A 272305-nucleotide genomic window follows, 5' to 3' on the forward strand; every position below is an offset into this window, starting at 1 on the left:
GAACAGATAGTCTCTTCTGCCTCCCCTCTTGTGGACCTAATCATCTCCCTACTCCTGTCTGTTCTGTCTGCCCCAATCTGTGTTCTCCCCTCCAGCCCTTTTCAAATCCTTTTCCAACCTATGCCAGTTTTGCATGAGACACAATGACAGGTAGGGCCTGGAACTGAACACACAAGCTTTACCAAGTGTGTGCATTTCCACAGTCACCCCAAAGTTCCACAAAATGTTACCAATTCAAATCACCTTACATCTGAGCTTTTCACTCAAGTCTTTCACAAGAGATAACAAGTAGTAAGCTGACCAAATTTTCAACAGTAAAAAATGAGGCTTGTTGACATAATCCCTGTCGTATTAGGTTTCAAACTGTGATCTAAAAGCCTGTGTGACTGTGCCCCACTGTGCTGCAGTGCTGAGCTTTGTCTCCCAGAACACCCATCAAACACTTTTAACTGGAGCTGTGATATCTGCAGTATATCCTCTATCAGTGAGCCAAAGACTGATGACCCTTTGAGAAGAAAAGCTTTACCTAACCTCTGCTTTAAATGGGAAATACTGGATTTTTAAACAGCAGTAAGTGTTCCACTTTCACCCATAAGAGAAACACCCTCCCCATCACCCTGTCAAACTTCTTTTATATAATTCAATCAAGTTGTCTCTTACTCCTCTAAACTGCAGCAGATACATGCCTAGTTTGTCAAAACTTTCCTCATTAGACAATCCACCCATCCCAGGTTTTAGTTGAGTAAACCTTCTGAACTGCTTCCAATACATTTACATCATTCCTTAAATAAGATGACCAATACTCTGCACAGATGCAGTCTGATCAGTGTCCTGTATAACTGAAACATAATTTTGTGTTTAATTTCCTTCACAATAAATGATGACATTCTACTAGCTTTCCTAATAACTTGTTGTACCTGCAAAATAGTGTTTTGCGATTCATGCATGAGGGCACTCAGATCTCCCTACACCATGAGTTTTTATTTTCCCAAAGAACCTTTGATGCAGCATCTTGCCAAATGTCTAAAGGAAATCTAAGTACTGCCCCCTTGACCTGTCCGTCCTCCCTGGACTGACCTATCCCTTCCCTACCTCCCCACCCACACTCTCTTCTCCACCTATCTTCTCTATCCATCTTCAGTCCACCTCCCTCTCTCTCTCTATTTATTCCAGAACCCTCTCCCTATCCCCCTCTCTGATGAAGGGTCTAGGCCCGAAATGTCAGCTTTTGTGCTCCTGAGATGCTGCTTGGCCTGCTGTGTTCGTCCAGCTACACACTTTGTTATCTATTGTCCAGCATCTGCAGTTCTCATTATCTCTGATCACAATACATCCATCAGTTTACTTTTGTTTACAGAATGTGTTATCTCCACAAAGAACTCCAACAAATTAGTCAAACATGAAATGTTTTTCACAAAACAATATTGGTTCTGATTACAACAACAACAACAAAGTTGCTGGAAAAGCTCAGCAGGTCTGGCAACATCTATGAGGGAAAGAACAGAGTTAATCTTTCTGGTCTGGTGACCCTCAGAACGTTCGGAGGAAGGGTCACCAATCCCGAACATTAACTCTGCTTTTTCCCCCAACAGTCAACTCATAGTCATTGTTAGATTCTGAATTCCAGACTTTTTTTTATTGAATTCAAACTCCACCATTGTGGTATTTAAACCTGGGTCCCCAGAGCATTACCTGGTGTCTCTGGATTAACAGTCCAGTGATAATACCACTAGGCCATTGCTTCCCCAATTCTGAAAATCTCTAAATTTCTTCTTTTATGCAGCACCCAATTGAGTGGTTTCTGTTAGGACACTTGTACACTACACTCACAATTGACTTCTTGCCTTTATAATTTATCAATTCCACAAACTATTTTGACATCCTGCTTTCCTGACTCAGGTCATCCCACTGTATTGAGCTAAAACCATCATTAACTAATAGAATTACTCGTCCACCTTTTCCTGGCTCCCTATCCTTCCTAACTATAAGGTTCTCTTCGATATTCAAGAATCAAAGCAGGACATCCTTCAGCCAAGATAACAAAGTGTGAGGCTGGATGAACACAGCAGGCCAAGCAGCATCTCAGGAGCACAAAAGCTGACGTTTCGAGCCTAGACCCTTCATCAGAGAGGGGGATGGGTTTGTGCTCCTGAGATGCTGCTTGGCCTGCTGTGTTCATCCAGCCTCACACTTTGTTATCTTGGATTCTCCAGCATCTGCAGTTCCCATTATCTCTGATCCTTCAGCATGTCTTTGTAATGGCTACCAAATCATACTTATTGGTTTATATTTGCATTCTCAGTTCATCCGTTTTTTTTCAATTCCTACATACATTCAGATACAGAGACTTCAGTCTATCCTTTTACTTACTTTGTAATTTCTAGTCTTAGCTCTTGATTGATTCTTAGATTCATACTCTGTATCCCTTCGTGTCATGGTCTATCATTTCCAGTATTAATACCTCCTTTAGCTCTGCTACGATGCTTTAATTCATTACGTTTTCCCAAATTTGATCCTTCAGCCCAGTTAACAATCCTCTCTACTTCCCTAATTTGGCAATCGGCAAGACCTTCGGCCCCAGTGTGGTTTAGGTGGAAACCATCCTTTTAGTCCAGGTCCCACTTTCCTCAGTACTGGTGCCAGCATCCACCTCTCCTCCACCAGTCTTTGAACCATTCATTCATCACTCCAATCTGATTTATTCTATGCCAGTTCACAGGTGGCTCAAGTAATAATCCAGAGATTATGACATTTGAGTTCAGCATCTAACTTGGTGCCTATCTTGGCTGGCATGGTACCTCAGTGGTTAGCACTGCTGCCTTTCAATGCCAGGGACCCAGGTTTCATTCCAGCCTCAGGCAGCTATCTGTGTGGAGTTTAGATGGCTAAGTGCATTAGCCATGAGAAATGCAGGGTGACAGGGATAGAGTACAGGTCTGGGTGGGATGTCCTTCAGAGGATCAGTATGAACTCAATGGGCCGAATGGCCTGCTTCTACACTATAGGGATTCTGTGATGAATACTGCATGTAAATGTTACATGTTTAAAAGGGACCAGTTGGCTTGATGGTTGATTTGCAATGCAAAGAAATGCCAATACATGGGTTCAATTCCAGGAAGAACTTTCCCTCTCAACCTATCCCTCTGCCTGAGGTGCGATCATCCTCTGGTTAAATGACCACCAGTTGTCTCTCTCAAATGAGACAACAGACCAATGGTCCTGCAAGACTCGGACAATTTTACCTTTAGCTGTTCTCAGTAGTATGGTGGTTCATATCCCTGCCAGTCACGCGGGAGACCAGTGTTCAATTCCCCAGCAGGGAGGCTCCAAGTGATTTTGGGACCTTACAGTGAGAGGGACTCAGTTTTGATTAACCTTAGGCAATGTATGTATGGAGGTTGGACCTTCTCCCCTTGTCTGTGTATGGGTTTCTTCCCACAGACTAGACATTAACAGGTGGCACGATGACTTGATGCTTAGCACTGCTGCCTCACAACACCAGGGGCCTTCACTGATATTAGGAGAGTTCATTGTGCCATTTTTCTGCTAGTTGATGTTCATGCATTCTGATGGTTAGTTTCCTTCCAGTCTGTCCGATGTATTGTTTGTAGCAGTCGTTGCGTGGTATTTTGTAAACCACGTTGATTTTGCATGTTGTGGGAATGGAGTTTTTAATCCTTTTGTTGTAAAGTGGCTGTGGGCTTGTGGGCCACCATGATTCCTAGTGATCTTAGGGGTCTTGTTGTCTGTTCCAATATGTCTTTTGTGTAGGGCAGTGTGGCCAGTGTGTTCGGGCGTACTGTGTGCCCCTGTTGTTGTCTGTTTAGTACACATCTGTGGATGAAGTTGCGGGGATATCCATTTAAAGTGAGGATATTGTATAAGCGTTCTTCCTCTTTCTTGTGTAGTTCTGGAGTGTTGTAGCATGTCCTGGCCTGTTTAAATAGTGTCCTAAAGCAACTTTGTTTGTGGACGCTGTGGTGGTTGATGTGGATAACAACCAACTTCCGTTTCTGGAAGTTAAAGTTATACGTATGACCAACAGGGCGTTCCAAACCTCAGTACACCGAAAAGCAACCCATACAGATCAAATCCTGAACTTCTTCGGCAACAACTTCATTCTTACATGGTTACCATTAGGCTAGCCATTTAACTAAATTTGCCATAGAGTCATTCAGCATGGAGAAAGATCTTTTGTCTAAATCGTCCATGCCAACCCAGTTTCCCAAACTAAACTAGCCTTATTAGCTTGCGTTTGGCCCATGATGCTCCAAACACTTCCTACTCACGAAACTGTCCAAATATCTTTTAAATGTTCTAACTTTACTGCATCTAGCACTTGCTCCTGCAGTTCATTCCATATACAAATCACCCTCTGTGTGAAAAAAGCTGTCCCTTTTAAATCTTTCTCCTCTCACATTAGAATTATGCAATCTAGTTTTGAACTCTCCTACCCTGGGGAAAAGACCTTTGTGTTCACCTTGTCTACACCCCTCATGATTTTAATGTCACCCCTCAGGTGCCTACACTCCAAAATGAAAAACGTGCCGGTCCATCCAGCCTCTCCTTATAACTCAAACCCTTGAATCCCAATAACATCCTTGTAATTTTTTTCTGCACCCTCTCCAATTTAATAATATCCTTCCTATATCCGGGTGACCAGAACTCCAAAAGTAGCCTCACCAACATCCTCTACATCTACAACATGAGATCCCAACTCCTATACTCAATGGTCTAAGCAATGAAGGTAAGCGTACTAAATACCTTAACCATCCTGTATACTTTCAAGGAATTAAGTACGTGAATCTATAGGTCTCTCTGTTTGACAACACTCTCCAGGGCCCTACTATTAAATGTGTATGTCCTGCCCTTGTTTGACCTATCAAAATGCAACATCTCACTTATCTAAATTAAACTCCATCTGGCACTCCATGGCCCGTTTGGCCCAATTGATCAAGATTCCTTCGTAATCTTATATAACCTTCTTCACCATCCACCATACCACCCAATTTTGGTGTCATCTGCAAACTTACTAATCATGCTTCCTATATTCTCATCCAAATTGTTTATATAAATGACAAACAACAGTGGACCCAGCACTGAACCCTGCTGCTCGCAGGCTCCAGTCCAAAAAAAAAGTCCTCCACTATCGCCCTTTGTCTCCTACTATCAAGCCAATTTTGTATCCAAGTGGCTAGCTCTCCCTGGATCGAACCTTGCAAAACATTCTACCATACAGTACCTTGTTGAATGCTTTGCTGAAGTCCATATAAACAACATCCACTGTCTTGCCTTCATCAATCTTCTTTGTCACTTCCAAAAATTCAATCAAGTTTGTGAGACAAAATTATGGTGACTATCACTAATTAGTGCTTGCCTCTTCAAATGCATGTTCATCTTGTCTCTCAGAATCCCCTCCAACACCGCTGGTCTAAGGTTCCTTGGATTTTCCATGCAGCCTTTCCGAAAAGTTGGCAAAACATCAGTCACCCTTCAGTCTTTTGGCACCTCATCTGTGGCTGTAGATCCTACAAATATCTATCATGGGCCCTGTAATTTCTTCCCTCGCTTCTCACAAGTGGGATTTGTCCTGGTACATTAAACTGAGATTCTGGATTACGAGTCATCCAGCGATATTACCCCCCCCCCCCCCCCCATCATCATCTTGCAGGTTACAGACCAAAAGATTGAAAGTTTGAGGTTGGGAGACTGTTTTCTGATTGGCACAGACAAAATGTGTTCTTATTTTTTTCCCTAAACAACCTGCTCAGAGATGTTATTACACAGCTCTGGAGGAGCGGGACTTGAACCTAGGTCTCACAGTCAAGAGGCAGGGGCACTACAACAGGCCCTTTCCATGCCCTCGATATTGATTATTATATGGTTGCAACAGAATCGCAAGCACAGGAAAATCTAGCAAAGAAATGAAGATTTTATGACGGACTGACAGATTCCAGTCTACCTACTGCCTGTGTGATCGGAATCCCAAACCAAGCACCATGCTGCAGTACAAGTGATCCTGATGCAGCTACTGGTGATTACCACTGTTTGCTGTCTTAAAGTTGTGTCTCCAGTTTTTATATTGCATTTTCCTTTCTGCCTTCAAATTCATGACAGACTGTTCCCTTATTTTTTTACCATCCATCCCCGCAACCTTCCACCACCTCCTTTTCCCCGTTCGAAATATGTGTAAAATCAGATAATTTCTGATACCTTGTGGTGATAACCTGTCACCAATCTAAATAGTTGGGCAGCATTTTGTCCATGGTGCAGTGTGCCCGAGAGCAAAACTAGACTTGGACAGCATTTCTGCTCTCACATTTAGAACTGTCTCCCGTGTGATTCGAAGTAAAATGTATTGTAAGATCGAGCAAAATCCCCCAAAATTAAAAAATACGGACAAAACCCTGAACTTTCAAAACTTTTGAAAGAAAAGGGACAGCTGGACTAAGTTCTGTGGGAAATACATAACACAAGCAGCAGGATGGACATTGACGTCTGGGACTACTGTTCAGAGATAATGGGAACTGCAGATGCAAGAGAATCCGAGATAACAAAGTGTGGAGCTGGATGAACACAGCAGGCCAAGGAGCATCTTGCTACTGTTCATCCTGGAATCCCAATACATCTCCTCTCTAGAGAACAATCAACTGAAACCAACAGACCCTACCCAAGACAACTGTTACACCTCAGGCTACACAATGCCGACAGTATGGGGATCACAGAAATGCTGGATTTGAGCAGAGATAACAGTCATTATAACTGCCAGCCCTGATCTCACCTGAAGGGCCTACTTCGAAAATAAGCCTGTGCACGAAAAGCTGCCCCACAGGCTTCCCCTCACAAGCAGCTTTGGAACCAAGAGACATAGAGGCCAAACCAAGCAATGAGAACAGAGAAGCCGAACCCAGGGCCTCATCGAAACAAAGGGCATCCGAGATGGGGGAGGCCAACCGAGAGAAATCTGAACAAGAGCTTCTGAGCATGGGCCTTTCCAAGCTGACAACACTGATGGAGAGAACCTCAACAACTGACCATAACCATTAGAACTAAAGACCGACAACTTGAAGAAACAACTGACTTGACCAATACCACAAGCCCCAGACACAACCCAAGGAGAAAACCAGGCTCGCCAAACCAGAAGAAAGTAACAAGCTCCAGTATCCTTGTTTTCCTGTTGCAATTGCAGTTGGAGAAAATGCTGAGGTTTCCTGTAGTGCTGCATAATTTAGTGAAAGAACTATGGGTATTATAGATTAAGATGAGTCAATTTGACCAACTTGACCTTAATGTTGATGCTTACTTAACTGGAGCTACATGACCCCATTTCCTTGCCTGTTCTCTCAGCTCTTACTATTGTCCTTTTTTAAACACATATTTAATTCAAATCTAAAAGGTACCAGGGTCATATGGTAAGCATTCTCACATCAAGTTCCCCTCTCTGGTAACAGAAAATGCCCTCAACCACATTGCTTACATTTCCCACACCTCTGCCTCACATCCCCTCTCCCCAACAAAAACAAAGACAGAATCCCATTGCCCTCATGTATCACCCCACCAACCTCTGCATCCAAAATATCATTCTCCGCCACCTACAATCCGACCCCACAACCAAGGATATATTTCCCTCCCCACCCCTATCTGCCTTCTGCTTGGAACGGTCTCTCTTCAACTCCCTCGTCCGCTCCACACTCCCCACTAGCCCCACCACCCCGGCACCTTTCCCTGCAACCACAGGATGTGCTACACCTGCCCCTACACCTCCCTCCTCACTGCCATTCAAGGCACAAAACAAACCTTCCACATTAGTCAGGGGTTCACCTGCACATTTGTCAATGTGGTCTATTGCATCCGCTGCGATGTGGCCTCCTGTACATCAATGAGACCAAGCGGAGGCTTGGAGACCGCTTTGTAGAGCACCTGCACTCTGTTTGCCAGTTTCAAAGTCTCCCCACCCCTGGCCTCATCCCATGACCAACCCTCCCTCTCATCCCTATCTCCATGATCTGACACAACCTGTCCACCTTCTCTCCCACGTATCTGCCCCTCCCACCTTACTGAACAATCCCCACCACTACCTACCTGCACTCACCAATCAACATCCCACCTACCTTCCCCAGCCCAGCCCCTCTCTCTATGGATTTCTGAGCTCCCTTCCCCCTCCCCATTTCTGAAGAAGGCTCCCGACCTGAAACGTCAGCTTTCCTGCTCCTCTGATGCTGCCTGGCCTGCTGTGCTCCCCCAGCTCCACGTTATCCCAGCATTCTCATATATTATAATAACGGAGTAGAAAATTACAAAGGGACATAGGTCAAGTATATAGAGAACAATGCACACTTTGAACCTCAAACGAAGAGAGACCATTGATCAGCAGATGCTTGTATTAGCAGAGCTTTAAGAATTTTGTGTATTTGTGTAGCTATAAATGATCTCGTTAAAGACAGAATTGTATTAGGAATAACAGATACCACAATAATATGTCCAATAAGAGATGAGAATGCGATTCACATGTGCAGAAGCGCTTCGTTTGTAAATCAGCAACTGGACTATTTTTATGGCAGAACTCACCAATCCTTGCAATATGTTCATAGACGTAGAGGCAGTAAGATCATGTTCAAAGGGTAGGTTGCAAATTCGGAACTGCCCAGTATCCCCAGTGCCAGTGTCATCTTTAAAAGGCTGTTATGCATCTGTACAAGTGCCGGCAGTCTGAAACTGTCCCGCACAGTCCCTGATATTTGCCTGATTCTTAGCGAATGAGAGGAATATGATGTCCCACTTTGTGGGTGTGACCTGGAGGTCCTACTTGATGGGGTAATACAGGGGCAGGATGTCCTCTACTCCCAGGACAGGCGATGGAAGTCATGACACTAGACCATGCCAGCTTGGTCCAAAGTCATGACCATTTCACTGCAGTCTCAGCCATCTGGATGAATGAATAACAATGTAGGAAGAAGGTCAATGTCTCTCCACTTCTCTGGGATAAATGCTACATCTCTCTACATTGTACCCATATCCCACCAAGGCTTAACAATAAAATCTGGAATTAAAATCTTGGCTTAGGAACTATCACCAATCATCATCAAAAGTGTAATGTCCTTCAAGGAAGGAAATCGGTCAGCCTTAACTGCTCTGGCCTACATATGACTTTAGACCACAGCAACATTGTTAACTCCTTAACTAGCCTCTGGAAGGACAACTAGGGTTGGGCAACAAATGCTTGCTGTGCTGGCAATGTGTACACCTCATGGAAGAAAAACAAACAGGATAGATGCATTGGACATAGCACTTGGGGCTGAAGGGATCAAAGGATATGGAGAGAAGCAAGAACAGGCTATTGAGTTGGGTGACCAGCCAAGATCCTAATGAATGGCAGTGCAGGTCTGATGGCCTGCTTCTTGAATTATAGAATCCCTGCAGTGCAGAGAGAGGCCATTCAGACCATTGACTCTGCAGCATGCCCTCTGAAAAGCCTTCCTCCCAGACCTAACCCCTCACCCTATCCCCATAACTCTGCATTTACCATGGCTAACTCATTTAGCTCACACATCCCTGGCCACTATGTGGCAATTTAGTACATCCAATCCACCTAACCTGCCTATCTTTGGACTGTGGAGGAAACCAGAACACCTGGAGAAACCCCTGCCAAAATGGGGAGAACATGCAAACTCCACATAGACAGTCGCCCAAGGCCTAAATCGCATCCATGTCCCTAGCATTGTAAGGCAGCAGTGCTAGCCACCAAGCTACCATGCTGCCCCATACTCCTGTGGCTATTTTCCATGTGTCTGTGTAAATCAAGCAAATCAGGCAAACATACACAAGGTAATACCCAAGCGCAGAAACACATGTACTATAAGCAAGGAAAGCAGTTGAGTTAAAATATGAATGTCACATTGCACCCAAATAACTCTTCCAATAGCAAAAAAAATTACAAATCAAAATTAGTGACAGGTATGAGTAATGAAATCAAAGTGAAATAGCAGAAAGTGATAATGGGAACTACAGATGCTGGAGAATCCAAGATAATAAAGTGTGGAGCTGGATGAACACAGCAGGCCAAGCAGCATCTCAGGAGCACAAAAGCTGACGTTTCGGACCTAGACCCTTCATCAGAGAGGGGGATGGGGAGAGGGAACTGGAATAAATAGGGAGAGAGGGGGAGGTGGACCGAAGATGGAGAGAAAAGAAGATAGGTAGAGAGGAGAGTACAGGTGAGGAGGTAGGGAGGGGATAGGTCAGTCCAGGGAAGACGGACAGGTCAAGGAGGCGGGATGAGGAGGTAGGTATAAAATGGAGATGCGGCTTGAGGTGGGAGGAAGGGATGGGTGAGAGGAAGAACAGGTTAGGGAAGCAGAGACAGGCTGGGCTGGTTTTGGGATGCAGTGGGGGGAGGGGAAGAACTGGGCAAGTTTTAGGGTGCAGTGGGGGAAGGGGAGATTTTGAAGCTGGTGAAGTCCACATTGATAACATTGGGCTGTAGGGTTCCCAAGTGGAATATGAGTTGCTGTTCTTGCAACCTTCGGGTGGCATCATTGTGGCACTGCAGGAGGCCCAAGATGGACATGTCGTCTGAGGAATGGGAGGGGGAGTTGAAATGGTTCGCAACTGGGAGGTGCAGTTGTTTGTTGCGAACCGAGCGGAGGTGTTCTGCAAAGTGGTCCCCAAGTCTCCGCTTGGTTTCCTCAATGTAGAGGATGCCACATTGGGTACACTGGATACAGTATACCACATTGGCAGATGTGCAGGTGAACATCTGCTTGATATGGATAGTCATCTTGGGGGCCGGGATAGGGGTGAGGGAGGAGGTGTGGGGGCAAGTGTAGCACTTCCTGCGGTTGCAGGGGAAGGTGCTGGGTGTGGTGGGGTTGGAGGGGAGTGTGAAGCGGACAAAAGAGTCGTGGAGAGAGTGGTCTCTCCGGAAGGCAGACGAGGGTGGGGATGGAAAAATAGCTTGGGTGTGGAGTCGGATTGTAGATGTCGGAAGTGTCGGAGGATGATGCGTTGTATCCGGAGGTTGGTGGGGTCGTATGTGAGAACGAGGGAGATCCCCTGGGGGCGGTTGTGGCGGGGGCGGGGTGTGAGGGATGTGTTGCGGAAAATGCGCAAAACACGGTCAAGGGTGTTCTCGACCAGTGCGGGGGGAAAGTTGTGGTCCTTGAAGAACGTGGGCATCTGGGATGTGCCACCAACCTCATTGTTCCCCAACCCCGCACGGCCCGTTTCTATCTCCTTCCCAAAATCCACAAACCTGCCTGCCCTGGTCGACCCATTGTCTCAGCCTATTCCTGCCCCACTGAACTCATCTCCACCTATCTGGACTCCATTTTCTCCCCTTTGGTCCAGGACTTCCAATTCCCTGGCCCCCAACACCTCATTTTCACCATGGACATCCAGTCCCTATACACTTGCATTCCCCATGCAGATGGCGTCAAGGCCCACCGCTTCTTCCTGTCCCGCAGGCCCGACCAATCCCCCTCCACCGAAACCCTCATCCGCCTAGCCGAACTCGTCCTCACCCTCAACAACTTCTCTTTCGATTCCTCCCACTTCCTACAGACTAAGCGGGTGGCCATGGGTACCCGCATGGGCCCAAGCTATGCCTGCCTCTTTGTAGGTTACGTGGAACAGTCCCTCTTCCGCACCTACACAGGCCCCAAACCCCACCTCTTCCTCCGTTACATTGATGACTATATCGGCATTGCCTCTTGCTCCCCAGAGGAGCTCAAACAGTTCATCCACTTCACCAACACCTTCCACCCCAACCTCACGTTCACCTGGGCCATCTCCAGCACATCCCTCACCTTCCTGGACCTCTCTGTCTCCATCTCAGCTAACCAGCTAGAAACTGATGTCCAATTAAAGCCCAATGACTCCATCAGCTACCTAGAATACACCTCCTCCCACCCACCCTCCTGCAGAAATTCCATCCCTTATTCCCAATTCCTCTGCCTCCACCGCATCTGCTCCCAGGATGAGGCATTCCACTCCCGCACATCCCAGATGTCCACGTTCTTCAAGGACCGCAACTTTCCCCCCACAGTGGTCGAGAACGCCCTTGACCGCGTCTCCCGCATTTCCCGCAACACATCCCTCACACCCCACCCCCGCCACAACCGCCTTAAGAGAATCCCCCTCGCCCTCACATACCATCCCACCAACCTCCGGATACAACGCATCATCTTCCGACACTTCCGCCATCTAAAATCTGACCACACCACCCAAGCTATTTTTCCATCCCCACCCTTGTCTGCCTTCCGGAGAGACCAATCTCTCCGCGACTCCCTTGTCCGCTCCACACTCCCCTCCAACCCCACCACACCCAGCACCTTCCCCTGCAACCACAGGAAGTGCTACACTTGCCCCCATACCTCCTCCCTCACCCCTATCCCAGGCCCCAAGATGACCTTCCATATCAAGCAGATGTTCACCTGCACATCTGCCAATGTGGTATATTGTATCCATTGTACCCGGTGTGGCTTCCTCTACATTGGGGGAACCAAGCAGAGGCTTGGGGACCGCTTTGCAGAACACCTCCACTCGGTTCGCAACAAACAACTGCACCTCCCAGTCGCGAATCATTTTAACTCCCCCACCCATTCCTCAGACGACATGTCCATCATGGGCCACAATGATGCCACCCGAAGGTTGCAGGAATAGCAACTCATATTCCGCTTGGGAACCCTGCAGCCCAATGTTATCAATGTGGACTTCACCAGCTTCAAAATCTCCCCTTCCCCCACTGCATCCAAAAACCAGCCCAGCCTGTCTCTGCTTCCCTAACCTGTTCTTCCTCTCACCCATCCCTTCCTCCCACCTCAAGCCGCACCTCCATTTCCTACCTACCACCTCATCCCGCCTCCTTGACCTGTCCGTCTTCCCTGGACTGACCTATCCCCTCCCTACCTGCTCACCGATACTCTCCTCTCCACCTATCTTCTTTTCTCTCCATCTTCGGTCTGCCTCCCCTTCTCTCCCTATTTATTCCAGTTCCCTCTCCCCATCCCCCTCTCTGATGAAGGGTCTAGGCCCGAAACGTCAGCTTTTGTGCTCCTGAGATGCTGCTTGGCCTGCTGTGTTCATCCAGCTCCACAACTTGTTATCTTGAAATAGCAGAAATCCAAATTTAATTTTGATAAGACTAGTAACCCATTTCCAGAGTTGAGCACTGCGGAGTCAGTCAGGGTGCAACGTTCAATATATTGACGAGATCATTAAATGGAGGTGCCGGTTTTGGACTGGGGTTGACAAAGTCAGAACTCACAGGACACCAGGTTTTGGCCCAACAGATTTATTGCAAATCACAAGCTTTTCGAGTGTAGCCCTTTGATCGGGTGCAGTGAGAGAGAAGCACACAGACATAGAGTTTATAGGCAGAGAGATCAAGGGCTCAGAGATCAAAAGATCATGCTAACTGGTGTGGGTGGAGTGTCAGATAATAAGTCTCTGCAGGTGACCATGAGTGTTGGACCGTGAGAAAAGTGTCAACAGCTGATTACCCAGTGAAGGGATGATCTATAATCTGGCTAATTGAGACAGAGAGAGAATTACAAAAAATCAAAAGCAAGATGTTGCTGGAGACATACTAAATGACTGGAATAACATGATAGGTATAAGAGTCACATGCTGAAGGCCTAACCAAAGTAGTAAGTATGAGAGATCATGACAATTTATCAAGGAGATGGTGTCAAAACAGCCAATAAGGAAGACTTTACAGGTGCAGAAGTGCGTTGAGGTCACATGTAGCATGACATGAACTCAAGATCACAGTTGAGGCCGTCTTCATGGGTACAGAACTTGGTTATCAGTCCCTGCTTGGTGTTTCTGCATTGTTGTGTTTCTTGAAGTCCACTTTGGAGGATGCTTACCCAACAATCGGAGGCTGAATACTTTTGACTGCTGAATTGTTTCCTGACTGGGAGGCAACACTCCTGTCTGGCTTCAGCAGTCAAAGCCACCTGATGAAGGTGCTCCAAAAGCTTGTGATTTCAAATAAACCTGTTCGACTATAGCCGAGGGTCCTGTAACTTCTGACTTCGAAAAAGTCAACCCAAGTGGTAACCTACAACTTGCCTAGAGCAGTTGTCATTTCAATTGTGTACAGTGGAAATGAATGCATCAATTTATGGTTGCAACTGCAGGAGCATAAATTCATACAATGGAGCAGTTTTTTTCACTGTTAGTAGCCAGTCAATAAGAGTTAACCTTTTGAGACCAGTGACCCTTTATTAGAATCTTTCTGATGAAGAGTCACTGCATGTGAAATGTAAACTGTCTTCCTCTTTACAGATCCTGCCTGGCCTGCTGAGTTTTCCAGTAATTTCTGTTTTTGTTTCTGATTTCCAACATCTGCAGTTCTTTTTTTTTATATAATAGATTGGAACACGTGCATATTTGGTAGTTTCGGTGTCCCACATTGTAAATAGTAACACATGCCATGCAATTTTGTTATTTTTGCAACTGAAAATGTTGTTCGGCATAGAAATACAACACAAAGTACACAGAGTGGTACTCAAGTGCTCATGGTTTGCCATAGTAACCTGCCTTTTGCTCACTACAAAATATTCAATTTAGTGCCAATGCAATAAAGACATAATACAAACTAGATTCGAAACCAGATGCCAGAATTTGAAACAAAAACAAAAACTAGTGGAAAAGCTCAGCAAGTCTGGCAGCATCTGTGGAGAGAATGCAGAGATAACGTTACACGTCCTGACCCTTTCTGAATAAGTGAGTTCTCTTATTAATCTATCTTCACAGATACTGCCAGACCTGCCGAGGTTTTCCAGCAATTTCTGTTTTTGCACAAAATAAACTGACCTCCTGTGAGTTTGTGACAAAAGATTACACCTTTTATGTGTGAACACACGTTCAGTGACCGGATTAAACCTCTCACTATGGAGCATCAAAATAAAACTGCTCATTCGAATCCAAAACTTCAACCTCGCGAGATTTGGATGTAATCTCGCATACGTTGTGGCCGTTACCTCGGGATTACGTCCGGCGTTCCTTGTGACGTCAGCGGCAGGCCTGTGATTGGCGAGCGTCGGGCGAAGGCTCAGGCGCAGTGTGCGCCATTAGGCACAGTTTGGCCGCGCGGCATCGCGGAACCGGTGTTGAAAGCTCTGTGTTCACCATCGGAAGGGATGGTGTAGGACCGGAACTGGTCTGTTGAGGAGCGGCGTTTATCAAACCTTGTACACACAGCGGCCTGAGGCATGATGCGCAGCAAGGCCGAGGTGGATAGGTACATTGCCTCGGTGCAGGGCGTCACGCCGCTGTCGCCCCGTGAGGTGAGTGTCCAACGCTGCGGGCTGCGCTGGCCAGGAAAGCGCGGGCAGTGCAGATTGTGGCCTCAGCTCCTAGGCCTCGCCCCTCGCAGGCTCTGCGGTTGTGTTCTGAGGAGTTAAGCAAAAATCTATCAATTTGTTAAGCAGCTGTAGTTTAGCACTTTGTTTCATAGTGCAGGCGGCAGTGGTCTCTTGAAGTTTGGCGATGCTGGATTCTATAAACTAAGCTCATCCAGACTTTCAGTTTTGATCCCGCTTTTGAAGAAACTAAACTAGTCATAGAGGCTTAATAGGCTTGGGGACCGCTTTGCAGAACACCTCCGCTCAGTTCGCAACAAACAACTGCACCTCCCAGTCGCACACCATTTCCACTCCCCCTCCCATTCTCTTGATGACATGTCCATCATGGGCCTCCTGCAGTCCCACAATGATGCCACCCGAAGGTTGCAGGAACAGCAACTCATATTCCGCCTGGGAACCCTGCAGCCATATGGTATCAATGTGGACTTCACCAGTTTCAAAATCTCCCCTTCCCCCACTGCATCCCTAAACCAGCCCAGTTCACCCCCTCCCCCCACTGCACCACACAACCAGCCCAGCTCTTCCCCCCCACCCACTGCATCCCAAAACCAGTCCAACCTGTCTCTGCCTCCCTAACCGGTTCTTCCTCTCACCCATCCCTTCCTCCCACCCCCAGCCGCACCCCCAGCTACCTACTAACCTCATCCCACCTCCTTGACCTGTCCGTCTTCCCTGGACTGACCTATCCCCTCCCTACCTCCCCACCTACACCCTCTCCACCTATCTTCTTTGCTCTCCATCTTCGGCCCGCCTCCCCCTCTCTCCCTATTTATTCCAGTTCCCTCCCCCCATCCCCCTCTCTGATGAAGGGTCTAGGCCCGAAACGTCAGCTTTTGTGCTCCTGAGATGCTGCTTGGCCTGCTGTGTTCATCCAGCCTCACATTTTATTATCTTGGAATCTCCAGCATCTGCAGTTCCCATTATCTCTGATAGAGGCTTAATAGATAGTTTCTATTCACATCAGCATGTGAAATATACGAATTGCTACAAGTAGTTCATTGACTTCTTATTTTGTTTGCAGATGTAATAATGGTTTGTACCGATTGATGAATTTTATGCAGCGAGCTGTTAAACAAATTTGTATATCCCCAGGAATTTTTCTGAAGTGTACTCTTTAAATTTTTGTCTATTTCACATCACCTTCCAACTTCCTTTTCAGAAATCCCTCAAAGGGTTTTTGTTTGCAAAACTCTATTATGAAGCCAAGGAGTATGAACTTGCAAAGAGGTAAAGAATTTTTTCCAGTATGTGCTATTTTAAAACAAATCTCCTTGGGCTATCCTAAAAGTTTTACAGTTTATGCACTGACTAAAGTTGGCTGACTAATCAAAACCACAAAATCCATGTTGTAGTGATAAGAAACAATATAAATGCTGAAATCTTTTAAAATACTTATGTTATCCATCTTGTTCTCTGTATCCAGTTTTAAACTCTAACTTTTCCAATTGTATTCTGTTACCAGATGTTTTTCTGTTCCTGATGTTAGTGTGTATGTAATGTATACAGAGAGGAAGATCAACTCCTACAGTGCTTTAAAATAGTGAATTGTCCTGATGTGCTTGAAAAAAGCACTATAATATGGTATATGAGACTGAGCCATTTGACTTAAAAAGACAGATAACAAAAAACTGTCGTAGGAGCAGGTCCTTTGTGCCTTAAAGGAGGAAGGCGAGGCAGAGAGCTATAGGGAAAGTATTCTATAGCCTGTGACTGAAAAACTGAAGGTATGGATGCTAATCAGGAACAAAAACAAGTTGCCAGAAAAGCTCAACAGGTATAGTAGTATCTGTGAAGAAACGACCAGTTAACGTTTTAGGTCTGAGATAATGGGAATTGTAGATGCTGGAGAATCCAAGATAACAAAGTGTGGGGCTGGATGAACACAGGCCAAGCAGCATCTTAGGAGCACAAAAGCTGACGTTTCGGACCTAGACCCTTCATCAGAAATGTCACCCCAGCTGCCATCTTTTCTGAGGAAGGAAAACATCTGTTTGTATGCTGAAAATATTCATAAAGTCAGGAGGTATGGGATGCAGGGTGATTTGGCTCTCTTGATTCAGAATTGGTTGGCTGACAGGAGGCAGAGAGTGGTTGTAGATGGTAAGTATTCTGCCTGGAGGTCAGTGCTGAGTGGTGTCCTGCAGGGCTCTGTTCTTGGGCCTCTGCTCTTTGTAGTTTTTATAAATGACTTGGATGAGAATGTTGAGGGGTGGGTTATTATGTTTGCTGATGACACAAAGGTTGAAGGTGTTGTTGGTAGTATCAAGGGCTATTGCAGGCTTCAGCGAGACATTGACAGAATGCAGAGCTGGGCTGAGAAATGGCAGATAAAGTTCAACCTGGATAAATGCGAAGTGATGCATTTTGGAAGGTCGAAATTAAATGCTGAATATAGGATTAAAGGCAGGATTCTCGGCAGTATGGAGGAACAGCGGGATCTTGGTGTTCAAGTGCATAGCTCCCTCAAAGTTGCTACCCAAGGGGATAAGGTTGTTAAGAAAGCATATGGTGTTTTGGCTTTCATTAACAGGGGGATCAAGTTTAAGAGCTGCGAGGTTATGCTGCAGCTCTACAAAACCCTGGTGAGTCCACACTTGGAGTATTGTGTCCAGTTCTGGTCGCCCTGTTATAGGAAAGATGCGGAGGCTTTGGAGAGGGTGCAAAGGAAGTTTACCAGGATGCTGCCTGGACTGGAAGGCTTGTCTTACGAGGAGAGGTTGACTGAGCTCGGACTTTTCTTTCTGGAGAGAAGGAGGAAGAGAGGTGACCTGATCGAGGTGTGCAAGGTAATGAGAGGCATGGATAGAGTCGATAGCCAGAGACTTTTCTCCAGGGCAGGATTGACTGCCATGAGGGGTCATAGTTGTAAGGTGTTAGTAGGAAGGTATAGAGGAGACGTCAGAGGGAGGTTCTTCACCCAGAGAGTTGTGAGCGCATGGAATACTTTGCCAGCGGTTGTCGTGGAAGCGGAGTCATTAGTGACATTTAAGCGACTGCTGGACATGCACATGGACAGCAGTGAATTGAGGGGAAGTAAGTTAGGTTATTTTATTTTTGGATTAGGATTATTCCATGGCACAACATCGTGGGCCAAAGGGCCTGTACTGTGCTGTACTTTTCTGTGTTCTGTGTTCTAAAGTAGGGAGGGAGATGGGTCAGGGAGCAAACAATAGGATAAAGGATGGAGCCTGAGGAGAGGAGCAGTTGTTGGATAGAGAAAGGAGTTCATTATGATCAGGCTAGGAGAATGAATAGCTGTTAATAGGGATTGGTGGTGACTAACAATAGGTAGTGTGTAATTGCAGGCTGTGTGTGGTGTGTTGGGTAGGGGGCTAGGACATGGGAGAGTTTAGGCCCTAAGATTATTGAATTCAATACTGAGTCCAGAGGACTGCAGCATCCCCAAGCAGAAAATGAGATGCTGCTCTTCCAGCTTGCATTGAGCTTTGCTGGAACACTGCAGCAAGCCAGAGACAGATGTTGGCCAAGGAACAGGGTGGTGTGTTAAAGTGGCAGGCAGCTGGAAGCTTGGGATTTTTTTTATGAGCAGAGCATAGATGTTCTGCAAAGCAGTCACCCAGTCTACACTTCGTTTCCCCAAAGTAGAGGAGACCACGTTGTGAGCAGCGAATGCAGTAGTCTAGATTCTGGGAAGTGAAGGTGAAGTATTGTTTCACTTGGAAGGTATATTTGAGTTCTTGGAAACTGGAGTGGGAGGAGCTAAATGGCAAATATAGCATCTTTGCCGGATGCAGGGGAAGGGGATGTTGGGGTGAAGGAAGTGTGGACTGGGGACAGTCCCTTCTGAAGGTGGACAGGGGAGGAGAATGTGTCTGGTGGTGGCATCTCACTGGAGGAATGGAATCTGATCTTCCAGATGTGGATGCTGGTGGGATGGGAGGTAAGATCAAGTGGAACCTTATCGCTGAGATAATGTGAACTGCAGATGCTGGAAAATCTGAGATAACAAAGTGTGAAGCTGGATGAATGCAGCAGGCCAAGCAGCATCTCAGGAGCACAAAAGCTGACATTTCGGAAGGGTTTATGCCCAAAACGTCAGCTTTTATGCTCCTGAGATGTTGCTTTGCCTGCTGTGTCCGTGCAGCTTTACACTTTGTTATCTGGGAACCTTATCGCTGTTGGGGGAGTGAGGGTGGAAGTGTGGGAGATATGTTGGACCCAGTTGAGGGCCCTGTTGACAACCGTGCTCGGGAATCCTTGGTTGAGGAAGAAAGTGGACGATTTGGAGGTTCCTTTGTCAAAGTTGGCCTTGGATAGTAGCTGGGAAAACATTGGTTTATATGCAGAAAATAGAGAGGGATGGGACAAGGAGTGAATGACAGGATAAAGGTTAGCATCCAGAGAGAGAGAGAGAGAGGAGCAGTTGGATTGACAAAATAGTTGAAAATGATCTGTCTAGGCGAGAAAATGGTTAATGGGATTTGTTAGGGATGAACAGTAGCCTGCCATTACACACAGCCTGGTGTGTGGGGTAGGGGTCTGGGATTTGGGAGAGTTTAGGCCCGAAGATTATTGAACTCCATGTTGAGTTCAGAAGACTGCAGGGTTCCTGAGTGGAAAATGGTGTTTTTCTTCTAGCTTGCATTGAGCTTTGCTGGAACACTGCTGCAAGCCAGGGATGCTCATACTGGAGCAGTGAAAGTTGGTGATTAACTAGAACCCAGCATTCATGGCATGCAAATATTCAGTATTGTAGGGCGGGAGGAGATAAAACATGGAAGCTGCAGGCTACAGTTAGATTTGAAAACCAGGTTAATAGTATTAAAATCAAACTGGTGCTTGATTGGATCAGAGATAATGGGAACTGCAGATGCTGGAGAATCCAAGATAACAGTGTGGAGCTGGATGAACACAGCAGGCCAAGCAGCATCTCAGGAGCACAAAAGCTGACGTTTCGGGCCGAGGCCCTTCATCAGAGAGCTCTCTGATGAAGGGCCTAGGCCCGAAATGTCAGCTTTTGTGCTCCTGAGATGGTGCTTGGCCTGCTGTGTTCAACCAGCTCCACACTTTGTTATCTTGGTGCTTGATTGGGAACCAATATACCTCAGCAAGCACAGTGGTTGAAAGTAAACAGGCAGCAGAGTTTTGGACAGCCTCAACCTTTACGGATGTTAGAATGTAGGAAGCTAGTTAGCTTCCTATGTTGATGTGGTTGACTCTGGAACTAACAAAGACCTGGTCTAGGGGTTTGCCAGTTGATGGATAAGGGCAAGGGTGAAAAAAATTATGAAGGTGGAGTTAGATTTAGCAATGACATGAATATAATGTTGGAAGTTACACAGAATGAGCTGATCCTGGGTCATGATGCAAAATGGGTTCTAATTCAATTTAGGCATTCTAGAATTCAAAAACCCAACTGAACTGTGGTTCTTGCACCAGATTCTGATCTAGGATTTGGTTGGATCTGCTGGTTTAGCATACCTTGCTAAACCTATCCAGACGTACAGTCGTGTTAAAGATTAATGCAGTTGATCTGCAAGGAGAATTTTATGATTTGGTTTCTTTATAAGCATCAACATACTATAATATCTCAATTCTATTTAATATGTTGTGCATGTTCTTCAACATTTGCTTAATTGCTGATTTCATACAGGTATTGATATTGTTTCAAATCATTCAGCACAGATTGACCTGTACATTAGACCTACATCCCTCTGGCAACTGTAGTTGCCACTTTCACCTCTCGTTGTTTAAATCCCATTGCAAATTTGAATACAAAATCAAGCTTGACCGAGGTATAAGTAACTCATTCACCCAGAGAATGGTGAATCTGTGGAATTAGCTACCATAAAAACCAATTGAGGCTAAAAAAAATTTGATAGAATTGGATACAGCATTTGGGTTAAAGGGATCAAAAAGGAAAAGCAAGAATGGGCTCTTGAGTTGGATGGTCGGCAGTTATTACAATGAATGGTGGAACAGGCTCAAAGGACCAAATGGCTTCCTATTTTCAATGTTTCTATTCAGAGATTTTCTGTTAGTCGTGCTGTCTTTTGACCTTTAAGATTCTTTGTCTTAGGTGGGTGTACATAGTCTCAGGGCACTTAATAAAATGAGCTACTTTTGAACAGGGGACCTATCATGTCAACATCTCAATCATATTACTGTATGTAGTAGTTTTGTTATGTGTGAAAGTTGATTCCCTGAGTTCTGTCATGACTACACTTTATTTGCTGTAAAGCACTTAAAGCCACCCCATTCTTGTGAAAATGCAAGCTGCCTTTCTTCTGTTTGCCCCAGTCTTGCAAAGTTTGTTCCTACTTTGAGGTTGTACTGTTCCCTGTGTTGACTGTCTTGATTTTAGTTTTGGTTTTCAGAAAAGCACTTACTTAATTAGGAAGCATGTGCTTTCTGTTACTGTAATCACTTTTTATTTTTACAGGCAAATATCAGCTTACATAAGTGTGCAGGAAAGAGATCCAAAAGCACACAAGCTTCTTGGCCAAATCTATGAGTCTGAAGGCAACGTTGAAAAAGCCATTGGTTGTTATAAGGTAAGGGCAATTGTTCAACCAAGTCAGCATATTTTTGGATAGTTATTAGCTGAAAACATGCAATGGTAGATCTAGAATATTCTTAATAATTGACCAGATAAAGGGCTACAATCCATTTTAGGAATAAAATAATGAAATGTATCATGCTTGTTACCAGTTAATTTGATAATGGACATTAATAAAACATTTCAAGGTTAAATAAATTTGCTTATAGCTCATCAGATTTTGCCATTTGTTGCTAAGTACAGTTATTACCATTGCACTATTTTAGTGCAGTTGCTTGGCTTCAGGTGACGAAGGGCTAACAGGGATCAGATTGTAAAGGTAAAGCTTTAAGTTAACTAGCAATTTTGTTATGAGTAATATTACCTTGTAGGTTTTTTAAAAAAAAAATTAAATCCATCTCTCATTCCATAAAAAGACTGCTGTATAGAGCTCCATAAGAAATTTTTCACCCAGATTTCATGAATAAATCAGCCATAACAACAACTGAAGTTGACATTGTGCCTTTAACGTATTAAAAAATCCCAAAATACTTCACAAGAACATATGAAACAAAAATGACACTGAGCATTATATTGAGCGTGACATATATACAGAATAGTGTGGATGCTGGAAATTTGAAATAAGACTCTGAAAATCCTCAGCAGATCTGGAAGCATTTGTGGAGTGTTTTGGATCTGTGACCTTTTTCAGAACGGGAAAATACTTTTAAAAATCTAATGCATCAATACAATGAAATGCAGGAGGCATGGTAAAAGAACAGAAGAGGGTGGCATAGTAGTTAGCACTGCTACGTTACAGCACCAGGGATCCGGATTCAATTCCAGTCTTGGGAATTTTTATTCATTCGCAGAATGAGGACGTCACTGACCAGACTAGTATTTATTCTTAATTTGTTCAGAATCATAGAAGTTGCTGTGGGTCTGGAGGCATGTGTAGGCCAGACCGGGTAAGGATGAGAGTTTCTTTCCTTAATGGACGTCAGTGAACCAGATGGGTTTTTCTGACAACTGACAATAAATTTGTGGTCATCATTTAGATAATTCCAGATTTACACTGAATTTAAATTCCACTGTCTACTGTGGTGGGATTTGAACCCAGGTCCCTAGAATGTTACCTGGATCTCTGGATTAACAGTCAAATCATAATACCACTAGACCATCATCTTCCTTTGTCAATGACTGTCTGTTTGTAGATTTTGTATGTTCCATCCTTGTCTGTGTGGGTTTCCGTCAGATGCTGTGGTTTCCTCCCACAGTCCAAAGTAGTGCAGGTTAAGTGGTTTAGCTATACTAAATGATGGGTTATGGGAATCGGGTGAGATGCTCTTCAGAGGATCAGTTTAGACTAGATATGCTGAATGGCTTCTTTTTTCACTGTAGGCAGTCTTTTTGATTTTAAATTTTTTTAAATTAATTCATTCACGTGATGAGGCAACCTTGGCTAAGCCAGCAATCAGTGCCCACCTCTTTTTGTCTGAAGGCCAGTTAGGAATCAACTATATTGCTTATACATTTGGAGTCACATGTTGGCCAGACCAGATAAGGATGGCATCTTCCTTCTCCAAAGGACTAGTGAACCAGGTGGGTTTTTCCAACGATTGATAACGGTTTCATGGTCATCTTAGACTCGTAATTCCTGATTTAAGGTAGATGACAGGAGAGATTCAGTGAAATGCTGAAGGGAGTAAAATAGGAGAAGTAAAGGTCCAGACAATGTCTAAAAGAGATGTGAATGGTTACATTGTGAATGTTTACCTTTCAAAAATAGGTTGTATAGCACCTTCTTAACGTAATAAAACATCCAAAGGTGTTTCAAGGGGATATTGTGAAACCAAGTATGACACTAAGCTGCAATAGGTGATAGAGTAAGATGTTTAAAGTTTTACTTAGGTGTTGATTTTAGGTCTCTGTTAATGGAGGAAGGAGAGACAGTTGGAAGTGATCGGTTGGAAATTCCAAGGTGAAGCCTTCCCACCAACAGTGGATCAATTTGTGTCAGATGCTCAAATCTGAAATAAAATGACTGTAGATATCATGGAAAGTAGTGGAGTTGGTATACATTTGAGATAGAGATGGTTCAAATCCCACCACAGCAGCCAGTGGAATTTAAATTCGGTGTCCATGGAGGGTTTTGAAAGCAAGAATGCACATCTTGAAGTCAAGATTGGCATGTAAAACCTATCACTGCAGGAACACAGTGTTTGAAGGAACTTACTCCAGATTAACGCAGTAACAGTAGAGTTTTGGATGATCTCAAGTTTATGAATTCGAAATGTAGGAGATCATTTAGGTGAATATTGGAACAGTCAAATCCAGACCAACGAAGATTGGATTCAGCTGTTGATGAGTTAAGATGGGAGAGGTTGGATGATGTTAGGAAGGGAAAGTTGTGACCTTAATGGTGTGTGTACATGATCAGAAGTTTAATGATCCTATTTTAAATCAATGTTTATGTATTGGCAAATCAAAACTTGTAACAAAAACAAACAAATTCATTCAATCTAGACTGAGATTGTGTGAACTGAGATGTTTCAAGTGTTGTGAATACCATGACGACATCAGCAATTTTTATTTGACCCTTCTGTAATTGCCCTTCAAGTTTGTGGTGAGCTACCTCCCTGCTGAACTCTTCGTGGTTTAGCAAGTGAATTCTAGGTTTTATAATCCAGTGAACAATATCTTTCTAAATCAGAATGATTGTAAGGGAGTGGAGTGGCGGTGTTTCAGGTATCTGCTGCCCTTGTCCTTCTAGATAGTTGTTTGTAGATTTGCATGGTGCTATTGAAGGGAGTTGCTGCAGTGCAGTTTGGAGATGGGACATTTTGCTGCCCCTGTGCATCATTTGATGAAAGGACTGCATGTTTAAGGATGTGGGGTGATGTTGAAATCAGGGAGTACTGCACTCATCGAGTGAAGAGTATCCATCACGCTCCTGATTTGTGCCTTTGCATATGGCTAACAAACTTTGGGGAATCAGGTGAATGATTAGTTACAGAATTCTTGGCCTTTTTACTATAGTGATAAGTGAGCGTTTTTATTTTGCTAGCCAGTTCAGTCTCTAGTCACTTAACCCCAGGATGTTGACATTGGGGTGTTCTGTGATGGCAATGCAGAGTGGCAACAGTCATTTCCTGTCTCAGACAACTGAATCATTTGAAATGATACAGAATTTCATTTTAATCTTTTCTGATTTGTTCTAACTTCTTTCTGTTTCTCTATAATTATCTAGTAATTGTATGCCACCCTTTGACTGATAATCTAATGAGTGCAAGCAATAATCTTCTACTGGAACATAACTAATTACTAATTGAATTACCAAAAGCCCATACAAATATTTACAAAATTGTGCCTGAAATTTGCTTTGAAAACTAAATTTTCATTTTCATTAATATTACTTTCTCCTTGATCTTAGCGGGTTGTGGAGCTGAATCCTGTACAGAAGGACATGATCCTGAAAGTAGCTGACTTGCTGTGTAGTAACGGAGATCTACTTGATGGAAGAGCAGAATACTGGGTGGAGAAGGCAGCTAAGCATTTTCCTGCCAATGGAGTAGTATACAAACTGAAGGTAAGCAGAAAAAAATTCATCTGTGTAACTTAAATAGTACAAGTAAATCAAAAGTTGGGCTCTGATTCATAATGCAGTGTCATTTTAAAAATGCAGTAGCTTCGTCTCATGTACTTTGGCTGCGGCAATGAGGTCCAAATGTAACAGTAATAGAAGTTTTTAGTTAAGAAAACTGACAGCTAAGATATTCATACAATCTTGCAATTGATTGTTTAACATTCCCTCAGCAAATAGCATATTCGCATTATGGCAATCCTGGTGTATTTGAATACTAACATTTGGATTTATGACCCACGTAAGATTTTCTTCATTAATACTGTAACTAACTGAGTTAAATCATCTTTATTGGTATATAGACATCTGGTTGAAAGACTGGAATACTAGAAAAAATTAACGTGTATTTAGCAACCTTAAGTGAATAAATCATCAGGCCTGCATGAGATGGCTGACCTGGCTGTTGAGGGAGCAGATAGCAGCAGTCTTGGGAGTAATTTTCAAAACCCCCTGGTCGCAGGTGAGGTGCCAGAGGATTTGCAGACTGAATGTTTTCTCAGTCTTCAAAAACTGAGAAGAAATGGGTTAGGACATTACAAGCCAGTCTGTCTGGTGATGGGCAAGAATTGAGTGACAGGATGTAATGCACTTCGAGATGCATAGATTTGTTAAGGGCAAGTCACATTTTGACCAATTTGGTTGAATTTTTAAAGTGCACACACAGAGTTGAACAGAGTAATATATTTAATGTGGTCTGCATAGTCTTTAACAAAGCGTTTGAGAAGGTTCCTCATGGCAGCCTAGCTAAGAAAGTAACAGCCCATGGGATTCAAGGCAAAGTGGCACGTTGGATCTAAAATTGGCAGAAAGGCAAGAGGAGTGGGTTATCTTAGAGCAATGTCAGCGAGTTGAAGTCTGTGTTCAGTGCTGTAGCCCTTGCTGTTTACAGTGTGCATTAATGATTTAGACTTAGATTATATACCCCACATTTAAGTCCATGAATGATGAAAGTTTGGAGGGTGATATATATTGAAGAGGATAGCCCTGAACTATGTGATGACACCAACAGACTGGTCAAGTGTGAAGAGTAATTGCAAATGGAAATCAACCTGGAAAAGTGATGTAATGTAGCTAAAGAAGGAAAACGATTGCGCTATGAATGATGGACCCTGGAAAGTACTGAAGATCAGAGGAAGCTCTGTGTGCATCTCCACAGACATCTGAAGGTAGTATGGCAGGTAGACTAGGTACTGAGAGGCAAATGGGGCACTGTCTTTTCAGTTGAGGCATGGAATGCAAGAGCAGTGAGTTTATGTTGGAACTGTATGAAATGTTGGTTAGGTGCAGCTGGAGTACTGTGTGAAGTTTTGGTCATCAAATTTGTTGGAAAGTTGTGATTGCAGTTGATGCACAGGAGATTATCAGAATTTTGGAAGGTCTGAGCTGTGAAGAAAGATTGGATAGTTTGGGGTTCTCTTCCTTGGAGCAGCAAAGGTTGAGAGAGGATCTGATAAAAGTATATTGGAATATGAGGGGCAAAGATAGGGTGAGGAACAAGGCATTTTTTTCCATTAACAAACTCAACTAGGGATTGTAGATTTGAGAATTAAGAAAAATTTTGCTTAGGTGCTGATGGCTGCCTTCCAGGACATTAAATGTCTTCAAGGCAGAGTTCTATAAATTCTTGATCTCACAAGGAAGCAAGGGCTACGGGGAGAGTGCAGGGAAGTGGAGTTGAAATGCCCAACAGCCATGATTAAATGGTGGAGTGGACTCGATGGGCCGAATAGCCTTACTTCCACTCCTGTGTCTTATGGTCTTATTGAACTTGCAGTCAGAATGAGTGGTTAAGTCAGAAGCTCACCTAACATAAGCTGTGTTTTGATGTTCACTAGCCTCCTTGGTTATGGGCCAAGAACTGTAAAATTGGATTATTCTGGTCGATCTTTGACCGTGTGGATGCAGTGTATTGAATGCGCTCTTGTATTGTAAATGCCTGAGTCTGTCTCTTTTTTTTGCTTTCCTCAAAAGGAGAAGCTGCTGAGCACAAAGGGACAATTGAACAATTCTCAACTATTCGACCTTATTCAGTCAGAGTTACATTCAAGGCCCAATGATCCTCATGCCAATATACGTTTGGTAGAATTCTACTGTTCAGTTGGGAAATTTGAAGAAGCTGTGAATTTCTGTATCAGCACTGAAAAGAAAAGAACCCTTTGTAAATGTCTGGAATGGTACACCTGCATGGTACAGATATTGAAGGTGTGTAAACATGTTGCAGTTTTACATTGTTACTGCAAGCAATATGCACTTATTTTTTAAAAAAATCTAAACAGCAAGCTGCCAGAGTATGTCATGTCAGCTGAACTTCACATTAACTTCATTCTTTAGGATCTGAAACCTTTTTGAAGTAACCTTTACAGACAAAGGTAGTTACAAAATATGTAACTAATATATATATTTTTGATGAACCAATCACTGTTAGTAGGTTGTGGTTTTCTATCAGAGAGCATGTCTGTGACATTCACAATCTTTGTACTATCCTGCAGAACTATATCAGTTCATCAAATGTTTCGTCAGCTGATAAGAGCAAGTGGAGATTCTTGCAGAAGGAGTTACTCCTGGCATCAAGTAATCTTATGTTCCTGACATTATCAACCAGAAGTGTCCCAGACGTTGTAAATGCTCTAATGAGGTAACTTTTATTCTAATTTACTATTTGTTTTTCTGATTTCATTGACTTGAGCTGGGCTAGTCTTGTTTGAGACCTTGGTCTTATTTCCATTGGTCACCAACTGCCCCAGCTTGGTCCATGATCGCTGATATTATAAGTTATGAATTTGAGAAGAAATGTTGTCCTTTGTTACTTTTACAGAGATAAAGCTGTTCTTGTTACCCTTCTCAGCCTTTGACGTGACAGACCACATCGTTCTGTTTTGCCCTTTTGTCCAGTTTGATAGCACTGCTGCAACATTGTAGCAGCTTATACAATATGATACATCACAGGCACAGACACTTCAGCCCACCAAGTCTCCGCCAATTCATGATTCTTATTTATACCAGCTATTTTTTGCCTATAGGTCGTTTCTATCCCTTTGTTTGCCTCCCATTCAATCAAGATGTCTGTCAAGATGTGCCTTTAATGTTGCTAGTTTCCACCTCTGCTAGTGTGATCCAGATGTGCTATTTGGATGTGCAAAATTTCCCCTGCACTTCTCCCCTAAACTCTTCCCCCTCTCACCTTGAACCTGTGCCCTTGGTTCTTTGAGCTTTCCACTGGGGGGGGGGAAAAGCCTCCAACTATTCACATCATCTATGCCTCTCATAGTTTTGTAGACCTCTGTCATATTGTCCCTTGGCCACAAATTTCCACCTGTGTTGCCATTTTCAGGGATCTGTGGACCTGTATGCCCAGAAATCTCTGTCAATGATCCTAAGGGTTCTACCATATTTTGGAAATTTTGCACCAGAATTTGACCTTCCAAAATGCATCACCTCATGTTTACCCAGACTAAACTCCATCTGACATTTTTCTGCTCAAATCTGCAATTTTCTCGATTCCCTGTGCCCTTTGACAATCCTCCTCGCTATCTCATCTCTTCGTGTACTATTATGTCTAGGCTTGACTGTGCCAAAAGACTGGCTGTTTTGTTTTCTCCCCTCAGCCTACCCTCTGTAATTTTGAGGTCTTGAAAACTCTCTGCCCATGCGTCAACTCACAGCATATCACACTCCCTTATCCCTATGCTTGCTGACCTGCACAAGCTTTCAAGCATACAAAATCTTGGTTAAAATTCTTTTTTTTTGAGTCAAGCCCTTCCCTGGTTTCACAATCTCTCCAGTCAATTCCAGTCCCGCAACCTTTTTTAAGAATATTTCTGGCCTGTTGTTCATCTGCAGTTATAACTGCTCCATCTTTGGTGATTGTGCCTTTAGTAGATTAGTCTCAAGCTGTACAATGTTCTCTGTGCACCTCTTTGCCTCCGTCCTTCACTTTTTTTCTTCTTTGTGACACTCCTCAAAACCTACCTCTTTGAGCTTTTTGTTATCTGACATGATGCTGCTTAATGTCATACTTGTTTTCAGTGATTCTGTGAAGTTACTTTATACCTTTTCATGGTTCCAGGTGGTATACAAAATATTTGATTTCACTGGTGTTTCCTTTCATGTTATTACTTTGCATTTTAACAGAGGCTATTACTGTGTAAACACAGTTGATTAGGAATGTGAATCTTTGATATTCTCTATCCCAACTGGTTATGGGTGCTCCATTGTTTATTCAAACTTGAGGACTTTTGGATTTTCAGGGAATTCAGTGATTTGGGGAGCAGGTGAGAAAGTGGAGTCGTGGTTGACTTCAGTGGCTATACAATCCACTCTTGTGTTCCAATGGAAATCGGTAAAGTAATACTGCAAATTTAATCTGAATGTGAAGACCTGTGATTGAAACGGTACTAGGCGGTAAACCTAGTTGGTTCCATTTAGTGTGGAGTTGAGCGGGAGATGATGGCATAATAGTAATGTCAATAGGGAGCAGTCTGGAGCTCCAGACCAATGTTCTGCATGGGTTCAATACCATGACAGATGATGACATTTGAATTCAATGAAGAGAAATCTGAAATTGAAAAGCAAGTCTAATGGTGAAGATGAACCATTGTCGATTATCACTAAAACACATCTGGTTTGCTTAACATCCTGCAGGGAAAGAAATCTGCTATCCTTAACTCATCTATATATGACTGTAGATCCACAATAATGTGGTTGACTCTTAATTGCCTTGTGAAAAGGCTAGACCAATTGGCTCAGTGGCAACGAGGGATGGGCAAGAAATGTTTCACATTGCAGTGACACTCCGATCCCTTGCAAGAATAAAGAGATGATGACTGGTTCCATGATCACTTCATTAAGTTACCAATCTTGTAGATTTTAGAGCAGCAACACCCATCAATTCAGTGGCAACAGAGAGAGAGAAAGGTGTGCTGTTGAAATTGAATATACCTGCAGACATTGTCTGGAATTTTGCTTAATGCCACTTAGAGTGATTTTGGGCAGTTTATTACATACTATTGAATAAAGGAAAGATTATTGGATAATGTAGGAATGTACTGACAGCAGAGAAGTAGAGGTAAATTTGGTATTAGCAAACGTTTATGTTAATTTGTGAAGGTATTTTACATCCAAAGTCCAAACCAGTGGAATAACATGATTTTAAAGATGGGGTTACAGGTAATTCTACTATAACACGATAGTTGCATTCTTGTGTGACCTCACGTTATAGAAAATCATGTTGTAGGGAAATAACTACACTGTACAGTAGAAGGTTTGTGTCATCCAAACAGCGTTCAGTATTATTCAGTTGGATCATGGCCAATTTGCGTTAACGAAACACGCGTTAAAGCAGAAATACCTATACATGTCCTGTCAAATGCAAACATGAAGGTATTTTAAGCATAAATTTTCCCATAATGGTTGGTTTGTTTGAATTTTTGACAATTCAGTAATGCCTTTTTGTATATTTTGCTGTAGTTTTGATTGTACAATGCATATTGCAAAGTCATACTTAACTTCAACAATGGATGATCTTTCGGCTACTTTCACTGAAATGAGAGGACATCTGTATTTACATGCTGGAACATTACTTCTAAAAATGGCTCAACATAATGCGATCCAGTGGAAAGCAGTTGTGGACCTTGCAGCATTGTGCTACTTAATTGCTTATCAGGTAGGTTTCACCAGTGCTTTGTTGTTGCTGATCGGTGCCATGAAAGTGCTGTAACTGAGATGATTTCTATTAGTATTGCTGTACTGAAGAAATGTGTACATTTCCAGGTTCCAAGACCCAGGCTGAAATGTCTAAAGGCAGAAGAGACACGTCAGGAAATGATTAATTGGTTAGCATCAGATAGACAAAGTCAGTCAGGTAATACTTCAATTACGTCTTTTTTAAAATTAATTCCGATGTGTACATAAGAGGTTTTGCTAGCAGTTTGTTCTAATTGAAGTTCTAACACACTAGTTTCTTCTGTTATGTAGGGCATATGTTAATAAGTTTAATGTCAGGAAAGCCTGAATTTCACAAAGAAGTGGTGGAGACGTTTGCAAACAAAAGTGGCCAGACTGCATTAATTGAAACATTGTTTGGAAGTCAGCTATCTGTTGAAAGGTCATTTCTTGCCAATGATGATATCAGAAATGTTACAGAAGAACACCCAGATCTGAATGAACTCATAAAATGTGATGATGGTAAGAGCTTTTGATTTTAAATATTCCTCTTTTTCCATCCTTAGTTTGTGCAGTCAACTTTGAATGCCCTGGTTAGTTTAGCTGGGGCATGAGGTAGCCAAGGTATACTGATTTTGTGTTTTTTTTAGTCGTCTTCTGTAGTTTTCTTTTTTGAAATGAGGGAAAAGAAGTCATCTTGAAGGTGATCTGTTAGGTTGTCTAATGGGTGTTTACAGAGTAAAAAGTAAACTTTAATTAAATTAGTGTCATAAAGAAAATGTTAGTTTTCAGTGACATTAATCCCCCATCAGATTTTAATTGCCATTTACAGTTTAGACTAAATAATTTAGATGGATCATTACTTGTCTCTGCTTATGTAATTCATATGAAAAACACTTGTTTTTTGACTTTCAGCTTCTGTTAAATTGCATGGTGGAAATTTGCAACATCTTGCTTGGCTTGGTTTACACCAGTTTTCAATGGAGCAGTTGCCTATGGTACGAAATTGGCTTAAGCAGTTGTTTCCTCGACTGCCACAAGAAACCTCACGGCTTGAAACCAATGCTCCTGAGACTATTTGCATTTTAGATCTGGAGGTAGGATTAAAACAGTAATCAATTTTAACTTTTACCAAAAATGAACTATCTTGCCTATATTTAAAATTACATTTTTTTATTTCAGGTTTTTCTTCTTGGAGTGATTTATTCATGTCATACGCAGTTACAGGATAAATCAGATCTTCACTACAACATGCACCAACCTAAGTGCATGCCACTGCCAATCAGCAAACTGCTGTGTACAGAGCGACAAAACGCTTGGTGGGATGCTGTCTACAGCCTTGTCCACAAAAAAGCACAGTACATATGTTCTTGATTTTTAAGTCTAACTGCATTTTTTTTTTAAAAAAACATTACTATACTGGGGAACATTAAACTTTATTACACCACTTTTCTTTTTAGACCGGGCACATCAGCTAAGCTAAGACTATTGATTCAACGTGAACTTGGTACATTGAGAGCACTAGATAAGCACGGACTTCAACCTGCTCTAATTATACACTGGGCACAAAGCCTCATTAACATTGTAAGTCTCAATTCCTCTACTGTTTAAGGAAATGTGATACACTGGCAAATTTTGGATGCTGAAGCATGAAATTCTTAATATAACCCTTCATGTGACATCTGTGCAGTCACCTAATTTGTAAAGATTGTGCACTACTTTGGGATCATCCTTGAACATGCCACTTTCCAACTACCTACTGTGCTGGCTGGCATTGCTTCATCAGGACACTGCCACTCCCCGAAACCTGACCTGAACTGACAGGTCAAGCTACCAGTCCATCTCCAAACAGTTCATGTATGATGGTTGCTGTTAAATCTGTCATATATTTCTATTCTGTTGCTCATTTAAATCTCTGCAATCAGATTTCTGTTCTACCATAATTTTGCTGAACAATCTCAACATTGTAACTGGCATCTAACATTGATACAGAAAGTTTAAGTTGGGCATAAAACAATCTTCTTCCTGAAATACACCTTTTTTCTAGCTGTCAGATTAGATGTTTTTGTTTCCACTTCACCAATCCAAACATACTAAGGGCATTTCCAGCTCTATCTTCTCTTCCTGCTACTACACCCATTATCACTTCGCTCATTTCTCTGCGTAATCTATATTTGTACTTCAGGACATCACCGTTGAGTGACATCATTTACTGGCTCTTGTACAATACCCTGATCGCGTGTGTGTGTGTGTGTGTGTGCAAAGAAAAAAGTACATGCGTGCAATGTGTTTTAAAAGAAATGTGTACTTGTGTTTATAATTTAAGTGTGTGCACTCATGCACGCGCACATGGTTATTGTTAACCAATAACTGGAATGAGCTGCAAGTTCCTCCTCAAATATAGGAGGGACTAAAGCCTTTGCCTGTATGATAGCCAGTGTCACTAATTCTACTTCTCACCTAACATTGCCTCAGTTGTTGAATCAGAATTTGCAGCCTGTATTTTGTTTGCTTTTTAAAGTACTGTTCAAAGTTTTTGTCTTGTTCTGCTGTAACTTTGTTTCACCAGTATAATTTCAAAACTACCACCGTGCAGCTCTACCACTTACGTTTTATTTCTCCATATAGGGAAGCGGATTAGATTCGTACTACGATCAAAAAGAATACATTGGACGGAGTGTCTACTACTGGAGAAAAGTCCTGCCCTTATTACAGACCATCAGAAAGAAAAGAAGTATTCCTGAACCTATCAATCCATTGTTTCAACATTTCCGTAGCAAGGATATCAAGGTAACAATATACCTTGCATGCAGTTCATCACCTGTGAATTGGATGCAGTTATGATTGTGCCTTTAACAAGGGATCATTGCAGAGTATAAGACATTTTGTTGCTGTATTAAACTGAACGCTTGCAATTACGTTTTCATTGGCAGAACTAGCGTTCAAAAGCATGCTAAGTTTATGCATTTATTCGATATAATAACACTTAGATAACAGTTCCAACTGTGTATGATAACTAGAATTTTATATGCTATCCCTTAACACATGTCTAGCTTGTAGGCACACCTTCCAGTCATTTGTTTCATTGAAAAATTACTGCAAATGCAAATACTACAGAAAAAAATTAGGAGTAACTATTGACTTTGTTCTTCTGATCAAATTTGATATCACACTTTTTTATATAACTTTTGGAACAGTAAATACAGATATTTTTAATTAACCTGTTCACATGTATTATTACACACATCTGGAGCAGATGGGACTTGAACTGGGCCTCCTGGTTGATGTGTAGGGATACGAGCAGTAGGTATATACTATGTCATTCTGGTCTTTCACAGCTATAGTCATCAGGTTTGATATGAAGAACGGATACAGCTGAGGAGAAACTGTTGATTAAAATTTGAGAATTTTGAGCAGGTCTTTGTTTTGTCATGTACTTTTAGTCGCAGCATCAGAAGCACTTTGAACTTTTGCAACTCTAACCAGGATTCATAAACATGATGTTTACTTGTTCAATTATGAATAATTTTGAATCATCTCATGAAAAAAAAAGATATTTTCTGTCCCTTTGGTAAAACTGCAAATGAAGAGGTGTGTTTAGGATGGAGAAATACAAGTTAAATCATGTTGACTCATTCTTGGAGTAAGCTGGAATATGCTTTTCTATATTAAATGCAGATTTATGTTTATGTTTCGCGACAATGAAGAAACATGTCTTCATAAAACAAAAATTGCATACTGTGCTCATGTTTCCAAATTTAAATGAGTGTTTTCACCAGTATCATTGCTCATAGTATTGTGAGCAATGTCAGGTGAGATCTGTTATCAATGAACTGCATGATCTGAAATGTCTAAATTGAAAATTTCTTTAGAAATATGCAAGAACCATTTGATATCCATGCCTCAGAGGACAGTTTGTTGTAAAGTTATTATCCTTGGAGAGGAAGCCAGCTATGTAGTTTAGCAAGTCCGTGGGGTGGGGTGGAGGGCAGATACAATCATGGGATTATGTGAATTGAGTTGGAAGTGTTCCTTCAAAACTTATTTGGCTGACTCAACAGCCTTTGGAATAAAGAAGTAAAAGTGATGTTGGAATAATTTTCAGGGAAAACTGAATGAGTCTCTAGGTAAATAATAATTGGAAGCAAGCAAATGGGTAGGGCATTTGAGGCTTGGTACGTTATGAATGATTGAAGAAAAATGAGATTAAAAGTGAATGGGGAAAAAAGGAGGAAAAGTGAAAAACATTTTACCAAAAATAAAATCTAAGTAGGTTATTCTGTTTATGTGGCTGATGGACCTTTTGGGAGCAGAGAAGCACTGAAAAGTGGAGAACCATGTGTGAGGACCTGATGGAATACAACTGAAGAAACCAGATGAAGAGCTTTAGTTCTGAGGGAAGGTTAGGGATGGGGTGCATGGAAACAAACTGAAATTACTTCTCTGGGATTAAAATTATTCCCCGATTTCAGATTTTCAAGATAAGTTTGGAAAGAATAGAGAAATATTGTTTCCTTTGGTGAGCAGGTCAATGACAAAGATCATAAATTTGCAATCATTGGCGAAACTCTACAAGGACAGCAAAAATTTATCTTAGTGTGGGGTTTGGGAAAGTTCAGTTGAAAAATTGGTGGAAACCTTTTGAAGCCTTATGAAAGGAGGTGGAAAGGCCGAGGGATTTAGAATTAGCAGGAATTGGAGATGTGAGATGAAAAATGCGAGCTAAATAACTGTCTTCTATGCTATTCTCAACATTCTTCCTGCAATTTGGCTGGTTTGGTTATGTCCCATCATCCAGTGCAATTAAATTGGAATTTAGTATATCGTTCATTCACCTCATGTGCTTTCACCTTTTAAAATACATACACATGGTCTTGCATTTGAAACAAAGTACTCAAATTCAGATCATTTGTGTATTATGGTGATTGTTTGCTATCAGAGCTATGGAGTTACATTGAAAGAGGGAGAAATAGAGCATATGTAAATTAGCCAGGAACATATAAGCAAATTAACAGTTTTTGGAAGTATGTTGAAAAGAATGCAAATATATACTAGTCTTTTTGAAACAGGGAAGATGAATTATCATTGGGACTGAGGCAAGTATGGAGATGTTGGACAAATATATTGTGCTGCTCTTCATAAGAGGCAACCTAAATATCAGAAAAGCAGGTAACTTAGAGACTAATGAGTGAGAAAATTAAAGTAATTAGCATTGACAGAGAACAGTATTGGAGAAATCTAAGGGGCTACAAACTTAAACTCAATGCTATCTGATGGTTTATACTTTGGGTAATCCAAGTGGATTTTGATCTAAAATTTTGGGGTCCCATGTTTTTGAGGTGGCATTTTCCACTGTGGAGCTCTAACTATGTTTAAAAGCTGTGCCCTAATGTCTCCTATTTTCTCAGTTCTCACTGAAGGATCACAATTTTTAAACCTTGAAATGTGGTCATAGTGGGGAAGAATTTGTGAAGCCCTGGCTTACACCCATTGGTCATGAAAGTCATGGCTGCAAGGCTTGCAGCTGCGCTGGCTGTAATTTTCCAAAATTCCCTCTTTTCTGTAATGGTCTCACCAGATAGTCAGTTTGCAAATACAAAACATTGTTATTAAAAGAGGGAAAGGGGAAATGAAGAGCAAAAGACTAGTTTGCTTTCAATAGGTTTCTATGACATGGGATACTTGAATTTTACATGTGCTTTACATTCTGTGTGACTCAATTTTACCACAAATATCAAAATGAATACTTTGGTATTTCAGCAAGAAAGGGTAATTATGCATGAAATGTTAAACCACAGAGCAAAATATTACATGTTATAATTTCTAATACTTCTAGGGAAAACATGGTTTTGCTGTGAATGCATATAGATTATTTCAGCTGGATTTTCTGCAGCTCTTAATTGTCTCCTGTGCAAATGCTCCAATGTGCAATGTACAGTGGGCTTGTTTGACAATTCATAGTACATATTCAGATACCTAAACCGTAAATGTATGAAGATGTCCATTTATTTTAGGTTACTGAAGTTGAGGATTATGAAAAGGAAGTGGAAATCGCTTTTGCTACGCTTGATGTAGTTGATGGAAAAATTGACGAGGCAATTGCTGCTTTTGAATCTATCAATAATATTGTCGCACATTGGAATCTTGCTTTGGTAAGTTACTGCTGAGGTGTCTTTTTTTAACACTGGCAGATTTGTTCAAGAGATTAATGTAACTTTGTTTTAACTGGTTTTAGATATTTCACAGGAGATCGGAAGAATATGAAAATAGCAATGAAATGGCTTCTGATGAGCAAGAACAATGTAAAAATTGTTTACTCAGCAGTAAAGAATATCTCAGAAAGGTCTTGAATGAAGCTGAATCAAACATTGCAGCTATTCACAGTGTAAGTACCAATGAATTAATAGACAGTAAAGTGAAAGATGCTTTTATAGCCACCTATTGTGAATGAAATCAAGGTTATTTGAAGCAAGAAATTACAGTATTTAGAAACAAATTCAGATGAATTTGACAGAAAAATTGCTAAACCTTTTTGGGTAAAACAATGACCAATTAGAATTTAGTTCTAGACTTTATTAATCATTTGTCATATCATGCAGGTTTAACATTAATTTTTGATTCTGTAGCTCTTAAAATATTTATCCAGTGAAAAGTTGAGCAGTATAAAAAAAATTCTCGGCTTGTCTAGAAGATCATCACTTTGTACTGAAGAAATTGTTAAAATTGATCTCTGTGCTGTAGTTAAAGTAATAAAAATCTGTTAAGTCTACTACTTTCCCTGTTCAGTGACTCCTTCAAATATATTACTTTAAGATCTGGCAACACAGTGAATGACCTACTGAATGATGGGCAGTGACCTCCAAGCGCTTAGAACCATGGTAGCCCATTTAGCTCCTTGAGCCAGTTGCTTTCTTAATGAGATCATATGGCTGATTAGTGAAGTAAGCTTTTTGTTGGCTTTTGTCCCATATCCCTGCATACCAATAGTGAACCAAAAAAATTAATCTTCAATGTAAAATTAGCAACTGAAATTTGAGAAGATTATTCCAAACTTCTTTTCTCTGTGTAGAAATGTTTCCTGATCCATTCCTGAAAGATCTGGCTTCTACCTTTGAGACCCCTCAAACAGCAAAAATAATCTGTTCCCCTTTTAATATTTTGAAATTGAATCAAATCTTTCCCCCAATAAATTTCTAAATACTACAGCTGCAGCTTGTCTGGTCCCCTCGTAATTTCACCTTGAAATCCAGATATCGTCTGCTTTATCTTCCCTGCACTCCAAAAACCAGAACTGTTATAGCAGTATAGGTGTGGTCGGACTATAATTCTGAAGAGTTTATTTCTACCTGCTATATTCCAACCTTCTAAATAGATCAACGAAGATTGTATTTGCCTTTTTGATTTTTCTTTTTTACTTCTTGCCTGATCAATTGTGCAGAAACCCTAAAGCTTCTCTGCAGCCTGCACAGAATTTGCTTGTCCTAACTTGCTTTGTGTGCACAGACACAAAAAATAAAGGAGCTGCATGGTTGCACCACGTGCCCATGCATTCCCCTAAAGAAAAAGTCAATTGCTTGCCTCCTGGAACTCCATGTCTCTTTTTTTTTCAGCCGAAGTACAATGTTCTAACATTTGTTTGGGCTCCAGGTGAATGATATTATATTTGCAGTCGGTTTGTTCATTTGGTTAATCTATTAGTCTTTTAAAAAATGTAATGCTTCAAGCCACACTGCTTAAGCTGCTGACTTTGTGACAATTGCTGAGTGGGAATATGTGATTTTCTCTCCCATCCTCTAAGGGAAATGTTAGGAAACCATGAATAAACATTGTGATTAGTTGAGGCTTCAACATGGATTCTTGCACCACACAATAACCTGCCAATTAGCTATGTCAACCATACCTATCTAATCTCCTTCCAGTCGACAAATTTCACAACCAAGTCAATAGTTTTCTTCAGTTGTTTACTTTAACTTTCACTTTAACTTCAGTTGTTTCTCCTTGAAATTCATCAAATACTTTCTGGAGCCTCCTGACTAATTGCTGTTTGGCTAAAACTTTGAATGCTTACTGTTTGGTAAAGAGGAGATGAAATTGTTATTTACGCTTGATGCCCAAAAGTACTTGAGACATTGAACTGAGGCCAGATCTTCCTGTTCACCTGTAGACTATTTCACAAAGACTGAAGACTGCTTTCAGTATTCCTGCCGTTGCCACAAAATATCCATCACCTCAGTTGTTGCTCATAGGACTACGTTCAAGTCGCCTGTGGCAGCAGGCTGCATAAGTTATACGTTGAAGTCATTGATTTGTCTTTTTTTTTGTTTGTACTTCTGTCAGTTGCTTAAAGGAGGTGAAGTTTCTTCAGGTTGGGTAATACGGCTCCCTTTCTCAAGTGAGCATTTGGAGAAAGCTGTCATTTAGAAATAGGGGATAGCAAGGTGTAGAGCTGGATGAACACAGCAGGCCAAGCAGCATCATAGGAGCAGGAAGGCTGACGTTTTGGGCCTAAACCCTCCTTCAGAAAATCTAGGCCCAAAATGTCAGCCTTCCTGCTCCTGTGATGCTGCTTGGTCTGCTGTGTTCATCCAGCTCTACACCTTGTTATCTCGGATTCTCTGGCATCTGCAGTCCCTATTATCTCTGATACATTTAGAAATAGGCACTGTTTAATGCCCATCTTCAGTTTTGAAACAGTCTGTAATTTCTATGGTTAAACAACCTCTCTTACTATGGTTTCAACTAAAAGTTTACATTTTTTTTTCCTACTAGTTGCCTGTATCAATAGGTACAGTGAAAGAAATGCTGGAGTTGGTAAATCAACATCTTCAAGAATATAATGGAGATGTACTTGACCATGGGGAAGAAATAAATGACAGTTCTCAGACAGCTGACAATGGCACTTCTATGGAGTCATTACAAGTTAAACACTCGACCCCATCTCCAACAAAGCTTACTCCATCACCAACCAAGAGCTACAAGGTCAATTTAATGGTTACAAATTATTTTGTGTACAGAAGGTAGTGTAGTATACTGTAGTGCATTTTGGAGTGGTGATGTTACAAAATGTAAATTTGCCTAATTCTCCATGAGCTGCTTTGGTGAAGATTGAGAACAATCTTCACCAGCAAGCTGTGTCCCAATTTGTACGACAAGCTGAGTCTGTCCATGTTAGCCCCATTTTTCCTTTTTTTTACTTTAAAGGACAATGCTATCCTGGCCATCTGTGGGTTGTGGAGATGGCAAACGGAAACTAATGGGACTGACTAGCATGAAAATCAGACCTAGGATGGGCATAAATGGCAAGCCATGTGATGGGTGAGACATGAGATAGGTGGTTGGCAGCAAGGAGGAGAGGCTTCATTCCAAATAAGCGCTGCTGTAGCAGAGCAATTATAGAATCAAAGAGTCATTCAGCATGGAAACAGACCCTTCCGCCCAGCCAATCTACACTGACCATATTCCCAAACTAAACTAGTCCCACTTGCCTGCTCTTGGCCCATGTTCTTCCAAATCTTTCCTGTTGATGAACTTGTGCAAATGTCTTTTAAACGTTAAAACTGCACCTTTAAAAGACAATTGGATAATTTACTGACTAGAAAAGTTCAGACTCAAAGAAGCCCTGGAAACTGCCAGGTGCCGCTTGGGTTATAAAACAAAGAAATGTGGATGCTGGAAATGAAATAAAAATTGCAGGACAAAACTTAGCAGATCTGATAGTATCCGTGGAGAGAAAGCATAGTTAATGTTACGGGTCCAGTGGACACCCCCCCCCCCCCCCCCCCCCCCCCACTTCAGAACTATGTACAGTTTGAAGTTACGTTTAGAGCTTAGAAGAAACAATGAGAACCACTCGGATCGTTGGAGACTTGGAGGAAAACCTGAGAACCATAACTGTTCAGTTTAATGCATTGGAGACAAAGAAAGCCCACGCATGCTAATTGCTTAGTGCAGATGAGAGATTTGGAGTTCTGAGAGACTAATGGGTTACGTTAGCTTAGTGAAACTAGTATTGGGAGGAACTGAAATTATGCCAATGAATTAAGTGTTGAAGGGCAGCTTAGGAAATTTAGTGGAACATGGTCTCTGGAAGAGATCAAATTTGAAGTAGCCTGCAACTGAGCAACCTCGCAAGACATTCTAAAATTATACCTGAAAAAGTAAAGAATTGGAATCCCTTGAAAGAGAGACGGTTTTTAATGTGAATTGCTGACCCATGGTGTCACTTTTGAGGAGAGATGCAGGAAAAGATAATGGGATTTGTCCTGACGGCATTTGCTATTTGTCCTCTATTGGGTGTTCAACAGCAGTTTGTCTAAGTGTATTTATCTCGTTACTTCTGGATGTTGGAGAAGAAGGGATGATTGTGTGTTGTCTTAACATTCTAACATTGCAGTGAGTTGTTGTTAGTTCAAAACTAAAAGTCTGTGCTTCAGTAACTACCTGAAATGTTAAACATTGTCTGTTTTAAACAAACAAGTCTCTCGCCAAAACATAGTATAAGTTTGTACGATCCCTGTCAAGACATGCAATGTTGTTGAAAAATATTCGTTCCCCTCTCTTCTACTTGTTTCTTTGTTTCATGTCATGTGCTCTATCAAGAGTTCCCAGATCAGTGCACTTAATTGTTTTCTTCAGAGAGTGCCTTTTAAATAAATGAAATATGTAGTTTGTGATTGAAAATGTCAAAATCATTATATGTGTAAGATCAACTGAAAGCTAAATTCTTGATGCTTTGTTTTGAATGACCAAGAGGTTGAATGACTACACTGATATTAATATGATAGATACTCACAGCTCCCTAAACTTGGAAAAGTCTAAGGGCAGGATGATTTAATTTCACAGATTAGAAGTTGTGGGGAGTGTCAAAACTATTCTATTCTGCAAATTTTACTCAGTTGTTTTTTAATAAATGGATATAAACCTTAATCCTTGTTCTGTCTTCAGTGGTCTCCAAAGACTCCACCTCGCTGGGCTGAAGATCAGAAACATTTATTGCAGATGCTTTGCCAGCAAGTAGAACAGCTGAAGGTCCGTATATTTATAAGTATAGAAATTTTGTGTAGTTATGGAAAACTGGTGAAATTATGTATATTTTGGCCCTTTTTATGATTCTATTATAGCTACTTATACACCTCTTGCAGCCTAAATATCTGTGATTTTTTACCAGTTGTGGTAGGTTGTTCTATATCCAGTTTCCATCAAGTAAGTTACAATAGTCTTATGTAGGCTAACATAATTAACAAATATATGAAGTAGCAGTGAATTTAATAATCCATTTAATGTGCTAAGCTACTTAGATGAAATTATCTGTTAAGCATAAAATCTGATAAGATTTCTATGCATAATAGTCTTAATTAGAAAGACCAGTCAATTCTGTTTGCTATAATAAGAGAACATACTGAAATTCGTTATGATTTATCTCAATAAACGTCACTAATTCAGATGTCCTATGTTGGGCGGTAGGGGCAAGGGTAGGGAGGCACAAATTTCTCATTCAGTGTGAATTCAGTTGTGATATCCTGTTAGATCTTGTTATGAAGAATTTGAATTATATTTGAACCTGCATTCACTGTAGGCGGGTGCATGCGTGTGTTCCCTAATAACTTTTTTCATGTGTCCTTCAGTGCGAATGTTTTCCCCAAAAAAGCAATGCTTGCAGTTTTAGTTCCACTATTTTCTTTTGTAAAATGCAGTTTCAAATAGCTTGAATATCAAGGTTCATGTCCATGTTGTTTTAACTTCTACACTTTATTAAATACATCCGTTTATTTAAAGTGAAGTTGTACTCAATGAGTTTTTATAATTCTGCAGGATGAGGTACGTGAACTCAAGCTAAATAATTCAAATACAACTGAATCACCACATCCTCGATGGCGCACAGATAGTTATGGTGCAGATAACCATGCAGAAGGTTACCAGGGTGCGCACAATTTTCAGGGAGCACCTTTAACAGGTAAGTTGAATACATTCATCTGCAAAATTTGCTGAAGGGTAAAACACACGAATGTGTGCAATATGAACAGAATGAGGCCATTTCAGACTTGTGAACCTGCTCTGTCATTCAATGAAATCACAGCTGATAATATTAACTTCAACTGCAGTTTCTTACCTAGTCCTAATAATCTTTGACTACTTTATTTAGTCATGAATCAGCCTATTCTGCTTTAAATGTATTCAATGATTCTGCCTTGCTTGCTGTTTGAAGAAGGCTGTTCCAAAGCCTCATGACCCCCAGAGAGGAAACATGCTGCTTCAACTCTATCTTAAATGGAAGGTCCCTTATTTTTTAAACTCTGTCCCTTTGGTTTATTTTCTCCCACAAGGGGAAATATACTTTCAGCATCCACCATGTCCAGTCCCCTCAGTATCAATAAGATCATGTCTCTTTCTTATTCACTCCGGTGAATGTTGACACCCCCTCAAGATAAAAATCCACATCCCAGGTGTTAGTTGAATGAACTGTCTCTAAATTGCTTCTCTTTTTTTTTTCTTTTACAAGAGGAAAACTAAATCACCGAACATCCCTACTTTGCCATTTATTCCAAGTAAAATGCAATATAATGTTTAATTTGCCTCCCTGATCACTGGCTGAATTTGCATACTGACTCAAGTTTGAGTGTATTGAGATTGCTCTCCACTTTTCAGTTCTACACTTGCTCTGCATTTTAATATGCTGCTTTTCCACCTTGCTGTCACAATAGATAAGTTCTTATTTTTGTACAATCTATTCCATCTGCCAAGTGTTTGCCCACTTAAGTAACCTATCTGTATTTCTTTAAAACATCTTGTATTCAAAGCTTAATTTCCTCTGTTTCTTTGTGTCATTAAAATAATTAGCAAGTATACATCCAGTTTTCAGTCTTTGTCAGGAATAAAGATCAACAGTCAGTTACCTTGTTTTTAATGCACAAAATAGCAAGGAAGTTACCTTTTCCCATAATCTGCTATTACAGCCAAATGCAGCCTCTTGTTCAGCTGCATGTGTGGATGTGAAACAGTATGCATTCTAATTTGGCTAAGTGTTGACCATTTAAGTTGGAGATAGGGTATCATTTTAATCCTATCACACTAAATTCTAATTGGTTTATGTGCACTCTTCCCATTTGAGTATGTTGCAGATTTTAAATCAAAATACTGATTCTAAATAAATGTGCCATGTCAGTTCACAATCTCAAGTTTTGGTCATGTAGCTGATCTGAGAGGAGGATATGAAGAATTAATGCTAAAGTAGTAATAGTGATTAAAAATACTTGTGAAGTTACTAAGCTAAGGTGCCAAATTGTTATGAGCAATGGGGTTCAAGCTTGCTTTGGCTAAAGTGATCCCTTGAAAATAGCAATTTTGGCTCAGGCAAGCATCAAATACAGCTTATTCGAGTGCCGTTTGTATTAAGCTGTTTAAAAATAGTTTTTGTTTTCCTACTCAAATGAACACTGGCTATTCTGTTAATATCCAATGAGATATGTATGTAAAGAACATGAACTAATGTATAAACTCTTAGTTTCTACCTCAGGACCTTCTGTGTTCTACAATCAATCCCCAGCATATAACTCCCAATATCTTCTTGGAACAGCAACCAATGTGACTCCAACCAAGGTACCTAATAACATGATCTCTTGTATTTGGAATACTTATCTGTTGACAGTCTAATAATTTTAGTTATTTTCCTTAAACCAGCCTCCTACCTATGGAATTGGTCGGATTCCGCCACAACAGTCGATGTATGGCTATCAACAGCAGACTCGCACACCACCTGTTCAGAACAACGCGCCTTGTATGTATTCACAGGACATGTATGGAACACAGTTACGTTTTGAATCACCTGCAACAGGATTGCTTTCCCCATTTGGTGAAGACTACTACAATCATGGTGTTCCACAGACCAACACAAACCCACCATTGCCAGAGCCTGGTTATTTCACTAAACCATCAGTGGGAGTTCAGATGTCAAAGCCTACAGAGATGAAGGGGTTAGAGTTTGGAAAACTGAACCAACAAATGCAGCATGAAACTACAAAAGCTTCCTTGGGTACTGCCCTAATGCATTCCACACCAGCAACAACATTCAAATTTAACTCTAATTTCAAGAATAATGAGGGGGATTTTACATTTTCATCGCCCCAGCTGAAGACTCAGACACCACCTTCATCTGCCAGTGATAGTCTTCTGGGAATTTTAACTGCAGGTAGATGTATAAAAAGTGACCAAATTGTAGGTCACATGTTTACGCAAGAAGCAATACCAAGTCGAGGAAACTTCTTTTCCCTAAGAGGGCAGGGTTCATTTGATGACTCTTCAGTTCAAAAGCAAAATAAAAATTCATTCAACAACATTTTGAGTAATCAGACATTTGGAATGAATGCAGAAGACAAAGGTAGGGAGAGTGATGGGGACAGTGTTCCTGAAGAAGATGGTCCACACTTTGACCCTGTTATACCACTTCCAGACAAAGTAGATGTGAAAACTGGAGAAGAAGACGAAGAAGTGCTGTTTTCCAACAGAGCTAAGCTCTTCCGTTTTGACACTGAGACCAAAGAATGGAAGGAACGGGGCATTGGTTATGTCAAGTTACTTCAACACAGGGTATCTGGCAAAATCAGACTCCTAATGCGACGAGATCAAGTTCTTAAAATCTGTGCAAATCATTACATAACAGCAGATATGAAATTGAAGCCAAATGCAGGATCTGATAAATCATGGGTATGGTGTGCTTTAGATTATTCTGATGAAAAGCCAAAAGCTGAGCAGCTTGCTGTTCGATTTAAAACTGCAGATGAGGCTGCGTTATTCAAAACCAAATTCGAAGAAGCACAAAACTTAGTGAAAGATCAAAAGTTAAAATCGAGTAGCCTACTTAGTCAAGAAAAGAAAACTGGAATCAAAATCAAGGCTGTGGATGTGCAATTAGGTGCCATTAAATCAACGACTGAACAATCTGGATTTGGTGCTCAGTTTGTCAAGAAAGATGGTGAATGGGACTGCAGCTCATGTCTTGTACGAAATTTTGCAGCTGCTTCTGCGTGTGCAGCTTGCCAAAACCCTAGAACTGTTACTGGAAAAGATAGTTCTCCCTCCATTTCACGAATCTCTGAGCAAAATGGAAGTGAAGTTGGAGTGACTGAGAAGATTACTACAGCTTTTACTAAAACAGTAGGATTTGGTGATAGATTTCCTAAGGAAGGCCACTGGAATTGTAATGCGTGTTTTCTTCAAAATGAAGCTGTCTCGTCTCATTGTATAGCTTGCCACACACCAAATTCCAGTAGCAAGAATGGCATTAGTTCCGCCACTCAGGCACCTACAACCTTTGCATTTAGTGCTCAGAAAGATATTACAAAGCAAAGTACACCTAATTTTGGCGCACTGTTTGGAAAAGTGGATGGTCAATGGGACTGCATTGCATGTCGTGTCAGAAATGAAGCGACTGCACAGAAGTGTGTGTCCTGCCATGCACTAGGTCCATCTTGTAAAGATTCTGGTGTGTCGTACGACCAGCCAGTGACTGCCTTTGAGTTTGGTCTTGACTCTGTGTCTGCAAAAGCACCAAAAGGATTTGGTTTCAGTAGAAAGGAGGGGCAGTGGGATTGTGAGACTTCATTTGTAAGAAATGAACCAGATGTGGCAAAATGTGCAGCCTGCCAGGTGCCCAGACCTGCTGGCAGTGTTACAGTTGTTACATCCACGAGCCAATCAGCGTCAGCCTTCAGATATGGTGAGAAAGCATGTGCACCTGCACAGGGAGGGTTTGGAGGAATGTTCACCAAAATGGAGGGACAGTGGGATTGCGCCACTTGTTTTGTGAGAAATGAACCAAATGTAGCAAAATGTGTAGCCTGTCAGACACTTAACCCAGACGGTAAAACTGCAGATGTTTCAACTGCTGCCCCATTTGGTCTTGCCAGTGCATATTCTAAATCTGATACACCCGAATCAGGATTTAAACTTAATTTTCCTGCAAGTGGCTTCAAATTTGGCCATAGCGACAGCAGCTCAACAGCTTTCAAAGTTGGGGCATCATCATGTCAACCCTCGAGACCATTTTCTAGCACTGCATTTACATTTTCTTCATCTAATACAGGTGGTGGGTTTGCATTTGGATTACCTGATACGAACAAAGACTCTACTGATAAGGTTAACCAGCCAATACAAGAAGGATCAGCTGCACTCTTTTTAAAATCTTTTGCTGAACAGCAAAGAGAGAGGGAGCGAATGAATTCAAAATCTGGTGCAAACACAAATCAGGCACCTAATACATCAAGTCAAAATGAAGAATTTTTTCTGGGCAAGAACTCCAATATTGCTACCTTTGCAGATCTTGCAAAAACTGCAGATAAAGAATTTCAATTTGGCCATAAAGATCCTAATTTCAAAGGTTTTGAAGGAGTAGGTCAGCAGCTATTTTCATCATACACTACAACAGCTCCTTCAGCAGAAAATGAAAATGATGAATTGTATAAAACTGAAGAAGGGGATAATATTCATTTTGACCCAATTGTTCCTCTGCCTGAGAAGGTTGATCTCATTACAGGTGAAGAAGATGAAACAGTCCTTTACTCACAGAGAGTTAAACTATTTAGGTTTGATGCAGAAACCAGCCAGTGGAAGGAACGTGGTGTTGGAAATCTCAAAGTCCTTCAAAATAAAGCTAACGGCCGCCTTCGGATACTAATGCGTCGCGAGCAAGTTTTCAAAGTATGTGCAAATCACTGGATCACGACCACAATGAATCTCAAACCCTTAATGGGTTCTGATAGAGCATGGATGTGGTTAGCTAGTGACTTTTCGGATGGTGAGGCCAAACCAGAGCAACTGGCAGCGAAGTTTAAAACTCCTGAATTGGCTGAAGATTTTAAAGAGAAATTTGAAGAATTCCAAAGACTGTTGCTAGATATTCCATTGCAGACTCCTCATAAGTTATTAGACAATGGTAGGACAGCTCGGCTTATACAGAAAGCTGAAGAAATGAAAAGTGGTTTAAAAGACCTGAAACATTTTTTGAAAGATGATTCAGGAAGGTTGAATGATGAAGGGAATGTAATAATGAGTTCTGCTTCTGAAACCAACAATGCCTCTGGTTTAGTGATTAAACCGCATTCAGAAAGTACCGGCCCCACGCTGGAGTGGGATAATTATGATCTGCGTGAAGAGGCATTGGATACAAGTGTATCTAACACTGCCTATGGGCCACCTGATACGAGCAGTCCAGTGAGGAAGAACCTCTTCCGCTTTGGCGATTCAACAACTGGGTTTAACTTTAGTTTCCAGCCAAGCTTGAGTCCACTGAAATCTCCTAAACTGAACCACAGTGGATTGTCTCTAGGTACTGATGAAGATTCTGATTTTGGGCAAGAGGAGGAGAGGGATGCTCAGCATTTTGAGCCAGTTATTCCGATGCCTGATTTAATTGATGTATTGACAGGAGAGGAAAATGAACAGGTTATCTTTTGTCATCGAGCCAAACTTTATCGATATGACAAAGAAGTGAGTCAGTGGAAAGAAAGAGGAATAGGAGACTTGAAGATTTTACAAAATTATGATTCTAAAAAAGTTCGAATAGTTATGAGACGTGACCAGGTTTTAAAAATTTGTGCTAATCACTGGTTAACACCAGAGGTAAGAATTGAGCCTATGAAAGGAACGGAAAAAGCCTTTATTTGGAGTGTTATGGATTTTGCAGATGATGTGGCAAAGATGGAACAGTTAGCTGTACGGTTCAAACAGCAAGAAATTGCTACCTCTTTTAGGGAGCTCTTTGAAGAAGCTAAGAAAGCTCAAGTGCAGGGGACATTAGTCACACCGTTATCTTCAAGAGGGAATACACCAAGAGAATCTCCATGTGGCAAAATTGCTATATCATTGCTCGAAGAAACTATTAAGGAGTCAACAGAGCAAACGCATTCAAGTGTTGCATCTCCAAACAGTGCCGCCAAGTCACCGAGTACTTTATTGACAGAAGCACCATCATATACCTCTGTGGCTTCGCCAAAATTTGTATTTGGATCTGATTCTGTGAAATCCATCTTCAGCAATGAGCAAGAGAGGCCTTTCACTTTTGGTGGTTCAGCAACTGGATCCTTGTTTGGTTTCAGTTTCAAAAGTGCTGATTCTGCTTTAAAGGACCAAGTACAACCTGCCTCCTCTGTCATTAAGAACAAATTGCAGGAGGTAACAAGTGGTGGATTTGATTTTCGTAAAGCAGCTGCATCTCTATCGAAGTCTACAAGCAACTTGTTGCCTTCAAGCACAACAGAATCTGCTGTAACTGCTTTTGCAACCAAGGATACACCCAGGCCCACTGCATTTAAAATGCCACAATCTGGTAAGTTGCTGTAGCATTTCAAAGATGTTGTTTTAGTATACTTGTTTGCTTTAGCCCATTATGTCTACAGGAAGGCCATTATACCTCTTTCACACCTTTTTGTTTTCTTTGTTAACGCCATTTCTGATTGCACTCTTTCCCCCTTCCAACTTGTACTAACTCTCTCACGCACATGCGCACCTTTTTTTATTTTCCACCTTGCCAGTGTTTCTGTGGGCTGTTCTCTATCATTTTGCATCTAGGCTTTACTCGTCAACACTATCCACTCCAGTAAATTCTCATGACGACAACAACATTAGTATTAACACTATAAAGAAATTCATCCCAGATTCTTTCAGTTGTGACTACTTTGCATTTATACCTCCTTGTTCTGGACTTAGTCACAAGTAGAATTAATTTCTCAGCGTCTATCTAACAAACTCCTTCATAACTTCAAAAATTTGTCATGTTTCCTCTTAGTCTTTTAAACTGGAGACATCTAGTTTTTCCTTCATCACAACACCAGTAATATCCTTGTAAGTAAACGTTGCTTAAAAGATACATTTTTTTTGAAGCTTTTGATCTTGCACTCATCAGGACAATTCTCTCAACATACTAACATAGAGGGGAGACAGCGTTTATACTGACAGTAGAGTGCTGATCGTTTGTCAAGTGGGCTGTAATTGTTAGAAGCTTTGCCATGGGGAGTGCATCCAATAGATGACTGTCAAACTTTTAAATTTTAAACCAGGCAGATTGACATTGACATTGACTCTGACTCTGAAGGTATTACCCCGAGTAATGAACCAGTGAATGGCTGTTACCTTTTTCAGAGTTGAAACAGGTGCAGTGTTTGTATATATTCTTTGTCTGCAAAGAACAGGGCCATGTGTATTAATGTAAGTAAAGTGCAAGTGTGACACAGAGTCTAGCTATCATAAATTGGTTACGAACACTTGCATTTTGTTTTCTCTAAGCTTAATATTTATTGCAAATTGTCTTGAGTGCAAGATTTAAAAACTTCATATTTCTTTTTTCCTCAGCACTACTATTGCACTGTACTGCCAAACAATCATCTTTGTAAATCTCACTATTTTTAGTACTTCAGTGTGTTTAGGAAGTCGACCAGTCTTGCATGCAGTGATATGAGAACAATCTAACCAAGATTTTAAATTTAATAGTGCCTTTTAATATTGTTTGCAGTGAGCCCTAGTACCTTGCAGGCTGTGCCAACTTGGGTTTATCAATTCTTGCACCTCTTTGCTCTTCTATCCATGTTAATTTCTTACTTTACAAGAAATATGACCGCTATATTCCTCTAACTAAACTATCACATTTTACCGTATACTCTGAAATACTGTTCCTAAACACCTCCACTAAGCTGTTTTAATAATTAAAAGCCTCCTGAAGATCTATCTCTTAGTGTCTGCAGTTAATGCCACAAAAACCACCTCAGTGTTTCAATGATTTTTGCTTTTGAGTTAGATGTAATATATTGATATCTGTCCTGGAATTAACGAGCTAAAAACTGGATGACGAAATAAACTTAAGCAATAAATAGGTTAATGATGCAAGCTATTGGAACTTAATGTAAAAAATGTATCGTTTGGGGATTGCCCAAGAGTCATGAACATGTGACAAACAGGAGGCATCTTTTTACGCTCACTTGGCAGAGAACTGACAAGATCTCTGTTCCTTTAACCTCCTGCTTACTTTTTCTCCTTTTATGTTAGTGTTGGAATGTCAAATCAACAAGAGGTAATCAGCCACCTCAGTTGATCTTACAGGTGTGTTAGGTTAACATTATTACTAGATCTCTGTATCTTTCACCTTTTCCTTCTCTTATCTCCTGTTTTAATTTGACAGTGCTGATTAGTGACCTGTTCATGGCCATGGCAGGACAGCTTTTCCACCCCTAAAATGTGAACAATAATCTGTGTATTTATGCTTGAACTTGGCAAATAGGTGGACTGTATGATAGAAGTTGAGGTAATTTGTTAGTCTGTTTAATATATAAATACTTAAATTGCTGTTGATTTACGCTTCAAAGTTTTTTGTTTCAAAATTTGAATTTGTAAAAGTGTATTTAAAGTTAGAGCAATAAGTTGCATGTGAAACCACAACTGTGGCTTTGTGTGACTCGTTTCACTTAACAGAGAAAATGTCTGTGGTACTATGTTATTTTCACATTGGTTCAGATATATTGAGTATCACTGACGAGTACAGTAAAATGTACCAAAGAAAAATGGAATTGAAAATTATTTTAAACCTAAAAATGGACTAGCTGTTCTGTTAATTGTTTTGTATCTTATTTCTTGATAGCCTAACTTCTTTATTAAAATTAGTTTCTATGAATTATTAGATTCTAAGAAGTTGCAGTCTGCCAGTGCTGTTGTAGATTGGTGTCTTACTTTTGAGAATGGTCCACTTCTTTTGACCAACGTTTTGCAAGTAATTATTGACACAGGAATTCTTATTTTTAGGATTTAATTTTAGCCTTTTCAAATCTAATCCATCGGCTTTTTGGACCAGCACATCTGTCCCACAGTGTGACAAAGGTATTTCTGGTATCTTGAGCAGCAACTTTGCGTCACAGTTGCAAAATGGTACTGCAACAGTGTGCTTACTTTTTAAAAAATACTGCTACGGCATTGTCATAACTTGTGCATGCAATACTTTTTTGACCTTCCTTTGCAAAACACCTCAATGCGCATGTCTTTTAAGAGAAAATGTAGTTTTGTGCTTAAGGTGGCCATGACAGGACAACTTTGCACTTTTTGTAACCTGTTAGCCTTATTTGAATACACTCAAATCAAATTTTCTCCCATATGTAATTCCTCTATTTTCTATAACGTGTTTTAACTTGCAATTTTGGATCAACCCTTTTCTACATTTCTAGGATTTACCAGTTCCCCATCTAAACTCTGGTTTCTAATATTCACAAACGTTAAAATTATCTGGCTTCTGTAGAATTATTGTATGTTTATTATGGAGTAACACCTGCTTAGCTAAGGTAACTTGGCCAAATCTGGTTTCATCTAAATACGTCAGAGCTGCCAACAACTGTGTACTTATCTCCCCTTTTTACCGTCCTGTCCACCAGCCTCTTCAATGCTATATTACCTCTGCTCTTCCAGTCCTCACTTTTAGTTGTCCCTGTCAGCAGCAATTTCTCCTCACAATCCTCAATGAGTTGTGGTGCCATGCTTTTAGATCTCTAGACCCTTCATTACTTGATCTCCTTTTCTGCTATTTAATAATTTCTACCATGTTGAGCCTGCAACTTCTTTGCGTACAAGGCTTTTTTTTTGTTGTTGTTGCTTAGCTTATTATTGCTGTTTCCATCCAACCACTCCCAGCCCTGTGGTACTCAAAACAGTAAACTTCTGTTTCCTCACTGCACAATTTTTCACTTCTTTATTTTGCAGTAAATGTCTGCCCCTCCGTCCATCCTGTTCCCTTTTTCCTACCAGATTCTACCAATTGAATATCCCACCTGTGATATCTACTAATGTGGCTTTCATCCCTCAAACCTGTCTTGGTTGTGTTGCCAAATTGTCTAGTGTCTGGTATTTGTGCATCCTTATGATGTAGTACGTAACGAAATGTACTGGCTACTTGTTCATCAAATTATCCGTCCTGTTGTTCTCAACCTTTTAATATAATTCTTCCCCTTTTGGTTATTTCATTTTTAGTCATAATTGTGTTTGGATGGAAACCACTGTCCCTGTCTCACCCAGTAATCTACATTCCTGTTCTCACTCACCCTTAGGCACTTATTCCCCCCCACCACCATCAAGATGCACAGAAGTCTAACAGATTTGTTGTGGTCCATTGCACTACTTCTGGCATATGTAAGACCTTGTAATCAATTAAGCAAAGCCTGTCTATCCCTGCTTTCTTAGTTTCCCATAATTTTCAAAATTATTACCATAAGTCTTTTAATATTCTAATCTGTGCTTCCACAATCCTCTGAAGAAATTTATCATTTAGACTCGAAAAGGCACACCATACCCTATGCATGTGTCTAGTTTTGGACTCTTTATCTAAGTAAACAAGCCTTTCTAACCTACCCTGTAAACCCTTTTCAGAATTTTGTATTGAATCAGTTCACCTCTCACTTCCATAAAATTCAATGAATATAAAACATTCTATCTGATATTTCTGAACCCACACCAAGACACTTATAGATATTTTCTCATCATCCTGTTTAGAGATGCCTCACCAAAGCCGCTTATTAATTGCAGCAAGAACTTCTAGCTGTATAATCCAACCCTTGCCCAATAAAGCTTTAAGTAATATTTGATTGCTTAGATGCTTGCGGACTTTGTAATTCACATGCAAGTATCATTCTCACCAAAAAGGATCTATTTGTGTATTGTCATTTACTATTCATATTCTCCTTTTCAAACAAAGTATTTTGTCCGTCTTTGTATGAGTCATTTGCCAATATTTTTGCCCACAATAAAATTTGACCCTGAGAATAAAATAAATTTTATCAGGCAATATCCCTTTGCAGCCTCTTCACGAAATATTTTCTTTGTAGTTTTGTGCCAGCAAACCTGGATATATCACATTCAGTTTTCTTTCATGTATAAAAGAAATGTTTGAATAGTTATTTCACTGAAAGGAAGACAAACTATCAGAACCTGAGGGAGATGAAAAAAGTTACAGATGTCCTGACCCAAACCATCAACTTTCCTGCTCCTCTGATGCTGCCTGTTTTGCTGTGTTCCTCCAGCTCCACACTGATGTCCAGAAGTGTTTGTTTTATTTGAGAATGGGCAAGTGCTAGAAGACTAGTAGATAATGTAATATGCATTTGTAGAGAAAATATTAGTCTCCAGTGATGCATAAAAATTACTAGATGTTATTCTCTTTTAATGTCACATTTAGTAAACTTCAGAATCTTTTGAGGTGGTAACAGATCAAATCTGTGCGACTGAAAATATACTGCTATCTGTGCTAGTCCCACTTTTCCTCATCGCCACTATTGGATCAATATCTCTAACTTAGTGGGAAATGTTACACTCTGTGGATTCTGGTTTACTATTCTGTATCAAACAGTATTCTACCAGAACCAAGAATTTTTAATGTGGACAATCCCCTCTTCAACCTCTCCATTTGTCTACCTTTTTCCTCTTCCATTAACATGCTCCTTAATGTACCTGTGACCACACTTCTTATCTCCTATACCAATGCATACTTGTATATTGTTTCTCTCATGGAATATGGGCACTCCTGGCAATGTCAACATTTGTTGCCTATCTTTGATTGGTCTAGAGAACCATTTCAGAGGCAATTATGGGTCAGTTAAAGTGCTGTGGATTTGGAGTCATTTGTAGTCTAGGCAAGTCAAGGACTAGATCTTCCCTAAAGGGCACTGGTAAACAGTTAGCTTGGCATTAGTTAAATGTTGACCTTCTCGGTAGAAACACTTAGTGATTTGTTCTTGTTGTTAAAGTAGCAAACCGTAAATTTGGATTTTCACTTGCAAAATTAAGTATGTGAAAGTTATTCATATGAATTAATTGTTCAGATACAAGGTTGCCATGATGAAATGAAAGGGCAAGGTTGCTTTTGGGGCACTAACACCACTGTATCTTCATTAATTAAGAGCTTAGCATCAGAATTCAGTTAGTTCATTCTCCCTTTCTATGTCATTATTACTTTGTTAGAGCATGGAACGTTTTTGATTTTTTTCATACACTATATTCAGTGTGGCCAAGTTTAAAGTAAACATCTCTTAATTCTAACGCAACCTCTGTAACCACTCCCTTGAACGGTAACGTGAAGTGCAAATCTGTCATTTTTAATTTCCAGAGTGAGAGAATTTATGCTAATGTGTGTTTTGAGCTCCAGACATGTCCAATAGGCCTGCATAGAAATGGCCCATCCTAATTGAATATAGTTGCCCTTTGTTTCTTTAGTTAGTGTGGATTTATGTTGGCAACTTGAATATTTGGAAACTTCTAATGCTTGGCCAAATAGTTTACAATATGAACACTCAATTTCTTGGATATCGTGGGCACTCCATGGATTAAAAGCTTCTTATAAATGACTAACTGATTTACCTCATATTTGTCTAAAGGACCAGAAATTAAGTATATTGTCTTAAATTTTTAAAACCAGAATTAATAGTTGCAAAGATTGTCATGTTTTAACTGCTAGTGTGTTGAATGCTTTTGAGTTGGTTGGCTTCAACAAACTAACTTTGCTACCAATTGAATAATTGCTTCTGAGCTATTAACTAAATTAGCTGTAGAATTAATTGCACTAGTATGGTATTTTTCAAGCATTGACCCCTCTTCTTCTCCACCCCCCCCCAAATGAAATCATTAGAGCTTGAAAGTTGCCCTTTGTTCTGTTATGGCACCTTCAACAGTCCTTAAAATAGTTTTGCCCTTGCTCTTTTTTGACAACTGTGTAAATTTTATTTTCCAATTCCCTCCCCTTGAAAGTTACTGTTAAATGTGCTGCAAGCACCATGTCATGCAATACATTACAGACCATTGCAAATCTATGTATTTCATTATTTTGAGCGCCTGTTAAATCTTCCCTTGACTTTGAGTCAAACAATCCCTGATTCTATAGACCTGGCATATAGCCAAACTTTCTCATTGGTGTAATTTTGGTCAGTTTCTATTACAGTCTTTTCAAAGAATTGATGTGCAGTTTTTAAAGTGTGCTCTGCAAAATTGGATGCAATTATTGTGAATGAGGTATAATCAGTGGTTTATTGAAGATTGCACACAAATGCGATTTTGTAAAGCCAATGATTCCACATGCTTTTTTTTTCACCATTTATTAATTTTTTTGCTACCACGTAAAGACTTGCATATGAAAACCCCGAGGCCCCTCTTCCTCTATTCTGTTTGAAATTATGTAGTTTAGTTCACGTCGTCAGTACTGTCACTATTCCTCCTCCAAAAATACATTTAAGACACATTTGGCTTGGCTAGTCTCTTGACCACAACCTTATTCTTCCAAGCTTTGTCATCTGCAAACTAATTTTTCTCCATTTCCAAGTCCAGTTCAGTTATTATCCAAAGAAATGATGGGTTGTATACACTTACTGTTAGCCCAAATTGCTCTTGAACAGGTGGTGGCATGTGTTGTCTTGAACTACAGCAGTCTTCATTCTTCTCAGAGCTGTAATGATTCTGGACCAGTGAAGGAATAAAAGCATATTTGCTCACTCTAGCTTCCGACTTTGTCTCCCTTTTGAATAAAGGAGTTACATTCATTATTACCAGTACCTTCTCATGGCCTACCCCCCCAACCCTTTACTCCCTCAAATCCTGTTAGAGCCTATGCCAGAAATATACGATTCATATTCACAATAAGCCAGCGGACATTTTCAGCTACCACTGTGCAAACTGGTTCTCCAGAGTAATTTATTTAAAACCTATTACATTCCTGACTGAGATAATGGGAACTGCAGATGCTGGAGAATTCCAAGATAATAAAATGTGAGGCTGGATGAACACAGCAGGCCAAGCAGCATCTCAGGAGCACAAAAGCTGACGTTTCGGGCCTAGACCCTTCATCAGAGAGGGGGATGGGGAGAGGGAACTGGAATAAATAGGGAGAGAGGGGGAGGCGGACCGAAGATGGAGAGTAAAGAAGATAGGTGGAGAGAGTATAGGTGGGGAGGTAGGGAGGGGATAGGTCAGTCCAGGGAAGACGGACAGGTCAAGGAGGTGGGATGAGGTTAGTAGGTAGATGGGGGTGCGGCTTGGGGTGGGAGGAAGGGATGGGTGAGAGGAAGAACCGGTTAGGGAGGCAGAGACAGGTTGGACTGGTTTTGGGATGCAGTGGGTGGTGGGGGGGGGGGGGAAGAGCTGGGCTGGTTGTGTGGTGCAGTGGGGGGAGGGGACGAACTGGGCTGGTTTAGGGATGCAGTAGGGGAAGGGGAGATTTTGAAACTGGTGAAGTCCACATTGATACCATATGGCTGTAGGGTTCCCAGGCGGAATATGAGTTGCTGTTCCTGCAACCTTCGGGTGGCATGCAGGAACCCCACCTCCTCCCCCCCCTATACTCTCTCCACCTATCTTCTTTACTCTCCATCTTCGGTCCGCCTCCCCCTCTCTCCCTATTTATTCCAGTTCCCTCTCCCCATCCCCCTCTCTGATGAAGGGTCTAGGCCCGAAACGTCAGCTTTTGTGCTCCTGAGATGCTGCTTGGCCTGCTGTGTTCATCCAGCCTCACATTTTATTATTTTACATTCCTGACTTCCATGTCTAGATGAAAGGTTGACCTGAAATATTAATTCTAATTGTTTCTTGCTTCTTAGTTCTTCTAGCATTGCCTATTTTTATTGTTAATAATTTGTTGGTTTCTTTTCACACCTTTAAGAATTAAGTCAAGTTTGTAGTTTTCCAAGTTAAGTCTAAGGAATGCTTTGGAAGAAGTGATTTTGTATGTTCGTGTGATTTGAACAACACTAAGAAGCCAGCAATTATTGCTTATCTTTAACAGCCCTTGAGGATGTTGGTGATGAACTACCTTCTTGAATTGCTGTGGTCCTTCCAGGTTGTACACAATGGTACTTTAGGGAGGAAGTTCTTAAAGTATCCAGTGTTGAATCAATTCCCTTTTAAAGCCCTGGGAAGGAACTATTGATTGGCTTTGTTGCAGTTACCTATGTTAATGTTTTTTTGCTTTTGATATTTTTACTTCAGTACTACACTGAAGTCAGTCTAAATTTCATGCTCAGTGCTTTGCTGTGACACTTGAATCCCAGAACCTTCCAATTTGGAGCCACAAGTGCCACTACTAAGTCACAATTAATGTATTTCTGTTATGGTCACTGTTTTTGAAATGCTGAACACCTTCACATTTCCCTTGTTGCACTGGAAATGTAGTGACCAAGAAAGTTTTCCTGTGTGCTTTACAGGAATTTATTACCTGTAGTACATTTTTTTTATGCTAGTCCATAGTAGCCTTCCGTTATCATGATTTACTTATTCTTTTCCAAAATTTACTCTATTTTCTTGCACTCGTTGGGCTGTAACGTACAACCCATAGAATAAAGTATTTGAGATGTTTAATAATCTGTTAGCAGTTTTAAATCAATAGTTGAAGTTCTTGAGTATTGCTGAAAAAAAGACACCCTTTGTCAAAGCTTTTCATTTCTCACTCAGGTCACTTCATAAGAATATAAATTCAAGGGGGAAAAAAAAATCAACATTTATACGCCATGAGAGCAGAGGTACTAGTTAATTGTCAAATGAACTCTACTTGCATTGCCATGGAGAATGCTGGTTGTCAATCAAGAGCCAGACTTTATTAATAGTTAAACAGGCTAGTTGACCAGAGCATTGCCCTTAATCAGTGAATGGCTGTCTATTTTTAGTTGAAACAGGCGCAGTGTATGTGGTGTTTCTGTCCAACAGAAAAGGGCCATGTGTCTAAATGGTCGTCAGTGTAATACTTCATACGCGTGACTATCCAGCAAATATTGCAGAATCAAATTTGAGCACCACAAGCATGATTTGGTTAGATGGTCATACTTTGCTATAAATAGCTGAAGCGACCTGTATGAAATGATCCCCCAGTCTTTGGAATGTATAGCCCGAAGTACCTGACATCACACCAATGCACAAATTCATACACCATGTTACTTATTTGTGTAATAGGTTTAAATGTCGTCTTGATTTAACGGTCATTTTATTATTGACAAACACGATTTGTATTAAAACGTGAACATTACAGCGCAGTACAGGCCCTTCGGCCCTCGATGTTGCGCCGACCTGTGAAACCAACCTGAAGCCCATCTAACCTACACTATTCCATTATCATCCATCTGTTTATCAATGACCTTTTAAATGCTGTTAAATTTGCCGAGTCTACTATTGTTGCAGGCAGGGCAATCCATGCCCTTCCAAATCTGAGTAAAGAACCTACCTCTGACATTTGTCCTATATCTATCACCCCTCAATTTAAAGCTCTGTCCCTCGTGCTAGCCATCACCATCTCAGGAAAAAGGCTCTCACTGTCCACCCTATCTAATCCTGTGATCATCTTGTACGTCTCTATTAAGTCACCTCTTAACCTTCTTCTCTCTAATGAAAACAGCCTCAAGTCCCTCAGCCTTTGCTCAAGATCTTCTTCCTTCCAGATCAGGCAACATCCTGGTCAATCTCCTCTGCACCCTTTCCAAAGTTTCCACATCCTCCCTATAATGCAGCGACTAGAACTATGTGCAATACTCCAAGTGCGGCCGCACCAGAGTTTTATACAGCTACAACATGACCTCAGTACTCCGAAACTCAATCCCTCTACCAATAAAACCTAACACCGTACATCACCTTAACAGCCCTATCAACCTGGGTGGCAACTTTCAGGGATCTATGCACATGGACACCAAGACCTCTCTGCTCGTCCATACTACCAAGAATCTTACCATTAGCCCAGTACTCTCTATTCCTGTTACACCTTCCAAAATGAATCACCTCATACTTTACTGCATTAAACTCCATTTGCCACCTCTCAGCCCAGCTCTGCAGCTTATCTATGTCCCTTTGTAACCTGCAACATTTGATACTATATATGGTAGTATGTATTGATACTACATACTAACTCAAGCCTTTGAGAAACCTTGCCCTTCTGAGATCAGCTGTGGTAATAATGATGAGGCCTGAAATAATAATCATTGCATAGTTAAACCATTCAAATACCTTTTAATCTCATTCTAAATATCAGATCAATTTTAACTTAACAACTAATATAGCTCCAGTATTGAAGAAATACTTAGAGTTTGTTTTATCTTTTTATGGTTTACACAAATAAACTAAGATTGAAACAAAAACGGAAATTGCTTGAAAAAACTTAATAGTCTGTAGAAGGGTCACAGGACCTGAAACATTAGCGTTATTTCTGCTTTGTCTTCATAGATGCTGCTAGACCTGTTGAATTTTTCTAGCAACTTTTTGTTTTTGATTTACAGCATCTGTAATTCTCTTTTTGAATTCAGCCAGTATTAAGGATCAAGACTGGACCTTGCTTTTTAACTTTGTTATTAGTTACTGCCGTGACGGAAATCCACAACCAGTTTTAACCATGTGAATTGGGGAGTCATTATTATTTTGCCCATATTTGATATTGCATAGCGTTCATATGGTTTGTTAGGAGTAAACAATTTGCATCTGGTTGAGTAGCTTTTAGTGGTTTGAAAACTGTGCTTGAAAACTATAGTTGATATGTTTATTTAAATTACATTTTTAGTCTTTAGATAGTTTTGGAGTTAATTTGTTTGTTGGAAAAACCTGCAGGAGCAAAATGATACTACTCTCCCTTCTACAAACCATTACTGACATGTGACCAAGCAAAATAACATTGTTTCAAAGCTATTTAAATATTGAATTGATGTTTAAGTAAGCCATTATCTTACAATGCTAACTTTGGCGTGAGACTGGAGAACTGAACCAAAGCGCAAACAGCTTTTAATTTTCATTCTACTTGAAAACATTTAGAAGTGGTGTTTGATTATGGAAATGTGCTGTGGATCGGGTCAATTTTATTTCTGTAAATCAAACTGGTACAAAATTTAATTTGGAGCATATGCTGCTTTCCTAGAACAGTTTCTACATTTGCGCTGAAGTCTAAGGGAGATGAATGCTAACATACCTATGACTTGATCGCTTGTGATTTTAATCTCTCCACCTCCCATCCTCCCCTCTCCCAGGTTTTATCTCTCAAAGTAATGTCAACTCATCATAACCCCTCCTGGCAAAATCGTCTGTATTATCCTGGACGGTAGAAGCAATCTCCATTTTAGCATTTCAACAAATAATATCTATCTTTTCTTTGACTCTTGTGAAAGCCCATGCAAGAAACTTAATGGACTTGGTCTCCAATATTAATGTCATCTATGGAGCTGTTTCAAAGACCACTGTGTCCTTTGCTTGTCTCCTGTCACTCAAGTTTCTTCCCCTTCCTCTCATCAGCTCATTTTCTTCAATCTTTGGAATGTTATCCAATACTAGCTTCATTCTCACCCAAGCCAAAGTCTTAATTCATAGATTTCACTTTAGTTTCTCGCTTTGTCCCCATGTTGTTTTTCAAGTGCAGAATCTGAATTTGTGCAGAGGGTACAGTATGCCTCACTTTACTCAGATTTGCACATCACTGGATCTCAACATACCACATGCTTGCAATGAACTAATTTTTAATGTGTATCTTAACCTGCGCATGTCTTATCCTATCACTTCAGGCCACAGTTTAGCCTGCTGTGTTCCTTTTATTTGTTTATTCTGCCTTTATTTCTGCCGCATTTCCCAATCCCCCTACATATTGTTATCATTTTTGAAACGTCTTTTATACCAACCTACTCAACCATGTCTTTGCTTACCTGTCCTAACTTGTATGTAATCCATTTTAACTCTAAAGTGCTTGGAATGATTTTTGATTTTAAAGGTGCTATATAAATTCAAGATTTTGTCTAATATTTGGTTATAACCTCATTATACCCTATGTTTAAGTTCTGTCTGAATCGTTAAATTCAGTTTTGTTTTGCATTTGCAATTCAGTACTACCATTATGGTTTGCTTCTGGATCAACTCATCCTGTCTATAGATGTGCACAGTCTTTTATTGATAAATGCAAGAGATTAAATCAGTTGTTGTAGAATTGAAAAGTAACTGTGCAGAAATTATTTTAAAACAAACTGAGGTGAGTGAACATGGATGAATATATTGGCTTAAGTGAATGGTTGAGGCTTCTTCAATACAAGTTAAAGTTCATGCTTGTTGATGCAGGCTCATTGTCATAAAGATCTTGTGCTTGCAGAAGCCTATTGATTCAAATGATTATTTTATAGTTGGCGATGAAGATGTACAGATTGTTTTTGTATTGACACCCACACCTGAACAAGCAGCTCTTGCTAAGCAGCTACAACTTCCACAAACATTCTTCTGCTACAAGAACAAACCTGGTTATTTTAGTGATGACGATGAGGATGGTAAGTTACTGACTGGTGTGTAATGCAATTTATTTACTATCTGAAATTTAAGGAAGATTAGCACTGCGAGTCGTAAGATTACTTAGAATGAACCAATTGGGTTTTTTCAATCAAAACGGCCTATCTGGGGGACCCCAACTCGTACAAACTACTAAATGATCAGTTCTTTCAATCTCTTCTGTTTAATTTTAAGGTACGACAGGACAACGTGTTCCTGTGCATTGTGTGCCCTGGAATATGTGGGAAATTGTGGGCCCTATCAGTGACCTAGAGATGTGTGACAATCCCTGCATTAGCTGAAGAAACTTGCTGTCACATGGTAGCTGGAGAGCGGAGCGCCCTCCTTTCCTTTTCCTTTTTCTTAAAAACAAAGGGCCGGAATGCAACACCTTGCAAAATCTGACCTGTTAAAACTGAGATGATTCTGGCCAAAGTAGACTGGATACAGTTACTTGAAAAGTCAGAAATGACTGTATGAGTCATTCAAAAGCAATAATCTGCTGTGTAGGTGCATCAACAGTGTGTGCTCTGGAGTTGGCAGTACCACCCTCGTTATCCTTAGCGTTCACAGTGAGATGAAGCAGAGCAAGTATATTTCAGTCAATCACTCTATAACTATTATGAGTCTAGAGGAGTATAGAAAATGCAGGAGTGAATTAAAAAAAAAACTGAAAATATAAAATGAGGATATGAAGAACGTAGTGACACATACAATCGAGGGAAAACTCAAAGATACAAGGTGGCTAACTAAGGAAGTGATAGAACCCACAAGAGCTGTACAAGGTTATTTGTGCGTGGAAGTGGAAGATGTCGACTGAGTTTATGAGTACATTGCATCTGTGTACTCAAGTAGTAGGAAGGTGGAGACGTTCCAGTTAAAGAGAAGTGTGAAATATTAGGTACAATTAATGTGAAAGGGAGTGCTGGAAAGCTGACCTCTTTGAAGATGGATAAATTAACAAAGCTAGATAGATTGAGTCTTAGGCTGTTCAGGAAATCCAAGGAGGGAGAAGCAGTCAAATCACTTTCCAATGCTCAGTAGATACAGGTGAGGTATCAGGGAGCTGAGAGGTTTGCAAACATTGTACCATTGTTTATAAAGAGTGCAAGGGCTTCTCGACAAAGTGAAGAATTGGATCTGAAATTGGCCTTTGTTTTCTGTCACTGATCCAAATGAGTGATTTTTGAAAATAGAAAACCGTTTCAACCAGCATTCCACAGTGTTGTGTCCTGTTTGTGTATATTAATGATTTGACCTTGAGTGCAGGAGGCATGATTGAGAAGTTTGCAGGTGACAAAGCATTGCCATACCATTGATAGTAAGATAACTGTCTACTCCAGAATGATATCAATAGTTTCATCAAGTTGGCAAATGGAGTCAGTTCAGAGATTTGGGAAATAATACATTTGGGGAGGACAAACAAAGCTATGGAATATGATACCAAAAATGGGTGTGGACAAGTGAAGGAGTAGTGACAGATCTTATGGTTCCTCACGTCCCTGAGCAGGTAAGTCAAATGGCAAAGAAAGCATATGTAATGCCTGTCTTTCTTGGATGAGATACAGAATACAAAAGCAAGGATATAATGCCAGAATTATAGAAAATGAAGGTTAGACAACAGCTAGAATTCTGTGTATGGTTCTAGCCACTGCATTTCAAAAAGAAAGGATATGATTGCAGTGGAGAGAGTACATAGATGATTTAGGAGTATGTTACCAGGGCTTCAAAGTTGCAACTATGAGGAAAGATTGGACAGGCTAGGGTTGTTTTCATTAGAACAGAGGATGCTGAGAGGTGAGGTAATTGAGGTGCATAAAATTGAAGGGCATAGGGTAGAAAGTTCTGGAGAGGTGAATTACCAGAGAGCGCACATATTGTGATTTATAGAAGGGTTAAATGGGACATGATTCTTAGGATAGTGGCTCACTGGAATTCCATAAGAACAATAAAGAAAAGGAAGAGGCATAGACTATTCAGCCCAGTCAGGCCTGCTCCACCATTAATTAGGATCATGGCTGATCCAACATTCCTCATCCAATTTCCTGCCTTTTCTCCATAACCCTTGAATTGTCCTGCTTATCAAGAATCTACCCCAGCCTTAAGGACGCTGTCCTTATTGCTGACTGTGGCAAGGAGTTCCAAAGATACTGAACTTCCTAAGAAAAGAGATACCTCCACCTGTCTTAAATTGATGCCCCTTTATCGAGATTCTGCCCCTCTGGTCTTTGATCGTCCCATGAGGGAAAACATCCTCTTGGCATTTACCCTGTCCAGCCCCATAAGAGTCCTGTAAGTTTAATTGAGATCATCTCTCATTCTTCTAAACTCCAGTGAGTAAAGTCCCAACCTTTGCTCATAAGTCAGTCCCTCCGTAGATCGTCCAAACAAATCTTTTCCGAACTGTAACAGTGCAGTTTGCTGCCTGTTCGGTGATGAAGGCAAGGCAGAAACCTTCATCTTGCTGAGAAGTACCAGGATCTGCAATGATCCATGATGCTTGCAATAATGTGTTGGATTTGGAATTAGAAAGGACAGCTCAGTTCTTCCCTTTTTTTCAGCTGACAACACAATGAATTGAATGGCTACTTTCTGTGCCTTGGTTTTTTAATGCTTCTGTGATTCTCACTCCAAGCGTGTCACATGCTATTTGCCTTGTACTTCCCCACGCAACAGAGAATTAAATTATTTGGTTTATTTATGTATGCATTAACGGTCTTACCAATCACATCATTGTATTCTGATCTGTGGAATTGTGGTTGAAATTTTGAGGCACAGAACAAAATTTTAAAGTAAAATCATAAATACTAATTTGGCTAGCAAGATGTTTTTATACTTGAATCCTTAGTAACAAATGTCAAATTAAAATTTCTGTTTCAGACGAAGACTATGAAACTGCTGTTAGGAAACTCTGTGGAAGATTGTATCAAGATAAAGAAGAGAAACAGAAAACACCTAAAACAGGTACAGATTTTAAATTGCCTCCACAATTTATGCAAATTTAATCTTTTGGCGGTTTAATTTGAGTCTTGTTATACTCAGTGACATCTTCAGAACTGGTAAATGTTTTGATCCAGGTGAACCAAAGGAACAGTTACATTCTAATGAACTAGAAGACTTCTCTGATGCAGGTACATTTTCAATCTAAGTATTAATTTTGAAATCAAAATAATTACATTTTAATTGTGATTATTTAAGACAAGATGCGAAAAACGGCTTTTAAAAAAGAAGCTTGGTGAAATTTTGATACACTTAACTTGATAATCTGGATACAATGTAAATCATGGCAGCAAGACTCTGAAATAGAAACTGTTATATATAGAGGATTTTTATTGTAATTTTGTCAATCTTTTAACATCCATTATTTTCCAAATCAAGGTACATCCTTGCAACTTACTGATGTGAAGCTGTATGCAGATGAACAAAGAGATCACAAGTCCTGTGCAACAGGTATGTATATTAAAAGGTTTAAAATTTTGAAGTTGTCCAGAAGTTTATGATACCTACAAATTGGATTGCATGATTTGTGGACAACTGCAAGTTGGTGGCTCCATTGATCTTTAGTCTTTGGCGTGTTCATAAATGGATCATCTGGTTTTTGCATATCTGAAATTGTCCTAAGCTGCATAACAGCTGCTAATGACAGTTTTTATAGAAGAAACCTGTCACCCGAAATAAATTGAAGACTACTTCGTAATCAGGATCAAAAGCGCAAGTAGATATAGTATTGCATGTGATATGACCGTTCCATTTTGAAGAAAGGATATATATTTCAAAATTGTGTATAAGAGATAAACATTACATGAAGGGATAATGAAGTTTTTTTCCATTTTGTTTCATTCAAGGGGCTGGAATTTATCGAAAGTACTTTCCAGACTGTACTTTCTCACTCTGCTCCCAACTGAATGATTAGTGCATTTATGTTCTCTCCTTCCCACCGTTGTGCCCCATATTTTACTTAACAATTGTTTATCTGGTATTAGTAAACCAAATGGGAACCAGAGGAATAGGGTAGTAGTTGCAGAAATTGAAGGAGAGGCAGAAACCAAGTTAAACATTACTAAGAACGAGAACAGGCAAGGAAATGCTGCTAAGAAGAGCAGGGGAGGTGGTCTGTATGGCATGTGTTTAAATGCAAGAAGTACAGTAGGCAAAGTTGATGAATTTAGAGCTTTGGTTAGTACTTGGAATGATGATATTATTGTGATTAGAGTCTTGGCTGAAAGAGGACAGGACTGGCAGCTGAATAGCCCAAGCTTTAGTTGTTTCAGGTGTGATATAAAGGATGGGGGCTCTGAGAGGAATATCTCACAGCTGTATTGAGGGAGGATATGTCAGAGGACTCATGCAGCGAGGCAATAGGAAGGGTGACATCACAATGCTGGGGGTATACTACAGGCTTCTGAACAGCTAATGGCAGATAGAGGAGAGAATATGTAGACATATTTTGGAAAGATGTAAACAATAAAGCAGGGTTGTTGCGGTGGGTGGTTTTAACTTCCCTTGTGTTGACTGGGACTGACTTCGTGCCAGGGGCTTGAATGGGTCAGAAGTTGTAAGGACCATTCAGGAGGATTTCTAGACACAATATGTAAACAGCCCAAATAGTGAAGGTGTTATACTGGACCTGGTTTTGGAAAATGAGCCTGGTCAGGTGAGTGAAGTTTCAGTAGGGGGAGCATTCCAGGAGTAGTGACCATAGTACTGTGAGTTTTAAGATATTCGCAGATAAGGATAACAGCAGTCCTCAGGTGAAGGGGTTAGATTGGGGGAAGGTGAACTACAACAGTAATTATGCAGGAACTGGAGAATTTTGATTCGAGGCAGTTGTTTAAGGGTATATCCCCATCAGACATGTGGGAGTAATTCAAATGTCAGTTGATAAGAGTTCTGGAGCAGCATATTACAGTGAGAATGAAGGATAGGAATGACAAGTTTTGGGAACCTTGGATGACAGGAATGTTATCACCTTGGTGAGAAAAGAAAAGAAAGCAAACATAGATCCAGGAGGAACGGAACTAATGAAGCCCTTGAAGTATATTGGCTCGAAGGGCCGAATGGCCTACTCCAGCACCTATTGTCTATATAAGGAAAGAACGTAAAACAAGGATTTAGAAGGACTAAAAGGGGTTAGGCAAAGTTGTTAGCAAGCAGGATTAAAGAGAATCCCAAAGCTGTTTATACAGAAACAAAAAGCAAGTGTTGACTCACTCAAGGACATGAGGGAATCTGTGTGGACCCTGAAGAGATAGGTGACGTTCTAAATGAATACTGTGTTGGTAATCACGAAAGTGAAGAAATTGGTGGGGGATTGTCTCTGGGAACGGACTGTCGAATTTCAAAGCAAAGTTGCTGTTAACACTTCTTGAGACATATTTAAAACATTTTAAGGTAGATAAGGCTCTGGGTCCTGATGGGATCTATTCCAGAATATTGAGGGAGGCATTGTTGAAACATTGATCGACATTTTTGTATCCTGTTTGGCCACATTTGAGGTCCCAGAGGGAGCAGTGCAGTGGTTAGCACTGCTGTCTCACAGCACCATGGACCCAGGTTCGATTCCACACTTGGGCGACTGTTCTGTCTCTGTGGAGTTTGCACATTCTCTCCCTGTGTCTGTGTGGGTTTCCTCTGGTACTCCGGTTTCATCCCTCAGTCCATAGATGCGCAAGTTAGATGGATTGGCCATGCTAAATTGCCTGTAGTGTTCAGGGAGTTATAGATTGTATATTAGGTGGGTTATAGGGGGATGGCTCTGAGTGGGATACTCTGAGATTCGATGTGGACTTGATGGGCCGAAGGGCCTGTTTCCACACCTTAGGGATTCTGTGATCTATGACTGGAGAATAGCCAATGGTGTCCCAATGTTTTAAGAAGGGTAGCAGTGATAACCCTGGAGATTACAGGTTTATGATTCCGGTGGTGGGGAAATTATTGGAAAAGATTCTAAGGGACAAGATCTATACGCATTTAGAAGCCAATGGACTTATTGGCGTTAGATAGCATAGTTTTGTGCAGGAGAGGCCATGCCTCACTAACTTGCTTGTGTTTTTTGAGGAGACGACAAAGATGATTGAGGTAAAAATGGTTGATATTGTCTATAGGGACTTCAGGAAAACTACTTTGACAAGGTCCTTCGTGGCAGACTGGTACAAAAGGTGAACTTGCATGGTATCAAAAGTGCGCTGGCAAGATGGAAAGAATTGGCTCTGTCATAGGACACAGGGTCACGGTGGAAGGATGCTTTTTGCAATAGAGGGCTGTGACTCGTGGTGTTCCGCAGGGATCAGCGCTAGGACATTAACTGTTCATGATCTGCAGAAATGATTTGGAGGAAAATGTAACTGGTCTAATCAGTGAGTTTGCGGATCATCAAGATTGGAGTTGTGGATCGTGAGGAGGATTGTCAGAAGATATGGCAGGGTGTAGATTAATTGGCTACATGGGCAGAAAACGACAGATGGAGTTTAATCCAGACAAATATGAGGTGATGCATTTTGAAAGGTCAGGTACAAGTGGAAATTATACAGTGAAGGGCAGAACCCTTAGAAAGATCTGAATGTGCATGTCCACAGATCACTGAAGACAGCACATGTAGATAAGGTAGTGTAAAAAGGCCTATGGAACGCTTGCAGCTTTATAGAACTTGTGGATGGTGTGATGGCTCAGTGGCTAGCACTGCTGCATCACAGCACCATGGACCTGGATTTGATTCCACCCTCGGGCGACTGTCTGTCTGTGTGAAGTTTGCACATTCTCCCTGTGTCTGTGTGAGTTTCCCCTGGGTGCTCTGGTTTCCTCCCAAAGTCCAAAGATGTACAGGTTAGGTGGGTTAGCCATGCTAAATTGCCCATAATGTTCAGGGATGTGTTGATTAGGTGGGTTATAGCGGGGTGGGTATCGGTGGGATGCTCAGAGGATCGCTGTGGACTGGATGGGCCAAAGAGCCTGTTTTCACACTGTAGGGGTTCTATGATGAACTTTAATTAGGCCACATGTGCAATATTGCATCTTGTTCCAGTCATCACACTACCAGAAGGATATGGATGGTTTGGAGAGGGTACAGAAAAGATTTACCTAGTATGGTGGATTTTAGCTATGAAGAAAGGCTGGATAGACTGAGATAAGTGTGGAGTGGAGGAACAGAGCAGGAAAGCTGAAGTTTCAGTTTGGGAGATAGTAGGAACCGCAGATGCTGGAGAATCTGTGACAGCAAGATGTAGAGCCGACGAACACAGCAGTCCAAGCAGCATCAGAGGAGCAGGACAGCTGACGTTTTGGGCCTAGACCTGAAACATCAGCTTTCCTGCTCCTACGATGCTGCTTGGCCTGCTGTGTTCATCTAGCTCTACACTTTGTTTCAGATTGGGACCCTTCTTCAGAACCACCTTCTCCACACTCTTGTCTCAGACTCCAGCATCGGCAGTTCTTACTATCCCTGGATAGACTGAGTTTGTTTTCATCGGATTGGAGGAGGAAGTTGAGGGGCAACCTAATAGTAACCTTGTGAGTGGCATGGATAGAGTGGAAAGTACGAGGCGTTTTCCCAGGGTGGAATTACTAGGGGACACATGTTCAAGTTGTGAGGGGGGGTGAAGTTTAAAAGACATGCGCAAGGAAAGTTTTTCACACAAATGATGGAGAGTGCCTGGAAACCATTGTCGGAGGAGTTGAATGCAGACCCAATAGCAACGTTCGAAAAAGTACCTGGACAAATACATGAATAGGAAGGGAGTAGAGAGAGATGCATCCTGGAAGTGTAGGCCGTTTTAGTAAGGAAGGGCAAAATGTCAGCGCAGGCTTGGAGGGCTGAAGGGCCTGTTGCTGACTGTATTGTTCTTTGTTTTAAAACTACAAACGAAATTGCATGGGAATCATACTCAGTGCTATAATTTAACTCCATCAAACATATAAAAGCAATCCTTTAAAGTATTCAAAACTAGTTTTGTCACTTCTATTCCTCCTAGCATAACACCACTGATCCTTCTGGATAGTTCGTTACAAACTTTACCGATGTATTTTAAGTATGGCTGCCATGTAGTTTGTGCTTATTGGTACAAACCTGAAGTGTTTTGTTTCCTGACTTTTCAGATTGCTCCAATGAATGTCGGCAATCATTCCTGTGCTTGAAGGATTGATTGTGAAAGTTAATGTGAGAATAATATTGCAATATTATGGAATTCGTGTGTTTGTGGCATCCCAAGTGAGACCGCTGTTAATCCTTAGGGATATCATCCTAGTTCCCAGCAGGAACAGGAGACTGACAGCTCAGCTATTATTGAGCTGCATCTGGTGCTGAAACCTTTTTTCAAGCTTTTGGGCAACTTTTCTTCTTCCTAGTATCCTTTTTGTAACCTTATACTTTTCATAGTAGATTCCAGTGGGGACACTCTAGTGGAAGATGGTGACAAAGACTGTATTCTTGTGTGGGAGAAGGTGCCGACCCCGAAAGAGAAGTTGAAGGCTGAAAAGTTGTTGCTTCCTTCCACGTTTTTTTGTGGTATAAACAGTGATACCGAAGGAGAGAAGGAAGACGATGACTTTGAAATTGAAGTTAGAAAAATCAAGGAATCACAAGTAAGGTTTAAAAATATCTTTATATAACCAGTGGAGTCAAAGATACAGATAATGTCCTTCATCCAGCACACTGTATTTGCAACACAATCACTCCTCCTCCTAATAGAATATTCTGGTATTGCCCCAATTTGTCACAAAAATTTTTCCTCCATTGATAGTTACCATGAAGCAAAATAAAAGCTCACTTTTCTAATGCATTAAATATTTGCTGATTGGAAATTAGCAAGTGATGTAACTTGCTACTCCTTGAGTTGGGTTTCATTTTGCGCCAGAGGCTTTATCAGTTGTTATTTACTTTTATGCTGTTTGATTTTAAAATGGATTATTGTGCTCTTGTTCGATCTAAAACAAATACTCTTACTGATTCTAAATCGATATATTACTATTATCATAAAGTTGGGTAAGTGGTTGATTAGATAAAAGGGCATTTAGTTCACTTTAACATATGTAATTTTTGGACCATTTGTTTTTATTGCAGTTAACTGGGATGTGGCAATTTGTTTTTGTTACAGTTAGCACAAGAAGAAATCATCAGCAGCTCCACTTGTATAGATTCTGCAATCCAATTGAATGAACCGGAGACTACTGAACTGGTTAATGTTTCAGAGGCTGAAGCTAACTCTACAACACAACTTGAATGTAACGAATTCTCTGCAGATGATGGCAGGCCCATTGATTTAACAACTAAAAAAGAAATGGAGCCTGATTCTACTACTGAAGGTACTAAAAAGGGGGTGCGTGTTAGCAAGAATATTTGTGGAGATGTTCCCATTGGGGATAATGTTGGTAAAAGTCCAATGATTCTTCAGATTTTTGAAAAGGAAGACACCAGGACAGGAATGAATGGTGAAATAGTTATGAAATTTCAACCAGTTGAGCATCTTAACTTGGAGTCATTCCTACTGCAATCTTTTGAATTTGTGTTGGGCATTTGGGGATGGATAACTTCTTCAAAGGAATTTGTGAAGCTTGTTTTTAATTAAGTGTTTAAAGCCCTTTTCAAATTTTTTGAACACAAGTTCCAAGTGAGTTGAAAATTTTAAAAAATTAGCAAACAACAAAAGTGGCCGTAATAGAATCTTGTTAGACTGAGAGACCAATTAAGTCCCACGTTCTCATCACTGAGGAATGCTGAAGGAACTGGTGCCAATCTAAAGTGTTGGGTTTAACTGACACTGCCTTCTGGCTTGCGTGCTGAGCTGATGTCGCGGAATTTCATGCATAAATTGGAGACAAGCTTGGGTATTCCTCCTGTGCTAGCTTCTGTATGCATAGTTTTTCATGCAGGCTTTCGACGGCTCCACTCTATTCTCAGAATTTATGCTTGCTCATTTCAAACTCTGTCTTGCTCTCACATTCTGCCTCACCTTTACACACACTCCCTACTTTCTCTCACTCTATCTTGCACAGTCACATTATTCTCTCTCTCTCTCTCTTCCTACCAAGTCTCTCACCTGTCCACATTAATGTGGGCCTGGAGGTCCAAACTTAGCAGATTTCCTTCCCCAAAGGAAATTGATTACAGTAAAACCCATCTTTGGATCTGATGCCAATGAAATGGGCTGTTTGGTCTTGGATGGAGTTAAGTTTCTTGTGGTGTTGGAACTGCACTCGTTCAAGGACTGTTTGGTCAGTCCTAGCATGCAAGTGCGGCAACTAATTCCGGATGCAAACGGATGTGGACCTTTTGCGAGGGACGTAAAGCATAAAAGCAGGAGAGGTCTTGCTATAATTGTACATTTGTTTCAGAATGCATGTAGTGTACCAGTTATAGTTTAAATGTCAATTGCTTGGATTGAAGCCAGATCAGAAATTTCACAAACATTGCAACATTGCCTATATCATCACAACTTTTGAAATTTTCAAGGGGCTATCAGGGACTGAGATGTTGCATTTTCAGTCTTCTACTGTTTTGTTTAAAAATAAACAAATCAAACATTATTGAACAGGTAATGTTGCATTCGTTTTATTGAGCGGCGTCTTTCAATTCCTTTTGCAGTGCACAGCACTTCTGTCAAATATATAGCAAGGCCAGTGCGTCCATCCTTCAGGGGCCCAAAACTGTTCACAATCTTCCAAATGTGGCCTGACCAGAGCCTTTTAGAGCCTCAGATGTACATTCCTGCTCTTGTGTTCTGGCAGTGTCAAGACAACTGCTGACAATGCATGTGCCTGCCTAACTGCCAACTTAACCTGCATGTTAACCTTAAGAGAATCCTGCGCTAGGACTGCCGAGTCATAGAATCAAGAGTTGTACAGCACAGAAACAGACCCTTCAGTCCATGCCAAACTAAGCTAGCCCCACCTGCCTGCTCATGGTCCATATCCCTCCAAACCTTTCCTATTCGTATTTGCATGGATATGCCTTTGAAATATTGTAATTGCATCCACCACTTCATCAGGAAGTTCATTCGACACACAAACCACCCTCTCTCTCTGCACTTCAGATTTTTGAAGCATTTCCCATTTAGTAAACAATCTATCCCTCTTCTTTCAATCAAAGTGCATAGCCCCTCACTTTCCCACCTGATATTTCATCTGCCATTTCTTTGTCCACATTCCTAGCCTATCCAAGTTCTTCTGCTGTCTCCTCACCTCCTCAACCCTACTTATCCCTCCACCTATCTTTGTGTCATCTATAAACTTAACAACAATGCCCTCAGTTCCTCCATCTAGATCATTAATGAATCGCACGAATAGTTGTGGTCCCAACATTGACCCTTACTAAACTGTTAGTCACCAACTGCTGTCCTGAAACAGACCCCTTTATCCCCACTCTCTGACGTCTGTCAGTCACCAGTCCTCTATCCTTGCCCCTAACACCAGGGGCTCTTATTTAACAGCTTCTTGTGCAGCACCTTGTCAGAGGCCTTCTGGAAATTCAAACAGCATTCACCGGCTGTCCTTTATCTAAGCTGCTCATTAACTCTTCCAAGAAGTCTAACAGATTGTCAGGCATAACCTCCCTGTGATGAAGTCATGCTAAGACAGCCCTATTTTACTATGAAGTTTCAACTTTGCCTCGTTCTCATCCTTAATAGTTGACTGTAAAGTCTTACCAATGACTGAGGTCAGGCTAATTGGCCTATAATTACCTGTCTTCTATCTTCCTCCCTCCTTAAACACAGGGGTGTGACCTTAGCCATTTTCCATTGGCACCCACTTTGACTCCAGCGATTTCCTGAAAGATCACCACTAATGCTTTCAGAATCTACTCCGCTGTTTCCTTGAGAACTGGAGAATGTGGACCATACGGTCTGGGTGACTTATCCACCTTTTAGACCTTCCAACTTCCCCAGCACCACCTTTAGTGATGGATGGTACAATCACCTCTGCCCCCAACTCTTGAAGTTACTGTCTTGAAGTTTTGTAATGCTGCTGATGTCTCCCACCTATTTATTTCTTCTGCCATTTCTTTGTTCCCTATGACTACTTATCCAGTCTCATTTTTCCAGAGGTCCATGTCCACTCTTGCCTCTTTTACTTATTTATATGTAGCACGGATTTTAAAATTGCCATTATAATTATGAAGCCTCTGACTAAAGTAAGCAGAGAAAAATGTTTTATTTCCTTAGCATCTTGAATGAGATTCAAACAAAGTTCCGCATTAAGATATAGTTCATCATATCCTACAGAGGAATAATGGAATTGGTTAATATTGTTCTGAAGGTGACTATGGCACCTGTTTTAAGAACAAATTTGAAGTGGATTCACTTGCAAGTTGCTCCATGCATGAAATCATGTCTGTGCACCTTTAAATAATTTCAAAGAAAATACACGATTTAAGTTGTCCAAATTTACAGAGAAATATCATGCCTCTTTGAGACTGTTATTACTCTCGACATTGTTTAATGGCAAGCCTTGTGAAAAAAATGTTTGTTGTTTATCCAGATTATGATTTTTGTTTTCTATCTTGCAGTGAATGGCATATTTGGATTCGGTGACACGAAAACAGTTTCTTTTGCAGATTTGGCTGCTCAGAGTACAGAAGGATATGCGTTTGCACCAAAAGGTAGCATCTGACTCGTTGGTTGATGGCTCTGAACATACAATGTATTTTTGGTTTTAAACTTAGTTCACCAAGGATGCACAAGATTCAACATTGGGTTTTCAAAAAAATAAATTTCTCTTTGTGATATAGTTTAACTTGCTGACAGTTGTTAACCAGATAGTCAGTCATGCCAAATCAATTCTCTGCTGGGTGAGCTACCCTGTTCTGTATCTGAGTTTTAGGAGGTACTAGAGCACAACTTGGACTGTTGCTACAATTTCCCCTTAAGCCGAGAGTCCTGCTTCTCTGTCTCTTATTGTCTTGAGTTGAGCTGTGGCTTGCTGATCAGGAAGTTTAATCTGGCCCTTATTGTTTGTTTTAACCATTGTGAGAGTAAGTTATTAATGACCTCTGTAGTATAATGGGTTGATCAATTGGCTTGCCGCAGATTGCATGGAAAAAAAATAACGAACTCTAGAAATAGAACTGTGATCAGCCTGTTTCTCTTCACCTATACTTCATGACCTAAAGAGCATTTCCAGAAGTTAGGTTGTTCTTTTAAATTTTGCTGCATTGGTGCTGCTATGCTTGTGAGCAGTCTATATATTTGTTCAGCTATGGTGTAGTCCCCACTAGCAAAACATAACAAGTCCCATAATAGCCGTTTGAAATGTAACTTCAAAAATTAGAAATAATAGTATTTATTGCAGAAGAAGCCATGAAGCTGTCAGATTATTGTGTACTAGCTGCTACTACCTGAGTGAGCTGCAAGAGTGAAGAGTGAAGAGTGAAAACAGAAAATTTAAATTGTAAACAAAACATTTCTAATCACTTCATTTTGAAATTAATGCCATTGGGGCCTATTGACTTGTAAATCCTTGGTCTTGTCTTGTCTACATAAAAGTATCCTTCTCAATTTGTTTGACTTAAATATTTGCTTTATTTAGAATGAACAAAGTGAATTGTTTTACTGAATAAAACCAATTTCTGAACCATTTAACTTACAAATGTCAACAGTTTTCAGGTTTCTTGACAAATAATGAAAACAAACTATATATCTTATATTTTTTACATAGTTCTCCTATTTTTTCAATTCGGTAACAAACGTTTAAATGGAATTTAGCCTTTTAAAAAATGAATAGCTGTTCATAGTCTGGATGTTTTCTTGACAATTTGTACAGCTACAGATAGTGCTGAGTTTCATCATACTTCATCTTGTTAATGGCTTTCTTGTGTTTTATGTTTAAAGATATTCTTTTTAGTAATTTTTGACAATGTGCTTTTAAAATCTGCAAAAGTTCCCAGTGAGCTGTTGGTAGTGATAAACCAATGCTGTTTTCTTTCTAATATTGAAAAATATGATATGTTTTAAAAAAAACAGAAGCCAATTTCACATGGGCAAATGCAGGAACTGCTGTGTTTACTTCGATGGTGCCCAGAACGCCATGTGATGAAGATGATGGCACTGATGTGGTACCTAGCAATGACATCCACTTTGAGCCAATAGTTTCTTTACCAGAGGTAAATTTATTGTCGAACAATTTGTACAAATACACAGAAGCCTTTTTGACTGTAATTTTTGATCTTTGTTGCCTAGAATTTAGTCTGGTTGTTAATATTGTAATGCAGTACTAACCAATATATATTTGTTTTGAAGTATAGAAATCTTATAAAAGTTGACTGCTGTTGAAGTTCAAATGTTAATTCTGTAATGTGAACAAATGCAATTAATGTCACTAGGTTGAGACAAAATCAGGTGAAGAGGATGAGGAAATCCTCTTTAAAGAAAGATGTAAGCTGTATCGTTGGGACCGTGATATTTCTCAATGGAAAGAACGTGGAGTTGGAGATCTTAAAATTCTGTATCACTCCCAAAAGCGATGTTACCGTATTCTGATGAGGCGAGAACAGGTTCTTAAGGTCTGTGCGAATCATGTTATTACTGAGGAAATGGAACTCAAACAGATGAATACATCAAACAATTCCTTTGTTTGGACTGCAGCTGACTACACTGGTAAGACCTGGACCAGTATTCTATTGTGTACAGTTTGTGTGTGTGTGTGTCGGGGGCGGGGGGGGCCGCAGTGTAGGTGGGAAGGTCAGTTGTGATTGCTGCTGAGTGAAAAATGTTTTGTACTCTGCATAATCTTTACATCACTCGGACATCGGTGGAAAAGTCATGAAAAACTGTTTTGTAATTGTTTGAGTTTTACAAGTATAAATTGCATATTCCTATTTGTATTTTTTCAGATGGCGAAGCAAAAATTGAGCAACTTGCAGTACGATTCAAAACTCCAGAATTGGCTGCTGCTTACAAAAAGAAATTTGAAGAATGTCGAGACGCACTTTCGCAACTCCAGAAATCTGAGGAATCCCAAGCTGTAGCCCTGTCAAATAGCAGTAACCCTGTTGTTTATTTTGATGTGTCAGCCAATGAGGAGAGTTTGGGACGAATTACCATGGAACTGCTATCAAATAAGGTTCCACGAACAGCTGAAAACTTTAGGGCCCTCTGCACTGGAGAGCATGGTTTTGGATTTAAAAATTCAATATTCCATAGGGTTATTCCAGAATTTGTTTGCCAGGTAATTATTTTTGCTTCTTTTGTGCATTTGCTTTAGTTGCATCGTTTTTTACTTTGGAAGATGTTATGACGTTTGTAGCTGTAGCATAAAATGTATGCCAATATATTGCTGTGTTAAAAGGTGGCTGGGAGATGTAGTAAATTACAGATTAGAATACAGCACTGATATGAATCAAGGATTCATAGTGCCTGCTATTGCAGAGAGGCAAATGTTGGTTCCAGGTGAAGTTGATTTTACAGTGCAAGTTATCACAAGTCACTCAAGGACTTACCAAGCATGCAGCACAGAACAGGTATTTTGGATCAGTTAGTTTTGTTGCTACCTGTCGGGAAATCAGTTAGCTTAATTGGATGGATGTTTAAGGTGCAAAGTGGCACCAACAGCATGGGTTCCATTCCCTTACAGGCTCAGGTAATCGTAAAGGCCCCTCCTGCTCTGTCTTTCCCCTTGGTTGAGGTTTTGTGATTCTTGTGTTAAATCACCACCAGTCATCTAACAGAAGAGCAGCTCTGTGGTCCTCTGGGACTATGACAACTTTACTTTTGCTTTAGAGTTTCTATACATTACCTCCCATTCTGTCTACCTCATTCCAATCTTTAAGCATTTTTTCTATTCATTGGAACAGTGATAGGCCATTCAGCCTATCAAGTATGCCAGCCCATTCAGTGTGATTATGAATTATCAAACTCTTTAATGCGTTTTATCCACCTCATTGCCATAACACACATTCCTCTTTTGTAGCTGCTTTATGAAAACATCCAAGCTATTTGTCTCAATAGCTGATTGTGGCTTTAAGTCTCTTGTTCTGAGTCCTCTGACTGGAGAAATGTCTCTTTCCCTAATCTATGCGTTAGTTTTGTTGGATTCATGGCTCCCAAGTTTAAGGTTTCCCATAAGTGGAAACATTGTTGCTTTGGCTATCCTGTCCAACTTATTCGTTTTCAAATTCTTCTGTTTATCAAAAGTGTTTTTGATTTTGTAAACAAATATTCCAACCAGTTCAATATTTCCTGATGGTTCTATATCACTCTTGTAATCTTTTGGGGTTTTTTGCACTTTCTCCTGTGCTTCTATGTACTCTGTTGTGTGGAGTTAGGACTTATGCACAATACTGTGTGCATCCTGGTCAGGGCCTACATAAACGTGTGTTCTGCTTTTGAATTCTACAGCTATAGAAATAATTCCTTTTACTGTACTTCATTATATTTTATTAATATTGTTGATTTGCTATGCCATTTTTAATGATATTGCTATCCCTAATCTGTTCTTTTCCATTCACTTTCATTTTCTAAGGTACAGGTTATGTTTCTGTTTTTCGAAGGAAATGCGTCACCTCATTTATCAATAGTAAACTTCACTTTGACTCTTAACTGCGCCTCCTTCAAGTGGTGCAGCAAGTGCAAAAGCCAGTTTGCACAAGGCAGGAATACTTGGTTGAAAAAAAGTGGCCTGGATTTTGAAGTCTGGGTGTAAAGTACTCACTGTTAACTATGTTGACAGTTGCACTCAGACTTTTTGTAGGCCTCAGTGCAGAATGTCACGCCTGCTGTGTGAACCAACATGGTACCCTCCAGAAGTAGTGTTTTCGTGTCTGAATAGAAACAGCTATGGCAATAAAATTGAAGAATCTTTTGAAATATGTGGAACCCAAACCAGAAATTCTATATTGGATTAAATCATACAGAAGAAAGCAGAAAAGATTGGCTAAGAAATATGGAATTAATATAGTAATAAGAAAAATAATACAATTGCTTAAAATCACCAACACTGAATTTAAGTGTTGCAACATTGTGAAGTTAAAATTTCATTGCTCAGCCAAGTAGGTCATTTGGTGGTAATTAGTACTAATTGCACCGTTAAAAATGAGCGTGCACCTAGAATGCTGAGGTTCTAAGATTTTCTGACATTTAGCAAGTTTCACCCTGGCATTGATTTCAAAGCTAAATCAGTGAATATGTGCCAGTAAACATTCTGGGGAGAGGGATAAGTGACTGCTCCGTCCTCACTACTTCTGTCTCTCTTGCTCATGCATGGCATTATTCTGCCCTTCTGTGACAATTACAGTAACTTTAATTTGCTACTGCCTTCTCTTCCTTGTTTCGTTGTGCCATGCAGAGTCAGGGGACAGGTGAGTTGTGTGGCCATCAGTGAGGTGAAGGTGCTTAGGCATTTGGATAATTACCATGACTGGATGGACTAGAACCCCCAGGGTTCTAAGGAGATTGTGGAGGCATTGGTGATCTTTCAAGAATCACTGGAATCAAGAAGGGTCATAAAGGACTGGAAAATGGCTAATGCAACATCCCTGCTTACAAAGTTGGGGGAAATCAAAATACTGGTTCATAGTTCCTTGTAAGTGGAGTCACAGGTAGACAGTCTAGTGAAGAAGGCATTTAGTATGCTTGCCTTTATTGAACAGTGCATTGAAAATAGAAGTTGAGGTCATGTTGCGGCTGTACAGGACATTGGTTTGGCCACTTTCAGAATAATGTGTGCAATTCTGGTCAGGGTGGAGGCTGGTACAATTCCAACATTTTAACAGGCACCTGGATGGGTACATGAATAGAAAGGGTTTAGAGGGATGGAGGGTCAAATGCTGGCAACTGGGCCTAGATTAATCGAGGATATCTGTTCGGCATTGACAAGCTGGAGTGAAGGGTTTGTTTCTGTGCTGTACACCTCTATGACACTAGAAGCTGGTTAGCGTGATCTCAATTGTTGGTGACATTTTAGAATCCATTATTAATTATCAGATTGCTGAGCAAGTGGAAGTGCATGGTAAAACAGGGCTGAATTAGCACTGCTTTATCAAGGGTAGGAAATGCCTGACACATCAGTTAGAATCCTTTGAGGAGGTGACAAGCAAGTTAGACAAGAGAGGTAGTGGATGTAATTGATTTCGAATTTCTAGAAGGCTTTTGACAAGATGCCGCATAGGAGGCTGCTAAATAAGATAAAAGCGTATGTGGTGTTAGAGGTAAGGATAGAGGATTGGCTGCCTGGAGGAAGAAGGGGGTATAGAAGAATCCTTTTCAAGATAGCACCTGGTGACTCGTGCAGTTCCACAGTAGTCAGTGTGGGGTCTAGAACTATTCATATTATACATTAATGATCTGGATGAAGGAACCTGGGGCACTGTTGCTGTGTTTGCACATGAGACCGAGGTGGAGGGACATAGTGTTGAGGAGTTGGGGAGGCTGCAGAAGGATTTGCACAAACTAGGAGAGAGGGCAATGAAAGGGCAGGTGGAATATGGTGTGGGAAAGTGAGAGGTTGTGCACTTCAGTAGGAATAAGAGGTGTAGACTATTTTCTAAATAGAAAAAAAGCTTTGGAAATCTGAAACACAGGGACTTGGGACTCTTAGTTCAGGATTCTCTTAAGGTTAACATACAGGTTCACTTGGCTGTTAGGCAGGCAAATGCAATGTTAGCATTCATTTTGCAAGGACTGGAATACAATGTACATCTGAAGCTGCATAAGACTCTGGTCAGACTGCATTTGGAATTTTGAGAGCAGTTCAGGGACCTGTATCCAAGGAAGCATGCGCAGGTCCAGGAGAAGTTTACAAAAATGGTCCCTGGGATGTAGGGCTTGTCATATGAGGTGTGGTTTAGAATTCTGGGTCTGTACTCAACAGAGTTTAAAAGGATTAGGGGGATCTCATTGAAACTTTCACAATGTTGATAAGCCTGGATAAAGCGGATGTGGACAAGTAGTAAAAACTAGAACCTGTGGGCACAGCCTTTTTAGAACAGAAATGAGGAATTTCTTCAGCCAGGGGTATGTGAATTTTTCCTTGTGTGTGGAGGCCAAATCACCTGAGTGTACATAAGAGAGGTTCTTGCTTACTAGGGGAGCAATTGTTAAAGGGAGAAGACAGGAAAATGGGGTTGACAATTAAGTCTGCTGTGACAGAATGAAGGAGCAAACTTAATGGGCTGTTCAGCCTAATTCTGCTCCTATATCTTATTGTCTAACACTTGAACATTTTTTTATTTGTTTATGGGTCATGGGTTTTGTTTACTAAGGCAGAATCTATCCTAGTGACCCAGAGAGCAGTCAGGAGTCAAATACATAGTTGTGTGTTTGGAGTTGTATGTAAGCCAGGCAAGGTAAGGACGGCTTGAAGGACATTAGTGAACAGCTGGTTTTTATTTAACCTACTTTCGAAGAAACCTGTTCAGAGACGTTGTTATTATATATCTCTGGTGTAGGTGGGACTTGAACCCAGGCCTCTGAGGGCCCCTAGCCATTGTCTGTGATTAAACAGTTGCCAATAAGACTAGGTTTCTATTCACTTTTTAATTGAATTCAGGTTTCACTATCTGCCACAGTGGGATTCAAATCTGTCATCAGAACATTAGGCTGGGATTCCGGATTACTAATGCAAACACCCCACCTCTCCCAAATGGTATGCAAGCTTATATTTTGAGACAAATATTTGAGAAATATGTGCCATGGGGACATCCATTTAATCATCGTATCTGACTGCATTGCATTGTTTGGCTTAATGGTTCCAAAAATATTGCAACTAGTTGGACTCCTAGAACATTTCTAGCACATCGGCCATTCAACCTCAGAATCTAAAATGTTGATTGCTTTCCCAGTTCGAGGATGATACCCTTCCTTCAGTTTCCTTCTTGATAGAATAACATTTTCAACTAAATATCAGATTTTCCAACTAGCTAGTGTATTTTCAGTTCATGCTCTTACTAATTTAGAGTTTTGAAAAAAGCCAAAGAGTCGCTGAGATTTTAAATGATTTATAAGTATTGTTCTTTAAACAAAGTTATCAAGCAGCAATGAGAATGCAACAGTTAAAATGAGTGAACAGTAAAAAAAATACACTTGCATGCTAACTGAGTAAGGCTTAAGATTTGGGTGAAGACTGGCTTTGTAATGTTTTGTGTAACATGAATTTCATTCCCTTTTCAGGGTGGTGACATCACAAAGTTTGATGGATCTGGTGGGAAGTCTGTTTATGGAGAAATGTTTGAAGATGAAAACTTCATTATACAGCACTCTTGTCCTGGTTTGTTGTCCATGGCAAATAGGGGCCGAAATACCAATAATTCACAATTCTTTATTACTCTAAAGGAAGCCAAGCATTTAAATTTGAAGCATGTAGTTTTTGGCTATGTAAAAGAAGGCATGGATGTTGTGAGAAAAATTGAAACATTTGGTTCTGAAAGTGGCAAAACAAGTCGAACCATTACAATCACTGATTGTGGGCAGATTTCTTAAATGGAGAGTACCCAGTTTCTCTTTGGTCATGCTGTCTATTTGGAATGCTGTAATATTGGATGTTGCTGGGATGTTAACTGTACTGGTCTGAACATTGGATGTACAAATTATATTGATGGCTAGCAGCTGTCCAAGTTTGTTAGTGTTGAATATTGCATGTTTCAGAATAAAAATTTTGGCAAATGAGCGGTGACATTTATCTTAAATGTAAATGCGACACTTTACAGTTCCAGTCGAACTTTGCAGAGCAGTTTAAACCTGGCAATCAAAGTTAAGAGAAATTTTCCTTAATATGCAACTTTTTAAAGTGTGCAGAATTTCAGAATTAAGTTGGGGATTAGTAACTGTTTTCCAGGTCTAAAAGTGGTAATTGCCAAGCGGGATTTGGTAGTATCAACCAGGCTTTGCATATTTTTTGTTTTGTTTTAGTGCAACCAAAACACTAGATTTTGTTTCAAAATCCTGGAATGAGGTTACATTTGTTTGTTATTTTGTTGCCAAGATTAAAGCTCTGCTGTTAAAAATTACATTTACTGAAACAGATTTGACACTATTGTAAAATATAGTCATTTTTTACAATGATTTTCTAGTATTTGCTAATGTGATTGGCTCTGTAATTTTAAATTGGTAAATTTAACTAGTTAAAACCCAAACTTTATAAATATTTATAATAAAGGTATAGTTGTATCTACTGGTGGATTTAAGCATTTTCTTCAATTTGTTTCAAATACATACAGATTTGAAATGGAGGTACATGCCTTACCAACAATAAATTTTATTGTACCTTTCTAAATGCTTTCAGTTTGTGTATTTTTTTGTTTATTCAAGGAAAGCCTCATTAGGTTATGGGAGATATGATGTGTTAAAAGAAATGGATGTTTACATAATTCTCCCCTGTATGTGCTATACAAGGTAATCCTTTCATGCGGCCTACTTAGATTTCCCCTTTTTTGTGACCCACAGCTATCTTGGTTACAGGCTCAAAAGGATTTCTTTTATCTGTCTTTTTCTGTTCTGTTGGTAACAGCCAGAGCTCCCATGATCTTATTAAATTGTGCAAAAGGCTCAAGAAACCACATGCCTCATTGCTGCTCCTAACTCATGTTTGTAGTTAATTTGAGCTTTCAGCCTTCAGATTTTATTTTTGCTGGCATGGAGTACTTTTTTTTCTTAGTTTGCATATTCCCATCAAACATGTAGCAGAGATAGTTTAAAAACTGCCGATGCTGGAGTCAGAGATGACAGTGGAGCTGAAGGAACACAGCAGGCCAGGCAGCAGCAGAGGAGCAGGAAAGTTGACGTTTCAGGTCGGGACCCTTCAGGCATGTACAGCAGAATGTGATCTATCTGTGAAAATAGCTAACACATAAACTGAATTTTGTACAAACATACTACCAATGTTCAATGAATACGTTATGAACACGTGCCCTAACTTGTGCTTTTTATTTCGCTCCCTGTTTAAATTCTTTGTCTTTGTTTTCTCCTTTTACTTGTAGTGCCTAAAGCACAATTCCTGCCAATTATGCTGCCTTTTTTTACTATTTATTTTACATCAGTCACTTTCTCCAATGATGTTTAAAACGCCTTTCGAGCGTTTGCTGCAACTGTAAGGGAACCCATACAGAGCAGAAACAGGCCATTTAGTCCAGCGATTATGCACCAATCCTATAGAGCATTTTACTTTGGCTAACCCATCTAACCGTGCACATTCCTGTCGACACTGCAGGATCATTTTTAGCATGGCCAGTCCACCTAACCTGCACATCTTTGGACTGTGGAAGGAAACCCACGCAAACGCTGGGATAATGTGCAATCTCTACACCATCATCCAAGGCTGGTGATGAACCTGGGTTTCTGGTGCTGAGGCAGCACTACTAACCACTGTGCTGGTCCGGTGGGCATTTGACTCTAGGGATTAATCAATGAAGTAGGAACTGGTGGTACAGGTAGTTCTCCTATAACACGATCTCGCCACAGAAAATCATGTCAGAGGGAAATCGCTACACAATCACCGTACCTGTATAGCAGAAAGTTTGTGTTATCCAAATAGCATCCACTATTCATCAATCATGTTACAGCCAATTTGCTTTCACGAAATATCACAGCCACGTTAAAGAATTTTAGGTCTGCATGTCCTGCCGTATGGCTGTGGGGCGTGATGTAGGTGCTGGAGAGAGAATTTTGCATGTCTATGTATTATTTTAAAGTGAAATTATCGGCTTGTTCGTTTTTAACGTTCATTGGTTCTGATTTGTGTTGGGTTCAATGTAACTGCTGGTCGATTCAGGACAGTAGAGGAAGTCGAGTTTATACCGCGGTGTCGGTTTGGGTGCAGCTTTGACGCAGGAGTTGTCGCCTGGAGACGAGCCTTCCCTTTGACCCGGAAATTCCGGCTGCAGATTCAAACGGTTACCGCGGTGACGAAGGGCGGCAGTGATGGCGAGTAACGAGGATCTGGCACTGGAATCCATCGTCGAGCGTTTAAAACTTCGTTATTGCGCTGATACGGAGGTAGAGAGCAAGAACGGCGCCGTGGAACAGCTTGGGGACTCTGAGGATCAGGTGAGGAGTTTGCAGCCCACTCCAGATAATCTGGGTGGACACGCCGTTAAATCAAGGATCAGCGTGCCTTTTCTGATGAAGGGTCCCGACCCGAAATGTTAACTTTGCTGCTCCTCTCAAGTTAGGTGGCCTGCTGTGTTGTCTCAGCCTGCCTCTTAATATGCATTTTAAAGTAACCTACAATCTCAGCCAATAATGAGCATTCACCTTGCTGTTGAAGGATCGTGCTGTGTTTGGCGACTTCCATGTTTATATGAGAGTTATTGCAGGGGGTGGTGTGGAATAAAGGATGGTGGAGTGATGGAACTATCAATGGACCTGCAATCTAGAGGAGTGTACAAGTTTGTATGCATGGATTGAACCCCACTCTGGCAGCTGCTGACATTTAAATGCGGATCATGAATAAGTCTGAAATTAAAAATTAACATTAGTAGCCATGCAACAGTCTATTTTAAAGAAAAAAGCACAATCTAAATCTGTAGTAGATATAGAACAGCCTTGCATGAGAAGGCACATGAGGGGACTGGAATGCTAAATTGTATCTAGTTTAATGTCTGAATTTAGAGCATTAGTTATCACTTGGAAATATGGTATTGTTGTAATTGCAGACGTGAGTGAGGAAAGGCAGGACTGGCAGCTCGACATTCCAGGGTTTGAAAGTTTTGGGGAGGAGGAGGGAGATTGGTGGGGGCAATGTAAGGAAAGGTGGGGCATTGCTTTATTGATGGAGATAAATTACTGCACGAGTGAGGGAGAATGTTTTAGAAGGTTCTTGAAATTAGTCCATCTGCCTATAGCTTTAGAAATAAAATGGGGTAATCACTTTATTGGGAGGCCTGTAGTATAATCCCAGTAATCAGAGGGAGATGGTTATGTAGGCAAATTTACAGAAAGGTGAGAGTAATAGTGTTCTAGTTGCTAACATTAACTGGGATCACCTAATTTTGAAAGGTTTAGATTGGGTAAAATGTCGAAGAGCACCCAAGAGAGCTTTGTGTGCCAGGATGTAAATCATCCTACCAGAGATGGGGTATCTGTACATAGAGCTAGAGGACTTGGGTGAGGTCCTAAATGAATATTTCCCATTTGTATTCACAAGGAGAAAAACATTGTAGCTGGAGATTTTATTTGAGATAATTAGCATCTACAGCATGTTCAGATTGATAAGGAGATAATAGATGTTTAATGGCCTTCGAGGTGTGTAAGTGCCCAGCGGCAGATGTGATGTATTCGAGGCTGCTATGAGAGGCAAGGTAGGAGATTGCTGGGCCCTTGCAGAGATATTTAGTACTTCACTGGCTGCAGGTGACATGCTAGAAGGTTTGAGGCTAATGTGGTTCCTTCAAGAAGGACAGTGGGGATAGGCCAGGCAATTACAGATCATTTAATCTGATGTCAGCGAAGGGGAAGTTATCCAAAAAAAATTCCAAGGGACCAGATTAATCAATACTTAGGAGGGGATTGATCAGGAATAGATGGTATAGATTTGTTTGAAGGAGATGCTGACTGACTAATTTAGTTGAGTATTTGAGAAGGTAAATAAATGTATTGGTGAGGGTAGTGTAGTTGTTGTGGTTTACGTGGACTTCAGTGAGGCCATTGAGAAGGTCTACCAAATCTATGTCACTCATAATTTTGTATACCGCAGTCAGATCCTCCCTCAGATGTGGAGAGAACAAACCAAGTCCATGCAGTCACTCTTCATAACAGATTTTCCACCCCAGCCAACGTCCTGGTGAATCTCCTCAGCACCTACTCCCAGTACAGTCACGTCCTTTGATAGTGTGGTGAGCAGAATGGCATACAGTATTCCATCTGTAGCCTTAGCAATGTTTTAAAGAATTGTAACAAGATGTCCTTGCTCCTGAATTTATCCTTGGTTTCATGTTGCCTTTCTTCGTCTGTCCTATCAAAATGAATCACTTCATATGTCTCTGCATGAATTTCATCTGCCATTTAACCACTATCATGTCTGTTGTGAAATCTGCCATTGTGCTGCCACAGTTCACAATGCTTTTGAGCTCTGTTGTCTGCAGGTTTTGAGTTGCGTATTAGTGCTTAGTTCTTTTACAGATGCAGAATTTGCAGTCTAATTCATAAACATGCAAAAATGAGAGAGGCAAGATCATTTTAAAAGTGTGAGAAACATTGGAGCACAGAATTCCATTCAGCTCCCCTAGTCTGGTCCATCTTTCAGTTGGATTGTGACTAATACTTTCTTCATCTTACCATCCACGTTCAAGACAGAAATCGATATCTTTCTGAAAACTAAATACATTGCATTAAGGAATATGGATATAGTGCAAGAAGGTGTGATAGAGAATATGATGAGTTATGACTTAAAATGGCAGGACAGACTTAATGGGCTGAGTGTCCTACTCAGTCACATCAGCTTTTAGGAAAGAAAGTTCTAGGTTTCCGCCATCCTTTGTATTAATGTTAGTTGAAACATTGTGTTTTGAGTTCTGTTGTAGTTCGTCAAGTTTTTGTTGCAATTGACCAGATGAGAAGACTATAACACTGAGAGGTTGTGTTTTCTGATTTGAGGAAAATGAGTTGGGTAAAAATCACCAAGAAAAATTAAATAGATATTATCATAATCAGATGTGCCATTAAAAATGGCAGCTTGGTGGTTCAGTGGTTAGTTCTGCTGCCTCACAGCACCAGGGACCCAGGTTTACTCCCAGCCTCGGGCAACTGTTTGTGTGGAGTTTGCATGCGCTCCTGGTGTCTGGGTGGGTTTCCTCCCATAGTCCAAAGATGTGTAGGCTAGTTGGGTTAGTAGTGTAAAAGGTATTGGGTGGGATACTGTTTGAAGAGTAGGAGCAGACGTAATAGGTTCACCAGCTGCTTTCTGCCCTCTAGGCCAGGTATCCTATTCTCAGGGTGGCATGGTGGCTCAGTGGTTAGCACTGTGCTGTCTCACAACGTCAGGGTCCTAGGTTTGATTCCACCCTTGGGTGGCTGTTTGTGTGGAGTTTGCACATTCTCCCCGTGTCTGCATGGGTTTTCTCTGGGTGTTCCGGTTTTCTCCACAGTCCGAAGATGTACAGGCTAGGTGGGTTGACAGTGCTAATTTACCCTGTAGTGTTCAGGAATGAGTGGATTAGGTGAGTTATAGGGAGATGGGTCTGGGTGGGATGCTATGAGTGTTGGTCTGGACTTGTTGGGCCGAAAGGCCTGTTTCCACATTGTAGCAATTCCATGAACTATGAAACATAATAACAAAAGTGGTTATCATGTCATAGAAAATATTGATATTTACAAATATTAACATGCCATTGGTATTTCGCCTCAACTTTGTGTAGCTGGCAAGTTACTAAATGGATATTTATTGAAGCGCTAATTTAAAATATCATAATATAGCAATGCATCATAAGAATTAGCTCGGTTTATATTTTAAAGGAGAGTATATTGTCAATAGTCTTTTATTACTTGTCAAATTAATCTGGCACCATCTTGCGAGATACAGGTAATGTTGTATATATTTCCTCAATATTTAACTTTCCACATTTTGCAGTATTTAATTTAAAGATCACAGTTTCAAAATTTGTTTTATTTTAGGAGTCCACAGTAAGCTCTATCAAAATTAATTCAAAAATCAACTCACCTATCAAAGGTAAGATTAGGTGATTTTTTAAAATTCTTCTTGTTTGCCAGAATTAAATTAACTGTTGCACTAAATTTGTAAACTGGTGTAAAACTGCCTTTCCTCTGGCCAATATGTATGTATATGGGATGTATACCTTAAGCTTGGATGTCATTCAGTGATGCTTCACCAGAATTATATCAAGTTAAAGTTGAATCATTAGCCTGATTCCATCCCTGACCCCCAAGTTTAGAAAGTTGAGATGATCAACTTGAGTAATTTAAAATGATAAATCAATTCCATAGAGTGTAAATAAAGAAGTTATTTTCTCTGATGTGGAAATCCAGAATAAGGGAATGTTGTCTTAAAAGGGAATATTGCCTTTGGGAAAGGGATGGCCTAATGGTATTATTGCTAAACTATTAATCCAGAAACTATTGTTCAGGGAACCCAGGTTTGAATCCCACCCACTGCAGATGATGGAATTTGAATTACATAAAGAATATCCATAATTAAGAATCTACTGATGGGCATGAAGCTATTGTTGATTGTTGGTAAGATCCATCTAGCTCATGAATTTTCCTTCAGGAAAGGAAATCTGACACTCTCACCTGGTCTGACCCACATGCAACTCCAGATGCACAGCAATGTGGTTGGCTGTCATCTGTCCTCTGAAATGGTCTACAGGCCTCTCAGTTGTATCAATTACTATAAAGTCTCAACAAAGAAATGAAAACAGACAGACCACCCAGCATCAACTTAGGCACTGGAAAAGAAAACTGTAGAAACAGCCCTGTCGACCCTGCAAAATCATCCTTGCTAACATCTGGGGCCTCCTGCCAAAATTGTGAGAACTGTACCAGACGAGTCAAGCAGCCTGACGTGGTCTCACTAATGGAATCATACCTTACGAACAATGACCCAGACATCACCACCATCATCCCTGGATGTCGTCTTCCACCAGCAGGACAGATGCAGCAGGGGTGGCTGCACGGTGGTATATACTGTTGGGAGGAAGTTTCCCTAGGCTTTAACTCTCAAATTTGATTCCAAACCCCATGAAGTCTCATGGCTTCAGATTAAATAGGGGCAAAGAAACCTCTTGCTGACTACCATGTACTGTCCTCTGTTAGCTGATCAGTTAATTAATACTTACAGTACCAGACAAATTCCTACTCATGGTTATGACCAAGTCAAGAGGTGTGAATAGTCTGTTTTCTTTTCATAAAATATAGATGCTGGAAATCTGAAACAAAAGTAGAATCTATTGGAGAAACTCAATATTTCTCGTAGCATCTGTGGATAGAAAGCAGAGGTAACAATTCGATTCCAGTGATCCTTTGCTCTGTAGATGCTGCCAGACCTGCTGTGTTTTTGCAACAGTTTTCACTCCTGAGATTGATAGAACAGTCTGATTTTTTACAAAAATTGCTTTTCTTCAGTTTAGTATGTATTTGACCATATATAAAGCTACAAAAAAATGCTGTTCGGATTTGAGTTAACAAATGAAGAGTTTGTTTTACTTGATACAAGCAGATTAAGAAAAGAACAAGTTTGGTATGCCTCAAATATAAATTTAGTGATTGTAAACTTGTTAAGCAGCCCAATGAAGATGGCTGTTATAATTACATGACTTAGCAGTAACCTTCCAGAAGCTTCTTGGAATTCAATGATACCCAACTAATTAATGCCTCAAGTACCTCCTGATGAGCCATGAATGCTGACTCCGTGTTATGACCTGCGACAGAGATCGTTGTTGCCGAGAAGCAAGTGATTGCTGACACCGATAACTGAGCAACTATACATGCGCGTTCATTGGGGAGCGCGTGGTTCCAAGCACTGATGTCATCCCGTATGTTTTATGTGAGATATCATGTGCAAATCTATTAATGTGCATGTGCAGGGAAGTGTGCATGCGTTTGAAGTTGACTTCTCTGGTGGCGAGACAGATGCTGGATATGGAATGGGAGTGGTGGGCAATTCCCAGAGTGAGAAGCAAAGAGATGGAGAGCCCAGGAACTGAGGATGGGACAAGCAGAAACTGAGAGCCAGGGATGGGGAGGAGGAGGAGGCAACAAGGAGAGCCAGGGGTCCGTGAGGCCGCCTTCCCCCTATGTCTACCTTCCATGTTCTTCCCTGCCCCCTAAGCACCTGGAACCTGCTTTTAACCCCCATATTTCTCTCTCTCATGAAAATATATGCTTTATCTTCAAGGAATGAAAATTGAGCTCTCCTTCCTGAGCCATTTCTAAATAATGTAAACATTTTACATGAAAAACAAAAGAACTGTGGATGTTGTAAATCAGGAAGATATTAGGGATCATAAAAAATTTGCACTATTTCACATTCCTCCTTTACATTTGGCAAAGTTTTACCAACAGTTCTTTGCCCCCTCAAACATGGTGGTTTTGCATAAAAATTTAACACTTGACGCACACAAAGTTGACAGTGACAAACAGATGTCCTGGGCTGATATGATCCCTTCACCTGTGTTTCTCAATTGTAGAATTTGTACAGTGGAACGAACAAGTTTTTTCATAGCAAAGAACCAATGTTGCAAATTAAATCAAGGGCATGTTTTTTGAAGCAAATTAAATAAGCATGCCTTGTTACACATTACCTAAATATTACTTAGTACCCCAGATGCTGACTGTGGATGTGACCAGATCCATAAATAAGATCAGCTCTTTCAAGAAATGCCACAGGAATGGGTGTATTTGATATCATTTTTTGATGCATTCCAAAGTTGAAAGAAAATTTTATTTACTCTTTCTACAAAAATATATATTTTACTTCAGTCATGTCAACAGTGGTGTCGTTATTCAAATCTAATTTTTTTCCTTTATGAATGAATGGAGTAGTATTCTGTTTATGGTGCAAAATTGGTTGACGCACACCAATTGACCTTTTAAAATGTGAGTTGTCCTTGATGTCAAATTTGAACCAGCAACTTGCTACTTTTAAGCTTTTCATATAATGATTAGTTGCAACTTTTAGTGTTTGTGGTGTACAGTTGTCCATTCTGCATAATCCAAAGCTTGCTTTGTCTTGAATATTAGGTACTGTGGATATATTGTCAAGAAAGAAATGTTCTGTACCTACTATGAAGTCGCCTCTATCTGGCCTTACATACGCTTGGAAAAAGCAATATAACAGAATGTTATGTAACCGGTACAAAATAAATCCTGACTGTGCATGGTAAGGCTGGAGACATAAAAAAGTATCATTTACCTCGACCATAACTTTCAGCATCTTAATCTTTTTCAAAGAATGCAAATAATTAACAATAACTAACAATCTTAGCATTGTGAAATGAGGACAAATTGTAATTCAGTGTATACATTAAATTAAGTAAGGGTGACCACTTTTGAAAAGAAATAGAATATCTATTCTAATATTAATGTTAAGATACAGTCAATCCAGTTAGTGATTGCAGTTAAACAGGGGGAATGGATAAATTAAGTATTTAGAAATCAGTTGCAGTAATGTCATTTTGAGGCAAAATTTTAGAAATTATAATTTTAAAAAGGGTGCTGAACGTGTAAGATTCCATGAGTCAGTCAAAGGTTGTTGTGATTATTTAGACATGAGATTAACAACACAATCCCATATAAAATTTAAAAAAGATCTTTGCTGGAAATCTAAAATTAAATAGAAAGGGCAGGAAGTACTCAGCAGGTCAGGCATCATCCATGGAGAGATGAAATAGAAGCTAACAGGATTTTAATTGGAATGGACTTGAGGTCATGTATATTGGGAATTAGTCTAATAGAAGAACTACATAACAACATAACATCTGACAGAATAAAGTATGTATTGCTGAAAAGAGGCAATTTTTGTTGAAGCTTTTCATGTTGCATCCACCAGGATAATTTGAAAAAAAAAATACAAATTTAAGAGAAAAATCTTCATTTATGATTTAGCACAGGAGGGTGCTGATTGTTTGGCAAGTGAACTCATTGGTAGAAGCTTTCCCATGGAAAGTGCACTCATTAATGCCGATTGACAGTTAACTACGAAACCTTTTGTTTAAATTTTAAACCAGGCAGGCTGACTGTTGTTTGATCAGGGCATTGCCTTGAGAAATGAAATAGTGAAAGGTTGTCACCTTTATTTAAGTTGAGACAGTTGCGTTGAGTTTATATATTTTTTCTGTCTGCAAAGAACAGGGCCTTGTGTATTAGTGTATGTAGCTTTTGATGCATGTAAGTATACTGTGCTGCAATCCCTACTTATGGTCCAAATTGGTTGTTAATGTAATTCTTCACACTTCATGATTATCTAGTAAATGTTGTACAATTGCAACATCACTTCTAATGTTGATCGGAGATGCAAAGTTGTAAGCATTGGGGGAGGCAGTGACCTGGTGGTGGTATTGCTAGACTATTAATCTAGAGACCCAGGTAACATTCTGGGGACCCAGTTTTGAATCTCGCCGTGGCAGATGGTGGAATTTGAATTCAATAAAATATATGGAATTAAGAATCTACTGATGACTATGAATGTGTTGTCAATTGTCGGGAAAAACCCATCTGATCACTAATGTCCTTTAGGGAAGGAAACTGCCATCATTACCTGGTCTGGCCTACATGTGAGACCACATCCACAGCCAAACGTCATTTTGGCTTTTTGGCAGCATCCTGTCATTTGGCAAACACCACTTGGATTGCTATTATGAAGTAGCTGCATGAAACAGCTCATTTCACCTGTCATTCAAACTTTTGAGATACTTTACACTTCCAGGCTAATCTTAGATAAACTGGACATGAGGTACCATTCATGAGTTTGCATGATATGCAGCAAGAAATTAATAGATTTGCACAGTGATCAAATGGCTTGGGCTTATTTACAAAGTTGCTGATAATACCAATCTTGTAATGGAACAAAAGGAGTTCTAACATTTATGCTGACCAGCTGCAGGCTCAAAGTAGACAACAGTCGAAAACCCCCTGATCAGTTTCTCAACTAGGACATTGAAGAAAATGAATTCATAATAAAATTCCCAAGATGCTTTTACAGAAATTTACGCTGAGATGCTTTCCAATCTTTAGGCAAAAACAAAAATTTTAAAGACCCTCTTTAAAGAAGAAGTGGAAGGTGGAAATCCTGGAGATTATGGCCTAGGCGTCTGTGATAGAGTAATTAAAAGCAGGGATATTCACCTGGCCAGAATTAGAAGAGCATAGTTATTTTGGAAGATCTAAATGCGATTACAGAAATAGTCAGAGAGTGAGTAAGATGGGCGTGTTGTACATCTTCACATTTAGAAGAATGAGAGGTAACCTTATTGCAACATACAAAATTCTTAGGGGACTTGACAGACTGGATGCGGAAAGTTTGTTTCGCTTTGTTGGAGAGTCAAGGAGGGCATAATCTCAGAATAGGGGGCCACAAATTAAAGACAGAACGAGGAGGAATTTTCTTTTCTCTCAGAAGGTAGTGAATCTGTGGAATTCTTTACTGCAGAGGACTGTCGAGGGTGAGTCACTAAGTGTATTCAAGGCTGAGGTAGACAGATTTTTAATCAGTAGGGGAATCGGGCATAGGAATAAAGCGGGAAGGTCAAGTTGGGAATTATCTGGTCAGACGAGATCTCATTGAGTGGCGGATCAGACTTGACGGACTGAATAACCTACAGCAGATAAACTGTGATAAGGGCTGAGTTGGAGGTGGTGGAATTGTGCTCTTGACACTTGTGTAGATATGTAGTAGGAAGCTAATCACGGTGTTAGATATGACACGGGTTATGAACATTCTGATTTATCCTCAGGCAGTTGCCTGAGAGAAGGATGAAGGTTAGAGGTTTGAGCTTGTCATACACTGAAATTGGTGAAAAATGCTCAGAGGTTAGAGATGAACAAACAATAGGAGTTCATCTGCAACTGAGTGTGTTGTCTGTCATACCATTATGAAGGTCAACAGCATTTTGGATTTTGCCACTAGAAGCATGTTGTGTTGTCGTTGAAGCTTTGATAAAAGTTCACCTTGTAGTGCTTATGGAACAGTGAGGTTTTGAGTGCTCTACATTTAGTCATTCAGGTCATTGGTTGTGTAAAGCAAGAACCATTGGGATGATGGTAAGAAGTGGAAATTATAATTAGAAAGCAAACTCTAAGATATTGGATATTTAGCAAGTTGAGCAAAGAATAAAGGTTTAAATTATTCTGTGAAAAATAAAATTTTTAACAGATGAATGGGGAAAATGTTTTCTTTGATTTACAAGTCGGAATGAATGGATTGATCAATTTAAAATGATCACAAAGAGACAGAGTTTGGGAGTCATTGGGTTGTTGAAATATCAGAAGTATTGCTCCAAGAAAAACCTGTGGGAGGGACAGTGCTTTCAAGATAGAAATTGAGTAATATTTGAAGCAGAAGATGCTTTATGGCGAGAGCTCAGATTGGATTGATTTCAAATTGCTGTAACTAAGAGGCAGCACAGTAGATTATATGATCATCTTCTGTGCTTCTAAATGCCTCTGCTTTCAGCATTTCCCCTCCCAAAATCATGATAACATTTCTTTTGTCCTACCAATCCCACCACCCTCCATATTGATAGGAACATACTTACCCCACTTCTGCCAGTTGCAAACCGATGCCACCACCAAACCTAAATTCTCTCCTCCTCTCTTTTTAGCGTTCTGAAGGGTCATTGTTTCTGGAGCTGTCAAGTCCAGAGGCATGAAGAGTATTTCATTAGGTGGGATACTGATGTATCTTTTCACCGCCATCAGATCTCCATCAGAATTAAGAAGGCTGAAGCCACACCTCATCACCCCATTACCAATAAAGGCCCTTAAAATATCAATTAATGATGAGTGAAGGGCTTATTCCCATCAATTATTTCAGCTCCATGTGGGAGGAGAAAGAGTCACCTTATCCACTGCTTAACCAAGATGGACAGGTTGTCTTGACCTACACTAATCTGTACACGATTGAGTGACTGTACGTACAGCAAGGAGGTGACTGCTGAGACCCATCCCCAATCCAATCAACTTTTCCATTGTTGCTTCTCCCACCCGAGAGTTTGGGCATGTTGTACCAACATCAGTCATGTCTCCTGTTTGGCACTAAAGAGTTCTGAATCTGCAGCCTCTGAGTGATCAGCAGTTCTTGGTGGCCACAACTTTAAATACTGGGGTCCTGATACCAGATGAAAGCCACCAGCCAGGAGCCTGATTGGTGGTCCAGCAGGCTTTTGCATCTACCCACAGGGTTTCTGTGTCCTAGTCTTTCCCACTCTGGACTTCAAACAAAAATGGGAAGGTACCATCCGTGGTTGTGCTTATTGTTTTTTGCATTTCAGTTACTGAAGTTGGATGTGATTATGCAGTATTGAATCAAGCCAGATGATGGTGCTCTCCTCAAATGTCAGTACAGTAGTTTCGCACCAATGATTTCTCAATTATATTTGATTGGGTATTAGATTGTATTTACATGTTTGTTTGAGAATTTATTATTTAAACATAGGGGTGTTTATATATAAAGAAGGAAATACGTTTTTGGTATTGTTAATTGATTGTCCTGATTCAACTGCATTGGGACTCAGCCATAACAACTCGTTTCTGTCTTGCAAGCTTGATATCTATTTCCTGTGTTAATTTAAACTTCAAAAAAATGCCATAACTATTATAACTGACAACTGACCCTATCATTCATATTTCCTCTGCTTCTAATTATGGCCTCGTACTGTGCCATCTCATGTTTCATACATTGTTTTGAAGGGGCAAAGAATATGGGTGAACTGAAGAAGAGCATAGGAGAAATTTAGATTAAATGTCAACAGAAATGGAAAGATGCAAAGCAACATGGAGCATTAAGGACAAGAATGTGAGGAATGGAAGTGAGACAAAAATAGGGAGATATGAAGAGTGAAGGAAAATTTGAGATAACGAGGGCAGAAGGAGAGAAGAGCAGAGTGCCAGGGAGAATAATGGCAGGATAGATTGAAGAGATGCAGCAAGATATCGAAAAATTGACGGATTGGAGAAACTGATGGAGAAGATTGGGATCAAGAGATATAGAACAAGAAAGGGACAATAGCAAGTTTGGACATCGAGCAGTTTTCTGCCACCTCCGCCTCCACGCTTACTTCTCTAACCATGAGCCTAATCCTCCCTCCACTGACCCCTTCACCCGCCTCCAACGCAAGTCCTCCTCCTGGACACCACCCCGAGGCCTTCTACCCTCCCTTGACCTCTTCATCTCCAACTGCCGTCGAGATATCAATCGCCTCAACCTCTCCACCCCTCTCATCCACTCCAGCCTCTCCCCTGCAGACCTCCACTCCCTCCACTCCAACCTCACTATCAAACCCGCAGACAAGGGAGGCGCAGTTGGAGCATGGCGCACTGACCTCTACATTGCTGAGGCCAGATGCCAACTCTCTGCCTCCTAATGCTGCCTAGATCACGATCCCACCCCCAAACACCAAACCATCATCTCCCAAACCATTCACAACCCCATCAGCTCAGGTGACCTCCCACCCACAGCCTGCAACCTCATTGTTCCCCAACCCTGTGCCGCCCGGTTCTATCTCTTCCCAAAATCCTCAAACCCACCTGCCCTTGTTGACCCTTTGTCTCTGCCAGCTCCTGCCCCACCTGTCTAGACTCCATTTTCTCCCCCTTGGTCCAGGAACTCTATACCTACGTCTGTGACAGCACCACGCCGTCCACCTCCTCCAGAATTTCCAATTCCCCCGTCCCCAACACCTCATTTTCACCGTGGACGTCCAGTCCCTATACGCCTGCACTCCCCATGCAGATGGCCTAAAGGCCCTCCACTTCTTCCTGTCCCTCAGACCCGACCAGTCCCCCTCCATTGACACCCTCATCCGCCTGGCCGAACTCATCCTCACCCTCAACAACTTCTCTTTCAATTCGTCCCACTTCCTACAGACAAAAGGCGTGGCCATGGGTACCCGCATGGGCCTAAGCTATGCCTGCCTCTTTGTAGGTTACGTGGAACAGTCCTACTTCCGCACCTACACTGGCCCTAAACCCCACCTCTTCCTCCTTTACATTGACTGTATTGGTGCTGCTTCATGCTCTCATGAGGAGCTCGAACAGTTCACTCACTTCACCAACACCTTCCACCACAACCTCAAGTTCACCTGGACCATCTCCAACACATCTCTCACCTTCCTGGACCCTTCTGTCTCCATCTCCAGCAACCACCTAAAAACCGATGTCCATTTCAAGCCCACCAACTCCCGCAGTGACCAAGAATACACCTCGTCCCACCGACCTTACTTCAAAAATTCCATCCCCTATTCCCAATTCCTTTGCGTCTGCCGCATGTGCTCCCAGGATGAGGCATTCCACTCCCGCACATCCCAGATGTCCGCATTCTTCAAGGACCACAACTCTTCTCCCCCCCCCCCGCCCACCGCAGTGGTCGAGAACGCCCTTGACCGTGTCTCCCGCCACACATGCCTCACACCCCGCCCCCACAATAACCGCCCTAATAGAATCCCCCTCGTTCTCACATACCACCCGCCAACCTCCGGATCCAACACATCATCCTCTGACACTTCCGTCATCTACAATCCGACCCCGCCACCATTTTTCCATCCCCACCTTGTCTGCCTTCCAGAGAGACCACTTTGTCCGGGACTCCCTTGTCTGCTCCACGCTCCCTTCCAGCCCCACCAAACCCAACACTTACCCCTGCAACCGCAGGAAGTGCTACATCTGCCCCCACACCACCTCCCTCACCCCCAATCCAGGCCCCAAGATGACTTTCCACATCAAGCAGATGTTCACCTGCACATCTGACAATGTGGTATAATGCTTCCGCTGTACTCGTTGTGGCTACTCTACATTGGGGAAATCAAGCAGAGGCTTGGGGACCGCTTTACAGAACACCTACACTTGGTTCGCAATAAACAACTGCGCCTCCCAGTTACAAACCATTTTAACTCCCCCCTCCCATTCCTTAGACAACATCTCCATCCTGGGCCTTCTGCAGTGCCATAATTATGCTACCCGAAGTTTGCAGGAACAGCAACTCATATTCCACTTGGGCATCCTGCAGCCCAATGGTATCAGTGTGGATTTCACAAGTTTCAAAATCTCCCCTCCCCCACTGCATCCCAAAAGCAGCCCAGCTCATCCCTAGATAATAAAATGTGAGGCTGGATGAACACAGCAGGCCAAGCAGCATCTCAGGAGCACAAAAGCTGACGTTTCGGGCCTAGACCCTTCATCAGAGAGGGGGATGGGGGGAGGGAACTGGAATAAATAGGGAGAGAGGGGGAGGCGGACCGAAGATGGAGAGTAAAGAAGATAGGTGGAGAGGGTGTAGGTGGGGAGGTAGGGAGGGGATAGGTCAGTCCAGGGAAGACGGACAGGTCAAGGAGGTGGGATGAGGTTAGTAGGTAGCTGGGGGTGCGGCTTGGGGTGGGAGGAAGGGATGGGTGAGAGGAAGAACCGGTTAGGGAGGCAGAGACAGGTTGGACTGGTTTTGGGATGCAGTGGGTGGGGGGGAAGAGCTGGGCTGGTTGTGTGGTGCAGTGGGGGGAGGGGATGAACTGGGCTGGTTTAGGGATGCCGTGGGGAATACACCTCCTCCCACCCACCCTCCTGCAAAAATTCCATCCCCTATTCCCAATTCCTCCGCCTCCGCCGCATCTGCTCCCACGATAAGACATTCCACTCCCGCACATCCCAGATGTCCAAGTTCTTTAAGGACCGCAACTTTCCCCCCACGGTGATTGAGAACGCCCTTGACCGCGTCTCCCGCATCTCCCGCGACACATCCCTCACACCCCGCCCCCGCCACAACCGCCCCAAGAGGATCCCCCTCGTTCTCACACACCACCCTACCAACCTCCGGATACAACGCATTATCCTCCGACACTTCCGCCATTTACAATCCGACCCCACCACCCAAGACATTTTTCCATCCCCTCCCCTGTCTGCTTTCCGGAGAGACCACTCTCTCCGTGACTCCCTTGTTCGCTCCACAGTGCCCTCCAACCCCACCACACCCGGCACCTTCCCCTGCAACCGCAGGAAATGCTACACTTGTCCCCACACCTCCTCCCTCACCCCCATCCCAGGCCCCAAGATGACATTCCACATTAAGCAGAGGTTCACCTGCACATCTGCCAATGTGGTATACTGCATCCACTGTACCCGGTGCGGCTTCCTCTACATTGGGGAAACCAAGCGGAGGCTTGGGGACCGCTTTGCAGAACACCTCCGCTCAGTTCGCAACAAACAACTGCACGTCCCAGTCGCAAACCATTTCCACTCCCCCTCCCATTCTCTTGATGACATGTCCATCATGGGCCTCCTGCACTGCCACAATGATGCCACCCGAAGGTTGCAGGAACAGCAACTCATATTCCGCCTGGGAACCCTGCAGCCATATGGTATCAATGTGGACTTCACCAGTTTCAAAATCTCCCCTTCCCCCACTGCATCCCTAAACCAGCCCAGTTCATCCCCTCCCCCCACTGCACCACACAACCAGCCCAGCTCTTCCCCCCCCACCCACTGCATCCCAAAACCAGTCCAACCTGTCTCTGCCTCCCTAACCGGTTCTTCCTCTCACCCATCCCTTCCTCCCACCCCAAGCCGCACCCCCAGCTACCTACTAACCTCATCCCACCTCCTTGACCTGTCCGTCTTCCCTGGACTGACCTATCCCCTCCCTACCTCCCCACCTACACCCTCTCCACCTATCTTCTTTACTCTCCATCTTCGGTCCGCCTCCCCCTCTCTCCCTATTTATTCCAGTTCCCTCCCCCCATCCCCCTCTCTGATGAAGGGTCTAGGCCCGAAACGTCAGCTTTTGTGCTCCTGAGATGCTGCTTGGCCTGCTGTGTTCATCCAGCCTCACATTTTATTATCTTGGAATCTCCAGCATCTGCAGTTCCCATTATCCCAGCTCATCCCTAGCTTGTTCTTCCTCTCACCTATCCCTTCCTCCCACCTCAAGCCTCACCCCCATTTCCTACCTACTAACTTCATCCCGCCCCCCCTTGACCTGTCCGTCCTCCCTCAACTGACCTATCTCCTCCCTACCTCCCCACCTACATTCACCTTTACTTAAGCCTCTTAGACTTGTCAATTTCCTCTCCATCTAACTTCTCTATCCATCTTTGATCCGCCTCCCCGCTCTCCCTATTTATTTCAGAACCCTCTTCCCCACCCCATTTCTGATGAAGGGTCTAGGCCCGAAACGTCAGCTTTTGTGCTCCTAAGATGCTGCTTGGCCTGCGGTGTTCATCCAGCTCCACACTTTGTTATCACAATAACAAGTGGTTTTATTACGCAAAATCTGTTTTTCAGTTGTGAATGCAGGTAGTAATGAAGTTGGATTTTCAATTTTCCTTAAAAGTAAAATACTGAAGTTGATTTTTAAGATGAACTTTGCATAACTGGGAAATGGTGAGCACATTAAAGAACAGATTGTTATCCCCAGAAAAATACGTTGTATAGCTAAGTGGATTGGGGATGTGTGCTTCATTTGCCAGCCTGTTGAAAGGCAATTAACAGTTTTTGAGAGGAGGCATGGAAAATCTTTAATACTTGGAGGAAATGATGTTGCTGTAGGGAACCAGTGTAGTACGACTCAGACTGCCGTATAAGAGGAGGAAGGCTCAAGAATCACTTTATGAATAGACAAGCAGTAGCCAGTGAAATGTGAGATAATAAAGTGTGAAGCTGGATGAACACAGCAGGCCAAGCAGCATCTCAGGAGCACAAAAGCTGATGTTTCGGGCCTGGACCCTTCATCAGAGATCTGATGAAGGGTCTAGGCTCAACGTCAGCTTTTGTGCTCCTGAGATGCTGCTTGGCCTGCTGTGTTCATCCAGCTTCACACTTTATTATCTTGGATTCTGCAGCATCTGCAGTTCCCATTATCTCTGAGCCAGTGAAATGTGATCTGTGAATGCTGGAATAGCTGTGGAGTGGAGACTGAGACTACAGGGATTACAGGGACAGTGTGTTGGATTTCCTGGGACCCTTTACGTGTAACTGACTTTAAGCATGGTGGTTCTGGATATGGGGATTTGCTATTGCAAATTAGAGTTGATTAGCAATGAGGAACAGCCTGAATGGGACATATGCGTATCCTGGGGGTGAGGTGAGACAAATGTGAGGAACAAGAAACTGGGAGACAGCAAAAGTAAAAATCTTCACTGTAGCATATACCAACAAACATTAAGCTTCTGAGATGTGGCTGAGCAATTTCATGGCGATTGGCACCTGCACTGTGTTCCCTCATTGAGGATCACCTCAGGTCTCATAAATGGCATTGGCATACACCACCAGTAGCTGTAAACAGCAAAGTAACTCTGACACAAAAACAGAGGTTGCTGGAAAAGATTAGCAGGTCTGGCAGCATCTGTGGAGAAAATATCAGAGTTACAGTTTCAGGTCCAGTGACCCTTCCTCAGAACGCAAGTAAGTTGAGTTTGCAGAACACAAAGTAACTCTGACTATCTACACATCCAGGTCATTCCATTGATTGGTGGGTGACTAAATAGTATTTCTAAAGTGGATGGTCATCATTGCACAAGGCAATTCAGCAATACTTCATTCTGGAAGGCAGCATATTACCAGTTCCAAACAGGGCAACATGGATAGAGGGGCATTGGGATTTGCCTCCATTGCTGGATTAAGGTGCAACTGATTATACCAATATGGCCATCAGGGCAGATTCCTCAGCTGAAATGGATTTCACTCTTTCAATGTCATTCTGGTCCAGGGGCAGTGAGATGGTTCTGTGTGGATGCTCTGAGGGTTGGTGTATGATTTTTTTTCAGGCAAGATTAGGCACAGAGCCATGCAGTTAGAATGACTCCTTCATTCTTGGGGAATTGCAGTTGTCACAGGTATGGGACCCAGAAGAGTTTATGGATGGCTATCAGGGAATGAGGAATCACCACTTCAGATGTACTGCTATCTGCTTTGCATGACCCAGGAAGGGAGCATAGAGGTTCCGTGACCAATGTGGTCAGACTTCAGAAGATGCAATTCCGGTGCCTTGAGCAGTTAGGTGGTGCCTTAAAAAACCCTCCCTCAAAGTGCTTTCTTATTGTGCTAGTCTGCTATGCTCTTCATGACATGTGGACCTTGAAGTGGTGATATGTAGGAGCTGCATAGAAGCTCCTGAGAAGAAGAAGGAAGAAGAGGCTGAGGCAATGGAGGTTGGTATCTATGCATTGCAAGACATTCCATGGATCTGGATCAGCAGTCAAAGTTTTGATCAAGACGACAAGATGGGAAACTCAGGCAGTTCTAATTTAGGCATCTCACTCTGGAATGCACCTTGCATTCATCCCATGAAACCCAGTTTCATCTAAGTGACACAGCATGCCCATAATGCACACAACACTGAACACTTCCATTCTGCATTGAACGATAAACGAGTCACCACTAGTCACATATATACCCTGAACACACGACTTTGCATCATTCTTCCACTTTATTTTCCTTGATGTATTGACAAATGTATACAACATTTTTTTATCATTATTATTTAACTTAAATATAACGTATTGCAAAAGTTTACATTTTGGTTTATATGATTTAAAGTATAAATTTTGGCTTCAGAATTAATTTTTAATAGTTAATGAATGGAAACATCTGATTAAGATTAGCATCCCTGAAATAAATTAAGTTCAAACAAGCTTAGAGTTGGCTACTGTTAAAAATGTAACTTGTGTTGGCCTGGTAAGTTCACATTTGATGTCAAAAATGCTGATTGGCTGAAAGAAAACAAAGAATATGAATAATTGTATCTTTGTCTGATTGGCAGGATGTAATGAATGAAGTCCCCAGTGGTCTATGTTGGAACCTCAACTTTTTATAATTCAGATCAATTGCTTAAACGAGGGGGGAGAAGGCCTGGTGGCTAAATTCACAGATGTTGCAAAAATAGGTTGGGACAGAATGTTCTTATGTCAGACATAAAATGTCAAAATGACTTAACGAGTTTGTAGATGGATATAGATTGGAGTACTTTGTGAGAAACTATGAAGTTGCTCTTGATGACCTTTTGTTTCATATGAGTCTTCTCTACAGTTTAACAAAGTTTTGACTGATCTGATTGTAGCCACAACTGTATTCTGACCTACCATATGTCCTTTGACTTCCTTCTTGGAACAAAATTAATCTAATTCTGCATTTTAAATATTCAATGACCCTGCCTCCAACTTTGGAGAAGAGCGTTCCAAAGACTGTCAACCTTCTGAGAAAAAATAATCTACACATCTCAGACATAAATGGATGACCCATTATTTTTGAACAGTGCCATCTAGTTCTAATCTCTCCACAAGGGGAGGCATCCTTTCAGCAACCATCCTGTCACATTCCCTCAGGATCTTCTATTTTTCATTGCGGTCACACCTCATTCTTCTAAATCCCAAAAGATACGGGAAGAACCAATCCAACATTTCTGCATAAGTCACCCATACCAGGTATTAGTTTGTGAACTTTTTTTTTCACTGGCTGTAATACGTTTACATCCTTCCTTAACTGAGGAGGAGACCAAAACTGTACACAATACACCAGATTTAGTCTCACAAATGCATTGTATAGCTGCAGCAAAACATCCCTATTTTTATATCTCATTCCATTTGCCATCCTAATTGCTTGCAGTTCCTGCGTACTAACTTTCTGGGATTCATTTACCAGAATACTTAAATTCCTCTATACCTCTGAATTCTGCAGTCTCTGGATGGGAGTCTAATAACACCTATTGCTCATCTGTTTTACCACAATGTATAAAGGGAATGTGTTAACAGATGGTCTTTGTATGAAGAAGTAAAACACAAATATTATTGTCTGATAGCTGAAGTCTTTGGGTCACAATCAGAGCAGTATATTGATGTGTTTGTGGTTATAGTTAGGCTAGACCAGGTCACAAATGTAACAACCAAGTTGGAATCAAATATCCTCAGTGTAGGCCATGTCTATCAGACAGGCTTCTGAAAATAATATTCTGAAGTCATTGTACATGATTCCTAGATAAGGGCAGAAATGCTATTTTTGTATTTTGCAGTGCTATTAATATACTCTTAATTCAACCTGTAATTATAGACTTGAGTGACAAGTGTTGCTCATAACAACCAACAAAGTTTGATTCAAGTAAGTGGTAAGTGGTGAGTTTGAGACCTTCATGGCAAATTGGAATTGGTGAGTTCCAGAATATCAGGCAGAGTAGTTGAATACAATTACCATCTCGCAGCTTTGTGGCATGAATGCTATCTATTTATTTGAGGGCATTACTGATTTCCTTGGCAAATATAACTTCACAACGTAGTTTCAAAGGTAACAATTTGCAGTATATTTTTAAATTCCTTTTATGTAGTAAAATGTACTGAGGTTTTTCAGGGAATAATATGCAACAAGTTAGATACAGAGCTGTGTTGGTGATATTAGGGCTGATGGCTTAAAGCTTGATCAGCTGTTTATTTTTTAAGGATCAACTGTCTTAAGGGTAAGCACCGTCTTCCACAGAATCACAGAGGCAGAAGGAAGCCATTTGATCCATTGTGTCTACCAGGCTTGTTAAATAAGCATCATTAAATTGCAGTGTCAATCTCCTGCTTTATCCATATACCCATGCACAATATTTTTATCCAAATAATCATCCAGTGCCCTCTTAAATGCCTCCATTTTATGAAGGAAAGGCCAGATCTTCAGACCTAGGCAGCTGATGGCTTGGTCACCAATGGTGGAATAAATTAAATTGATCTTGCTTAAGAAGCCAGAATTATTTCAGCATAGACATCTAGTAGGGTTTTGAGGCTAAAAGAAATTACAAAAGATAGAGGCAATGTTATAGAGGGGTTTGAAGTTGAGTTTCAGTTTCTAAATCAAGGTACTGTTTGACCAGGAGTCGAAGTAGGCTATTGATTACTATCACTGTTTGTTGTTTTATATATCTTATTGTAATGGCACAGTTTTGTTTAGGTTATCAACGTGGGCTTAATTCCATTCTGCCCAGAAGAAGCAGCATCCAGGATCTGAGGAGATGAATCTGGTAACTGATAAAACAGGAAGAGTGTTGGGGACAGATGTCAGAAAACCAGAAAGTTGAGCATATGATTATCAGGTCATGTTGAAATATATTCAATCAGAATCTGAACATGACATGATTTTCTTCTGGCAGTTACTAACTGTAGAAGATGCTCAAATTGCTCACTGAAAGCACAATTCAGAACAATTTAAATAATTTATTGCCGTCAATGACTTAATTGCAAACAATTTCTAACACCCTTCTAAACAGGTCTGATGATGTCCTTAGCATAAACATGCCTGTTCTTTGCTCTTTGCTTTCTTACAGTGACTTAGAACAATGCGGCATTGTTCGGATGGTGGAGATTTCAGAAGTTTTTTTAGATTCAGTAGTTTCCCAATGTTATTTGTTGTTTTTGTAGAGCTAGTTAGTGTTGGACATTAAAATAATACCCCCTTGGTTGTCATTTGCTGCAAACAGGAATTTTATGGTCAGAGCTCAAAGCATTGACAGGAAAACACAGTTGTTGAGAGCTCCAGCAGCAGTTCCCGGAGATCTTATGCAGACAGCAGCATATATTAGACAAATTATCTTAATTTATATATTGAATTAGTGATGTCTACGAGAGCTAATCAGTTTCTTTATTCAATGACAAAAGCAACCTATCCACTTGGAAGAAATTGGAATAAGTTCTTTTGAAAAAGTTGTGTAGCTATTTATGTTTGTTTGCAGTAGCTTTTGATAAATTTAATGTTATTGGTTTCGTATTATGCTGGATTTTCATTGGATTAGACTCTTTTTCTTTAGATGAACTCTTATACATTTGGTCAAATAACATAATCAACAATAATAGATGGTCATTATTTGTTGCCCGACCCAAATTGGTTCTTTTGTAGTGTGATGCTGTGGATGTAACTCTGGAATTCTAAGAATGTAATTTTGATTATGTTACCTTTATGACATGTGCCATTATGATATTATGTCAGAACATATGGTGTGAACCTTCCAAACCACCTTAACGGTTTATAGTTACTTTTTTAAGTGTAGGCAAAGCAACATTAATTTTCTTTCCAGTGACTTTTGAACATGGATGTAAATCAGTTCTTGTATACCTAAGTGATACTGTAATTAGATGCACATCTGGCTTTCATGCTTGCGTTATTTCAATAAAAGGTTGGTTAAATATTATAACTTGTATTTTAAACAGCCTATAACTTCGTTAAACTTACAGGGTTAATGATGGTTATGACGATGCTTATAGCTCAGATCAAGTGTTGGAAGGATACTTCAGTGAGGAAGAGCCCACATTGCATGCAAGACAAGGTACTGGAACACTGTTTTTCACAGAAACTGGTTAGTACTGATGAGACTTGAACTTGTTTTACATTGATGTCTGTCATAATGCTTTGTTTTTGTTCAGTTCTTGGTTTGGCAGGATGATGGGAACAATATGTTCTCAAAGGGCATAAAGGAAAATGGCATACAAACAAACAAGTTGCCGTAATTTTTTTCCTCTGTATGGTCAAACAATTTTTGTGGTGTACTCAATCTTTAACTCAGTTTCTACTGATTGCCAATGTCATGTTATGGGTCGGTGTGACTCTAGCCTTGATATTGAGCCAGTCTCTCAACATGGGTGTGCCCTGTAAGAAGAAGATTGAACAGTTTTGCCAAGCTTCTGCGCCCATGAAGAAAATATGTATTTCAAGTCTGTAGATTAAAAACATGTTATATCTCATAAGGTTGTTAAATTGTAAAGAATGTTGAGAAGCTGCTGTAGATTCCTCTCTGTATCTGCTCTTATTAAATTCAGCCACTAAATTTGTGTGAATTTCATTGAACCTGGTGACATAAAAATAAATTTCAATGCAGTAGTCTTTGTTAGTACAGGGTACAAACTTTTAAAAAAGACAAAGCATGATCATACTGCTGGATATTTCTTTTTCTGTTTGAAGGAGAGGATCTGTAGCAATCAATAGGGCAAGACCGTCTGGTCAGCCAGCAGAGACGGCGATGACTATGGTGTAATTTGCATGCTAACCATTGTATGTTGCAGTCTTTTCACCTTTGCTGACTGCAGCAGGGATTTAGTAACTGACAGTGTTGGGATACCAAGTGATGAGGGTGATTCCAGTGAATCCACATTCGTCTTTTCTCACTAAATGAAGACATGTTCTGTTTTTAAAATGGAGCCGTCTTTTCAGACAACAGGACAACCTTCCCTCTCCAATGATGCTCGTTTCTTCTGTAACCCCGAGTTTTTCCTCACCTTCCAAAAATACACAACTTCCTCAACTCCTTGGCAAAACTCATCCCATCCCCAGAGATAGTAAGAACTGCCAATGCTGGAGTCTGAGATAACACAGTGTGGAGCTGGAGGAACAAAGCAGGCCAGGTAGCATCAGAAGAGCAGGAAAGCTGACATTTTGGGTCGGGGCCCTTCTTCAGAAATGGGGGTGGAGAAGGGGGCTCTGAAATAAATAGAGTTGGGGGGATGGTGAAAGCAAGTAGGTAGTGGAGCAAATAGGTGGGAGAGAAGATGGACTGGTCAAGGAGGCGGGGATAGAGCTGGTAAAGGTGAGTGTAGATAGGCAGTAGTGGCGATTGGTCAGTGAGGTGGGAGGAGCGGATAGGTGAGAGAGAAGATGGACAGGTCACTGAGACGGCCATGAGAGGGGTAGCTGGTCTTGGGATGAGGTTGGGGGTGGTGAGATTTTGCAGCTAGTAAAGTCCACATTGAGATTCAAGGAAAGAGTGAGAGGTATCAGAGATGGCCCAGTGAACTTGAGGTTGAGTGGAAAGTGTTAGTAAAGTTGATGAACTGTTCAAGCTCCTCGTGGGCGCACAAGGCGATGCCGATGCAGTCATTGATGTAACAGAGGAAGAGGTTGGGGATAGTGCCAGTGTAACTGCGGAAGAGGGACTCTTCCACGTATCCTACAAAAAAGCAGGTGTAGCTTTGGCCCATGCAGGTACCCATAGCCACCTCCTTAGTCTGTAGCAAGTGGAAGGAGTTGAAGGAGTTGTTGTTAAGGGTAAGGACGAGTTCAGTTTTGAGCAGATAAGGTGTCGGTGGAGGGGGACTGGTTGGGCCTGTGGGAGAGGAAGAAGCAGATTGCTTTTAGGTTATCGGCATGAGGAATGCAAGTGTACAGTGTATGAGAGCACCTCCCAGTCATGAACCACTTCAACTCCCCCTCCCACTCCCTGGACGACATGTCCATCCTGGGCCTCCTCCAGTGTCACAGTGAACCCTCCCGGAAACTGGACGAACAGCATCTCATATTCTCCCTTGGAAGTCTACAACCCAGTGACCTCAATGCAGACCTTACTAGCTTCAAAATCTCCCCACACCCTGAACTCATTCCAAGACCAGCGCCTACCCCACCCCCCCTGCCAAATCCTGCCCTCCTTGACTTGTCTGTCTTCTTTCCCACCTATCCGCTCCATTATCTACCTGCTATCACCGCCTGCCCCCTCTCTATTTATTTCTGAGTCCCCTTCCCCTCCTCCATTTCTGAAGAAGAGTCCTGATCTGAAACATCAATTTTCCTGCTCCTCTGATGCTGCCTGGCCTGCTGTGTTCCTCCAGCTCCACACTGTGTCTTCCCATCCTCTGATCTGCCATTCCCCACAATAATAGCCATCCTTTAATACTCTAGTCCCTTTCTCATTCTAGAAATGTTAATTCACACGCTTAACCATGCCCACCCTTCACCATTCTCACAGTCCCAACGGTAGTAGATTCGCCAACTTTAGGTACATTTAAGTCGTCATTGGATAAGCATATGGACGTACATGGAATAGTGTAGGTTAGATGGGCTTCAGATCGGTATGACAGGTCAGCACAACATCGAGGGCCGAAGGGCCTGTACTGTGCTGTAATGTTCTATGTTCTATGTAAAGCTGAGTCTTCCGGTACAGGACAGGAGCAAGCTGCTGTCAATCATCTGAAATGGAAAATCTACATTGTTTCATGCCTGTATGAGTGAGAGTTAGCATCAGTGGACAGTAGCACTCAGCTTGGCACAATATGCAGCATATTTATACATTCTTTTCTTTCATTGGAGCCAGGATCTCTTGAGCTGTCCACTGGTACTGAACTCCAAAAAGATGTCAGTCCAGGCTGTCTTTTTCTGTAGGGATAGCCTCTTTTTGGTGTCTTTTGGAAACAGTCAACCCCTTCTTTCCTGGTCAGCCCACAGGATGACCTCGGGGAAAGTAACTCTCTAGTTTGGAGCCACTTTTTCGATGATCTCAGACATTTCCAGGGGTTGCAGGAAATTGACCAATACAGGTTGAGTTATGTGCCTGGCTCACAGAGTGAAGTTCTATTGGGATGTCTTTTAAATATGGCCCCTGGAGGTTGGAACGTGTCAGCTTCCAGCGGGAATCAGACCTTTCTGCCCATCTCCTTGTAAAATTGGCACTCTAATAGCACATACATGTGGAACAACCTGAGAAGAGGATAATGATGCAAGAATAACCCGATCTGCCCTGAATACCTACTAGTTAGGTTGGCATGGTGGCTCAGAAGTTAGCACTGCTGCCTCGCGGTGCCAGGGACTTGGGTTCAGTTCCAACCTTGTACAAACCTGTGGAATTTGAACGTTTCTCCCATATCTGCATGGGTTGGGTGTTCCTGTTTCGTTGCACTGCCCAAGGATGTGTAGGCTAGGTGAATTAGCCACAGTAAATTTGGGGTTATGGGAATAGGATGCCAGGGCCTGGGTCTGGGTGGGATGCTATTCAGTGGGTCGGTGTAGACTCAATGGTCCGCTTTCCACAACTCTAGAGATTCTGATTCAATGAATGGAAGTACTTCTCACTTTTAAGCCAGATGCCACATTACGTTTGCAAAATGCAACATTCCATGTAAGGGATTAGAATTTCAGAATAAGGGGTCAGGCAGATAAGACAGAGAGGAAGTTAAGTTCTGTCACGCAGACAGTCGTGAATCTTTGGAAGTCTGTACCTCAGACAGCTTATGGAAACTTAGCCAGACTGTGTTGTCAAGAAAGACATGCATGGATTTTTGGATACTAGTGGAATTAAAGGATGGTGCAGGAAGGTGGAGTTGAAGTACAAGATCACTTCCTGATCCATGACAGACCTGGCTCAAAGGCCAAACGACCAATTCATGCTCCTTCATTTTTATATTCTTATTTTGATGTTGTCAGTGATCTGTGTTCAAAACATACATTGAAGATACCTTGACAGATGATTTTTGAAGCTCCTCAAAAATAGAGATCTTATTGCAACTCTTAATATTGGAATTATTTCATAGCCTTAAATGAAGGCACTAAATAGCCTGGGACCTACTACAAAGGTGTTTCCAGATTTTATAACATTGGTTTAAAGACTGGAAGTATTTAAGTTGATTTTTGTGCTAAAATATATGATTCCTGACACTTTTTTGCATTTTGATAGTTGACCATCTTGCAAATTGATGTTTGAGCTTTGACTTTTTCATCCAAAACAAACAATTCCTAATCACAGCAGCAAAAGTTCCTTTGTACAATCCTATATGACTAGTTTAAGTGATTAATTTTCGTATTTGATGTTGTGACATTAGAGTAATTCATTAAATGCTAGTACTTATATGTATGAGAAATAGCTCGAATTGTTCTTGTACTTTTTTAAAAATGTTCCCTGCGTATAATTTCTTATATTGATCTTATTTTCAGATGTTACGCTGCCTTCCAATCTAGCTGCTGCCAATTTCACATCAACTTCAGTTTCTTATACAGATGACAACATCATTGAATCAAAGAAGAATGGATGCCTTTCAGAATCTTGGGAAGATGGCTGCCTTTTGCCAACTGATATAATGCAAATTTATAATGAGCTGACATTCATACGGCAACACTTACAGGTGCTATTGTATGAAATAGTTATGATGTCAAAATGAAGTTAATTGTAAATTACTGTTAAGCAAATGCATAATTTTAAACATAGCTGGATGAACCAAATTCTTTGCCAGGTGAAATTTTATTTCAAATTTCATTTAATCACTTTTCCCATGCCTATGTATGTATTGAAATTTCACTTCCTGGGGCTTGATTTTAAATGCTTGCAATAGAAGTTCTGAAGCAGCAAAAATTCTTACTCTACAAGTATCAGTGTATGCCTGTAAAGTTTTAGAAACTGCAGAGCAAAATACTTAGTTGTCTTTAGTTTTCTATTGGGCTGAGTTAACTTGCATACAAATGCACATTGCGGTGATTGCAATGCTATTTAATGAAAACAAGGTGTACAGAACCAAAAAGAATCCATTCAGATTATACCAAAGTAGTGTATCTCACAAAACTGAGTGTTTGGGTATAGTATTTATGTTCAATCTTTTTGCATATCTGTCCAAAATTGCAACTGTGCTTGGACTTGGACAGTAACGAATATAAGATAAGAAATAGAATCAATTTTTTTGAATCTTTGGAACTCTCTTCGTGAAAAGGTGGTGGAGGCAGAATCCATGAATATTTTAAAGGCAGATTTAGATAGATTCTTTTTAAATAAGTGGGTGAAAGGTTATCAGGTATAGGTGGGAATGCAAATTTTAGGTTCCAATCAGATCAGCAATGATCCTATCAAATGGTGAAGCTGGCACAATGTACTGAATGGCCTACTTCTGTTTTCTATTCATATGTTCATCAAAAAAAATATCAAGTTGACTCTTAATTACATTTTTACACATTAATTTTTCTTTTGCAAGATAGTTTAGGCTTAGAGAGAATTGCAGTGCAAACAGTTTTTTTTCCACATTCTGGTTTATTTCTTCTGTTCACAAAAGAAAGGACAGAGAGTTAATTTTGATGCTTCAGTCCAATAGAAAAGCTTCGAGCAGTGCCAATGTTGGAAAATGTAAACATTATAATTAGGGATAGTTGATTGAGAGAGACACGCACAGAAAAACATCCAGAAAACACTGAATTCAGTATTTGCAGAGATCGCAGAGAAACTTAGAAACTTGTGTGGTCACGTTTGTTTTACCACAAACCCTGGCCGCCTTGGCTCCCCCACTGCTCAGTCTCTGCTGCTGATAGATCTAAAGAGTTCATCAGTGAACCAAATGCAATAATTTGTCCCTCTATTCTGCCAAATCCAAGATCCCAAAATTCCTTTTCCAAAATGTGCTAGACCACAGGATCTCTCTCCATTCCACCAAACCCCAGCTACCTCCCACAGCGCAGACAAACTCTGTAACCTTGTACATGAATTCTGTGAAATCCCAAGGCCATTCTCCAGTGCTACCAAGTCAAAGAAACAACTTCACTAAATTCTAGCACAGGATCATGAGATGCTTACATATGACTGATACATATTGAATACCATCCTTCCATGCATCCTCACTTTAAAATTATAAGAAACAAGTTAAATAAAGATAGAAATATGTATAAGTGTGGAAAATTTGTGTGCAATGTGGGCAACTTTGCAGAATTTTATCCTGAAAGCTCTAAGCTTCTCAAATAATTTAAAAAAGGTAAACGTGTTGTTAGCTTTTATAACTGAAAGACTAGAATATAAAGGGAGTGCATTTTTCTGTAATAAGAACTTAATTTAGACCATGTCTTAATAACTGTGCACATACTACACCTTACAGAAGCTATGTTGACATTGGAAAGAATGCAGCCCAACATTCACCAAATGTTACTAGTGCTCAATAGATTAAGTTGTGAATAGCAATAACATAAACTAGACATGTATTCCACAGGTTAGAGAAAGTTAAAGGGATTTTGATGTTTTTAGCTTTTGATGGTGGTTGTTTGAATGGATAGTGAAAAGCTTTTTCCTCTCTAACAGACAGTGTCAGTGAAGGAGGAAAACAATCAGAGCCATTCAGGAAATAAGATTGGGAAATAGTTCACACAAAGGATGATAGGTGTGGAACTGTCACAAAAAGTTCCAGCTCAATTTAAAAAAAAATGAGATTGACATTGTTTTTCTTACCAAGGGTGTTTGGAGACATGGAATTAATGTAGATTGACAGAGTTAAGGTGGTCATCAGCCACAGTTTTATTGAATTGTGAAACATGCTGAAGGTGCTGATTGTTTTCATCTATTTCTTTTAAATATCTTTCTTTTACTCTTATACTTCCCAAAGTGAACATTGTTAACCTAAAAAAGATTAATTATCAATAATATTAATATTACATTATTTATTGAGTTTGTTTAATCTTCTCTTACATTAAAGGTGCTATAAAAGTGCACATTAAGTTCTTTAGAGGAGCAGGACATTTATCTATTACCTTTCTTTTAAGTTTAATATATACTGATTTAGTGTAAGTGTCTAATAAGTACTGTATTTTTGTATCATAATGCAGAAAGAAAGTGTAGCACTACAAGAGTACAGACATCAGCTGCAATCACAGGAACAATGTTTAGCAAACCGTGAGACATTGCTGTTCAAACATCAAGATGCGTTAACAAAGTTAAGAGGAGTAGAGGAAGAAGTTCATGCTAAATTTCAGATTATGAAGGAGGTATAGTTAACTGTTGCTTACAATACTGAGTTGGATAGTTTATACTTCAACCTTTATGGTTATCATCTGCCTATATTTTTTTAAAAATGTCCAACTATATTAATAATATAGAAGTTAATGCCATAAATATTTTCCTTTCTGTTATTACATAGAATTTAATTTATTTAGTATTTTCTGGAAAAATGTTCATAAATAATTCCTCTGTTTCTTTTTAGATCAATGATGCCTCAGATCAATGAACTTTATGTCCTGTACATTGTGTATTCCCATTATCCTCCCCAACTTTCACTCTAGAATAAAAATACAACAATAATATGGAAATTATGGTTGCACTCTTTAATATTTAGGTTGACATATTACCCTGTTGTAAACTGCTGCTGAATCCTTCTACTTATTTTAAAATAATGAAGAGAGAAAATTTACAATCAGTCTGTCTGCATGCAGATCTGAGCAGATGTTGTATGGGTCATCACTGAAACAGTAAGGGGCTTGTAAGCTATAGGTCAGTTTATTATTCATTTTCCTCTCAAAAGCCAGCAGAAAAGTTCATGATTTCAGTTTCTTTATTTTGCAAAATGTGTACAGAATTAGCGAACGTTCTGTGGATGAATTGATTTTTTAAAAATAGAAACACAATAGCTTCGCTTAGCATTAAAGGAGTAAAATGAATCCTTCACCTATGTCTTAAGAAGTGAGCATCATGCTTTTCTGAAGCATTGGAAATGTAATTTCTACAGACAGCTCAAAACATACTTGGACACTAATGTTATAAAGTAGATTTGTAGCTCGGATTGTGGATGTTGTGGTTGGTTGGCTGGCTCGCTGAGCTGGTTCGTTGTTCTGCAGAAAAGGGTCCTGGCTCGAAACATCAACTTTCCTGTTCCTCTCATCCTGCCTGGTCTTCTGTTTTCCTCCAGCTCCACACTGTGTTATCTCTAAATCTGATCCCAGATCAGTTTGCAAGTTATTTGATCTCACCCAACTTAGTGATAACGACTCTGTAAGCCACTTTAAAATCCCTAATTTGCAATGGCGAGAAAAGAATTTCAGGAACTCTGTAGGTATGCTGGCCTATGAACACGGAGTGAGGATATATTTGGGCTTTTTTTTGTTTGGTCAGCTGCATGTCTGCCTGATTGGAAACCCATCACCATACTTAATAGCAAATCAAAATAATTACGTTTTGTTTTGTTTGCAATGAGTGCACATTGTGTCCTCCGAAGGATGCATAGATCAAAGAGTTTGCTGAAGTTGAAAGAAAAAAACCACGGTGAAGGGTTTCTTCAGAGTGCATGGTGAAACTTTTCGATTCTATACAACTTAAACTTTGCATTTTACTAGTACAGATTTTTTTTGCTGTTTATGCATCATTTTAGTCATTGGCTGAAGAGTTATGTACAGCTAAGTGGGGAAGAATTCAACCCTTATCGTCTAGGGTGGTCCTCACTGGTTTGGCTTACTCCTCCACACTTCTTCAGTAGTTATCCTTCAGCAGAATGCCGACACGCAGAGAGTCTGAACTTTTATTTAGTTTAATTCAACTTTTACAATAGTTTATTTCCAGTTAACAGGGTTTTCTTCAACATAGGAAACTACCATGTTAGCCTTTCACTTCTGGGATATAAATTTGAACCAAATCCAAAATAATAGTCAGCATGGTGGCTCAGTGGTTGGCACTGCTGCTCTCCAGCACCAGGAACCCCGGTTTCAATACCAACCTTGCGTGACTGTCAGTGTGCAGTTTGCATGTTCTCCCTATGTCTGTGTGGGTTTCCTCCCACAGTCCAAAGATGTGCAGGTTAGGTGGATTGGCCATGCTAATTTGCCCTGTAGTCAGTTAGCCGTGGTCAATGTAGGGTTATGGGAATAGAGTGGGATGCTCTTCAGAAGATTGGTGTAAACTCGAGCAAAATGACCTCTTTTTGAATGTGTTGGAATTCACTGATACTATGAATAACATGTACATCTCTCTCTCAAAACCCATTTAGTAATAAAATAAATATAGCTACTTTATTCTGTGGTAAAATTTCACCTACTTGAGGTTGATTACCTCGATAACTTGAGCCAGTTCTACTTTAAGAGTTGTAGTTTGGTGAAGCCTTGTTACACCTGTGTAGTATGACATTAGTTTTAATTTTCAAACTGCTGAAATTAGAATTCAGAAGCATTTTGCTTTCACCTTCTCTTAATTCTATATATGTAAATTTCTTGTAATATCACAGATTGTAATATTAATACAGAATGCTTGTATTTATAACTGTCGTGTGATCTAAAGTTAGTATTTAAGCCACTTAGGTTTCATAATATCCATTGATATCATTTACAAACATCTTTTTAAAGGAATATTCTCAATAAGTCTCAGTCTATAATAATGAGTGAGGTGCTAGAGGACTAGAGGGTGGCTAATATTGTGCCTTTATTTAAGAAAGGCTGTAAGAAGCCTGGGAACTACAGACCTGTGAGTCTGACATTGTGGTGAGTTTTTAAACCTGACTCTGAAAGGTCGGATCTACGTGCATTTGGAGAGGCAAGGAATGATTAGGACTAGTCAGCGTGGTTTTGTGCAAGGGAAATTGTGTCTCACAATCTTACATTTTTTGAGGAAGTAACCAAAAGGATTGATTGAAGCAGAGCGGTAGATGTTGTTTACTTAGATTTTAGTAAAGCTTTGGTAAAGTTCCAATTAGCGGACGAATTAGGAAATTAGGATCATGTGGGATTCAGGGTGAGCTTGCCAATTGAATACAAAATTGGCTTAATGACAAGAGGCAGAGAGGTGGTAGAAGATTGTTTTTTGGATAGGAGGCCCATTATCAGCACTGCTTCACAGGGATTGGTGCTGGGTCCACTTTTGTTTGTCATTTATATAAATGATTTGGATGAGAATATAAGAGGCAAGAATAGTAAGTTTGCAGATGACACCAAAATTGCTGGCATAGTAGTGAAGAAGGCTATCCCTGATTACAAAGAGACCTTGATCAAGCAGGTCAATGGGCTGAGGAGTGACAGATGGAGTTTAATTTGGATAAATGTGAGGGATGACCTTGTAGAGGTTCATAAAACATGAGGGGCATAGATAAGGTGAATGGCAAGATTAAAGATTATATTAAATCAATTATGTTAGTTGTTATATAATTATAAATCAGGAAGACTAACTGGAAAGAAATAACATTTATTGTTGAACACAAAATAGAGTCTCTACGTGGGTCTGCTTTTTGTTTTAACTTTTCCCTTTTCCGTAAGGTGGTAGAGTTCAAATCTAGGGGGGCATATTTTTAAAGTGAGAGGGAAAAGGTTTAAAAAGTGAGAGGCGACCTTTTTACACAGAGAGTGGTTAGTGACACAAAGTTGGGTGGCAGTGTGAAATGTGAGGAGGATGTTATTAGAATACAGGATGACATGGACAGGCTAGGTGAGTGGACGGATGCATGGCAGATGCAGTTTAATGTGGATAAATGTGTGGTTATACACTTTGGTGGCAAGAACAGGAGGGCAGATTACTATCTCATTGGAGTCAAGTAAAGGGGAAACACAACGAGATCTAGGTGTTCTTGTACATCAGTCAATGAAAGCTGGCAGGCAGGTACAGCAGGCAGTGAAGAAAGCTAATAGCATGCTGGCCTTCATCACAAGAGGAATTAAGTATAGGAGCAAAGAGATCCTTCTGTAGCTGTACAGGGTACTGGTGAGACCGCACCTGGAGTACTGTGTGCAGTTTTGGTCTCCAAATTTGAGGAAGGACATTCTTGCTATTGAGGGAGTGCAGCGTAGGTTCATAAGGTCAATTCCCAGAATGGCGGGACTATCGTATGTTGAAAGATTGGAGCGACTGGGCTTGATATTCTTGAGTTTAGAAGGATGAGAGGGGATCTGATTGAGACGTATAAGATTATTAAGGGATTGCACACTCTGGAGGCAGGAAGCATGTTTCTGCTGATGGGTGAGTCCAGGACCAGAGGACACAGTTTAAAAATAAGGGGTAGGCCATTTAGAACAGAGTTGAGGAAAAACTTCTTCACCCAGAGAGTGGTGGATGTATGGAATGCTCTGCCCCAGAAGGCAGTGGAGGCCAACTCTCTGGATGCTTTCAAGAAAGAGATAGACAGAGCTCTTAAAGATAGTGGAATCAAGGGTTATGGGGATAAGGCAGGAACAGGATACTGATTGTAGATGATCAGCCATGATCAGAATGAATGGTGGTGCTGGCTCAAAGAGCCGAATGGCCTACTCCAGCACCTATTGTCCATTGTGTGGAATAAATTGCCAGAGGATATGGTGTATGCCGGTACAGTAACAACATTTAAAAGACATTTGAATAAGCATGTGAATAGGAAAGATTTGGGGGAGTGGGGATATTGGCCAAGTGCAAGCAGGTGGGGCTAATTTAGTTTGGGAACATGATGGCATGGACTGGTTGGACAAAAGGGTCTCTTTCCATGCAGTATGACACCATAACAGATGACAAATTATACTTGTGCATCTTCTCCCAGTACATATTGTGTTTTTATGCATTATATGGTCTTCCACTGAACCAAAGACACACCCTGCCAGGGCAGTCCTGCAGAGCCCTCTCTAGGGTGGAGGGACTCCTGCCAAAATTGGGCAGATTGTCCCACAGACTAATTAAGTAACATCCTAACATATTCATACTCACTGTACTGTACTTTACTGCAAATGTCCCAGACTCATTTATCACCTTCCCTGGCTATGCCTTGTCCTACCAGCAGAGCAAACCACCAGAGGTGACACACACTAACAGAAAGGTTAATTAATAATTTTCAAACAAAGAAGGTTTTGGAAAAAAACAATATGATATATTTTCACATTAAATATTAATGTGGTATAGCTTGCCCTGAACTTAGAATCTTAAAGTGGAACAATGGTGACTGTGAAAGTATGAGGTGCAAGATGGTGATGGTGAATTGGGAGACGTAGTGAAAGATTTGATGGTTGTCAAGCAATGGATAATATGTAAATATATGTTACATGGTCTGCACCAGGTATACGTTCCTTTAAGTCACAAATGCCCAATGAGCAAGTTGAATTAACCATGCCTGTCAAAAGATGTATCATACCCTCATTTACACTCACTTCACGTCTCTATCACACCTTTACCACAATTTCCAGCCCTTTTCAGTTCTGAAAAAGAATTATGCCTGACTCGAAGTTTATTTGAATAAAATTAGGTAAAGATTATATTAAATCAATTATGTTGGTTATTATACAATTATAAATCCGGAAGCCCAACTGGAAAGGAATACCATTTATTATTGAACACAAAATAGAGTCACTACTTAGGTCTGCTTTTTTAAAAAAAACTTTTGCCTCTTTTTATTCTTTACAAAAGTGCTTGTACACACAACTGAACTTACTTCTTTCATCATCAAATCCCTGTGATACTTTTATCATTTTTTAATTACCCCCAGTAAATCACCTGTCTGGGCCTGCTTTATCTTTGCGTTTTAAATCAGCATGTTCAGAGATGTTCTTACACACCCCTGGAACAGGTGGGACAAAGCCAGGCCTCCATGGCCCCAAGGTAGGCTACTACTATACCACAAGGGCCCTGAGTCTGCATTATATTTTCTAGTCCTTCCAACAAAGACTGCGCTGGGTCCTCGCGTTGAGGGCATGACTCCGAGTCCACACTGAGGCCGAGAATTGGAGCCCATGCTGAGGCTGGGAGTCTGCGCAGGCTTTCACCTTGGACATTGCTGATGCTACTCGAGATAAAAAGGAAAAGAAAGAAAATGTGAAAAGAGAGAGGAAAAAAGAGATGGATGGAGCGGACAAGCTCCAGTTTAGACCATAAGACATAGGAGTGGAAGTAAGGCCATTCAGCCCATCGAGTCCACTCTGCCATTTAATCATGACTGATGGGCATTTCAACTCCACTTCCCTGCACTCGCCCTGTAGCCCTTAATTCCTTGTGAGATCAAGAATTTATCAATCTCTGCCTTGAAAACATTTAGCGTCCCCACCTCCACTGCACTCCGTGGCAATGAATTCTCCAGGCCCACCACTCTCTGGCAGAAGAAGTGTCTCCATTTCAGTTTTAAATTGACCCCCTCTAATTCTAAGGCTGTGCCCACAGGTCCTAGTCTCCCCGCCTAACCGGAACAGCTTACCAGCATCCATCCTTCCTAAGCCATACATTATCTTGTAAGTTTCTATTAGATCTCCCCTCAACCTTCTAAACGCTGATGAATACAATCCCAGGATCCTCAGCCATTCATCGCACACTAAACCTACCATTCCAGGGATGGTCCATGTGAATCTCCGCTGGACATGCTCCAGTACCAGTATGTCCTTCCTGAGGTGTGGGCCCCAAAATTGGACACAGTATTCTAAATGGGGCCTAACTAGAGCTTTATAAAGTCTCAGAAGCACATCACTGCTTTTATATTCCAACCCTCTTGAGATAAATGACAACATTACATTCGCTTTCTTAATCATGGACTTTACCTGCAAGTTAACCTTTCGAGAATCCTGGACCAACACTCCCAGATCCCTTTGTACTTCTGCTTTACGAATTTTCTCACCATTTAGAAAATAGTCCATGCCTGTATTTTTTTTCCAAAGTGCAAGATCGCGCATTTGCTCACGTTGAATTTCATCAGCCATTTCCTGGACCACTCTCATAAACCGTCTAAATCTTTCTGCAGACTCCCCATCTCCTCGTACTACCTGCCTGTCCACCTAACTTTGTATCATCGGCAAATTTTGCCAGAATGTCCCCAGTCCTTCATCCAAATCATTAATATATAAAGTGAACAGCTACAACCCCAACACTGAACACTGTGGGACACCACTTGTCACTGGTTGCCATTCCGAAAAAGAGCCTTTTATCCCAACTCTCTGCCTTCTGTCAGACAGCCAATCCTCAATCCACGCCAGTGGCTCACCTTGAACACCATGGGCCCTCACCTTACTTAGCAGCCTCCCGTGAGGCACCTTATGAAAGGCCTTTTGGAAGTCTAGATAGATAACTGGGTTTCCCTGGTCTAACCTAATTGTTACCTCTTCAAAGAATTCTAACAGGTTTGTTAGGCACGACCTCCCCTTACTAAATCCATGCTGACTTGTTCTAATCCGACCCTGTACTTCCAAGAATTTAGAAACCTCATCCTTAACAATGGATTCCAGAATTTTACCAACAACCGAGGTGAGGCGAATCAGCCAATGATTTTCCATCTTTTGTCTTGGTCTTTTCTTAAACAAGGGGGTTACAACAGCGATTTTCCAATCATCTAGGACTTTCCCTGACTCCAGTGACTTTTGAAAGATCACAACCAAAGCCTCCGCTATTTCCTCAGCCACCTCCCTCAGAACTCTAGGATGTAGCCCATCGGGGCCAGGAGATTTATCAATTTTTAGACCTATTAGCTTTTCTAGCACTTCCTCTTTTGTAATGTCTACCATACTCAACTCTGCCCCCTGACTCTCCTTAATTGTTGGGATACTACTCGTGTCTTCCACTGTGAAGACTGACGCAAAGTACTTATTAAGTTCTTCAGCTATTTCCTTATCTCCCATCACTAGCCTTCCAGCATCAATTTGGAGCGGCCCAATGTCTACTTTTGCTTCTCGTTTGTTTCTTATGTATTGAAAGAAACTTTTACAATCATTTCTAATATTACTGGCTAGCCTACCTTCATATTTGATCCTAACCTTCCTTAGTTCTCTCTTTGTTATCCTCTGTTTGTTTTTGTAGCCTTCCCAATGTTCTGATTTCCCAGTGCTCTTAGCCACTTTTTAGGCTGTCTCTTTTTCTTTGATATATTTCCTGACTTCCTTTGTCAGCCATGGCTGTCTAATTCCCCCCGCCCAGATAATCTTTCTTTTCTTTGGGATGAACCTCTGTACTGTGTCCTCAATTACACCCAGAAACTCCTGCCATTGTTGGCCTACAGTCTTCCCCGCTAGGCTCTGCTTCCAGTCGATATTCGTCAGTTCCTCTCTCATGCCCCTGTAATTACCTTTATTTAACTGTAACACCATTACATCCGATTTTGCCTTCTTTCTTTCAGACTACAGACTGAAACCTACCATATTATGATCGCTGCCTCCTAAGTGTTCCCTTACTTTAAGATCTTCTTAGGACTCCTATTTGGCCACCATCTACCACAGGATGCCCAGAAGTGCTATCACGTACAACTGAGCGATTTTCCCACCGGCAAAATTGCTATCACTTCTTTTTTCTTTCTTGCTAAATACCACCAATAAACATGTGTGCAATCAATCATATATTTATAAGCAATGCCCATTCCTGGGCCTTTTTTTTCACTGTGAAGCACTATTGTGCACGACTGAGTGACTTTCCTACCACCAAAATCACTGTGTCATTTTTCTGTGTCATGAAGATTCGAAAAGAGTCATGGATCCAAAGCCAAAACTTGGGGAATACCACTATGAACCATTTCCCAGTCTGACAAGAATTAATCCACCATCAGCTTTTGCTTCTAGTCACTGAACCAATTTTCTATGTACTCTAACACATTCTCCTTAGTTCCAGAGATTTCCATTTTTTCAATAAGCCTCATTTTTGGCACTTTGTTCAGTGCTTTCTGAAGTTCATACACAATTTACTACACTGCTTGCTGAACCTTCATCCAAGATTTTGGTTACGTTAGACATGATTTGCCTTTAATAAATCTATGCTGCCTGTCCTTAATTAGCCAATGTCTTTCCAAATGAAATTTTATTTTGTCCTGGATAATGATTTGCAATAAATTGCCCACCACTGCTGAGATGTTGACTGGCCCGTAGCTTCCTGCTTTATCCTCCTCCCCTTCCTTGAAAAGTAGTATAATGTTAGCATCCTTCCGATCTCCTATCCCTATCTTTGTTTCTTTTCAGGATTGAAAAGATGCGATCAGTGTCTCTGCTTTTTCCTCTTTACTTTCAAAATCTTAGGATACAGTTCATCTGAACTAAGTAATTTGTCAATTTACAGTGGCTAATCTTTTTAATAAATCTTCTGTACCCATTACTAACCTGTCTACAACTGTCATCCTTTTTTTAGTGTGACCTTCACATCATCCTCCTATGTAAATAGTTGGATGCAAAGTATTCATTTACGTTATTTATGCTCTGTTCCTCTGCTTGAGGTTTTCTTGTTGCTCCCTTTAATGATCTTTGTTTCTAAACAATTGTTCGTGGTTTATGTGCTCATGCAATATTTTGGGATTGATTTTAATTTGGCCTATAAACTTTTTCACATAAACTTTCTTTGCACCCTGTCTTGACTTTTTTTTTCCAATTTCTTCCTGTACTTCCCTTATCTTCCCGGTTTATTAACTGAATCTTGCTCCTAGCATTTATTATTAGCTTTTTTTGGTTTAGAATCATAGAAAGGTTATAATTCAGCCCATTATGTCTGCTCTGGCTAAATAAACTAACCACCTATTTTAATCCCACTACCTGGTCTGTAGCCTTTTAGGCTACAGGTGCCAACCCACATTCCCTTTAAATGAGTAAAGGGTTTCCACCAAGCTGGGCAATGAGTACCAGACACTCACTCACTCACTCTGGGTGAAAATGTTTTTTGCTGTGCCCTTGTTAACCCTTCTACTGTTCACTTTAACTCTGCATGTCTGGGTAGGTGGACTTCCTGATGGAAGCCAGTCTTCCCTGTGCGCTTTATCCAAGCAGCTCACCATATTTGACCCTTTCTGTGATTATGCTAAATCTAACTGTATTATGATCACTGTCTCCAAAATGGTCATCTATTGCTGCTTCATCCACCTGTCTAGCTTTATTTCCTAAGAATAAATCTAAATTTGTACCTTCTGTCATTGTGCTTGTTACATGCTGGCTAAAAATAAGTTTGCTTGAATGCAGTTCAAGAATTTTGTGCTCTGCATCTCTTTCATGCCGTTTGTGTCCTAGTTAAAATTTGGGTAGTTGAAATCCCCAACTATTATTGCCATATTGTTTTTGCTCTCAGAAATTTACCAACATATGTGCTGTTCTAACTCATTCACTATTTAGGTTGTGCAGTATATGCTTAGTAGTGTGGTTGCCCTGTTTTCATTTGAACTCAACTCATATGGCCTTGTTTGGCTACATTTAGGATATTGTCTCTCCTCTCAGCTGTTAATGATTCTTCAAACTAATATTGTGCCTGGACCTTTCTGTCCCTTTTTGCATCCTGCATGAAAATTCTGGAGATATTGAGTTGCCATCCTTGCCACTCTAATTCAAGTCTCTATTGTAGCATAATATCATACATTGTGTCTGGGTCATAGCCCTCCAGGTTGTATGGATGCTCCTAAATGATGTTTCTTCTGAATGCCTTCCATTTCTCTCTTATTACTTTACCAGATAGTTAACTTTTACAATCTGCCTGTTCTTGGTGCTCAAATATCATAAATAAAGTCCTTCCCAGTTTATCATGTTCGCTTACCATATTTTCTAGTCTCTTTTCTTAAGTTCTTTTAACCAAACTACGTTGTAGCCACAGTTAACTTTAAAACACTACACATGCCCTGTTGCATTTTCAGATCTATCTGCTCCTTGAACAGGAAGCATATGTATTGAAAATGTTTTGGTGGACACAAGTCAGAAGAATTCCTCTCTTTCTGTACCCTTAGCACTATGTTTTTCTTGGTGATGTTATTGACTAAATAATATCTCCTATAACACCACTCATATATTTTAGACCTTTGAAATTTATTGACTTATGTACCCATTTATCTCCTTCTCAATGTTTGTAACTCACATTTTACTAACTTTTTTTGGGATCTTTCATGGTATTCCTATTTATTTCTATGTGTATTCTGATTTTTAACTCTGTCCTTTTCTGGTTCTGCTCCACTTGCCAAACTAGTCAAATTCCTACCTAACAGTTCTAGTTTACCTGTTGTACGGACAGTAAAATTAAATGACAAGAAACTTAATCAAAAAATGATGACTACTGCAATGAAATTCTATATTATTTAGGAAATTGGATTCTTAAACAAAGGTAAATGGTTTTTGATTTTTAGTGCTGTGAATATTTTTAAAGGATCAAATTTGTTTGAAACAGTGAACTAAAGACAGCCTTTATAGAAAATGTCAGACTTAGGTTAAATGACTCAACAAGATACCTGCTGAAGTAATTTCTGCTTATTGTTGAGTTCTTATGATCACAGAAAGTGAGACCATAGGCTACAAGCAGGTTGAGTTTAGAATAAAAGATCCATTCCAACAGAAGGGCAAATTTTAGTTTGTGAAAATCTTCAGGCCATCAGATCTGGAAAGAAATCTTGAACCCAGGAGAGAATCACATTTACTGAATATATAAAAGTTACTGAAATGAAATGTTTTTGATCTCATCAGTTGATTAAGATCTTAAAGATTCAAGACAGGGAATAGGGTTTTTTTGCTGTCTGTTATAAGATCTTTCCAATGTTTATTTATAGCTTTGCATTTATTTCTATTTTATGCAATAAGCTTATGTTGTTTTGTTAAATGCATGTTGACATCATTCTGTGAATGCATTCAGTGACAGACTACTATGGTAACCAAATTTGCAAATATAAACCTTAAAGTACGTTAAGCTAGATTTCATTCTGGACTCTGACCTGTCCAGTATTACTGTCTGCTGGGATCGTAACTCCATACTTCAAAGTACTTAGATATCTGCACATCACTTTAGACCATGCTGCGGTTTAAAAGCACCAAATAAGTAAAAATTCATTCTAGCAGTCACATTTTTTCTTTCTGCTGTAGTCATTCACTTGATACTAAGTAAAGGATGAAAATCGGGAATTTCCTTGATTTCTTTGGAATTTGGAGGCATTACCAGGATGAATTGGAACAACAGGGTGGAAATTAGGCAGGGACCTGTAATTTTCAGATTGTTATCTTCTTTATCGTTTCTTCAGTTTTCTTGATGGGAGGTAAACATATCCTTTCTTCATCTACATCTTTCCCCCTCCCTCTTCGCTGTCATTTTCCTTTGGTCCTGATGTCACAGTTGGCGACAAGATTGCTGTAGCATAATGCAGTCTAATGGAACTGTGTCTCCATTTCTGTATTTGGTACTTAAGGCTTTAAGATTTGTAGCTGGAGCTATGGATGAAGTTGTAGACTTGCTCGCCAAGCTGATGTGTTTGATTGCAGATGTTTCATCACCCTGCTAGGTAACATTGTCAGTGCGCCCCCAGTGAAGCATTGGTGTTCTGTCCTGCTTATTATTTATATGCTTTTGTTTGCTGGGGTAGTTGGCATCACTTCCTGTTCTGTTTTTCATTTGGAACTCCCTATCTATTTTATTTTCATAATATAGGCATACAGTCCTGCCAACTGATAGAATTAAGGTACACTTCATTTGGGAAGGTTGGCTTCCACATTGACATCAGCCTTTCACTAAAATAACTATATTTAAAATATTTTTTCTGTTCTTCAGGATGTGGTGATACTTCTCCCCTGTTTTTTCTTCTATCACTAATATCCTGCATGTCACCCAGTATTGGATCAACTGTGCTGACCCTATAATGCTCCTCAGAAACAAAAGCATAAATTGCTGGAAAAATTTGGCAGGTCTAGACAAATCAGAATTAACGTTTTGGTTCTGAGGAAGAGCCATTGGACTTGAAACGCTCCTATATTCACATCCAAATCATTTATATAGATGATAAAAAGCGGTGGACCCAGCATCAATCCTTGTAGCGCACTGTTGTTATCAAGTCTCCAGTCTAAAAAGCAACCCTCCGCCACCACCCTCTGTCTTCTACCATTGTGCCAGTTCTGTATCCAAATGGCTCGTTCTCCCTGTGATCTAACCTTGCTAACCAGTCTACCATGAGGAATCTTATTGAATGCCTAACTGAAGTCCATACAGATCACGACCGCCACTCTGCCCTCATCAATTCTCTGCATTCCTTCTTCAAAAAACTCAAATCAAGTTAAAGATATGATATTCCATGCACAAGGCCATGTTGACTATCCCTAATAAGTCCTTGCCTTTCCGAATACATACATCATAGTGTAAATCCCGTCCCTCAGGAATCCTTCCAACAGCTTGTCCACCACTGATGTCAAGCTCTCTGGTCTGTAGTTCTCTGGCTTCTCCTTACCGCCTTTCTTAAACAGTGGCACCACGTTAGCTTACCCCCAGTCTTCCACCATCTCACCCTGAGGTTATCGATGATACAGATATCTCTAGCTACACGTCGCAGAACTCACCCAATTTACACCTCTTTCAATTAAAATTGGGTGGTTTCATTAGTTGATCTATTCCACTGAATTCATTATCTAACTCTCCAAGTACAAATATATTCAATAATATTAAAAGGCATGACGTTAATCTTATCAACAGCAACAACTGTATGTTTTCCATAATTTGCACTTTCCCAAAACTATTTCCTTATGTGCTCTGTTAAAGTTCAACTTGAAACGTTAGCTGTGATTTCTGTCCTCAAATGCAACTAGACCATCAGAAACAAAAACTGAAATTGCTAGAAAAATTTAGCAGGTCTAGTTGCATTTGAAGACAGAAATCACAGCTAACGTTTCAAGTCCAATGGCCCTTCCTCAGAACCAAAACGTTAACTCTGATAACGTTAACCTGCCAAATTTTTCCAGCAATTTCAGTTTTTGTTTCTGATTTACAGTATCTGCAGTTCTTTCAGTTTCTATAATGCTCCTCCTTCATAATCTTAAGAAATGCCCTGATCCTTGAAGTGTAGAGGATTTGGGGTGCTGGATTTGAGCCCTGTTGCATCATGTTTATAGCAGTGGAGTACAAGTTGGTCTTTTATGCTTTTCAGCCATATTACGGTCTAATTTAAATATCAAAAACAAGAAGTTGAACTTTAACAGAGCACATAAGGAAATAGTTTTGGGAAAGTGCAAATTATGGAAAACATACAGTTGTTGCTGTTGATAAGATTAACGTCATGCCTTTTAATATTATTGGATATATTTGTACTTGGAGAGTTAGATAATGAATTCAATGGAATAGATCAACTAATGAAACCACCCAATTTTAATTGAAAGAGGTGTAAATTGGGTGAGTTCTGCGACGTGTAGCTAGAGATATTTGTATCATCGATAGCCTCAGGGTGAGATGGTGGAAGACTGGAGGTAAGCTAACATGGTGCCACTGTTTAAGAAAGGCGGTAAGGAGAAGCCAGAGAACTATAGACCAGAGACCTTGACATCAGTGGTGGACGAGCTGTTGGAAGGATTCCTGAGGGACAGGATTTACACTATGATGTATGTATTCGGAAAGGCAAGGACTTATTAGGGATAGTCAACATGGCCTTGTGCATGGAATATCATGTCTTTAACTTGATTTGAGTTTTTTGAAGAAGGAATGCAGAGAATTGATGAGGGCAGAGTGGCGGTCGTGATCTGTATGGACTTCAGTTAGGCATTCAATAAGATTCCTCATGGTAGACTGGTTGGCAAGGTTAGATCACGGGGAGAACGAGCCATTTGGATACAGAACTGGCACAATGGTAGAAGACAGAGGGTGGTGGCGGAGGGTTGCTTTTTAGACTGGAGACTTGATAACAACAGTGTGCTACAAGGATTGATGCTGGGTCGACTGCTTTTTGTCATCTATATAAATGATTTGGATGTGAATATAGGAGGTAGGCTTAATAAGTTTGCAGGTGACACCAAAATATGAGATGTAATAGCGAAGAAGATTACCTCAGAGTATGATCTGATCTTGATCAGATGGGCCAAAAGGCCAAGGAGTAGCAGATGGAGTTTAATTCAGATAAATGTGAGGTGATGCATTTTGGAAAGGCAAATCAGGGCACTACTTAAAACACTTAAAGGTAAGGTCCTGATTAGCGTTGCTGAAAAAAGAGACCTTGGAGTGCAGGTTCATAGTTCGTTGAATGTGGAGTCGCAGATAGGTAAAATAGTGAAGAAGGAATTTGGCCTGCTTACCTTTGTTGGTCAGTACATTGTGTATAGGAGTTGGGAGGTCATATTGCTGCTGTACAGGACATTGGTTAGGCCACTATTGGAACACTACGTGCAGTTCTGGTCTCCCTGTTACAGGAAAGATGTTGTGAAACTTGAAAGGGTTCAGAAAAGATTTAGAAGGTTGTTGCCACGTTTGGAGAGTTTGTGCTGTAGGGAGAGGCTGAATAGACTGGGGCTATTTTTCCTGGAGCACTGGAGACTGAGGGGTGACTTTATAGAGGTTTATAAAACCATGAAAGGCATGGATAGGGTAAATAGGCAAGGTCTTTTCCTGTGGTTGGTTCGCTCGCTGAGCTGGTTCATTAGTTTGTAGATGTTTCATGAAACATTTCCCTGGGCTGGGGGAGTCCTAAACTGGAGGGCGTAGGTTTAAGGTGAGAGGGGCAAGATTTAAAAGGGACCTAAGGGGCAACTTTTTTTTCATGCAGAGGGTGCGGGTGTATGGAATTAGCTGCCAGAGGAAGTGGTGGAGGCTGGTACAATTACAACATTTAAAAGGCATCTGGGCGGGTATTGGAATAGGAAGGGTTTAGAGGGATATGGGCCAAATGTTGGCAAATGGGATTTGTTTAATTTAGGACATCTGTTGGGCATGGACGAGTTGGACCAAAGGTTCTGTTTCTGTGCTGTATATCTTTATGACTCTATAATTCACAATGTCAACTTTACATGGAGTTGGAAAGATAAAAATCTATCCCTTGTTTTGTTTTCCACAGCAACATGCTGCAGAAGTCAATCAACTCACAAATGCCTTAAAGGAGAAGATAAAAGAAAACAAGAGACTTAAATCCTCCTTTGACACATTAAAGGAATTAAACGACTCCTTGAAAAAACAGGCACGAACAATTTTCTAAACCTTATGATACCATAATATGATTGTGTCTGAACTAGTACAGCTGTGGAGAGTTACTTGCCTCAGGCCATTGAATATGATAACTATTTCCTGAGCATGGAAAACCTTCAGTGTGTATTGAAGGTGCAGTCATGTTAGATAGATCTGTCACAAGTCAGAACAGCATGTGAATAAAGCCTTTTTAATGTCTTTTAAACTTAACTGTTTTCCTTTCCCTCAGATATTGAGCTGTCATAAAGTACAAGTTGTGAGGAAAAGCATGAACGTGTGTTTGGAACTGCATCCTGTTGGCAGTTAATATATAACTGAGTAGCTCTAACTACCTTTTTCCTTTATAATACCTTGCAGAAAAAAAGCAAATATATTAGAATGGAGGAACATCAGTAGCTTGGATTTCATTCACTATATGTTATGTTTTTCCTTGGTTAGTTGTGCTCCATCTGGACTAAATTACTAAAAAATGAATCTTCCAAACTATCTAATCCATCCACTTATTTTAACTTGCTCTACCTTGCCATCCACTTTTAACTCACCTTCCAATGCTGACTTTGTATTTGTAATACATCTTGTGCAATTGGAAGTTTTTATTCCAGACAAATTTATTTGTACTTCATGCATATCTCAAATTAAAATGAGAGACCAGATTCATGAGCAATGTATGAAGTAGAAATTCTGACCTTACTCAACAACACTTGCCATTGATATGCTTTTGTGTGCATTTAGCTGCTTCAAAAAAAGGTATTGCAAAGGAATGTAATCTACTCCAAAATTGTATAACCTTAGCTTCCAATACGTTGTTATTTGATTTGCACATATCTGTTCATACAGTTGCTTCTGTGGTATTTTTCAGATTAACAATGTAAAGCAGCAGAATATGAAGTTGGAAACTCAGGCCAAAAGGGTGCAAAGTCGTTTAGAAAATCTGCAAGTGAGTTTAAGATGATTTGCTAAAAAATTTCAAAATCACCGGAGCATACAAAGTAATGAAGAGAATATTCTGTCCTCTTTTTCCCCTCTGCCTTTTCTTTCTGTTTCCTTTCCCTATTCCCTTACCCCAAACTACAAGGTTCTATTCTTGGAATAGTCAAAAGGAACTGTTATTTGTTATATGTTATCTGTCAAGCTATATGAAAATAGATAAGTTAAAATTGTAACTGACTTCATAAATTACATTTCATTGGGCGGAATCTGATAGGGGTTTGTGAGATGTAGGCTATGATGGGATTTGTGGCAAGATCTGGAGAGAAGTCTGGCAAAGCCGAACTTGACATTGGGAAGAAGCATTAGCTGGATGCAGAAGACCATCATGAGTGAGGTTGTAGACTTGTGCTGTTATGGATATTTGGCACAAGCCAAAAAGAGACATGCTATCGAATTCCTGGAGGTCTGGCATCCCAACTGAAATGGACCCAATGTATAAACGCTGAAAAACAGAACCGGAAGTGATACTAACTACCCCAGCAAACGTTGGCATATGAATAACAAGCGGGACAGAACACCAGTGCTTCACCAGAGGCATACGGATGATATTACCTAGCAGAGTGGTGAAACGTCTGCAGTCAAACATGCTGTCTCGACGAGTATGTCTACAACCTCATCCACATCCTGAGGTACAAATCTTTCTCAAAAACTTTAACCATCATGAATGTTAAATAGTCATTGGTAACGATGCCAGCATTGTGAGCATGAACTGCAGTCTCTATTATTTTGTTTGTGTTCAGTTTTGATATCTGACAATATAAACCCATGTTTGTAATTGTCCAGTTGCTTACCTGTACGTCATATTTTCCAACTGGACAATGACACAATGTGGATGTTCAGCTTGCATTTGGAACAGAGTAACGCTGACTTAGGGAGGGTATTTAGATGGGATGTAGCAAATGAAAGGGAAGTTATGATAATTTTATTTGTTCATGGGAGTTGGCATTGCTGGCTGGTCAGTATCCATTGTCCGTCCCTGCTTGTTCTTGATAAGGTAATGGTGAGCTGCCTCAGGAACTGCTATAGTCTCATGTGCTGACATGGTGGTTAAACAGTGATGGGGGTACTAGAATTTGGTTAGAAGTGCAAGAGAGCATTAGGTATGGGCAGCATGGCTTTGTGGCTGTTATGCGATGACTTAATCAGGGCTAGGGGCGGAGATTTTTTGCCACCAGCTGTCTGGGTGTACAGCAGCCCTTGAAAGGTGTGTGCGCAAAGGCTGCCAATCTTTTGATGGATATTTACTGAGTGACAATTTATTCTGGAATGGCATGTAGTAAAATGGGACTAGAATCAGACATGAGTGATTCCGTAGTGTTGGTGTACATAGTTAGTGAGTCACATTTGGTAAGTTATGACAGGGAATCCCACTGGATCATGCAGCAAGATCCCCCTTAGAAAGCTCAATAAAACTGGCGCCTCGCCATTAAAGCGTAAGATTCATCACAAACATTGTTTCTATAATTGGTGATTACAAAACCTTATTTTACCATTGTTCTTGACTGTACCTTGCTCTTACAATTCAGCAAAATGGAAGAAATTGGCTGATCTCTGAACAATAATGTATAGGTATCCCACTTAAATGAAATGGCCATAATTTTTTAATTGAGAATTACCAAATGACACTGTTCCCCAGTACAGCAATACAAATATAAAGGGGCAAGTATTGCATCTGATAGAAATGTATAGACTATAATCTGTAAGATGAACAAAGGGCAGTGTTTTAATGATAAAATAAAATACTTTTCTCTGTCTGGTTAGCTATTAATCAGGCTGCTACCTTTGCCCCTATGCTGAGCCAATCGATCGCATGCCTCAGCTACTACTAGTTGCCAGGGCCATGCCTGGCACCAAGAATGTGGCAAGTGCGGAAGTTTCAGCTTGTAGAACTGGCCCTTTGCTGGATCTGAGTCTGGGCAGAGGAGTTCCACTCACCCAGCCCTTGCATATTGGGGAGCAGCTGCTGCTGCTAATGACTGAGCTTCCTGTCCGTGACTGAGCCACATAACGACCTACAAGATGGGTGCATGTTGTGAGAGGTAGCTAGGTGGGTGGTGGGTAGAGAACAAGGATGCCATGGTGAGCCTCACTGATCATTTGGTGTTTCCATTCCTACTAATCCATAGTAAATGCAAGTAATTGTGACAATCAATTCAGCTAAAAAAAAGTGGGTGCGCCTTGGAATTATTTGTCTCTTTGAAGTGTGCCTTGGCACTGTACAGGTTGGGAACCACAGTAGTTGATAACGAAGAATATCTTCCATATTGAAGACTGTCATAAAGTAGCCTTTTAAAAGTTAATAATAAAAGATTGCTGCAGAATTCATCCTGAAGAATTTCTCAAAGCAATTCTGACTGACCGTCTGACTGTTAATAAATCTAGCTCTTCATGACTACTGTTCAAAAGGGCTTAATTGACTGTAAAGACTTTGGGATAGTTGGAAAACATAAAAGGTGCTATATAATAACTCATCATTTCCAGTATTCAAGATAACAAAGTGTGGGGCTGGATGAACACAGCAGGCCAAGCAGCATCTTAGGAGCGCAAAAGCTAACGCTTTGGGCCTAGACCCTTCATCAGAAAAGGGGAATGGGGAGAGGATTTTGAAGTAAATAGGGAGGGGGGGAGGCGGACTGAAGATGGATAGAGGAGAAGATAGATGGAGAGGAGAATATGGGTGGGGAGGTAAGGAGGGGATAGCTTAGTCCGGGGAGGACGGACAGGTCAAGGGGGCAGGATGAGGTTAGTAGGTAGGAAATGGAGGTGCGGCTTGAGGTGAGAGGAAGAACAGGTTAGGCAGGCGGGGACGAGCTGGGCTGGTTTTGGGATGCAGTGGGGGGAGGGTAGATTTTGAAGCTGGTGAAATCCACATTGATACCATTGGGCTGCAGGGTTCCCAAGCGGAATATGAGTTGCTGTTCCTGCAACCTACAGATGGCATCATTATGGCACTGCAGGAGGCCCAGGATGGACCTCCCCGGACTGACCTGTCCCTTCCCTACCTCCCCACCCATACTCTCCTCTCCATCTATCTTCTCCTCTATCCATCTTCGGTCCACCTCCTCCTCTTTCCCTATTTATTTCAGAATCCTCTCCCCATCCCCCTTTTCTGATGAAGGGTCTAGGCCTGAAACGTCAGCTTTTGTGCTCCTAAGATGCTGCTTGGCCTGATGTGTTCATCCAGCCCCACGCTTTGTTATCTTGGATTCTCCAGCATCTGCAGTTCCCATTTTCTCTGATTTCCAGTATTCGTTGTTTTTTTCATAATGACTTTCCTTGACTGGTTACAGCATAGTTGACCTGTTGTGTCTGTACAGAAGGAGCAATTCATCTAGTGGCACTGTCCTGATTTTTCCCCATAGTGCTGTAGTTATTTTTCTTTTCAGGTAATGATCCAATTTCCTCTTAGAAAGACTCAGTTGACACTTACTCCCCCACATTCTCAGACAATGTATTCCCCATCTTACCTTCTCTGCCTGAAAGCATTTTTCCTCCTGTCATTCATTGCCTCTGTCACTATGTTTTTCTTAATTTACTCATGAGATATAGTGACCAATGGATGAGCCACATTTTATTGCCTATCCTAACTTGCCCATGAGAAGGTTGTGATAAACAGTCTTCGAGAAGTGCTGTGATCCATGTGCTGATGGTATATCTACAGTGTCATTGAGGAGGGAGTTTTGACCCAAAGGCATTGAAGAAGTGGCGATTAATGTTCCAATTAGGATGAACGGCTTGGAGGGGTACTTGCAGGTGGTAGTGTTCCCAATGTACCTGCTGTATTTGTGTTTTGTGATGGAAGTGATTGTGGGTTTGGAAGTACTGTCAAAGGAGCTTTGGTAAACTTCTGTAGTTCAGCTTGTGGATAGTACACATTGCTGTTAGCGAGTGTGGAGTGACTGAATGTTGTGGATGCGGTGCAGTCAAACAAGCTGCATTGTCATGAATGATGTCAAGCTTCTTGAGTGTTGTGGGAGCTGTACTCATCCACATAAGTGGAGAGTATTCCATCAGACTCCCGTCTTGTGCACTTTAGATATTATTCAGTCTTCGGTTCATCAGTGGGTAAGTCACGCACTGTAGGATTCCTTGCCCCTGACCTTGTCTTGTAGCCACTGTAGTTATATGGCTAGTCAAATTCAAATTCTGGTCACTGGTTACCACCAGGATGTTATAGTGGAAAATTAAGTAATGGTAACACCCTTAAATTTCAAGAGATCGTGGTTAGATTATCTCTTATTAGAGATGGTCGTTGCCCAGCATTTGATTGGCAGAAGTGTTACTTGCCACCTTTCATCTCAAGCCTGCATATTGTTCAGGTCTTGGTGCACTTGGACATAGTCTGCTCCAACATCTAAGAAATGCCAAATGTGCTGAATGTTCTGTGATCATCAGCTAACAACCTACTTCTGACTTGATGATGGAGAGAAGATTAATGATGAAACAGCTGAGAATTGTTTGGCCTAGGTCACTACCCGAAGGAACTCCTGCAGAGATGTCCTGGAGCTGAGATGACTGTCCCCCAGCAACCACAGCTTTTGTGCCAGGTATGACTGCAACCAGCAGAGAGCTTTGCCCCGACTAATATTAATTACATTTTAACCAGGACTCCTTGATGCCATACTCAATCAGATGAGTTTTTGATGTCAGTTACCTTCAATTTGTGCCCTCAATTGCTCCATGCTTCCATCAATGGGAACAGTTTCTTTCTGTCTACTTTGCCCAGGCCCTGAAGCTTGCTGTCAAATCTCTTCTGGAAATGAATCTCAACTTCTCCATTCTCTCAACCTCACTGAATTTCTCCATCCAAAATAACCACTCCTGTAAATATTTTCTGCACCCTTTCCAATACTTACACAAATTATTCCTAAAGTGTGTTGCCCAGAATTAGACATATGGACTGAATCTTAATTTATTTTGGTTAAGTGGGAGTTGTATCAAGTTTTATGGAAGATTTCTTGTTATGATGTTCAGCAAGATTTCTCGCTGTATCTGACCGAATACATCTCATTAACTATCTACCCTACCCATGTGAAGTTTCTCACATCTAATTCTAGCCTCATTTTACCACATAACAATCCCTGAACAACTCATCACTCACTCGATATTTGCTGAAAAACTGGCATCCCAAGCACCTGCACCAGTTTTAAAAGCCTGTTGTGCTTCTGGACAAACACTGTAAGTGCCTTGGACATGGCAGACAGGACAAAAGTGGCCTCCTGCTCTCTGGGCAGGGGCTTAGAGGCCGTGCTGGGCTGTTGGTGCAGACATGAGATGTCCTTTTCCCCCAGGAAAAGCACAATACCAAATTATGTCAATCTGGGCTGAAGATGTCACCTGGATCCATGTAGTCTCAGCTGTCTGGAGGAATGACCAGCAATGTAGGAAGAATGTCAATTATTTTCTCCATTCTGCCACCAAAAGTGCCACTGTCTTCTCTTTGATACCTTGCACTCATTCTATCTCTTCTGCTGCACCTATCTACCACCAAGGCCAAAGCTCTACCGTTCTTACAATGTCACATCTGTATGATCTTCCCTCACTTGCTGTGCGCATCCCGACCCTGGATGCCACTAATCCTGCATTGCCTACTCATTTGCTTAGGGCATCTTCCCACCTGCAAAAGCTTCAGCTGCGCCATACAGTTTCATCTCTGTCAGCCTACCTATCTCTCAATCCAGGAAGAATACAGCCCGCTGGAGGACAGAAATACGACAGGTGATGGGCTGCCACATCTTTGGCTTCTCACACCTTAGGAGAAGACTCTGATTCTGACTCCCCTGAGCAGCTGACTGAATCTAAATTCTTGGGCTGGTAGTGGAGGCTGATCGTGACTTACTGTGCTGGGATCTCATGAGTGACAGTTGTCTGCCTTAACTTGACTGAGGAATGCTATGAGCATCCAGCAGCTCAGAGTGATTGAGCACTATGACAAGAAGTAAACTGATCAGAGAGGGAGAGATAATGGGAACTGCAGATGCTGGAGAATCCGAGATAACAAAGTGTGGAGCTGGATGAACACAGTAGGCCAAGCAGCATCTTAGGAGCACAAAAGCTGACGTTTCGGGCCTAGACCCTTCATCAGAAAAGGGGGATGGGGAGAGGATTCTGAAATAAATAGGGAGAGAGGAGGAGGCGGACTGAAGATGGATAGAGGAGAAGATAGGTGGAGAGGAGAGTATGGGTGGGGAGATAAGGAGGGGATAGGTCAGCCCGGGGAGGACGGACAGGTCAAGGGGGCAGGATGAGGTTAGTAGGTAGGAAATGGCGGTGCGGCTTGAGGTGGGAGGAGGGGATAGGTGAGAGGAAGAACAGGTTAGGCAGGTGGGGACGAGCTGGGCTGGTTTTGGGATGCAGTGGGGGGAGGGTATCCCATCCATTTTCAGTCCGCCTCCACCTCTCTCCCTATTTATTTCAGAATCCCCTCCCCATCCCCCTTTTCTGATGAAGGGTCTAGGCCCGAAATGTCAGCTTTTGTGCTCCTAAGTTGCTGCTTGGCCTGTGTGTTCATCCAGCTCCACTCTTTGTTATCTCAGATCGGAGAGGAGTCCAGTCCATGATCTGGGTATGTGTTCCTGAACATAGTGACTTTACAGCAGCTTTGCAATGATAATGCCAATGGAGTCTGAAGTGCAGCATTGAAGTTCAAAAACATATAGTATGTGGATCAGAGATGTGGCATGGGTCTTTTGTAGCTTGACACATGTCAGATACCAATGTCTGTGGATGTGGCGTGCATGTGGCCATTCTGTGGAGCATGCCCTGAGATTTTGGTGTTCAGTGTCCAACATGAAAGCTGTTTACAGCCAGCAGTGAGCTGAAGCCACCACGCATCTTTTCTAAATTCCATGTCAAGAATTCTTGACGCCTGGCTTGTTTGGTAAGCTGTGTCGCTTCATATTAATAAGATGAGCTGCAATGCTATTAAAGAGGTTAACAGGTAATAATCTCCCTTACTTGACATTTCACCACTGCCTAGCAAAAAACTCTCCATGCAAGTCAGCAAAAGCATGAAAAATGCAGTGAGATGCTCCCAATATCGAAATAAATCACGCTGAACTTTTCATCCAGTATTGCCACAAATCCCACATAGTCGATGTTGCTCTGACTCCTGAAAGGTTCCACTTTGTCCACCCGTTGAACCAAAACAGTATTGTAAGTTTAAGATAACTTTGCTTTAGTACTCTATGCCCCTAATGATAAAGTCTAGGATGCTGCATGGATACTTAAAATATTACGATTAATATGAACCTTTCTCCATTGTGAAAATTACCCTTCGTTACTACTCTTTGCTTATTGTCATTCAGCCAATTTTGTATTCATGTTCCTACACTCTCAGCCTGTCTTGCCACCTTTGACGATTTATTTACGTGCCCATGTCACATCCATATTAGAATTGTGCCCTTCATTTTATATTGTGTTCTTGTGTTCTTCCAACTAAAATTATTCTCAATTCTTTGCATTAAATTTCATATGCTCCTTGTCTGCCCATTCTACCATTCTGTCCTTTTGACATTCTACAGTATTTCCTTTATGGTTCAGTGTTTCCAAGTTTCATCCAAAAACTTTGAAATTGTGCCTTGTACTCCAGGGTCTAGGTTATTAATATATTTCAAGAAAAGTAGGAGCCAGCACTGATCCTGGATAATCTACTCTAAAACTTTGTGAAAACTATCCTTCATTGCTTACTTATTGTCATTCAGCCAATTTGGTATTGATGCTGCCACTGTCCTTTTCATACTATAAAGTCTAAATTTGCTTTCAAATCAGTTGCAGTAGTTTTATCAAGTGTCTTTTGGAAAAGTCATGTGAAAGACTTAAACATAATTACTTATGATGTGGATAATTAACCTCATCACCCCTCTCTGTTACCTTATCAGAAATTTGAGCAATTATGTAACTCTAGAAAAACATGACTTACCTTTAATACATTTATGCTGGCTTTTCTTAATTAACCTGCACCTGATTTAATTTTTTACCAAGTTATTGTACCTAAAAGTTTCCCCACCAACAGGGTCATGCTGATCGATCTATAGTTGCCAGGCTTACCTTTGTACCCCTTTCAAAAAGGTGAATAAAATTTGCAATTCTTTAACCCTCTGAAATCATCACTGCCTGAAGTAACAGCAAGGAATGAATCCATGCTAATTGCAGGAGCTTCTGAGCCAAACATACCTTGTAGGTGGATGTTCTGACCCTTCAGTCGGACAGAAGCCCTGCGATAGTGTCAGTCCTACCTAGAACTGGGATTACAAGCAGTCACCAGATGCTAGGTCCTTGACCAGGTTACCATGGACAGCAGGACTTGTATTTATTTTGTTTGATTTGTGAATAGGGTATGGACGTCACTGGCTAGCATTTATTACCTATCCATACTTGACTCAGTTAAGAGTCATTGCTGTGGGTCCGGAATCACACGTGGGCCAGTCCAGGCATGGATGGCAGACATCCTTCCCTAAAGGGCATAAGTGAAGCAGATGGATTTTTACTATAATTGAAAGCAATTACCTGGTTGCTATTACACTTGCTTTTTATCAAGATTTTCTTAATTGAATTGAAGTTTTAATATCTGCTATGCTGAGCCCATACCCACAGAACATCAGCCCCGGGTTCTGGAGTACTAACCCATTGTGTTTTGAGAAGACGACCATCAGAGAATTTTACAACTTCCCTCCTGTCCCCTCCCCAATCACCTGCAGACTTGTTGGGGGATTGTAAACTTCTTCCCTTGTTAACATATACTGGTCTTTTAATTTTAGTGACATAGTTTGCTTCATCAAAGGACATAGATGACAGTGTTGTACAGTATCTTAGCTACTAGTCACATGTAACTAATCCTGACTATCTTGCTGTTCCTTCACTATCGCTGGATCAAAATCCAGGAATTCCCTTACTGACAGCAAAGCCCATGACAGAGGGATACATTAGGGCCCAATAATCAAGACTGTAGAGAGCCAAGTGTGCCCAGATCAGGGACAGGTCACTATGCTGCACTGTGCCATAAGCAGCAGAAGGTCATGTGATTCTTACCCTGCCCCAGCCCTGGCCTACACCTCCAGATATACCTACATCCGAAAAACAGCTGTTCAACAAGGTGGCTTAACAGCACCTTCTCAAGGGCAATTAGGGATGGGCATTAAATGCTGTCCTATCTAGCAACACACACATCCCTGAACAAATAATCATAAAAAGAGAATATAGATGTGGATTAAGCATGCCTCCCCCCCTCTCTGTTTATTTCAGAGCCCCTTCCTATTCCCCCCTTTTCTGAAGAAGAGTCCATACCTGAAACGACATCTTTCCTGCTCCTTGATGCTGCCTGGCCTGCTGTGTTCATCCAGCTCCACACCTTGTTATCTGGATTAGGCATGTGGTCCTTTTATTTTCATATTCCATAGTGTATGCACATGTAATTTTCATAGAGTGAAACTGTGAGATGGAAGTGTTTTGGAGCATCATAGGGTGACTGAGACAGCTTCCCCCACGCTGGACTATTTGAAGGAAGCGTGTGCAAGTAAAATAAAGCAGGTGGCTAGGCCACCACCTCATTTTGATTTCCTGCGTTCACTGTACCCACCAGTTTGTACTTCAATCCCTGACTGTCTTCTCCTGTCCAAAAACCCTCTCAGCTCCCTCTGACTATTTCCAATCACTGCCTGACCAAAGTGCTCAAACTTACCCTAATTTCCAGGATGTGCTGTAGTCCCAACATTGGCCACAAAAACAAAGTTGCTGGAAAAGCTCAGCAAGTCTGGCAGCATTTGTGAAGGAAAAAACAGAGTTAACGTTTCAGATCCAATGACCCTTCCTCAGAACACAAACCCGAAATGTTAACTCTGCTTTTTCCTCACAGATGCTGCCAGACCTGCTGAGCTGTTCCAGCAATTTTGTTTTTGTTCCTGGTTTACAGCATCTGCGGTTCTTTCAGTTTTTATTTAGTTCCCAACAATCTGCTGGACACTGCTATGTTCTGCATTAGGATTACAGACAGTTCTCAAGGACAGGATTTCCTGCCCTTCTTTTCTGAATAAGAGTCCCAGCCCAAAACATCAATTTTCGTGGTCCTGTGATGCTGCCTGGCCTGCTGTGTTCCTCCAGCTCCACACTGTACTGTCTCTGACTCCAGCGTCTGCAGTTCTTGCTATCTCCACCATTTAAAGCCAATAAGGTGGTGACTGATGTTTTGAGTGGGGCACAGAGAGTGCAAAAGTTAATACCTTAACTTTTTTGCTTATTTGCATACTGAAACCAAGTAAATTTTTTGATAATGTATATTTCATGACTGTAGAAATGTTAACTGTATTATGTTAATGTATTTAAGGCATTCTGTACTCAAATTAAAAGACCTGGCCAAAATGGTGTGCTTGTTACCATATTTGCCTAATTAGCCATTTTTATTCGATAACATGGGCAATGGATTTTTAAAAATTCTTTCAAGAAATGTGGTATGTTGAGTGTTTTGAAGGTGTTTCCAAAGTGAATTTGCTAATTTACTATGTTGCTTCTTGAATGTGGTGCAGACTCTGCTGTCATTGGCAAGTGGTGGAGAATGGGATATGGATCAAGTGGACTATATTGTCCTGTATGTTTTGGAGCTTCATGAATAATGGAGCTGTACTCATCCAGGCAATGAACAACATTCCAACACCTCCTGACTTGTACCTTGTATGTGGTTTAATGGAACTTTGATGAGTCAGGGGGTGAGTTACTGGCTGCAGCATTTCCAGGCTCTGACCTGTTGCTTAGCCATAGGATGTATATGGGTGGTTTGATGAGGGTTTAATGAGTCAGGAGATGAGTTAGAAGCAGCTAAATTTTCAGTCTCTGACCTGTTGTTGTAGTCACAATATGTATATGGGGGTTTTGAAAACTTGTGATTTTTCTCCAATGCCTATTATTTATACCTGGAAGGAGTGTGAATGAATTTAGTTCAGTCATTTGTCATGTTTAAAGCCTGGTTCTAATACTTAATTTGTAGTTTACCCAATCAACTTATGCTTGATGACAGTGAAATTTGAATTGAGGGCTGATGTCAGGTTCCGATCATCAGTTTTAGCCCAATTCTTTCGTTGCATTAAATCTGCTTCAGTATTCCACAGCAGTGGTTACAAAATGGTTTGTCAGGGGTTTGGGAATAATTCCAGGATTGAGAATGGGTGCTGAGTCTAGTTTTGTAACATCTGTAAAGAAGTTGAATTCATCAAAAAATCTACACCCAGTGTTTTTTCCTTAATCATAATTGATGAAGCAGCTATGTGTTATTTCATGTTCTGTTTTATCTCAGTGCTACGTCCAGTTATATTCTTTAAAATACTTTAAATTTTACCCTCTTGCAGAGAAAAAATGAGCTATATGTGGCACAAAAGCATCATGAAAACGTTTCCACAGACATGAAAGAGATACGTTTGGAAAAACAGGAAAAAATTCAGCTTCTTCGTAGAATCAGTTGGGTAAGATATTTTGCTGCATTTGCTGGATTTTTATGTGAGATTGTGCACAGATTGTAAAATTCAGGCATTCTTTTTAATTTTGTATCCTACCAATCATTACTCACATTTCATCCTTTTTCCAACAGCAATACATTTTGAATTCATAATATAGCTACTTCAGCTACTGTATTTTGCTCCTCCTTATCACTTTATAATCCTTTCCCTTGTTCCTTTCCCTTTCTCCGGAATTTATCCGGAGCTTTCCTAATGAACCACATACCAGGCTTATCTCCTCTATGGGAAATATCACTACCTCCATCTCTTGAATATTCAAATATTTTAACATAATTATTAACTCCCATTAATAGGCACCATTCCCATCCTCTTGAAACTTCATCATCACTTTCCCTCAAAAATCCAACCCCGCTACAATCCTGTATCAAGACACTATTTCAGCTCTAAGCTCTGTAATGCTTGTCCTAAAACTCCTTGTAATCTAGCTTCTGTTCTAGTACAATTACTAATTAATTAGTCACTGATAGCATACTTTTTTTGCTGTGATGTGCTATACTTCATGGTCCTCAATCTAGTCTTCAATGCAATCAATTTACTTTTCTTTCACCTTCTAGTATCTGAGATGCAACTTAGTTGTGAGTCTTTGATTAGTTCCGCTCAGTGATGCTAGTTTATCTTTAGTAATGGTTTCTGCAACTAACTTTCCCAGTTATATCTGGGATACCCGAAGTTTCCACCTTAGCTCACTGTATTTCTTCATTGATGTGGTAACCCTGGGAAACATTATTCAAACACATATGGTTATTTTGTTATTTATTTTTTTCATAGCCCTTTAAAATTTACTCTAGCTGTCTTTGTCTCAGTGGAATAAAGAATCTCAAGTCTCTCTATTCAAGTCTAATATCCCATTTCTAACATTATCGTAGTTCCTGTAAATGACTGTATCAAACCATTATCTGTGGACGTGAAAACCAATACGTTTGTTTGTAAGGACTGGGACTTCCATGACAGGCAATAGGAATGAGTGAGATGTTTAATGAGATGTCAGACGAATGCATTATTCTGTTTTCTCAGCGTTCTAATGCAAATCATTCTAGAAACGTATAACATTTATCACATATCTCAGGACTTGATCCTTAAGAATTATGTATTGGTACCAACCTGGGGAGCAAAATTAAAATCGAACTTGGAAACTATTGTTTATAATATGATGAAAGCGATTGCCAGCATCTGTGAGAATGTAGCACATTTGGATCAAGCAGTTCCAGAGTTGCTAGATCGCAATGTTCAATGCACTTTTTTGCATAGATCCCCGAGAATGTTTGAAGGTCACTGGAAAGCAGTTCCAGGATCTCACACAGTTTTTTTTAAACATAATGACTCACTGCAATAAATTGCAGTTCCAGGGTCACAGGTAGTTAGAGAAAGACAGAGACTGGGCAGATTCCTGTTTGGAGTGTGAACTTTCACCTGTCCTGCAGGGAGGTGTCAAGAGTTGTTGGATAGCTCTGTATTGTTAGCACAAATTTAGGAAGAAGTTCCAGGAATTAGTAAGCAGCAAAATGTTGGAGGCAGGACTCAGAGTAAGTCATGACAAGCTGTGAATGTGGTAAGATTGTTTGCTCTGTGTTGGGAAATGGTATGAAGGACTCAGAAGAAGCCTTTGCGCTTTCATGCTTCAGTGCAGCTGGGAAGGTGGAGACTTTGGAGAGATATACAAGTGTACGAAATAGGAGCCATTCGACTCAGTGAGCACACTTCACCATTCAATAAGATCTTGGCTGATTTGTTTCCATTTTGACTTCCTCATTCCCTTCTACCTCCCCATAACCCTTTATCCCACTGGCTAATACAATTCTGCCTGCCTGTCCCTTAAAAATATTCACTGACTCTGACTCCATCATCTTCTGCAAAAGTTGTCCAACATTCTGAATGAAAAATATTCTCATTTCTCATTAAAGGGTGGCCCCTAAATTTAAAACAGTGCTCCCTAGTTCTGGACTAACCCACAAGAGGAAACAGCTTTTCCACTTGCTACTTGTGAGGACAATTTTTGTACTTATATCCTTCAATCGAATTGCTCCTCCCTCTTCTAAACTCTAATGGAAGTAAGTTCAGTCTGTCCAACCTCTGTAAGAGAACCCATTCATTCCAGCCGTCAATCTAGTCAACCTCCTCTGAATCACCTCCAATACATGGAGGCCATAACTGCACACAGTATTTGAGATTTAGTCTCACAGATGCCCTGTATAATTGAGGTATAGCCTTTTTACATTTATATTCAATTCTTATAATGAAGGATAATATCCCATTTGTACTTTTGATTACGTGCCTCACTTGCGTACTAATGTTTTGTGACTTATGCTCTTGATGCCTACATCATTATTCGTGTCAAAATTCTTAATGCTAAAGTGAACAAATTCACATTTTCTACATTATACTCCATCTGCCAGATTTTTGCCTGCTCACGCAATCTATCTGGACTTGTCTGCAACTTGCTTGTGTTTCTGCACAACATTCTTTCCTACCAATTTGCAGATTTACCATGCCTTTTCTCCCCTCATCAAAGTCATTGATATAAACTGTAAAAGTTGATGCCCTTGGATAGACACTTACAGGAGTCTACTAATCACATTCTGCCAATCAGCACCATTTATCATTAGTTTTCTGCTGGCCAGCCAATCTATTATTTTTACTAGGCCACAAACAGCATTTGACTGATGCAGCTGAGCAATATTGGAGCTCAGGAAATACCTAGGAACAGATCTAGCTTAGTGAAGTTAGGTATGGGTAAATAGCTGGAGTTATGTCTGTGAGCAATTACTGAAGTGCTGTTTTCAGAGTGCAAGGGGCAGGCATTGTCGTAGTCCATCATGGAATGGCTCCTGGGAGGAAGTTTCAAGGCTGGATCATCAGAAATGAAGAATTGAAATCCCTTGTGAAATTTAATAAGATTTGATGACTACCATGGTAATAATGTTTAGTGAGGAGTTACTGAGAAATCCATGGGATTCTGGAGGTGTCCTGAATCTCACCTTTCATCCATTTTAAAAATCAATGCTATTGGTCCAAAATCAGATCAAAATGTAATTTCATGGTCTCAGATAGGATCATTACAATAACATGCATTGGTCTGACTGAGTTCACATCACAGTGTAATTTTATGAAATGTTGTTTAATTCTTCAACTGTTGGTTTGATATTGTTTCTTTATATTCTAGCCACCTTTAAATAACAATTTCTGTGAATTGCTTGGTATGCTGCTGGACTGGATCTCTGATGATTACCTTTGTTATTTGACTCCAGAAGATGAAAATGATGTTCAGAAGCCATTGGATCCCAACTGTTCACCTAGAAAATCTATTCCAGAGAAGTGTGTAAAAGTATGCATTTTCCCTTCTCAGATATTTTTAGTGTTCCTTGGTATTGAATTATTTTGTTATAATAATATAAACAGGAAGTGGGGTAATATTCAGCAGATCTTGGCAAAGGACCATAGCGTTAACATTGAATCCCCCATTTCATAATCCTACTGTTTAACATTTTCTCACCATGTAACTGCAATGGTTACAAGAGCAGATCAGTGTCTATAAATATTGCAGCAAATGACTCCCCTCCTGACTCCCCAAAACCATGTCCAAGGCATGAGTCAGAAGTGTGATGGAATACTGTCCACTTGCCTAGATGAGTCCTCTCAGTCTTCTGAGGAAGGGTCATCAGACCCGAAACGTTAACTCTGTTTTCTCTTTCACAGATGCTGCCAGACCTGCTGAGCTTTTCCAGCAACTTTGTTTTTGTTCCTCACCGTCATCTTCTTTTCAAGGAGAACAGTCCGAACTTCTTCGATCTATCCTCATAACTGAAGTTTCTCATTCTTAGAACCATTCTTGTCAATCACATCTGTACTCTGTGATGCCCAGAACTATACAGAATGCTTCAGCTAAGGTCTAACAAGTGTCTTATATAAGTTCAGCATCACTTCCTTGCTCTTATATTCTGTATTTCTATTAATAAAAAGATGAGAACACTATACTTTACGAACTGCTCTTTCCACCGGGCCTGCCACCTTCAATGATCTATGTGCATTTACACCCAGGTGCCTGAGCTCCTGCACCCTTTTCAGAATTGTATCCCTAATTTCTGTTGTCCTTCAAAGTTCTTGCAACAAAAATGCATTGCCTCACACTTCTTTGTCTCTTGTGTCATCCGCACACTTTGAAATTCTCCAGCAGGCACCAAGATCCAGATCATTAATATATATTGGGAAAAGGAAGGGTCCCAATACTGACCCCTGGGGAACTCCAGTACAAATATTCCTGACGCCCAAAAAATATCCACTCGCTATGGCTGCCTCTTTCCTGTCACTCAGCCAATTTTGTGTCAACATTGTTTCTGTCCCTTTCATACCTTGACCTATAAATTCATACACAAGTTTATTGTGTGGCATTATATCAAACATCTGGAAATGCATGTATATTAAATCAGCAGTTGACCCTTTAATAAAACTTCAGTGTGTCCACACGATAGGAGAGAGAGAACTGTTTAGATGTGATGTACAATAAATGACAGCAAGGTCAATCTGAGAGTTGTAGTGGAATGAAGAGTTGACGGGACATGGATCTCCCTGCATTCCCACAGGAGCAGTCGCAGTCTTCTCCCATGAGGGCCAGGATTCTTTCCTCCTCGGGAAGTGAGGAGCCTAATGCCACACACCCCGCTTCCCTGTGCTGTTATGGGCTGCCTTTTCTTGTAATGAGAGAAGGAAAGGACTTTTAAAAATTTATTCATGGGTTGTGGACATCGCTGGCTGGGCTGGCATTTATTGCCCATCTTTAGTTGTCCCAGGTGGCAGTGAAGACCACATTAACGTGACTCTGAAGTCACATAGACCAGACTGGATAAATACAGCAGATTCCTGCCTAAAGGACATAAGTAAACCGGATTTTTTTTTCAACAATCAAGTATGGTTTAATGATCATTATTGTCCTAAATCAAGAGATTTTTGAATTCAGTTTCCGCCATCTGCCATATTCAGCACTAGATCCCCAGAACATTAACTAGGTCTGTGAATTAATAATCTAGCAATATTACCACTGGACCCTGGTAAAAGTGGGTGGCACAGCTGTTAGTCCTGGCTGTCAAAAGATGATGTGGTGTTTGGAGGGAGTGGGGAGGCAGTATCGGGTTAATGGTGAGGGAAATTTGTGTGGGCCAGACCAGGTAATGGATGTCGCAGGCAATAGTGATAGGAGCAGAGACAGTAGCAGACCTCCAGGTCCATGTTGGAGAATTGCAACACCATCTTCCCTTTTGTAAACAACTTACAGAAACAAATTTAGCTGAGCAGCTTCAGCATGCCAGTGCTTGTTCAGTTCTACAGCAATCATTTAACGAGAGCACAAGCAAAACGGTTGCCAGTCTTTCAGCAGATATCTGCTGAGCGGTGAGTTGTTTGAGCACCAGCATGTGGCAAGATGGAGCTGGAATTGGACATGAGATATGCCAAGGGGTGGGTGAGCTGTTTAATGTGGCGAGTTTGCTAAGACATGTTGAGAGAACTTGCTACATCTTGCAGCCAAAACCTTCCCAAAAACTCACCACAACTTGGATTATCCAAAAAATAAAGTAAGATTCAGTTCCATTTAAGTGACAAAAGAACTGGAGGGATTTGAGGGGGATAAAACACACAGTTGTAAAGCTAGTGGAAACAGTTTCGAGAATGAATTACAAAAGACAACTGGTAAATACCTGTAAGTGAAATTTTTACAATGAAATGGGGAAGGGCCCCATTGGATAGTGCTTGCATAGATCTGGCACAGGCAGTTTGGGCTGATTGGCTTTTTATGTCGTTAACATTTTATAATTCTAACTGAAATAATTTTGAATGTACTTTCAATAGAGTTCTATACTTCTTATTGCTTTGGTAAAACAATGGTTGATTTTTTTTCCTTACCATACCTTCTGAATATAATGTCTTTCAGATCTTACCCCTCATCACGGCACAAATTCACTCCATCCCATCTGGGAATGTCAAATTGCAGCTCACACTGGTAAAGTTCATTTACTGGGCTTTAATGCATATAGACAAAGAAGGGATGCAAGTAAGTACAAAGATGTTTTCCTTCTCTTTCAGAGATTCAAGGCGGGTTTCAATATGTTAAATACACATGAGGCCTGAAAATTATATATTTAGAAATAAAACATCAAACTAGCATGCCCATCTGGAGATTAGCGACATATAGAAATACTTCCTTTGGACATTAAGAATCATAATCAATTAACTATTTTTGTCATGTCCTAAATGAGGCAAGTGTTTCAGGATGTTTTAGAATATGATCAGAGATTCTGTTTGAGTAAATGAGTAGAAACAGTTTCCAGTGTCAAAATATGTATCAGTTACAGGAACCAAGCCATATTGCAGTTATTTTGTGACTAGAATACTAACTTAAACATTTGCTTTTTAATTTTCTATTTATTTAAAAAATATGTTAGTTTTAAAAAAATGTCCTGGTTCCATGGGTATTACATGACCTACATGTAAAACTAAAGGACAGGAGCCTGAGCCGTTGCAATGTCCAACAAGTTTTGTGGTTCTTTCAACTTTTCTGAATGAGAGAGGATGGTGGTCCAGGATGGTACAGGAAACCATTCAAATAGGTGGAGAAAAAGGGAATGTAGTGCCAATAGGGGACAGTATAGTTAAAGGGATGGATACTGTTTCAGCTGGCTGTGTTGTCTTTGGTTAAGGGCATCTGCTTTGGCTGGAAAAGAACTTGGAGTAGGAGAGGGAGGTTTCAGTTCTGGTGGTCCTTGTAGGTAATAACAATGACATCAGCAGGTCAAAGCAAAAAGGCCCTTCACTATCAGTTAAAGGAGCTAAACACCAAGTTACAAAGTAGAATCTTATCATCTCTGGAATATTACCTAAGCCATATAAAGAATTGGTATCGGGCAAATCCGATTAATGCCTGGCTGGAAGACTGATGTTTGGAGAAGTTGGTTTTGGATTGTGGGGCACTAGTACTGTGAAAAATGTGATCAGTACTGATGGAACAATCTGCACCTGGATCATGCTGAGGCCAATGTTCTTGTGAACCACGTAACTAGACAAGTAGGGAAGATTTAAAACTGAATAATGGGGACAAGGGATCAAATTTGCAAATGTGTGGTATCAGACTGTTTATCTGAATGAGTATAGCATTCGACAGAAAACAGACAAACTGCGAGTGTAAATAGAAATAAATAAGTACTATCTGGAAGCCATTACAGAGAAATCGCTGCAGGATGAGATGGATTGGGACCAAATCTTGATGGCCACAGGGCCTTTAGGGAGGATAGCATGCTACCTAGGAAAAGGTTGAGGGATGGCTTTGTTATTCAATGATGACATTAGTACAATAGAGAGGAATGACCTGAATTCAGAAAACCAGTATATGGGGGCAGTTTAATTAGAGACATGAAATGATAAAAGCAAGAAGCCACATGTGGGAGTAGTGTACTCCTTAATGGTAACCTCTTGGTAGAGTTGGGCATTAAAGAATAAGTAGTGAGACCTTGTCAGAAAGGCATGGTAATAATCATGGAAAATTTTAATTTACATACAGGTCGAAAACGTCAAATGAACAAAGCCATCCTAGATAAAGAGTTTATATTTTAAGGCTAGGTTCTTTGAACAGTATGTGCTGGAGCTGACCAGAGGGCAGGTTACACTAGGTTTAGCATTGAGCAACAAAATAGGATTAATCAACAATTTCATGGTGAAGATGATCCTCGTCCAGTGACTGTCATTTGGTTGAATTTTATGTTCAGTTTGGGAGACAGAAGAGTGTATCTGACACTTTTTTAATGATTAAATAGGACATTGATTTAGAAGTGTAGGCAGAGCTCATAAATTGAATTGGCTAGTTGGGTTGAAGGGTGGGTCGAAGAGATGCAGTGAAGAAATTTAAGGGGATATTTCCGAATGCACAAAATAGATGTGTTCCAAAAACTAAGAAGAATTGAAGGGACAGGCCACCATCCGTGGTTAACTAGAAATGTTAAAGATAATATCAGACTGAAAGCAAAATCATATACTTGTGCTGAAACAATTGGCAGGTCAGGAGATTGGATAGAATTTTTTTTAAAAAGCAAAGAATGCCTAAAAAAGTTAGGAGGGATAAATTAGAGTGCAAGAGAAAGCTAGCTGGAAATATATGAATTATAAATAATTTCTATAAATATCTTAAGTGTTAACAAATTGAGTGTTAATCTTGTAGAAAGTGAGCTTGGAGGAATAGTATTTGAAAACAGGAAGATGGCACGTGAATTGAACATGTACTTTACCTTAGTCTTCACTATAAAGGGTACAACTAATAATGCAGAACAGTTATAAACCAGGAAAACAGGTACTGCGTAAATTGTTGGAGTTGCGAGTTGACAACTGTCTGCATCATGATGGACTTCTCCTAGAATCTTAAGAGAAGTGTCTAGCAAGGTAATTGATGTGTTAGTTTCCAAAATCCCCTTAATTCAGAGAAGGTCCTGTTAGATTGGAAGATAACAGGTGTAACCCCTTACTCAGAAAGAATAGGAGCAAGGTCCCTTAGAAAATGAGGCTGGGGAAATAATACTGGGGAATTGAGAAATGACAGATGAGTTGAATAAATATTTTGCATTAGTCTTCACATTAAATGGCATAATAGCAGGAGACAGAAGGTGGGGAGCAAATAAGTACAGCAGCTATCACTAAGAAGTGGTGTTAGGGAGACTAATGCGGCTAAAGGCTGATAAGTTCTTTGGACCTAATAGATTGCATTCTAGGATATTAAAAAAAGTAGACACCAAGATATTTGATGCACTTACAGTAATCTCCCAAGATTCCTTAGATTCTGGAAACGTTCTAGACGATTGAAAGACCCTTATTCAAAATTTGAAGAGATAAGAAAAGGTAACAATAGGCCAGTTAGCTTGACATCTGTCTGGGAAAATGCTAGGGTCTGTTATTGAAGATGAGATAGCAGAGCATTTAGAAATGCATGGTATAATTAACAAAGTCAGCATTGGCTTCATGAAGGGGAAATCATGCTTCACCAGTTTATTAGAATTCTTTGAGGAGGGAACAAGCAGCATAGATAAATGGGGAAACAACAGCTGTAATATATTTAGGATTCCAAAAGATATTTGATAAGGTAGTGCACATAAGGCTACTTAATTAGATAAGACCCATGGTGTCAGAGGCGGTACATTATCATGATAGAGCATTTACTAACATAGAAACATTAAAAATAGGAGCAGAAGTACTCAATTTGGCCCTTCAAGCCTGTTCTGCCATTAATTGTGATTATGCCTGGTCATCCAACTCAATAGTCTGTTCCTGCCTCCCCCGCAATGTCCTTTGACCCCTTTGGCCCCAAGTGCTACATTCAACCCCTTCTTGGCATCATACAGCATTTTGGCCTCAAATGCTTTCTAAGGTAGTGAATTCCACAGGTTCATGTCAGATATGAATTCCAATGTTCACTTTCCACATCTTCCCTTAAGTGTCTAACACATTTACTTGTTAAGAATCTAAGAAGTGTGGGAACCAGGTGAATGTCTGGTTTCAGAACCCAAAATACCTTAACCTTGTGAGGTTATGTTTCTGTACATTAAAGAGAAAACCACATTTTGCAGTTTTAGTAGCATATGCCTTTGAACATTATGGTAATCCATTTACTTAATATCAACTTGTTTGTTGCTAAATCAGAATGCCTACCTTCATCAGATTGCTGTGGTGACATTTCTAACAAAGGCTAAACTTATCCTGTTACTGATTGGTATATTACTGGAACTGAGTACCAAAAGTGAAAAGTATTTTAATCTTTAGTATTGTGTTCCAAGTATGTTGCTTAAAATATCATTATGTTTTGAGACTATATTTACTTCAGGGTAATACGAAGAGGATCAAGAGACCTGTTGTGAACTCTAACAGCAGTGTCTAGCAGCACCATCCTGTGCCCTTGTGTAAAAGAGGTACCTGGAATGAGGTCAAGATTACCCATCATCTTGGCATTGTTCACATATCCACTGTGTGTGCTATTCCTGGTACATCCTGGCAGCTGCCAGACTATCCATTGAAGCAGCCAGTTCTCACTTGTCAGAGGCAGTATATTACAGGTAGCACTGGTGGATTCTTCCAACCTTTTAGTCAGCTTGACCAGTACCTCCAACAAATCTGCATGCTATTGCTATGTCTGCTTGTGTAGTTGGATAAAGTTTCTCATGACCAGCGCTATGGAGTTACCTCCTGCCTGGGACTGAGCAGCTGCCTGGTCTTGGAATGTTTCTTCCTTGACCAGCTGTGGCGTTATAACAATGATATGCTCACCAGCCTCTGGTCCAGCTAATGTAGCCATTGAGATGTCATTATCTGAGCTGTTAGAGGGAATCTTCTAAGGAATCTCTGGCTTCTTTCTCAGAGGAGGGGAAGACGATGATGTCCTGTGGGCTGTTTACTTGAGAGCAGAGACTGTCCAGATGCTACCGGTATCAGGAAGTAAAAGAGGCAATGAATTGCACAATATGAGTGGATATTCAGGCATGTTGAGAATACATTCACAGTGGAGTAATGGGAGAACAGCTCACCACTTGATAAAGAATATTTTTTGGTTGCTGAGACGTAGAGGTTTTAGCATCACTGCATGAGCAGTCTTCTCCCAATAAGGCAAGGGGATTTTATGAGGAGAAGGTGAGGAGATGGATGTCAGACATCCTACTACCTGTCTTGGTTGTCTACCCGAATGTAAGTCATTTTCTTCTGGGATAAGACAAAGTAGGATATTGAGTAAGATGAAAGTAACTGGGACAGCTATTAGTATGAGTGCAGGTCAGCGAAAGTTGATGAGGTGGGCTGTGTAAGTAAGAAAGCTGTGCAAAGTGCATGCAGGATTAATAGTGTTGATAGGTTAGGCAGAGAGAGAGAGACTGAGGAAAGATGTTGTAGCAGTAGTGAGAATGGCAGACTGAGAGCCTTACACTCACCCTAACTCTGCTAATGTAAGGTAGCAGAGAGGAGATGGTAGCACCTACCCTAATGGAGCGTAGAAAATCATTCATGTTTTTGCCACAGTGTTGTCATTTCTCTGGACTGTGGAGACAATGTTTACATGGATGGCAATTACAGCTTATGCTGGCATGATGTGGTGCCATGGTCTTCGTTGGCAGCCTGAGGGAAGATGATATCCCTCGTCTTCACTGCCCCATTCACCTGGGCTGCCAATTCCTTGTCAGCAAAGTTAGGAGCTAACTTGCTTTCCTTAGTTATCTCTGGGGTAACACTTCATCCAAAGGAAAATATGAAGGGCTACTTCGTGCTGACAGTGTTTGCCACAGTTGCATTTTAAGTCTGGTGACAGCGGCAGGTACTTCCACTACTGATGAGCAGACCACAGTGCAAGTGGGGTGGCATTGAAGCATGGCGCTTAGCTAATGAGGAAAACTGCAGAGAAGAACATGAATAGTGCTCACAATGAAAAATGCTTATTGAAACTCCTCAAAATTGATACAGCCAATTTCTGGTTGACATTTAGCCCACAGTTACTAATAAAAATATTGGATTATTGAATGTTTAACAGTGATTTTTAACAACTGCAACTTTACTCCAGAAGAGGATGATTCCTTCGACTATGCGAAGACTAGGAGAAGAACTGTTTCGAGGAACTATGACCCAAATAGAGTTGGAGGGTCCTGCGGAATCTGTTACACAACCTAAACCTAAGGCTTCTGCTTTCTTCAAGAGCTCTGACCTTAGTGTTCGATTTTTATCAGCCTTCAGCATCCTCAAAACAATCACACAAGGTGCGCAAGAGCTTTTAACTAAAGTGAAATTTGTTTTATTCTTCTTACTTGAGAACCAGAAACCAAAACATTGTTTCTGCCTTGTTTCATGGAAAGCTAGGTGATCCATAATCCAGAGAGAACACAAGGAAGTTCAGGATCTAATTTATTGTTTTCATACAAGACTTTATATAATAATTTAAATTTAATATATAGAATATATTAGAAAAAAAGTCACTTAGAACCATAAAAGTTTATGCCTTTGATGGGAAGTGATCGGAATTTCATCTGTACAAGCCTTTTGCATGAATAATCCAAAACAAATTTTCCCTTTCCAAAAATATATGGAATTTTGTTTTTGCTTCAAATATATATCTTAGGTTTTCTCTTAGAAATTGCAAATATCTTTGCCGCAACTAGCCCCTAAGGAAGAAGTTGTGGTCAGAGATAATGGGAACTGCAGATGCTGGAGAATCCAAGATAACAAAGTGTGGGGCTGGATGAACACAGCAGGCTAAGCAGCATCTCAGGAGCACAAAAGCTGACGTTTCGGGCCTAGACTCTTCATGAGAGTGGGAGATGGGGAGAGGGTTTTGAAATAAATAGGGAGAGAGGGGGAGGTGGACCGAAGTTGGCTAGAGGAGAAGATAGGTGGAGAGGAGAGTATAGGTGGGGAGGTAGGAAGGGGATAGGTCAGTCCGTGGAGGACGGACAGGTCAAGAAGGCGGGATGAGGTTGGTAGATGGGAAATGAAGGTGCGCCTTGAGGTGGGAGGAGGGGATGGGTGAGAGGAAGAACAGGTTAGGGAGGCGGGGACGAGCTGGGCTGGTTTTGGGATGCAGTGGGGAGGGGGAGATTTTGAAGCTTATGGTCTCTACAATCCGACCCCACCACCCAAGACATTTTTCCATCCCCACCCTTGTCTGTCTTCCGGAGAGACCACTCTTGATATCATTGGGCTGCAGGGTTTCCAAGCGGAATATGAGTTACTGTTCCTGCGGGTACCCATGGCCACCTCTTTGTCTGTAGGAAGTGGGAGGAATCGAAAGAGAACTCGTCCTCACCCTCAACAACTTCTCTTTTGATTCCTCCCACTTCCGACAGACAAAGGGGGTGGCCATGGGCCCAAGCTATGCCTGCCTCTTTGTAGGTTACGTGGAACAGTCCCTCTTCCGCACCTACACAGGCCCCAAACCCCACCTCTTCCTCCATTACATGGTTGACTGTATCGGCACCTCCTCTTGCTCCCAAGAGGAGCTCGAACAGTTCATCCACTTCACCAACACCTTCCACCCGAAATTCAAGTTCACCTGGGCCATCTCCTACACATCCCTCACCTTCCTGGACCTCTTTGTCTCCATCTCAGGCAACCAGCTAGAAACTGATGTCCACTTCAAGCCCACCGACTCCCACAGCTACCTAGAATACCCCTCCTCCCACCCACCCCCCTGCAAAAATTCCATCCCCTATTCCCAATTCCTTCGCCTCCGCCGCATCTGCTCCCAGGATGAGGCATTCCACTCCCGCACATCCCAGATGTCCACGTTCTTCAAGGACCGCAACTTTCCCCCGCCCCCCCCAACCGCAGTGGTCGAGAACGCCCTTGACCGTGTCTCCCGCAACACATCCCTCACACCCCGCCCCCGCAATAACCGCCCTAATAGAATCCCCCTCGTCCTCACATACCACCCCACCAACCTCCGGATACAACGCATCATCCTCCGACACTTCCGCCATCTACAATCCGACCCCACCATCCAAGACATTTTTCCATCCCCACCCTTGTCTGTCTTCCGGAGAGACCACTCTCTCCGTGACTCCCTTGTCCGCTCCACACTCCCCTCCAACCCCACCACACCTGGCACCTTCCCCTGCAACTGCAGGAAGTGCTACACTTGCCCCCACACCTCTTCCCTCACCCCTATCCCAGGCCCCACGATGACTTTCCATATTAAGCAGATGTTCATCTGCCAATGTAGTATACTGTATCCACTGTACCCGGTGTGGCTGCCTCTACATTGGGGAAAGCAAGCGGAGGGTTGGGGACTGCTTTGCAGAACATCTCCGCTCGGTTCGCAATAAACAACTGCACCTCCTAGTCGCGAACCATTTTAACTCCCCCTCCCATTCCTCAGACGACATGTCCATCATGGGCCTCCTGCAGTGCCACAATGATGCCACCTGAAGGTTGCAGGAACAGCAACTCATATTCCACTTGGGAACTCTGCAGCCCAATGGTATCAATGTGGACTTCACAATCTTCAAAATCTCTCCCTCTCCCACTGTATCGCAAAACCAGCCCAGCTCGTCCCCTCCCCCCACTGCATCACAAAACCAGCCCAGCCCATCCCCGCCTCCCTAACCTGTTCTTCTTCTCACCTCTCCCCTCCTCCCACCTCAAGCCGCACCTCCATTTCCCACCTACCAACCTCATCCCGCCTCCTTGACCTGTCCGTCCTCCCTTGACTGCCCTATCCCCTCCCCACCTATACTCTCCTCTCCACCTATCTTCTCCTCTATCCATCTTTGGTCCACCACCCCCTCTCTCCTTATTTATTTCAGAACCATCTCCACATCCCCCTCTCTGATGAAGGGTCTAGGCCCAAAACGTCAGCTTTTGTGCTCCTGAGATGCTGCTTGGCCTGCTGTGTTCATCCAGCTACACACGTTGTTACCTAAGGAAGAAGTGTTTTGTGCTCAAACCACCTCCTAAGGAAAGAAATTTGTCCCAACTCCTCCCCTCGGTTTCCTTTAGTGATAATTTTAAGTAGATGACCTTTTGTTACTGGCCTCCAGTTAGGGGAAATAGCCTTTTCGTATTCACTCTATAATTATTCTTCATGTCTTTAAAAACCTACTCTGAAGCTCCTCAGCTCCAGTGAGAAAACCTCCATTATTTTCTGACAAAGAGTCATGGGACTTGAAGTGTTAATTCTATAGGTAGTTCCAGACCTGTTGAATTTCTCCGTTAATTTCTATTTTTGCTCCAGTATCTTAAGTCTCTCTCAAGAAATACAGTTTCCCAATGAATTAGCTTCATGACTTTCTTGTTGTTTCAGTAGTAGGGTGCCCAAAACGGAACTCTGTAATTTAGTTGTGGCCTAACCAACTTCCTTACAAGTGTATTAGTTCATACTTGTACTCTGTGCTACTATTTATTATCTCTAAAATGTTACAGGCCTGATGGTCTTTTTTATTGCTTTGTTTATTTGCACATTCAAACGATTACAACAGCTGTTTGTCTTCATACGATGTCTTTAACCTAGAAAAATCCTGCAAGTTGCTTTGTTAACTTGGAAGAGAAATGAGCAGACACAATAAATTGAAATAAGTGATCATGATGAAAGATTTGGGTTTTAAGGGACATTTTAACAGAAGAATTTGAGGCACTATCATTTGTAGATAAAACTTAAAAGTGATTTAAATTTCTGTTGTATCATTATTTTCATTGTCAGACTTCCGCCTTCTTCTCTCAGCAGTTGTATCCTCTTTAACTTTACTTTTATATGCTTAAAAAGCCGTTCTGTCAGCGAGAACTTCCACGTATTCTCTTCCAGCTCTTCTAATCACTCTTCTCCACTGTACTTTGTATTCCTAATGATTTTCTTTGTTATTATTGGTTACATTAATAATGCATTCAGTGGAATACATTATTAGGGTTCAGTGGTTAAACTATTTCCAGCAAAGGCAAGCTTGTTTTACTTCAGAGATAACAAGGTGTAGAGCTGGATGAACACAGCAGGCCAAGCAGCATCAGAGGAGCAGGAAGGCTGATGTTTTGGGCCTAGACCCTCCTTCAGAAATGGGGGCGGGGAAGGGGGTTCTGAAATAAATAGGGAGAGAGGGGGAAGCGGATAGAAGATGGATGGTGGAGAGGAGACAGACAGATCAAAGAGGCGGGGATGGAGCTAGTAAAGATGAGTGTGGGTGGGGAGTTAGGGAGGAGATAGGTCAGTCCAGGGGGGATGGACAGGTCATGGGGGTGGGATGAGGTTAGTAGGTAGGAGATGGAGGTGGGGCTTGAGGTGGAAAGAGGGGATAGGTGGAAGGAAGGACAAGTTAGGGAGGTGGGGACAGGCTAAGCTGGTTTTGGGATGCAGTAAGGGGAGGGTAGATTTTGAAGCTTGTGAATTCAACATTAATACCATTGGGCTGCAGGGTTTCCAAGCGGAATATGAGTTGCTGTTTCTGCAACCTTCAGGTGGCATCGTTGTGGCACTGCAGGAGGCCCAGGATGGACATGTCATCTGAGGAATGGGAGGGGGAGTTGAAATGGTTCGCGATGGGAGGTGCAGTTGTTTATTGCGAACCGAGCGTAGGTCTTCTGCAAAACGGTCCCCAAGCTTCCACTTGGTTTCCCTGATGTACAGGAGGCCACAACGGGAACAGTGGATACAGTATACCACATTGGCAGGTGTGCAGGTGAACATCTGCTTGATATGGAAAGTCTTCTTGGGGCCTGGGATGGGGTTAGTGGGGAGGTGTAGAGGCAGATGTAGCACTTCCTGCGGTTGCAGGGAAAAGTGCCGGGTGTGGTATGGCTGGAGGGGAGTGCGGAGCGGCCAAGAGAGTCATGGTCCCTCCGGAAAGCAGATAAGGATGGGGAAGGAAAAGTGTCTTTGGTGGTGGGGTCGGATTGCAGGTGGCAGAAGTGTTGGAGGGTGATGTGTTGGATTGAGGTATGGGAGGAGGAGTTGAAATGGTTCGTGACTGGGAGGTGAGCTGAAATGGTTCATGATTCGAGTCCCAAAGCATCAGCCTTCCTGCTGTTCTGATGCTGCTTGGCCTGCCGTATTCGTCTACACTTGTTATCTCAGATGCTCCAGGATCTGCTGTTCCTACTACCCGTGTTTTACTTCAAGTCATTTTTACTTTAAGACCGTAAGACATAGGAGTGGAAATAAGGCCATTTGGCCTGTTGAGTCCACTCCGCCATTTCATCCGTCCTCGTGTCCCTGCTTAATGAAACAACTTCCCAGCGTCCACCCTTTCTAAGCCAAGCATTATCTTGTAAGTGTCTATTAGATCTCCCCTCAACCTTCTAAATGCTAATGAATACAATCCCAGGATCCTCATCCGTTCATCGTATGTTAGGCCTACCATTCCAGGGATCATCCGTGTGAATCTCCGCTGGACACACTCCAGTGCCAGTATGTCCTTCCTGAGGTGTGGGGCCCAAAATTCGACGCAGTATTGTAAATGGGGCCTAACTAGAGTTTTGTAAAGTCCCAGAAGCACATCGCTGCTTTTATATTCGATCCCTGTTGAGATAAATATATTATTAAGATAGTGGTATCCATGTCAATGATCTGATATGTCTTGCATGGCTGAGTTGTATTGTGATCCATGTTGTCCTGAAGGTTGGGTAGTTTCTGTTTAAGGTTTGGCGAATCAGCCTTGATCATATTGAATGGTGGAGGGAAGACTCGAGGACCAGAACTACTTACTCCTTGTTCATATTTCTCATATTCTTATGAGCAACGCAGCTTCTGCTCTTCGTAGATATTTTTAATCAAACTGCTCATGACATCGGGGTGACCTGAATACAGACCAAGCCTTTGCCTGGTATTCCATGATGTTGAGTAGTTTTTTTCTAATAATTGATTTTCACTGACATCGCAGATAAAGAGTAATATTTTTAATTAATTTGTTTCTATTATTAGTGGATTATCTGGCTCAAGCATTTGACATTATTCTTAATGACCTGAGGACAGATGACGGCAAAGCTTTGTTCTTGAAGTACCGGGCTATGCAGATTATTCTTTGTTACTTGAAACCTTCTAACAAGGGCCTGTTATACAGTGCTGTTGACGTCATTTTACAGATGACAATGGAGTCAAGTAAGTATTTTTATTTGAACGTAAGATCTGAAGAAGTCATACTGGATTCAAAACGTTACCTGTTTCTCTCTCCACAGGTGATACCAGACTTACTGAGTTTATCCAGCAGCAATGTCTGTTAAAGTATTTATAATAATGTCTTCCACATAAAAATTCAGACCAGACACCACAATATAAGGTGTTTCATAAGTTTTGTGTTGTCAGATATTTGAGTTTAACAGTGCTGTCATTCCCAAAACAATCTCACCAGCCTTGTATTCAGGAATAGACACTTACGTCGTGTGATGACATACTCTTGTTCTAACCTTAATTAGATATTGTTCCTTTCCCTGTGTCCTCATTTTCTTTTATTATTCCTTTGCAGGATATGGCCTTTGCTGGCTGTGCCAGCATTTATTGCCCACCCCTTTTTTCCCCTTGATCTATGTGACCTTCTAGGGCCATTCTCAGTTAAGAGTCAACCACATTTCTGTGGTCTGGAATCCCATGATGACAGGCATTGTTCCTAAAAGGGGCTTAAATCAACCAGATCGATTGTTTCAAAATCAACATTGGTTATAAGATCACCATTGCTTTTTAATTTCAGATTTTTATTGAATTCAGAATTCACCATCAAACCCATCTGCTAGCCGGGTGAATTTAGCACGATTCCACTACCTCCCTAAACTGTTCCTCAATCTTTTGGAAGGCTGTCTAATTCCACCCGATCAGATATCAAAGCTATCTATATTTCTTACTTGGTTTTTAACCCCTCTTTGTGAATAATAGCAATGATCAACCGTGTTTCCTTCTCCTAGCTAGTAGGCAAAAAATATTCACTTTTAGTTCATTGTATCCTGCTGTCATGTTCAAAGGTGAATCACGTGATTTTGGAAGAAAAAATGGTAAAGAGGAGATATTAGAAAGATGGTTGCATTTACAGCTTGTAAGTTACGAGAATGAGATAATGGGAACTGCAGATGCTGGAGAATCCGAGATAACAAAGTGTGGAGCTGGATGAACACAGCAGGCCAAGCAGCATCTTAGGAGCACAAAAGCTGATGTTTCAGGCCGAGACCCTTCATCAGAAAGGGGGGCTGGGGAGAGGATTCTGAAATAGATCTTCTCCTCTATCCGTCTTCAGTCCGTCTCTCCCTATTTATTTCAGAATCCTCTCCCCATCCCCCTTTTCTGATGAAGGGTCTAGGCCCGAAACATCAGCTTTTGTGCTCCTAAGATGCTGCTAGGCCTGCTGTGTTCGTCCAGCTCCACACTTTGTTATCTAAGTTACGAGAATGAGCTGGGATGTCTCGAGCAATTTTGAGGGAAGTAAGGGAAGAAATTGAAGAGGCACTGACCATAATCTTTGAATTCTCCTTGGATACAGGGATGGTGCTAAGATTGTAGAATTGCAAACTTTTACCCCGTTCAAATAGGATCTAAGGTCAACTCATCAGCCACAAGCCCTATAAATTTTGCCTATTAATGGGAAAGCTTTTAGAAATGCTAATCCAGGACAAAGCACTCTAGCTGCATTTAGAACATATTCAAACTCAAAATGAAATTCTCTGATAATACACAGGATGCTGATACATCTACGAGTCAAGAATACTGAAGTAATAAACCTAGATCTCGGGAAGGTAATACGATCACAAGGTGGAAGATTAGTAAGCAGTCTATATGTTATTTGGACTTATAGATCTCTGTTCATCATTTAACAGTTCACACCTTGCATAAATAAAAAAATGCTGTTTTGTCAATTTAAGAGAATATGCAAATGTTTGCATGCCATTGAGAAATCGAGATATAAGGAAGCATGTGGTTAACAGTTTACTTGGTGCAGATATTGTTGCAGCTGTTAATATTGATGGTTGTTGAAAATCGAGAGTAGATCTGGTTGTTGAGCTGTCCAGTATATTGAGCTATCATGTATTTTGATGTATATAAATTGCAGTCCTCAAAGAAATCAACCTACATAAAGTTTATCATTCTTGTTTTGGATTGGTCAATTTGCATAAAGAAGCCAGAAACGCAACAGACGTGTCCACAATCACATAATCTGCAAAGGTAAAGATCATGTAGCTGAAAAGCTAATGAAGATCCCCATTGAATCTTAGTTTGGAGGAATAACTGGAATATTAAGGAGAAGTAAAGTAACTTCCAAATTGTGCATACCTTTTGGGTGAATGATAAAGTGAATGAACTTCAAAATTTTATAAGATAAGGGAACTGTTAAGAGGGAAGTAGGAAATAAAACTGTGTGAAAAGAAAAGTCTTTGTAAGTTGAAATGTTAAGTTAGTGGTATCTGCTTGTTTACATTTTTCTCTACAGTAAAGTTTTTTCATTAAGAGTGTGAAATCGGGTGGCATTGTTCTGCTGGTTAATTGCAGGATGTTTGGACTTCCTTTACATACTTTAACAGTCTGTAGCAGGGTCATAGCACTTTATGAAATAGTGGCATAGAATAGAAAAACCAGGAAATTGCAGTAAACTTTGTTTCACCGCATAGGCTTCAGCTAGAGTACAGTGTCCCATTCTGTGTACCATACTTCAGGGAGGATGTGAAGGCTGTGGATAGAGTGCAGTGGAGATTTACCAGATACCAGGGAAGAGTTACTTGAAGCAGCTAGAGAAGCTGAGATTGTCTTAGAGGAGAGAAGATTGTGGGGGGCTGAATAGTGTTGTTCAAAATTAATTAAATGTTTTGTTAAAGTAAATAAGAAGTAGCGAGTTACAGAAAGGTTCATAGCCAGAGGGCATTATTTAAGACATTGAAAAAACTACCAGAAAGTTACTGATTATTTTTCAGAGTATCCACTATCTGAATGAGTGGTCAAGTTCATTGAATTGTAACTTTCAAAAAGGATTTGGAGAAATACTTAAAAGGCAGCAAGTTGCAAGGCCATGGGAGCAGTGGGTAACCAATTAGATGACTCTTTCAAATATGATGGAAATGAAATCTGAATGGCTGACATTATGATTGAACAACATGGGCAACCGTCCACAGTGCCATAGCTTGGGAGAGTGTTGTGGCTAATGCGGTTTCATGAAAAAGATTCCAAATAAGAAATATGAGTTTTGATGAAAATTTAGTCACAAATACACCTTCAGGCTAGAATTTATTTTAGTAAAAGTTAAGCATATGCTTTTGTCTCTGATAATATTAAGGCCGTAAGACATAGGCAAAGATGTAGACCAATCAGTCTATTAAGTTTGCTCCACCATTCAGTGAGATCGTGGCTGATCTGATGATCCTCAAATCCATTTTCCTTGTGTTTTCCCCATAACTGTTGATTCGTTTTACCGAATAAAAATCTGTCTGTCTCAGCCTTGAATACACTTAATGACCCAGTCTCAGCAGCCCCCCACAACCGTAGTAACAAAATTCCATAGATTCACCACTCTTCGTGAGAAGAAACTCTTCCTCATCTTTGTTTTAAATCTGAGATTATGCCCTCTGGTGGTAGACTGTCTCACAAGGGAAAACAGCCTTACCCTGTCAAGTCCCCTAAAAATCTTGTATGTTTCAATAAAGTCATCTCTCACTCTTCTGTATTCCAACAAATACAGGCTCAATCTACTCAACCTGTCTTCACAAGACAGTCCCCCTATATCTGATGTCAGTCTAGTGAACCTTCGCTGGACTCTCTCCAGTCCCAGTATACCTTTCCATAGATAAGGGGCCCAAACCTATTCACAATATTCTGGCTGTGATCTGACTAGTGTCTTGTATAATTTTAGCAAACTTTCCTACTTTATATCCATTTCCTTTGAAATAAAGGCTAACTTTCCATTTGTCTTTTCTATTACCAACTCTATTTGGATGCTAGCTTTTTGTGATTCATGGACAAGAGGTCATTCTGTAGCTTTTTGCAGTTTTTCCCCATTTGAATAACATTTAGCTCCTTTATGATTCGTGTCGAAATGCATAACCATTATATTGTATCTACCAAATTTTGCCCATTTAACCTGTCTATCCTTTGGCAGACTCTTTGTGTCGGCTTCCCACTATTTTTGTGTCATATGCAAACTTTGCTGTAGAAAATTCACTCTTCTTATCCAAGTCATTAATATAAATTGTAAATCTTCACTATATAATCAGTTAAATCATTCAGAAGAAGGATTTGAAACATCAACTCTATTTTCTGTCCACATATGCTACCAGATCTGCTGAGTTTTTCCAGCAATTTCAGTTTTTGTTGTTTTAGATCTCTAGCATCTGCAGTTCTCTTTACATAATGTATCTGTTCTCCTTAACATCTTGAAAGCTGTGATTAAATCATTTATAACTCTTAAGCCACAGACACTATCGGCTGAATATTCCTGGTCTTGAAACGTCAACTTTCCTGCTCCTCCAATGCTGTCTGACCTGCTGTGCTTCTCGAGCTCCACATTTTATCAACTCTGACTTCCAGCATCTGCGGTCCTTATTATCTCTTCATCACTGAAAACCACACAGCAACGCCTCAAGTTTTTTTTGTAGAGTTCCCCCCTGATTTCCACCCCGTTTTACCACAGCTGTTCCCACAACAACTTGTCACTCAGCAGATGTCACAGAATGCACCAGCATTCTTTATGCCTGTACCATCTTTAAAAGCCCATTGTGCACCCACACACATTTTGTCAGTTCAGAGCTGCCTTTCACGGTTTCTGACCTGGACATGACAGGGGAAGTGTGGCACCCTGCTTTGTTGGCAGGGTTCTGAGGGCCCTGTTGAATGGGTGATGCAAAAACTGGACATCATCTTCCCCAGGAGCAGCAATGGAGACCAAGATGGAGAGCCTTTCTCCTCAGATGGAGATGGCTAGCACGAGGGGACATAGCTTTAAATTGAGGGGTGATAAATGTAGGACAGATGTCAGAGGTAGGTTCTTTACTCAGAGAGTTGGAAGGGCGTGGAATGCCCTGCCTGCAACAGTAGTAGACTCACCAAGTTAAAGGGCATTTAAATTGTCAGTGGATAAACATAGGGATAATAATGGAATAGTGTAGGTTCGATGGGCTTCAGTTTGGTTTCACAGGTCAGTGCAACATCAGGGCTGAAGGGCCTGTACTGCGCTGTAATGTTCTACGTTCTATGTTCTAAGATATTAAATCTATACCAATTTGTTCTGAGGTTGCCACCTAGATTAGAGCACTCTCAGCTATCTGGAGGAATGCCCACACTTTAGGAAGAAAGTTTATGACCTTCTGCACTCTGCTAAGGGGACTAGCAGGGATGGCAGTGCAGGGAGAGGAATGTTCCTCCTGTATGATGTTTGAGGTGAGGGATGCCATTAGCGTCCCATCCAAGTACATCTGCAGGAAGTGCACCCAACTCTTGCTCCTCCAAGACAGCATTAGGGAACTGGAGCGGGAGCTGGATGAACTTCGGATCATTCGGGAGGCAGAGTCTGTGATAGATAAGAGTTACAGGGAAGTAGTTACTCCTAAGGACAAAGAAAGCTGTGTAACTGTTAGAAGGTGGACAAAACAGTCACTGCAGGGACCCCCTGCGGTCATTCCCCTGAAAAACAAGTATACCGTTTTGGATGCTGTTGGGGGGGACGACTTACCAGGGGCATGCATTAGGGTGCAGGTCTCTGGCACAAAGTCTGTCCCTTTTGCACAGAAGAGAAGGGGGGATAGGAGGAGAGTGATAGTCATTGGGGACTGAATAGTTAGAGGGGCAGATAGAAGGTTTGTTTGGAACAAAAGAGACTCACCATTGGTGTGTTGCCTCCCAGGTGCCAGGGTCCGTGATGTCTCGGATTGTGTCTTTGGAGTCCTGAGGGGAGAGGGTGACCAGCCCCATGTCGTGGTCCACATAGGTACCAACGACATTGGTAGAACGAGGGATGGGGATGTAAGGCAGGATTTCAGGGAGCTAGGGTGGAAGCTGAGAGCTAGAACAAACAGAGATTATCTCTGGTTTGTTACCCGTGCCATGTGATAGCGAGGTGAAGAACATGGAGAGATATCAGCTGAACATGTAGCTGCAGGGATGGTGCAGGAGGGAGGGTTTCAGGTATATGGATAATTGGGGCTCATTCTGGGGAAGGTGAGACTTCTACAAACAGGACGGTCTCCACTTGAACCAGGGGTACTAATATCCTGGGTGGGAAATTTGCTGGTGCTATTCGGGTAGATTTAAACTAACTCAGCAGGGGGATGGGAAACTGTGGTGTAGTCCTAGTACACAGGAGGATGAGAGTAGGGAGGACATGGACAGGATCTCACTGTCACAGGAGTGTGCTGGCAGACAGCAAGCTGGTTTGAAGTGTGTCTACTTCAACGCCAGGAGTATCCGGAATACGGTAGGTGAGTTTGAAGCGTGGATAGGTACCTAGGACTTCGATATTGTGGCCATTTCGGAGACATGGATAAAGCAAGGTCAGGAATGGATGTTGCAGGTTCCAGGGTTTAGATCTTTCATAAAGATCAGGGAAGGTGGTAGAAGAAGGGGAGGTGTGGCTTTGTTAGTCGAGGACAGTATAACGGTGGCTGAAAGAACTTTCGACGAGGACTCGTCTACTGAGGTGGTATGGGCTGAGGTCAGAAACAGGAGAGGAGAGGCCACACTGCTGGGAGATTTTTACAGGCCTCCGCAAAGTTGCAGGGATGTGGAGGAGAGGATTGGCAAAACGATTCTGGGCAGGAGTGAAAGGAACAGGGTGGCCATTATGGGAGACTTTAACTTCCCCAACATTGACTGGAAATGCTATAACTCTAGTACATCGGAGGGATCAGTTTTTGCCCAATGTGTGCAGGAGGGTTTCCTGGCCCGGTATGTCAAAGAGCTGTCAAGACGGGAGGTCACACTGGATCTGGTACTTGGTACTGAACCAGGCCAGGTGTTTGATTTAGTGGTAGGTGAGAGGGATAGGAACATGCCACGGGGCAAGAGTTACAGATGAAGGAAGGGCAATTATAATGCGATTAGGCAAGACTTGGGAGGCATAGAATGGGTTAGCAAAATGCAGGGGATGGGGACAATCGAAATGTGGAGCTGGTTTAAGGAACAGATATTACGTGTCCTTGATAGGTATGTCCCTGTCAGGCAGGGAGGAAGTGATAAGGTAAGGGAACTATGGTTTACTAAAGAAATTGTATCTCTTGTTAAGTGAAAGAGGGAGGCAATGGAGAGTTACAGATGAACTAGGAAGGATTTAAAGAGAGAGTTAAGAAGAGCAAGGAGGGGACATGAGTAGCCATTAGCAGGTAGAATAAAGGAGAACCTCAAAGCTTTCTATAGGTATGTGAGGAATAAGAGGATGACTAGGGTAGGAATAGGGCCAGTCAAAGACAAAAGTGGGAACTTGCGTGTGGACCCTGTGGAGATTGGAGAGGTGTTAAACAAATATTTCTCATCTGTTTTCACTCAGGAAAAGGAGCATATTGTAGAGGAGAAGACTGAGTTACGGGCTATTGGAATTGAAAGGATTTAGGTTAGTAAGGAGGAGGTGTTATCAATTCTAGAAGGTGTGAAGGTAGCTAAATCCCCTGGGCCAGATGGGATTTCTCCGAGGATTCTCTGGGAAGCTAGGGAGGCAATGGCGGAGCCTTTGGCCTTGATCTTTGAGTCATCATTGTCTACATGTTTAGTACCAGAGAAGTGGACGATTGCAAATATTGTGCCCTTGTTCAAGAAGGGCAGTAGAGATGACCCAGGTAATTATAGACCTGTGAGCCTTACGTCTGTTGTAGGAAAAATTTTGGGAAGGATTATAAGAGATAGGATTTATAATCATCTAGCAAGCAACAATTTGATGGGAGATAGTCAACATGGATTTGTTAAGAGCAGGTCGTGTCTCACAAACTTCATTGAGTTTTTTGAGAAGGTGACCATGTGGATGAGGGTAGGGCAGTTGACGTGGTGTACATGGACTTCAGTAAAGCCTTTGATAAGGTTCCACATGGTAGGCTATTGGAGAAAATGCTGAGGCATGGGATTGAGGGAGATTTAGCAGTTTGGATTAGAAACTGGCTTTCTGTAAGAAGGCAACGAGTGGTGGTTGATGGAAAATATTCAGCCTGGAGTCTGGTTACTAGTGGTGTGCCTCAAGGATTTGTTTTGGGACCACTGCTGTTTGCCATTTTTATAAATGACTTGGAAGCAGGCATAGGTGGATGGGTTAGTAAGTTTGCAGATGCCATTAAAGTCGGTGGAGTGGTGGACAGTGTGGAAGAATGTTGCAGATTGCCGGGACACTTGGATAAACTGCAGAATTGGGCTGAAAGGTGGCAAATGGAGTTCAATGTGGATAAATGTGAGGTGCTTCACTTTGGGAAGAATGATAGGAAGGCAGAATACTGGGTCATGGAAAGATTCTTGGTAGTGTGGATGCGCAGAGGGATCTTGGTGTCCATGTACATAGAACCCTGAAAGTTGCCACCCAGGTTGATAGTGCTGTTAAGAAGGCATACGATGTGTTAGGTTTTATTGGTAGAGGGATTGAGTTCTGGAGCCGTGATGTCATGCTGCAACTGTACAAAACACTACTGTGGCCTCACTTGGAATATTGCGTACAGTTCTGGTTGCCCCATTACAGGAAGGATGTGGAAGCATTGGAAAAGGTGCAGAGGAGATTTACCAGGATGTTGCCTGGTCTGGAGTGAAGGTCTTATGAGGAAAGGCTGAGGGACCTGGGCCTGTTTTCATTGGAGAGAAGAAGGCTAAGAGGGGATTTAATAGAGACATACAAGATGATCAGAGGATTAGACAGGGTGGACAGTGAGAGTCGTTTTCCTAGGATGATGACGTTGGCTTTTACGAAGGGGCATAGCTACAAATTGAGGGGTGATAGATTTAAGACAGATGTCAGAGACAGGTTCTTTACTCAGAGAGTGGTATGGGCGTGGAATTCCCTGCTTGCCAATGTAGTTAACTCAGCCACATTAGGGGCATTTAAACAGTCCTTGGATAAGCATTTGGATGATGATGGGATAGTGTAGGGAGATGGGCTTAGATTAGTTCACAGGTCGGCGCAACATTGAGGGCCGAAGGGCCTGTTCTGCGCTGTATTGTTCTATTTTCTATGTTTTATGTTCTATGCTAGCGTAAGTGCCACAGTCTTCTTTCTGATACCTCACACTCACTCTATCACTTCTACTGTACCCACCTCCTACCAAGGTTCATGCTCTGGCCCTCTCACTGTTGCCTGTAACACCTTCTGTCACTCATTGTCAACCCAACACCACTAACCCTGCAAGCCATCTGCACTCATAACATCTCCCCACATGAAATACTATGCTAGGAACCTCTGAGTGAAGGCTTGTTGACAATGACAAGCTTCATTGCTTTGTGTCTGCCTTAAATGCCAAGGCAAGAGAGCAGTAACATAAACCTGGCATTTCTGACTGAGGGAGCAAAGCATCAAATGGTAAGACAAGACAATGCAGGGCAGAATGTTGTGAGCATCATACCCGGATTGAAGTGCAGTGGAGGCCTGTGAGTGAATCAGATATGCAGTGAGGATTTTCAAGTGGCTGGCCCGTGTCAGGCACCGGTATCCATGAAAGTAGGTTGTGTGCGGCCAGTGCCAGTGGAGCATACCCTGAGATGTTGGTGCCCACTTTCCAGCTTGGAGGTCATTTGGAGCAAGTGCCAAGCTGAATCCCGCAGGTGCTCGCTCTGGATACGTTGTCAAGCTTTCTGGAGATGCACAGTCAAAAAAACTGCAGATGCTGGAATTCAAAGTAGTCAGACAGCAGGCTGGAAGAACACAAGAAGTCAGGCAGCATCTAGAGGAAAGGAGCAGTCAACATTTTGGGTATTACCCTGCCTCAGGACTGGATGTGGGGGTAGGGAGAGCTGCAGGAAAGGGTCGGGGGGAGGGATGGAGGTGGAATGGTGATGATAGGTGGACAGTGGTGGAAGTTACTACCTGGTAGGTTCATGGGAGGGACAAATCTGGTTGTGGCTGAAAGGGAGGGTCAGAAAATGGAATGGAAGGGAGGAGGTGGGGCTGGAAGTGAAGCCAGGTTTGGGTGGGAAAGTTATTTGAAATTGGAGAACTCAGTGTTGAGTCTTCTGAGTTGTGGGGTGCCCAGGCAGAAGATAAGATGTTGTTCTTCAAGTCTGTGTTCCAAGTCGCTACAGAGTAATCTGTCACCAGAAATGGAAATGGAGAGGTCAAGGAAGGGGAGGGAACAGGCTGAACTAGAGCAGTTCATCGACTTCACTAGCAACTTGCACCCCATCCTCAAATTAACTTGGTCCATTTGAGTCCCTCCCTACCCTTCCTTGACCTCTCCATTTCCATTTCTGGCAATAATTTACAGACCGACATTTGCTATATACCCACAGAGTCCCATAGCTACCTAGACTACACGTCCTCCTACCCTGTATCCTGCAAAGACTCTGCCCATTTTCCCAATTCCTCTGTCTCCGTCACATCTGCTCTGATGAGGAGACATTTCACTTCCAAGAATCCTGGATGTCTGCCTTTTTCAAACAACGCTCCTTTCTCCCTCTATCATCCAGACAGCTCTCCACTGCGCCTCCTCCATTCTCTGCTCCACAGCTGTTAACCACCCCCCCATCCAAACATAATAAAGATAGAGCCCCTTGTCCTCACTTGCCACCCCCCCCTCCCCAAGCCTCTGCATCCAATGTATCATCCTCAAACACTTCCACCGATTTCAATTAGACCCCACAACCTGGAACACCTTCCACTCCACCCCTCTGCTTTATACAAGGACCATTCCCTTTGCCACTCCTTAGATCGTGCTACACTCCCCACCAACCACTCCAACTTGCCTGGTACCTTCCCCTCCAACCATAAAAGATGCAACACCTGCCCATGCACCAGCTCCCTCATCTCCGTTCAGGGCCCTAAACAGCCCTTCCAAATGAGACAGAATTTCACCTGCATCTCTTCCAGCCTAGTCTGTTGTATCTGGTGCTCCTGATGTGGCCTTCTGTACATCAGTGAGACCAAACTTAGACGAGGTAACTGTTTTGCTGAGCATCTCCGCCTGGCCCCTAATGACCAACCTAACCTCCCAGTCACTGCCCATTTCAACTCCCTGTCCCACTGCCCCTCCAATATGTCCGTCCTTGGTCTCCTCCAGTGTCACAGCAATTCAGAATGCATATTTGTAGAGCAGCACCTTATCTTCTGCCTTGGCACCCTACAGCCCAGAAGACTGAACATTGAACATTGAGTTTCCCAATTTCAAATAACCTTCCCATCCATCACCCAGCTTCACTTCCAGCCCCATCTCCTCCCTTCCATTCCACCTTCTAACCCTCCCTCTCAGTCACCATCCAGATTCATCCCTCCCATCAACCAACCAGGTCATACCTTCCACCAGTGTCCACCTAACACCACTATTCTGCCTCCATCCCTTCTCCCTCCTTTATTTGCAGCTCTCCCTACCCCCACATCCAGTCCTGAAGAAGGGGAATACCTGAAACGTTGACTGCTCCTTTCCTCCTGATGTTGCCTGGCCTGCTGTGTTCTTCCAGCCTCCTGTTTGTCTTTCTGGAGATCCAGCTTATTTGGTGCGTTTGATACGATGAGAGACTGAATATTAATAAGGTGAGTTGTGACATTAACAATAATGACCAACAATTGTCATCCCACTTCCACCTAATAAGAATCTCACCATCTCACTTGTGAAAAGCACAAATGATGGAGCAAGATGATCTTGACATGAAAACTGAAAGAACCGGAAATGCTGTAAATAGGAACAAAAACAAAAGTTGCTGGAAAAGTTCAGTAGGTCTGGTAGCATCTATGAGGAAAAAAAAATCAGAGTTAACATTTCAGGAACTGAGGAAGAGTCACCAAACCAGAAAAGTTAACTCTGATTTTTTTTCGTCACAGATGCAGCCATACCTGCTGTGCTTTTCCTGCAACTTCTGTTTTTGATCTTGACATCAAAATGGGCCTCATTACACTTGATGTCCCATTCTCCCACATATCTCTCCATAGGTCATATCAGTTAGACCCCTAAAGGAATCAGCCCTACAAGTCTATATTGTGAAATCTCCACAAATATAAGCCTTGGAATCCAGGTAATATTTTGTGAAACTTACCTTCATTTCCCACAGGGCCAATATATCTTCACTAAAGTGTGGTGCCCGGCACTGCTTACAAAATTTGAGATGCATGAAATCCAAATCCTCTTTGCAGCTTCAATGATTCTATCTTGTCCCCATTTAAGAAGTACTGTCTTCAGCTGTTCTTCAATCACTTTTGCCTACATTGAAATCCACCTGTCACAGTTTTCCCTTTCACTTAATCTACTTGTATTTTTTTGTAATTTTATGTTTCCATTTGGCTTACTTCATCATTCAAAAATAGCATAGCTTTCCAAGTTCATCTGGAAGGCTTTTCATAGTGAAGAACAAGGGCGTCCTGGGTTTTATGAAGTCACTGGCAAGTACATCAAAATAGCAAAGAAGCATTTGCAATGCACACTTTCCAGGGAAGTGACTGATCACAAGTACAGGAAAGTAAGTCAGCATGAGGAAGTTGCATAATTGGCAAAGAAAGTGCAGCAAGACATTCTTAAAAGAACAGAGATAGCCAAATGCTGCTGCTTGCATTGGACAGCACGAATGTGAACCGTTCTAAAAAGATATCTTTCACTGTGAGGTTCCCTGACACTTTGTTGTAATAGTGATTATTCAGGTCCACTTTTTTGGTTTCAAAACAGAAATAAGTCCATGGCGAAAGGTTTCTGCAACCATTCTGTTTTCTGCCTCAGTTTATTGTTGGGAGATTGTTAAAGCTAATGTGAATGTCACTTAAGTCATTATTTGATACATGCTGAAAGTGCAGGACTAACAGCATTAAAGCTGTTTTGTCACCAAATAACAAAGCCTACAATGCTTTTGTTGCATTCACTAATTAGAGAAAGCATCATTGTGGTATGGTATCATTTTACCAGACAATGTGACTAACAGAACCACATAACACTGGAAAAATACCACAAATATCATAGGAACCCACTTTAAAAAATTGTATCGCAGCTATATTGCAAACAGGGAAGTGTAGTAAGGTGGAGTTCTGACATTACCTAAGAAATACCTAAAAATCTTGGTGTTGTAAAAAATGTCAAAAATATCAAGATGAAGCAATTAAGAATCAAGAAGTTAAGCTCAATATTATTTCTTTTAACCAGCTTGTAAACATTGTGGGCATGCCCGTGGAAGAACAGTTTAAGAAAATGAATCAATATATGAATCTTTGAGGCCTTCTATATAACATGCACAACTTCCTGACAAATTTTAATTGTGTACTGTAAAGATCCTTGGCGTGCATTGACGTTTGGTACAAGCTTGATAATGCTTTGATCTTGCATGAAAACTTGACTATCTCAATTCCTTTTATCATAGAACCATGCCAGTGTGGAAACAGACCCTTTGGCCCAACAAGTCCACACTGACCCTAGGAAAATCCCACCCTGACCCATCCCCCTATGACCCACCTAAGGTAAGCATCCTTGAACACTACAGGCAATTTAGCATGGCCAATCCACCTAGCTGAACATGTTTGAACTGTGGGAAGAAACCAGACACTCGGAAGAAACCCACGCAGACATGGGGAGAGTATGCAAACTCCACACAGACAGTTGCCCAAGTGTGGAATTGAACCCGGGCCCCTGGAGCTGAGGCAGCAGTGTTAATCACTGAGCCACCGTGCCGCCCTGCCTCTAACAGATTCAGTTCTGTTCAAAAAGACCAAAGTGCCTTAACAACAACTAGGTTAATTTATATTTTCTAAAACATACAGCACACATCTATTATCTGTGCTCCTGTTGGCAGCAGCAGCTCTTTCCTTTCTAAGTTGCTGTTCACATTTACAATTGATATGAGAGACAACAGGCTATCATTGCTGACCATCCTGTCGATGAAGAATGATGTAGGTGGAAATATAGATTTGTCACAACCAATGTCAAAGTTTGTGGCAGCAAAGGCTCACAAAGTAGGCTCCAATACCCTGAAACCGAGGTGAGAAAAGTATTTCATTTATTATTAATTTAGTGTTTAATGTTCAAGTTCTTTTGAAATTTGGCTTGAATGTTATTTATGTGGTCGAAGAGTTTCAGGGCCAAAGAGATTATCAGAGGCTTGCGGTGTGATTGGTGAATTACATTGTTAACTATTGGAATAAAACTGAATTTTGTGCCTTTCCCACTTTTGTAGTTTTTTCTGATAATTATAAACAAAGCTTTGAGAAAACATATTTCAGAAATTTTTGCTAATGCTATAACCTCAGTGAAAAGGCACCATGATACGATTTTTGCCCCTGGTGGCATTTCTGTTAGTGTGGCCTTGGCTGTTTGACCTTTGATCATATGTACAGTTTTATTGCGGCTCTTGTGTTCATGAACTGGTGTCCTCGTTTTCTTTTTCTCTCCATAGCCTGGATCTCCTGCAGTAAATTGTAGCGTCCTCACTACCAGTCTAGTTGATTTATTTAATTTGGCATGAATCAGGAATTAAATTCAGGAGGGTCATGAATCAATACCATTTACTCATTGAGCTGTCAAGCTTTTGTAATGTTAATGGACAGGATTTTTTGGAGGTGGCAGAGGATAAAAGCCAGAGGCAAGTCTGCTGCAGCAGTCAGTGGAAACCAGAGTTACATTAATTAAGTAGCTGCAGTTGTGGCTGCCTTCCCTATTAAGGAAGCCACCCTCCTCTGCTCCTAAAGTCTGCCAGCCCAAACATGGATCTGATAGCTCAGCAGTGCACTACCAATGGTGACCACTAGTTGGGCTACATCTTCAGGAAGAGATAAGTGTGGTTTGTGGCACTGGGTCAAGCAGGTAGCCTCAACATATGGCACAGGGGTGGATGTCATTTGAAAGCAAAAGCTGCTGCTCCATAGAGGTAGCTGTGGCTGATAGTAAGCTTCTCCAATAGACAGAGTGCTCAAACAGATCTGCCTGTTGGTCTCCCTATGCAGTGGAGGCCACCCAAAGCACTGATAAAATGCTATTAGGTGTTGGAAGAGATCATGAACTGGCTAGGGAAGTGGCTCAGTTGGCTTGGGTAGGTAGGCTATCTGCAGCCTTTCGCAGACTGACAATGTACATGGCAGCAGGAAGGTGCTGGGCGTTCCACCCATCACCTACCCCTGTCTGTTCCAAGCCTTCACAGCTCCCAACAGCACCAATAAAGATCCATGACTTTAAACATTAACTACATTTCCTCCTCACAGATGTTGCTACATCTGCTGAGTATTTACTGCATTTTCTGTTTTTATATCTGATTTCCAGGATCTGCAATATTTTGCTTTTAAATCTGGTTTAAGTTGGTTTGAAATATTTTACAGATGTACCAGAATCTTCATAAGAACACTTGCATTACATTCAGTTATTTCCATTCAATTATAATTCAAGTTTTTAAAATTATTTTGAATTCATGCAGATGTCATGCTTAATTTCATGGAAGACAGAAGATTTCAATTACATATCACAAACATAAAATAAGGAAATGGTACTAAGTAGGAGCAGATGTTTTAGCTGAAATACTCAACTTGTATTATAAAAGAGAGAAGAATTTTTTTGCAGGTTTACACAATTAAAAAATTATCGAATCATTGTAATAGAAATATTTGATGAAATGAAACAACAAATATGTTTCATTACTTAAATATCACATTCTGTGTTTTTGTGCAGGGTATTTGCAGCCTTTTCTTCAGGCATGCAGCAATGAAACCTGGTTTCTCACTTGTTCTGTCCTTCTGAGAAACTCTAAACTGGAGGTTCAATTACTGGAGAAACTCAGTGTCATCCTACAGAAACTCTCCAAAATAAAGTATGAAAAATTACATTCTGCTGATTTGACTGAAATGTTGCCAATATACAAAGTATAATTTCTTTCAAAATCAAATTTGGATGATTTAACTTGATTTTTATTTGTTCTTTGGTACTGTTGAGATGCATAGCACTAATACTTAAATCACATATAAAGAAATTTCTTCTTGAGTCCCTACATGTGTGAGAAAACTTAGATATCTTCCCACTTTTGAGCTGACTTTGCCATTCAATATGATCATGGCTCATCCTCTAACTCAATGCAATATTCTCACTTTCTTTCCATATCTCTTGGTGCCTTTAAAATCTAAAAGATTATATACCTTTCTTGAATATATTCAGTGACTTGGCTTCTACAGAGAATCCCACAGGTTCACTACCCTTTGAAAAACATTTTCCTTATCTCTGTCATAAGTGATCTACCCCATATCCTGAGACTGTGTCCCGAGGTTCGAAACTCTCCAGTCAGGGAAAACATCCTCCCTGCCCCCAAAATGCCCAGCCCTGTTTTAATTTAATACATTTCAATCAACTTCCTTCTCATCCTTCTAAAGTCTAGTGAATATAGGCCTATCCAAAACCAATCTCTCCTTGTACAAAAATCCTAGCATTTCCAGCATTAGCCAAATGAAATTCAACTGCATTTCTTCAATGGCAAGTATATCCTTTCTTATGTAGGGAGACCAAACTGCACACAGTACTCTAGGTGTGGTCCTGCACTGGCTAAGTTTACCATGAAGGACTCTCCTCATCTCTTCTCCTGAACATTGCATAGTGACTGTCAGGTTAAGTTCACTCTCAGTCATCTCTCTCTCTCTCTCTCTCTCTCTCTCTAATGATGGAGTAGCTGTATGGTCCTCTGGGACTATGGCGATTTCACCTTTTATAACTGCAATAAGTCATCCCTTGTTCTGAACTCAAGTCCTCTTGAAATGAAAGCCAGTATACCATTCACCTTCCTAACTGCTTGCTGCATCTGCCAGTCTACTTTCATTGACAAGTGTACAATGCCACCCAAATCCCTTCGTGCACCTACACTTCCTAATATATCACCACTTAAATAATACTCTTCCTTTCTCTTTCTCACACCAAAGTATATAACTTCACATTTATCCATGTGGTAATGCACTTGCCATGTATTTACCCACTCACACAACTTGTCTAAATACAGTTGGACAGAACGAATAATTGAAATGTATACTTTCTTTACAGGAGTAATAAGAAACTGTTTGAATTGTTTACAATCCACATTCTGATTCAAGAGTTACACAGGACGACAGATCCAAAGCATTCTTTCCTGGCTATCAACTTGCAGTCCATTCTTTTTAACCTAGGCATGACTAAAGTCACTGCCTTAACCAGTGATCTAGGCAATAGCCAATCAAATTAGTAAATAGTTATCAATACATTCTAAAAACTGCTACTTTTTGTACGTTCATCATCGCCGGTGAGTATTCTGGGCCTAATTTATCAATAATTTGCAAATGTCATAGTCAACATTTGGCCAAACTATATATTTTAGAGTAAGTTAGAGAAGGAGGGTTGATTAACACTGTTGGATGGATAGATGGCTTACAATGTACAGTAGTGGCAACATAGTGAGTTAATTTCCCACACTGACTGAGGTTACCAGGTTAGTTTATCCTTCTTCCCCTTGTCTGAGGCATGGTGACCCTCAGGTTGAACCACAACCAGTTGTCTCTGTCGAATGAGAGAGGAGCCCTCTGCTCCTGTAGAGCTATGGCAACTTTACCTTTACTTTTATATTAGAATATGTATTTTTCAATACAACTTAATCAATTCAAAAATTCTGTTTTCCTGGGGCGGTGGGAACTTTATTACAAAACCATTGGAGTGCAGCCCTTATACGTTAGTTCTTAGCCTGTAAGTCAGTTGTTACAATTCATACCTCTTGAATTCAATTGTAGATTTGATCCTTACAGGAATTCATGTACTCTGATGTCCAGTACCCACCAATAGAGAGTTGTTACCTTTTCCATGGGACATTAAATCAAGTCTCTGTTCACCTGTTGAGAGTGGAGCAGAGCAAAATATTATCCTTCTGTACTGACCAACATTTCTCCCTCAACCAATTCACCAAAAAAATAGATTGACAGTTTGTCAATATTGCTGACGCAGAATGGCTACATTAGTCTACATTATAGCCTTTATGCTGTAACAGTGGTTCATATATGAAGCACATTAAAATGTTTCTGAAAGACATAGAAAGGCATATCGTGGGATATGCACATCATTAGCAAGGCGGTCAGTCATTTGTTGCTCTTGAGAAGGTAAAAGTGTAACACCTTCTTGAACTGTTGCAGTCAACAAGTAAAATCACTTGTTATTTAATTGCTCAAAATGTTTTGGTTAAATGTATTTGCTGTGTTGTTTTGTGTGTGAAATAAATTCTCAAGATTGTATCAAAATTTGAGTACATTTAATTTTTTTCGGTCTGCTCTCCCTCTGGTTTTCATCATTTTTGCCAGGACACAGTTCCATGAACAGCAAAGAACTATGTTTCGTTGCTCTCCAGGCTAAAATCAATTAACCAAATGCCAATCAAGAACAAGCAGTTTCTACTTTTCAAATCTAGGTAACTAATGCTCTACCATTTCATGCAATTCCACACTGAAGCATTGGGAAGTTCGAAATAGATTTGATTTTCAATTGTTTTTCAGCTCTAAGTTTTCAGTTTTTTTTATTGTAAAGCACACAGTGTATTTTCAGTATCAATAAAAGTAAATTGGAAATATTTTGACTGTTTGGTTTTATGCTACAAATTTAAAACCAGTAAACCGCTGTCTAATTTGTCTCTCTGTCATTTTATGAACGAAGACATGGTACTTGTCTTGTTACTAGTGTCAGCACTTCAATAGATGTAAAGTTTTGTAGAATGACTGTGAGAGAGCATGTCTGCTTTGACATTACAACATTCACTTGATGTTGGTACTGCTGCCTAGATGATTCAGAACAGAATATGTTTGTAGTTGTGCCTCATAAGTAATGTTGAGGAAAAGGTCAAGTTGTAATTTTCAATGATGATTTCCAGCACTAAAATTTACTGTGACATTTAATCAAATCTGAATTAGGAGTTGAAACAATCTGTAAACAAACTCTTATTGTAATCTTGGGTACAGATTTTATTCCAATATTAATGATGCACAAGTAAAATACCAGCAAACTGAAATAGTTAAAGTAATTATAATGAGGTGATGTCTGAGGCTCATACTTTGAATACATCGCTGTGACATTCACCAAGATTAACGAGCCTCTTAAGTCATTAGGCGATCTCACGTTTGTAGAAATGTCACTACTACAATACAGCATTCAATGTTCTAACTGAACCGGTGAAATTGACTGTAAGTAGGAGAAGACTAGAAAATTGGGAAAATCAGGTGAGATTTGAGAGTAAAACATTCAATTTTCCAGCCAAATGTTGAAGAGTGAGATGAGATACTCACCAGAGAGTGGAGAGGGCCTGTTGCATGGAGCATCACTCATAAACAGTTTTATTATTACCTAATCTTGGCTCATTAATAGGCAGTTTCTCTTGCAATTGCTAGTTAGAAACCTGACTGTGATAATTCCTGATGTAAAAGTCAGAGTGGTTAACTGATGACTCCAGCTCAATGCTTGCTCTCTGGGTCTTCATTGTTTAAGGTGACTGTCGTCAGGGTCCTGTCTTTGGAGCAGGTGAGAAGTTGAATTTTGGGCACATTGCAACCAGTCATGGCTCTTTCCGCCCTACTGTGAGCTGCTTTCTCCTGGAATGAGACACAGGGTGAGATTGAGCAAAATAAAAGTGGCTGGCACAACTGTTAGTGCTGGTGCAGGGGTGGGGGGAAAGGAAAGGTGTCCTGAATGAGTGAGTGAAATGTACAGAAGCCATGCAGTGTTAGTAGTCTATGGGGATTAGGTGGTTTAGAGTGAATGAGGGAAGATGTTCCATGTGACCATAAGGATGATTGTTAGTGGGAGGTGGGTGCAGTAACAGGGAAAGATTGAGTATGAGGGAGAGAGAGAGGATGTGGCACTTACCCTGGCAGAGCAGAGAAGGTTGCTGTATTGTTGAGCATTCTTCCGGATGATTGACACCACATTGACATAGGGGAAACTCCAGATCAGGCTGGCAGGTTCTAGTTTTGTGGTCTTGTTTACCAATCCTGGAGCCAAATGACAGCCCTTTTCTGCACCACTCTGTCCACCAGGACCTCCATGGCCCTGCTCGCAAATTGGGGCACCAATTTCCCCTTATCTGCCTTAGTGTCAAAAATATCACAGACGATGCAGGGCAGCTGCAAACTACCAACACTTGAACAAGTGCAGATAGTCTTTTGAATATGGCATTGGTGCCAAGAATCTTGGATGTCCTGGCAGTAACAACTATCTTATACAGCCATTTGAGAGCCATGGGTAGCACCATACTGACAAACATTCACTCCCTCCACCACTAACACACAGTTACAGTGGTCATATCATTTGTAAAGATGCACTGCACAGATTCACCGGGACACCTTGGACAGGATTTTCAAAATCCAAGACCTCTATTGTTTAAAATGACAAGGGCAGAAGATACAACACCATTCCTCATTGTCTCTGGGTCAAAACCCTGGAATTCCAGGAATTTGAAGGAGGTTGTGACATAGAGATATTGTTGCTGGACACAGACATAGGTAATGCTGTTGCAACTTTCATTCAGTGGTGAAATCTGAATTGCAAACATCTATGGAATTAATAGTCCAATGATGAAAATGAAACAACTGTCAATTGTTGTGTAAAATCCCATTTTGTTCACCAATGTCCTTAAGGATGGCAGATTTTCCTCCCTAACCTGGTTTGCGCTACATGTGACTCCAGACCCATAGCAATGTGGTTGACTTTTAATTGTCCTGTGGACAGTTACAGATGAGCAATAATTGCTGACCAAGCTAGTGATGCCTACATCCAGTGAATTATAGAAAAAGAAACTGGACCAGACCAACAATAAATCCAAATAAGAACAGGTCAGAGATTGAGAATTTTGTAGTGAGTAACTCACCTCCTGAATCCTAGTAACGTGTCCATGAATGAATTTAACTCCAGCAGCACTCAGGAAACTCAAAACCATCCAGAGCATAGCAGCCACTTCCAACATTCGCTTCCTCCATTGGTGACACAAAATGGTAGCAGTGTGGACCATCTACAATGCAATGCAATAGCTCACCAAGTCTCATTCAAATGCATCTTTCAAACACCTAAAAAGGTCAAGGGCAGCAGATACATGGGAACACTATCACCTGCAAGTCTCTGTCCAAGTCACTCACTGTCCTGACTTGCAAATATATCACCATTCCTTCATAGTTGCTGGGTCAAAATCCTGGAAATTCCTCCCTAAAGGCATTGTGAATCTACCTACACCAAACGCACTGCAGCAGTTCAAGAAGGCAGCTCAACAAGTCTTTTGAAGGGCAACCCTTTCAAGGGCAACTAGGATGTGCAATAATTGCTGGCCCAGCCAGCAGCTCCCACATCCCATCAATGAATGAGGCTAAGTTCTGGGCTCAGAGCAGTCCTCTGATGTCAAAGATTACGTCTGTTCTTCCCCCTCAACTTTTGGCCTGCATCCATACATGCTCAGCAGAATGAGACCTTGGGCTTACTTTGGGTGGGTTATGGACTGAGGTGAATGCTTCTGCACTTGGGGAGGGAGAGGAAGAAAGCCTTAACAATGCATTCTGTGGACCCTGACTTCTCCTCCTTAAAGCTGCTATTTCACTTAGTGTTAGAGATGCCTGAGGCATAGGACTCATTTTATTTTGGCTCCTGGACTGGGCATGTGATTCAGAGGCTTGAATAGAAAATCCCCAAAGTATGTTAATGTTGTGAGCTGTCATCATTAGCCAGATTTTCATTTTCCAGTTTGTTACTGTTGATGTGCAGCTGGGAGTGGCAGATTAGAGGCTTTGTTTCCCAATGACTATAGATCCATTCTCCGTTGCAGCACAGCCATGTTCCCATTGGCCTCCTGCTAACTCAGCAGAACTCCTCACTTCAGGATCTTTATGTCAGAATCCTCTCTTCTCTGCCACCTTGACCCCTACTCTGAGCATATTTGTGTTTATCATGCATATTCGCCTCCTCCAGAAGAGACAATCATGATATTAGCATGGGGACGTGAACACTATGTCTTCAATGATCATGTGTTTGTGTGGGCACGTGTGTGACTAGCAAGAAGAAAACGGCATGGAGGTCAAGTTAAATGGTTCTGAATGAATGGTGGATCAGTATCATCAAAGAACTACTACTGTGGATGAAAAGAAATAAAGCATCTTATGCGTGTACCTGAGATAAGTGTCTAAAACATGGCACAAGTTGTTTCTAGTCTCTGACATCGCCTGGGCTGGATGAAGGTAATGAGCAGAGGTTGAATGATGGTCTTGAGTTGCAAGCAGTGTAGTGTTATCCAGGTGCACTTTTTAAAATAGCACCCAGAATTTGGAGTTGCAAGATCCCTGCGGAGAATAGACCTCCTGCCTGCCTAACAATAGATTTTGCCAATTTACTTGCACATTGCATTGCAATTAGCTTAAGAGAACATAATTATGTAAGAATATTCAACCAGGTCCTGAATGGAAGTACCTCTCACATTTAGGTTTGCTGTACACTTGATCTCAAAGAAAAGATTCCCTTGTTGCTTTCCTTCTTCCTTTAGTAAATGGTGTGGCAACACCAACTTTTGAGCCCATTGCTACATTTGTCAATAAAGTGAACTTGAAATATTATGATTAATGCTTCTGCAGTTTCCTTTCCTGCTTCTTTAGATAGCATGTGGTGGAAAGCATCAGGTCCTGGAGATTTATCTATCCTAATTCCATTATATTCCCCCCTAACTATTTTCTTCACTTAAATTGAACACAATCATTTGCTACACTTCATTAGTTTTTCAGTCTCCCTTATATCGCTTCCTCTACCCTGAAAATGATATTGCCTTGTTATCTATTATCATAGCTACAGCTGTTTTTAATTGGCCTACACCTTCCATGACCATTATCAAAGTTTTAATATATTTGTAGAACATTTACAGTGAATCTTTATATAAGTTGATTTTTTTTTGCTTTCTATTTTGAAGCTCTTTTTTCATTTGCTCAAGTTAATACCTATATTTTCCCAATTTTGTAGTTCTTAGCATAGACCTGAGTCACTTCCTTTAGCTTTATATTGTGCTTCAGCTGATCACCATGGTTGCTTGGCTGAACATGGTATACTTACTGTTATTATATACATGTTTGTCTTACAATAAGGTAAGCCCATGCTACCATTCTGTAAGATCATGACCTCATACCCCAACTCCTCTTTCATGCCAGCTCTTCGTAACCCTCAACTCGTTATTTCAAAAATAAATCTATTTTACTGACGTAGCCTCCACAAATCTCAAGGGTAGTGCTTATTGTTTGAGAGTTCTGCACATAACAGGAGCCTGCACTGTGCCTGTTTTCTTCCATCTAATACTGTGTGGTGGCTGAAAATCTCGAGTTGTTAACATAAATATAGAGGTCTGGCTTAAGGTTCAGCCTGAATCATGAGTTTGTTACTATCCAAATCCCTTCAATTTTGCCAAAGGTAGAATCAGATGTGCCTTAGGTTATCTTAAATTAGTACACTGGTCTTGGTTTAAACCGTAATAAGATGAGGAAAAATATTGCTTCTAAGCGGCACAACTGTGCAGAACTTGAAAGTTTCCACGTAGTCTGAGCACAAGTCAGTCTCTTTTTGTTTCCAAATTATTTAAAGAAGCTGCGCTCTTAAACAAACAAGGCTTTCAAATTCCAAAAGAAAAATCATGTTTGTTGACAAGGAGTAAAAGATCAATGAGATTTGAATGGTATAGGCATGTGTTTGTAAAACAGTAACAAGAATGGGCACATCTTAATGAAGATTTCTAGGAATCAAATTAACCTGTCCATTTTTTACCATTTGTATGCCTAACACTGTTTGGATATACTTAGCAAATCAATTACCTAATGTTTAACTGGACACACCTCAGTATTTGTACAGTAGTATGTGAATTGTGTCAGTCATCATTTGTCAACTAGCTATTCTCTCTTCTATGTGTCTTCCTTCATAAACTGACGTCTTGAGTTTTGGAATCGCCTTCAAGACTCATTTGTAAGTCAACTCCAAATTGCCCAAATTTTTTGGAAGGTATTAACTGCCCAGAAATGGGAATTTTCTGGTTGGATGTAAATACTTAAAGTAGCTACTTTTGACTGAAATGTTCTCTTTCAAAATTCTTCCCATTCCTAATAATGCCTTCACATCGACCATATTCCTCACATGAATAGAAGGCAAGAATCCCAGGCAAATCATCATGAAAAAGGAAATGAACAGTCTACAATGCTAATATTATGCTTTCTTTCGTAAACCTCATTCATTTCAAGTTCATTACAGTTTTGCTTTGTTGAAAATATTAATGTTGTAAGAAGTTAAAAAGTTATTACTTATAAAGATTCAACTTACTATTACCATTATAAGGATGTGACAGAAAACAGCAAAGGTGGATTTTTTTGTGTCTAATTTGATTTCTTCATCAGTGATACTGAAATTAGTATTTGCAATTGGCATGGAATAAAAGTTCAATCACTTGAACATTTATTTGTAAAATTTTATTTACTGCTGTTTCATAATACAATTTATGTACATTTGAATAAATTATACGTACAGTTCATTCCTAAAAAGTATCACATTAAAATAAACATTAAGTATGTCTGCAAAATGTATTCTACTTATGTAGTTTATGGGAGACCAGCACATTAGATTTTGAAACTTCATCTTTCTGAAGTTCTTGACTTATAAAAATGACTGGAGATAAGTAAGGAAAATTAAATGTGTAATACTGATTGGCACCTTTGTAATGGCAGGGGAAAAACAAACAAAAGAAATTGCAATCAGAGATAGTAAGAACTGCTGATGATGGAGTCAGAGATAATACAGAATTGAGCTGGAGGAGCACAGCAGGAGAGGCAGCATCAGAGGAACAGGAAAATTGACATTTCTTCTTCAGGAGAAGCATCCTGCCCTGAAACATCAACCTTCCTGCTCCTCTGATGCTGCCTGCCCTGTTGTGCTCTTCCAGCTCCTCACTGTTATAACAGAAATTGCAACCTTAGTTTCAAATATACACTCTAATAATTGATAACAGATTTGTCCTGCCTCTCTTCGTTTTTAAATGATTCTATTTTAATGTACTTTATCTAAAAATAAAACAAGTTTTATGAGTTTGGCAACTGCTTATGACTTCTTGATACAATTTTCCCTCCTAATAGATAGGGAGAAGCTGTTGCCGCTTGTAAAAGAATGATTTCTTAACGGCAACTAGACATGGGCTATGAATGCTGGCCCAGCCAGTAACATGTATGTCCCACGAGTGAATTAAAAAACAGAACAAGAGGGCAGACTTAAAGTGACATGCAAAGGAGATGTGAGAATTTGTCTTTAAACAGCCTGCCTGGAAATGTAGTAGAAGTGGATTCAATTAAGGTATTCAAGAGGGCACTGGATGGTTAATTGGATAGAAATAGTGTGCGGAAACATGGGGAAAGTCAGGAGACTGGCACTATGGAGCTGAACTAGATAAGAGCTGGTTCAGACACAATTCTGTGATTCTGGGAAAAATTTAAAATCTGGCTTACAGTATTCCTATGGAGTTTCTGTTGCATTAATTTAGTTGGGGGACAGTGATTTGCTTAGGGGCAGCAGATGAACGGAAGTGAAAGAATCATTCTATTATCATTTTTAGTAAATCTCAAGTCAGATAGAATACATGCATTTTCAGTTCACGTTGCACTTTGGAATAACTTGCTTTCACATGAGATTTACAATGGAATACGTTTAATTCAATTTATAAGACCACAGAGCGAATTCTGAAAATATGTACCAAAATTTAGCTGTTTTGATTGTTGTTCAGAATATTTTTGAAACATTTGCCAGAATAAATATACAGGAATGGCTCAAGTATAGCCTCTTAAATTTTCTCTTGCCATACTAATTTAGTGGTCATCCTTATTCAACAAACTCACTCTTGGACCCCAGATCCACCTTATGACTCCATCATTAGTTTTTTGTGCATCGACGATGTTGTCTCATGCACTGTTCCATGCTAAGTAACACCTGTAAAAAGTAAGTCATGGTCTATAGACATGTAGTGAGATAGTACCAAAGAGTCATACAGCATGGAAAGAGACCCATTGGTCCAACTGGTCCATGTCAACCAACAATTCAAAACTAAACAAGTCCCACCTGCCTGCACTTGGCTCATATCCCTTCAAACATTTCTTATTCATATACTTTGCTAAATTTCTTTTAAATGTTGTAACTATACCCACATCCACCACTTCCTCTGGAAGTCCATTCCACAAATGAACCATTGTCTATGTCAAAAAAATTGCCCCCATATCTTTTTTAAACCTTTCTCCTCTCACCTGAAAAATATGACCCCAGTCTTGAAATCCCCCACCCTATCTTTATGAATCGTTATAAGTCACCTCTCAACCTCCTAGCCCTATCCTATCCAGCCCCTCCTTAAAACTCAAACCCAACATTCCAGGCAACATTGTATCAGTGATAATGGGAACTGCAGATGTTGGAGAATCCAAGGTAACAAAGTGTGGAGCTGGATGAACACAGCAGGCCAAGCATCATCTCAGGAGCACAAAAGCTGACGTTTCGGGCCTAGACCCTTCATCGATGCTCCTGAGATGCTGCTTGGCCTGCTGTATTCATCCAGCTCCTCACTTTGTTATTCCAGGCAACAGCCTGGTAGATCTCTTCTGTAGACCTCTACAGCTTAATATTGTTCCTGTAACAGGGAGACCAGAACTGGACACAATACTCAAGAGGCCTCACTGATGTCTTGTATAACTTCAACATAATAACTCAAAGGACTGAGCAATGAGGGCAAACGTGCTAAATGCCTTCTTAACCACTCTGTCTATATGTGACGCAAATTTCAACAAATTACGTCCCTGTACCCCTAGATCTTTGTTCCACAACACTAACCAACACCTTCTTTTACTTGTATAAGTCTTGTCTTTGTTTGTTTTATCAAAATGCAACACCTCACATTCATCCAAATTAAACTCCTTTTGCCATTCTTCGGCCTATAGACCCAATTGATCAAGATCTCTTTGTAAACTTAGAAAACCTTCTTCGCTGTCCACTATACTACCAATCATGGTGTCATCCATAAACTTACTAACCATACTTTCTATACTCTTATCTAAATCTTTTACATAAATGACCACAAAACTGGACCCAGCACTGATCCCTGTGGAACACTGCTGGTCAGGGGTGAAAGTACCCTCTACCATCACTCTCTATCTCCTGCCATTAAGCCAATTTTATATCCAATTGGCAAGCTCACCCTGAATCCCTTGTGATCTAACTTTGTGAATTACCAAGCAGAACCTTACTAAAGTGCAAGTAAATAAAGTCTACCACTCTGCCCTCCTCAATCTTCTTGGTTACTTCCTCAAAAAACTCAATCACTTGATTTCCCTCGCACAAAACCATGATGACTATTCCTAACCATTCCTTGTCTCTCAAAATGCACACAAATCCTATCTTTCAGAATCACTTCCAACAATTTACCCACCACTGAAGTCAGACTCACAGGTCTATAGTTCCCAGATTTCTCCTTATATCCCTACTTAAACAATGGCACATTATTGGCCACTCTCCACTCATTCGGCACCTCACCCGTGTCTACAGATGATACAAATATTTCTGCAAGGAACCCTTCAATTTCTACCCTAAATTCCCAAAAAGTTCTGGGATACACTAGATCAGGTCCCAAAGATTTATCCACCTTTATGTTTTCTAAAACCTCCAGCACTTCCTCTTATGTAATGTGAACTGTTTCAAAGCATCAGTATTTATTTTCGAGTTCTCTAACCCTCATTCCTTTCTTCCCATTAAAAGCTGATGCGGAATATTTACTTAATATCTTTTCCATCTCCTGAAGTTCAACACAAAGATGACTTATTTGATCTTTAAGGGATCCTAATCTCTCTTAATATATTTGTAGAATCACATTGGATTAACCTTTATCTTTTTGCCAAGGCTATTTCATATCCTCTCTTTGCCTTCCTGATTTCCCTCTTATGAATGCCCCTACATTCTTTGCACTCTTCAAGAGACTCATTTGAGCCCAGTTGTTTATATCTAATTTATGATTCTCTTTTATTCTTAGCTAGAACCTCAATATCTTTATTTATCCATTGTTCTCTAATCCTACAAGCCTTACCTTTTACTCTAACAGTAACATAATGACTCTGAACTCTCGTAATCACACTTCTGAAAGTCCCCCACTTATTAAACGACCCTTTATCTGAGAACATTCGAGGCCCAAGTTCAAGATGTTTGATGTGTCAGTGGTTTTTGTATGTCAGCATGCTTCTGCTTATTTTTTGTGGGTTTCATGTTTATTGCAGTACAAAATGAATAGGCATAAGTCTGCAATTTTAGTATTCTGAATCTGACTTGTTCAAATTACTGCTGGTCTTTTAAATTTGTCCCTTAGTATAATGTCTCCTGAGAATAGAATAAAATGTGCGCTGAGGACAGAATAACACAAAGCATGACAGTCAAAATCCTGAATTAACATTAAGAAGCTGAGTACAGAGCCTCTTTTTAGAGTTTCACTATTGTGTTTTGCCTCATTGGTCCTGGAACGCTGAGTAAGCACTAACATATTCTGGACCCACAAACAATACTTCATGGTATTTATGACAAGATGCTGACTACACATTTGCACATTTGGGTAAGATAGCAGGATTAGCTATTGGTGCACATTGCGTGCACTCTAAAACATCCATACACAAGGCTTCTACAGCATCCATCCTTTCAATATGCACAAGTCTGGTCAGCAGTTCAGGGATGCTGTAACCTGCTGTGCTTATACGATCGAAGAGTTGCATTCCATCTGTCATTCCACCTATTTCATCCCTCTTCAGCCCAAAGCTCTCTGCCAGATGGCGCCATGTTTTCACAATAGCTTTATCCGTGCTGTAGGTCGAGCTCAGCATTCTGCTGGTTTTCTCAAGACAGTCAAAAGGCAGTTCTGTAGGGCTGAGCCCTGAAATTATAGATTATAGTAATCAATTGAAATGAAACATATCGTTTGTTGCTCGCCGGAACAAAGTCTCATTTTGCCACCCTCTCCAAAATGTAACACTGCACTTTTCAATTATTTCAGGATTTGCAAAAGTAGTTTGAACAATTATTAGAAGTGGTCCATAGAATTAAATGAAACAACTGAGGACCTTTATTCTAATATATTTATACAGGATATATGAAAGTTTCTGTGAGCAAAACATTTTGCATGTGGTTTTGTTCACATGGAGATGCTATTAGACTGCAGCTATCACATGGTTCTGACTAAAAAAACCACTGCTCTTACCACATTTTAGAACAGGAGTATATGAAGGATTTATAGATTGTAAATCAATGCTCCGTGCAATGTTATGTCACACCTTCTGTGATCATCAAGTCCTGAGGTGGGACTAGAACATGAAGTTTCTGGCTCAGAGGTGCCACCCTAGTGCCACAAAACCCCCTCTTAAATTGAAGCAGACTGGATCAGGAAAGTTCACCAAATGAAATTAGTTTCTTACTTGAAAAGTGTAGGAAACAATAGATTCCTGATACATTACCTTCTGTGAAGCTGCACACTTTCTTGCATAGCTCAAGTATCTTCTCCCTTCGTGTCTGTACCTGGACAATTAATAAAATCCACTTTCAGTTGTTTTAAGAATCATTTAGATTAAGAATCAAATACTGCTCAAATGAATCTATACATGAATGTGCTATTATTGGGAGAGATATAAAAGCAAGTTATTGTCACAGTTGCATCATAGAGGTTTTTGTGCATTGGTAGTCAATTGCATCCCTTCATACAATCTGAGTTGCCACACCACAAGAAAAGTGTCGAGGGTTTGCAGGCAATGCAGATGAGTTGACCAAACATTTACATCATTGAAGCTGTGACGAATATGGAATTCTTTACCTTGAAAAGAGCCACTCAGCAAAAACATTCAAGATCCTTAAAGGAATGCAATAATTGAACCTCAATAACATATTTGAAAATATCAGGCTCATTTACATTTTTTGAGGCAACAAGGATAGGGTGATAAAATTCCAGTTAAGCCATCTCATATCCTAAGATCTAATATATTTGAGAAAGTGTCAAGGTTTCAGCCTTTCTCTAATTAATGTCTTAGAATCTTTAGATTTCACCTGAACTGGCAGAAACACTCTTGTTTTAATATGTCATCTGATGGACAAGCCCTCTGAATTTATACGAGACTCAAATGAGGCTAAGGACCCTATAACTGATGTCAATTAAACACAAGCACAACAGCACATTCAGTGACGTGTAATTTGTAAGAAAACTACGAAATTTAATTGAAATGTTGATCGTGAGGGATATAATGCCCACAAGCTCTGAAAAGCTATACACATTTCTGGAGAGACAGAGACGCCTGGTGAGTTTGCCCTTAAGGGTAAGGTGAGGTTAAGTTAGCAGGGCCTTCACCGTGTCTTAAGCTCATACGAGAGTTGAACCTATGCTATTGGCGATATTCTGCATGTCAAGCCAGCGATCTAACCAACAGGGAGGTGCGGTTGGACTGCAGCTGTCACACGGTTCTGGCTGACTAAGAAATCACTGCTCTCATCACATCTTAGCACAGGAATATAAGAAGCAAATCAATGCACTGGGCAATGTTATGTCACAGCTTCTGGTCATCAAGTCCTGAAGTGCAACCTGAACCCGAAACTTCTGACTCAAAGGTGCCTCCCTGGCACCATAAAACCCCTATACAGATTTGTGTCCAACTGACTAATCAGTACTCAACACATATTTACTTTATTACAATTAATGACCAGGTATTTAACATCAAGAGAACCTGTAGATGCTAATGTTAATATCTGTAAAAGTGCCTGTCATAAAAATCAATGCATTTAATAATGTCCTCCAGGGAAGGAAACCTCCAACGTTTACCCAATCTAATTTACGTGTTGTGGTATAGGAGAAAGCCAAGCAGTCCCTGTGTCTGTACCATCTCTCTGTAAATTTTAACATTATGCCAATCCTACATTTCCCCTTAGTCCTGCAGATTGTTTCTATTCGAATAATCATTCAATACCCTCTCGAATGTTTCCACCATGCTTCCACAGTGCATTCCAGACCTTAACTAATTGCAATGTGAAAAATATTTTTCTTATTTATTAGGTTCGTTTGCAAACATGGTTCTTGATCCAATTATGAGTGGCAACAGTTTCACTCTATCTACTCCATCTACACCCCCCCAAGATTTTGAAAACTTCTATCCAACCTCCCTTTAGCCTGTCTTTTCCAACAAGATCAGTCCCAATTTCTCCAATCTTTCTTCATAAGAAGCGTCGCATTCTTGGAACCATTCTCATAAAACTCTTCTCCATTGTTTCCAAAAAAATTCACATCCTTACTACAGCATGGCCAGGACTAGACACAAAAGTGTCAAAACTTAACTGGGAAGAATGCACCAATAAAGGTGCCACCCTAGCCCACAAACCATCACACAATGTATAGAATTCCAAGACAGACAAAAGACAATTGGGTAATACATATTATTGGTGGAAAAAGAATATAGAAAGGGTAAACAAAATTCCAGATGTCAAAAGTCCAGATCGCAAGCTGGAATGGTATCTTTCTCATGGTCAGTTTGATTTTTGGAATGATAATATACCACTGTCTGTAGAGTGATGGTTGTTCTTTGATTCGATGGTTAATCAAGTGACCTTAGCTCTCTTCTTGTATGTATTATTTCTTTTAAACTTTCTTGGTTTTTCTCTCTTGCCCCACATGGGAAGAGAGAAAGAGAGCAAGATGACTGCTTTCTGTCTGCAGGTTCGGACATTGCTTTCACACTGTGTTCTTGGCACCTCCAGCTTTTTAAACCTCTGGAGCTCAACCTGCTGTCAAGTGGAATTTTATTTACTCAAAAGATTCTCTACACCATTCAACCTCAAATTCTCAGTCAGACTGGTTCCAAAGTTAAACATTATTTGTGCATCTCAATAATGTGCAGTAATTGATTTTCAAGTTGCAAAACCTTCCTGATATTAGCACTTACTAGCAGTCCAGCTTCCAGTTCAGCTTATAGCCCCAAAAATGAAAAATATGTGATCACTTACAATACTCCACATAAGGTCAATCAGTGTCTTATCTATGTTCATGATAACCTCCCTGCTCTTATTCTCTATGTCCCTGTTAATGTAGAATACGGTATGGTTTATAGCTCTCTCTACCTGTACTGGCAGCTTTAATGTCTTATGTATACACAGGATATGTCTATACATACAGCTAAGCAGGTTTCTCTCCTCCTGCACATCTTTAGAATAGCACCTTTTATTTTAAATTGTCTTTCCATGTTTTTTGCACCAAAATGTATCACCTCACACTTCTTTGCATTGAACTTCATTTGGCGATCTATCAGCTCACCAATGTGTTATTATTCCTTTGAAGTTCTCCTCACACTTTAGTTGTATTTCATCTGCAGACCCTGAATTATGAAAACTCACAGACTGTTAAACAACAATCGGTTGTATCCGGATTCAGGAATCTTGTATATCCCATTTTCACCAGTGGGAGAAAGAGGATGGGTTGAAACATGTATGGTTCTTACACATGTAAGAAACCCAAACTTGACATTTAAATTTAATGCTGAGTTCAAACAGACCCCAGGGTTATGTATAGAAGTCTGTTTGTATAAAGGGTGAGGTAATTGATGATTTAAACATTTTGAACGGGCTTTCAAAAATGAGACGGTTTTTATTTTTATTTACTTTAGTAAAGGCCCTAATAGATATTTAGGCCTTATATAGTTATTTCATCTTATATGGCTGATGAGGTCTGCTCAAGGTGGATATTGTTCAGTTAGCTTGGAGTGTTTAAGTTGTGGAGCCAGTGTTGGCATTAAGTTGACATGGTGGTGGTCTAACTGTTTCCATCTGTACTATAAAATTCTGTGATTTCTAAGCAGTCAGACTTTGGTGTACAACATGTTTTGTCTGACAAAGATTAATGAAGATTGCATCTTGTAGCTGATTAATTATTATAACACATTTAGTCAGCGTGTTCAGATGATTGCTTTTATTCCTGTATTTTTTTTCTCAGATACAGTATCTAGAATAATGCATAAATTTTCCAGATCCAATATCTGTTTTCTTCCTTGCAGGAAGTCTTACCCCAATTGCTTTGTTGTTTGCTGATTTATCTCTCGTTAAAGGAACCAACGATAAGAGACATAAATCGGACATTCCCCGCTTGTCTAATGCAGCTTCCTCATCACTATCCATACTCCGGCTCAAAAGCTGCTCATTTTCTGAGGAAGCATCATTTTCACTGGAGAAGAAAACACAATGCCAACATGAATACAACAGGAAATATTGTAGGAAATATACATCTTCTATTCAGGTTTATCTGTGAACTGAAAATAGTATTTAATCTGCATCTCATGTAGAAATTAAACACTACCCTTCAGAACATCAACCTTGAAACTTATTCAAGTACGATAAAAGAAGGATAGTCATGGCTAAACTATTGGAATTATTCAAAAACAGACCTAGATCCTAGTATGGAAGAGTTAGTGTAGTACAGTGCTGAGCATAAATATGCCAATCTCCTCTCAAACATGCCTCATGTTGTTACACCAATATACGGATGAAGAAACATTTAAGGGTCTTACAATGGTCTGAATGAGTTCCATCTCCACAGTAGTATGTCTCATATTGTGCCTTATTCATATAAATAAACAGTAGTTCTGACATTTCCATAATTATTGAATGCTCAAAAGTCTGTATGAATATATATAAAGGATGAGAATATTCAATGTTTCTTTATAGAAATATATTAACACATACTTCACATGTCCAGACACTATGACGTAGCACTGAAATATCCCATGCATTGAAGTCCATTAGCAGTGATATTGGATGGGTGCTATACAAACGTATGCACAAATGAACTGATGTCCCTATTTATGGCATTTCAGAATATTTGAATAATTTATGGAAATCCTGGGTTCATCTCCTTCTGATCTCAGCCACAAGACATCTCTGCAGGAGTTTCTCAGGGTAGTGTCCTAGGCCCAACCACCTTCAGCTGCTTCTTCACTAGTCTTCGTTCCATCATAAAGTCAGAGCTGGGGACGTTCACTGATAATTATTCAATGTTTAATCTAATTTGCAACTCAGGTACTAAAATGGTCCATGTCAAAACACAGCAAGACACGGACAACATTCACACTTGGGCTGACAAGTGACAAGTAACATTTGCACCACACCAGTTCCAAGTAAAGACCATCTTGGGCAGAAGTGAATCTAAGTTGCTCCCTGACATTCAAAGGCAATACTATTGCTGAAGCTCCATTTCAAACACTTTGCGTATTACAACTGACCAAAAATTGAAATAGACCATCATATAAAATGACTACAACTGCAGGTCATAGGTTAGTAATCCTGCAAGTACCTTCACCTCCTGATTCCACAATTTCTGTCTACCATCTACAAGGTACAAGTGATGAGCGTGTGATGCGGAATATCTCCACATGTATGATTGGGTGTAGCTCCAAACATATCCAAAAAGCCTGATACCAACCTGGACAAAGCAGACAGCTTAACTGGCAACCCCTCCACCATTTTCAGCACTCACTCCCCTTACCAACATGCACAGTTGCAATGCGTTCATCTACAAGATGTACTGTAATAACTCACCAAGGCTCCTTCAGTTGCAACTTGCAAACCCACCATCTCCAAGCACAAGGGCATAGATACACTGCTACCTGCAAGTTCCCCTCCAAATATGCCATACTAACTTTTGTCACTTTTAAATTGTTACTCTTTCATCATTCATAAGCGTAGAGCCCATATCTCCCTGTCCTTCCAACCAAATAGTGCAGAATTCAAGAAAGCGGCTAACCACCATCTTCAAGGACAGGTATGAGATGCACGATAAGTGATGGACCAGACAAAGTTGTCCACATCCATTGAACAAATAAAGGACAGTCTAACAAAAACTATAGATCACAAAAATCAAAGCAAATTGACTTACTTCTTTTCAGTCTTAGGTGGAACTGCCTTGAGTTTGTTATCAAATTCATCTTTCTCAGAGAAAATTACAACATTTTCTGTCAAAAGATAAAATATAAATTGATTGAAGACTTAAAGATAACTTCGATGAATGTAAATAATTAAAGAGAGAGTAAATTTTCAGCATAATTGTCAATCTAGGTGCAAAACTTATCACCAGTGTGTGCTGGTTTTGAGAAGTAGTTCTTTCATTAAACCTTCTCTCAAATTCATTTCACATGTCCCCAGAAGTCAAATCTGATGTGAATCAACGCACATACCATTTTTGAAAAGTATGCTTTAAGAAATATTCCTCTGTGTTCAGCAATCGTAACTTGCTGCGTTTGATTTGCAGAAAAATAAGTATCTTTTATCAACATGTCTAGTCCACAATCCCTGAGTAGCCTGATTTTAAACAACTGAAAATGACCAGCATCAGCAATGGCAGGAGTTGCAGTCAATCCAGGGAAAGAAAGGAATGATAAAGGAAAGAAAGCTGAATAAATGGCTGGAATGTTTACAATATTACAGAAGTCAAGAAGAAATACAGCCTGGAGGGGTCAGGGAAGAAATGTTTTTAACCAAGAAAAGGTACTATTACTTTGCTGGCTCTATCCTACAGGCTGTCAACTACTGGGAAAAACATGGAGGAACAAAGTGCAGAAAACGGTAAATTCTAATAAACATTGTAATGTGACTTTAGTTTTCCTAAAATTGTCTGGGATAGTATTACCATAAAAGAGAAAGAGAGAGAAGAGTTTCTGACGAAATTTTCCACATCGATATGTTTCAGACCCACTTAGGATCGAAGCATTGCTGGGTCTGATTCTGGAGAATAAGGTGATCCATGTGTCTTTAGGGCAGCAACTATGGATCAGTGAATATTCCATGGTTAACTATGAAAAAGGATGAGGAACAATCTAAAGTTAAAATACTCAAGTATAAGCAGGCTAATTTCAATAGATCAGAATGAACCTCAGTTCACTGGAATCAAGGATTAAAAGACAGAATTGGAATGAAACAATGATTGAACTTTAAAGAAGCAAGCTTTTAGGTACAGTCGAATAACAATCCCACAAAGTGGAAAGGTAGGGTAAGCAAAGACAGAGATACCTTGCTCATGAGTGATAGAGAGTAAGATGAAGAAGTCAAAGTGGACATATGAAATATATCAGGTTGGTAATGCAAGTGAGGACGAAGCTATATAATTTAAGTTCAGAGGGGAAGCTAAAAGGAAATAAGAAGGGTAAAGAGCGCATATGAAAAGAGACTGGCAGCTAAGGGAAAAGTAAAAGTCTTTACACACATATAAACAGTAAAAAGGTAGTAACAAATTAGGTAGGGTCTATTAGAAACCAAATAGGGAATCTATACTTGATGCCTGGAGAGTTAAAAATGTTACATGCTTATTTGGAAATGGTGTAAGAATCAACTGAGGAACTAAAAATCAACAAGTATAACCCTGCTGTTTACATATTAACTTTAGAGTCACAAAGTTTTTAGAGATAGTAATTCAGAAAAATAAGTCACTTGATCAGATTAATTAAGGAGACCCAGCAAAAATTTGTTAAATTGCATTCTTTTTTAAAGCGTTACAGAGAGGTTGATGAGGGTAATACAGTTAATCTGCATGTGGACAGGCAAACGATATTCGATTAAATTTCTCCTAAAAGAATTGATGATACAGTTGAATTTTATGGGGTAATAGGGAGACTGTAAACAAAGGTGGCAGAGTGCCTGAGACACAGTAATAGTTGCTTGTCAAACTGGAAAATAGGATTCCCTTGGGATTGGTACAAATGTCAATATTTTCCTTTGATATATATTAATAACATAGATATAGCTGTATAGGTATAACTCCAAATTTACAGATGTCACAAATCTTGGAAGGATTATGAACAATGAGTTTCTGAGATCTGTTAAGATAGTTGGTGAAATAGGTGGACAATGGCACATGGAATTCAATGCAGAGAAATGTGAATGAATACATTGGTTCTGGACATGAATCATTTGGTCTATTTGTATTCTCGGTGCATAGGCATGATTGCAGTTTATGTATAGGCCTGCCAAGAATATGGAAAAGGATGCTTTGCAAATAGTGAGGATTATAAATGACTACAAGGAGTCAGAAAAAGACTAACAGAATGGTAAACAAGTAATGGATACCATATGCTCTCAAATAGGCCTCCTAGCCCTGTATGGGGAGGGTTAAGGAGGATCATTTGCCGATGGCCTGTCTTAACACTGCCAACATTACCATCACCAACTCTTAATTAACAACCATCAAAGCTAGTATCGGACTAGACAGATCACCCATCTGACTTCTCACATCTACAGTGAACTGCAGAATCAACTCCAAAGTTGAACACCATATTTTGAAATTTGCAAGTACTTTCAATGCAATTTCACTGCAAGTGTGGTGCTAGATTTGTACATTTTGTGTGCAAAAGATTGGCTAATCATTTTAAATAGCATATGCTTTCAGCTATTCACAACAAGCAAGGTACTGACTCCACACAATAAGCACTTGCAAAGCTTAGAACACAGTGTCCAAAACTAGATACAATACATGACTAGGCAAAATTTGTAAATCCCAGGGTGCTAAAAATTACCTTGACAATTAATTTACAATTGTCAGTTGGGCTTACAATGGTGTCACACGTGCACATATTGGAAAATACACCTTGTTCTTTGCAACCAGAAAGAAAATGTACACCCTTCGCATGTATTTCAATTCAACAAAATCAGTGACATCCATTCTCTGGTTGATCTTTCAGGCCACTGCTTTGACTAGCCAGTTAACATGCCTGCTTTGAATTTAAACAAAGGTTGGCAGTTAATTGTCAGTCATGTAACTGATACCTTCTCCATGGCAACACCTCTACCAATTAAAGTATACCTTCTAACCAATCAGCACTACCCTCTCATTAAGTATAAATGTGGTTTTCCATTTACATTGGCTTTTCTTGCAAATTGAGCTGATGATTGCATGATGAAAGATCTTTTTTCAGTAATAGTCAAGTTATGTATAACTAAACAATATTTTGGTCACTTGTGCAGACTCACAAATCTCCAATTACCCTGTTACTTGAGGAGACGACCATCTCATGCTACCTCATGTGGGGAAACACCGTGAAAGAAAGAAACAAAATAATACAGAAGGGAAACATAAGGGGTAATGCTTTGAAACACAACGTTTGTACAGATATGAATTGATGCTCAATTGCAAAAAGTGGATAACCCAGCCCTGTCAAGATTTATAGAGCAAATTATAAATGACAGTATGCTGTTAGGAGATGAGTTGTCAAAAGCATGTCTAGGAAATCAACATTATCCAAACCTTTCCTTTGAAGTCTCAAAATTAGAATGGGTTTTAATAATTGTAACTTTATACTTTTTTGCCCACTGGGTATTATGAAACAAATGCAGATGCTGACATGCCAATACCTGTACTCTAGGTGGGATTGGATGCTTTTAAGACAGGTCTTAGACAAAATAAGCAGGCAGGTGCAGCAGGTGAAGAAAGAAAATGGTATATTGGTCTTTATAGTGAGAGGATTGGAGTACAGGGGCAGGCATATCTTGCCGTGATTCTGACGGCCTTTATGAGACTACATCTGGAGTACAGTTTCAGTCTGCTTATCTGAGAAAGGATGTTCTGACTATGGAGGGAATGCAACTAAGGTTTGCCATACTGATTCTCGAAGTGGCATATGAATCAAGGTTGAATTGGTTAAGAGAATATTCGCTGGAATCCAGAAGAATTGGGAGGGTGGGATAGCGAAAAATCTAACAGAAAACTATACAATTCCAAGAGGAATAGACAGGGTGAAATTAGGAAGAAAATTCCTAATAACTAGGGAATCCAGAACAAGAGGTCACAGTCTAAAGACATTGGGTAGGCCATTTAGATCCAAGATGAGGACAGATCTCTTCACCCAGAGAACGGTGAGCCTGTGGAATGATCTGCCTTGGAAAGCAGTTGAGACTGAAACATTAATTGTTTTCAAGCAAGTGTTGGAGATAATTCTTAGGGCTTAAAGGATCAAAGGGTATGGAGAGAAAGCAGCAACAGGATACTGAGTTGGATGATAGTTGTGATCATACTGAATAGTGAAGCAGACTCAAAAAGGGACAAATGGCCTACAGTTGCTCCTATTTTCTATGTTTTTATGTCTTAATGAAGATATTGAATACTTTTTCACCTTGTACTTCCTTCTTGTCTTCTTGGGTTTTGATCTGAGCTTCAATATTTTTTACAGAATTGCCACTGCAGCAAGCTAAAAAAAAAGAATGATTAACTTAACTTGTGGCAAAATGGAAATGACATTGAAAAAAAACTTACTTCCTGTGTGCAATTCATACTCACCCTGAGTAGAAGACTTTGTCTTTAAAATGTAGAAAAGAACAATTAAAACAATGGCTATGGCCATTATGAAAATGGTGGACATGGCAATTATCAAAGCAGTGCCCAGGTGTCCTTGTCCAGCATGATCTACTAAGGAAAGGTAGAATTGAAGAAATAAATATTGACATTGTTTAAATTTTCCATACCAGTTATGAATCTCACAAACATGTAAGACATAAAGTAGAAGGTTGAAAATATTGAGCTCAATTCAGGTGTCAATGGATGTGACCAATATTTTTGGAGCCAGTCAACAGCAGAGACACCATCTTGGCACAGCTGAACAACCTCATGTCCCTCATCTGGGGGATCTCAGTGATTATACTTGACAAGGGAGACAAATCTGATTTTGGAAAGTAAAAAACAGTGTCTTTGCTGTTTGCCACAGGGGAGATTGGAGCAAGGGTTCTCATCAAACTTCACCCCCCCCCCCCCCCCCCGCCCCCACCAACCCCCATGGAACTCCTTTCAGCATTGCAGCGTGTTTTATACTCCACCAAGAGGCACCACAGATAATAAACCTCATTGCAATGGCAACTTTTAGAAAAATTATGAGGAACAATCCTTGAGGAGATGGTGGTAAGCTGCCTTCTTGAACTGCTGCAGCCCTGGGGGTATATGAACACACACACAATGTTATCAGGAAAGGTGTTCCAGGATTTTGACCCAGTGACAGTGAAAGAACAGTGATATAGCACCATGTCAGGTTGTTACACATACATATATCTAATAAAATGTGCACGTTTAAAACATTTCAGACTCAAAGTTTTTTAACTTATAGATACTTAAATGTCCTGAAGGACCCTTCCCCTCATACCTTTGTGAGTTTCTTGTAGGACTGGAGAGTTTCCAGTGACAGCTGAGCTACTGCTTGAAAAGCTTGAAGACAAAGTGATGCCCAAGCCTATGAAACAATCATAGATAAAGTTAACTCTAGTATGAAATCAGGATAAATATACAGGGTTCAATTACTTCATGTAAGTTTTTAACAATCATTTTTTGAAAAAAATATCATTCATACATGTTGGAAATTTTGTGTTTGTATTAGCTCCTAACTTGTCTTTGAATTAGGGTACCTTCATATGATTAAGATACCTCTTAAGAACAGGCTGAGTTTCTGAGTCTCACTCTCATGGCAGTCAAATGTGACAAATGTAATGTTTCTTTACACATATGATGTAAGTACCAAGGCAACTGTAGGTCATTCACATACTTATATATAAGATGCACCAAACAGAAGGACATAATTATTTGTGCCCTCACATCTCAGAGAACTGCAGATGCTTGGGAGTAGGTACACCTCCGTTCTTGGTTAAGGCCTGATGGATGCACCAAGCGTTCCTGTCGTCTATCACGGAGGTCTTAGACGACGGCACGAGGGAGTGGCTGGACCGGCCGATATCCCTGGACGAGCTGACCAGAGCCCTCAAGTCCTTGGAGAGGAATAGGACTCCCGGGAGCGACGGCTTACCGGTCAAGCTGTATTCCGCTCTGTGGGACCTGGTCGGCCAGGACCTGCTGGAGGTGTACGATAGTGCGCTTCGGGCAGGGGAAATGTGCAAGTCCATGAGGAAGGGCATCATCACCCTCATTTACAAGAGGAAGGGGGAGAGGGAAGAAATTAAGAATTGGCGTCCCATTTCACTATTGAACGTGGACTACAAAATCCTGGCCAAGGTCATAGCCAACCGGGTCAGGTCTGTCCTGGAGTCGGCGATTCACCCTGACCAAACCTGTGCTGTGCCAGGCAGGAAGATCGCTGAGAGCCTTGCGCTCATCAGGGATACGATCGCCTACGTACAAGACAGGCGGGTGAACACCTGCCTCGTCAGCCTGGACCAGGAGAAGGCCTTCGACAGGGTTTCTCATGCTTACATGAGGGACGTCCTCTCCAAATTGGGGTTCGGGGAGAGCATCCGCAATTGGATCCGGCTGCTCTACGTCAACATAGTTAGCGCAGTCTAGATCAATAGGTGGGAATCAGACAGTTTTCCTGTCAGATCTGGAGTCAGGCAGGGCTGCCCGCTCTCTCCTGCCTTGTTCGTGTGCTGTGTGGAGCCCTTCGCCGCATCCATCAGGAAGGACGTGAGCCTGAAGGGCGTGACTATCCCAGGCAGTGGAGGCCTTCAGGTCAAGACCTCCTTGTACATGGACGATGTCGCCGTCTTCTGCACCGATCGTCGGTCGGTGAGAAGACTATTGGACATCTGCGGCCAGTTTGAACTGGCCTCGGGTGCCAAAGTCAATAGGGGTAAGAGCGAGGTCATGTTCTTCGGGAACTGGGACGACCGCTCCTTCATCCCCTTCACCATCAGGGCAGACTACCTGAAGGTGCTGGGTGTTTGGTTTGGTGGAGCTGGGGCGTGCACTAAGACTTGGGAGAAGCGTATCACCAAATTGAAGCAGAAGCTGGGCAGGTGGACGCTCCGGTCCCTCTCCATCGCGGGTAAGAACCTGGTTGTCAGGTGCAAGGGGCTTTCGGTACTGTTGTATGTGGCGCAGCCCTGGCCTATTCCCTGGACCTGTGCCGCTGCGGTCACCCGGGCCATCTTCCACTTCATTTGGGGGTCGAGGATGGACCGGGTCCACAGGGATACCATGTACAAAGACCTGGGGAATGGGGGAAAGGGCGTACCAAACGCCACCCTCGCCCTGTAGGCTACCTTTGTGTGCGGCTGCATCAAGCTGTGCATAGATCCTCAGTACGCAAACACCAAGTGTCACTACTTACTGAGGTTCTACCTGTCCCCGGTGTTGCGAAGGACGGGCCTGGCCTCGTTGCCGCGGAACGCTCTGAGTAGTTGGACCATCCCGTACCACCTGTCCTTCGTGGAGAAATTTTTGAAACAAAACACCTTTGACCACAAGGCCGTCAGGCCGTCAGCACGTAGTATCCTCGAGACCCTTCGGGAAAAGGAGAGGGTGGATCCCGTCGTGTGGTTCCCCACGCAGACTGCCAAAGTCGTTTGGCAGAATGCCTCATCGCCAGAACTTTCAAACAAGCACAAGGACGTTGCTTGGCTGGCGGTGAGAGGGGCTCTGCCAGTGAGATCTTTTATGCATGCCCGGAATCTCTGCGCCACCACACGCTGCCCTCGAGGCGGCTGCGGGGGGGATGAGACTGTCGATCACCTCCTTCTGGAGTGTGCCTATGCGCAGGAGGTCTGGAGGGGGATGCAGTGGTATTTGTCGAGGTTCGTCCCGAGCAGCTCCGTGACGCGGGACTCCGTGCTCTACGGGCTGTTTCCCGGGACGCACACCAAGACCAACATCAACTGCGCCTGGAGAACCATCAATGCGGTGAAAGACGCTCTTTGGTTTGCCCGCAACTTGCTGGTCTGCCAGCTGAAAGAACTGACCCCGACCAAGTGTTACAGACTGGCGCACTCCAAGGTCCAGGACTACGTGCTGAGGGACGCGCTAAAGCTTGGGGCAGCCGCCGCCAAGGCGCGGTGGGGAAAGACCACCGTATGAAACCCCTCGTCCAGAATAGAAAAAAGGGCCCTATCTGGTAACTGGGCTCAGCTGGCGCCTTCCCCAACTGGTCAGGGGGCCAACTGGGACTGTGCAGGGTGACGACTGCCTTTTTTTCTTCCTTTTTTCCCTTTAGTTGGTGTACGTACCCCCTGGGTAACCCAGGGCGGCTTGCATGACTGGGTAGGTGTATAAATATGTTTTATTTTTTGTACATCTTATGAATAAAGTATATTTTTTCAAATAAAAAAAAGGTGACGAAACGTCTGAAAACTAACCTTCCAGCTCAGCGAGCAAACTCACATCCAAACATAAAAATAACCAGAAGACTTGATAATTTAGATTATTACCCTTAGAACACAAAGATGGTAGTCTAAGATCTGCCTATTTTCACTCTTTTTAGGATGATATTGATTGATTGCTGACAAAAATCATCAATCAGATGAATTGGATTAACTGTTCTTTGCAGAATCTGTTTCATTTTCATTTCACTGATTGCCAAATGTTCTCTATTTTTGACTTGCTCTACTTGCAAACTTCAACGCCCCTTTATCTTTCACTTTTTCAATTTCTCACATTTTTCTTTCTGTAGTTCACTACCACATCTTTCAGCCTCAAATAATAGCACAATTTATTTTTAATTGTTTCAGAGATTTTTCATATTATCCAAGAGTTTTCTGTTAATCAGCTTGCAGATTAATCAATGCATTTTATATTTATTTGAGAATGCATTGCCTGTTCTTTCTCTTTAAATCCATTCGCTTCATTTGTAAATGAATAGCTATGAAAAGACTTCTACCTGAAATGTTAATGATTCTTTTCCCTATTTGGGAGACAACTGACTTTCTGTGAATTTTAACTTTTGTTTCACATTTCTACGTTCCCTCCTTTATCCTTTGGGATGGATTCATGTCAAAACCTGTCTCCCAAATGAGAAGAACTTTCTAACCCTTTACCTAATATTGAACCATTGAATTAAGGATGATTCTGCTTTGTGTCCTGTTCTGTAGGGATTCAGCCAGCCAGGCTGTCCATGAGAGAATCTGCTGTAGCCTCTGGTCCCTGGTTTTGGCCTTTACCTGGACTACACTAATCTGTAATGTGAACATTCATCAAATTGTCTGAGAAATTCCGGCTTAATATTAAAGTAACAGTAAAGCAGGATACAGTATTAAAATTATGTTTTTAATATATGTGGACACTTGAGAAGTAACTCACATTCTTTTGTGTTAGGAGGTGCCAGTAAACAGGAATGGCAAACCTTTGTATAGGTGTTTCTGGATCGATTGTCTAGGATGTAGTAACTGAAAATAAAGATAATAAATATAAATTATCCAAGCAGCCTCAGCAAAAATAGCACAGTGGATAAATTAAAGATAATGCCAATAGTAATTTATGTGTACTCCTTCCTTTGTTGGTGCACACCAATCACAAATCAACATAATTTTGTAGGTTTCATTACTTTAGTACTAATAGAGTCAGAGAGTCATACAGCATTGAAACAGACCCTTCAGTCCAAGTATTCCATTCTGACCAAGTTTGCCAAACTAAACTAGTCCCACCTGGCTGTGTTTGGTCCATACCCCTCTAAACCTATCCTATTTGTGCACATAGAGTCATAGAGTCACAAAGCTGTGCAGCACTGAAACAGACCTGTCGGTCCAACTCGTCCATGCCGACCAGATATCCTAAATTAACCTCGTCCCATTTGCCAGCATTTGGCTTATATTCGTCTAAACCCTTCCTATTCATATACCCATCCGGGTGCCTTTTAAATGTTGTAATTGTACCAGCCTCCACCACTTCCTCTGGCAGCTTGTTCCATACACACACCACCCTCATGGCCCCTTAGGTCCCTTTTAAATCTTTCCCCTCTCACCTCAAACCTATGCCCTGTTTTTGGCAGATTTAAAAGTACGTCTTTGGCAAACAATGTCCAATGACTAATGTAGCAAACTATAAATTAAGGAAAACTAGGAAATGTTCAGCACGTTACACAATAAATTTTGCACAACCTCAGCTGGGTGCCCTGAGATTCTCAGACACCACATGGAGCTGTCCTTGCATGAAAACAGACACAGTTTTCTGACATTGACCTTTGAAGTAACAGGTGTATGCTCAGCTAATTATAGAACTGATGCTTCACGTTAATTTAATTACCGTTTGGTGTTTGTCAGCTATGAAGGTAGAACTCCATCACAAATTATTACATTGCACACAGGAGCAGATTAGTCAGGAGAGAGAGAAAATGATAATGAGGAAAACTGAAATAATGTTTTAACATATATGTTAAGCTAAAACTCTATTCATAATAGTGCAATATTAACCAGAATTCATATGATGCTTGGAGTTTGTTACGAAAACAAAATACTGTGGATACTGAAGATCTCAAATAAAAACAGAAAATGCTGGAGAATCTCAACATGTCCTGGCAACAAAGTGGAGGGAGAGACAGGGTTAACATTTTCATTCTGCTATGACTCATCCCAGGTGTCTCTTTTGAAGGTGCATGTCAACTGTTTCTCTTCACGGATGCTGCCGAGCTATTAACTTTCTCCAGCACTTTCTGTTTTTCTTTATGACAAGAATAGAAGTTGCTGGAAAAGCTTAGCAGGTTTAGTAGAAACTGTGAAGAAAAAAATGACAGTCTATGTTTTGGGTCTGGACCCGAAACGTTAACTCGGATTTTTCTATCACAGGTGCTGCCAGTCCTCCACCAATTGCTGTTTTTGTTCCTGGCTTACAGCATCCACAGTTCTTTCGGTTCTTATTCTGTTTTTATTTATTGTTTGTTGTATTATGCTTTTCATTTCATTCTTCATCACCCCGCAGTGCCCGGCGCAACATGACAGCACTGTTAACTAGCTTTGGATAAGCATATGGACGTACATGGAATAGTGTAGGTTAGATGGGCTTCAGATCGGTATGACAGGTCGGCACAACATCGAGGGCCGAAAGGCCTGTATTGTGCTGTAATGTTCTATCTATGTTCTATGATCAGTGAAAAGACAGGCGATTCTTTGTCACTCCTAAATAGTTATTTGAATTTTGGTCTTGCAAATCAAAACAAATACTACTCAGCCCGGCACCAGAATCAATTGCACATCCTCACAAGGCCTGTACTGTAGCTACCAGTGCATGTTCAGTTGCTGCCACAAAGATGGTAGGATCCATCTTTGTGCTGTGCCAGTTTAATATGGCATCTTTAATGGTGAAAATGGTATGCCAATCGTTCAGGGTTTATTGAAAATCCAGCGAAATTACATCTACTGCATTACCGTTGTCTACATACCCTGTTATCTCCTCAAAGCATTCAAACTATGTCGGTCAAGGTAGATTTTCCCTTTTGAAAAATTGACGAGTGATTTTTGAAAAAATTCTAGATGTTCTCCTACTTTCTCCTTTAGTCGGAAATCCATTAATTTTCCTACCACTGTTTTGTTTTCTTGCAGAGTGCTTCATAACTTCCTGTACACATTTTCTCCCCTCCTTTTAATATGGAATTACACTAGTTATCTGCCAGTGTTCTGGCACAATGGTTTGGATTTTTACCAAGTCTGAATGGCTTGTGAGCCTTGCAAAATAGTGGACAGGTCCTAATTATGGGATTCCTGACTCCATTCCCAAACTTTCCAATTTTCTGCAAAGACTTTTAAGCATAAGTGGGTTTGAGCCTGCACTGTGCTGTCCTGATCGGGCCATCTCATTGCTCACATTGGTGTGTACAAGTACTCCACAATTTTCATGGACTCTGACCAGTTTCTTAAAGCATTCACAGCTCCTCAGAAGTGATAGGAATCTTTTGTAAGGTGCTACAATTGGGGGAGGAACAGTGAATGGGCTCACCACAGCTGACTACAACAAAGATTTTGAACTCCTTTTTAGTGCGCAGCTTTAACTTCCTTCAATACAGATGGAGTTTGCTAGTTCACCGCAATCAAATAAGGAATCAATTGTAAGGTATCCTTGAGTGAAAGGAAAAAGTGCTTTTATTACCTGCTAGCCCAAGAAAAATAGTAAACACATTACATCAAATACACACACAAACCCAGGTAGGAATTTTAAAGTAGAGAGAGTGCACAGTACAGAAAGCAACATAAAAGAATATACATTCTTAGAGAGCCCTTGAGGTGTTAGGATTTCACCTGACACCATGGTTAGTTCACTGATGTCTTGAGTCCCCAGCAGCAGCAGGCAATGTTTCAGCTTGTAATTGTCGGAACAGTGAAGATTAAGAAGGCACCTGAATTATGAGGAGCACAGGTAAGATAAGAGCACTTTTCCATTAGTACAGGAATCATAAAACAAAGTGAGGGGGCGGTGGTTCATATATTTAAGATAAGAGGAAGATGGCTAAGAGGAATGTTGAGGAGATTTATTTTCACCCAGAGTAATTGAGTTGGAAACACTAGTAACATTTATACAATATTTAAATATTCACTGGCTTTGCCATAGCCTCCAGGACTCTGGGCCAAGAGCTGGGAAATGGAACCTATACAGCCAGGTTTTGGTTAACTAGCATGGCACAATTGGTAAATGACCTTCTCTGTCCTGGATATTTTGAGAAGCATTGCAGAAATCTTTGAGTTGTCAGTGAAAGGATATTTTTCTGATTTTGCTTCATTTCTGGGTGGTTGCCCTTCACAGAGTCGGAAGGAGACAAGGAGAAACAGGGCAAGCTTTCTCCAGTTCCAGTGCCAAAAGTATTTTTTCTCTATGGCTTTGTGAGAAATCATTTGTGTATACTCATGTCTGCGCTCGTTGTTTTCTGGACTAAATAATTTTCAGCTGGATTATGTGCAGGTAACCTTTTCATCTCCAATATGTCCAGTTCTGGGCGCCCTATTATAGGAAAGATGTGGATGCTTTGGAGAGGGTTCAGAGGAGGTTTACCAGGATGCTGCCTGGACTGGAGGGCTTATCTTATGAAGAGAGGTTGACTGAGCTCGGTCTCTTTTCATTGGAGAAAAGGAGGAGGAGAGGGGACCTAATTGAGGTATACAAGATAATGAGAGGCATAGATAGAGTCGATAGCCAGAGACTATTTCCCAGGGCAGAAATGGCTAGCACGAGGGGTCATAGTTTTAAGCTGGTTGGTGGAAAGTATAGAGGGGATGTCAGAGGCAGGTTCTTTACGCAGAGAGTTGTGAGAGCATGGAATGCGTTGCCAGCAGCAGTTGTGGAAGCAAGGTCATTGGGGTCATTTAAGAGACTGCTGGACATGCATATGGTCACAGAAATTTGAGGGTGCATCCATGAGGATCAATGGTCGGCACAACATTGTGGGCTGAAGGGCCTGTTCTGTGCTGTACTGTTCTATGTTCTATGTTCTATGTTCTATGTGAAACTTATCCACAATTGTGTCAGGCAAAGAGGAGATAAGACCTAAATTTCAATGTCTTTGGAAAATACTAGTTTTGGCTCACACTACCTTTGTTTCCCTTACATTAAGTTTCATGAAGCTGGGCTGACTTGTGGTCAACTGATTGCCCGGGACTTTTATTTGCTTTTTAAAACCGTTTTCAGTGCATGAAGGGCCCAGATATTAAAATCAGGATGATGCAAGTCAAAATTGATAACTCATATTTTACTACTGTTGTGACAAAAGTAAAATCAAAAGTTTCTCCTCATGTTCCACATGCCAGGTTCTGCCCTTCCACTCATGATCCCTCAACTCTCCTACGCCAACCTGTGCACCTCCAGCCACTTCCTCTGGCCAATGTTATGCTGCCCGTGCTATACGATAGTACTTCCAGGCTCATTGAACAACTGTATACTGTATAGAATCAGTGAATCCTGTAGGATCATCTAGGAAGCAGCATTCATTGCTGGATGGTTGTTCAATTTGAATGTTTCCCAGTCCTCCATTGCTGTACCAAAGGCAGCGTCTCTTCCAGGGCTATGTCGCAGCAGAGTGGAGTTGCAGATGTGGGAAGACACATTAGCTGCTCTGTAGCATGCTTTTAAATGTCAAGTGTAAATTTGTCAATTTGTGTTACTGGGCGAATGGGTACTGTGGTAGGGCGGGTACAAGTGTGAGCTGGCAAGTGAATGGGATTCATAAGTTGGGAGGTGGGTGAGGTGTTAGGGTCGGTAGACTACAGGTGGTTGAGGTTCAGGTGGGTAGGGTGGCAGGTGGTTAGAAGCATTTAGGTAGACTGGCAGGTCGGTGAGGTTGCAGATGGGAGGGCGACAGGTGGGCAAGGTAGGTAGATGGATAGGCAGCTTAGAGGATAGTCAGCACAGGGTCTAGTCATTTTGGGTTGGGGGTTAGTTTGTTCAGAAGCCAGGGATGTAGGTGTGGGGTCACAGACTAGTCTAGTTATGTTGGACAGGTTAGTAGTCAGAGTTCCAGGGAATATACAGGGAGTTAGTGGGAGTCTAGGGGAGCACTGAGAGTAGACAGGAGCATCAGTGTGGGTGATAGTGGGACTAGCTCTGTAGTTACTCAGGATTTAGTCTAGGAAGTCTGTGTCTAACATGTTCCGAGTAATAATTCAGTTACATCCTATGGAACAATCCAAATTCTTGACTCTAACTCAGAGACAAATATTTTTGCAGAGATTTACAGGGAATTGCTCATTGGAAGTTGAAATTTTCAGGGCAATTCCCATAGCAGCTAGAGGCTCAAGGCTTTCGTGGAGGCCTGAACCATGTCTTGGTCTACATCTGGTCTCTGTTGATCCATAGAAGGCTCAGGCCAATATTTCACAACCGGTGAATGCTGTCAAATCTGTACTTTTATCTTTTTTCAGTTAAGAGAAATTGATTAGGGTCACATAATTTTCAATATATTTTTCAATGAAGTAAGCATAAGAAAGTTTGTAGGATCCATTACATATTGCCTTAATTTAAAAAGCAAATATTCCCTATTAAAACTCTTATGAACAATTAGTTGACTTAAATTAAAATAAATTATGGCAGTCCTTTGAGTACTGAATCTTTCTTAATATTTACCAAAATACAGATAGTGCAACAATTGAACTCAGTCAGTGGAAAATGTGTGAGGAATTAATGCAGTATTGGGATTGTTCTGGATTAACATCTTTTTTGTCTAGTTTATAGCAATTTAGTTTTGATGATACTATCTGCACATGGAGAGAATATAGAGTTCCAGGAATTTAAGACTTTAATTGCCAGTCTTATTGCAATCTTATACAGGAAACAATATTTAATTACTTGTATGACAGGTTTCTCTCTCTAAGATGAATTATTTTATCATAGCTATTTCTGTAATACACTTGACCAAAAATTTGTTCCAAGACAATAATCAAATGTGAACAGTTGATTAAAAGTCAAAATTGCTGAAGTGAAATGATTCTTCTATTCACAACTCTTCAATGCATCGAGATCAGTATAAATAACCAAAATAAGAAACATTAGGAGCCACTTGTGGTTAGTGGTATTAGAACTGATGCCAGACCACAAATGTGTGGAAGGCCAAAGCTGATGGTCTTACTTTTCTGCTTCACAAAGCAATTTAGAAACAGTCCAACTACCAAAACAGCTTGTGATTACTGACCTAATCACATTTATGACAGGGCCAGGATACAAGGAGATTTTGAGCATTCACTGAAAATTAAATACTTAATATGAACTAGTTGCAGTCTGTCATCCAAATAATGCACAACATTATAGAAACAAAATCCACTGAAGCATTTATATGTGTTTATTCCAGGAAAATTGAATTTTGCAAACATTGAGCATAATAAGCTATGTGAGATAATTCAGGGGAATGCTGGGTGCAATGCCAAAATATAAAGTGTTAAATGTACTTCTGGACAGTAAACCCTGAAAGTGTGGATGAAGAAAAATGATAAATGATAAAAGATACAGGCCAAGATATTCCTAAACTAAAACAGAACTTTAATGTTTTCATGAAGATCTGTAGCTTGGGTTGCGGTTGGAGTTGTTGGTTGCTTTGTTGAGCTGACTAGTATTCATGCAAACGTTTCATCTCCTTTCTAGGTGACATCGTCAGTGCTGTGTAACTTCTGTTGTAGCACTGTTGTCTTGTCCTGCTCTGAATTTATATAGCCCAGTCTGTCATGGTGGGCTGCCTTGTTTCCATACAAAACCAGAAACAAGACAGCCCACCATGGCAGACTATGAAAGTGCAACAGAGAATATGACAGTGGGATCAGGAAGATCTCCTTGTATCCTCGCCCTGTCATAAATGTGATTAGGTCAGTAATCACAAGCTTTTTTGGTAGTTGGACTGTTTCTAAATTGCTTTGTGAAGCAGAAAAGTAAGACCATCAGGAAGATCAGAAAAAAAAACTACTGGCTATATTTTGCTGCCCAGGCAGATTGGTTTTGGAGGTTAGGAGGACCTGGTTTGGCCTGGCTCCATAGCAAATTCCTGTGTCTGGGGAGCTTCCCAGGGATGAGTGGGAAATAAAGTCAGCAGTCCACTTCATCAACATGGACTTCCAAAATGCCATGTAAGGACACAATTGGGGATGGTGGGATCTTATGCTTTGGGAACAGACTCCATTGTATGCAAAGTTTGTCAGCTATCTGGAGGTAGCCTCATATCAGTAGATGGATGCTTTTATTAAGTATCCCCTCTACAATTACAATTGGTGCCAAATTTATTATAAAAAGCTTTAGCAGTCTTCAGAAAGCAGCTCCATCTAATTTGATGCGCTCCTGGAGGTGACCAATAACAGCTACAGCTGCCTCTGGAAGGATCACACAAGCAGCTAGCATTTGGACACATCTGCATCCCATGTGGTCCCACTGCTGCTGGAAGTGAGAATGTTTAAAGAGAAACATAGTTCCAACACTGAATGCATTAGCTTGCCAGGAATTGGGCAATAATAATCTGACTCGCTGTGCAAGTAGCTGTCAGACATCCTGCTCCCTCTGAAGTTCACACCTCTCTGGTCCTCCACTGATCAAGCCTGAGCTTCTCTGTGAGGATCTCGGATCGATGGTCAGGTGGCAGGTGTATATTGTTATATGCTGCAGAACCATCCACTACCAGTTAATGCTAGTGTAGACTGCTGACACCAATCTTCCTTGCTATGGTGTGTCTAAGGAGCTGCTTGGTTACCACAGATAGATGATGAACCATTAGTGAGTCTTAACAACAAGAAGCACTTGTACAAACAATAAGATGTAGTTTATTGCATAACAAAAGCAGTAGATAGAGGGGGCATTGATGCCCCCTCCACAATTATAGCCTCGCTGCTCGGACCAGTTAGACATAACGATTTAGGCTATCAGGAGCCGGGCACGGCACATCTGATCCCTTCAGGATTTCAACCTAAAATCTCCAATTCCTCGCTCAAGACTACATGACATTATCAAATTGATTTGAACTTAATGCAGTCTCCAACATTAACCTTTTCAAAACCCTTACTTTACACAATTATGTAATCCTCTCACCAACCTCTGAAATTGACCTTTAGCTAAAATGTTCCCAAATGTTTGCAGTTGAGAGGATAAGGGTAAATAAAATGGCTGCAAAATCATATCACGTTGGGAGGGATGGGTGGTCAAAGCAATTGGCCTAACAGGATAACAAGGTAAAAATTAACTGAAGAAGTTCTAATCAAGCAGACCTTAAACAGATAGCAGGTTATGTTACAATTAAACCATGATGTGGGAAACAGGCAGCAGGAGAAATTAGTACCAGAGCAGTTTGAAAGGAATTGGAACTTTCTTCAAAGTGTTACAAAGTTGGATTACATTAACAATGTTAAAATGGGCACGGGACATCCGAACTAAAGATTTAACACATTTTACAGTTGTGTCCAAATTATGTAAAGGTTTATGATGTCATGAAGTTATCTAACCAGGGATGCCTTGTTGCAATTGCATACAGCCCTGGTGAGATCACATCTGGGGTATTACATGCAGTTTTGGTCTCCATATTCGAAGAAGATGTTCTGGTTATGGATATAATGAAGGTTTATCAGACTGATTGCGAGGATGGCAGGACTGACATATGATGAGACGTTGGATCATAAGGTAGTATATTGAAGTTTAATAATGATACAAAGTTAGAAGGGAAAATAAGCAGTGAGCAGGATGTAATGTTGGAAAGTGATGGTGAGGAATGAGGATCCGGCACTCGAATCCATCAGTGAGAGTTTAAAACTTTCCTATTGCAGCAATATGGAGGTGGAGAGCAGGACCGGTGCCGTGGAACAGCCTTGGGGACTCTGAGGATCAGGTGAGAGGTTGCTGCCCACTCCAGATAATCTGGGAGGACACTCCTTCAAAACAAGGATCAGCCTGTTTCTTAAAGTGCACTTAACATAATCTGAAAGTCAATACTGCAGTCTCATATGAATATGAATATTCAGATTGCTGTTGTTTGAAGGATCTTGCTGTGTTTGGCAACTTCTATGTTAATGTAGGAGTTATTGCACTTGGGGAAGAGAAAAATAAAGAATGGTAGAGTCACTGGACTTGTAATCCAGAGGACTACATTAAAGCTCCATGTCAAATCACCAGACTCATTAGAGACAGATGACTGGTGGCGGTTTAACCTGAGGGCCACTATACCTCAGGCAAGGAGGATGAGGTTGAGAAGCAGAATCCCTCAGCTGGTGCAGGAATTGAACCCACACTGTTAGCATCGCTCTGCTTTGCAAATCAACTGTCCAGTCAACTGAGCTAAACCAATCCCACTTTGAGCAAAGTGTGGAGCTGGATGAACACAGCAGGCCAAGCAGCATCTCAGGAGCACAAAAGCTGACGTTTCGGGCCTAGACCCTTCATCAGACCTGATGAAGGGTCTAGGCCCGAAACATCAGCTTTTGTGCTCCTAAGATGCTGCTTGGCCTGCTGTGTTCATCCAGCTTCACACTTTGTTATCTTGGATTCTCCAGCATCTGAAGTTCCCATTATCACTCACTTTGAGCATACAGGTTCAACCCCACTGTGGCGGCTGGTGAAATTTAAATACAGTTCATTACTAAATCTCGAATTAAAAGCTAGCATCAGTTATGTTACTGTCAGATTGTTGTTAAAAAAATTACCATCATTACTGGTTCCCTAGTTCCCTTTACTAATCTGGAATCCAGATTATTGAAAGGGTGTGATTGCACTAGACAGGGTACAGATGCGATTTACCAAGATGTTCCCTAGGCTGGTGAGATTTAAGAATGAAGAAAAATTGATACTCTGGGGTTGTTTTCCTTGGAGCAGAGGAGACTCAGGAACAAGATTGAAATGTGCAAAACTGTGAAGGGCACAATTAGAGTTGGCAGGAAGGAATATTTATGTTTGTTGGACAGATCAACAATCAGGAAGCATAGTTTAAGGTAAAAGGCAGGAGATTGAGATGGAGTGAGAGAAAACCTTTTGTTAAGCAGAGTATGGTGGGAATCTGGAATTTATTTTCTGTAAGGGTGGTACAGACAGAAGTCTCCTTAACATTTAGAAAGTATCTAGATGTGCACTTGTAATGCCAAGGCATGTATGGCTGTGGGTGAAGCGCTGGAAAATGGGATTAGAAGAGTTAAGTGGTTGTTTCTGACCAATGATGAATCCATTGGCCAAAGGGCATTTTTCTGTGCTGTACATTTCTATTAAGTAAGTGGATAAGAAGGCAAAATATGATGCAGAGGAATATGCAGCTTTCTACTTTGGTAGGAAAAATAGAAAAACAGAATATCTTTTAAATGGTGAGAGACTGGAAAGTTTTGGTATTCGGGGATAGCTTTTACATGAATTACAGACCATGCGGAAACAGCAAGCAATTAGGAAGAAAAATAGTGCGTTATTAGTTTCTTCAATTGAACATTTACTTTTGCTGTTTGATTGACAGTGTTATAAGAATGTAGCAGACCTATGCTTTTCAAAGTAAACACTGAATGCCCTACTATTTTTTTTAAAAAATGAGGATTTCAAAGACTTCCCAAGTTACTGAAGCTGCTTTGTTTCTGCATCTCGCTAACAACGGAAAATGCACAGAGGCAGCAAAATGGGGAGAGTGTAGCATGAAGGGGGCATGGGTTAAATATTATTATTGAAAATACTGAGCTAATTGCATGAGGATATGTGCATATTTCATATGTGATTAAAAGTAGCTAATGTTAATTGGAAGACATATTTCTTTATGGACCTGTTTACACTGGGAATGAAGGAGGAGAGACAGCAATAGAAGAAGAGTGCAATGTTCAGTGTTTTATGCTGAACAGAGGAATTTAAATCTAAATCAAACTATGTGTGAAGTGAACCAGCTTCAGCTTTCTCATTTTCTTGATGAATATTTCCCAGATTAACATGGAATGGAGGGATCACAGGTGATGCAAGAGAGGAATGTGTCGTATAGGGGCATGTGGAGGGACATGGGATTCTGGTTGTGGAGGGTTGAGGGGTTCAGATTAACAACTTCTCTGGGAGCTGGTTCAACCAGAGTCAGGATTTTGATATTGGGAAAAGCCCCAAAGATCAATAGGAAACTAAAATCAAGTTGAAGGCCTACACTGCATGCAACTTAGCAATGTGAGGGGCCTGACAAAAATTGATGCTAGGAGGATATTTTGCCCAGCTGGACAGTCTGGAACACAGGGACCCCAACCTCAGTATCAGTGGCCAGCCAATGAGCTGGTGAGAAATGTTTTCACTCAAAGGACGGCGAATCTTTGGAATTCTGGAACTCAAAGAGTTGTGGATGCTCAATGGCGGGGTATGTTTAAATCAGATGTTGATAGATGTTTGCCACCTAAAGGAATGAAAGGATACATAGCTATAGCAAAAGAGTGCAGTTGAGGTAGAATATCAACCATGACCAAATATAATGACCCTGAGCAAGCTCTAAGGGTTGGAAGTATAACTGATTGCTATGCTTAAGACAAATTTGATCCCCGTCAGTTTGCATGGCCATCCTTGAAGTAGATCCTGGAATTTGGGTTTGTTAGTAGTTTTTTTTTACCATCAGTAGTGACCCATTTATGAGGATGTTATCTCAATTGCAAAGTAGGAGATGGAAATATTTACGTCAAATATTTTTCTGTTTTTCAGCATTCAAGGATGCAAGTAGCTTAGATACTGGTTGTATTCCTTAGCTGAAACACACCCAATCTGATTCATTAATGTGTTCTTCTATCAATACTTGGTCTGTCCTGTATGTGACTCTTCACATTCAACAACGCAGTTGACTCTTAATCAACCTCTGAAATAGTCTCCTAAGTAATTCAGTTATTTTACAGAAGGCAGTTCATTTACATATGAACATAGAAAGTAGGGGCTAAAATAGGCCATTCAGCCCTTCGAATATGCTCCGCCATTCAATACAAATATGGCTGATCCTCTGTCTCAATGCCATTTTCCCATTTTCTCCCCATTCCCTTTAAAATCCAAAATAAAACTTTCTTAACTTCCACCCTCTCAAGGCAAACAGAATTGGCATAAATATCGGCCTTGCCTATAAATAAGTAAACAAAAGGAAAGCTAATCTTAGGATTCCTGCAAATCTTAGATGGCCATGAACCTGACAACGAGAGGAAAAGACAAATCTTCGACTTACCTGATCACATATTCCAATGGTTCACTACCCTTTCATCAAGGTCGATGTAAAGAATGACTCACAGCTGAAACTACATTTCTCTAGGGTTTTTCCAACAACTACAGTATATCCCTCAGTATTCCTCTGTGGTCACCATAATAATGTGGTAGCCTACTCTGCACTTTCAATCTTACTTCATGAATCAGAAATTGCACCAGCCATTTCCCCAAATAATACTTCATGCTTATGTGAAAGATAGAATAATGAAATATATGCCATACACACGGTGAAAAGATTAACACCCTGTGGTTAATAAAACCAAGTGAAATTCCTGACAAGAATGTGTAGCAAATTATATAACCACCAACTGTAAAGCCACCAAACGTGGCTTTCCGAAATTTCTTCTTCCATAATGAGTCTCAGAAGTTTAAAATGATACCAGAATTTGTCTGGTTTGGATTGCAAACTTCCAGGAAAGAACAGCAAGTTTTAATAAAGTATGCTTACCCTGGGATGCAAGGTCCACATTCTGCATCGGTTTCTGTGGTGCCTGGTGTCAAGACAGTAGCTCGAAAGAAACCCTCACAATCTTTGTGTCTTCTGCAGATCTGATATACGCCCCTTGAGAATTTGCCATTCTGGCAAGGCTGGCAGCCATAGGAATCATCCTTAACTCCATATCCACAGTTCTAAAAAGAAGACATATAGGTTAGAACTGTAGCTAATTGGAATCATAAAATTTGACTGGCCAAGATCTGCATATAAGGAGTGCCAACTTAAGAATTAGGTCACAAATTTTACCAGTAAAACACTCCCCTGCTATAACATACTCATTCATTCCACTGGTTGGCAATGGATGATAATGAAATTGAAAAATTAAGTTTTGATTTTTTTTATATCATAGATGTGCAAGGGGAGATGTGAAGTACAATACAGCTAAAGATGATTCAATTTGATTTGAGAGCTGTTTAATACAGATATATCCTGTATATATATTTCTGATATACTGTCTCAACACTTTTCTTGTTAAAGGTTGTTTTTTTATCATTCACAGGATGAGGGTGTGACTGGCTAGGCAGCATTTATTGTCCATCCCTAATTGCCCAGAGGTTAGTTAAGAGTCACCCACGTTGCTGTGGGTCTGCAGTCATATGTAGGCCAGACCAGGTAAGGATGACAGTTTCATTAAGTTTTATAGGACCATTTGATCTGAACATGATGGATCCTGATATTTCTGAAATGCAACTCAGTTTTCAAAAGGAGGGTACCAGGTGTGAATCTGGGAACCCATTTACTTTCAAGTGATGACTTATGAAGCTGTTTGAGCAACTTACTAACGGACCAAGGAGGGCTGAAATGCAGTTTTCAGTTTGGTTACTGCCACATCCTAATAGTCTGAAAATTATTGGTGTACTGCTATCAGAAGCTGAAATATTTTTGTTAAGTCTGAATTTTTTTTTTGTCCCCAGAAGTTTTGCTGTGAGATCAGGCACCGTACCATCCAACTGCTCATTTGGACAAATCACTGAACACTCTGAATCCTCTGAAATCCTGCCTCTTCTCTTGAGTATGACAATAGTAGGCCCAATCATAACTGCTATCCACCCTTTGATACTCTAACTAGTATCTCCTGCCTCTAAGCAGTGCTCAGCACCCCTAATTGGCGTAAACCCGCATCCAGCATAATTACGGCTTAATATTTAAAGATAGTGTTACATAAGGCAGTATGGTGGCTCAGTGGTTAGTACTGCTGCCTCACGGAGCCCAGGACCCGGGTTTGGTTCCAACTTCATGTGGCTATCAGTCTGACATTAGCATATTCTCCCTGCCTCTACCTGAGTTTCCTCTGGATGCTCTGGTTTCCTCCCATAGTCCAAAGATGTGCAGGAAAGTGGACTGGCAATGCTAAATTGCACATAGTGTCCAGGGATGTGCAGGCTAGGTGGATTAGCCATGGGCAATGCGGGGATATGATAGGGGGCTGGATCTGGGTGGGATGCTCTTCGGAGGCTGAGGGTGTGGAAATGATGGGATGAATGGCCTGGTTCCACACTGTAGGGATTCCACAAGCAACATTGACCCAGCATGGTTTTAGAACCAGAAATCTTCTAGGCATTAGATTCCCCATCCCAACTTGAAAATAAAGTTCCCCAAAATTACAAACAAATCCAGAAGGTGATATTGAAAAGCTGAAAAATAAATCAAGCCCTCCATAAATATCAGAGCTTGTTTGGATCTGAGGCAAGTTCATGAGAGATTATGGCAATCCCATCTCAGTGCTGCTTAATACAGAGAATTAAAACTACGGCCTTAATTACGTATTAGTGAACTGTAGCAGTGAAACAATTCACATGTTTTCATATAGGTACTTACTTCTAGGTAAAAGGCACACCAACTAAGGTGATAAGCAGCGCTATGTGAATGTTGTAAGATTGGTGAGTTATTCGGCACCATTCTTTTACAGAAGTCTATCTCACTACCTGCCTTACCATTGACTCGCATTTTGTATTGTGGAAGCACGTGCATGGACAATACAAGCAAAAGCTACCAGAAATTTGAGTGCAAGTGTACATACAGTTTTAACACAATGATAAGCATTAGCCAAGCACTCTGGCACTAAAACTGAACAACTTCCAGTGTGGAGTCTCATTCCTTCAAGTTATGAATTACTTTAGGGGATGAAAGAAAATGTCAAACATTATTTTTTTCTTACATTCCCTTGTTATGTTTTTGCCTTAATCCAATCTTTCTTTCATTTCATTTAGCCTTTTTTATGTAATAGGTTTAATATTAAAATCAACTCCTTTAATTCATCCTTCTTGATCCCCAGATATCAATTTCTCAATCATTCAAGCTCATTAGTTAAGGAGTTACACTTGTGCTCACTTTGTTCATTCACATCCCAGATGACCTCTTTCCCTCACTGTGCTGTGACAATAGACCTGACACAGCAAAATTAGCCCCGCTGCCTCATGCTTAAATAATTTCTTCCCTTCTTATTTAATCCTTGTACCATTCTCTTGGACTACGCATTATCTTTGGCTGTTTCTCACCTTTATTGCAGTGTGCACGGATAATTGGTCCTGTTACTCTCTCCTTCAGCTTCCTGGACTCCAGTAGTCACGCCACAGAAGGCAATCACTGGAAATCCATGTGGAAATTCGTGGAGATGAACCCACAACCTCCCATTCCAGAAAAGTGCAGGATATTCCAAATGCGCTGTATCATACATTCTGCCAGCTGATGACCTTCATACGAAAATATTCCCCAATAATTCCTGATTCATGTTCCCAAAATCATGTGAATGCTCTTGCCTCTTCATGAAAATAATTTGCTGAAATTCTATCAAGAAAATTTCATAGGCAAAGTAGGAACAAAGGAGGAGGAGTGGTTCTTCAAGCTGAATTCAATAAGTTTGTGGCTAACCTGATCCACCTTTCTCTCTGCCAACATGACCTCGACTCCCTTGTCTATCAAAAATCTTTTTAACTCAGCCTTTACAAAATTCCATGACCCCATCTTATGCACTTTTTGGGAAGAGAATTTCATAGACTAATGAAACTTTGAGAGACAAGTAAATCTCCTTATTTCCAACTTCTTTTGCAAACTCCTGGTTCAAATCTCTCCCACAAGAGAAAATATTATCGCGGTATCCACCCTTTCAAGTTCCATCAGTATCTTATGTGTTTCCCCTCTCATCTAGGAATTTATATGTTCCTTTTCTAAATATGGTTAATCTGTTAGAGTGAATGTAATTATGGTAATTTAGAAGTAGAGGCCCTGTGATATATTCAATCTAGAACAGAGTTCAACTTAAAAAAATCACGTTGAATATGTTTAAATACCAATTTAACCAGCAAGTATGAGGCAAATATGTCAAACATATGTATAAAATGCCACAAAACTGAGCTAATTCAAGCACAGATTAAAAATTGTACAAAACCATGCCTGTGTTATATTTTTAAAATGATGTCTGCTCACTATGATCATATGTACATTCAACTTTTCTACTCTTTTCAAGTGGAGAAGTAATTTCATCATACTTTTATTTTAAAGTAATAAAACCTCTTACATTAACTCAATTGGAAATGTGAGAGAGATACTTAAATAATCACAATCCACACTTTAAAATATTAGCCAAAGGCAACCCCTTATCTTGCTCTAGGAAGCCTAAATGCATCTTTCACTATCTTCACTCTTTCTACCAATTCTCTCTCTTTGTCCCCAAGTTTGCATTTCTCAGGTATTCCCCATCTCTTTCATTGTCTCCCTCCTCAAAAACAGCAACCTCAAACCCTTTGTCCGTTTCCTCAATTACATGCTGCCTATTGGCGTGATGGGTCGAACAGCGAGAGATCAGCTTTTATATACATATTCTTGGGTGAGAACTCAAACAACCATTAGATTGTCAACACAACTGTGCCCCAGCTTAACTGGCAGTCCTAGTGTCTGATTTCTATCTATTTATAATATTTGTTCATAGACATTCAAGTAGTGTCAAGTAACTTGTAGTTATAGGTATTTAAAATGCAGAGGGTCTAGTTCTTTAGATTAAGACTCCTGTTGGCCTTAATAAATGAAACTTCTTTACTATAATGAAAGTCATGTATGAATTACAATTTTACCGCTTTATTTTACACATCCAACTGCCACTGTAGGAGTCATTGTTTTTATGCAGTGCGTACTGGGTGAATGAGCAGAATGGGCCACACTGTGGTTACAGAGGCCTGAGAGGCCAAAGGAAGTGGAAGGAGCAGTAGACCTTGGTATGTGGGGGCATAAGGAATACGTTTTGTTTCTATCTTTCAAAAGTTTCTATTCTGCAGACTGTGGTTCATGCCTTCTTCAACCAATATCACTGTAACTGTAATAAAAGATATCATACAAAGAATGCAAGATTCACTGGGCCAGTGTTTACCGTTTATCATTAGTTGCACAGCAGAAGATGATGGTGATCTATTTTCTTGAACTACTTCAGCGAAACAAAAATCAACCACCATTCATCTGTTTATGGGACCTTGCTACGTAGAAAGCAATTCTGGGTTTATTAATTTTCAGCTTGTTTTGGATAGAAAGTCTCCATATTAGTACAAAATGAACTTGTCTTACTGTCAAAAAATTCAATCATGCTAGCAAAGGAAAGTGCTAGTCTTTGCAATATAGTAGCTTGGAAGTAGTTTTAAAAGACTTAAGTAGTAAAAGTTCTTTTCAATAACGTTATTGATGAATTAGCACAATTCACAACATGCAATTTTGAAACTGGTCATGGTCTTGGGCATTAGGAAGAATTTTAAATTGTCCTTCTTTCATTTTGTACTTGAGGAAGAAAACACTGCGAGTTCCACACAACTGTTTGCCAAGACTGTAATTTCAGACAATGCAGTCCAAATTCTCATAAGCAAAATACAGTACAGCACAATAACCACAATTAATTCTGGGGTTTCTGAAATATGGAATTTTGGATTGCAAACAATTCAGATAGTTGTTTTGCAGAGTTAAACGTGAAGTCTGTGTTGGTGAATTCTGTAACAGAAGTGAGATAAAACTGAAATCTGGAATTCATTGTAATTATTCCAGTCTGTGAGTACAATTGCAGTTCATTGCAATGTGAGTCAAGCTTGTTGAGTTGTAAATGTCCGCTGATATTCTTCACAAAATAGGTAATGTTGCAAATAGCGATTCATAAAATAGAGCTGTGACAATAGTCTATTGTTCATATTAATGAGGGATTTGGAGGGATTAATTTTAAAACAACATGGTAATTTTCTAACCTTGGCAAATGGAATTGTTAACTGAAGGCTCAGTATTCTTAACAGCAAGCAGGAGGCAATGGTGTTGTGGTATTGTTACTGGCTTAGCCATTCAAAACCTTGGGCTAATGGGTTTGACCAAGTTAGACGCTGAAATTTGAACTCACTCACTTTTTAATTACATTTTAATGAATTTTAATTAAAGCTCATTAGCAGCTATGCAACCCTTGCTAATTATCAGAAAAAAAATTAGTTTTAATTAGCTCATGACCTTGACAGAAAGAATGTGCTGAAAATCAAACTTCACTATTTCACAAGTCATCACAAATGTGAAATATGGGCAATTTAATCGCTAGGATGGTTAATTTGGTTAAGTGTGACCATTATCCAAAATATAAAAAATGTGCACCAGGTTTTAACATAAACAAACAAAAACACATAAAGCGAAATTATTATAAGAAATACTCTACCCTGTGGCAAAGTGGATTATTAATTACTACTTTACAAACCCTAAAAACACCACATTAAAATCCACACATGTATGCATTCTTTCACAAATAGGTCAGACAGGATGGCCAAAACAGCTGCAGGGCCCCTGAGGATGGATGAGGCCCACAGGCGGTTTAGAGTTTTTCGGCCCTGACTCAATTTCCTGGGGATGAACAAGTCTCAGTGTTAATGCAGGCATCATACGTCCCAGGACACTGAGACAAAACAGTGTCAGCTGTTTGAACAGGACCTCAGTACTGCAACAGTAGGCCATCGTCTCCCAGTGGTTATGAAGGTGATGGCTGCTTTGAATTTATATTTACATGCTCCTTCCACGGGGTGACTCGCATGGGATCTGTCAGTCATCCACCACCAAATGGATCAGGATGCATTAAGGGTCACAGATCTGAAACATTAACTCTGCTTTCTCTCCACAGACACTGTCAGACCTGCTCAGGTTTTTTGAGCAATTTTTTGTTTTTGTTTCTGATTTCCAGGTTCTTTTGTGCCTTTTTTTTCCTGCCAAGGAGAAACCTTTCCAGTAACAACTGCCTTCTTGATAAAAAGATGCAATCACTTCCTTATCTAACCCAAAACCTGGCTGTTAACTCACATCTGGCAAAATGTTTTCAAAATCACTATCGGTTACATCATTACTTTTAGACTCAAACAAAGTACTAATGGTCTCGACATGACGCCAGGGCTTAAAGGTTTGTCTCAGAATCTGTTGTCAAGGATGTCACTGATGGGTTCTTATTTCATGAATTTCTGCACTTACACAGATCAAGGGCTCACGATACCAAAGTATTAATCTGGGTCACATTTTATGCTTGCGATGTCAAAATTGGAAGTCAGTAGCAAGAAATTAAGTTAATCAATGCTGGAAAAATCAGGAGCCAATCACATAAATTGATGCCTATGTTTGATTGTCTGATTCATGTTCCCCGAGTTAAATTCCAAAGAATCTCACAATTTCTAGACCCTTGTTTACTGCCCTGTTTAGTCAAATGCAAAATTACATTTTTGTGACAATTTTCTAAGTCCACTGAAAGTATACGTGAAAAGACCAAAAAGTAAGTTATAAGAAAAACAAACCTCATTTCAAAAGTAACTTACTGAAACAGGCTCTTCACCTGAGTGACATTGAGGACAGGCGTGGCAAGCTCCAGTTGTGTGATTAAAGTATTCATTTTCCCCACATTCTGAAGAGTAGTCAGCAATAACTGAAGAGATCAAGGATACCTGGCATTCAAGAATAGATTGTTATCAGATTGCTAAATGTTCCCAAAATATTACCAAAATATTCACATTCATTTCAACACTTATTTCTTCAAACAAGTAAGCATTAAGAGATAAAGTAAAATAACTTCTCCACAAGATTCCTGGATTACTACACATAGATGTTACAGCCAGTTATATCTGTTCTTATCTCTAATTCTAGAAGCACAAAGCACCAGGGTTTAAAATGAGACATTACTTATAATTTACAGACAAGTGAAATTTTGCTAAAACACTTGCCTCAGGAAATGGACAAGATTCCTTGCAGATGCTCAGCTCATTCTGTTAGTTTTGTATTTATGTGACTGTAACCCTGGCTAAAAATTATTGAGTTTGAGATCCGTGTTAGTAAATTCCTGGTAAATATCTGGTGATAGCTGTGCCTAGGGCGGAAGAAGCCAATGGTCCGACTTTAGTGTTTATTGAACTATTTAAAGAACATTGCAAAATAATTGATACAATCTGAAAGCTGTGTGACAGTCATGATTGCACCTCAAAAACACCACTGAAATCATACCACTGAGATGGTGAGATTCAAATTAAAATGCTTATTACACAGAAAATGACATCGCAAGGCCTTTTTATAAAGCAGTGATTTACCTTTGAATCATAGCCATGGATGCAATGTAGAAATTAGAACTGCCAACTAAAACAAACTCTAACAAACAGTAAGTGATTGGGAGCAGATTTCCCATTTTTCTTTGTGACATTCATTTAGAGATACACATTAGCCAAGGCATCTTTGGCAACTCACTTGTTTTTCTTCAAAACAATGTCATTGAATCTGTCAGGCTCATAAAAGTAGATTTACCATCTCACCCAAAAGAAGGCATCCTGCTGAGAGGGCGCTGCAATGATTTTGTGCTCAAGTTCTGGAGAAGGCTTCAACACAGAACCTGCTGCCAAAACATTTCAGTTTTGCCAGGACCGGATCTTCCTGCATCCAAAGTCTGATATTGTCAGTTGTGACCGAAAGCGTGTCCAGAAAATTTAAAACCATTGCAGATATTTCCAGTGGTGGTACCTCTACTGGTGTATCTGTCAGCAGGGGATGGTGCAATGCATCAGTATTTGGCACTTGGCCTTCAGTACAGTGTTGCAATTTGTTCCTGTACACACCTAGTATTCGAGCCCATCATTGAATTCAGCCTGAAGCTGTGGGTGGCAATGCCGTGCCCTCTTTAAGTACAGCTAGCAGGGGTTTATTACAAATTCACGTCCATAAAGGTACTGGTAGAACTTCCTTACTCCAAATGTGACCTCCAAGCCTTCCTACTCTATCTAAGTGCATTTATTCTCTGCATTTACCAAAGTCCCAGATGCATATGCTATTGGGTGTTCCTCTCCATTGGGCCACTTACGAGCTAATACTACCCCAGTGCCTCATAGGGAGGCATCAAGGATTAATACCAGATCTCAGTTGGGATTGTAATGTGCCAACACCTCAGAGGATGGTAGCTGTTTCTTCACTTCGCTGAAAGCTATGGCTTAGCTACACGACCATTTCCAAGGCTGACCCGACTCGAAAAGTTGATGCAAAGGTGCCAAGATGGAGGTCAAGGTATGTATGAACTTTCTATAATAATTCACTAGGCCAAGGAAAGACCTGAGCTCTAGTACAGATCGGGGAGCTGGGGCACATTTGATCACCCTCACTGGACTGTAACCTGGTCTTGAAAACTCTATATCCCAAGTAGGTAATTTGGGGTGCCTAGAACACACATTTTTCCCTTCTAAGGCGCATGTCCACCTGGGAGAAACATCTAAGGACCACGCCCAAGTTCTCTAAGTGCTCCTTACTGGTCTTCCCTGTTATTCACACTCTGCCTAGATAAATGGTCATCTGGGACAGACCTTGTAAATTGTTCTCCATTGTCCACTGAAAAATCACAAAGGCTGAGAATACCCCAAATGCAATGCCATACATTGGTACAAACCGTAATGGGCATTAATTTAACATACTTCAATACATGGAATCCTCATCTAACTGCAATTGTATGTATACATGGCTCATGTCCAGCTTCGTGAGGGAATGCTCCCCTGCCAGCTTTGCATATGAATCCTCTGTGTGAGGGATTGGGTATTTATCTAGCTGCAACAAACGGTTTATTGTCTGTTTAAAATCCCCACAATGACAAACTGACCCATCTGGCTTCACAGTCAGTACTATTGGTGCTGCCCATTCTGCAGAATGTACTGGTTTGATGATTCCTTTGCTTTCCAGCCTTCTGATTTCTGCCTGCACCTTTGTCCATAAGGCAAATGGCACTGCATGGCCTGTTCAAAATTGTGGAATTGCTTCCTGGCCAACATGCAAGGTGGTCTTGGCTCCTTTGACAGTCCCTAGACCTTCCTGAAAAGCTTCTGGGTATTTAACTAAGATTTCACTCAGGCAATCTTTTTCTAATTGAAAAATGTTGAGAAAATCTAGGTGAATCTTTCTGAACCAATTTCACCCCATCAAGCTTGGGCCTGAGCCCTTTACTAACTGAACCAGTTACTTCTCATAAGAGAGCAGAATTGAAGTTGTACAGTTAATCTGTAAAGGTTCCCTGGTATAGGTTCTCAGTCTAGTCGGGGTCTTAAGCAAACTTAAGGGTTGGAGTCCAGACTGAATTTTATTAAAGACTGATTCTGCAATCACTTAAACGGCGGTGCTGGGTATACAACCTCCATTAGAACCGGGTCACCATTTAAACAGATGTTTATTTTGATTGGTTCCGATTTGGATGTTGCTGAGCAATTTAACTGTTCCAAACCAGATGTAGGTGGACTTTCCATGGGGTGCACTCTCCTGGATACCAGTCTATGAGTTCTCTGACTCAATTTAGGACTAATGGGACTATTTTGCTGTCTTGAGTCCACATATCAGCAACTACAATGGCTTGCCCAGATCCGGAAGAAAATTTTAACCATTTGGTCAAGGCCTGAGTTTGTTTTGGGGTTTTGATGTGAAGTGACCTAATGTCCCTCTGTTCAGGATATGTCCTAAGTAAAGCTATACAATTGCCTTCACTCAAGTGGCGTTCCCCAAGTTCAGTTGGACAGGTGAGGGTGTCCACTTCCATAGAAATACCCTACAACTCATATTCTCCACTTGCCCTATTTGTTGAAGATAAAGCCAGGTATAGTGCCTTGCTGAAGTCCAACTGGGCTTCAGCTGGAAGGCACTTCTGTCTGATTACATCGTTAATCCCACTCTTGTTGCCACTGAAATAACTGCACGGAGGCCAGTAGCCTGTCACAAGTTCATTCTTTATTTACACGTGGAGAGTCCTTGACACTGATCCACCTCTCTCAGAGTGAACAGAATGTCTCACACTCCTGTTCTTAAATGTCAGCTAGGGCTCTCTGATTGGAACACATTCACAACCCCAGTCAGGGAACTCATTGTCTATGAGATCCAACTGGCTGACCTTGTTACAATCACTACAAATAATGATTGCGTTTGTAACAGTATATTTGATAAGCATACAACTGTCTACAGAGGGGTGCCGAGTGTGAGGCGAAATTGGGTCACCTTTTCTCAACTAAACCAGTTAAATAACCATTATCAAACTGAAACCCTATTGCATTCTATTTGTACCACATGTTTCTTTTCTGAAGTGTGGTTTTGAAAGACACTGTTCTTAATTTAAAAAAAATTTCCCATGGGAGCTTGGTGAAATTAAACGACTTAAGTCCTGGAAAACCATTACCAAATGGCACTGAAGGTGGTAATGACTTGCCTGTAGAAAGAAAGGTAGCTGTATAGTATTATGGGGCAAATTATCACTTGAGATTGGTTTGCAGGTTAAAGTAGGGGCAGATAGCAGCAGTGAAGTGCAGAAGTAGAGATCAATCAGGACCTGCAGGGATTTAAAAGACGATGGTCCTTAAGTATAGTGGGATTTTTGCAGCATTAAAATAAATGATCGTTTTCCTGCATATTGAAAGGACATTTTCACTAAAAGTTGGCCACCTGAGAGTGTTGTGGGGAATTCTAGTGCAAAGGTCAAAAGGATCTGGAGAACATTGAGTTGGGGAGGCTGAATTCACAACATTTCTTTTGCATAGCATTCAGGATAAAAGTTAAACTGAGTTCACAAACTGAGCTGTTATTGGCCAAAGTGAAGATAATTATGCTTTTATACTCACTTTTGGGATGAAATTGTTTTTTGTCAGGAAACAGTCAGATAATAATCAGGTAAGACATGTTTTGTACCCTGTCCAAAACTCTCCTCTATTGAAAGAAAATTCTGTGTAGTGTAAAACAAACTGTTAGCTTACCGTCAAACAGTGCTACTGGCAAATATCAAGTTCATCCCCTTTGGCTTCCACTTAGAATGGTTCAGTACAGTGATTTTGCAATACTATTTCTAAACTGTCAGTCTGTGTAACTGAAGCACATTCACTGAGGCCCTCACAGATACCCTTACAAACCAGTTTGGTTTTGCAAGTGAGATAGTAAGAACTGCCGATGCTAGGGAATCTGAGATAACATGGTGTGAAGCTGGATGAACACAGCAGGCCAAGCAGAATCAGAGGAGCAGGAAAGTTTGATGTTTCGGGTCTTCTGAAGAAGGATCCCAACCCAAAACGTCAAACTTTCCTGCTCCTCTGATGCTGCTTGACCTGCTGTATTCATCCAGCTTCACACTGTGTTATCTCTTAGTTTTGCAAATGTTTGAATTGCATTCCTTCAAAATTTTATTTGAAGTAACTACACTTTTTGATTTGTTTTCTGTTAAATAGACAGAACATGAAAAGTCAAGATCTGATATGAGAAAAAACTTGCATCTATGGAGTGCATTCCATAGGGTCAAGTTGCCCCAAAGCAATTTACAGTCAATGAAATGGTTTTTGAAGTGTTCGCCCTGTTATAATATAGGATAGGTTACAGTTAATAGAATGGCAAATGTACAAGGTAATTTCTGGAAGATGAAACTCCAAACAAGTCATGAGATTTAGTTAAAAAAAATCTAGGCCCGAAACGTCAGCCTTCCTGCTCCTCTGATGCTGCTTGGCCTGCTGTGTTCATCCACCTCTACACCTTGTTATCACATATTAAACTCATGTTTAACAGAATCTCATTTTTCTTCTTGCCTGGAGCAATATTCAGGAATTTATTTTTTCTCTTCAAACCTACTAGTTGTGTTGTGCATATTTAGGAAGCATTGGCAGCCAGGGAAATCAACGTCTGACAGCATTATTCAAAGGTGCTCAGAACAACATTCACCTTTCAAAAGACACCATCCAAACAAATTAGTTAGTACAGTAATATAGTTAATTGCTGCTTGTAGAATCTTGCTGCATATTAAATTGGATCCATATGAGCACACAGAATAAGAATGTGACACTTCGAAATTAGCATCATTAATGAATATGCATTGGGATTTTAAGGTTGTGTAAAATTTTATATGGGAAAACAATGTTTCTCCTTTTCTTTCTACTTTATACCTACAATTGTTGTCAGTGAGACCCATGCACTGGATTTTAAGGGCCTCCCAAAGATGGGAATTTCAAGACCCAATCTAGCACCAACGAGCAGCAGCATTTGGAGACGTCGGGGTAGGACAAGAATCCTGCTGTTCATCCCAATCAGGCAAATTGAGGTACTTTACAAACTTGTTAAGAGCCTCTCAGGGGTAGTAGGTTAGAATTTCAAAGTTGCGCATAACAGATATGCAGCTTCAAGAACAGATCAACTAGGGGAAGGCAGATAAGGGGAAAGGAGCCATCATACCTCCTTTTGGCATCACCCTAAGGGTAAGTGGGGCAAAGGGGCACTCAATCTTTAGTCAGGAGATGTCCGGGTTGCAGCACACATAGCAAAGAGCGGCCACACTGCCGCTTTGAAAGGGGTCAGCACCCTCTGGCATTATGAGTACAAAAGAACAAAGACGAAAGTTCAACTGGACAGATAGCTTTTTTTGTATTGATTCACAGGATGTAGGCATCACTGCCTAGGCCAGTATTTATTGGCCATCCCTAATCGCCCAGATGACAGTTAAAAGTTAACCACATTGATGTAGGTCGAGAATCACATGTAGGCTAGACTAGGTAGTTAAGGATGGCATTTTCCTTCCCTAAAGGGCATCACTGAAACAGAAGGGCTTTGTTTACTCCAACAACCGTCAATGGTTTCATGGTTAGCATTAGATTTCTTAATTTCAGATTATTATTGAATGCAAATTCTCCCATGTGCCATGGCAGATTTGAACCAGGGTCCCCAGCTCATTACCTGAGTCTCTGAATTGACAGCCCAGTGATAATATCACTAGGCCATCACCTCCACACATACCTGCCCTGAAAGAAGGCTCCAGATGGAAATGGGGGCACCACTATTACATTTTGAACACAACTGCAATGCAGGGCAACAACATCTGCATAAAAGACAGAACACTGAATATCAAGAGAACACAGGAGAGGGAAGAATAACAGGGAGGATATAGGGCCCATACCCTCATTGATGGGTTGACCAGTACAGGCACGGCTAACTGGTGCTGACTGGGAAGGAGTTGTGCAGAAGTGCTTTCAGGTAGAGGGTTACATCACAAAAACATGACACATCACATCACAATATTGGTCCTCATGCCCTGCCAATACTTATCAAAGACACTGCAATCTTCTTAAATTCTAGCTCCTTACATGAACCAGCAGTGACTTCAGGGGCATTTCAAAAAGGTTGCAAACACTGCATATTCCTGGGCACCAATGCCCTCTTCGCCAGAATTAGATTACACATTAATTGAATGAAAAATCTGAAACTTTGCAAAGCTGAAAGCATTGGGTTTTTCTCTTCCTTCACTGGATTCCTTCAGATGCAGAGTATTATCAACTGCAATTATGAGACCATTAAGGCATCCAGTGAGTGAACCATTTGGTTCAACAGCTGGGAGGGCTCCCACTCCATTAATATCTAACTGGTGTCCAAGCACAGGCTGAACTTCCTTCATTTTCCTGGCTACTGCCAGGAATATTTCATCCTCTGCCAATCCAGGCTGGTTCAGATGTTCACCTCAGCTTCCAAAGTGCACAAATGGATCCTACAGAGTTTGAGGCAATAGTTTCTGGCCCCTGTACAGGAACCTGACACATGGGCTCACAGCTGATACCACTTCTACCATTTGCTCAACTGGGCAGTCATTAAGCAGGCTATCGAGTTTCTAAAGTTGGGCTCCCAGTGGCTGGATGAGTCAAATAGTGCCTTTAATACTTTTTGGAAAGTATTTTAGTCTTTGTGATTATCTGCTCCCCTCTCCTGAACATTGCCCTCCAGAATGATCTTGGCCTTGTGAACAGTGAGCTCCTCGAAAAGTTCAATGTTGGGGAGAAGGACTGAACAAAGGCGAGAGATTAGGAATATGAAATGGAAGGACAAGGTGCTGAACAGAAAGATCTCTGAGATGAGGCTCAGTTCTGTCCCAGGTGCCAAGATTCTGGGTTCCCCTGTGACATCTTGCTTCTCTCTGGTGAAGTGGGAGGCTTTGCCATGAACCATAGATCTCTCCCACTGGGCAAGCTGTAGCCCTAGCCGTGGCTGCTGTGAATGAGCCTCACATTTCATCTGAGCCCTTCCAGCTCCACACTCAAGGAATTGAAATGAGTAGCATGTTTTTCTCCATATCAGGTCAGAGGTCTGACTTGGGAAAACTGGGACTTTAACGTGCTCTTACTAGGGGCCATTTTCTCGATAGAAAACAAAGCCTTGAAACAATTAAAGTGCTATAGAACCTGCAGTGTGATTTCTAACTTTGCAGTCATGTTTCAGTTTAAATTTGATGTTAATTTGGGCATTTCTTTGATATAGCAATACAATCTGACACAAGTTATGTAAAATGATATATTGAATGATAGGTGCTGCGCAGGTATAGTATATGTAATAATTAAATATTCGGCATTTTTAAAATTTTATTATCCTACTAACCACTTTTGATAGTCAGTTGCTACATTACTTGAAGGAAATAACCTGCACATTAATGATGGGCTCAAGGATATAACGCATCACTTCTTAAACAAACAAGATTGTCAACTGTCCTATGTTTCGATATTTCAGTTCTACTTCTCATTAGATCTATATTTTACAGGACTGGATTCTGAAATCATAGAATTCTTTTTGAAGTCATGCCCCAAATTATTGCACACCTTACAAATGTCATTCTCATTTGAATATATTTAAATTGAGCCTCCGTACTTACCAATAGTAAAGGGAAAACACGTGTGCGCCAGAGTGTCTTGCAGTGCAACATCTTTTTATTCACCTGTAACACATTTATCAAAATACATGAATAACAGCGTTACTTCAATCCCTTTATAATTTAAAATATTAGCACATTCTTTTATTCTTTCTATGGTAATTCTACGACTGGGTGAGATTTGTGCAGAAAGAAAATAGTATGATTTTTTGAAGAATTTTATGGCCTAATTTGGCTAACTGGACCTAGAGTTAGCTGAGGGACAGAAGGCCATTGATAGTCAAAGGATGTTTTTGTGACTGGAAGCCTGCGTCCAGTGGGGTTCTGTAGGGATCAGTTTTGGGGCCCTTGTTCTCTATTGAACATATAAACTGTTCTAGACTTGAATGTAGGAGATTTGGCCTGTTAGTTTATGGATGATACAAAAATCGGTGGGGTGCTAAATAGCGAGGAGGATGGCCTTAGATTACAGGAGGGTATAGATGGGTTGGTCAAATGAGCAGATCAATGGCAAATAGAATTCCTTGTGGATAAATGTGAGGTGATGCATTTGGGCAGGACAAACAAGGCAGGGGAATACATTACGAATGGTAGGATCTTGGAAAGCAAGATTTAGAAGGACCTTGGTGTGCATGTACACCAGTCTCTTAAGGTATGGGTCAGGTAGATGAAATGGTTAACAGGGCATACAGTATACTTGTCTTTATTAGTCGAAGCGTAGAGGATGGCAGTGATACTTGAACTGCTTAAAACATTGATTAGGTTACGGTGCAAGTATCGTGCGATTTCTGGAATCTGCATTGTAAGAGTACGTGGTTACATTGGAGAGGTGCAGAGCAGTTTTATCAGGATGTTGCCTGGGCTGGAGGGTTTTGGCTACGAAGCAGGAATGGATAGATTGGGGTTGTTTTCCTGGGAGCAGAGGAGGCTGAGGGGATCATGTTTGAAATGCACAACATTACAAGGGGCATAGACAGGGCAGCCACAAACATCTTCCCTTGATGCAGGGATCGATGATAGAGGCGAGGTGTGGAGTTAAGGTAAGGTGCAGTTACCATACCTCAGGCACAGGGAGAGATTGTGAAGGAGAGTCCATCATGGTATCTGCAAACATTCCGTATGGCAAACCAATTGTCCAACTAATTGAGCTAACCAACTCACAAAGGCATACAAGACTATGGGCCAAGTACTGGAAAATGAAATTAGAATAGGTAGTTTTTTTTTGACCAGTGTAGACTCGATGTGCCAAAGAACTTTCAACTGTCCTGTAGACATCTATAGCTCAATGACCATGAATGTTGTTTTCTCCTGAAACAGACCATTTTAAAAAAAGTATTCCCCTTTTTTTAAATTGCTCAAACACTATTTCAACAAATGCACAAAATATAATACAATGAGCATCAGAAACTCAGTAAGTCCTTTCTAGTCATGGTTTCTGTGGTCAGTATAGCTTGGTGCTGGTGCGAAGATTATATGGTTGATAGAACAGAAATAGGCTGAAAAGTGACCCAGGTGATGGAGGCTTCGCTAGCTGAGTGGACAGCTGGCATGAGCCCTGCATTGCCGCTGTTGGTGAAGGCCCAATATATTTAATAGCCGCCACTGGACTTTGCCCAGGATTCAGAATCCCAAAGGCAGAAATCCTACTGACCTGACAGCCAATCCAAGGCCAGCAACTTTCCATTGCAGACAAGACCACCGAAAGGAGTAGCAGCTGCCTGCTATGCACACCCCCAGTTCTGGATAGCAAGGTGTCCTGGACCAAAGGTGGTGGAGTGTAGAGAGTTGCTGGCGTGTGTCAGAGACTTGGCTTTCAAAAGTCAGTCCCAACCTCCCCATCGTCCTCTTCTTGATGCTGAGTCCCTCAGTCATTCCCAGAGTGCTTTGAATGAAGGAGTGCCTTGGAATCCTTCAAACAGCTTTGCTAAGGGTTTACTACCCAGATATCCTGAGTGGTGACTCCCGGCTGCTGGTTGAATGCCAGTGATGGCAGGATAAGGCTCTTCAGTGGGCATTAATCACCCAGATGGGGGCTTTAACTAGCATCTGGGTGGGAAGACCTTTTGCAAGCCTTCCTGCATGGTTTAAAATCAGGTTGAAGCCAAAAAGCTGGGTGTTATCCATCTGGCATACCCCTTGCAACCCCTGACAACTGACTGTTCCCATTTCCAAACTCATACATGGGAGAGCATTAAATTCAGGAATTTAAGTGCTGCCCGTCAGAAGAACTTCAGGATATAGGACCCCAGTGGTGGAAATGCCATTCATTGATAGGTGGGTGGTCACTCAGAGGTCAGCTGCTCTGCACTGTACAACAGCTCTACCACAAACAGTGACAGTTGCCGGTATTACACCTGCCAGAGGCTAAGGGTCATCAAGGTACCCAATGCGACATGCCAGATTAAAATTCTTCCTGTAGTCTTGTGTCTTTGGAGAAGTGTTGCCAGCTTTGTCACAAAAACCGTTTCAGGGAAACAATGGCATCGATTCATCAGGTAATCAAAATAACATGACAGATTTCTTTCTGAAGTATTAACTACAACAAAAAAAGCATGAGTGACTCCTTGAAGCTAGCCCACCACCTAAAAGGCACAAATCAGCAGCTTGATGGAATACTCCCCATTTGCCTGGATGGGGGGAGCTCCAATATCACTCACAAAGCTTGAAACTATCCAGGAGAAAGCAGCCCACTATTGCCACCACATCCACCAGCACCAGCTCCCTTCACTACTGATGCTCATTGGCAGCAGTGTAAAAAATCAACAAAGGTCCTTAGATGAGACTTTCTTACTTCACTTTTCGCTGGAAGGACAAGGGCAGCAGATACAAGGGAACACCACAATCTGCAAGTTCCCCTGCAAACCACTCACAATCCTGACTTGGAAATATATCACGGCTCCTTCACTGTCACTCGGTCAAGATCCTGGAATTCTGTCCTTAATGGTATTATGGATCTAGCTGCAACACATGACCTGCAGCAATTCAAGAAGGAAGCTCACAGCTGACTAAATGTGGGCCCACTGAGCAATGCCAATATTCCATGAGTGAAATAAAAAATAAACAGGATAATAACAACAACAGGAAGAAGTAATTGGACTTTTTATCAATTTCTGCCACTGTTGAATCTTGTTTCGATTCTAAAATGTCTAAATGGCACCGTTTTCTTGTTCATTGCTGTTAAGATTTTTTTAACAGCAAGATAGGGAAAATTGCATATATTGTCACAGATTAAAATTAAAAGCTAACGTTGTTGCCAAAGGATGAGATTGTGAAATATTATGATAAGTTCTGCATAATATCATACTCCCAGCTTCACATTCTGGCAAGCACTTGAAAAAGAAATGTAATTTATCTTGGCAGTCCCCAGTGGTCCCTTCAAAGGCCACTGGCTAGTTCATGTGCAGGCTTGTTTTTAATCGAAAAGTAGCAGGGCTGATGCCAGCTGCATTTAGGACAGCAGATTTTACCTTTTATACAGGAAGCTTCCAAGAGAATTGAGACATGCTATTTTTCTTCAAATGGTTTAACGCCTGTTGAAAATGCAGGCAAAGGACACCACTTTTTATTATGCTTTTAACAATATATTGGGTGGCCCACATGCAGTGCACAATGTGCGCATACACCTTCCCAGCATTCTGGGTGTTGTGCACCCATTTTAAACATGTCTACCAACATGAATGTCAAAACCTTTAAATTGAGTAAGACAGTCTTCTTATTTGTCAATTAACTGCATATTACATAAATTAAAAGCAGTAGCAGCTCATTACAAAAACATGAACACAATTACTGTAATTGTACTCTGGAAGGAATAGCTGTCGAGTTCTACTGAACTACTTCCAGTTGTCTAGTGTCCCTGCAATTCCTCAATAACATAAGCAGACATACAAACGCATATTTAACATACCAATAGTTACTAACCCATTAACCATGTCTCAATCTTCTTGTACAATCATGCAATGTCTAAATATCACAAGGAAATTGGCAGCATACAAAGTAGGAGGGTCCTCTACACGTACTTATTACTGGGTTTAGAGACTTATTCAACATAATTAAGTGTATTAGACATTAATCATCGCCAGGTTCATTATCCTTGCTGCAGTGTGAACAAATATGTCAGGATACCATAAGGATTTCTCGTTAACCACTGTAATCCAATCATCCTTTATACCTCAGGCTGTAAAATGTCTGTTTGCAGTGAACAAAGGAAAAAAGAGTCACTGTGAACAACATTGGTGTTCTTCAACTAACCCGGTATTGCTTAATAAATAAAAATTGTTAAAAATTATTTTCTTCTCCAATTAAAAATTGTAATGCAGGGACCTCAAAATTCACTTGATCTGACATATTTTGAACTGCAGGTGTTTTGAAATGGTGAGCAAGAGCCATCATAGACCATAACACTGCTAACCTCAATGGTTCATTTTCCAGAATGTCTTGAAGTGACTTACTTTTTGTAGCGTTGAAATGATGAAATACCGCACAAAAATCATAGTCAAGTGCTTAGCAACCCAACACAATCACAGTTACATTTCCAAATAACTTTCCACCATTTTTAAGTTCCAAAGTAAAATATTCTACAATTCTCCTTGCACATACTGGAAAATGATGATTAATGTAAGAAAGAATTAGAAACACATTCCAATTGTAGTGACATGCTTGTTGTATTATGTCTCGTGGTCAGTATATCTTCAAAAGGCATCCTCTTGATATTATCATTGTACTAAAAGAGTGAACTGAGGGTAGGAAAATCTCATACTCAAAACATGACTGGAAGTGTATGCTGGGAGAGAGAGAATGGGAACTGCAGATGCTGGCGAATTCCAAGATAATCAAATGTGAGGCTGGATGAACACAGCAGGCCAAGCAGCATCTCAGGAGCACTGCTCTCTTGAACCTAAGAGCTTAATATTAGCACAACCACCTATGTGCCTGTGGTATGTAATGTTAGAAGATAACATTATTACAATTTATTACAATTAATATAACATCACAATTAATCTTGGAATCTTTACCATCACAATATCCACTCCCAGTTTCTTATCATATAAGAGATAGCATTAGCATTTCCCCACCAGGTAAAACATTTGTTGGAGGTAGACACACACCAGTTTGCACTCTACAAACTAAATATGTTGTCAATGTAATTTATTCCAAATGATTCCTATCTGAAAATGGTTTAATTAAGCTTCAATTATAGTTAATGCAGGAAATTCAATATTTCCCAGCTACAGCTTTTGGTAAGGATTATCTTTTTGCTGATCTTGGCAAATCATTTGTTATTTGCAGCCAGCTGAACCAGCCAATTCAAGCTTCCTGTGTACCAGGTTGCTACTCTAAAATCACCACAGCTTCCTGCAGTGTAGAAAATTGTGATTGTTTTCATCCACCCAGTTGCAAAACTCAAGTAACAGTGCCAGCCAGCGAGCTCTTACAAGTAGCCCACCCTGGTTGAATCAAAAGCAATTAGTTGTGGCTCATTGTCAAAACTGCAGAGCTGGAATGGTGAACATGCTGGGAGAATATTAATGCCTACAATAGGTGGGCTGCGGTCAGCTGGGGAGGTACAATATTAAAAATTTCAAACTCAAACTCAACCTACAATGAACCCTTGCGGGTTTAATGGAGGCCAGACCAGAAGACCAGTAACCAAACTGCTCTCAAATGGTGCATCTCTCATTTAAATATTTCAATGATGTTGCTTGCCTTAGCTCTTACCGTCTATCAAAATTTTCTGTTTGATGAGCGGCTAAAGGATGATATAATCGATTCAATGGGAAGACGATTTTCCTAGGCTATATTCACTGGCAGTAGTAAGTGCGCTTTCCACTGACTCACTGAGCTTATCCATCTTGGTTTTCCCCTGAGGACCCAGCATCATAGATCCAGTCTTCAACAAATTCGATTTGCTCCACATACTATCAAGAGATGGCTGAAGACTTGTGCACCAGAACTAGCCATACCATTGCTGCTAGCAGCTGACCCTCACTCACATCCATCACCACCTCCCCTCAGTAACATGTTGCAATCTTGAAGCATTTCTTGTTCTATATCAATGGCATAGAATAAGGTGCTGGCAGCACCTTTTTTGGCACAAAACTTGATGGTGTTATGCATCGGAGGGGAGTTGTGATAGACTTCAAAAGCACATAGACAGCTAATGTAATGGGGGAGCACATGGCAGGATACAGTTAATGCACAAAAACATGAAGGCATAATTTTGGAAGGATGAACAGGGCAATACAGGGGTGGAATTCTAAAAGTGTTCAAGAGTAGAGAGACCTGGGCATGTATGAGCACTAATCTTTAAAAGTGGCAAAATAGGTTGAGAAAATAGTTAATTGTACTTCCAAGATCTTCAGCTTTCTAATGGAAGTATGAAGAGCAAAAACAAGGAAATTGAACCTTGAACTGAACCTTGATAAAAAATATCTAACTGGCTGGAATTTGAGGCCAGTTCCAGGCACAATCTGGTGGGGAGTAACTCACCTCTTGACTCCTCAAAGTCTGACCCAACTAAAAAGCACAAGTCAGGAGTTGATGGAATTCTCTCTACTTGTCTGGATGAATGTAATTCCTAAAAGACATAAGACACCATCCAGGACAAAGCTTGATTCACACCCTGATTGGTAGGTGTAGGGAATGCTGAACAATTAGAGAAATTAAGGTTCTGGTCAAGACAAAGAAGAAAGCAGATGTCAGGTATAGACAGCAGAGATCGATGGAATCCCTAGGCGAGTATAAAGGCAGTAGGAGTATATGTAAAAGGGATTACATATTGCAGGAGGACAAAATGGGGACATGCGATAATTTTGGCAATAGGTTTGAGGAGATTCCAAGAGGATAACTAGGGAGAGAATAAGACCCCTTAAAGATCAGCAAGGCTGCCTACGTGTGGAATTACAGGAGATGGGGAGATAATAAACAAGTATTTTGCATCAAGTGTTTACTTTGTAGAAGGATATGGAAGATAGAGAACATGGGGAAATAAATAGAGATATCTTGAAAAATGTCCATGTTACAGAGGAGAAGGTGCTGGATGTCTTAAAAAACATAAAGGTGGGTAAATCCCCGGAACCTGATCAGGTACACAGGAGAACTCTGCGGGAAGCTAGGGAAATGATTGCTGAGCCCCTCGCTGAGATATTTGTATCATTGATAGCCATAGGTGAGGTGCCAGAAGACTGGAGGTTGGCTAAGGCAGTGCCATTATTCAAGAAAAGTGGGTACGAAAAGCCAGGGAACTATAGACCAGAGAGCTTGACATCACTGGTGGGCAAGTTGTTGGAGGGAATCCTGAGGTTTGAGGAATTACATGTATTTGGAAAGGCAAGAACTGATTAGGGATAGTCAACATGGCTTTATGCATGGGAACTCATGTCTCACTAACTTAATTGAGTATTTTGGAAGAACTAGCAAAGAGGATTGATGAGGGCAGAGCAGTGGATGTGGTCTGTATGGATTTCAGAAAGGCGTTCGACAGGTTAGCAAGGTTGGATCACATGGAATACGGGGAGTACTAGCTATTTGGATGCAGAACCAGCCCAAAGGTAGAAGACAGAGGGTGGTGGTGGAGGCTTCAGACTGGAGGCCTGTGACCAGTGGTGTGCCACTAGGATTGGTGCTGGGTCCATTGCTTTTTGTCATTTATATAAATGATTCAGATGTGAACGTAGGAGGTATGGTTAGTAAGTTTGAACATGATGCCAAAATTGGAGGTGTAGTGGACAGTGAAGAAGGTTACCTCAGGGTACAATGGAACCTTAATCAGATGGGCCAATAGGCTGAAGAATGGCAGATGGAGTTTAATCTAGATAAATGTGAGGTGCTGCATTTTGGAAGGCAAATCAGGCAGAGCTTATACACGTAATGATAAGGTCCTGGGGAGTGCTGATGAACAAAGACACCTTGGAGTGCAGGTTCATATTTCCTTGAAAGTGAAGTTGCAAGTAGATAGTATAGTGAAGGAGGCGTTTGGAATGCTTGCCTTCATTGGTCAGTGCATTGAGTATAGGAGTTGGGAAGTCATGTTGCGAGTGCACAGGATAATAGTTAGGCCACTTTTGGGATGCTCCGTACGATTCTGGTTTTCCTGCTGTAGGAAGGATGTTGTGAAACTTGAAGGGGTTTAGAAAAGATTTAAAAGGATGTTGCCAGGTTTGGAGGGTTTGAGCTATAGGGAGAGGTCAAATAGGCTGGGGCTACTTTTCCTGGAGCATCACAGGCTGAGGGGTGACGTTACAGAGGTTTATAAAATCAGGAGAGGGCACGGATAGGGTAAATACTCAAGACCTTTTCTCCAGAGTGGGCAAGTCCAAAACTAGAAGGCATAGGTTTATGATGAAGGGGAGAGTCTTAAAGGAACCAAAGGGACAACTTTTTCACACTGTGGTGGTGCGTGTATGGAATGAGCTTCCAAAGGAAGTGGTGGAGGCTGGTACAATAACAACATTTAAAAAGCATTTGGATGGTACATGAATAGGAAGGGTTTAGAGGGATATGGGCCAAATACTGGCAAATAGGACTAGATTTATTTAGGATATGTGGTCAGCATGGACAAGTTGGACTGAAGGGTCTGTTTCCGTACTTTACATCTCTTTCACTCCATGAGTCTATGAATGCCCCATCTGCCATTTTCCTTCCCTTCACCTCTGATGCACAATGTCAGCAGTGTGCCCCATGTACAAGATGCACTGCGGTAATTCACAAAGGTTCCTCCAACAGCACCATCCAAATCCACAGACTCTAATCACCTAGCAGTACAAAGGCAGAAAACTCATGGCAGTATCACTATCTACAAGGTCCCCTCCATGTCATACATTATTGTGACTTGGAACTATATTGTTGTCCCTACATTGATGCAAGGTTAAAATCCTGGTGCTTACTTCCGAACAGCACTTAAAATATTCCTATTCCTCAAGAACTGCAATAGTTTAAGAAAGCAGCTCACTAACACGTTCTCCGGAGCAATTAGGAATGGGCAATAAATGTTGTCCAATCAGCAATGCCTATATTCCATAAACAGAGAAATGTAAGGATAAAATGATGCCACAGTCTTAAAATGAATGGTAATGGTTCATTCAGTGATGGGAACAGCTGTAGCTGCCATCGTTGAAACCACCTCAGACCCTGTCTCAGTGAAGATTGGAGTCAAACAATGCTATGTCACTGCACCATTCCTCTTATCACACCTCACCTCCAGCAAATGCCCCTCAGGCATGGAAATAATTTACAGAATCGTCGGAAAAATGTTTAACTGACTCGACCTTAAATCCCAAATCAAAAGTGCTCCAACTTCAGTCGTACAAATGTAATTAGTTTGTTATCTCAAAGGAAGGACATGCAGAGTTACATGGAGAGGACAGAGGAATGGCACAAGGTCAGCTGCTCATTGGGAGAATTGGTACGGATACAAGGGTTAAAATGGGACATTTTCTCTGCTGTAAAAACTCAATGATTTAGTCATTGAGGTTTAGTACAAGGGTGAAGCTTGTGCTCCAGGCCATTTTCTGAATCATATGTGCAAATGGATCTTCCAATGAATACCTAGAAAACTAAGGTCTTCTTCCAAAAAGCACTCATAGTAAAACATATAATGCATTGTTTAAGATCAGTGGTGAGATCTAGGGAAATGTGGGCATTTTTAATGACAAGGGAGCCTCTACGTGATGACGGCAAGCATTGAGTAGAAGATATATCATTGCCTCCTATTTAACAGCTGAGCTTTTGGATAATTGAGGAAAAGAGTGCGAGGACCAGGATCTGCAACCTAGACCTAAGCTTATGATCTATCAGTCAGTTTAGATTCTTGCACTCCAAAATGCTTGTAGATATTCAAGTTTTCAAACTGAGAAGAGCACAAATAGCTCGGAGGACAGTAGGATTGGAAGAGATTAAAGAGATAGAAAGTAGCAAGATCATGGAAAGATTTGAAAACAATGATATGTATTTTAAAATGGTGGCTTTCTTAACCTAGAGCCAATGTAGGTTAGCGAGCACACCAGTTACATGAGAATGGGATACAGTGCAACTGACAACAAAAGTGGAAGAGATTTGAATATTCTGAAATTCGCAAAGAGTTGACTGTGAGAGGGCAGCCAAGAGTGCCTTTGTATAGGTAGTAAAGGTATGAATGAGGTTTTCACCAGCAGTTGAGCTGAGTCAGGGATAGGCTCAGGCCATATTACAGGGGAAGAAATTGATGAACTTACTGACAGCTTGGGTACATGCTCCAATGCTCAACTCTGAACAATTTTACCACATTTTAATTTTACCGTAACTTAGCGATATTAAGACTGGACAAGGAAAATATTTTCAAAGCTTGTACAAATGGCACGTGCCAACATGCTGCATGCAGGTGCATATATCCCAGCTGCTATAGGTGCCAAAAGAAATATTATTCCATCCTGTATCAAAGGTATTTGTCATCTTGAGAAACATAGAGTTCGCTCTCCTCCCTTATTTCTATTTAAACATGACTACACCAATTAATATTACACAGAAAGTTGAAAGGGAAGTGATCATAGTATTAAGTCAGGTTTAAAATGTGCAGTATTTCAGTGAACTGTTTTTAAACACAGGCCATACTATTTACCTTCTAAATGGCAAAGCAGACAAATGAGTGGTTGGCACTATGGAAGCATTAGGAGTTCAAACCATTTTTAATGGTTGGGTCTCTTTACATGGTGCTATCCAGTCTCCTGGCCAGCTGTTTTGGGACAGAAAAACTTAAAATAAACATCAGCATAATGTAAACTTAAAGACGAAATCAAGCAAGAAAAAATTCAGCAATTCTTTCTTGCTATACATTCATAGGATGAGGGCATCGCTGGCTAGGCCAGCATTTATTGCCCATCCCTATCTACCCAGAGGGGAGTTAAGAACCAACCAGAGTGCAGTGGGTCTGGAGTCACATGAATGCCAACCAGGTAAGGATGACAGCTTCCTTCCCCAAAGGACATTAGTGAACCAAATGGGCTTTTTCCAACAATCTGCCATGATGGGATTCAAACCTGGGTCCCCAGAACATTACCTGGGTCTCAAAATTAATAGTCCAGCAATAATACTACTAGGTGCCTCACCTGCAATTCGTCAGATGACAGAAAGCACAGCCTAGATTTTGATTCTTTGGCACCAAAAGCTGATGTAAAAGGCGGTGACAATTTACCTTTGCATCACTGGGTAGAAAAGACATAAAGCAGCTATGATCAATGTATGCATTTGTGGATATAAAGCTTGGTTTCCCTCTTCCTACTGTTCAGTAACAATCAATACTCAGTACAACTGATACATGGGAACAACACTTCCTGCAAGCACCTTTCAGGCTTCCCACCATCCTGACTTGGAAATATATTGCTATTCCTTCACTGTTGCTGAGTCAGGATTCAGGAATTCCCTCCCCTAATGGTATTGTTGGAGTATAGTGGCTCATGAAGGCAAATCACCATCTTCTTCTTGAGGGCAACTAGAGATGGGCAATAAATGCTGGCAAAGCCAATGACGCCTACATCCCATGCGTGAATAAAGAAAAATGTAGCATTTGAAATAGAACAGATGAACTGACATTGCAAATACAAGTAAATCAGTACCATCTGTTAGCTATTATAGAAGCATGACAGCAGGATGACTTTGATTTGCACCCAAATCTTGAAGGGTACCAGACATTTAGTAAGGACAGGAAGCTAGGAAAAGGTGATAAATAGCTCTGTTAATTAATGACAGTATTAACACAATAGAGAGGGATGTCTTAAGGTTGGGAAATCAGGATATGGGAATGATTTGGTCAGAGATAAGAAATGGTAAAGGCCAGACGTCACTTTTGGGAGTGGCCCTTTAGGTTTACCCAAATGAAAGGGTGGAAAATAAAGAAAGAAACAATGATACATTGTCAGAAAGGTACAGTGACAATGAAAGGATATTTACATATGAATTAGAAAATACAATGGTCAAAGTTGGCTTAGATCAGGAATTACTGAATTCTTTCGTGATAGTTTCTTAGAATAGCATATTCCAGAGTCCATCCAAGAGTGGGTTATTCTAGACCTGATAATGTGCAATGAGATAGTATTGATCAATGATCTCAAAGCGAAGGTGCTTTTAGTTGGCAGTGATCAAAATGTGATTGAATTTTATATTGAGTTTGAGAGGGAGAGGAGTGGGTCCACAGCTATTTATAAACGTTTAAAGAAAGACAGTTGTGAAGACATGAAAGCAGAGTTGGCTAAAGTACTTGGCAAATTAGATTATAGGGTGGACAAATACAGAAGTAATGGCAGTCATTTAATGGAATATTTAAGAACACACAGAATAGATATATTCCAAAGAGCAAGAAAAATTTCAAGAAATGAACATACCATTGGTAATGAAGTTGCAAGGCTAAAGGTAAATACAAGTAGCAGGTGAGAACATTAAAAAAAAAGTATCAATGACTAAAAAAATGACAAGGATGAAAAAACCAAGACTGCAAGAGAAAGCTAGCTAAAAATATAAAAACAAACAATATGAGAAAGGGGTTACAATAAATATGATAAATAGGCAGGAGGCAGATTAATTGAATATTTGTATTAGTCTTGGAGGATACAAATAGCTTCCCAGAATCAGCAATAAATCAGGAAATGGAAGGGAGAAATTTAGGAAAATTTAAACACCAAGGAAATGGTAAACAGTAAATTGTTGAAGCTGCAGGCTGACAAGTGCATGGGACCTGATGGACTTCATCCTAAAGTCTGAAAAGATGTGAGCGATGAGATTGTTGATTCATTGCTTTTAATTGTTCAAAACTCCCTTAATGTGAAGGTGATCCTATTAGATTGGAAGATAGCAAATGTCATTCCTTTCTTGAAGGAGGGAGGGAGGCAGAAAGCAGGAAATTAAAGGCCAGTTAGCATAACATTTATCAAAGAGAAAATGTCAGAAACGAGTATAACATAAGACACCTAGATGCATTCAGGGTTGTTACGCAGAGTCAGTATGTGAAACAGAAATCATATATGACCAGTCTATTGGAATTCTTTAAGGGAATTAGATATGTTGTGGATAAAGGGGAACCAGTGGATGTACTGTACTTAGATTTACAGAAAACATTGTGTTCAGCATTGGTCTACTTATTTAAAAAAGGATGTACGTACATTCAAAGCAGTTTATAGAAGAACTATTAGACTAAAACCTGGGATCAGTGGGTTGTCTTATTGACTGATGTTGGATAGGCCAGGCTTGTATCAGCTAGAGATTAGAAGAGTAAGAAGTGGCTTGATTGAAACATGTAGGATCCTGAGGCGTCTTGACAGGGTAGATGTGGAGAGGATATTTCTGCTTATGGGCGAATCTAGAACTAAGGGTCAAACATTTAAAACAGAGATGATGTAAAATGTTTCTCTTAAAGAGTAGTGAACTTTTGGAACTTTTTCTGAAAAAGTGGTGGAAGCATAGTCCTTTAATAGTTTTAAGGCAGCAGTGGATAGATCCTTATCAAGCAAAGGGTGAAAGATTTTCAGGAATAGGAGGGAATCTGGACTTGAAGTTGTAATCAGATCAGCCATTATCTTAGTGAATGGAGGGGAAGGCTTGCGAGGCATATAGTCCTTATTATTTACGTAACACACATTTATGGCTCTAATTATTTACAGCACTCTGACGTTTCCATAATAATGGTTTATGAATCATTCCCTCGTCAGGGATTAACTCTGTGCGCGGATTAATTTAAAACAGTAAACACATTATAAATTATAAAGCAGACATCACAGCAATCAAATGATTTACCAGTTTGCAGCTTGCAAACAGAAAGCAGACTAAAGTGCCAGGAAGAGGTGCTGTGTTGTATCCACACAACACATGGAGCCTTTAAAAGTGAACTGTCTTAAAGGCAAGGTACACATAACAACATCCTGCTCATTTCAAAAAGAAATTCTAACTGCTTTCAATAACAAATGAACCTATGAGTCTCAAATACATATAAGTAATTCACTGACACATCCAGATATTGTGATGGTGCTTTGTCTGGAGATTTCTCCAGTCTTTCTAACATGGGCTACAGTTGCTGTACCAGAACTTGGTTATGTTGATACAGTACAACCACATTTGTTTCCAAGCTGTTTCAAATGGTTTGAAATCTTCTTGGCAATTAACTGTTTCATTCTTTGACAGCCCTCAGTTTATTTTGAAGTTCCTGGTTTTCCAACCTGGATTCTTTGAATTCTACCACAGTGTTGGCCTTCCACTTGTTTCAATGGTTGCTTAGTTTCCTTTATGTCCTGTTTCAGTTCTTTCACAACAGTCTCATTGCTGGCATTTACTACTGCACGGACTGTCCGCTGAGTGATTTGCATTTCTTTGTTGTGTGCACTGTGCACATCCAAATGTTTTTGCAGATTGTTTATTTTCTCTGGCATGACTTTGAGCTCAGCTGATGTTTCTGTAGCTGCTCCTATTATGCCTGATTAGTTTTACTTGTGAGTTGCTCCTGTAAACTGATGATCTTTTTATTGGATTGATGATACACAGCTTGCACTTCATTCTGCTTCCTATCTTTCTCTTCATTCTCTTTACTCATCTTTGAACATAGAACACTACAGCGCAGTACAGTCCCTTTGGCCCTCGATGTTGCGTTGAACTGTGAAACCAAGCTGAAGCCCATCTAACCTACAGTATTCCTTTATCATCCATATGTTTATCCAATGACCATTTAAATGCCCTTAAACTTGGCAAGTCTAATACAGTTGCAGACAGGGATTCCACACCCTTACTACTCTCTGAGTAAAGAACCTATCTCTGACATCTGTCCTATATCTATCACTCCACAATTTAAAGCCATGTCCCTTTGTGCTAGCCATCACCATCCATGGAAAAAGGCTCTCACTGTCCACCCTATCTTTGCCACAGTAAACCTAAACTGATCCTACAGATTTGGTCTATGTCTGACGTTATACATTATTACCTTCTGTTGCTATTAACATATTTTAATATAAACGAGAATAACTATTGCAGATTAAGCATTGAGTGTAATTTGATTGAATGTTGCGTATTATGGTACGGCAAATAACACCACAAAACCACAAACTTGAAGAATATTTCAAATACATTGTTAATTGACAATTGAAGTAGTTTTCATTCTGCTGACTGAACGTGTGCTGAAAATTGCCATCATTTATTAAATCTCATTTTCTTTTCTTTCCTTTCTGACCATCTTTCTTCCTTGGGGATGCTATTCTAGGCTCAAAAATGGTGGGTCATCACTCACTCAAAGCAATGGTTGAAACAGCACAGCCATTTTGGGGTTCAGATCTCAATTAAAGTTTACTTGAGAGCTGCTATCACCAAATGGACAACCCCAGGAGGAGATGCAATAAAAACTTGACTGAATTGTTCATTTAGCCAATGGCAGAGGAGTGGATCCTAGGGTAAATGAGAACATGCTGGTAACAGGTTGGAAAGAGTAACTGGAGTCAAGAGAAACACGAACTTTATTTTTAAGAAAGAGCAGCTTATCTCACATGATTAGTCCCTGTAGTCCCTTTTAGGATGCTCACTCATTGTTAACCCTGACAATGAACTTAGTGTCACTTCACATGTGACAATTGCAGGACGGCTGAAGCATTTGCCTGGAATATGCTGTGGGCCCCTTTCCCATACACATTGGGATTCCAATCACATAATGTTATATTGTCATAATATGGGCTATTGATTTTCAAATTTCCAATCTTATACCTGGAACATTCGAGGGCTGACATGTTTTTTAAAAAGGCACTAAAAACATTGGCTGAAAATCGTCACAGGCATCAGCTGACCATACAACTAACCAGGTTTCAACGTGGATTAGACAAAAGATAGCAAATGAAAAGTTCATATTCCTCCTGATTAGAAGTGGGGAAAGTTTGGGAGAAGGGAAATGTAGGCTTACAAAGCAAAAGGGGACATTGCAGCATTATAGAACAGCCATTTGGATAATGATTCGCAGAGTAGGGCAGAAAGTGGCAGTGTATAAATATACAGAAACAGATAACAATGTAGATTAAGGATAAAAAGGAAAAAATTAAAGGCTCTTTACATAAATACACATTATATTTGGAATAAATAAATGAACTAACAGCACAAATTGAGGTTAAAGGGTCTGATCTCAAAGTCATCATGGAGTCATTATTATAAGGAAATCAAATTTGGGAACTAAATGTTAAGGGGCACAAAGTTTTTCTGGAGGACAGGCAGGAAGGACAAGGTGTTGGGGTAGCTTTGTTGGTACAGGATGGAATATGTATGTTAGCAAGAAACAATCTTGTAGCGCAAGAAGTAGAATCCATACAGGTAGGGGTAAGAAATAATGCGGGGTAGAAGGTACTGGTAGAAGTAGTTCAGAGGTCCTCTTACAGCAGTTGTACTGTATTTGAACAAATTTGAAGATCTTGGGAACAAAAGACAGTGCATTAATCATTAGTGACTTTAATCTTCATGTAGATTTGGAGGTCAGATTAGCGGGGGTAACCAGCAGAAAGGATTCATAGTGTATTTGGGGCAGTTTCCTACAACAATATGTTGCGGATTCAGCCATGAATTGAGATATTTTAGATTTGGTTATGTGTAATGAGGCAGGTGCAATAAATGCTCTCAGAGTAAAAGATCTCCAAGGAAGCAGCAACCATAATATGTTAGAATCAAGCATTCAATTTGAGAGGGAGAAATTTGGGTCAGAAACAATGGTGTAAAACTTAACTAAGGGTAAATAGAAAGGAATGAGGGTAGAGTTTGCTGGAGTGGATGGGAAAAGGAGTTAAGCAGCAAAGACATTTAAGGAACAAAGGCAAACATTTAAGAAAATAGTTTGTGGCTCATAACAAAGATATACCCCAGTGAGAAAGAGACATTCTTCAAAGAGGATAAGCCAATGGTGGTTAACCAGAAAAGTTAAGGATAGTATCAAATGGAAAGAAAATGTCACATTGTGGCAAAGAATAGTGGTAAACCAAAGGATCGGAAATATTTTAAAAACAAACAAAAGATGACTAAAAAGAAACGGAGGGAGAAGCTAAATATTGACGATAAACTTACAAGTAATATCAAGATGGAGAGTAAGAGCTCCTTTAAACATATAAAATAAAAGACTGAGGCCAAAAAGAGCATATGTCCCTTACAGAACAAGGCAATGGAAATAATAATTCAGAAATTCAGAGCAGTTAAATATATACTTTGGATCAGTCTTCACAATAGAAAATACTAATACCATTCCAAAAATAGTAAATAACCAAGGGGCTAAAGGGGAAAAGAAAATAAATATAATGTTTATTACCCGAACAAAAAGTGCTTTGGAAAATAATGGGGCTAAATGTAGTTCACTGAACCTGTTAGGTTGTAGCCTAGGAAACAGCTACAGAGTTAATGGATGAATTGGTAGCAATTATCCGAAAATCCTTAGATTCTCGAAAAGCTCCAGATTGTTGGAAAGCTGCCAATGTAGCACTTTTTTCCAAAAAGAGAAGGAGACAAATAAAAACAGTAACTACAGGCAAGTTAACATAACATCTGTTAGTGGGAAAATGCTAAAGCAGAGTCAGTGTGGAAGGAGAAATTATGTCTGACAAATTTATTAGAATTCTTTGAGATATCAAGCAGGACAATAAAGAAGAAGCCATGAATGCAATATATTTAGGTTTCCAGAAGGCATTAGATAAGATAGCACATGTTAGTCTGCTTAATAAGGGAAGAACTTATGGTGTTGGAAGTAGTACATTAGCATGGATAGAGGACTGGCTAACTAATAGAAGACAAAGATTTGGAATAAGGGGGCACCTTCAAGATTACAATATGTAACTAGTGGAGTGCCATAGGGATCGGTACTGGGGCACAATGATTTACAATGTATAATAGTGAAATGGACACGTTAAGTGAATGCACTGCACCAATGTTTTGTAGATGACACAAAAATATTTGGGAGGGCAATTGCTGAGAGTGACAGAAAGAGTCTGCAGAGGGATATAGAGAGGTTAAGTGAGTGGTAAAAGCTCAGCAGATGGAAAATGATATGGGAAATGTGAGGTTATACATTTTGTCAGGAAGAACAGGTGAGCTGAATATTATTTAAATGGAGAAAGACAGCAGAAAGCTACAGCATAGAGGGATTTCAGAGATAGCAAGAACTGCAGATACTGGAGTCAGAATCAACATGGTGTGGAGTTGGAGGAACACAGCAGGCCAGGCAGCATCTGAGGATTAGGAAAGTCGAAGTTTCTGAAGAACTGTTCTAAAGAATGGTCCCGACCCAAAACATCGACTTTCCTACTCCTCTGATGCTGCCTGACCTGCTGTGCTCCTCCAGCTCCACACTGTGTTGACCTTGAGCACAGAGGGACTTGATAGACCTCACGCATAAGTCACAAAAATGCTAGAATACAAGTTCAACAAATTGAATGTTGGCCATTGTTTCAAAGGTAAGAGAGTATAAAAAATAGGGAAGTCTTGCTAAATTATACAAGTCACTAGACAGATACACTTAGATTGTTGTGAGCAGTTTTGGACCCCTTATTCACGAAATGAGATACTGGCATTGGAAGCAGTCGAGGGAGAGTTCATTAGATTGATCCTGGTTCTGGAGGGACTGTGTAACAAGGAGACATTGAGAAAGTTATGCCTGCATTCATTGGAGATTAAACAAATGAAAGGAGATTTTATTGAAATATACAAGATACTTAGGGACTTGACAGGTTAGATGCGAAAGGGAGTGTTGGAGCTGAGGGCATGATCTCAGACCAGGGCGTCACCCATTGAAGAACAGAAATGAAGAGAAATTTCTTCCCTTAGAGCATAGTGAATCTAAGGAACGTTTTATTGCAGAAGGCTGTTGAGCTTAGTTTGTTAAGGGCTTTTGAGGCTAAGATACGCAGGTTTATAATCAGCAAGGGAATCATTCCTGCTTTGTATCATCTGCAACTTTGAAAATATTACATTTGGTCCCAACCTCCAAATCATTGTTATTTGATAAGAATAACTGAGGTCTAATACACAATCTGCCAATGCAAGAACAACCCATTTATTCTTGCTGGGATAATGGGAACTGCAGATGCTGGAGAATTCCAAGATAACCAAATGTGAGGCTGGATGAACACAGCAGGCCAAGCAGCATCTCAGGAGCACAAAAGCTGACGTTTCGGGCCTAGACCCTTCATCAGAGAGGGGGATGGGGAGAGGGAACTGGAATAAATAGGGAGAGAAGGGGAGGCGGACCGAAGATGGAGAGTAAAGAAGATAGGTGGAGAGAGTATAGGTGGGGAGGTAGGGAGGGGATAGGTCAGTCCAGGGAAGACGGACAGGTCAAGGAGGTGGGATGAGGTTAGTAGGTAGCTGGGGATGCGGCTTGGGGTGGGAGGAAGGGATGGGTGAGAGGAAGAACCGGTTAGGGAGGCAGAGACAGGTTGGACTGGTTTTGGGATGCAGTGGGTGGGGGGGAAGAGCTGGGCTGGTTGTGTGGTGCAGTGGGGGTAGGGGACGAACTGGGCTGGTTTAGGGATGCAGTAGGGGAAGGGGAGATTTTGAAACTGGTGAAGTCCACATTGATACCATATGGCTGCAGGGTTCCCAGGCGGAATATGAGTTGCTGTTCCTGCAACCTTCGGGTGGCATCATTGTGGCAGTGCAGGAGGCCCATGATGGACATGTCATCTAGAGAATGGGAGGGGGAGTGGAATTTATTCTTGCTGTCTGTCTTCTGCCTGTTAGCCAAACTTTAATTCCTGCTTATTCATTACCTCCAATTGCAAGTGCTTAATTTCAAAACTAACCTCCTGTAAGGGACCTTATCAAAAACCTGCTAAAAATCTAAATATACTACATTCATCAACTCGCTTTCCTATGATGGCAGGACTGACATGTGAAGAGAGACTGGATAGTGAGGACTACATTCACTGGAGTTTAGAAGAATGAGGGGCGATCCTATTGAAATCCATAAATCCTAACAGAACCAGCAAGACAAATGGAGGAAGGATGTTCCCAATGACGGGAGAATCTAGAACTAGGGTCACCGATTCAGAATTTGGGGGAGACCATTCAGTACTGAGGTGAGGAGAGAGTTCTTCACCCAGAGAGGGGTGATCCAATGGAATTCTTTGCAATAAGAAGCAGTTGGTGGACAAAACATTGAATGTTTTCAAGAAGGAGTTAAGTATAGTTCTTAGGGCTAAAGGGATCAAAGGCTATCGGGACAGAGTGCTGAGCTGGATGATTAACCATGATCATATTGAATGGTGGATAAAGCCTGAGCTCCAACTCCTTTTTTTTGGGCTTCTGTTCATCCATTTTGTGAGCAACATCATCAAAAACTCCTACAAGATCATCAAACATGATTTTACATTTGCAAATCCATGCTGACTATGCAGAATCAGATCATTTTTAATCTAACAGTCTATTTATCATGTCCTTTATGATAAATTCTAGCATTTCCCTGCTACGCTGTAAAGCTGATGGGTCGGTGGTTCTCTGTTTTTCCCTCTTGCTCCTTTCTTAAATAATAGGGTAAAATTTACATCAATGCTTGAGAGCCACATGAAGAGACAAATTACTGCTGGACCAAAATAAAAATAAACAGTTGGTTTAGAAAGTGTGGTTTGTGGGGATTCATGGAGGTCTATATTGGAGCTGCTTTTATTAAATGTAAAGAGTCCACATGTTTTATATAGATCGAAAAAGCCAAAGAGAGATGACCTAATTATATAATAATCAAAGCCAGAACAGAGTTGGGAAAATTAACTCAAACAAGAAGTTAGCAGGAAAAACAGCAACTGAACAACATGCTATCTTCAAAGAGCATTTGGCTTGGGTACAGTCAAGGTGTATTCGTTTAAACAAGTAAGGTAAAGCAAACAAATCCAGAGTTCCTTGGATGACAATATGACAGTATAAAGAAGATATGCTTATGACAGGTGTTATAAATACAGTTGAGATCCAAGTGGAATACCAAAGGTTTAGAGGAGAGGTGAGAAAGCAAAATAGAGACGTAAAGAGGAATCATGAGAGAAAAGACTAGCTGCTAACATAAAGGGGAATCCTAAAGTCCCCTATAGACGTATGAATAGTAGAAAGTTAGTTAAAGGAAGAGTAGGGCTGATTAGAGATCAAAAGGGGATTTACATATAGAACATGATTGAGGTGTTAAATAAATACTTTGCATCTGTCATTATAAAACAGGAAGATTCTGCCAAAGCCATAGCGATAGAGGAGAAAATTCTGTCACTAGAAGGGTTCAAATTTAATAAGGAAGTAGTTTTGGATAGACTGTTGACACTTAAAGTTGACAAGACCAGGTGAGATTCATCCAAGGAATGTGAAAGGAACGAGAGTAGAAATTGTGAGCACATTGACCATAATATTTAAATCTTCCCTGGACTTGGAGGAGGTGCCAGAAGACTGCAGAATTGCAAACATTATGGCGAGTCCAAGAAATGTTTTAAGGCTAATTCCAGCAATCATAAACCAGTTTTAACTTTGGTGGACAGGGAGCTTGTCAAAACTACTATTTGGGATTGACTTAGTAGCTGTATGGAAAAAGGTGGGATTATTAGGAAGAACCAGCATGGGTTTCTAAAAGGGAAATCATGTTGATGAAACTTGCTGCAGTTTTTTTGAAGAGATAGCAGAAAGGCTCAATAAGGGTAATACTATCGATGTAGTAAACATTGATTTTCAGAAAAGGTTTGATATAGTGCCACACAGATGTATGAGTAAAGTTATAAGTCACGGTACAAAGTAGCCAGTAGCCATGTGGATATAAAACTGGCTGAGAGATAGGAAACCGAGAGTTAATGGTCAATCAAGATTTTTTGGGCTGGATGAAGATTTGGAGTGGAATTGTCCGGGGTCAGCATTGGGACCCCTGTTTTTCTATATACATAATAATGATCTGGACCTTGGAATGCAAAGGACAATTTCAAAGTATGTAGGTATCACAAAACTTGGAAGGATTATAAACTATGAGGTGGATGGTATGGAAATACAGAAGGATATTGAAAAGTTGGTGGAGTGGCCGGATAGGTGGTAGACAAATTTCAAAGCAGAAAAGTGTAATGTGATTCACTTTAATAGATAGAACTCTGAAAGACCATACAAACAGGGCAAACAATTCCAAAGGGGATGCAGAAGCACTGAGATATGGGTGTACATGTGCATAAATCGTTGAAGGTGGCAGGGCAGTTGGAGACAGTAATTAATGAAACATAGAATGTCCACAGCTTTGTTAATAGGGGCATAGAGTACAAGACCAGGGTGACAATGTTTGTATAAGAGAATATTGTGCAAAGTTGTGGGTAGCACATTATGAAAAAGATGTGAATGATTTAGTGAAAGTGCCAGGAATGATAAACTTCATCTACAAGGACAGGTTGAAGAAACTGGGTCTGTTCCAATTAGAGAGAAGAAGGCCGGGACGAAATTCAATAGAAGCTTTCAAAACTATGAGTGGACTGAATAGAATAGATAGGCAGAAGCTGTTCCCACCTATAAAAGGAACAAGAACAAAAGTGCATACATTTAAATTGATGTGAAACAGAAGCAAGGGTAATGTGAGAAAAATCCTTTCAGAGTGAATAATTAGGGCATGAGGGAATGCACTGTCTGGAAATGTGGTGAAGGCAGGTACAACGAGATATTCAAGAGGGCACTGGATGAGTATTTGGATAGAAATAGTGTGAAAGAGCATGGGGGAGAAAACAGAAGATTAGCACTAAGATGCTCATTTGAAGAGTTGCTGCAGGCACTGTACTGTGATAATTCTGTGATGCTGTGATGTATATACAGTAATGAAGGAAATAATCTAAAAAATGTGGTGATGTTACTTTGAGAATTATGACAAATTGTAAAAAGTAAAAAAACTGCACAACGTATATGGGTTTTCAAGACAGGCAGATATTTGGAGATGCACACAGTTCAGAACTTGGAATGTAGTTCATGTAACATTGAAAGAGCAGAATCAATTAATTCTTTTTAAAAAGGAACCTGAAATTTGCTTGAAAGGATGAATACTTATCAAAGCATGTGAAAAACAAACAATAACGAGACAATAAATTAACTGGCTGATGTGAAGAAAAATGCCAACTCAGGTTTGATGGGCACAAACTCATCTGCTACTGTTAAGTAATATCTGGTGATCCTATCACGGCATAACTCACATAATTGCCACAAACTGGCACAATACTGTTTAATTTAATAAGCAACAGCCAACAGGGATTTACTTAAGGCAAATTGTGTCTGACTAACCTTATTGAGCTTTTTTTGATGAAGTTAAGGAGGTAGTGGGGCAGACATTCTATGTATGAACTTTAAAAATGCATTTGATACATTGCCACATAAAAGATTTATTTTTAAAATAAAAGCTCACAGGAGTGACATACAGTTATAAGTTAGTAGAAAGTAATTGTGAGATGGTATTCTTTTAAATGAAGAAAAATGATGTACCCACAGGTTGATCTTAAGTCCAAAACTGTTTTGTTAAATGTCAGCATTATGGATTTTGTGTAGAAAATTGTAATTTTGTGTTTTGCAGATGATATAAAACCTAGTAATTTAGTATACAGTTAAGCAGTATAATCCCAGACATCAGGAAGAGATATACAGACTGGTGATGTGGGAAAATATATGGGCGATACACTTTAATGTGCAAAGTGATGCTGTTTGGAAGAAACAATGTGGATAGGCAGTATAGCTTAAAAGGCACTGTTACAAATGTGCTGACTGCTATCAAAAGTGTTTGAAGAAAAACGTATGAAATTTGTATATAAGAAATAACATTTTAAAAATATTTCTTCAAAGGGAAAGGCACAGCAGTTCACAGAAGTTGAAATGTTTCAAAACCTATTGAATTCTGTCTCAATCTCAAAACACAGAAAAGAGATTTTAGAATGCACCTCCCCCTAGGCAACATAATGGGCCTTTCTGAAGTGCGGCGCTTCCTGCCTCAATCAAAGTGAGAGCATTTGATAGCTATGGCATTTAAAATACTGATTGCTTCAGCGAAAAAATGACGAGCCTAGCCCCGAGCCTTTGACTAAGCATCTTAACAGCTAGAAAAATTAATCTTAGTCTGGAACAGATACTTGCAGAAGTTGATGCTGTATAAATTGATGGTACAGCAATCATAAGGTTCAGAACTCCAAAGACCAAGCTCCATGGAAAATACACCTAGAGAGAAGTCTGACCATACAAGGGAAGGAAAAAGGGAAAATGCATACCAAAAATCAAATACTGATCTGTTAAACGGAAGTCAGGCAGAAATTGCCCAAAGCACAGTAAACAGGAATAAGGAAACTTTCCTCAATCTCCCTAAAATTGGCTGTTTCAAGAAACCCACCTGTACATGTAAAAACCAGCTATCTAACTACAGAAACCATCATAGCTGCTGGATCTAACTTCAAGTGTTAGCTTCACTTCAACAGCCAGAACTCAAGCAATGGATTCAAATGGAGACTTATTGGGTCTTTGTCCTTATAAGAATTCTTCTGTCTAATCTCTACTTGTTTTCATTTTAGTATCTATAATATCTTATCGACCTATCCCTTTGTCAAAAAGGAACCCTTAGTAATAACGTGAAATAAACTAAACTTTAATCTGTTTAAATAAATACATTAACTCTGACTTGAAACACTGCATATTAACAAGGGAGGACAGGAGATCCATTAATCTACAATTTACTGACCACATGGTGAATGCAAAAGGTGATCGTAACAGTATTCTTTTAAAAGGGGATGTAAAACAGAGAGATCTGCCAGGCAGATTCACAAAATGTTTGAAGTGAGCAGAGAAAATCCATAAGGTGGTTATGAAAGCATAGCTGAACTTAACTTTGTTAATAGAGGGATTGAGCACAAAAACAAGGAAATCATGTTAAACCTATATGTTAGTGAACTTTTGGTTAGGATGCTGCATAAGTGTTGGGGAAATTTTAGGTGTCGCACTATACAAAGAATTTCAAGGCTTTGAATAGGTACAGAGGAGGTTAACCAGGATGATACCAATTATGAGGGTTTTATTTTATTCATTCACAGGATATTCACTTATAGTGTGTAATTTCAAAAGCTGCCACTGTTTTTAAAGTAGAGTAGCTTAACAGAAAACCTAGAGAAGTATTAGAAATTACATCAGAGATAGTAGGAACTGCAGATGATGGAGAATCCGAGATAACAAGGTGTAGAGCTGGATGAACACGGCAGGCCAAGCAGCATCAGAGGAGCAGGAAGGCTGACATTTCAGGCCTAGACCCTTCTTCAGAAATTCAAACGTCAGCCTTCCTGCTGCTTTGATGGTGCTTGGCCTGCTGTGCTCATCCAGCTCTACACCTTGTTCTCTCATTAGAAATCATAAGCAGTTTCAACAGAGCAATTATTGAGAAACGGTGTGCTCTGGTGAGTGGTTTGATAATCAAAGATCATAGGTTTTAAATAATTGGTAGAGGAATTAGAGAGGAAATGAAAAGAAGTTTCTGCAGACAGCCAGTTGTGAGGATCTGGAAAACACCACCAAATAGTGTGAATGACTTTATAATAACTATTAAAAGATCATTGGATAAGCAAACGTGAAAGATTAATTTGCAGGGCTTTTTAAAATTTATCCTTTGTCATGATTGGGGATCATTTGTGAGGCCTCCACCTTTTCACAGAATCCCTCCAGTGTGGAAGCAGGTCATTTGGCCCATCGAGTCCACACTGACCCTCCAAAGAATATCTCACTCAGATCCACGCCCTAAACTATCCCTGTAACCTTGCAATTCCCATGGCTAATCCACCTGGTGTGCATGTCCCTGGACACTGTGAGCAATTTAGCATGACAAATCCACCCAACCTGCACATCTTTGGATTGTGGGTGGAAACTGGAGCGCGCGGAGGAAACCCACACAGAAATGGGGAGAATCTGCAAACCGTTACCTGAAGGTAGAAGCAAACCTGGGTCCCTGGCACTGTGAGGCAGCAGTGCTAACCACTGAGCCACTGTGCCACCCTTTCATCCATCCCTAATTGCCCTTCAGAGGATGGTGACAAGCTGTCTTTTTGAACTGCTGCGATTCATCTGCTTTGGGTGTTGTAGTTAAGTTTTAAAAATGGGTAAAAGTGCTAATACTAAGGAGAAGCATGAACGCCACCCACCATGATGATGTCATACAGACTTGTAGAAAAAAAACTGTTACAAGGTTAATGTGATATTAACGTGCTATCAAAGGTCATATTAATGTGACCTTTTGCTAACATGCAATAAACTACTTCTACTTCTAAACAAGAGCCTGTTCTAGTTTGGCAACTAAATGTTTTTCTATTACCAATAACCAAGCAGGCCCTGTAGATTCCTATGTCTGAAGAGATTCTTGGTAGCAGACCTTCCATATGGTGCGATGCAGACTCAGTTCAGCTGCATGTATAACCATAGGACCACTCACAATGCTGTTAGGGAGGGAGTTCCAGGACTTCAACTCGGTGACAGAGGACGAATGGCGAGACTGTTCCAAGTCAGGATGGTATGTGGCTTGCTGGTGAACTTGCTGGTGTGGCATTCACCTCTATCTATTGCCCTCAGCCTGCTTGATGTAGAGGTCATGGCTTTGGAGGATCCTGCTGAAAGAGTATAGGTGCTTTTGTGTACCCTGCTGCAACTGTACCTTAGTGGTTTGAACGTTGATGGTGGTGACTGGTTGCCAGTCAAGCAGCTGCTTCATCTTGGGTTGCGTTGAGCTTTTTCAGTGTTAACAGAATTGCACTCACCCAAGCAAATGAACGGTATTCTACTACAATCCTGACTTGTGCCTTGCAGATGGTGGACATCCTTTGGAGAGTCATAAGATGAATTACACAATGCAGAATTCCCAATCTCTAACTCTTTCCTGCAGCCACAGTGTTTATGTAGCTTGTCTAATTCTGTTTCTAGTCAACAGTAATCCCAGAATGTTGATAGAGGGGCATTTAGCGATGATAATGTCATTGAGCTTCAAGAGATGATGATTGGGTGGTCTCCTGAAGATGGTCATTCCCGAGCACTTCTATGGCATGAATGTTATTTCCCACTAATCAGCCCAAGCCTACTGAGTATTTGTACATATTCATTTAGGCCAGTTTAGTAACTGGGGGAGTTGTGAATGATGTTGGACATTGTTCAATTGTCAGTGAACATTTTCACCTCTGAGCTTTCAATAGAGGGAAGGCCATTGATGAAGCAGCTGCAGCAAAGGACACTACCCTGAGTTACTTCTGTATTGGTGTCTAGGACTGAGGGGAGTGATCACAATAATCACAATAATCTTCCTTTGTGCTCGGTATGACTACTACCCGTGGAGAGATCTCCCTTTATGCTTACTGATTTCGGTTTTGCTAGAGTTCCTTGATAGTGCATTCAGTCAAAAACTGCATTGATGTTAAGTACAGTTTCTCTAGACATCAGCTCTTTTGTCTCTTTTGGACCAAGCTGTATAAGGCCAGGAACCAAGTATCTAGTGGAACTTAAACTAAGCATCTGTGAACAGATTATTTCTGAGATAAGTGCTGATTAATAGCATCGTCAACACCTTCTGTAAATTTAACGATGATTGATAATAGACTGATGGAACAGTAATCGGCTGGGTCTGTCCTGTCTTTTGTGGACTAGGCATAGTTATGTGGAGTGTGTGCCAGCACCGTAACTGTACTGTAACATCTTGTACTGTAACATGGTCTGTTCAGGAGCATGAGGCTTCAGTGCAACTGCTAAGAAGTTATTAACCCCACAACCACTACAGTTTCTTCAATATTTCATGTTTTCTTATATCCGTTCATGTGACGTGGGCATTACCGTCTGTGCCAGCAACTAATGCCCACTCCTAATTGTCCCCGAGAGGGTAACGGGCCACTTCATGAAACGTGGCAGTCCAAATGGTGTAGGCATATCCACAGTATGTTTCAGATGGAAATTCCAGGATTTCGACAGAGCAACAGTGAAGAAACAGCAAAGCAATCCCAAGTTACGCTGTTATGAAGTTTGGTGGGGTGGTTGAAGGCCATGCACCTGCTGCCCTTATTCTTCTGTGTCGTTTTCAGGTTTCTGCAGGATTATGGCAGGCAGATGAATGTGGCGAGGGTAGATCTGTCATGTAGGAGTAAACAACACAAATCTTTCAAAGAACTAGCATAGGCATAACAGGCTGAATGGCCTCCTCTGTGCTGTGGTATTGTTTGTTTCCATAGGCTTTTATTCCTGTATGGTGTGCTCCAAATTATAACCAAGTTGGTAATGTCAGATTTAAGTCTATCACATGTTTCTTTAAGTATTGTAGTTGGGCTTGCTCTCATTTGGATGGTAAATGACTTACAATGTTACTTTCACATGTTAAGCCATTGCATCCCTGGCACCTTGTTGCACTGATTAAACTACCAATTTCCATAAATCATGAAAGATAAATGCATTAGTGTGGGTTCCAAGCACAATATACATTTTTAAGAAGAAAACTTTTGCTCAAGATTTCTATTTTCAATAATTTCTTGGAAAAATTATGTAGCTTATTTACCTAAATTACCAACTAGGCTTAAGCACTGTGCTGAAGTCAGTAGGTTTTCCAGTGTCAGTGAAACCTAAAACTTCTGTTTAGAACTAAGATTTTTAGCCCTAAAGGAAAAAAATAAAACCGTTTGATGTCTGGAGAACCTTAAAGATACATAAAAAAAATGCTCTGCCAAGTTGGGAGCTGTAATTACAGTAAAAGGAATTTCCTTGATGTGGTGGAAGCAATGTTGACAGATTTAACGAACAGGTAACTGGAATTTTCGAGGTTTGATTTTTTTAAAATCAAGAAATTTGGAAAGCACATCAAGTTCTTATTCAAAGGATCTGAACTTTTCTTTGCTAATTTGAAATGTGAAATATTTAACAATCTATTTGCCATTCAATTCTTGCATCAGTGTTTTACAAAACCAGCTGAATTACTTTTAACAGTATTACTTATAAAATTGTACCCACAATGTATCTTTCTAACCACATAAGTATGATAATACAACCTATTCTTTGCAAGTCCATCTTTTGAACTTAATAATTGAGGAAATGCATGAAGCACAATCACACATGAAAGAAATCGGTTTGTCAACATTATTTTTGATTATTAATTACAGACATGACTAAGTATTCAAAGATTCTTTACCTCTTTAAAGTGTGTATAATTATCTGTTAGATGTCTTCTTGAAATGAACCACAAAATCCAAATAGAACTATTGTCTTTAAAAAAAAAGCCCTCAGTGCATTTACCATGTCATAGGAAGTGTGGCTTTGGTCAAATGCTCTAATGCAAGCCGCTGCCTCATTGTCAGACTAAATATATACACCTCCTAGACTTTAATCATATTCTAGTCTGCAAATTTATGCACAAAGGTACTTTCTTGCAAGTCTGGAATGTGTGTTACTGTTTGAAGATGAGGAGATTGATGGTTTTGCAAACTGAGAGCTGGTTGCGGTTGTTCAAGCTATTTGCAGGGGCATGCTTTTTCTGTTCAATCACGGACGTGTTGCCTCTGGAAATAAATTATAAGGCATCATGAGCTGAAATGTAAAGGCATGGAGTATCTTCACACTATGATTGATGAGATCAAAAAAGTAATGTCTATGAACTAGATCAATACAGTCATCACTATAAACAGTAATAAGAAATAAACTAGAGAAAACATTTTGTATAATTATCTTTCAGTGCTACAGTGCAGAGTTCGCATCTAAATTACAGAGGTTGGAATTCTCCTATAGGTCTGAAGGTGGAAGTGTTTCTTAAAGAGAAACTCAAAGCCTATCATGTTTAGAAAGACTGCAGATCTTTTGGAAATCAGGTTACTAATTTTTCTGCTGAAGTTATGACCCCTCCCACACCACCGCCCACTTCCCCAAATAAAAACCCCGACCCTGGTTTGACATCCTGCCCACCAAGAGTCCAACATCAGCAGAACTCAGCAGTGTAACTGAGACAACACCCCCTCCCCGAGCCCCAGTAGCAAGATCACTACTGCGAAAGTTGCTGCGGTATTGGGCATCTGCCTGTCTGAGATTGGGGTTTGCAGGGAAAGGGAGATGGACAAGTCAAAAGTGAGTTCAGCAGTAGCACTCAGATAATGATTGCCTTATTTTGTGTTTTGAGTTCCTCATTTCCCATCTATCCCTGCTGGGCCTTGATCCCCATGTCTAACAAGACTCTATCTATCATTCTCTTCAAAATATCCAAAACCCTGTCTTCACTGACTTCTGAGGCAGAGAATTCAAAAGTCACACAAGCCTCTGAAAACAAAATTGCCCTCATTTTTGTCCTGAAAGGCTAACCCTCTTTTCAAAACAATGTCCCCTGGTTCTGAGATAGCAAGAGCTGCAGATGTTGAAGTCAGAGCTAACATAGTATGGCGCTGGAGGGACACAGCAGGCCAGACAGCATCAGAAGAGCAGGAAAGTTGACGTTTTGGGTCAGGATCCTCCTTCAGAAAATCTTCAGAAGATGAGTCCCGAACTGAAACGTCAACTTTCCTGCTCCTCTGATGCTGCCTGGCCTGCTGTGTCCCTCCAGCTCCACGATGTGTTGTCCCCTAGTTCTGGACTGACTCACAAGACCATCTTGTCAAACCACTTGGGATCTTATTTACTCTAATCAACTCACCCCTGACTCTTTTAAATGCCAGAGGAAACACATCCAACCTGTCCAATCTATCCTTAAGATGACCCATTCATTATAATTCCAAAAGGCCTCCAATACATTTACGTCCTTGCTTAAGTAAAGGGATCATATCTGCACACAGTATTTCAGGTGTGGTCTCACCAATATCCTGTATAACCGAAGCATAACACTCTTAATTTGATAAAACAAAAAGCTGCAGATGCTGGAGATCTGAAACAAAAACAGAAATTCCTGGCAAAACTCAGCAGGTCTGGCATTTTTCAAACTGAGCTTCCAGCTGCTCACCACTTCAACACAACTCGCCAATATTCCTGTCACGAGCCTGCTGCAGTGTTCCAGCAAGCTTCAGTGCAAGTTTGAAGAACTCAGTCTTATTTTTCACTTGGGGACCCTGCAGCACTAAGGACTCAACACTGAGTTCAATAACTTGGAAGCCTTTCTACATTATTTACCCATCCCACACCCAGCCTGTTATGACAGGGCTGGCTTTTGTCACAGCCAGCATGTTTTCATCCACTCTCTGGCCTACTATCACAACACATGGGTTGTTTTCAGCACAGTCTACCCATTCCCTCCCACTTATTCAGCTTCGCTTCTGTCCTGGCCTACTATTAATAATCCTTTATCTGCCTACCCCTTTCATATTTTCCTCTCTTTCTGGGCTCCATCTCCACCTGTTCACTCACCTCTTCCCTCAACCCCCATCCCAGCTTTATTTTCAATATAAGTACCACCTTTTCCTGGCTGCTATCAATGCTGATGAAGCATCACCAGACTCAAAATGTTAACTTTGCTTTCTCCCCACTGATGTTGCCAGATCTGCTGAGTTTCATCAGCAATTTCTGTTTATGATCCTTTACTTCTATGTTCAATTCCTCTCTTAATGAGGAATACCATTCCATTAGCCTTATTGATTATGTGATGTACCTGTATACTAACTTTTCATGGTTCATGCAGCAAAATGACTACATTCCTTTGCTTATTGGAATGGTTTTGTTTACCATTCATACAATTTATTAGAGTTAGTTGCAAAACATATCCATATGTGATTGTTGATGTCATGAAGTACGAGATGATTTCTTGGATATAATTGATTCAACGCAGGATTCTCTTGATTTATCCCCCATTCTTGCTGCAGTACTATTTAGAATGATAAGTATAACATTTCTGTAATGGTTTCATCAATCTTCTGATGTAACATTGGCAAATAATTGCTGGAAAGAACTCAGCAATAGTCCCACAGCAATTCTATCCTTAAGAATTCTACTATTTAGCACAGTGCAATTTGGTTCAAAGTGCACTCAATTTAATTCCATTAACCCTTCTTTACAGATATCCTTTTATTTTATAATTTTCAGTTTTTTTTCCCTAAATGGAAGTGAAACACTTTATATATACACATATATTGTGTATATACGAAAATACATGATGAAAAATGTCCAGTTTTTACAGATTTTAGTTTTAAGTGTACCTTTTCTGTGTATTGGCATCTTTTTGTTCAAAAGAATTATATATGTTCAAACCACTGTTTCCACCCAAAGCTGCTAACTGCCTGAAAACAGGCTTCAAATTAGCTCCAATCATCAAAGATTTATCCAAAGCAATCTTCTTGCAAGGTACCATGGACAATGGCCAGTGTCTGGCAGTTCATCCAAAGTTCCTATTATTTATGAGTGAGTCTAAACAATGGCTATTAACAGTAGACTTTAACTATGCAGTAGACTTTGCAATATATTGCAGTAGACTTTAGTACTGTCCTTGCATGATTGTCCATGTACATCATCACCTCCAACTGAATTGCTGAACAATGTTCACAATTAGGCATCCTAACCAAATTTCCCATCTTAACCTAGAGATTCTGAGGTCAGTTATTGTGCCCCTACTATCATCCCAGTGGAGATCAGTTACTATAGTACAGGCCAGTGGCCAGTGGATATTCCGGATAAATCCAGAGAGGTCAGGTGAATTTCTATGGAATTTATTGCCTCTGCTTATTGACTCTGATTCCCATCAAATCATTCCTTCCAAAGTTTTCACAGGATCATTATATCCATTTTCAACTGGATCAGTCACATACATCGCCACTTATTCACGATAACATCCAACTTCATATTAACAGTACACTCCCTTGTCCAAGCACTGAAGCTGTGGAGCATGAGGAAAGAGACTTCACACTGAAAATTTTGCTAAAGCTAATTTCGAATTGCTTTCAATGGGAAGATAATCCATGTAGTCAGGCTGGCATTGATTAAACTTGACAGTGATGTGTTCAAAAGAGTAAACATTGTTTTGTTCAATGTTGATAATCTTGAAAAAAAATACCTATAGTTGTTTTGCTTGTGAGAAATCAAAAAAACATAGCCTTCAGGAATTTTACATTGTACTTCGTCCAAGGGAATAACAGGAACAAATCTGCAAAATAACATGTTTAACTTTACAATAATGTAAAAAGCTGTCTTGCCAAATAATACCTCTTAGAATGCACTCTACGGCCAAATTAAAGGCAAAATTCAGATAACTGCAGCAGTGATGTTGTTAAAAATATCACTGTTGTGTTTCTGATGAATGATGACCTCCTATTGTTTAACTAACTTGAATGCAATGTCAAAACTGTGTTTATTTAATTGTGGTATGTCACTTCATCCAAACTAACAGAAGGATAAAAAAGTGAGGAACACAGTCACTCTTTCATGGACTCAAAAATAATGGAGCTCTAGGATTATTATCAATGTCTAGAAAACATAATCTGGAATTCTGTCTGATTAATTTTGATTGAGAAAGTCGACTTCAATTTTATTTTACAAAGAGCTTCAGGATTTGATCATGTTTTAATGATTACATATCCTGTGCCTTTCTCTATCTCCCCATGGAAACAATTTTAGCAATTAAATATGAATACAAACTTGATTAATACAAATGAGCAAGAAGCTACAGAAAACCTAAAATCCTACTTCCAAAATGAAAGCCTACTTTCTACTATATAATAAAATGTGAGGCTGGATGAACACAGCAGGCCAAGCAGCATCTCAGGAGCACAAAAGCTGACGTTTCGGGCCTAGACCCTTCATCAGATGACCCTCTCTGATGAAGGGTCTAGGCCCGAAACGTCAGCTTTTGTGCTCCTGAGATGCTGCTTGGCCTGCTGTGTTCATCCAGCCTCACATTTTATTATCTTGGAATCTCCAGCATCTGCAGTTCCCATTATCCCCGCCTACTTTCTACTGTCAGCATTTCAGGCTCCTCAGCGCCTGGTCTCAGCCAGCAGATCTGGGTTTGAATGTTTAACTTGCCCTGTATACATCAGTATACAGAACTTTACTCAGGTGAACAGTTCTACCTTGGGGACACATTTGGAAGATCTTGTTCTCATATTTCTCTCCCAAAATCAGCCTCCTATCACGAAGTGCCATTAAAGGAATCACAGAATTGCTTTTGGTCCCAATTATTTCACCCTCACAGCAAAATGGGATTTGTGCTGCATTAGGGATCAATTAGAATAATCTAAGCAGGAAAAGGCAAGGGAGTTTTCTTTTTCTAAAATATATAGTACATATACAGCATTCCCTCCTCCTCCTCATCAAAGCACAGTACTAAAGATGCCTACAGGCAGATGTGTTGGCAGTTTTGCAACTCCATTTCTGTGATTTAAAAGTATTTTGTTAGTTTTATTAGATAGCCTGGACTATTCCTTTGTTGAAAACTGAACAGTTCCTGTTACAAATTGCAATGCACTTACTGAAAATACTACTATGAAGGATGAAGAAGTAAATATGACATAAAATACTTTAACTTAGACTTACATAATTAAATTTGTGTTAATAGGAAGAAAAGAGCAATAAACCAGCATATTATCCATTTCCTCATAAATGAATATCTGTCACTTTCATTAAATTATAATTGTCAAACTCTCAGAGAGCAGTAACATTAACATTTGATGTGAAATTATGAAATGTAAACTTTTTAGGATATCAAATTACAGAGTTTTAAAGTAGTAGGGGAATTTGCATTCAATTTCCTGTTTCATTTTAATCTGGGTTCCAGAAAAAAAGTTATAAATGCTAACAATCTTGATGCAGATTATAATGAATGTAGATTTGGAGTAACAACTCTATTTCATTTGTAATGCCACGTGGAATAAATGTGAATTTATTGAAGTTATAGTGACTTATTAATTGCATTATAGAAATGGTCTTCTGCTTTCTATAATCCTTCTGGAAATTGTTATACTTGGGTGTTGCATCTCAAAATAAAAACAGTCATTAATAATCTGTTACATGTGAAGGAAAAACAGTGTAACTGGCACATTGTTCAACAGTAATTGACATAAATGTGGTCGTGCTCCATGCCTTTAAATGAACATCATGTCTTGGATATTTTTGTCTAATTCCTCAGCTTCTTCTCTGAATTAATAATTGCAAGACTTGCAAACGATGTTTTGCTTCTGTAACTCTGACACACTACTTTGGTGATTGAGAGCTTAAAGTGCACCTGTAAGAGAAACATGCCGTTGAAGCTCTTTGCCTCGTACTCATCAGGACAAATGCAAGAATGCCAAATTTCAAAGGGAGCAACAATGTATACTGCATGAGAAGCATGCAGTTTAAATTGTTGCTCCCTTTGAAATTTGGCATTCTTGCATCTATCCTGATGAGTGTAAGATGAAAGTTTTCAACAACATATCTCCTTTATCAGAAATGATCAATTTAATTCAATTATATTATTTATACTCAGAAAAACTGACAGATTTTTTTCTTAGGATAATTATCTTTAGTCCAAATTTTTGTCCAACTTCTAATTCCTTTGGATCACACACAGACTATAGTTCAGCCTAGATTCCTGACTTCCACCTAAGTCACTAACAAACAACTACTGAGAGTCATATGAGCGAAAACATATGACTTTCTTACCCATTCCCAATCAATAGAGAATAATTTTGTTTTTGATTAATATGTCCCAAAGTGATACAGCTGAAACTGAAAACTCAGTGGAATGAAGGATAAATTCTCATCATGGTATTTTATACAATTTAGAATTTGAGTCCCTTCTAAACATGCAATACGACAACATCCTGTGAAATCAAGGCATAACAATTGGGAAAGAAAATGCTGGGGAAAATACCATTCATACCAAACTGAACATCATTAGCATGTCCATTTTACTGCTTTCATATTCATTTAAAAATATTGTGGAAAACTTGAATGAGAAGCTTCCTGTTTTGGCACTATTCTTGTTTATTATCCAGTTCATTTATTATATATATAATGATTGTTTATCTTCAATTATCTAATAGTTTGACCCCTGTTTTCTTGTTCTGCAGGCTTCTGTTTCAGTTGTGGTCAGCTGGATAATATTTTCATTAACACAGGTAGAACAATAGCAATATTTCTGTCTCTGCAGCAGTCTAGTGTTTGGCTACAGCCAAGGTATTCGTAATTAATGGCAAAGTAGCAGTTGTACATCCATCTCAGCGAGGTGATTTGATGGTGGGTCAACTCAAGTCTAAATGCTAATAGAGTTCAAACTTGAGTTCAAATCATCTTGCTACAAACTCAAGTTGTACATCGTCTAATTGAAATAACTACATAGTCCTTGCAAACAGTACTCTTCTAATTTAACACATTTTGGTAGGACTTGATTTTCTTTCGGCTCACGATTTATCTTAAACAAATCACTGTCAATTAAAACTTGTATTGGATTTTGCATTATCTTGTGAATTTAGAAATACCTTGTAGGTATTTAAATCTGAGATTACATAGAATATTGGGATAGTACAAATCTAATTTGGGATGTAAAGGGTTAAGTACATTTTATCCAGGGTTAGACCAGATTATTTTTTAAAGCAGTAAGAAAATACGAATTGTGATCCTCTGTTAAAACCGTCCGCGTACAACACTTTTTTTTACTTGTTCAAACATGCAAACAAAATAAGCTTGCCTCGTTAAATATTCTTAAGTTGCTAGAGAGTAATAAATGTTCCTAAAGCAATGATGTTGTAACAGCTGCAAGTTTAACACAGCCTCTACTTTCGAAGTGACCCCCGATTCTCATCGCCTCGATGCAAGCTTATAATAATTGGATACTGCGATTGGACATGCACCTATATGGAAATCATTTCGTGCAAAGCCAGTGGACTAGAGAAACATACCTGAAACAATAAAAAACTTGAGGATGACAGTAAAAACACTTCTTCCTCCAGCAGCACTGAGCCACACAGATAAATCTGAAGCAAATGTTGAGAATAATGTACACTAGTATCTTTCCGCGGGTAACTGTCACTTTTGCTGATCCATCTTTGCGCTCCGGCCAAACTTCTGCTTTTCTCCCTGAATCTCCAAGTTTGAGTGAATTTACCCCACCTCCTTCTCCTGACGTAAGGTGCAACATCTGGAGACTCAGCTTCTAACAGCAGGAGAGCGGCGACTAACCCGCGCCCTCTGTAGGGCAGGGACTAATACTTCAGCACTTTTACATGGTAAGAATTTTGAATGCATTTATCCCCGGCAGAGAGTATGAGTAAAGTTAAAGTGAGAGAAATGCGAGATTAATTGTACTCCATTGACCAAAAAAGAAATTTGGAGCGTGGATCAAAATAATTATCTACCTCACGTTTGTCTCTAGCTTAGCTCAGCCATTCAGTGCAGTGCTAGTATACTTGCCTTTGGCCTAGAATAAAACGTCCCACCCATCTTGGAAAGGTAACATGTCTGCAACAGGCTGCTTTTAATTTTAGAAATATCTAGTTCATCCATGTAGCTTTTGACTGTTGGCCACTTCTTGTTTGATGTACTTTATATTTTCCTTTGAATCTCTCACCATGCCTCCCACATCTTTCACCACTATATTTGTGTCTCGTTGTCACTAATGCTTTCACATCGATTGTTTCTGTAATAATTGCTCCCTTTTCCTTGGAGGGATGCGATAGCCTAACTGATGACAGCACTGAGGGAATGTTAAAAGTATGCTCCTTACTCTCCACAACAAGTCTGCCTCTTTCTTTACCCTTCTAAACTGATCTCTATCCTCCTCACTTGAACAGTACCTCCTTCCTCACTCTTTCAGAGCGTTTTGCACCACTTTCATCCCTACAGTACCCATTTCTCAGTCCTTACCTCTCACCTGGGTTTCCCTCCATCTTAATTTCTCCATCTCCTTCGTGGACTCTCATTTACAATAGAATTTTTGTAAAATATTAAGGCAATTTGTGTGTCCCTCTTCCTGTGATTGTTTCTACGCTCTTGCTTTGTTCATCTTCTTTTTCTGATTTTGCTGTTTGTCTTCCATTTTTCTTTCACTGCCTGATTGAAATGATGAGGATCTGGTATACGATTGGCGAAAAAATATTGACTCAACCTTTGCTATCCAGCTGCAGCATTTATTAACTTATCCACATAGATATGGACGAGTCTTAAAATAGCTTCTTTGTCACTTGCATTCCAAAGGAAGGCCCTCATCAGCTATGTCTCCGTTCACTGAACACTTGCCTCTGTATCACAGGTTCGAGGTTCACACCCCACTCCAGGGCAGACAAGAATAAGGCTGACAATCCTGTACAGCACTGGGTACAATGCACTGTAGGAGATGCTATCTTTAAGGTTTTATACAACATAAATCACTCTTGCAAAGAGTTAGTGTGTCACAACAAGCTAAATGGTCTCCCCCGTGCTGTAACAATTCTCTGATTCTTACAGGTTCATTGCTTTCTGCAGAATTCTCAGCCTCTGACCTGGTATTGTACTTTAGTTAAAGGAGGGGAATTCAAAGATGGTAATGTTTTCAATTATGAAGGGAAGGTAGTTACATTCTGTCTTGATGAAGATTGTCTGGCACTTGTATGGTATAAATATTACTTGTCATTTATCATCCAAGTCTCAATGGTCTTCAGGTCTATTGCATTTGGACTTGGTTTGCTTCAGTGTCATGAATGTATTTTAAACAAAGTGCTTTCATTGGCGAACATCCCCAATTCTGACTTTAAGATGGAGAGAAGGTTGTCAACAAAGTAATTAAAGACAGCTGGCTGCAGGAGGTTACCTTGAACAATTCCTGCAGTGATGTCCCTTGTACCATAGTTGTTTGGAGTGCTAGGAATGACTTCAACCAGATATCCATGGATTTCAATTTTACTGAAACACCATGAGGCCATGCTTAATCCATGCTGCCCTGTTATTAAGAAAAGCCATTCTTCTCTCCCCACTTAAATTCAGCTCTTCTGCCATGTTTGGACTAAGGCTGTAATGAGTGTCAGGAGCCGAGTGGCCCTAGCAGAATCCAGACTCAACCCTGACATCCGGTTATTGCTATATGAGTCCTGCTTGGCAGCAATGCTGATGACCTTGTCCATCACTTTGTTGATGACTGAGCGTACACTGACAAGGTTGTAATTGGCTGGGTTGTTAGAATTTTAGAAATTTACAGTACAGAAGAAGACCATTCGGCTCATTGTGATTGTACTGACTCCCAAAAGAACTATACAGCTAGTCTCATTCTCTAGGCTATCTCTGTAGCCCTCTAAATTCATCACTTTCAATCCTGTTCTCTTTTGAAACCTTCTAAGGAACCATTTCCACCACTCCCTCAGGCAGCACATTCCAAATCTGAACAACTCTCTGGGTAAAAGAATTTTTTCTTCATCTCACTCCTCGCTCCTTTGCTGACAGACTTGAAATTGTGACCCGTAGTTACTGACATACCAACTGGTAGAATGAAAAATCCTTCTTTACCCTGTCAAAATTGTTCATAATTTTGATTACCTCAATAAGGGCCACATCTCAACTTTCTCTGCTCCAAGGACAATAAGCCCAATTTCATACCATTCTTACAGTATGGAAGTAGGCCATTCAGCCCATCAAATCCACATTGACCCTCTGAAGAATTTCTCACCCAAACCCATTCCCCTACTCCTGCATTTAACATGGCTAATCCACCTGACCTGCACATATTTGGACTGTGTGAGGAAACCAGAGTACCTAGAGGAAACATACACAGACATGAGGAGAACATGCAAACTCCACATAGACAATCTCACAAGGGTGGAATCAAACGCAGGTCACTGGCACTGTGAGACAGCTGTGCCAACAATCGAGCCACTGTGCCACCCCAATTGGTCTGATCTTTCTTTTTATTTAAAATCTCTCACTCCTGGTATCATTCCAGTTAATCTCCTTTGCATTCTCTCCAAAGCTTTAACATCTTTCTTTAAATAAGGTGCCCAGAACTGAACACAATACTCCAAATATGGCCTGGCCGATGTCTTGTAGAGGTTTGGCATCAATTTCTTGCGTTTATATTCTGTGCCTCTATTTATAAAAGCAAGGATTCTAAAAGCCTTCTTAACAACTGTTTTACCTTGCCTTGCCATCTTCAGAGAACCATGCACTTGAAGCCTGAGGTCCCTTGCTCCTGTACTCATAGGAAATCTGGAAGGATATATAGTTGGCACTTTTAGTTCCAGATGGATACAAATGACTT

The 272305-nt window shown here is 40.6% G+C and overlaps 3 protein-coding genes across 7 annotated transcripts; 2 read left to right on the plus strand and 1 right to left on the minus strand.

Annotated features, from left to right (window-relative positions):
* Nucleotides 1-15050: 15050 nt before the first annotated feature.
* ranbp2 (RAN binding protein 2) lies at nucleotides 15051-83559 on the plus strand. Of its 3 annotated transcripts, none has more exons than XM_059646616.1 (31): nucleotides 15051-15293; nucleotides 16531-16598; nucleotides 21775-21886; nucleotides 25304-25459; nucleotides 27485-27715; nucleotides 28003-28148; nucleotides 30980-31175; nucleotides 31283-31373; nucleotides 31487-31696; nucleotides 32090-32271; nucleotides 32357-32532; nucleotides 32635-32758; nucleotides 33803-33964; nucleotides 37189-37326; nucleotides 37410-37559; nucleotides 39944-40153; nucleotides 42119-42202; nucleotides 42986-43127; nucleotides 44688-44770; nucleotides 44852-49493; nucleotides 62299-62439; nucleotides 65318-65401; nucleotides 65515-65568; nucleotides 65816-65887; nucleotides 70809-71014; nucleotides 71527-71734; nucleotides 74934-75026; nucleotides 76387-76526; nucleotides 76746-77019; nucleotides 77256-77590; nucleotides 82528-83559. In XM_059646616.1, the coding sequence occupies exons 1-31, from the start codon at nucleotides 15219-15221 to the stop codon at nucleotides 82834-82836; spliced, it is 9294 nt and encodes a 3097-aa protein (XP_059502599.1). In that variant the 5' UTR covers nucleotides 15051-15218; the 3' UTR covers nucleotides 82837-83559. The 3 variants fall into 3 exon arrangements, with proteins under 3 accessions (XP_059502599.1, XP_059502597.1, XP_059502598.1); XM_059646614.1 differs by having other exon boundaries at nucleotides 15052-15293; nucleotides 44676-44770; XM_059646615.1 differs by having other exon boundaries at nucleotides 15052-15293; nucleotides 44676-44770; nucleotides 70812-71014.
* A 1686-nt stretch (nucleotides 83560-85245) lies between these two features.
* On the plus strand, nucleotides 85246-178413 carry LOC125453083 (coiled-coil domain-containing protein 138-like). Of its 2 annotated transcripts, none has more exons than XM_048532176.2 (15): nucleotides 85246-85398; nucleotides 88963-89017; nucleotides 92047-92185; nucleotides 107202-107323; nucleotides 111658-111845; nucleotides 114292-114450; nucleotides 130098-130217; nucleotides 131085-131162; nucleotides 142552-142665; nucleotides 145880-146041; nucleotides 148640-148759; nucleotides 154283-154475; nucleotides 160118-160294; nucleotides 175897-176035; nucleotides 177247-178413. In XM_048532176.2, the coding sequence occupies exons 1-15, from the start codon at nucleotides 85273-85275 to the stop codon at nucleotides 177422-177424; spliced, it is 2070 nt and encodes a 689-aa protein (XP_048388133.1). In that variant the 5' UTR covers nucleotides 85246-85272; the 3' UTR covers nucleotides 177425-178413. The 2 variants fall into 2 exon arrangements, with proteins under 2 accessions (XP_048388133.1, XP_048388134.1); XM_048532177.2 differs by having other exon boundaries at nucleotides 107202-107293.
* An 8355-nt stretch (nucleotides 178414-186768) lies between these two features.
* On the minus strand, nucleotides 186769-269126 carry edar (ectodysplasin A receptor). 2 transcript variants are annotated; one of them, XM_059646617.1, is made up of 12 exons: nucleotides 268983-269126; nucleotides 232228-232290; nucleotides 223886-224011; nucleotides 217038-217219; nucleotides 204281-204366; nucleotides 200406-200492; nucleotides 199553-199681; nucleotides 199389-199463; nucleotides 195167-195242; nucleotides 193303-193459; nucleotides 189726-189786; nucleotides 186769-189148 (listed from the first exon to the last, which is right to left on the minus strand). In XM_059646617.1, exons 2-12 carry the CDS (start codon nucleotides 232276-232278, stop codon nucleotides 188814-188816), a joined length of 1365 nt encoding a protein of 454 aa, XP_059502600.1. In that variant the 5' UTR covers nucleotides 232279-232290; nucleotides 268983-269126; the 3' UTR covers nucleotides 186769-188813. The 2 variants fall into 2 exon arrangements, with proteins under 2 accessions (XP_059502600.1, XP_048389022.1); XM_048533065.2 differs by lacking the exon at nucleotides 268983-269126 and having other exon boundaries at nucleotides 223903-224011.
* Nucleotides 269127-272305: the final 3179 nt, after the last annotated feature.

This window comes from Stegostoma tigrinum, chromosome 6, assembly GCF_030684315.1.
Source record: "Stegostoma tigrinum isolate sSteTig4 chromosome 6, sSteTig4.hap1, whole genome shotgun sequence".
In the NCBI taxonomy this organism is placed as follows: domain Eukaryota; kingdom Metazoa; phylum Chordata; class Chondrichthyes; order Orectolobiformes; family Stegostomatidae; genus Stegostoma; species Stegostoma tigrinum.

Bases quoted from the DNA above. Each gene is read 5' to 3' on its own strand.
- ranbp2 (XM_059646614.1), top strand. From the start codon at position 15,219: ATGATGCGCAGCAAGGCCGAGGTGGATAGGTACATTGCCTCGGTGCAG. The intron at 65,402-65,514 runs GTACAGATTTTA...GTTTTGATCCAG, and splicing joins ACAGAAAACACCTAAAACAG to GTGAACCAAAGGAACAGTTA. The intron at 77,591-82,527 runs GTAATTATTTTT...TTCCCTTTTCAG, and splicing joins TTCCAGAATTTGTTTGCCAG to GGTGGTGACATCACAAAGTT.
- LOC125453083 (XM_048532176.2), top strand. From the start codon at position 85,273: ATGGCGAGTAACGAGGATCTGGCACTGGAATCCATCGTCGAGCGTTTA. The intron at 111,846-114,291 runs GTGCTATTGTAT...ATCATAATGCAG, and splicing joins TCATACGGCAACACTTACAG to AAAGAAAGTGTAGCACTACA. The intron at 146,042-148,639 runs GTATGCATTTTC...AATGTCTTTCAG, and splicing joins TTCCAGAGAAGTGTGTAAAA to ATCTTACCCCTCATCACGGC.
- edar (XM_059646617.1), bottom strand. From the start codon at position 232,278: ATGTTGCACTGCAAGACACTCTGGCGCACACGTGTTTTCCCTTTACTA. The intron at 224,012-232,227 runs GTAAGTACGGAG...CTTGAATGCCAG, and splicing joins GTGTTTTCCCTTTACTATTG to GTATCCTTGATCTCTTCAGT. The intron at 199,682-200,405 runs GTATGAGGGGAA...ACCTTTCCTTAG, and splicing joins CCTACAAGAAACTCACAAAG to TAGATCATGCTGGACAAGGA.